The 288,358-nt window shown below is 48.9% G+C and overlaps 2 protein-coding genes and 1 long non-coding RNA gene across 25 annotated transcripts; all 3 read right to left on the bottom strand.

The window, feature by feature from the left end:
• Positions 1 to 29,147: 29,147 nt before the first annotated feature.
• Positions 29,148 to 50,597, bottom strand: LOC101946091 (solute carrier family 2, facilitated glucose transporter member 9-like). Its single transcript, XM_005289434.4, has 12 exons — positions 50,456 to 50,597; positions 45,654 to 45,752; positions 44,678 to 44,838; positions 44,159 to 44,283; positions 43,546 to 43,691; positions 41,554 to 41,686; positions 40,923 to 41,110; positions 39,662 to 39,772; positions 38,353 to 38,454; positions 37,219 to 37,294; positions 33,282 to 33,409; positions 29,148 to 30,166 (listed from the first exon to the last, which is right to left on the bottom strand). Exons 1-12 carry the CDS (start codon positions 50,498 to 50,500, stop codon positions 29,927 to 29,929), a joined length of 1,554 nt encoding a protein of 517 aa, XP_005289491.2. The 5' UTR covers positions 50,501 to 50,597; the 3' UTR covers positions 29,148 to 29,926.
• Positions 50,598 to 65,408: 14,811 nt separating this feature from the next.
• On the bottom strand, positions 65,409 to 227,197 carry BTRC (beta-transducin repeat containing E3 ubiquitin protein ligase). 23 transcript variants are annotated; one of them, XM_005289397.5, is made up of 17 exons: positions 227,018 to 227,197; positions 215,268 to 215,321; positions 199,898 to 199,966; positions 180,325 to 180,432; positions 156,979 to 157,056; positions 144,651 to 144,740; positions 104,596 to 104,827; positions 93,999 to 94,185; positions 90,610 to 90,706; positions 89,638 to 89,775; positions 88,894 to 89,012; positions 83,570 to 83,819; positions 83,030 to 83,148; positions 80,122 to 80,232; positions 76,959 to 77,037; positions 72,828 to 73,021; positions 71,478 to 71,804 (listed from the first exon to the last, which is right to left on the bottom strand). In XM_005289397.5, exons 1-16 carry the CDS (start codon positions 227,063 to 227,065, stop codon positions 72,860 to 72,862), a joined length of 1,941 nt encoding a protein of 646 aa, XP_005289454.1. In that variant the 5' UTR covers positions 227,066 to 227,197; the 3' UTR covers positions 71,478 to 71,804; positions 72,828 to 72,859. The 23 variants fall into 23 exon arrangements, with proteins under 23 accessions (XP_065408733.1, XP_065408737.1, XP_065408735.1 ...); XM_065552670.1 differs by lacking the exon at positions 215,268 to 215,321 and adding an exon at positions 155,875 to 156,008 and having other exon boundaries at positions 227,018 to 227,122; XM_065552661.1 differs by lacking the exon at positions 156,979 to 157,056 and having other exon boundaries at positions 65,409 to 71,804; positions 76,962 to 77,037; positions 227,018 to 227,193.
• Positions 192,113 to 193,960, bottom strand: LOC122172669 (uncharacterized). The gene is made up of 2 exons (XR_006173180.2): positions 193,310 to 193,960; positions 192,113 to 192,621 (listed from the first exon to the last, which is right to left on the bottom strand). It is a non-coding gene; the product is annotated as an uncharacterized LOC122172669 (long non-coding RNA).
• Positions 227,198 to 288,358: the final 61,161 nt, after the last annotated feature.

The following is a 288,358-nucleotide window of genomic DNA, read 5'->3' as shown; positions in this document are numbered from 1 at the left end:
TGGACACTGCAAGACGGAGGTTCCTAGGGTTGTGTCCGGGACTGGAGATATCGGCTAGTGTCATTCGGTTGCAAGTAGCTGGGAGCAGCTTACACGCCAGAGGCTGTGTGTGAACAGCCCAGGAGTGGGGGTTCTCACAGCAGAGCAGGGTAAGGCTGGCTCCCAGAGTCAAGGGTCGGAGTGACCTAGCAGATCACCGGTCCAGATAATACCAGAGGGGACCGTCACACCCAGCTCTACCATGCACTTCCTGTGTGAATCACTTAGCCTCTCTGTGGCTCAGTTCCTCATCTGTAAAATGGGGATAATAATGCTTTGCTGCCTCTCAGCGGTGTTGTTAGGCTAAATACATTAAAGATTGTTGATCACTTTGAGATCTACTGAGGAAAAGTGCTACGGGCATTTTTTTTATTGATTCACTCATTGTTTATTGTTGCTACAAGGGCAAATAACTGTTTCAGTTTGCTTGAAAGAAACACAATCCATTAATAACTAAATGCATATATTGCATTTCCTCCTGCAGTAGGGATGAAAACCTGTGTAGCTATGGGCAGGTTAGTTGCAAAGATTGGTGTAAATGCCACAGAAAGTCAGGCACGGAGCATGGATGACACACTGAGAGAATTCTTGTCGTATGCCTGGAAGGTGAATGCTATAGATGGAGTAATAATGTCAGTGCTCCGTCCAGCAAGAAAAATGGCATTTGGCCTCACAGATAAAAATAAAAACTGGACTTGAGATGCTGAGACTTACTGAAGAGGTAAAACAACCTACAGACTGGGCCAATTCTGTGATTATAGTCAAAAAGTCAAATAAAGTCAGGCTAACTTTCAATCAATGTCACTTAAATATAGTCATATGATGCAACCATTATCCAATGGAAACAATTGAAGGAGGTTCAGCTAAGCTCTCAGAAGCATAAGTAATCGCTGTATTAGATGCAGGAGATGCAATTTGACAAATAAAGTTAGGTCAGTTAGGCTCCAAACTAATAACTTTTAATACACAATTTAAGTATTTTGAATGTCAATGACTGCCATTTGGGATTAATTCTGCTCCTGCGGTATTTCAAAGGGTTGTCCAATACATCTCTGCAAGGTTACACGGTGCAGAAGATAGACAGAATAAAAAGCTGAACTTTAAAAAAGACTTAGACAAGCGTTGTAGCATGAGAAAGAAAGACACAAACATAAGAACGGCCAGACTGGGTCAGACCAAAGGTCCATCCAGCCCAGTATCCTGTCTTCTGACAGTGGCCAGTGCCAGGTGCCCCAGAGGGAATGAACAGGGAATTATCAAGTAGTAATGCTGAGCTTTAAAAAGTAAAGAACTGGTCTAGCAGCTAGTATCAGCATTGCACATAATTGGCAAAGAGATGGCTCAGTCACTGATCCAGATAAAGTCATTGCAATAACTCTGCAAAGCAGAGTTACAGAGATTCTGGAGGATGATAATTTGGCAAAATTCATTCCAATCTAACTGTGCCAAGCGAACCATTCAGAACAGGGCTGGTTTGATTGGTAGGTATTTTCCATGAAAAATATCAAATGAAACAATTTGTGGGGAATTTGAAGAAGCTTGGAAAATTTCATGGAATTTTTCTACGAACTGAACAGAAGCAAAAATGTTTCCTTCTTGTAAAAAGTGTTTCTTTAGTTTCAAATTTAAAATTCTCATTTCATTGCAACTGCTAGGAAAGGGCCTTGTGGGGCTTGGGGCGAGGGCGATAAGTGATGATCTTAAATCATGACATTCTAGCTCAGCCAGATGTATTGTTAGACGCCTGAGCAGACTCGGCCTGAGCCGAATACTCACGTGTTTAATAAAAGTGCGGGGCTGTTTCTCATGCCAGCTGACTCCTGGCTGCTTCTTGCACACTTGTGTGGGTGTGTTTGGGGAGGTGCAGGGTAGGCTCCTGCATGGAGTGAGTTGGTCCTTGTGTGAAGGTGATGGGCTGGGGGAGCAGCCATGCAGGAGCGCTGGGGCAATCGTCTTTGCTATTTTCAGAGTGATTTTATTATCAGTGATTATTTATTTCTCTCCAGTGGGCTCATGTCCCTTGACACCTCTTGCAAGCCCTCATCCTAAGCCAGAAGCACTGGGGCAGCTGGAATGGGAATATGTAACCCTTTACCCACAAGGTCTTTCCAGAGCCCACTCCCATGTACTGGCTTCACCACTCAGGAATGACAAGTTATTCCTGAAACTGGGGAACCGTCTCATGCTCCAGCGAGTGACCAGCTCCTAGCCAATACAGTCACAGGCAGAGCCAAAATGGATGGATGCAGAATTACCTTGATCCAGGCCCCCGCCCACCTCCGGTTCTCATTAGAAGTGGCACTGATGGGCGCCTATCTGGCTAGAGCACCCCGGCTGGTACAGGCACAGGGTGGGATGTAGGAGGCGCTGACACTTCAGAAAAGGCCAGACTCATTCAAAGACCAGAGGGGACCATTCATCAAGTGTGACGTCCTGCGGAGCACAGGCCAGAGACTGTCACTCACCCAGCGCCGCCAGGAGGGAGCGAATCGTCCCTGCTACGGGAAAGGACATAAGGGAATGAAAAGAGCATGGACCAGCCGCTCCAATGCTCAGGCCACGGCTAGACCTAGTCTAAGCCTTCCCTCAGGCAGCCCCTGCTCCGCTGCGGCTCAGCCCTCTCCTCCTCCCACCCGCTCCCGTAGAGCTCACACCTTCCAGGGGCAACCCGAATCGTCCGCTCAGCGATGTGTCGATCTGCCCGACGTCCTGCTTGCCAAGAGCAGTAGGCTGCCGCTCCGTGGTCTCAGCTGGGAGAAAATGACGTTTTGAGCCCCTATGGTTGGGGTGAAAGCCCCTGTGTAATTCAACGCCCGATCCATAGCGGTTACAAGCCTCTTTCAGCCCCTGCTGGGGAGCTTTGGCACAAGCTGCAAAACGTGCTTCTGGCTCTGCCGGTCTCGCATTTAGTCCCTGGAGCGTTGGCCAACATGGCGGCCATCCGTGACCCACGTGCTTGGGTGAGCGTGTGTGTGTGTGTGTTTCTGTTGATGCCCCCTCAGCCCCCGCTGTTCCCTCGGCTCATGGCTCTCCCTGGGAGCGCGTTCCTGCCAGCTAATGCAAACAGGCCTGCTTTTCGTTGATGACTATTGCTCCTCTCACAACATCCTTAGTCCGCCTCCCCGGAGATGTCCCTTCCTTATTTACTCAGCTGGGGGCTGGGGCACCAAGACCCTGGATTCTGCATGGCATGGCGGCAGGCTGAATGCCTGCCCATGCAGGGGCTTGTCCGTGGGCTTCTTTAAAAAGAAAACCTGGCTAAGTTCCTGGAAGACAGGTCCATCAGTGGCTATTAGCCATGATGGTCAGGGATCCAATCCATGCTCTGGGTGTCTCTACACCTCTGACTGTCTCATTGCCCTAGGCTGGGTAATGCCCCTCAAGCTAGATGGCCCATGGGCTGCCCCAGCTCTTACGTGGCTACTCTGGGGAGAGCATTATGCGTATCCCGGAGCCGTTCCATGCTGCCTTGGCGTCTCTGGGATGGGGCCTCCTGTGGGTTAACGCGAGTTACACACCCACCTGCTCGCCTGGTGCAGAGACGGCCCAGCCAGCCGTTGTGTTTGTAATGCCTGGTGGCCCAGCGGTGCCCGGGCAGCTTGAGTGCCCGCGGTGGGAGTGGTAGAGGGATCACATACGGCGTGCCTCAGGAAGGGCGGGGTGTGTGTGAGACACTGGCGGGCGGTGGACTATAAAGTTGTGATGGTGGGAAACTGATGTTGTAACCCACCCCCGCCCCGGTACCATGGCCTCACCCACCCACCATGCCCTCAGGCAGGCCCCTGGCAGAGTCACTACCCAACTGGGCAGGGTCTGGGTGCCCTGTGATGTGTGTTCGCTGCCTGCCCCCTCCCCTCCGGGGCTGATACAGTGCAGGCATTGGCAGGGCTGACTTCAGTGTGACACTTAATGCAAATTAGCTAATGGGATAATTTGCATATGCAGTTATTAGTAATCGTCTTGCTTCAGTCAGGACCCTGGCATGCAGTGTGGGTAGGTATTGGGGGGGGGGGGACAGCTATAAATGGCTTCTGCAAACACACGGGGGATGAGTTTGGTGCTTGGGGCGGGGGCGGGGAGCCAGGGCTGCTGCAGATGGGGCTGGTGGGGGACCCTGGGGCAGAGGGGGGGGTATCAGCCGCTGCTGGCTCCCATAGCAACGCGTGCGCCTGAGCATCTTGCCCCAGCCCAACCCAGCTGGCCTGTGCCCCGCCGAAGCCTGGACCCCCCCACCCCATCACTGCTGCCCCACGGGGCACTGAGACACCCTAACCAATGGTCCCAGCCCAGGGGCCACTGATTGCCCCCCCATCATCTCCACCCGTAGGGCACTGCCCCGCCACTGGCTCCGCCCATGAGGCACTAATTCACCCCCAATGCCCGGTCCAGATGGCGCTGACACCCTGCCCATGGAGTACTGACCCCGCCCAACACACCCTCCTGCCTGTGGGGCACTGCCCCCCCCCCCCCCCACAGGCCACATGGCCCTGACCCCACCATCAGTCCTCTACATGGTGCACTCCTCCCATCCGCCTCACTCCATGGGGCAATGCCCCCCGATCCCCCCTTGCTTTGCTACACCACAGGCAGCAGGGGCAGGCCAGCGGGGAGGGGTAGCACTCCCTGGTGCCAGCCAGGATTAATTTCACACCCATGCCTGCGGCACATGACTCAAGCGGCCGGTAGAGGTGACATTTGTCTGGGCGTGATGGCTCGTCATGCGGGTCATTCCGCCCCCCCCCCTGCTCATTCCCCCCCTCCAAGTGGTGCAGCTGTGAAGTCGATTAAGCAGTTCACCTGGAAGAGCCGGAGCTGGGAGCAGCTGAGCAGGGAATTTCCCCCCCCATCCCTCCACTCCCTCCACTTTAAGGGTGCATGTGTTGGGGGGGTTTGGGGGAACCACACACAACATCCTTTGCCTTGGCCCAGCCCCGTCTGTGCAGCACATCTGGCCACACTGCACCCCCCCCCCCCCCCCAGCCATGGCTCGGCTCCCACCCAGCACTGGAGCGGGGGCCTGGGGGCGCCGGGCAGGTCATCAGGCTTTTCAGACTCCATTAGGGCAGCTGGTGGACGGGGCCGGGGGGGGGGGGGGGGGGGGGGGGGAGGGGGTGTGTGTGCTGGGGGCGCCGGGCTGGGCCTTCGGATCTCCTGGTCGCTCTCTGTTCTCTGCCTTAATTGGAACCCGGCGAGACCAGGCGAAATCGCATTAGCGCCGGGCCCCGGCGCGGGGAGCCATCCATCTTTTTTTATTACAGCGTAATGGGGCTGCTCGGGAGGCGCCGTTCGATTTGTCACAGGCCTCGTTCCCTGATAACGGGCATTTGTCATCACTTTCTGCCCGCGTTAATGTCATCAGCGGTGCGCTGACAGCTGGGCCCGGCGAGGGAGCCCCCACGACAGAGCACATCCGTCAACCTAATATTTCCATGGCTGTGGGGCCCGACGGGCCGCACACATGCAGGCAAGAGCTTAGGAGGGGGAGAGGCGGGGAAAAAAAAAAAAACCCGCCGGTGTCATTAATTAAAACGTTTGCGCGGGCGGGTCTGTCGGGCCCCACGGAGGGTCTCCCCCTTGCCTGGACGCGTCTGGCCTTTTAACAGGGACCGGAGCCGTTCCTGAAACCCATTTAAAAGCGATGTGGGGCCGGGGACTCCGCGGCAAAGGCAGTCGACAGGTCGCTGGTAATAAGGGAGAGCGGGCGTGTGGCAGCCACAAGGCCGGGGGAGGATCTGGCCTGGCCCCATGGCGCCCGGGGGGGGGTGCGTTTGCTCCTCCTCAGACCCACGTGGAGCTGGAAATCGTGGTCTTTGCCTGAGGGCCCCACTTTTGCCAACCTCAGCTCCAGGCACCATTGCTAATGGAAACCCCCCCCAGCCCCGGCACAGTGGGTGACGCGCGTGGTGTGTCTGCCCCCGCAGGGTCAGGGGCAGGCTCGGGCTAAATCGCCAGTGAAACGATTGTGTAGTCGTGTCAGCTCGGCTCAGCAGGGTCTTGTGCTAAAACCGGAACAGTCTGGGGGCTGTGGGTCGGGCTTGAGGGGCAGAGCTGGGGGTATGGGCAATGCAGGGCTGGGATAGCAGGGGGCACCAGCATTGCTGGGGGGGCGAGGAGGGCACCCCTGGAGGTTGTGACTGAAGCCCACTGGCAGAGCTGGGTGTATAAGTGAGCAGGGATGGTGGGGCGCACACGGCTGGGTTAGGAGGGGGCTGCGAGTCGGGAGTGAGGGGCACCGGCAGAGCTCTGAGAGGGGAAGCCAAGGCTGGGATAGTGGGGATGGGGATGGGGGTGGCCTGTAGGATGTGATTGAGGGCCATTGGCAGGAGGTGAGGGGGAGCCAGCCCAGGGTTGGATGAGCAGGGGGCTGCAGGACAGGCAGACCTATCCCATTTTGGGGCGCTGGTGATCCCCCTTTGCACACTGAGAGGCCAGCGCTGGGGATACGGCCTTGTGGGGGAGCAGAACTGTGATGCCCCTTCCACCCGCTTCGTCCCCGCCCCTGTTTCCACAGGGCCCTTCCCGCTGCTGGGCCCCTCACCCACCAGGAAAACACCGTAACGCCCATGCCAGCCTGCCCCCCGTTCCTCTGTTGCTGGCTCTTCTGCCAACCAGCGGGGAGGGCGGCGTGACGGAGAGCAGTGAGAGGGGACGCCTGTTGCCCATGCCAACCCCAATCCCTATCCCCCCACCCCGAGCTGCCTCACCCACTTCCCCCCCCCCCCCAGGACCTGCAGGGGGCACCAGGGGGCTAGGGGAGCCCAGGGCTGCTCTCGCCCCTTTTCCGACGGGGATCCAGGCACACTCAAGACTGGCCTAAGGCAGCACAGGCCCCCATGCCTGCCCCGTTTCAGGGACACCCTTCGCTGCGGAGGGTGGAGCAGGACCAGGGGCAGCTGGGTACCACACCGGCAGGTTTCCCTGCCCTTGTGTGTGTTTCATTTAAATGAAAACAAGTTGGTTGGTTTTCGCCTGGAGCTCCCCGAGCTGGGCGCTTTGCCCCCTGCCTGAGAAACACCCACAGAAACTGACCGTAGGCAGAGAACGGAACTCCCCCCCCGGCCTAAGGGCTCCTCGTGCAACACGTGAACAAGCTGCCTTCAGTGCCAGCAGGGCCGGCTCCAGGCACCAGCTTCTCAAGCAGGTGCTTGGGGCGGCCGCTCCGGAGAGGGGCGGCACGTCCAGGTATTTGGTGGCAATTCGGCGGACGGTCTCTCACTCCCTTTTTTTTGGCTGCTTGGGGCGGCCAAAACCCTGGAGCCGGCCCTGAGTGGCAGGGGGCGGTGGGGTCTTGGAATCGGCCCCTGAGCCTCGCAGGCGAAGCCTGTTTTTCAAATGCCTGGCGGGTCTGCTCTCTGCCCGGGGCCTGCTCCCTGCCCAGGGCTGGCTCTCTGCCCGGGGCCTGCTCCCTGCCCGGGGCCGGCTCTCTGCCCGGGGCCTGCTCTCTGCCCAGGGCTGGCTCTCTGCCCGGGGCCTGCTCCCTGCCCGGGGCCGGCTCCCTGCCCGGGTCCTGCTCCCTGCCCGGGGCCGGCTCCCTGCCCGGGGCCTGCTCCCTGCCCGGGGCCTGCTCCCTGCCCGGGGCCGGCTCTCTGCCCGGGGCCTGCTCCCTGCCCGGGGTCTGCTCCCTGCCCGGGGCCTGCTCTCTGCCCAGAGCCTGCTCCCTGCCCAGGGCCTGCTCTCTGCCCAGGGCCGGCTCTCTGCCCAGAGCCTGCTCCCTGCCCGGGGTCTGCTCTCTGCCCGGGGCCTGCTCCCTGCCCGGGGCCGGCTCTCTGCCCGGGGCCGGCTCTCTGCCCGGGGCCTGCTCCCTGCCCGGGGCCTGCTCCCTGCCCGGGGTCTGCTCTCTGCCCAGAGCCTGCTCTCTGCCCAGGGCCGGCCCCCAACAGGGCCTGCTCTCTGCCCAGGGCTGGCCCCCAACAGGGCCGGCTCCAGCATTTCTGCCGCCCCAAACAAAAAAAAAAAAAAAAAAAGCCGCGATTGGCAGCGGCAGTTCAGCGGCAGGTCCTTCGCTCCTAGAGGGAGTGAGGGACCTGCTGCCCCCGAATTGCTGCAGGTGCCGCCCCTCTCCCTTGGCCGCCCCAAGCACCTGCTTGTTAAGCTGGTGCCTGGAGCCGGCCATGGCCCCCAAGCAAAACAAAACAAACAAAAAAGCGCCACTCCGCCATAACAACGCCCCCCTTGCGCTGCCCCGCCCCACCAAAACAACCCCCCCCAGAGCGCCACCCAACCCAGCCAAAACAACCCCCCCGAGCGCCACCCTGCCCCGCCAAAACAACCTCCCCCCCCAAGCGCCACCCTGCCCCGCCGAAACAACCGCCCTCCCCCACCCTGAGCGCCGCCATGCCCCGCGGAAACAACCTCCCCACCGAGCGCCGCCCTGCCCCACCGAAACCCCCCCCACGAGCGCCGCCCCGCCAAAACAACCCCCCCCAGAGCGCCGCCCAGCCCCGCCGAAACAACTCCCCCCTCGAGTGCCGCCCCACCCCACCAAAACAACCCCCCCGAGCGCTGCCCCGCCCCGCCGAAACAATCCCCCGCCAGGAGCGCCGCCCTGCCCCGCCGAAACAACGCCCCCCCCCTCGAGCGCCGCCCCGCCCCACCCCACCCCACCGAAACAACCTCCCCCCACCGAGCGCCGCCCCTCCCCGCGGAAACAACCCCCCCCTCGCGCCGCCCTGCCCCGCAGAAACAACGCCACCCCCCCTTGAGCGCCGCCCTGCCCTGCCGAAACAACCTCCCCCCCCGCCCTGAGTGCCGCCCTGCCCCACGGAAACTACCGCCGCCCCGCCCCGCTGAAACAACCCCCCCGCCCAGAGCGCCGCCCCGCCGAAACAACCCCACCGCCGAGCGCCACCCTGAACTGCGAAAACAACCTCCCCCCCCGAACGCCGCCCTGCCCCGCTGAAACAACCCCCCAGCCCCGAGCGCCGCCCTGCCCCGCTGAAACAAGCAAAAAAGTGTCTGGTTTTCGACTGGACTTGCTGGTCGAAAAGGGAACCTGGTAATGTCCGGTCAGATCTACTGACCGGACACTAAAAAGCCGGTTACCGCGGGCTGGCGGGGGGGGGGGGGGCGCTGCTCCCACGGGAGCCTGTGCACCTGCTCGGGCCATGGGCAACCCCTTTGAGGAGCAGGGTTTGCAGGGCTGCAGCGGAGGGCAGAGCGCGGGGGAAGGGGCTCCCAGCGGACATGGAACGTGCCCCAGGAGGGGAGGAAGACGAGCGGGCAGGGAAGGGGGTTGCTGGGCAGACAGCGGAGAGGGAGGCAGGGGGCTGCCGGGCTGGAGGGCTGCAACCTAGCTCGCCAGTGGGGCTGCCTGGCTGCTCCCCTGTGGCCGCAGCGCTCTCCCACCTGCACTGCCAGGGGGCTGCTGGAGCTGGGGTTTGCAAGTCCTGTGGGGCTGCTCACACTGGAGTTGAGGGGAGAGAGCAGAGAGCAACGGAGGGGAGAGGAGTGAGTGGGGAGCAGGGCCCTGGGGAGAAGGGGGGGGGTCAAGGGCGGGGCCTCGGAGAAGAGGCGGGGCCTCAGGAGAAGAGGTGGGTCAAGGGCAGGGCTTTGGGAAAAGAGGCGGAGCAGGGGCAGGGCTTCAGGGGAAGAGGCGGGGCCTCAGGAGAAGAGGTGGGTCAAGGGCGGGGCTTTGGGAAAAGAGGCGGAGCATGGGGCAGGGCTTCAGGGGAAGAGGCGGGGCCTCAGGAGAAGAGGTGGGTCAAGGGCGGGGCTTTGGGAAAAGAGGCGGAGCAGGGGCAGGGCTTCAGGGGAAGAGGCGGGGCCTCAGGAGAAGAGGTGGGTCAAGGGAGGGGCTTTGGGAAAAGAAGCGGAGCAGGGGCCGGACCGCAGAGGGACGAGGTGGGATGGGGTGGGTGGGTCCGATTTTCAGACATTAGAAAGTTGGCCTCCTTAGCCGGGCCTGACACCCCAGTCAGACAGTGCTGAGAACCGTGAGCAGCCCTGTTGCTGACAGCAGAGCTGCTCTGCTCCCGCCTCGGCTCAGGCCGCACTCAGGCCCCCCACCTGCGTGCCGGGTTATAAAGGACAAAACTCGCTAGCAGCTGCCTCCTGCCCAACCCGGTGCCCAGGGCTGAGGCTCCTGCGGGCGCTGCTGGCGTGAGCCGCATGGCGCCGGGTTAGGGACAGAGGCAGCCAGCGCCCCCGTGTGGGTGTCAGAGGGGGTATTGGGAACTGGCTAGCGGGGCATGGACGCCGCTAACAGGGCTGGAGGCTGCAGCCCTGGGTACCCTGGGGCGGCTGATCACGCAATCGTCAGGGCCTGGGGTAAAGTCAAAGGGCCAGAGAACAAGCGAGAGCTCCCGGTGCCCCTTCCCCTGCCCCAAATCCCTTTCCTTAGCAGCTGCCTCCGTGGGGCAGGGCTTGCCACCCCCCCAGTTTGATTACAGACCCGCATGCTGCCTGGGGAACCCATTCTGCCAGTTTGTGCTAGGGCAGCAATTCGCCAGGTGCCCAGCACCCCTGGACCCGGCCTAGGCTGTGGTAGCCGGGCGGGCCAGGCCCGAGGGCGCAGACTCAGCCCGTAACTCGGATCTCTCCGCTGGGAGCCACCGGTAGTGGGAGAAAGGGGCACAGCCTGAGAGCAGGACGGAGCCGAGCAGCCCTGCCTGGCCGAAGTGTTTGTTCCCACAAGGCCCAGCCATTCGCTGTGCAACAAACACACGCAGTCTGACGCCACCGCGCTGCCGCCTTCAGCATGCAGCAGCCACACAGCGCGGGGAGCGGGCGAAGGCAAACCGCCGCGGGGCAGAACGTGGAGCAGCAGGTTTCCCCAGCGGCCGTCCGTCCCCACGGGAGACGAAGGTGCAGCGAGGGACCTCAGGCCCTGAAAGCAGCAGAGCACAGACCCCCCCCATCTCCTCCTTGGCAGGAGTAAGCAGCTCTCCCCTGCCCAGCAAGTGGGGGGTGAGACCTTCCTCTGCTGTAAGCCTTGGGGCTGGGTGGGGACGCGCAAGCGCTGAAGAGATCAAAGTGGTCTGATCAGCTCTCGTTCCCACCCGAGGAAATCGGGAGCCAAGCTAATGGTGTGAAAGCTCTGCCAGCGAGCCCAGAATCAGGCCTGTTCCTCGCTGCCCATCTCTTCCCACCACACGCCCACTCACGGCCAAAAGGGCCCCTGCTCTGTCACACGGCCCGGACCAAGGAACTCAGCCCGCAGCGCTCCAGCCCCAGAAATTAGTGATTTAAAAAAATAATATGATTGTACAACATTCTCTAAGGCCAAATTCGCCCCCCCCTCCCCCACAGGGAACTCCAGTGAATCCAGGTTATTAGGGTCATTTAACATGCATGATATGCAGAACCTGGACGCCAAATAAGGTCAGAGCCCCGGGGCACTGGGTTATGCAGTACAAACATACAGGGCAACCCTTGCAAAAGCGCCTAAGGGCCATGGAGGCACCTAGTTCCCAACCGAAATACCTTTCGAAATCCGGCCCCATGTCACGCCCCATTGAATGTCAGTGAGATTTGGACTCCTAAGTCACTTTTGAAAACATCACACATAGTAAGTTATTATTATTATTTATCATTACCTGGGAGCCCCAGATGTGACCCAGAACCTCCCTGCGCTAGGCGCTGTACGAACAGAAAAAAACGATGGTCCCTGCCCCAAACCGCTCACAACCTAAATATAAGCCAAGAGACAACAGTTGTCTACAGCCAGCTGTGGGGGGGGGGGAGGGGAGAGGGGTTAACAATGGAACAATGAGGCAATAAAACAGTTTGCAGGGTGCCCCCAAGGGATGGGTTTGGCCTGATATGAAATACACCTCTTTAAAACCCTGAAGTGGAAGGTTGAAACAAAACAGACAAACTCCCACCTTTGGGGAAAGTGTCTGGGATGCGTCTGGATTTTTAACCGGAACAGACTGGTTCCAAACCAGGGTACCCCTGGGGGGGAATTCTGCACCACTGTGCAGGTGCAGAATTCACATCTGGCACAGAAAAAAATTTTCTGCAGAAAATACATTTTGCCTGAGAAGTGCTGTAGTTCCACTTTCACCCACCAGAGGCCGCTGTGGGGCCAGAACAGCCAGCAGCCAGCTCTGTGCATCACCGCACCCTGCCTGCGGAGCCAGATTAGGCCAGAGTGGGGTACACAGGGCTGCTGGGGGGTCCCAGACTTGGGTTCAGAAGGGCTAGTGGTGGGGGGATAGACTGGGGTATGGGCTCAGGAGCTAGTGGGGTGACAGCACTGAGCCAGGGGCTGAAGTGGAGGGGGGGCTATAGGACCACAGAGGGTGGGAGTGTGCAGGGACACATGGGGATGGGGCAGTGCAGGGACACATGGGGACAGGGAAAGATGCACCTGACTGAACGGGAGAGGCTGGGGTCAGTCAGTATCTGCATGGGGGGGGCTCCCCAACTCCCTAACAATCCCTCCCCTCCACCCCCCAAAAAACCTCTTCCATACTTTTCCCACCCACAGCCAACCACCCTCCAGGTTCACTCCCAGGCTCCTTCCCTCTCCCGCAGTCCTCTATTACCGCAGGCTTCCCCAAGCCTTTTCCCTGCTTCTGAGGGGTGCAGGAAATACGTTTCTGTATTGTAGTTTAAATGAATTATTATTCAAAGGTCTGTATTAATATGCCTAGTAAGGAATCTATTTGTCAAAACACATTTCCTGAATCTTTTTTGTTTGTTTGTTTGTTTGTTTGGTCTGTATTGTCACAGACGTACTTGCTGACAGATATTTTGAAATAAATTACCAAAATAATTGAAACCGGCATGATTATATTGTATTATTTTGACAAATAAAATAAGCAGAATTTTGCAGAATGTTAAAATATTGTGCGCAGAATTTTTAATGTTTTAGCGCAGAATTCGCCCAGGAGTAACAGGGGAGCAGAGCTGTGAAACTGAAGCAACAAACTCAAACAGTTCAGACTAGCATCCCAGGTCAAGGGCAGCTGAGGCGTTTTTTAAGTTTAAAATATACAGAGCCAAGCTGCGCTCTCTGGCTGTCCCACAACCCGCTGGCCTTCAGGGCAAGCCTTGATCCGTGGTGTTTCTGATGGAAAAGCCCGGATAGAGACCCTTGTGCAGTTCGTCTGTGGAAAGCCACAGCGCAAGTTTCCATCATCAGTGGTGTCTGGCAGTCCCGTTCGGGGAGCTCGCCCCATGTCCAAACTCGGCACTGCCATTAAAACACAGGAATTCCCTGGCAACATCCCCCCTCCCAAGAAGGCATTTCTTCCCAGCAGCTGAGCACTTTTCAAATGATTTATAAGGGGCCCTCGAAGCCAGAGCAATACCGATATTCATAAATCGAAAGGCAATCGCGCTTGGCGTTATCAGGAAAGTCAGTTCGTTATGGGGTGGGGGCAGGGAGCGATTGCCATTTGCAGCCCCCCTGCCCTGCTTTCTGAGTGGCGTGCTAACGAGCCGCACCACACACACACGCACACACACACACACACTCACACACACGCCGGTTTCTGCCTCTCCCCTCTCTGCCGAGTCTGTGGAGACAGCAAGTGCGGAAAATCCCCAGACAGGGAGTGTAAATGCTTGTTCTTTGTAAATGAAGAACATAATTAACATTAAATTAAGGTAATACAAATGAAGACAACACAGTGCCTGACAGGATGAGTGTTTGGGGAGGCAATAGGGAGAAGTGATTCATATTTTTAATTTACTGTACAAATAGACTATCAGGGCTGGGGGGAAAAGGGCCATCTAAGCAGAGAAGGGATTTTTTTCCCCCACTGTTGTTTTGCTGTGCTTTAAGCACACAATGACTATTAAAGTCAACTGCCCATATAATAGGACATCTCCTACATGACTGAGCTCGAAGAGGCAGCTTGCTGTAGCAATAAATTCTTTTAGTGCCGTCTGCTGGTACACAACCTTGGGCGGGCAGCTAGACTCCACCGTGTAAACACCCTCTGCCACGCAAGGAATTCAGAGAGTCCAAGGCCAGAAGGGACCGTTGTGATCATCTCATCTGACCTCCTGTAGAACACAGGCCAGAGAACTTGCCCAAAATAATTCCTAGAGCATATCTATTTCATGTCTATTTCAGGGCAGCCGAGCCCCTTCTCGGAGTTGACCCGTGGCCTGTGTCGGGCGAGTGTCCACGCTAGAGCTGGACAGGAAAAGGCAATTATTTCTCAGAGGGAATTAAAAATGGTTTCCTTAAAAAATGTTCAGATTTTTATCGAAAAGCCAAAATAAATAAATAAATAACTAGTCAGTTTTCAAAAACCATTGTTGGGAAAAAATAGTTGGTTTTCAAAGACCAAAATGTGTTTTATTTTGTTTTTAACTGAAAATCGGAGATTTCGGGCTTTTCGCCCATGAACCAAAAATTTTAACCAAAATGAACATTTTGCACAAAAGATTTCATTTTGGTCAAAAAAAGCCTTTTTTTGTTTTGTTTTGTTAAAAAAAATGTCTTGCAAAATATGTCAACCTATCCTAGTCATTGCAGCTAGGGAACAAGGAGAAGATGCCCCCTCCCATAGTGTCATCGCAGAGGAGACAGTTTAGCTGTCATATATATTAGAGAGATTGGGATTGATATTGCAGGACACAGACAGACCCTAGAACATATGGAATCACAGTCCTTCTTAAAAATCAGGTGTGTTTGGATCTGTAACTATTTTCTTGAAAAAACAGGCTTCCACCCTGCTTCAGTCCCAGCTTTGTCCCACTTGTTTACCACCTCCTGCCTGGAACTGCATACAGCACACAGAGATGTCTAGTGGCAGTTACTGTGCAGTGGCCAGTACGCTGCGTTGTGCAAAGTAACGAGAGTCCAGCTGCGTCTGTCACATCAAGCCGTTTATAAGAGTCAGTCTAAGTTAAAAGAACTGGGTGAAGGGGTCTGAAAAGCTTGCGACAAGCACTGGTTGGCATGACAACAAGCGGAAAGAGTCTAGCAACAGGAGGAAATTTTTATAGCTGAAATCACCTAAATGTGATTCGATTGATTAATGTTACTGGGATGAGGTTGTCGTCCCTTCCTGACCATTGCTTACAAGGGGTCACTAAGGGGACTGCCAGGCGCGAGCTCCCCAGGCCTGGCTGCCAATCCTCCCCATCTCCTGAGATGCTGGGACCCATCATGACACCGCTGGGCCTTCATCATCCTGATCCCGACCAGATAGGGCCAGAGAGGGTGACCCAGGAGCCATCACCACCTCCACCGGCATTGGCTAAACCCTGAACTCCACCCGGGCTGTGAGCTCTGGGTTCTGCTGTCACCCCCTCCCTGGCATGGCATTTTCCTTCCCCAGCTCATTTCTCCTCTTTCCTCGCTCTCCCCTTTTGCTTCCTGCCTGTTGAGAGTCTGGTTGAGCCAGCCAAGCCCACTCCATCTTTTGCAACACTGCCGTGAGCCCGGGACCAGAAAGGCAGCCAAAAGCTACGTCCTAAACAGCCCCATGCGGCCACAAATTTGCCAGGTGATCAGACAACGTGCTGGGCCCATGTTGCTCCAGCACTGAGGCTCCAAGCGAGCGTCAGCACGAGAGCCGGAAGCTGCATTTTCTCCCTGTGCTGTTCGTTTCGCTCCCCCTTTGTCCTGGTTTTGTCTGAAAGAAAACAGGATCCGACTCCTCCGGCAGCACCTCCGGCCTAGCACAACTGATTTCTCTTCTTCCGCTCCACAAAGGGCAGCTAATACGAGCTTTAATGCCACCTGATGGACCGAGAAGAGGTGGGTGCGGCGATATCTTCTATTGGACCAACATCTGTTGGGGAAAGAGACAAGGGTTTTGAAGGAGAACTCTCCGCAGACTCTTTTGCCAGCAGCAGCTGGCCCAGTAAACGATGTTACCTCACCCACGCTGCCTCTCTTACATCCTGGGACCAACACGGCTACAACACCTAAAAGACTGTCAAACGAGCTCTCTACAGCTACAGAGAAAGGTTGTATATTACCACCAATGCCACGTCAATCTCCAGCACACACACACACTTGCTGGCCTCTCCTGGTTTAGCCGGCCAAGCCCTTCACTCCATGGTGCAAATCGGTGGCGTACCAGCCTCCCTCAAGAGAAGCAGGGCATGGCAAGTACCAGGTGCTTAGATAGTGGTTTGTTCGCCATCTAGTGGTGTGTCTAATTCCAGTACTACTTAGCTCAGGGACTCACCTGTCTAACAAGACCCTGCAGAATTCCTAAGAGGAAATATTGACAGAGAGCGAAAAATAAAACTGGGGCCGTGTTAGCAGTTTACCAGGTTTCCTCTCTGTCCTTGCAACAAACAATTCTCATGTGTAAACTATATCAGTGGAAACCTCAGGACATGGGAATTTTAAAGCAAGACAGACAGCAGGGAACAATCTTGCACTGGCTACCAAGGTGGATGGAATAATTTTTTTCCGGTGCCTGCTTCTATGCACCTCCTGATTTTCAAGGGTGCTCCGCACCCCCTGCTCCTCTTGAATTCAACAGGAGCATCAGAAAGTCACCCCCCAAGTTCTTGGTGCTCTGGCATATTGTGCAGTATCGTGGCCTGTACATACACACAGCAGAGGCTGTGCTCTTTAGTGTTGTATATGGAATTGACCCCAAAGCTGGTGTCATAGTTCAGGGACAGATAATAGGGTAGATGGAAATATGTATAAAGAAGAGGAATTTAGATGCTGGTCAGCCTGGGCCATTCTCGCATAGGACCGGATAACTCAGCGGGCATCATCAGGCTTAATTCCATTGAAGTCAACGAGCAGAGGGTCTAACCAAGACATCTTAGCCACTCTGCATTAAACAACCGACCCCCCTTGGAGCACTGGGCGTGAGATGCCCACTTAGAACAGAGACGTTCCCGTAATGAGAAGACATACGTATATCAGCCGTCCCACCTGCGACGTTTCCATAGCCAGCATGCGAATACTGAGTTGCGTATCTCATACCTGGACTGGCGACCCGTCGCACTGAATGGTGCAGAACATTAAGTTATTTGACGTACGATTAATCGATGTAAAGGCCAGAAGGGACCACACGGTGACCTTGTCTGACTGCCTGTGTAGCACTGGCCGGAGAATTTCATCATGACTGAAGCAAATCTTCCAGAGAGGCATCCAATCCACCCCTTCCCTTGGGACTTCCCCTCACCATTCAACATTTCTGCCTTATTTCCAAGTTGAATTAACCTTGCTTTAACTTCCGGCTGTTGGTTCATGTTCTATCTTTCACCACTAAGTTAAAGAATCCTTTAGTACCTGGTATTTTCACCTCATCAAGATACTTATACACTGTAACCAAGTCACCTCTTGATCTTCTTTTTGATAAAAAGATTGAACTCTTTAAGTCTCCCCTGCAAGGAATTCTTCTAGCCTTCGAATAATTTTTGTGGCTCTTTTCTGCACTGTCTCCAATTTCTCCACATCCTTCTAACGTTGCGGACACCAGAACTGGACACAGGATTCCAGTTTCCGGCTCTAAAGAAAATGTCGCATTTTCTTCTAATTGTCGACGTGCGTCTCAGATATATTCCCGATCAAAATGATTCCGTGAAAAATGTTCAGCCTGGAGTTGGATTGTGCATAGCTGTCATCTGCACTATGTTTGGTTAGTTAAATGCATCACGGGGCATGATTTCTGTTCCCGGATTGGATAGTTTATATCAGAAGTCATCACAAGGTGAATTGCAAAATAGTGACTGCACATTTTACAGTTGATTGTGCAATGGGAAATTAGCATCTGATGAATACTTGATCATTGGAGCTTGAAATCGGCGGTTTGTTTGTGATACCCAAGAGGCTGAATGCTCATGAGAAGCAAACAGCAACTGAAACCGATTCACTTTTCAATTCAATGACTAGCTGGAAATAATTTGTCTACCATTTCCTCACTTCTCAGAGCACTCCAGTTCCTCCTCCTCTTCCGCTGCTCCTCAGCCAGAAAGCAGACGCAACATGATGTGTTTCATTGACCCTAAATGCTGGAGAAGTGGCTCACCCGGTCTGGGTAAACAGCCTGCCCGGTGGATTCCCAGGCCTTTACAGGTGAGAGCGATGCCATTCCATGGGCCCTGTACCCTGGTCTTCTGCTCCGGCATGGCGGCTGAATGAGTCGCTCGCCCCTCAATGATGTTTTAACGGCGTGCGGTGCCCTGCTCGTGTGTGAAGATGTCAAGGTTTTCCAACACGAGTAGTGATTTGGGGGAGGCTCAACTTAAGACCCCTCAAGGGGCCTGATTTTCACAGGGCAAAGGCTCGGCATCTTCTGGGAATCAGGGCCTAGCGTCAGGAGTCACTTGACAAAGCCTTGCCCGCGTTCTGCACGACTCCGAGCCTCATTGTCAGGCGCATCTCTGCCAGGCCTGCTTCTGAGCTTGCCAGGGACTCTCCTGGCAAAGAGGGACCAATTCTCCAGTCCAATCCCCCATGGCACCCAGGGGAGGGGGAACCGGGAAACCCCGTGGGTCGCCCCCTAATCAGTTTTCCTCTCAAGAGGCAGGGTTTGGAGTGGACACAGATCCTGAGCGCCACTGGGGAAAGAAGTCCCCAGAAGAACAGGTCCTATCCCCTTGCAGGGCAGGGACAGCTCAGGGCTTGGTGAGGGAGGAGAAAGAGCCAGATTGTAGAACCATTGCTCGTCCCTCCCTGGCATCACCAACCCTCAAAGCTCAAAAATCCTGAGCCGAACCCCTCAAAATCACAAGCTTGGCCCCAAAAATCACGAGCCTTTTTTGCAGCTATTTTGCTTTGAGTCATACAAGAAGCACCCTGGGATTTTTCATGACCCGAAGTGACTTTCCATCTCGTCCGAGAGCCAACACTGCAGTAGCTCCCCATGGCACCCTCTCCGCTGAGTCACCACCGCAAGGATCTCCCATCCACAGCGGGAGCAGGCCTTATGCTACTTAGCTGGGAAAACATAGATCAGGCACATAGACGGCAGCTAGCTTGCATCTACCACCCCTTGCCCGGGACCGTGTGAGACAGGCCTTCCCAGGGGGTTAATTCCAGCCTGCAGAGGCCCCGCCGCTGCCCTAAACTGCAGCGCGTCAGACACGCGCCGGCAAAAATAAATAAAAGAATAAATAAATACAAGCGGCAAAGAGGCCTGAAATGATACTGTCGTTTGCCGGGAATGAGAGACGCAAGTGTAATTTAGGTTTTGATATTATGAAAGTCTCGCTGCTCTAAAACAGCAGGGCACTCGGTGGCTCATTAATAAAGGATAAACTTGGAGTCTATTTACAATGCACTTTTTTGGGTTATTTACACTCCATTATACATATGTAATGCTGCACATATTTACCGCTCTGGTCTGCGGTGGAGCGGAGCTGAGGCGGAGGGAGACGCCGCTGGTACGGCTCTGGTTTGCCCCCCCCTTCCCCTGCACGCCCCCTCTTTGACTGAGGGCGTTTACAGACGGAAGTTGGCATGCTTTGAGCTGCAGGGAAATCAGTGGCAAGGGCTCCTGACCTGACTTCTGACACGGGATGTGACGGGAGAGTCGCCACATGGGATGCGGGAGCAGGATGCAACCGTCTACTCTAATCAACAGATCCCAGCACACCTCTTCTGCGCCCCATCACCCTGATCCCGATCCCCATGACACTAGCATCAATCCCAAAGTCACTCTTGACCTTAATGGAGTTATTCTGGATTCACACCAGTGTGACCGAGGGCTGATTCCGGGCCCTTGGGACCCCAGCATTCACATCCAGTGCAATAACAACAGTGTGAGAAAGCACTGGCCAGTAGGTGTCGCTGTGCCACACACGCAGGCGCTGGGCAGACTCCGATCCCGGGATGGTGTGGTGCTCCTGCCAGCTGGAGCGCACGAGGATTTACTCCTAGAGCTGAGCACACGCAGAACCAAGTACGTGCAAATATTCTAGCTAGTCAAACCCACCGATTCACTTCTCAGTACGCTCTGTGACCTACTCTCGCACGGTGGAGCAGGTGATCGGATTTGAACGCACATGGAAAGTGACCACTTGTGCAAAGATTTCCAATTGTTTGCACCACAGATTCACTGGACAATTACAAAGCTCCCAGCTCGTGAGCAACGTCCTGTTTTGAAAACTTTAGGCTGTGTCTGCACTACAGCGCCTCTGACAGCGTAAGTCCTTGTGCAGACGCAGCATACGCCGACAGAAGGGGGTTTTCTAGTGGTGTAGGAACTGCACCTCCCCGAACTACGTTAGCTCGGCTGATGGCGTAGCTGCTTCCACGCCGGGGCTGTCATCAGCAGGACATGTGTTTTTCACACCTCTGACCCACATAGCTATGCCAGTATATGCTTTAAGACAGTGGTCCCCAAAGTTTTTCATTCTTTTCCCCTGCTTACCTGGTCCGCGCCCCCCAGAGAGGGAGCAGGAGCTGGGAGTGGGGTCAGAGGCATCGTCAGGAGCTGGGGCTGGGAACTGTGGCTGGGGCCAGAGCAGAGCAGGGGGCAGAGCAGGGTGGAGTAGTGCTCTCTCCCTGCCCTCCGTGGGGGCTGGCCTGGGCCACATTGCACCCCGTGAACATTCCTCCGCACCCCTCTAGGGGGACACACCCCACAGTTTCGGGACCACACTCTAAAAATAGGGCTAGTTAGTTGCAAAAAATAATTCAGCTGGTTTCTGTCTTGGCAGTATAGGGCCTATGACACACAGCAGATCAGTGAACCATTTGCTGTGCTGCCCTTCACACTTTTCACAAGCAGGAAAAAAACCCACCCAACTGCTGCAGACAAAATGCTGCAATTTCACCACAAACCTCATAACCCTCTCCGTTTCGTTAGCACAAAGCGGCGCTAGCTGCGGGTTAAACTGAACAAGTGGAACTTCATTCCACCCTGTGCACGGCTCGGCCCGTGTGGCTCTGTTGCTTCCAGCCCAAGTCCCCCCGTACCCAGATTTTCTGGCATCCCGCTAATACCAGCCCCTCCTGGGACCATGGGCCCTCTGGCCGCCTCGCAGGATGCTACACCCTGCTAGACCTCTTTAGTCCACTCCTGCTGGGGGCTCTCTAATGGCTGGAGCCTCATGGGCTGCCCGGTTGTCTCCAGGGCCTGCTTTCTCTGATTGTCGGCCGTCTCCTTTCAGTGGTATCTCCGTCCTTCTGGCAGCAACAGGTCTCCCCTCAGAGGTAGCAGGCTCTCGGTTCTTCATCCCCTCAGGGCCTGTGCCTCATCGTTCGGCACCCCTGCCATGGGGGATCCCCGTGTGCCAGAAATGAGCCACAAGACCCAGCCTCACGTCCCAGTATCTTAGATGCTGTCACGGCTGGTTCCACCTCCCCCTTACTCTGGGGGTTTGCTGGGTGGAGGTGTGGTGGTCAAACCCCCATTTGGGCGGAATCAAATTCCTTGAATTCTTTCAAGGCAAACTGGGATCCGTCGTGGGCAAATCCAGCGTCGGCAATGCCGTGTCTCGCAGCGTGGGCCTTGGGTTGGCCAGCCATTGACTTGCTCCTTGTCTCAGGCACCGTGGCGACCGCCACAGAGTTTGAGTCGTGGTCCAATCAAGTCCTGCTTTTCCTTGGAGGTCAGGAAGTCCACTCCTGCCTTTTCCCACCACCAGGTGGGCAGCTTATGTGGTAATAGAGTCTCCTTCTTCACACGGCCGGCAGGTGTCAAACACGAGGAGCCAGGGGGCCATGGCCCCATCACTTTGAAAAGCGGGAGGGGAACGTCCTTTTTACCAGCCGTAAGGGCAAGCGATGGGGGGGGAGGGGGCGGAGAGGAGTGAGCAGGGGATGGGGTTTTGGGAGAAAGAGGAAGGCGGCAGGGCCTCAGGGGAAGAGGCAGTGTGAGGGCGGGGCCTTGGGGAAAGGGGCGGGGCCACGGTTCGGATGACCCCCGCACTTTTAGGGAGCTTTTGCCACTCCTGCGTCAAGCCCTTCTATCAAGGAGCATTCGTTCCTGTTCTTGCACCCGGCTAGGACAGCTGTCAATACCCAGGAGTGAGGCAGGTATTTTTTGGCCTGAGATCCCTCCGGAACGCGGTGAGGACGCCGGCTCTCTGGCCTCCAAGCATCATTCCATCCCGCACATGCAGCTCCTCCGTCATTTGAAAATCTGGTTCTGCTCCTCCTCGTACTGGGCTGCTGTCTTCTGCCCTCCCTGCTACTAGCGCTCACAGGACAGCCTGACGCTGGATGGCCTTTTCCGTAGCTGCTTTGATTGCCAGCAGCCTCGCTGTTGAATCTGTGTCCTGGTCCCCTGCCTGCAGCTCGCCGAGGCTGGGTCAGGGCCGGCTCTAGGTTTTATGCTGCCCCAAGCAAAAAAAATTTTGGGTGCCCCCCCCCCCACTGCACCCTCCTGCCACCCCAGCCCTGGGTCACTGGTAACTCGCTCCCAGGGCGGGTCATTCAGCAGGAATTTTGGATGCGCACAGAACACAGACAGGATTGGTTCCCATATGGTTACAGAACTGCAGTAAAGTGGAACAATTTTCAGCGTGTGTGATTGGAGGATGTCTGGATGCAGATTATAAGACTGTCCTCCATAAATGAGGAAAAGTTGAGGTGCCTTTATTATTCTTTTGTTCCATTCTTTGTTTCTATGGGGAATTTGCCAATGCAATATCACTGTCTTCCTTTTAAACAACTAAAACTAAAACATAATAATAATAATAATTAATAATTAAAAAAAAAGCAATGGCTGTTGAAAATAGCAATTCCAGTCCTAATAACCACTGGGCAGCATTTCTTGCTCAATTTATTCTACTTTTTCTACAGCAAGTTCCAGTGGATCAGTATATTTGATTTGGGAGAAATGAAGTAACAGCTGCCCAAACTGAGCTTGAGCACTCCTGAATGTTGAGGTGTTCAAATCTGGAAGGCAGGTGCTAGATTCCCTTTCTGAATATTAGCTAAATCTGGAAAGGAAAAGTCAATTTCTGCTTCCATGGCTCAGAAGTGTAAATCCTCCTGCATGCCTGGTACTGTATCTAAAGCTGCCCAGGTCCAGAGCCTCCCCTCCCTTACTTTTCATTTTAAATTCTAGTGGGATCCACGTACCTGCCTTGCTAGGCTTCAGATAGAGAGGTGCACTGTCCATTTAGTCCCCCCAATTCTTTCTTTGGGGGAGAGCCCAGGGCTGGGGCAGCAGGGGAGTGCAGGTGGGGGCCAGAGCTGGGATGCCAGGGGGTGTGGGTGCAGGAGTGGGAGAGCCCAGGGCTGGGGCGGCAGGGGGTGCGGGTGGAGGGAGAGCCCAGGGCTGGGGCAACACAAGGGTGCGGGGGGAGCCCAGGGCTGGGGTGGGGGGGCAGCAAAACACCTAGAGCTGGCTCTGTCCCTACCATTCACAGCAAGCTGCAGCATGAGGTTTCAGTTCCACGCTCCTTCCCCCTCCCTTTCCTGTTAATTGCGGCCAAGGGAATGCTGGGAAATGTAGTTCTTTCCCTGCTCCAGGGCTGGCTCTAGAGGCAGGGAGCTAACCAAGGAACTACAGCTCCCAGGGCTCCCTCTTGGTTCTCAGCTCTCACGCTGGATTCTTGCGCCCCTGCAAATTTGCTGCCCCAAGCACCTGCTTGCTTTGCTGGTGCCTAGAGCCGGCCCTGGGCTGGGTATATGCGCCCTGCTCGGGGCGTCAGCCAGCACCAGTGATCAGCTTCGCCAGCCTCTGATCTCTGGTGCTGGAGTCGCCTCGCCATGCACTGCGATGTCTTTGGAGCACCAGGAGGGGTTTTGCCATGATGGTCTCTAGGGCAGCAGAAGGCACGACGGGGGCAAGGCAGGTGCTGGGGGGACCTCCAGCCGCTGATTGCCAGCCTGGCTCCCCGTGTCCCCCCGTGACTCAGCCAGCCAGGGCATCGGTGCGTTTCCCAGCCTGAGGTTGCCAGAAATACCTTTCGAAAGGAAAAAACCAACAGCCCTAAACAGAAGTGATCTGGGTGCTAGTAGACAAGGCCCCGGGGCCCCCTCCGTGCCCAGAACAAGGGCAGCAACAGGGCTTGCCCCATATCCTACCCAGCTTGGCCCAGACCCCACTGGGGGCAGAGAGCAGCTTCTCCAGCCCATTCGGTCCTTGGCATCTCTGTGAGGCCAAGCTAATTCACCAGCTGGGCTGCTCCCGGGGAACCTAACGGGTGTCCTGGCTGCTGTGAGGTGTGGCTGGGCTGGGAGGCAGAGCATGGGGGTGGAGGGGCTGGAAGAGAGGCTGCACCATCCTGACCCCCTTCCGCCAGGGGAGATGGGAGAGGGCTGAAACATCCGGGGCCACTCACTCATCGGACTGTCCAGTGAGTGCCGGGGCGGGGGGGGGGGAGTGAGTTCATAGAATCATAGAAGATCAGGGTTGGAAGGGACCTCAGGAGGTATCTAGTCCAACCCCAACTAGGTAACCCATTCCAGTGCTTCACCACCCTCCTAGTGAAATAGTGTTTCCTAATATCCAACCTAGACCTCCCCCACTGCAACGTGAGACCATTGCTCCTTGTTCTGTCATGTGCCCCCACTGAGAACAGCCGAGCTCCATCCTCTTTGGGACCCCCCCTTCAGGTTTTGTGGCACAGACTCCGGTCTGGTCTGGAACAACCAACCCAACTGTGGCCCAACGCAGCCAGGCCCTCCCTGTCCAGGATTTGCACCCGTGCCCTCAGTGCAAAAGGCTCTATGTGGTGCTGTGACATTACACTCCATAGTCTTTATGGAAATATGCTTATGATATGGATATGACATAACTGAGATATACTTATGCAAGATGGCTCATGTAAGATATCATTGGAAAGGTTCTGATTTACTGAATGTGATGATCCAATTTGTCTGCCTGTATCATTTCTGTATCTGAAGTTGAATATTGACTATGTCTCTGTATTTCAACTATGCTACTCTGGGTGACATCCACAACTAGACCTTCAGGTACAACAATGAAAAGCCAGACAGGGCAGACGGCCCATTAGCAGAGACTATGGACTGTGAAAGAGCTTTGTCTTCCGGTGGACGCTCCAGACAGCCTGCGAGTAATGACTGCTACGACCCTGCAGAGACATGGGTCTGAGTCGCCTGGTACTGGACCCACCTTGGAATGCCTGTGTTTTTCCCCTGGAAGACAAAGGATCCCGCCCTACACAAGAACTATATAAGGCAGGGGTGTTCTCCTCTGCCTCCCTGCCCAAAGTGACACTGAAAAACACCTGGAAACAGGAATTGGACCGGGGGAGAAGAGCTGAGCCCAGCCTGGAAGGGTGCCTAGCCTGTGAATAGTAATACCTGACGTTTCAAGCTGTAGACCAATGCAGCTGGCTTTCAAGAATCTCTATAATCTGCCTGAAATAACTTTTAGGGTGAAAAATTACTATTTGTCGCCCATTTCCTTAGTGAATCAAGCTTAGTTTGAGTGTTTTGTTTTATTTGCTTAGTAATCTGCTTTGTTCTGTTTGCTATCCCTTATAATCACTTCAAATCTGCCTTTTGTAGCTAATACATTTTTTTGTTTATTATTCAACCCAGTTTGTGCAATTTCTACCTGGGTGGGGGTGGGAAAGAAGCTGTGCACATCTCTCTTCACATTGAGGGAGAGGGTGAATTTTTATGAGCTTTCGCTGTGCAGATTTTTCTATACAGCGCAAGACGATATCCCTTTGGGTCTGCGCTCCAAGGGAGGTGGGTACCGGAGTGCTGGGGCAAGTCCCTTAAGTTGAGTCTTCTCAGAGCTGATCTCAGTGTCTGTGTCTTTCTGCGGCTGGGGGTGGCCCTGCCTGTGGGTGTGTTAGAGGAGGCTTAAGAGTCTGGCTCAGCAAGACAGGATAAAGGGGGCCCAGTCTGGCAGAACAGGCAAGCTCAGTGGTATCTCAACACATCAGGTGGCATCTTGAAGGGGGGCAAGCCATCGCAGGTCCCCACCAGCAAACCCCCGACCTTAGCAAAGCCTCTCTAACGGCGCTAGAGGGGATGGGCCGAGGGCAGACAGCTGTGTCTGGCTGGGCTGCCCCGAGCCGGGACCAGAGGGCGACTCACTCGTATCACACTCACCGGCTCCAGACTCCCGTATCGCAGGAGAGAAGATGCACCCTCGACTCTCATTTTCCTAGCACCGGTAACGGCGCTGGGCTCAGCGGGGCGCGGGCGACGTGGAGCTGGGATAAAAGTGGTGAGTCTGTGTGTTAATACGAACAGCTGCCTGCAGGGTCCTGATGCCTCACCGTATTAGCTGGGTCCCGGCGCTAGCTGCTGGGAGCTTTGAAGCCAGCCAGTCAGCCAGCTGCGCTCTTCCACCTCAGGCTGGCCAGGAGATTGCAAGCCAACTCGAGCGCCCGCCAGCCGCGGCTCTCCAAGTGCCTTGCGGGTGCTAACAAAGCCCCGGGGAGGTGGGTCACCCACCAGTCCCATTTCCCAGGCAGGGAATAGCGACACGCAGTGGGGACGCACCGCCTCGCCCTTTTCCAAGTAAAGCGAGTGAGGGGCCTGGAAATAGAACCCAGGAATCCTGACGCTCCGTCCCCAATGAACGCTTGTCCCAGTGGACGCAGGACAGGCAGCGGGATGTTTGCAAAACCCCGGCACTGACAGGACCGTGCACCGGGGTTGCCAGGGCGCCCAGCTTATCTCCGGGCTCCCCACAGCGCCTCCAAGGGGCAGGATGTGGGGAAGAAACAGCAGGACATCCGATGCCCCCAGCTCTGTCTGCTGCCATGCACCGACCCTGACCCTGAGCCAGTGGGCTGGGGCCCCCTCCCCCTTATGACCCGGCCTCTCGGGTACCACGTGCCCTGAGCCCCTACCCTCCTGCGGGCCGCTTACCCCTAGTGCTGACGGATGGGGACACCTTGGGGTCATCGCAGGTACCTGCAGCCTGCAAAACCAATGACGACAAGGCGATCGAGGTTGTAAACCCAGCTCTGGCTGAGTGGGGTAACTAGGCGGGAGAACAGGGCCGTCAGGGTGAGAACGGGCCCGACCCGGCCCCAGAACGCCAATCAGAACTTGGTGTGAGGTTTGAAAAGAGCTTGGTGACCTTTGACCTTTGGGTTTCCAGGGGGCCAGGCTCAGATCAGGAGTTGGGAGTCTGGGTTTACCTCTGCCCCGGGGTCCAGCTCTCCCTTTGCCCATCCCCAGCCCGCGGGGGACCAGGCTGAAGATCTGGGTTTGGGCTGGGAGTGGAGCCCAGAGACGGGGCTGGGAATCCCACTCCGCCCGCTGAGATCCCCATCGAGGCCGGGACCCGCAGCTGAATGTGCGGCTGCTTCTCTGCAGTGACGCCCGGGGGCTCTGGGAGGTTCCCCCTGCGCTAGATCGAGCTGCCATTTTCCTCCCATCTCCCAGGCAGGTAACAGGCGCTGGGACGCGGAGCTTGTGCCGTCCCAGCAACCAGACAAACCGGCATGTGGCACATCCCCCCGTGGCCTGGAGCACAGGGACCCCCGACCCATGGCCCCCACTGCTCCGCTCCCATCCCATCCAACCCCTGCAGGAGTCGGCTCAGCGAGGGGCACATGGGGGGCGGGTGGGGGGAATCTGTCATTCACCTGGGTGGCACCGCCAGGCAGCTCCCATTGACCACGCCTCGGCCTCCCCTCGCCCAGGACGGACGCCGCCGCATCAGATCTGAGCAAGGGGCGAATCCATGAAACTGATCTGCAGCCTCACAACCTCCCTGGTCCCTTAGTCCTGCCAAAGTGCCCCCTGCTATCCCAGCACTGCCGGTGCCCCTCAGTCCCGACCCGCAGCCCATCACCCATCCCAGCCCTGGTCTCCTTCCCCCACCACCTCCCAGCACCGCCGGTGCCCCTCAGTCCTGACCCGCAGCCCATCTGCCATCCCAGCCCTGGCCTCCTTCCCCTCTCCCCAGCCCTGCCGGTGCCCCTCAGTCCTGAACCGCAGCCCGTCTGCCATCCCAGCCCTGGCCTCCTTCCCCCCTCCCCAGCCCTGCCGGTGCCCCTCAGTCCTGACCCGCAGCCCATCTGCCATCCCAGCCCTGGCCTCCTTCCCCCCCCCAGCACTGCTGGTGCCCCTCAGTCCTGACCCGCAGCCCATCTGCCATCCCAGCCCTGGCCTCCTTCCCCCCCCCCAGCACTGCCGGTCCCCCTCAGTCCCGACCCGCAGCCCATCTGCCATCCCAGCCCTGGCCTCCTTCCCCCCTCCCCAGCACTGCCGGTCCCCCTCAGTCCCGACCCGCAGCCCATCTGCCATCCCAGCCCTGGCCTCCTTCCCCCCTCCCCAGCACTGCCGGTCCCCCTCAGTCCCGACCCGCAGCCCATCTGCCATCCCAGCCCTGGTCTCCTTCCCCCCTCCCCAGCCCTGCCGGTGCCCCTCAGTCCCGACCCGCAGCCCATCTGCCATCCCAGCCCTGGCCTCCTTCCCCCCCCGCCCCAGCACTGCCGGTTCCCCTCAGTCCCGACCCGCAGCCCATCTGCCATCCCAGCCCTGGCCTCCTTCCCCCCTCCCCAGCCCTGCCGGTGCCCCTCAGTCCCGACCCGCAGCCCATCTGCCATCCCAGCCCTGGCCTCCTTCCCCCCTCCCCAGCCCTGCCGGTGCCCCTCAGTCCCGACCCGCAGCCCATCTGCCATCCCAGCCCTGGCCTCCTTCCCCCCTCCCCAGCCCTGCCGGTGCCCCTCAGTCCTGACCCGCAGCCCATCTGCCATCCCAGCCCTGGCCTCCTTCCCCCCTCCCCAGCCCTGCCGGTGCCCCTCAGTCCCGACCCGCAGCCCATCTGCCATCCCAGCCCTGGCCTCCTTCCCCCCCCCGCCCCAGCACTGCCGGTTCCCCTCAGTCCCGACCCGCAGCCCATCTGCCATCCCAGCCCTGGCCTCCTTCCCACACCACCTCCCAGCACTGCTGGTGCCCCTCAGTCCTGAACTGCAGCCCATCTGCCATCCCAGCCCTGGCCTCCTTCCCCCCCCAGCCCTGCCGGTGCCCCTCAGTCCCAACCCGCAGCCCATCTGCCATCCCAGCCCTGGCCTCCTTCCCCCCCCAGCCCTGCCGGTGCCCCTCAGTCCCAACCCGCAGCCCATCTGCCATCCCAGCCCTGGTCTCCTTCCCCCCCCCCAGCCCTGCCGGTGCCCCTCAGTCCCGACCCGCAGCCCATCTGCCATCCCAGCCCTGGTCTCCTCCCCCCCCCAGCCCTGCCGGTGCCCCTCAGTCCCGACCCGCAGCCCCGCCCACCTCCATAGATCTGCTGATGTATCTCAGTGTTTAATGAGACAACCGCTCTGGGGCCCAAATCAGAAACAGGGAATGACCTGCCCCCAGCACCACACACGACTGCAGCCTGAACAGGCAATTTCCTTTATTAAATACCCCCCGACCTCCCTCCCCCTGGGCGTCATACCCAATCCTGGGCAGGAGCCGCCTCCCTCCGCCCCAGGGCCTTCCAAGAAGTCCCGCCTCTTCAAGGGCGGTCCTTCCAGGAATGACACTGTCAGCCAATCAGCACCTGCCTGCTGTGATGTCACTGCTTCCAGAGGCGCTGGCTCACGGTGCTAAGGGGCAAACCCCGAGGGCTCCTGGTGGGGAGAGGAAAGAATCTCACGCCCAGCCTGGAGACCAGGGATGAGCCCCGACTCGGCTCCCAGCCATGGCCCCGGGGGGAGCAGGGGTTCTCCCCTGACCACGGGGACAGCGGGCAGCAACTGAGCCCACTGGCTCTTCACCCTAGGCTGGCACCGCCTCCGCCATGCAGGGAAGGTGCAGGGTGATCCAGGCCCAATGCCCTGCAGAGCTGGAGAGCAGCGACCTGGAGAGGCTGCCCTGGGACTCCTGGAGGAGAAGGCAACTGGTGGGATGGGGAGAGACAGAGTCTGGGCATGAGGTGCCGGCCTTGGCCCAGCGACCCTCACACCTGTGATGCCTCACACCACTCACGGCCTTTCTAGGCCGCGGGACCGAGCCAGACGCCAGGTGGGAAGAGGTTAAAGGAAGGGAATTAATCCACAGCCCCAGCGACTGCCCCCCACCCCCATCTGAGCCCAGCCCCACTCCTGGCCTGACCCGCCAGGGCTGGGGTGCCACAACAGAGCGAAGAGGCAGTAGTCCAGCGGCTGCTGGGGTGGGTCACGCCCGGCTGGACCCCGAGAGATCCAGGGAGCCGTTCTCCAAGGCCCCGTAACCGCCGAGCGGGACCATCTTCACGGCGCCGGACGGGGCAGTTAGGAAGGGGCGGCGGGCGGCGAAGATCTGGCTGATCTCCACGAACGTTTTGTTCTTGGTCTCGGGGATGACGAGGTAGACGTAGAGCGCCACCAGCACGCAGACCCCGCAGAACACCAGGTAGCAGAAGGCGCCGGCTGACATCTGGGGCAATGAGAGAACGCGGCCTGGGGGCTTAGCAGGGATTCCCAGCCGGCCACGGGGCCACCGAGCACGGCTCTGGCCTCCTGTCACAGCCGCACCGGCCCCGGGGCCACCTAGCACCCATCCCACCTCGGAGTGGCCCAGCGCACTCGCGCCCTTAGCCATGTTCCCTGCCTCCCACCCCACTGGGCTATACCACTGCCCCACTGAGCCGCGGGCACCACCCCTTCAGCAGGGACTGGTGCCTTCCCATTCCAGGGGGAGGCTGGGCTTGTGGGTACGATGCTGGGCCAGGATTCAGGAGACCAGGGCCCTGCTGCACCACAGACTCTATGCGTGACCATGGGCTAGTCACTTCGCCTCTCTGTACCTCCATTCCCCATGTGCGCAATGGGGCACAGACACAGACTGGCTGCCAGGAGAAATCCATTCCCAGGGGGAGGCCATTGCCCCAAGGTGATGAGGGCTAGGTAGGGCAAACTCACTAGAGAGGAAGGTGGAGCCTCCCCCATGATGTCCCTGACCAGTGGTTTAATCCTGCCCCTCAGAGGGACCCCATAGCATGAGACCACTGCCCCAGAGGATATTTTTCTTCACTCAGAAGATTAATGGTGACCAGCTGCTTAACACAATTATTATTAACAACACGGGAAGGCCCTCAGGCCAGAACGGGGAAGGAACAGGTTAGAGAGTATTTAGCTAAGTTAGAGGTATTCAAGTCAGCAGGGCCTGATGACATTCACCTCAGGGTACTCAAGGAGCTAGCTGAAGCAATCTTTGCCCCATTAGCTGCTATTTTGGAGAGAACTGAGGGAGGACGGGGGACGTCCCAGAGGACTGAAGAAGGGCAAACATAGAACCTATCTTCAAAAGGAGGAACACAAAGGACCCGGGCAATTATAGACCAGTCGGCCTAACTTCAAGACCTAGAACGATACTGAACAAATTATTAAACAATCAATGTTAAGCCCCTGGAGCATAGCAGGGTTATAAGGAATTGCCAGCACGGACTTTGTGACCGTCTGCACCCCTGTGATAAATCTTGTACAAAGTATGGCCTGCAAGGTATCATTTGAAAACTCATAATTTGCTGATCATTATTGTTCTGGTAAAATGTGTGTGGCAACATGTATGTATAGTTATAAGATTCTACCGTATGGTATCGCTAAGACATGCTCTAAGTCTGGGGAACAGCCACAAACCAGTTCCTCAGACACAAAAGGCTGGCCAATGCCTCAGCCAGGTGTCCACAAGTTTAAATGGGCCATCACCTGGTTAAATGGCCATTCATTGGCAGGAAAGAGGGTGTGGGTGAAAAAAAAATCTACATCTTGACAAAGGAACAGCTTGCCATTCCCATCCAGACAGATTTTCTGTCTCCTGAATCTCGGCTGGAGACGACTCCCAAAGAAGGGAAGGATCTATAAGAAAGGAGTAGAAGTGTACTAAGTTGCCTCTCCCTTTCTCTCTACCCATGGTATCAGCAATAGCTGAAGAAGAAGAAAGCAGCATTGGACTGGAGCAGACATCCTGTCTGGAATAGGACTGATGAGACATGTGAGAGTGACCTTTGCTTTGAATTCATTTAGTTTTGTTAAATTTGGCATTAGCTGCATTTTACTTTTATTTTCTTGTAACCAATTCTGACTTTTATGCCTCATCACTTGTGATCGCTTAGAATCCAGCTTTCTGCAGTTAATACATTTGTTTTACTGTTTTCTCTAAACCAACGTGTTTGAATTGCAGTGTTTGGGAAACTCTATTTGAGGTAGCAAGAATGGTGTGTGTGATTTTCTATTAATAAATGACAGACTTTCTATGAGCTTGTATTGTGCCGGAGGATATGAGTCCGCAGTGAGCCCTTGTTGCCAAGAAGGCTAACAGCATATTGGGCTGTATTAGTAGGAGCATTGCCAGCAGATCAAGGGACGTGATTATTCCCCTCTATTCAGCACTGGTGAGGCCACACCTGGAGTATTGTGTCCAGTTTGGGGGCCCCCACTACAGAAGGGATGTGGACAAATTGGAGAGAGTCCAGGGGAGGGCAACGGAAATGATTAGGGGGCTGGGGCACATCAGTTACGAGGAGAGACTGAGGGAACTGGGCTTGTTTAGTCTGAAGAAGAGGATTTGATAGCAGCCTTCAACTACCTGAAGGGGGGTTCCAAAGAGGATGGAGCTCGGCTGTTCTCAGTGGTGGCAGATGACAGAACAAGGAGTAATGGTCTCAAGTTGCAGTGGGGGAGGTCTAGGTTGGATATTAGGAAACACTATTTCACTAGGAGGGTGATGAAGCACTGGAATGGGTTACCTAGGGAGGTGGTGGAATCTCCTTCCTTAGAGGTTTTTAAGGCCCGGCTTGACAAAGCCCTGCCTGGGATGATTTAGTTGGGGTGGGTCCTGCTTTGAGCAGGGGGTTGGACTAGATACCTCCTGAGGTCCCTTCCAGCCCTGATATTCTGTGATGCTGGGCAGTACCAGAGAGACATTTCTGGGGAAAGTCTGGGACTGGGAATTTGCTGTGCTGCTCTGCAGTGTAATTCATGAGTGGCTGGCTACAACACTCACACAGTAGACCTGGGACTTGGGAATGATTTACATGCTGGAGGCTGCGTGCGAGCAGACCAGGAGCAGCAGCTCTCAGAGCAAAGCAGTGTAAAGGGCCCCCCAGGTTGGGGAACTGAAGGGACACAGCTATTCACTGGTCCAGATTGTACTCTGGGGAATGTCGCACTTTATAGTCAAGGAAAAATCATGCCCAACCAACCTAGTTTCCTTCTGTGAAGGGTAACAGGCCTAGTGTATGGGGCAATGGGGTGTGGCAGAAGTGATATATATGGACTTCATCTCCTGCTGCAGTGAGTTCCTCAGGTTAACAACATGCTGCATGAGACAGTGTTTTGTTGGGCTTGTTAAAAACTTGCTGCCCTCTGATTTCGTCCTATTATTCCCTCATGCTCCTCCATCGGTCTGTATCCATCTCTCATCTATGCGTGGGCTGTTAGCTATCTGGGGCAGGGACCATCTTCTCGTGTGCGTGGGGAACCCTGGCACCCTGATTCCTGACTGGGGCTGCTGGCTGCTACCCCAGGCCACATCCATGGCTGGTCCTTACCTGTAGGAAGGGGAAGACGAAGCCCACGGTGAAATTGGAGAGCCAGTTCAGGGACCCCCCCACGATGTAGGCAGCGGGGCGGTGTGACTGCTTGAAGAGCTCCGCAGTCATCAGGAAGGGCACACCAGCTGGACGGGTGAGAGGGGGGTTAAACTTCTGGTATGCTGGCATGGGATCACAATCCAGCAACTAGAGGGTTAATGGTCTCTGCTGCGGGTGCCCATGAGGAGACACCGTGCCAAGGGGCTCGAGTCCCACAGACGCCTCTGGGCTGCATCCGGTGGAGGGAGAGGGCGAAGAGCTTCCATAGCCAGGTGCCAGCCTGGAGCCTCCCAGGAAAAGGCCAAAGGGAAACCCGGGGTCTGGGGTGTGAACCAGGAGTGACTCCGGACTGAAAGGTGTATGAGTGATCTCCGGATCGGGACCCGTTCTATTCCTCCCTGCCCCCCCGGGCCTGGCCCTCCCAGAACCAGACACGTCTCAGGCATCACACAGCCATTGCCCCTTCCTGCCAGCCAGCGCCAGGCCGGTCCCTGGCGAAGGTGCCCTGGAGATTAACGGGCTCCAGCAATAGAGCAGATACAGCCTGGGGTGCTGCAGGCCAAGCTTCCCCAACCCCCACCAATGCTCCGCACCTCAACCCTGGGGCTGGGCCTCTCTGCTGAGGCTGATTGGGCTGGGGGGGGGGGCGCTGGTCCAGAGAACCGGTCACAACCGATTTGTTCTTCTGCAGAAAAATTTGACAAAAACGAAAAATCCTTTTTATCAAAGTTTTCCACTTAAAATTTTGATTTTTGGCCAAAATTTGAAAACGGAAATAATTCAATTTGCAAATTCCATTGCGTTGCCTTATGGGAGTTGTAGTACAGGTCTCTCATGCGCCCATTCTCCTCTATAAGCCAGGTTCCTTTGTCGGACTCCATCTCCCATAATGCACCATGGTCTCACCTTTTGGAGGGCAGGTGGTGCATCTTGGGAGTCCCTGGCCATAGTGCACCATGGGAGATGTAGTCCAGCTGAGGAGTTGAGCCCATAGAGGAGAAAGTGGACATGGGACAACTGAACTGTAACTCCCATGAGACACCTGGGCAGGATTCCACAGCTGAAATAGTTTGGGTATCAGGTTTTCCATTTGCTGATGGAAAATATAAGTTTTGTGCAGAAAGCAGACGCTTTTCATGAAGTTTTGTTGTAGAAAATGCAATTTTTAGAGCTGGTAGAAATTTTCTTTTTGATGGATCAGTTTGTGGTTGAAAAAGTTTAGAAACTATTCAAAATCCAAAGGAATGTGTCCTTTCGACTCTGTTTCATTCCAACTTTTGTTTCATTTTGTTTAGACTTACATATATATATGTGTGTGTATGTTATATTACATTTCAACATTATTGAAGTGAAACATTTTGATTAGATGTTTTCGGTGTTTTCAAATACAGCATTTTGGAATGGTTCAGAACCATTCCAACTTTTTAGCCCAATTCAGGACAAAAACAAATGTTATCAGAGGTTGGAATTTCCCGTGGGACGAAAATACTAATTTCTGATCAGCTCTATGAATTGCTGTTGAAAAACAGTTTTGATGGGAAATTTTTCATTGGCCCAATTTGTCCACCAAGAACTGGACTGAGACCACTTGTTCATTCCAGGGGAGGGCGGCTGGGCCCTGCTTGCCTGTGGCTGGATTTGAACTGGCTACTTAAAGGTGAAAGACTGCATCCTATTACTGACCGTGTATCCAACCCCGTGGGGAAAGCAATTTGAGACATCTAGATACCACAAGAGAGTAATTCAAACAATATTTCAAAAGAATTTAAAAATACCGTAGAGAAAAGATGGGGCTTTATGCACCACTGCCATCTAGTGGGTGAACTCATAACTGTTCCACTGTGTGTCATCAGCCCAATACTGATGATAATTGAGGGAGATTCTCCTTTTGCTCAAGTGTTGGGGTCTGTGCTTTTGGAGCATGAGAGGCCGAGTTCTATACCCAGGGTTGCCCTGACGCTCTGAGCAGCTAGGGGACTTTGGGTTTGTTGCAATATGTACAGTTATGATATTAACCATGATGGTTTGACCAGGACCTCCCAGAGTAGGAAAGCAGACATACGCGCCTCTTTAATAAAGATACTTAATGTAAAAAAATTTCATATGGGGAGAAGCGGCCCCTGATGGACCGTTACTCACAGCTCGCCTGGAATAAATATATATATATTTTAAATCCGATTCATCATTGTTTGTGAACAATGAGCCATTAAAATCCTAATTAAAGATGTAATTACAGCAAATAAATTCTGGGCTGCGAATGAATTATAGATCTGTTGGCAGCCCCACTCATACATCAGTTGGGTAAACCATTCCAGGCCTCGTTCATCATTTGTAGGGAGCTCTCACTTCCACGCTTATTTAAAGGCAGAAAAACCACTCGCCTACTAAGTAAGAGGAGTTTATTAGCATGTGCAGAAGGGTCTTGAGGAGTTTGCTAAATGTAGGGGGGATGTGGAGGGGAGCAATCTCATCGCAGCCCTCCCTGGATCTGGGTGTGTGAGAGTCTCATCCCAGGACCCTGCCTCCTTGGCCCCACCATTGGCCCAGCCACGTCTGCCATCTCCTACCCTACCAGATCAAATCACTGGGCTACCAAGTCCAGCACGGTGCCCCCGAGCGCGCTGTATCCAGCGCTGGTGGGTCGGTTCAATGGCCCGGTCCCCTCAGCGATGACAGCTGATGTTTCAGAAGAAGGAAAATCCCGACCCTTCATGTATTGGGCCGTTGCTGAACCTGGGAAGCTCCTTCCCCCCAGTTCTGCCAATTCACTGGATTCCTGCAGCCCCCCAGCCTACTAGTCCAGACTAAGGCTCCCTCCGTCCACACAGGGGCCCCTCAGTCCCGACCCGCAGCCCCCGGCTATTCCAGTCAAGGGCTCTCCTCCAGCTCTGCCAGTGCCCCTCAGTCCCGACCCGCAGCCCCCGGCTATTCCAGTCAAGGGCTCTCCTCCAGCTCTGCCAGTGCCCCTCAGTCCCGACCCGCAGCCCCCGGCTATTCCAGTCAAGGGCTCTCCTCCAGCTCTGCCAGTGCCCCTCAGTCCCGACCCGCAGCCCCCGGCTATTCCAGTCAAGGGCTCTCCTCCAGCTCTGCCAGTGCCCCTCAGTCTCGACCCGCAGCCCCCAGCTATTCCAGTCAAGGGCTCTCCTCCAGCTCTGCCAGTGCCCCTCAGTCCCGACCCGCAGCCCCCGGCTATTCCAGTCAAGGGCTCTCCTCCGGCTCTGCCAGTGCCCCTCAGTCCCGACCCGCAGCCCCCGGCTATTCCAGTCAAGGGCTCTCCTCCGGCTCTGCCAGTGCCCCTCAGTCCCGACCCGCAGCCCCCGGCTATTCCAGTCAAGGGCTCTCCTCCAGCTCTGCCAGTGCCCCTCAGTCCCGACCCGCAGCCCCCGGCTATTCCAGTCAAGGGCTCTCCTCCAGCTCTGCCAGTGCCCCTCAGTCTCGACCCGCAGCCCCCAGCTATTCCAGTCAAGGGCTCTCCTCCAGCTCTGCCAGTGCCCCTCAGTCCCGACCCGCAGCCCCCGGCTATTCCAGTCAAGGGCTCTCCTCCAGCTCTGCCAGTGCCCCTCAGTCTCGACCCGCAGCCCCCGGCTATTCCAGTCAAGGGCTCTCCTCCAGCTCTGCCAGTGCCCCTCAGTCCCGACCCGCAGCCCCCGGCTATTCCAGTCAAGGGCTCTCCTCCAGCTCTGCCAGTGCCCCTCAGTCTCGACCCGCAGCCCCCGGCTATTCCAGTCAAGGGCTCTCCTCCAGCTCTGCCAGTGCCCCTCAGTCTCGACCCGCAGCCCCCGGCTATTCCAGTCAAGGGCTCTCCTCCAGCTCTGCCAGTGCCCCTCAGTCCCGACCCGCAGCCCCCGGCCAGTCCGTTGTTTGTTTTAGAGAAGGGAGAGCCCCTGGCACCCACCTGGTCCCATACAGAAGCCAGCGATGATCCCGATGACGCAGGCTACACTGAGGTAGCGCATCCAGGGCACCGTAGCCTGGGGAGGGAAAGTGCAGAAGCTGGGGGTGGCTGGATGCTGCTAGACTAACCGCCCAGTTACTGCCTCCTTGCAAAGCAAATTTGGGGAGCTGCTCTTTGGGAAACCGAAGGGCTGAGAGAGAGAAAACCGGCTGCAACGTGCCATGCAAAGTGCTCACACAGCTCGGCCGGTGCCCCTCAGTCTTGACCCGCAGCCCCCTTCTATCCCAGCCCTGCCCGCCCAGCTGTGCCGGTGCCCCTCAGTCCCGACCCGCAGCCCCCTTCTATCCCAGCCCTGCCCGCCCAGCTGTGCCGGTGCCCCTCAGTCCCGACCCGCAGCCCCCTGCTATCCCAGCCCTGCCCGCCCAGCTGTGCCGGTGCCCCTCAGTCCCGACCCGCAGCCCCCTTCTATCCCAGCCCTGCCCGCCCAGCTGTGCCGGTGCCCCTCAGTCCCGACCCGCAGCCCCCTTCTAACCCAGCCCTGCCCGCCCAGCTGTGCCGGTGCCCCTCAGTCCCGACCCGCAGCCCCCTTCTATCCCAGCCCTGCCCGCCCAGCTGTGCCGGTGCCCTTCAGTCCCGACCCGCAGCCCCCTTCTATCCCAGCCCTGCCCGCCCAGCTGTGCCGGTGCCCTTCAGTCCCGACCCGCAGCCCCCTTCTATCCCAGCCCTGCCCGCCCAGCTGTGCCGGTGCCCCTCAGTCCCGACCCGCAGCCCCCTGCTAGCCCAGCCCTGCCTGCCACCCCTCAATCCTGACCCACAGCCCCCTTCACACCCAGCTCTCTCCTGGCCTGCACCAGACACAAAGCGTCTTTGGCTAAAGGAGCGTCTCTCTCGGTTCGAGCCCCGGAGCAGGATCCGGCCCCCAGCTGCCCTGCAATGATGCCTGTGGGTTGCCCTGGCCTCACGCCAACGTAACTCATCCCGAAACAGCCAGGGACGGGAGCCCAGCCGATGGGGGCTGAGCGGGAGCCCAGCAGCGCTCACAGGGGCGGGGGGGGGGGGTGCCCGGGATTAGCGCGCTGGCCCCGGCTGGTCTCAGAGGGAGGTGCCAGGGCGAGACACCCCCCTAGCTCCTACCTGCAGCACCAGGGCCAAGGTGATGCCAGCGCAGCAGAAGCCCATGAAGGAGAAGCCGATGATGATGAGCGGCCGCCGGCCCAGCTTCTCGATGGTGAAGCACTGCAGGGAAAGGCCAGCGGCACGGCGGGCATTAGCAGGAGAGGGCATCAGACCCCAAACCCTCCCTCCCACAGGGCACAGAGCGACAACCTGTACAGCCAATAACGCGCAGCACAGGTGTATGACATCACCAGACCCAGTTCTCATTGGCTGACTCAAGAGCTTGAGGGTGAGGGTGGGACACTTACCTGGTAACCTCTAGGACTCCTGGGTTCTTTTCCCTGCCCTGGGAGGGAGGGCAGGCTAGTGGTTAGAGCAGGGGGCACCAGCAGGCTAGGGCCTTGCACGTTGAAAGGGGACGGAGGAGCAGCCGCCCGTCCCCTTGATTCCTGGGCTGGAATCCCAGGGCCCAGGGCCGAAGTGATCCGGAGCAGCGGGGCCAAGCTTGTCCCAGCCAGGCGTGAGCTGCCCCGCGTGCCCAGCGGAGTCAGGCAGCAGCTCTGGGGCGCGGGGCGGGCGCGGGGAGCCTGTGCAGGACTAGAACCAGGAGCAGGAGGGATATTGACAGCAGAACAAATGCTTGTCATTTTAAACCCAATCTCGGCGCGTCCGTCGGGGGCCGTTTGTGTCTGTGTCGCGGAGCAATTGGCCCGACGGCGCCACCAGCCCTGCTGAGCTCCTGTCCGCCGGCTGGGCTGCCGGGGCACCAGAGGGGCCTGCTTGCGGCTGGGAGGCCGGGGTCCCTGCTCACCCAGGCCAGGCCATGTGGGGGCCGCCCGCCTGTCGAATCGAGCGTCCAGGGGCCGAGGGCTGCAAATGCGCCCAGCGTGAGGCCGGGGTGGGGCCGGGGGCGGGGAGCTGCGAGCTCCGGCTGGGCACTGAGGGGAAAAGCCGTAAACCAGCCCCCGTGCCCCCCCCAGCGACGGGCTCGGCTCACAGGGGTTATTATGGGCTGTTCCACTGAAGTCAGGATAGCCAGAATGTGCCCTTAGGACCCCTTTCCCCAGCACCCCCACCCACCCCCACCTCACACACTGTGACCCCTCCCCCCACCGGCACTCCCCATCTCACCCACTATGACACCTCCCACCTGCACCCCCTGCCACCCCATCTCCCCCACTACCACCTCCTGTCTCCCAACTCACCTACTGTGACTCCTCCCTCATGCCCCAGCCCAGCCAGCATGACCCCTCCCCGACCCCGGTTAGCACTGCTCAGTGGGGTCATGCCCGCCCCCCCATGTCGCTGGGGCTGTGGCAGCACTTACGCCAAGCAGGCCGGCCAGCACCTCGATGGCGCCCGTGCCCACGGTGGTGTAGGGGATCTCGGGTCCCGGGATGCCGGCGTGCTGGAAGATGGTGTTGGTGTAGAACCAGATCTGCCAAGGGTGGGGGAGAGCAGGGGGTGAGCAGCAGGGCTTGGGTGGGGGAAGAGAGGCCCCCACGAGAACCTGGAACCACGAGCGGGGGGGACACCCTTGGGGGATCTGGCCATGGCACTGCGGGAGCCCCCCGGTCGCCGGTTCAAAGCGTGCCCCGGGATGGGACTGAAGGCTGTTCCGGCCCAGGGGCGCTCGCTGGCTCCAGAGTGAGACGCTGGGGGGGCTCGGCCTAGCTCCTTCTGGGCCAGGGTCCCCCTTGCAGGGACCTGCTGCATGGTCAGCACGGCTATTTCCCTGCGAGGCCAAGGGGCCAACGGGCCAGGAGGCTCTTGGAAGACAGGAGCCCCTCGAGGGCACAGGGTGAGCTCCCCTCCGGTGCAGGAGGGGCGGGGGCTGAGGGGAGCTCCCCTCCAGTGCAGGAGGGGCGGGGGGCTGAGGGGAGCTCCCCTCCGGGGCAAAGGAGTGGGGGGCTGAGGGGAGCTCCCCTCTGGTGCAGGAGGGGTGGGGGGAGACTGGGGGAGCTCCCCTCTGGTGCAGGAGGGGCGGGGGGCTGAGGGGAGCTCCCCTCCGGGGCAGGGGAGTGGGGGGCTGAGGGGAGCTCCCCTCCGGTGTAGGAGGGGTGGGGGGGGACTGGGGGAGCTCCCCTCTGGTGCAGGAGGGGCGGGGGGCTGAGGGGAGCTCCCCTCCGGGGCAGGGGAGTGGGGGGCTGAGGGGAGCTCCCCTCCGGTGCAGGGGAGTGGGGGGCTGAGGGGAGCTCCCCTCCGGTGCAGGAGGGGTGGTGGGGGACTGGGGGAGCTCCCCTCTGGTGCAGGAGGGGCGGGGGCTGAGGGGAGCTCCCCTCCGGTGCAGGAGGGGCGGGGGGCTGAGGGGAGCTCCCCTCCGGGACAGGAGGTACGGAGAGGGGACTGGGGGAGCTCCCCTCCGGTGCAGGAGGGTCAGGGGGCTGAGGGGAGCTCCCCTCCGGGGCAGGAGGGGCGGGGGGGAACTGGGGGAGCTCCCCTCTGGGGCAGGGGAGTGGGGGGCTGAGGGGAGCTCCCCTCCGGGACAGGAGGTGCGGTGGGGGGGCACTGGGGGAGCTCCCCTCTGGGGCAGGCAAGTGGGGGGCTGAGGGAGCTCCCCTCCGGGGCGTGGGCCTGGCAGCACTCACCGCATCGATCCCGGAGAGCTGCATGCCCATGTTGATCACCACCACGGAGAGGGTCTGCCAGCGCACGGAGCCGTCCCGCAGGAGCTGCCAGACGGAGATGGTCTCCAGGGAGGAGAGCGAGCGCTGCTCCTCCCGCATCTCCTCCAGCACGTCCCGCACGTCGTCCTTCCCCAGGAACCAGCGCAGCGCTGGGGAGAGTGGAGCAAAGCTCGGGCACGGGACTGGGAGATCTGGGCTCAATTCCTAGCTGTGCGCCCCTGGCCCTCAGCTCCCCTCTGTACTGGCCCTGCCCTGCCCCATCGGGGGCCGAGGATAGAGCCAGGAGGATGGGAGGCGCCCAGACGCTACGGTGATGGGCCCTTGGAAAACCTGGAGCGGTCAGCAGGCAGGACCCTTCCCGGGCGGGGCCAGGCAGCGCTCCGGGCGGAGTCACCAGAGCTGCCGCTGATTTGCACCAGCACAGAATCTGGCCCAGGGGGCTCTTGGGCCTGCAGTCGGAGGATCGTGTCTCTCTTTGGGATTCAGGACAGGGTAGGACACAGTAAGACCTAATCCCCCCTCCCCTGGTTCCGGGAGCAGCCTGGCCCTATGGGAGACATCAGCCACCCCCCTGCCAGGGGGCTCCGCTCACCATCCGTGGCCCCTCGGACGTTGTTCTTCTCAATCAGCAGGTAGCGGGGGCTCTCGGGGAACCGGTGCAGCAGCAGGAGCTGCAGGGAGGCTGGAATGACCACCAGGGACAGGAAGAGAGGCCAGTATCCGTCCTGCAACGAGCCAGGCAGGGCGATGGGTCTGGGGGATGGCCAGGGGGTAGCCCTAGCACCAGCGGGGTAAGCAAAGCCAGGGAGACGCAGGCTGACTATCGGCCGGGTGGGCAATGGCATGGGGATGGGGAGCCCAAGGGCAGGAAGGGACCTCGAGAGGTCGTCTAGGCCGATGCCCTGTGCTCAGGCAGGAGCAAGTCAACGCAGACCACCCCTGAGGGGCGTTTGTCCAATCTCCTTCCTAGACCCCTCCAGGGATGGGACTTCACAATCTCCCTCGGGTGCCTATTCCAGAGCTTAACTACCTGAGAGTTGGAAAGGTTTCCCTCTGGTCTCCAGACTACACATGCCCGGCTTTTTAACCTTTCCTCATTAATGATCTGGAGGATGGGATGCATTGTACCCTCAGCAAGTTCACGGATGACACTAAGCTGGGGGGAGAGGTAGATACGCTGGAGGGTAGGGATAGGGTCCAGAGTGACCTAGACAAATTGGAGGATTGGGCCAAAGGAAACCTGATGAGGTTCAACAAGGACAAGTGCAGAGTCCTGCACTTAGGAAGGAAGAATCCCATGCACTGTTACAGGCTGGTGACTGACTGGCCAAGCAGCAGTTCTGCAGAAAAGGACCTGGGGATTACAGTGGACGAGAAGCTGGATATGAGTCAACAGTGTGCCCTCGTTGCCAAGAAGGCTAACGGCATTTTGGGTTGTATAAGTAGGGGCATTGCCAGCAGATCAAGGGAAGTGATTATTCCCCTCTATTCGGCACTGGTGAGGCCACACCTGGAGTATTGCGTCCAGTTGTGAGCCCCCCCACTACAGAAGGGATGTGGACAAATTGGAGAGAGTCCAGTGGAGGGCAATGCAAATGATTAGGGGGCTGGGGCACATGACTTATGAGGAGAGGCTGAGGGAACTGGGATTGGTTAGTTTGCAGAAGAGAAGAGTGAGGGGGGATTTGATAGCTGCTTTCAGTTACCTGAAGGGGGGTTCCAAAGAGGATGGAGCTCGGTTGTTCTCAGTGGTGGCAGATGACAGAACAAGGAGTAATGGTCTCAAGTTGCAGTGGGGGAGGTCTAGGTTGGATATTAGGAAACGCTATTTCACTAGGAGGGTGGTGAAGTACTGGAATGGGTTATCTAGGGAGGTGGTGGAATCTCCTTCCTTAGAGGTTTTTAAGGCCCGGCTTGACAAAGCCCTGGCTGGGATGATTTAGTTGGGGATTGGTCCTGCTTTGAGCAGGGGGTTGGACTAGATACATCATGAGGTCCCTTCCAACCCTGAGATTCTATGATTCTAATCTCTAACCTAAATCTCCCCTGCTGCGGATTAAGTCCATTGCTTCTTGTCCTGCATTCAGTGGTCCCCATCCTCTTGGTACCAGCCCTTCACAGATGTGCAGGCTGTTCTCACGTCCCCCTCAGCCCTCTTGTCTCCAGACTACACATGCCCCATGTTTTTTACCTTTCCTCAGAGGTCAGCGTTTCCAAATCTCTGATCCTTTCTGCTGCTCTCCGCTGGACTCCCCGTCTTTCTTAAAGTGCGGCACCCAGAACCGGACACCGGACTCCAGCTGGGTCGGACGTACGGCCCTCCGGTTAATACTCCCGGCCTGATATTAGCCACTGTAACCCTGAGATCTTTGCCACAGCAGCCCAGCCGCCGAGCCAGGCGGTCCCCGTTCGTAGCTGTGCATTTGATTTTTCCTCCCCAAGAGTAGCGCTTTGCACCGCGGACACGGGACCCTGGAGAACCCCAGGAGACGCCCCCAGCCCTCGCCCCCCTCCCACGGGGTCGGAGCAGGCTAGGGGCTGGGAGGAAGCAGCAACGTTTCAGGGGTGTTTCAGCAGCACCCACCTCCCCCAGCAGCTCCGGCAGGCCCAGGACTTGTGCCGAGAAGACCCCCAGGCAGATGAAGATGCTGGGCACCAGGCCCAGGAAGCCGCGCAGGTTCTTGGGGGCGATTTCGCCCAGGTACATGGGCACCACGCTGAGACAGATGCCTGGGGCGGAGGAGGAGACACACAGGATGGGGGGGAGGGGGGAGAGAGAACTGGAGTCACATTGGGCAATAGGCAGGATCCCCCCTAGACTGGGCCGGAGGGGGAGCTCCCAGGGCAGGTCCAGCCAAGCTCCCCTCCTCCCAGAATGCCCTGGGGCTGGCTGCTCAATCCCGGGACACCCCTCTTGGTCATGAGCCACTTTGATCCCCAGGAGGGCCCCAGTGATGGGCACGGCCCCAGCACATCCGTCCTCCCCCCTGTCCTACCCGTGCTGCAGCAGCCCAACCCCACGCGGGACAGAGCCGCGGCCCCATGCACGTCTGTGGTTCCCGTTCCTGCCGCAGAGGGAGATGCAAACCCGCCCTGCGAGGGGTGCGGCAGGGCCAGCGCCCAGGTGAGTATGGCTGGGTGCCGGAGCCAGGCAGAGCCCCGGGGCAGGCGGTGGGGCAGCCCACGCAGGGCGCTACCTGAATGCAGCCCCGTGACGAAGCGGCCGACGATGACCATCTCGGGCGACGCCAGGTAGCGGCTGAAGCCCATCAGGGCGCCGGCCAGGAAGACGAGCAGCGTGCTCCGCACAAGGGTGCCGTTCCTAGCAGGGGGGACAGGCAGGACATCAGCCCTCCACCTAGCACGGGCCCCTCCCTTCTGCAGGGCGTGACGCCCCCCGCAGGACGCTTCGTGCTCTCTCTTCCTCCATCCACCCAGCTGTTCCCCTCTCTTCTCCATCCCAGCCCCATGGGAGCTTGGGGGGGGGCATTCCTGGCAGCTCTCCCTGCCCCCATAAGAGTGGGGCATGTGTCAGGCTGGCTTCTCCTCTCCCCCCCTGCTGGCTTTGTTTGCTTGGTGTCCCCCTGCTCCATCTGGTCTAGAGGCGGGCAGCCCATGACTGGCACCGGGGCAGACAAAGCACCATCCTCCCCCTGCCTCCTGTAGCCAGGCTACGGGTGCACCCCCATCCTGCCCCCCTCCCGCACCCGTCTTACCTCCCATATCGAGTCACGAGCATCCCCACCGGAAACGAGCCCACCAGCCCGCCCAGGGCAAAGACCGAGACGGTCAGCGAGTACATGACGGTGAGCAGGTCCTGGCTCGGGCTCTGCCCGTAGCGCTGGGACCAGGTGGCGTTGTAGAAGGCCTTGATGTGCTGCAAGGCAGAGAGACAGGGGCTAGCAGAGTTCTTTTATATTATCCACAACCACGTGGGTTTTCAAACAAAAGTGCCGTTTCCAGATGACCAATGAAACGGGCCGTTCCAGCAAGGTCAAAGTGAACAGTCCGACACATTTTTTTCCCCAATGAAACGTCGTCAAAAAGGACACGTTTCCCCGGGGAAGTTTAGATTTAGACAAAACGGCAAAAACGTTCTCCTGGGAAATCTTCAACCCGCTCTGCCTCTCTCTGTGCTGGGGGTCTGGGTTCATAGATTCTAGGACTGGAAGGGACCTTGAGAGGTCATCGAGTCCAGTCCCCTGCCCGCATGGCAGGACCAAATACTGTCTAGACCATCCCTGATATCAGGCCCCCCGATCGGAAGCCACAAAGCTTTGTGATCCGACCCGTTAGCACCAGCACGAGAACTTCCCAAAGGTCATTTGTATGGGCTGGTTCTGAGCCACGGTGCTAGGGGCGCTGTGGGGGTGGGTCAGACGTTGGTCAATAACGATCCCATTGGGCGTTTCATCAGAGTCGGGGTGTGAGCAGGGCATCCTCCCGGCTCAGGTGATCCCATCCTGATCCCCTCATTCCCCCCTGCAGCGTCACCCAGATGCTGCCTCTCTTTTCCCGCTCCTAGGCCTGCTGCTCAACACCCCAGAGGTGGCCACACCCTGGTCAGTAAAATTCATTTGCCTGCCAGAGACCCGCTGGGTCAAGGTATCTGCCTAGCCTAGGATTTCCCAGTCCGGGGAGGGAGCGACTTTCCCCCACAAAGACAGACAGGTGGACGGACACAGCTCTTACCACGGCCGGCGAGTTCACCACTGCCAGGTTGTAGCCGTAAAGCAGGGAGGAGCCGAAGGAAGCCAGCAGGGTGGCGGCGAGCAGCGGAAAGGTGAGGTGCTGGGAGAGAGAAGACACATGAGCAGAACGGTGTCAGTGCAGCCCCGGCAGGAGGGGGAAGATGGTGGAGCCACGAGCCGCTCCCTCCGCCCCGGGGAGCTGCGCCCAGCCTCTCAAGTGAGATGAGCTGCAGGGGTCTCATCTCTCCACCCATGTGTGCCCAGCACAGGAGCTCCTGCCTGCAGGATGGGGGGCACCCGGCTCCCGCTCGGCCCAGGGAAAGGGCAGCGAGGAGGAGAGGGGAGCGGCTGGAGCTTCAACTCCACCACCAGTCGAGCGTCTCTGGCCACAGGTCACCCAGGTGGGACACGCAGCTGGCCCCAGTGGTGAAAACCGGATGCTCCCATGCACCCAACGCGGCTCCAGCCTCCACTGCGACGCCCGTCAGCCCGGCTGGAGTGCCCCCGCTACCCAGGCAGACCCATGGCACCCAGCCCAGCAAGCTCCCCTGCCCCATAAGCTCACTCCCGGGTCCCATGCGAGGCTCTGGGCTTGGTCTAGCAGGCCCGTCGTGGGCTGGGCTATCTCAGGGACTCTAGTAACGGAGTTCTCAGCGGCGCTACAATGTTCAGCCACGGGCTGGCGCCGTGTGTGGCGTACGTGGTGGCGGAGCCAGGGCAGGCCCAGGCTATTAGAGAGACAAACGCGTCTCCCTCACCCACTGCCAGGGAAAGGCCTGGCCATTGACGTGTTTGATGTAATAGAAAAGGGGGATCCCTGTGGAGAGACGCCAGGCAAGGGGTGACCCGGTCAAAGCACCGTGCTGGGAGCGTGATCTTTGCAGCAGTGGTTTGAACGACTCCAAGGGGGCAAGAGGGCACTGGGCCAGGCCAGAGAGACGGCTGGGGCAAGAATCGAGCCCCGAGAGGAGGAGAACCCGGCCAAGCGTTTCGCTGTGTGGACGGCTGGGCAGGGCCGTATCTTGGAGCTATTCTGCAGAAAGAATCAGCGAGGCCTAGCCAAAGCCTGGGTCTGAGGACATAGGGACTGGTCCAGTCTGAATGTGTCTAAGCTTCAACTTCCAGCCATTGGATCGTGTTAGCACCGTCACCCTCACCTAGTCCCTCACCCGTTCAGCGCCATCCCACCGCTGCCACCACAGTGGCCCTTCCATGCCCCCCAGCCAGGGGAGCGCAGCTGCAGCCCACCCCCCACATGCCACCTAGCACAAGAAGTTTCTGTTCTGCGATGGGAGCCGGGCAGCTTCCAAACCCTGGTGCTTACGCACTCAGAGCCACCGGCTCTTCTAAGTGGGGCTGTTTCTGCAGATGCCCCATGTGCCTTCTGAGGGGCTTTGCAGACAAATCTCCCCAGCGAGCGCACTGGCCGGCCTAGCCCTGGAAAGCTGGCACCGAGGGGCTTTGTTTGGATGTGCGGCTGGATAATCGCAGCGCGTGCCCTACGGCCTCTGCCCGTCTCTCAGCTTCTCCACCTAGACCGGGGGCTCTCAACCTATTTACCATTGTGGGCCGCATCCAGTACCAGCCGTACGGCCCTGAGGATGTCATACGGGCCGCAAACAGCCCACGGGCCACAGGTTGAGAACCACTGACCGGGCAGCGTCCACTGGCCTTTCTGCCCGAAAACGCCGCCTCTCTCCCAGTCTCTCTCTCGCTGGGCATTTTCCAGACCCCCCGTTCCCCCCTGTCAGGGCCGGCTCCAGCATTTCTGCCGCCCCAAGCAAAAAAAAAAAAAAGCCGCGATCGGGGGCGGCAGTTCGGCGGCAGGTCCTTCGCTCCTAGAGGGAGTGAGGGACCTGCCGCCCCCGAATTGCCGCAGGTGCCGCCCCTCTCCCTTGGCCGCCCCAAGCACCTGCTTGTTAAGCTGGTGCCTGGAGCCGGCCCTGCCGCCCGTGTTTCTCCTGCCCCGTTTCCATCTCTCTGCATCGGTTATAAAACTCCACAGCTCTGCAGCCTTCCCGCCGGGGGTGGGGGGAGGGGAGAACTGGGCCTGGATCAGCAGCGCCTCCCTCTGGCCCTTTGTGGAGAAGCCCAAAAGTTGGGGCTGGGGGGGGGGGGCGGTCCCTTGTCTAACTCGGCCTGGCTGAAGGGTGGGAGATGCCAATGGGGCTGGGGGAGGGGGAAAATGCAGAGAGGGGGAGGGGTGGGGAAGGGGGAGCAAGTTCCTTTAGCCGTCACTTTTAACCCCGTCGCCCCAGTTCTAGCCAGGCCCGTCCCCAAGTCCCAGGAGCTAGGGGGTGTGACCGGGGACCGGGCTGACCCTGGGCAGCGCCCCGCTTCAGACGGCGGCTGGGGTCTCTGGGACTGGGGGGAGGGGGTCCCTTTGGAACCAGCCGAGATGGGGGCTTTGCTCGCTGCTCCCCAATGAGGCCATGCAGAACCGGGGAGCGGGGGTGTGACGTTATTGATATAATCTGGGACCATATAGATCATTGTTGCAACCAAGGTCCTGTAGTGGCACGCAAATCTTGTATAAAGGGGGTCAAATGGGGTGTCTAAGACAAGGTTATGGTTTACTGGTTATGATTATGCTGTCTATATGTGTGTATCAATTTTGTAGTTGAAGTTATGAATATTGGCTCTATACTGTCTGTATTTCAAATTTATGCTATGCTGCTGGGTGACATCCCAGACAAACTGGTGTTAGCTCTGCCTAGCCTGCTTGATGGCCCATTAAGGACCATCAGCTATACAATGGACCCATTGAGAGAAGGCAGATACGCCTTGAGACTCAGCAAAGTATGCAGGGACTGGCCCATGTGACTCTAGACTCCATTTTGCTGTAATTTTCCACAGTAAGAACAAAGAGGTGTTCTTACACCTGGAAAAGACTATATAAGGCTGATGCCTCATCTCCATCTGGTCTTCAATCCTGCTTCTTACCTCTGGAGGAACTTTGCTACAAGCTGAAGCTTTGAACAAAGGACTGAGGACCCATCCCAGCGGTGGATGTATTCCAGAGACTTGATTTGAACCTGCAGTTTATTCTATCACTGCTGCAAGCCTGAACCAAGAACTTTGCCATTACTGTATGTCATTGATTCCATTTAACCAATTCTAACTCTCATCTCTATCTTTTTCCTTTTATGAATAAACCTTTAGATTTTAGATTCTAAGGGATTGGCAACAGCGTGATTTGTGGGTAAGATCTGATTTGTATATTGACCTGGGTCTGGGGCTTGGTCCTTTGGGATCAGGAGAACCTTTTTCTTTTACTGGGGTATTGGTTTTTATAACCATTTGTCCCCATAACGAGTGGCACTGGTGGGAGTACTGGGAAACTGGAGTGTCTAAGGAGATTGCTTGTGAGACTTGCGGTTAGCCAGTGGGGTGAGACCGAAGTCGTCCTAGTCTGGCTGGTTTGGTTTGCCTTAGAGGTGGAAAAAACCCCAGCCTTGGGCTGTAACTGCCCTGTTTGAGCAATTTGTCCTGAGTTGGCACTCTCAGTTGGGTTCCGCCAGAACCGCATTGTCACAGGGGGGCAGTAATACAGGGTTTGTTCCTGAGTTGGGTGAGATTGGGGGTCCCCACCGGCTGCACCTCGTTTTCTGGGGACCCTCCTGGCATGGGCCTGCAGCACTCCCAGCCCAGCCCATGCCGGGCCTGACACAGCCCTCGCCTGCCTGGGAGGCTCCTACGCAAAGCTGTCTATTAATCCCCGGCCAGCAGCTTCCCCTTAGTGCAACTGCTTCCTGAGCGCGAGCGAACCCCCCCCGGGAGACAGCTCAGTGTCGGCCCTGGCTCCTAGCCAGGGACATCACAGGACAGAGCAGTGCTGGGTCTGCCCCAGCATTGCACAGAGAGTCCACCGCAAAGACGGGACTGGAACACCACTCCCTTCCCAGAGCTGGGATAGAACCCAGGAGTCCTGGCTCCCAGCACCCCCGCTCTAACCACTAGGCCCTACACCCCTCCCAGAGCTGGGATAGAACCCAGGAGTTCTGTCTCCCAGCACTCCTCCCCCCCGCCGCTCTAACCACTAGACACCACTCCCTTCCCAGAGCTGGGATAGAACCCAGGAGTCCTGGCTCCCAGCGCCCCCGCTCTAACCACTAGGCCCTACACCCCTCCCAGAGCTGGGATAGAACCCAGGAGTCCTGGCTCCCAGCGCCCCCGCTCTAACCACTAGGCCCTACACCCCTCCCAGAGCTGGGATAGAACCCAGGAGTCCTGGCTCCCAGCGCCCCTGCTCTAACCACTAGGCCCTACACCCCTCCCAGAGCTGGGATAGAACCCAGGAGTCCTGGCTCCCAGCGCCCCCGCTCTAACCACTAGGCCCTACACCCCTCCCAGAGCTGGGATAGAACCCAGGAGTTCTGTCTCCCAGCCCTCCTCCCCCCCGCTCTAACCACTAGACACCACTCCCTTCCCAGAGCTGGGAGAGAACCCAGGAGTCCTGGCTGCTTGCGCCCCCGCTCTAACCACTAGATCCCGCTCCCTTACCAGAGCCAGGCTAGAACCCAGAGTCCTGACAAATTGAGATCTCTCCCCCCCACCCCCTCTTGGACCCATACCCCCCCCCCAACCCTCAAAGCAGCCGGCCGGGGGGTTATGCCAGCAAAGCAGCCGACGCCCCTGCGCTGCCCCGGCCCCGGGAACGGTGGCTTGTCCCAGTCGCGTGCAGGTCTAATCCCCCTAATCCCGCCCGGAATGCCAGCCGGGGCAGCGAGCCTGGCGGGGAGCAGCGGGTGGGCTGGGGCGCGGGAGGGAAGCCGGGGGCACAGGATCCCCGGAGTCACTCACCCCGGTGATCGGTCGGTGGCCGTGCCGGCCGGGTTTCCCCTCCATCGGGGCGATGCGGGCCCTAGAGAGGCAGAGGATGGGGAGGCGGCGGGGAGGAAGGCCGCCTGACTCCAGCACTCTCGCTCATTTCAGCACTTACTTTATTTGATTTTTTTTTTTTTTTAAAGCAGGGATGAAAAATCGGGGGTGGGTGGGGGTGGGGATTGCGCGATGCCCGCGAGGCCATTGGAGGATTCCTGGCCAGGGAGAGGTGGGCCCCGGGGCCTCCCCGCTTGATTGATGGGCAGAAGAGGCCGGAGGCCTTGTGGGGCGAGGCGGGGCACAGTGCCCTCGGTTCAGCCCTGCGGGGCAGGAGGGAATCACATGACGGCTAACGCGATTTGCTTTGCCTTTCGAGTGAGGGAGATGCTGCAGCCCGTTAGTCGGAGGGGCCGGACCCTTCCACGTTTAACCCCCCGGGCACCGGGGCAGCCCGGGGAGATCTGCCCTGGCAAACGTCACCGGCCCCCACCGGCTCCTTCAGCAGCTCGTTGGGTGCCCCCGGCTGAGGCCCCGTAAAAGGCCCCGGGCTGAGGTAGCTGCCTGTGGATCGTGCACTGGATTGCAAGCAGTGGGAGGAGGAGTGGGAGCGGGGTCACAGGCGACCAGGGGCCCGGTTCGATTGGGGAGGAGCCCGCAGAGCCACGGCGGGAGGCGGGAGGTGGCTGGGTCCGGGCTCAGCGGTGCCACGGGTCAAGCGAGACCCGCCTGCCCCCTTGGCCTGCGCCCAAACCAGGAAATCACGGCGGCGTTTCTCAGCCCAAACCCGATGGCCTCCTCTGCCACGCTGGGCGGGAGCTTGGGCTGACGGCTCACCCGCTGGGCTAGGGTGAGCCAAACCTGGCACCCCCTCAGCACTCAGCAACACCCCACCTGCCATCGGGTCACGGCCAGCTTTTCCTCCACCGCTCAGGGAGGGGGTGCGTGGTTGCCGGGCAGCCGTATCCAGGCCACGAACGGCGGCATCAAACTGTTGACAAGTATCGCCGGCATCCTGATCAGGAGACAAGTTTCCTGTTGGGGCATCTGCACGTGTTCGTTGCTCATCAAGCCAAGCTCCCGCGGGACCGCCGTGAAATGGGAGCGGTCCTTATAGGGCACGTCTACACTGGAGTCACATTGGGAGTCACACCTCCCAGCTCGTGTAGACATCCCCCCACCTGTTCTGCTCGAACTAGCTGCTCCGTTGACTTCCTGCCTTCCAAACCAACCTACCGCAGCCCCTTGCAGGACGAAGGCAATCCGGGGCACTCGCGCAAACGCCCCCCCCCCCCAGCTTCATCACTACAGCTGGGGGGCGGCCGCCGTATGCTCCTGGTGGCTTCGCCATTTGTCCCGAGAGCCACACACGATTGTGACATGGTCAATGTGCTGGGCACCTGGGTGTTGTGTTACAATTGCCTCCGTGCTTGTTACTAACGAATCTCTCCCAGGTGCTACTCTGGCCCCCCTCCCCACAGGATCCGAGCACCCCCCACCTCTCGTCTATCTATCTCTTGCCGCCAAGCAGGGCTGTTACCCCCGCGGCACAGCTGGGGGATTGAGGCACAGAAATTCAGAGGGCTGGGCTTAGGGTGAAGCAAAGTTCGTTATTCGCTCGGCCAGTCTCTTCGCAGGTCCAGGCCTCGCCCTAGCCCTGGTTCTCTGCTCTGCCCCAAGCAATGCCCGTTCCACGGTGCCCGAATCCCCCCGACTCGGCTTCACATCTTGGGGCTGCAAGCGACACGCTGCTCAACGCTCTCCCCCGGCAGCTGGCACCTTTCGCTGCAGGGCTGCGGTGGGGAGGGGGCAGGTTCTCCACTGAAACCACGCAAGGAGGGTGTGTTAAACCACAGCTTCACCCCATCACGAGGGGCTCATGACCGGGGGTGCCAACCTCAGGGGAGCCTGTCAAGAAGCAGGGCAGACACCCCAAACTGGCGGTATGGTCTGTAATTAGATTTCCCCAACCCAGTAGCGAAGGTGAACTCCAGCAGCGCTCGGAGTCTCACCCTGGAGTCCCAGACAGTCCCCTCGGGCACTCCAATCTATCTTGCCACCCAGCGAGCTGGACTAAGTGATACATGGTCACTTACACCAAAGATTCAGGTTGCTTCCAGTCCCAAGAGAGCAGTCACCTACCCCAGGGCAGCTTGTACCTCAGATCTCACACCAAAGACAGAGCTTGTAGCCAGCCCAATAGTAAACGAACTAAGGGTTTATTAACTAGGAAAAGGAAATGTGAGCGTTATTTACAGGTTAAAGCAGGCAACATCGACACACAAATGAGTTATGGGCTATGGTTTCAAAAGGGCGGCGACAATCTGCCAGCACCCAACGTCTTTCAGGGCTAACCCAGGCTGTCCTGGGGATCTCTGCTTCTGTTTCCTAGCTCCAGCCCCGGGAGAGTCCGAACAGCAATAGATGGACAATTTTCTTGTCCACTTCCTTCCTTCCTTCCAGAATTCAAGCTAATGGGATGAGCCCTTTTGCACGTAGCCTCTTCATGGGTGTGGCAGGACAATGGCCCACCACGGCCTGTTGAGTTGTGATCGGCCTGCTTGACGGGCAGGAGACGATCCCTCTGGGTGGGGTTCGCGGTTTCAGAGCAACCAATTTTTTCCAGTCACAAAGCGAACACTGTGGAGCAGGTGACGAAGATAGTAGCAGTGGAATTCATGCAGGCAGCATTTCACAAAGTCTGAACACCCAACACGTAGCTATAAATCCAACACCCGCCTTAGCCAGACTGACACCCGGGTGAGCTGCTCTGGTTTCCAGCAATGAGTTGGTCCGTGCTCAGCCTACAGCCTTGGTAAGAGCTGGCACCTGGTCTGCCAGTGTCATGGCCCCTAATTACCGTCATCCCTGCCCCCTCCTTACTGTCCTGGGCGCTCTGCTCCCAGCGCCGCACAGAAACTGCCCCCCCCAGCAGCACCCAGTTACCCACCTGCCCCCTCCTCCACGGCCAGGAGAGCCCTGGCTCTCCCGGGAGCCCTGCCCGCCGGCGTCTCTCCTTGGTGCAGGCGGGATACACAGCTCTCGACTGGCTCCAGGGGCACAGCTGGCAGCAGCCCTGCCAAGTGGTAACTACGGCAAGCGGGTGAAGGTAGGAGGTGCAGGAGGCCCTCGGCCCTCGGCCGTGCTCCCCACCCCAGCTCCCGGGCAGCTCCCGGGCTGGGCCCGGCTCCCGGGCAATCCTGCTGCAGGACGGGGGGGCGGCGGTGATGGAACCGTGGGGGAAATGTGGTTCCAGCATCTCCGGCCCCCCCAGCACCTCCATCGCCAACCAAGGAGCCACAGGAACTACAGAGGAGGAGCGGGGCCCCCTGCTTGGGCCTGGCGGGGGCCAGAAGCGGCGGTAGCCAGGCCGGGGTTGGGGTGGGGGGGGAAGCAGGACTGTGTGTCCTTGTGACTCGGGTCTTCCCTTGGGGGCATTTTGTCCTGGCCGGTGGGGACGGCAGCCCAAGGAGATGCCCCCAGGACGTGGCCCGGGGCCGGGACCAACAGGAACCGAGCTCAGAAGGGCCCCAGGCAGAGGCAGGCCCGGGCCTGCTCCGTCTGGGGTTCGGCACGGCCGCTCCCCACCGCCCAGGGAGGGGAGAGGGGGCGCGGGGGGCTCAGAGGAATCCAATTTCCTGGTGACAGCAGCAGCCGCAGCCAGGAGCCGCCTCCCCCGCTGCTAATGAAGTGTCTTTAATTAGCAGCCTCATCAAAATCGCTTCATTTGCAAACAGCCCCTCCAAAGGACGGGGACCCCACTAAGCCGGTGGCAGCCGCAGCGCAGCCGGCTTAAAAGGGACAGGCCCGGCTGGGCTGGCCCCACCGCCTGCGCTCCCTGGGAGTGAGAGGGCAAAAACCCTGCTGGGCCCAGGCCTGTCCCCTGCCCCGGGCAGCCGGGGTCCAACCCTCTTCTCCGCCTCTGCCTTCTCGCCCAGCCGGTGCAGCCACCGGTGGGAGGACACGGCCCTAGGGAAGCCAGCCCAGGGCATGCTGGGAGGGGAATTTGGGGAGTGCTGGGCGGGGGCATGCAGGGCAGACAATGTCTCAGTTCCCTGCCTGGCTATGGGGGTTCCCAGCCACCTGCAACGGACCCCTCCCCCCTACCCCTACACACCAGCTCCAGGGCTCTGTCTAGCCTGGAGGGGCACCGTCCGAGCTGGAGGGCAGGGGGCAGGGCAGGGATAGCAGCGGGCTGCAGGTCCGGATTGAGGGGCACTGGCAGAGAGGGGACGGGGGGCAGGGGGTCAGGATTGAAGGGTTCAGGCCCTATCCAATTCTCGCTGGGCAGTGCGGGGTCGTTCCTGAGCCCAGCTGGCCATCAGCAGGATTATTGCCTAAAGCCAGCGGACAGGGAGGCTGGACGCCTGGGTTCCACGCCCAGTCCTGCAGCGCCCAGGCCCGGCTTTTCTCGTCTTCTCGCTCCAGAGCTGCAGCGACCGACCCCGAGCCCTGCACTACACTCTGCTCATACGCCCTGGCGGCCCCTCCTGAGGACAGGGGGCCAGCTCTGATGTGCACGAACACCAGTTCACCATCTTATCCTCAGTTTCCCCATCTGTTAAATGGGGACAGTCCCCGCTCCTCCTGCGCCAGGCCCTCAGTAATCCTGGCCAAGGGTTTTGAGCTCCTCAGCTGAAGGAGCCAACCTAGGTGCGAAATCTAATTAACCCCTTCTCTCCTGGACAGGGCAGGGCCCAGAGAGAGCAGGACTCAGGCCGTGCCCTTAGGGAGGGGTGAGGAATACACAGCGTGGAGATGCAGGCTGGAAGCTGGACTCTGGGTAATGCTTCGTTACCGAGCACAGCAGGACAAAGTAGGGTGACCAGATGTCCAGATTTTATAGGGACAGTCCTGATTTTTGGGTCTTTTTCTTATATAGGCTCCTATTGCCCCCCCACCCTCTGTCCCGATTATTCACACTTGCTGTCTGGTCACCCTAGGACAAAGACCCGATTAGCCGCCCTCTTCCCCGGCCCCGGACGGCTTAGAGCACCGGGCAGGAGGAACGTGCGAACAGGACACGGCCGGTCAGGTCACGATCCCGCTGCTCGGGGCCAGCGGCTCCGCAAGGCACCAGAAACAGCCTCTCTCTGCCTAGCTCCGCTGGGAAACGGGGCGTTGCATTCTGGGCCCCTCCCTGCCAGGGCCGGACAAACTGAGCGGAGCTCGGAGCGGAGCAGCGAGCAGGATCTGGGCCCGGAGGCAGTGGCCTGGGGCAGAGGCGGAGGGCGTGAATCGAATCCAAGACGGTTTGAGCGACGGGTGATGCGAAGAGCTGAGGGGTGCGAATACCGGCGGTGGGGTTATTAGCAGAGAGAAGGGGGCAGGGTTGGGAGGAACGGGGTGAAATTAGGCAAGGGAAAGGGATGGGCCGATGCGCTCGGCTATGGGACAGCCCCCCTGGGGGAAGCGCCGGTGTCCCAGCGCTCGCCCCCCTCGGCCGCACGGCCCAGCAGCCGGCGAACGGGACGTGAAGACAAGCATCGGCGCCATATAAAAGTGCTGGAAGATGTTAGCGAGGCAGAAGGAGCTGGAATTTAGCTCCCCCCCCCCCCCCCGTGGGGCTGGCTGCGACTGGGAGGACAAAGGGATTGGGGGCCAGCTGGCTGGGAAGGGGGGAAGGAAACACTGAGAAGGGGAGGAGACTGGGACGGGCTGGACAAGGAGACCGGGACTAGGAAGCAGTGGGGGGAGGGTTATGGGGGAGAACTGGGAGTGGCGGGAGGGAGAGAGCCTGGAGCGAGCAGGGGGAGAGTGGGACTTGGAGAGAGAGCCGGGGTGGGGGTGGGGGGGCTGCAAGGAGAGAGAAGCCTGAAAGGGCGACCAGACAGCAAATGTGAAAAATCCGGACGGGAGTGGGGGGTCATAGGAGCCTATATAAGAAAAAGACCCTAAAATAGGGACATCTGGTCACCCTAACGCCTGAGGAGTGGAGATCGGGACTGGGCAGGGCAGGAGACTGGGACAAGGAGCCAGGTATGGGGCAGAGACAGGACAGGGCAGAAGGGTCAGGCCTGGGGGGGAACGGGCAGGAGTCCTGGAACGGAGTTCCTGAGTCGCACCCGTCCTCGCCTGGCAGCAAATATCCAGGTCCCATCCCCCTCGAGCGCTGCTCCGCACCGAGGATGACAACTCCCTACTGCTGTCTGTCAGTCACTCCGTTCGCCCAAGCGGCAGCGGTCGATCTAAGGGTCCCCATGCTGCGGCCGACCCCTGGAGCAGGAAATGCGGCATCTCAGGGCGGACTTGCTGTTTTCTCTGTCTGCTTTTTTAAAAACCTAGGAAAAATCTCACACAAAATCTCACGAAAATACATCGTCCAGGGGGCCCTCCGGTCCGGTGCCGAGGAGCCCCGCGGGAAAGCAGGGGCAGGGATACTGTCTACAGAGCGGGGTGGGAAGAGCGCACCGTGAATCAGCCCGGGGGCCCCACGATGAAGAACGAGGAGAAACCGAATCACTGACCGGCTCATGGAGTGAGCACCAGCCACCCTGGGCCCGTGGAGAACTCGCCGGCGCTCGGGGCCCTGCAGCACCCGCACACGGGGGGCAGATTTCGGGGGCAAAGCCAACCAGCTCCGGGGGTTCCTCACTGCGGAGGGCTTGTCTTTCCAGCGGTCTCCCGCTGTTGCTGTGGGGCAGCAGGTGGAGGAGAACGGGGCCCCCCGGTTTTCTCTGCACGGCCGCTGCCTCTGGGCTCAGGCCCGGAGAAGGGCTCGTGTCCTGACAGTGTTACGTGTGGCGTGGGCTCCCCCGGCGCCCGCGGGAGGGGGGAGTGTTTCCACTCGGGCCAGGCGGACACGGAGGAGACCCGGACCCGGGGGCTGCATCACCGCAGAGCCACTCCTCCGTGCTCCTCGCTCGTCTCTGAACTGCTGCCGGCCAGGTGGGGGGTCCCTGGCGGGGCAGGGGCCGAGGGCCAGAAAGGACACGCAGATCATCCCCGCCAGGCAGCACCGGAGAGGAGCGGGCCGCCGGGCCGTGCCAGGCAGCCGCTTGCCAGCTCGCAGAGGCGGAAAGTGGGTTATCAGTGTCAGGGCCCAGCAGGAGCCGGGAGGAGCAGATGTTCAGGTGCGGGACGCGGAGCGCGGAAGGGCCCGGGGTGACAATTCGGGGCCATAAGGGAGCGTGGATAATTGGGGACCCTCCTGCGCCCTGACCCTCCGACACCAGCGCCCGGCGGGAGGCTGACGAGCCCGTGGCAAGCGCCTGGCGTTTCCTGCCGAGCGGGGGCTCGTCTGGGTAATTTACAGGTGGCTCAGCCGGGCTCCGGGCAAAAGCACATCCCGCCTGAGCCGGTCCCCGCCGCGGCCCGGGAAGGGGGCACTGCAGAAGAAAACAGGGCAAAGCCACAGAGACCGCAGAGCGGGGCTGCTCGGTGGCACCAGCTTCTCCGCCTTGCCTCGGAGGGGGCCGTGTCCTCAGCCTGCCTGCCCCGCTGGAATCCCTCTCCCCTCCCCGTGCGCCGGTTTCACACCCCGAGCTGTGGCGTTTTCCAGGCCCCAAGACTAGGTGGGGCACTGCCCGGGCCCAGGCCGCGGCTGGATCTGAACCCAGTCCCGCTTCCCCGGCCTACGATGCTGGGCACTGTCAATCGTGTAATAGGTTTGTATTATAGGGGCCCCAGCGGAGCTCAGGGGTGCGGCGTGAGCGCTGCCCAGCCAGCAGGAGAGACACGGGGCGCGAGTGGGTGCGGAAGCAGAGGGAGCAGCCCACGGACACGGACCGGATCAGCACAGCTGGGAACAGAACCCAGGTCCCGGCTCCCAGCCCGGGCTGCCCCTCCGAGACTGGCGTGGCCAGGCCATGAACCCGAGGAAGAGCTGAAACAGCCGCCAAGAACCGGCACAGGCGCCCCGGCCGTCAGGAGGGCTTCCTGCAAAGATCAGTGGCATTGGGGGGGAAGAGACGCAGTAGAGACCGAGTCCAGCGCCCTGCTAGGATGGGGCACAGGCCCCGACGGAGGACACCCGGACCTGAGCGGAGAGGTGGTGTTTGGCAGGTTCAAACACGCTGAGTAGTGTGGGCTGGGGCTTGGAGACCCCACTCGGTCAATTTCTCCCCTGGGAAACCTAGGCCCTTTGGGAAGAGAAAGGGTCTTCTGCTTTAGCGGAGCACGTCCTGAGCAACGGATGCCTCTGATCTGCAAGCAGAGCTAACGCCGGACACGTCCGAGCAGCCTGGAGTTTGCCAAAGCGGCCCCCTTTTTGAGTAGAGACCCAAGCAGCAGCCGCAAGTAGGAGGCCTTGGATTGTTCTTTGCAAGGCAGGGCAGGACGCCCTGAGAATGACACAGGGACCACACCAGCTGCATGGACTATCTAGGGCCTGTGGCTTGCCTCAGAAATGCTGGGCTCCAGCGAGAACTCCCCGCAATATATTGCGCGCACGGGGGATGTTATTCCCCCTTCTCACAGCACCGTGCACCTGGAAGGCTCCCAAGTCCTTCAGCTGAATGCAGCCACCTCTAGGGTGGGACGAGATGCCTGTTAACAGCATCCAGCAATGGTTTGGAACAGCAGTAACTGGCTGTCCCCCAGCACCCTCCCCTCATCTCCACTTCCTGGCCCTGAGGAGTGCCACTTACCTGCACAGGTGAGTCCTTTTCACCCCAGACCTTTGCTCAGCACCTCCCAGCTCTGTGTCCCTTACCCAGCCCACCCGAGACAGGCGCCACAACCAGCCAACTTCTTTGTCAGCCGAGAGAGCTGACGTTATTTCCTGCCTCGCCAGCATGGCGCACATCTGCACGGCCCAGCCACAGGGGAGCTGGTGGACTGAGATGGACATTGTCTACTTGAGGTCCCACAGAACAGATAATGGTGGGTGAGATCATAGAATATCAGGGTTGGAAGGGACCTCAGGAGGTATCTAGTCCAACCCCCTGCTCAAAGCAGGACCCATTCCCAACTAAATCATCCCAGCCAGGGCTTTGTCAAGCCCGGCCTTAAAACTGTGCTTCTGTAAGAGCCTGACGAAGCCTAGCGTGTGCTGAGCTGGTCCACTAGAGAATCACAGCCTACTAGTGCCACCAGCTCACGGAGCTACCCCTTTAGCTCAAGAAGTAGCTGGGTCTGTGGTATGGCTCCAAAGGTCTCAGGTTCAAACCCTACTGAGGGGTGTTACAGACCCCGCTAGCCTGCTGCTTGGGAAGGGAATGCAATTTCCATCTTTTATTCAGAGATTCAGAGGTCAGAAGGACCCACTGCGATCATCTAGTCTGACTTCCTGTAGGACACAGGCCAGAGACCTGCCCCCACCTACTCCCTACCGCAGCGCTTTGAGAAAAAACATCCCAGCTGGCTTTAAAAACTGCCAGTGATAGAGAATCCACCACGCCCCTTGGGAAGTTGTTCCAGTGGAGAATTACAATTCTAGGCCTTATTTCCAGTCTGAATTTGTCTGGCTTCAACTTCCAGCCTTGGATCATGTGAGACCTTTCTCTGCTAGACCGAAGAGGCCAGTATTAAATATTTGTTCCCCAGCAGGTACTCACAGACTGAGATAGTCACCCCTTCACCTTCCCTGTGCTAAGCTAAATACACTGAGCTCAAGTCTCATTGTGAGGCATGAATCATTCCCGGGGCTCTTCTCCGACCCCTCTCCAATTTATCAACATCCCTCTTGAACGGTGACTATCAGACCTGAACCCGGATTCCGGCCGCAGTCGCACCAACATCAAATGCAGAGATAAAATCGCCTCTCTGCTTCTACTTGAGATCCACGTTTCTCCATCCAAGTGCCCTTTGGCCACAGTGTTGCACGGGGAAGCTCATGTTCCGCTGATTATCCACCGTGACCCCCACATCTTTCAGAGTCACTACTTCCCCCATCCTGTATGTATGGCCGACATTCTTTGGTCCTAGATGCATATTTACATTTAACCATATTAAAGCCCACATTGCTTGTTTACACGTAGTTTACTAAGCGATCCAGATCGATGGATCAGTGACCTGTCCACTCCCCTATTTACCACTCCCCCAATTTTTGTGTGATATGCAAATTTTGTCATTGATAGATTTTTGTTTTCTTCTAGGTCATTAATAAAAATGTTAAATAGCGTAGGGCTAAGAACCGATCCCTGCGGGACCCTACTCGAAATATACCCGTTTACAATTAATCTATTTAATGTGTGCTATGTTAATTGTATATCTTTCTATTTTTTAATCAACATGTGCGGTACCAAGTCAAATGCCTTACAGAAGGGTGAGTATTACATCAACATGATCACCTTTATCAACCAAATTTCTATTCTCATAAAAAAAAAAGATATCAGGTTAGTTTCACAGGATCTAGTCTCTATAAGCCCATGTTGATTGGCATAATTTTATTACCTTCCTTTATTCTTTATTAATAGAGTCCTGCTCCACTATCTTGCCCAGGATCAATGTCAGACTGACAGACCTGTAATTACGCGGATCATCCTGTTTACCCTTTTAAAATATTCACAGAACATTAGCTTTCTTCCAGTTTTCTGGAATTTCCCTGGTGTTCCAAGACTTATTGAAAATCAACATTAATGGTCCAGAGAGCTCCTGCACCAGCTCTTCTAAAACCCTTGGATGCAAGTTATCTGGACACACAGATTTTAAAATGTCTAATTTTAATATTGTTTAACATCCTCCTGAGAGATCAGTAGAATGTGAAGAACATTATCATACAATGACTACATTTTTTGTTCCCCCCCAAACACTGAACAAATATTTATTGAACACTTCTGCCTTTTCTGCATTATTATTGATAATCCTACCATTTTCATCTAGTAATGGACCAGCACCATGGTTAGGATACCTTTTGTTCCTAATATACTTTAAAAACTTCTCATTGTCCTTAACTCTGCTGGCCATAGACTTCTCCTTGTGTTCTTTTGCTTCCCTTATCAATTTTCTACAGTTCCTAGCTTCTGTTTTATGTTCATTACTATCAGCTTCCCCTTTCTTCCATTTGTTATACATAATTTCTTTTTCTTTTTATAGCTGCCTTCACTTCCCTCTAAAACCAGGTAAGTTTTTTAAACCAGTACAACTTTCCTCCTGGATTATGGCTTTTTGGGCAACTAGCGAAGTGTTCTTAAGCAATTCCAAATTATCATTCCCATTTTTCTGATTACATTCACCTTCCAAGCAAGACTGGTAATTGTTCCCAACCTTGTGAAACTGGCCCTTTTAAAGCACCAAACGTTTATTGGCTGTTCTCCTAGAACGGCCTTAAATTCTCTGGATTGCTAAGAAGTCAAAGCCTTTCCATTCTCCTTACAGGGAGTCAGGTATTGTAGGGGCAGAAAAACACTCCTCTGCCGCTGGTATTTGTTTCAACACAATCCCTGCTCGCATGCTTGGAACGCCAGTTGCATATTAGATTACACCGTCCCTGGAGCGTGTCCTTCACTGATTTGTCAGGGAGCCTCATGATTGCAGACACGCGGCTGGTGCTCTCTCTCACTGTAGGATCTCTGCTCCAAAGCCCCACAGCTGCTCTTGCCAAGCACAGAGGGGAGGGGAGCAGCCTGCTAGTTGGTTCCTTTGATGTGCAGAGAAAAGTTACACAAGCAGAGGGCTATTTTCTTCAAACCATCTAACCCTTCCACCAACTCAGGGACTCTCCTAGGCCATGCAGTGTTGCTGGTGTGACAGGGTGGCCAGGAACACTTGGATTTGTGGTTCTGGAAGCAAGAGATGCTGTTTGAGTCTTTGTATTAGAAAAACACTTCCCCAGGAATCAGCTCCTGGCGATGTTTTGCAGTTATTACTGTCTGGTAACCCATAAAGGCAGCATTCCCACGAAACTCCTCTGCATCTTCCATCCATCCAGAAGGACCCTGAAGCACTTAAGCTCTCTCTACATAGGGATTGTTTCATCCAAAACTCCAGTGTAGAGACCTCTAGGGTGGAATAAGGAACCTGGTTCAACAGTGGACCCAAACACGGCACAACCGGTTAGGGAAGAAATGGGGCACCCCGTACCCAACTGAGACGGCGATGGGATTCTGCCGCAGGTACCTAAGCTGCAATCGGATGGTTTTGCAAAAAGGGCTATGAAAACCGTGCTGACTGCGCAGGCGGGACCTTGCTTTTCCATTCCATCGCAAACCCAGCACCTCCCGCAGCCCAGGACCATGTTGGGCCGTAGGCTCGGCCCTGCCTCAAAGCAAGAGTCACATGTGGCTCCAGGGGAAGAGGGCAAGAATTCCACAAGCCCGGAGGTGACCGCCCTGGAGAAATACACAGATTCCTCCCCTTTCAGCAACCCAGAGCCCAGGCTGTCAGAAGACGAGTATTCGGGGCTGGCTGAAGGCCCTCACTTTACTGCTGAGGTGAGAAATCCAGGCTCAGGAGGAAAAAACCCAGGGCTTGCCCTTGGACAGGACTAGCTGAACTAAGAGTCACACCTCAGAGACCACGCGGGGACAGCCAGAATCATGCTCGGCCTTTCGTGCTGAATCCTCCTCCGTGGGGAAAGAGACGTGCGTTCTCTTCCCCAGTGGAACCAGCGCGTTTGGAACCACTTGTTTGGGACGCCGGCGCAGAATTGCAGAGATCCGTATCCAACTGGCCCTATGTGGCAGAAAATGAATTTGTCACAAGAGCCCTGGAAGCCACTTGTGTTCATCTGAGCTTTTGTAGTTATCTGTTGGGCCGATTCTTTCCTCCTGCTAAGGAGCGAGTTGAAGGCATTACCTCACCAACCTCACTGACATTTCCCGTGGACACACCTCCAGGCCTTGCGCTACTTAAATCCTTTACCCAGGGTTGTAATTTCACAATCCTGACAGCCAAGTCAACACAAGTCTCACCACTTTGCCACTGAAGTATTTATTGTTGCATATATTATGTGTGTGATGGTAGCGGTTAGAAGCCCCAACCAAGATTGGGGGCCCATTGCTCTGGGCATTGCACATAACCATAGTATGAACATAGAAGCTAAATACACAAGACAGCCAAAGGGTGAGAGGGGAAACCGAGGCACGGGAGGGCACGCGGGACTAGCCCATGGTTACAAAGCAGAGCAGAGAACAGAACCCAGGGTTCCTAAACCCACACTGCTTTTTCAACAAACAGCTGTTTTCCTAACTCACTTCAAACGGATGTAAATTACAGCACCATTCACATCACTGATCAATTTATTTATTACAAACTTTCTTGTGAGAGTTACACTTGTTTATATAGCAGGTCTGAATCTGCCCAATTTCCCCGCCCCCAAGAACTAGCCCACATGCTGGTTTTCAGAGACCATTAACATGTAAATTTGAAGTCAGTTTTAGTGATAAGGACATCAAATTATGTTAATTTGAAGCCAGGGTAAAGTTTACTTTATTCTTATTCTTTTGAACTGCAAATAAGACACACATTTTTAGCAGCGAGGGTCATTAACCACTGGAACGTACCACAGGTTGTGGTAGACTTTACATCACTAGAAATCTTTACAATTGAGATTGGTTTTCTTTCTAGAAGACATGATTTAGCACAAGTTTCCAGGCTTGATGCAGGAATTTCTGGTGAAATTTTCTGCCCTGTGTTATGTAGGTGGTCAGACCAGATAACAACAATGGGGTCTGCTGGTTTAAAAAAAAAAAAAATGAAAACCAGTTTGATAATTTTCCTCCAAGACGGAACAAAACTACTCCGGTCTACCCATTTTCAAACCAAAAAGATTTATTAAAATGATACAGATGAGAAGAGGGGATGAAAACAGCTTGCGATATAGGATCTTAACTCTAGAATTGCTAGGAGTGGCTGCAGAGTGAGTCCTTGTTGCAATTTGGTCTGGCTTGATATTTGGCGGCTGGTGCAGGTATGCACACAGATGTGAAAGATGCAGGGCTGGTGATCGGTGGAAAAATGTGCTGGGCCCCAACAGAACCTTTGAAAGAAAGCAGGGGGTTGTGTAGTAACTAGAAGAGGTTTGATTCTTTGCATGCCAGGGCGGCAGGTACACTGCCAACCTGCAAAGTGATTGGAAGTCGTTTAAACAGATGACAATAGTTTCCTCTTCCAAATCTGATATTGTAAGTGAAAGATTTGAAGGGTTAAAATGGTGTATATCTAACCTCCACTCCCCCAAACAAAGAACCACTGGGAATTGTGTCCCCAAAACAGAAGGGGATTGAAATCGACAGGATTCCTGCTCCCAGCACTTCAGAAAGCAGGAATCTTAGCACTTTCAAATCCCCTGCTGGCTCCCAAGAATGGAGGCGGGAGGGAGATGGATAGCAAGGAGCGCAGTGTGTGTTTCTTTTCTCACCACCCCAGGAGCTGGGTTCTTGAAACCGGTGACGCCATTGTTTTAAAAGGGGCTGCTAAGTAAAACAAAGAGCTACAAGGCCACCATCAAAGGGACATGTAAAAAGGAAAGGTATTTTCAGGGGGAGGGTGTGAAAGTCAAATTTTAGGCCAGTTATAATGACAACAGCACCCTAAGCACTGTGTCGTATGTTGGTGCTGCGATACGTCAATTACTCACTCGTTATTGAACAGCTGGATTCTGATTAGCTTATAAAAGAAATTTGTGCTTTTCCAACCAGGATCTTGCAAGATTATCTAGAAAAGCCCAAATTCTTTACGGTCGTCCCCAATCTGGTTCCCTCTTTTAAACGGTAAGATGGGTTTCAGCTCTTACACACCTGCTGCATTCCCTGACTTACAGGATGGACTGGTGTGCCCAGCCAGGGGCCACCACCCAGGAATGGGCAGTATGCTGTGGTTTTACGAATATGCTGTTTTCTGACTGGCAGAGCAGTCTTTTAAGCTTCATTCATCAATGGCTGCTAAGTCACTAGCTAACCACCGGTTTGGTGTGCTACGTAAGAGGCCATATTTATCCTGACTGCAGGGCAACATGGGAAAGGACAGTTACTTACTTTACAGTAACGGTGGTTTGAGATGCTTTGTTCATAGGCAGACCATAAGAGGGACTCACATGGACAGAGACTCAAAGAAGAATTGAGACTTTGTATTTAGGGTTACATCCTCCACACCAGAAATAAAACAACAGATTCACAGCTTAATATCACACTTGTATTTAACTTATTTTCTGAACAGTTAAAATAATAAAAAACCCACACGGTTACCATGATCCTAGTTCAAGTGAACATTAGTACATTAACTACACGTCACTGTAACATAATCACAAAATTCAAAGCACTCGTTACTTAATCTAGAGAACAAATATAGCCGAGTAACAAACAGAAAACTCTGGAGCCCATGTTCTTTCTACCCCTTCCACTTCCACACCCACCTCCACTGGAGCAGTTGAGAAGTGATGCAGCATGCGCTGGATGATGGGGTACTCAGGGGGATTAAAAAGCTATGCTGTAAAAGTAATGACAAGTTACTGGATCAATTACATTTCGTGGGTTACCAGTGCCTTTTGCAACCTAACTATGGATGGCACGAGCAGCCCAGCTTCTCATGTCAGAATACCAAGGAAAGGAGCTGAAAGTGGGGTTACACTCAGAGGTGACAACATAGAGTTCCACATTGATCGTCTCAATGAGTTTCACAGCAGGAAAAATCCTTTTTACAAGCCAGCTCACTAGCACAGACATCAACTTGGGTCCTGACGATCAGAGGTGGGTCACCCTCTTCCAGCACTAATGGTTCAGCAAGTAGAACTTTACTAATAATTTAATCGGCTCTGCAGTGCTAACAGGATCAACACATTTTACCAGTGAAGTCAGCAACTAGGATTCAAAGACACGCAGGCAGCAGTCACGTTGAGTCAGGAGGATCAAGTTTTACCATGTCTCTCTTCTGGCCATAACCATATAGGAGTCACTTGAAAAGGAATTTGAAAACTTCTCAGGGTGGTCCACTGCTCAAAAGTAACCAGTAGCTAGGGGCAGTATCGTAAGGGGCCTGTGGTGGGCAATGCATCCCTAAGGTTACGTCCACGCAGCAGCTGGGAGTTGTAATTCCCAGCTTGGGCAGACGGATACGTTGGCTCTGCTCGAGTTTGTACGTAAAAGCGGCGGTGGCTCGGGCTAGCTGTGCGGGACCGGACCCAAGGGGGCCTGGTGGGACTCCGCTCAGGCCCGGCTGTAATGTGTGCATATCTCCTCAGGCTGAGAATTACACCTGTCAGCAGGTGCGCGCGCACACACACACACACACACACACACGGGGCTTGTCTACACCTCAGCGGAGCAGCAGAGCAGCACTTAGTGAAGATGTTAGTACGTGGCCCAGAGAGCTTCTCCCACCAGCATAGGGACTCTACGCCTAGCTAGGGCAAGGGGAGAAGCCCTCCCACTGACATAATGCTGTCTACACCGGGGGTGAGGTGGGTATAACGTCATCGCTTGGGTGGATTTTCTGTGTTTAACAGAACTGTAACTGGGCAAGAGCTAATGGGGACTGAAATCTATTTGGTGGAAGTTGCTGCTGGGACAGGCAGACAGAAGAGCTGGCCACCAGGCTGCTTGGAAGGGCACCTAGAGGACGATTTAACAGGTAGCGAGTGGGTAGATTCCTGATCCAGATTAGGTATCACACATTACGACAGGGTGCCCAACCTCTGACCAACCGAGGGCTGAGTTGGGAACCTGCCAGCAGCAGCCGAAAGGCCAAACCTTATGTGAAAAAAGCCCTAGAACGCAGCTGGCAGTATCTTCAACACAGAGGTGCAGCTGTCAGAGCAGGACATCCTCCATCTCAACCCAAGTGATGGCTGCTTGGCTCAAGACGGAGCATTGCATGCAGGGACCTGTAGTCTCCCTAAGCAGCACTCCTCCGTAGTGAGGGTAGGACAACTGCAGACCACAGGGACGAAAACCAGCAGGCAGTCACGGGAGAGATTTCACATGCAGGCCCTGCCTCTGGAGGTGCAGCTGGAATCACCTGAAGTTACCGTCTCTGGAAATCTTGCTGCTTGTGGTGGGGTGGGGGGAACAACAAAGCAAAGCGCAGCAAGATAAATACATCCTGCATGCCGCACGAGGCCCCCGGTAAAGTTCTCTTTGGCAGCTGGTATTCCCAATGACTATTTCAGATTGTCCTCCCGACCCCGGAAAAACCGGGAGTCAATCAATCCGGCAATTCTAGGAAGCAGCTGTTTCTGACAAGGTTTTTTTACCCTCTCCTGCACAGAAGGATCTCCTTCCTTCTAAACCAACTGCACACTGGAGAGCAATGCACAATCTAGACCAGGGCCATGACCTTTGTTCAGTGCGGTCCCCACCTTTGCAGAGGGGCCACTCTCCCCTCCCCTTTCCAATCACCTGGGCTGCCTCCTCTGCCCCATTATCGGCTGCTGAGGAGGAGGGGCAGCTAGCATCATCCAACCAAATGCTCCATGGACCAGTTCAGGAATCCCGGGTCACAAAAGCAGACCCAAAGGGGAGCTGAAGGACATCAACGGACACTTGAGTGCAAGGCCCAATCCTGACAGGTGCTGAACACCCACAACTCCCAACCGGACTTCGGGGTGACGAGAGTCTCAGCATCAGGCCCAATGTTCTGTTCAGACAGTGTGGGGAGGAGAAAGAGGAAAAATATGCACCTTACTCTCCAGCTTTTGAGTGTACAAGGATTAAAATACAGAATAAAGGATCCTTTCAATGCAGGAACAGGTGGATGGGAAGGGGAAGCACGGCGGGCCACAACCTCTTCCAGTTTAGAAACAAGTTTACAGCATTTCGATGCTCACAATGATCACAGACCTCAACTCTCGCCACCTGAAACCCTCGAAGCAGAGGGACAGCTGCAAAGGTTCTCTGGGCTGCAAATTCCTTCACGCCCGTTTTCAGTTTGCGTATGTTGAGGTGAGCAGCTTTCCTCCTGGGATCAGAAACGGGCGAGTTTGCAGCAAGGCTCCCTCCTGACCTCTAGCTGCCCTGGAGTTGCGAACAGGCGGCGTCAGCGTTGTAATGGATTGTCTTGCTCTTACGTCCCACCTCCAGTTTCCAGTCCCCGGGTCCAAAAGGCAAGACTATCGTGGGAGAAGTGACGGTCTCGATGCAGCAGATGTATCTCATTTCAAAGGGATGTGCAACATCTGAGTCCATGCACACCGCTAGTCCTTGCTTCTGGCTCCTTTCACCAGACGAATTTCATTTTTCTTTTCCTTTTAAATGCTGCATTTACTCCAGCCCTGCTGGGCATTACGCAGTCAATTCACGTTGAAATCTCCACGCACAGCTCCTTAGTGGACAAGGTAGAAAGCCACCTTGACATGAAGGTCTAATAACCACATTATTCCTCCTATGCTGAACAGCAGATGACCCCAAGGCTGGGAGCGGTGGCATATTTGAGTTTCTTAGATCAGTTTCCTTCTTAGACATCAGAAGGAACTTGGAGGCTGGGGTAGGACTTTGTACAACTTGAGGGTTGGGGCAGGATTCTCCATTGAGCCATTCTGTATTAAAGTCCCCAGACATAGTTCCTCCTGACGAGTCAAACATCCCTCTACCACACGCCAAAAAAATAAAATAAAACTATTGCAGCAGTTGCTCACACACTGTACCTTACAAACAGATTTATACAGCAGAATTACAACTCTGGTACCACTTAAAAACCCAGCAGTGCTTAGAAGTTTCGAAATAGCAGCATGGAACAGCAGGGCTAGGACAACCAATGATGATTTGCAACAGTGTTGTCTCCATGTTTGGCCAGGAAGCATGCTGGATCTCCCCAAGTCCTCACAACTAGCAAAACAAACTCCACACTAGCAGGCACCGCCCCCAAGGACACTGATAAAACCGTGAGAACCTCTGTCGCATCCAAGGCGAAGAATCACGATCGTCTAGCACCGCCTGTAGCCGAAAAGTGACAAGACAAACGGAGGAAAGAAAAGCTGTTACGTCTGAAGCCAGCTCCATGTAACTGTCCACTCTCTCACAGCCACACTGCAGTTTTGTAACAACCGCACCAAAAGGAGCCGTGTTCAAACAACATTATGGATGAGACTTGGAACTCCACTTCAGCAGGCGCAATTCAGAGTGAAAAATATGATCCACCCGTCTCCGCCCATGCTTTGGGGATCTAGTATGTCTGATCACCCAGCAGCCAGGGACCTCCACGATAGTTCAGCCTAGTATTAAGGATAAGCTTTTGGTCTCGCCTCAGCCTTTCTTTTCCTCTGCCAGTCTGAGTCAGGCCACGAATGTTCTCTGAACGGAGTTAGTTTATTTTGCTCTTTTTACAATAGTAATTTAAACAAATAGAAAGTAGGAGGCGTGTCAACGACCAGCTCTGACTAAGAGAGGCTCTTTGGAGTCGCTCTGGGTCCTAGGCCCTCCTGAAGACACATGGGAGCTGGGGGTTTCTTTTCACACAGATTCTCACGCTCCTTTGGAGCTGTTGTGAGTACTCTGAGCTCTGCCAGCTACCTTCCAACGTCGCCACTGCCTTCCCCTCTGCTAGCTCCTCGAGTCACCTAGTCGCTTGCAAAACGTCGCTGGTGGAGAAAGGACGGCAAAGCTAGTTAGCGACGCAATCGTGACCCCCAGCAGAGCAAGGCTGGTGAGAACGTACCAGTCAAATCTCCCATCTGCCAAGTTCCAACCTGAGAGTTGAGGAGATAAAGGGCTCTAGTTTCCCAGTGCAGGATGGGACTAACTCCCAGTGAAGGCGATGGGTGTCATTCAAGACCTGCAGTGGGTGAACTGGGCCTAAAGTTTGTACCAGAAATTTTGACAGACGTTAAACTGAGGTTGGAATGACTGGAGATTGTTTTATTTAACCCTTCCTCTTCCAAAAGCAAGGCCTCTCAGGTGGCTGTTCCCACTGCAGTGGGGAAGCCAGCGCCTGCGGGGTCCCCCACTGGCTCTTTCGGTCTAGCTGACTGGCTGTGACATGGAGAGTCGCTCCTCACCCCCTGCCTGTCAGTGGGTGCTCTCCATTCTGAGCCATGGTGGTTCTCAAAGGTCTCGGCTAGTGTGTGACGTTCAGGGTGATGATCAGTACGCGGGTTAATTATCGTCCTGTTCCTAAACTGCGGTGCAGAGAAGGTTGGGGCTCAGAAAGGTCACACGACTCATCTCCCTCACCCGCACTGGGGAGTGGCAGCGCCAGCCCCAGAAATACGGCAGAGTTGGCCTGGAGGTACAGCCAGCTGGCCAAGACAGCCAATCCCACTGGTTAAACTAATGAGAAAACACATGCGGCCTGCCCCAGTCAACTGGCTGTATCGGTCCTATCAGCCACAGGACCCAACCCAGCCATCCCCTCCTGGGTCACAGTGCACCACGCTGGCCACTGTCGGAGACAGGATATTGGGCTAGATGGACCTCTCATCTGACCCACTACAACAGCTCTTATATTCTTATTTAGGGATGTGGTCAGCCACAAAAGCCCTCCAAAGCTGGGCCAACAAGGTCCTCTGCAGCTCCCTCTTCCATCCTCTGGCTGTGACATCTCCTGGGGGACGAGGAAAGAGGGTGCCAGAGTCTTCTCCCCACCCCAGCCTCATGTTTCTATCTAAGCAGAAATACAAATCTTAAACCATTAACAAAATCCATACAGTCTTCAGGGCCAATAGCAGGAGAAACGGAACCCTGCCCTGGGTCTAGATAATGTCTTTGATAGTGAAATACTGCCCCATACCCTTCAGGAACTGATTCCCACCCCCAGGCAATACTGGACTTGGGACTTTGGCAGAAGCCAGTTTAACCTTTTGTTGACTGGCACTGCCCAGACTGGCAGCCCAATGACTGCGGAGAGAAATTGCAATACACATCCAGCCTCCAAAGGGTTAGAGGGACAAGCAAGAGAAGAAAGCAAAAAAAGGCGGATTTGGCTCCAAACTGTCAGCTTCAGATGCCCAATAGCTCCACGAGCCCCGGTTTCCAGACACAACGCCCAAAGGCAGCAGGGGCTCTCACCTCCTCTCCAGCACGGTGTTTGTTGCTTTTCAGAGTCAGCAGTTGCATGGTCTTACAAAAGCCCGGCAATGATGTTGTTGAATATTCGAAGCAGCAGCCCCGTCCCCCCAACCCGGAAGGACTCTCAGCAGGATGCACAGTGGCAATGATTCTTCTGTTTAACACCAAAGCAACAAATTCTGGCAACACGTTAAATATATTTATAGGACATCTGTGACTGGGACAAGAGGGAAAGACAGGGAAGCGGGGAGGGGAGTGGCTAGGCAGAGGGGAAAAGGAAGAGGGGTGGTTTAAAAATGTTAATCGTTCATGAAAGACCAAAGACATCTTCTGATATAGCAGCACTTCAGCAGTCAGCTGCACTGAGCAGACCCTGTCGGAGATCAACCGCATGCCAACTTTGTTCCAGAAATGAATCCGAGAGCCTCTCTCTTCCGCAAGGATTGGTTACGTGGATAGTTCTTTTGTCCCGGCATTGGCAGATAATTTAAATACTGCAGCTTAAACGAGTTCTGGAAAAAAAAAAAAAAGGAACAAGAACCACCCTTTTGTGCATCAAACTCATCATTTTAAGGAAAACCTCTCTTACTTCCCGTGTCTTTCGAGTGGTTGCAAGGTGCTGGGTTGAGAGCTCTGGAGAGTCCAGGTGTATTTATACACTGAACCGGGAGAGTGCAGCACAGGCTGTGACACAAACCGCTGCTCCCGTGCACGGTTACGGAGAGCCTGCCTCACCCTCACCAGTGAAACAAACTGCCACCCAGGGCCCCAAACGCAAGGGTGGCAGATACGCTAACCAAGTGTGCAACCCAAGCCCATCCTAAGCAGCCCCACACCCCTCCAAATCAAATCCAGCTCCATGATTAATCTAGTCAGGCAGTAAGTTCCCCCATACGAGCCTAGAAGTGGTAACTCTCCTTGCTGGGATAAAAGCGAGAGGGTTAACACTACACACACACACAGGCAAGGCCTGGTCTAAGCAGCCGTCAACTCATGCAGCTAGGGCGCTGGGCCCTATTAATAGATACTACTATACATCAGCAAATTTCCATGTAATCAGGCTGGACTCGCTGGTCTGCGCCTCCTCCACTGGCCAAATCCACTATCCTGCATTCCCCAACACTGGGAGAACGGCGCCATCACTACCTAGGAGGAAGTGCAATTGCCATGATTTGGCAGAACCTTCTAGCTTGGTGACAACTGCCCAGTGTCAAACCACCTGCACCCCCATGTTAAGCAGCCGCTCCTCCATTCACTCTGAAGAACGCCTCCCCCTCCTGGCTGGGTGGGAACAACTGCTGATTTAATTGTTGGGGAAGCTGGGCCAAAAGGGGAATTGGGTGTAAAGACTGGAGGTGCCACATGCAAGAACTCTTCAACAACTCCTGCTCAAAGGTACCAAAAGATTCTCTGCCTCCTGGCAGGATAACTACCACCAGCCAAGATGGGAGATACTGACCATCCAAACGAATCATTCCAGCTCAACGTTTGCCTCTTCTCCCCAGTGCCCACATGCCCTTGTGCCTCGTTTTTACCTGTGCGCGCATGAGGTACAGTGTACTGTTATTTATCTGGAGATGTAGGTGTATGTTCTGGACGGGGAGCGGGTCGATTCTGCTTGGGCAGCTGGGTCATTCAGGAAGTCCCACATGAGGATTGTGTCATCGTGCGAGCTGCTGATGATCTGGAATTCGTCGAACTGGAGTCGAAAGACTCTCCCAGAATGCTCCTAACCGGGAGGGTCAGAAAGACAGCAGGGATTACTTTACAGACTGCCTGGCTGCTTTGAATGCGTGGCGAACATTAATAATTGATTCGTTTTTTGGTCAGTAAACCCTATATGGCTACTGTGTGCCATTGTCTCTGTGGAACAAGCTAAGTAGCGTAAAAGTACGTCTGCCATATTGGGAACCTGGCCCTACAGCAGGGAGCGCACGCCAGAGTAGACACCTGCATGGAAGCATTGCTCCCCGAGCCCCATGCCCTTAGACCGAGCTCTCCTCATAGGACAGCTCTTCTCCAGAGCGGCTAGGGGAGGCTGACAGAGCAGTAGCCTCATACCTCCTACTATACAGCTCAGCATTGCCGCCATAGCATTTCCACCAACAGTGGATTATAGGGGAACAGGGGAAAGTTTGGCAATTGATTGCCTTCTATGATGAGATAACGATCTGTGGACATGGGGAAAGCAGTGGCTGTGATATATCTTGACTTTAGCAAAGCTTTTGATACGATCTCCCACAGAATTCTTGCCGGCAAGTTAAAGAAGTATGGATTGGAAGAATGGACTATAAGGTGGATAGAAAGCTGGCTAGATCGTTGGGCTCAAAGGGTCGTGATCAGCGACTTGATGTCTAGTTGGCAGCTGGTATCAAGCGGAGTGCCCCAGGAGTCGGTCCTGGGGCTGCTTTTGTTCAACATCTTCATTAATGATCTGGACGATAGGATGGACTGCCCCCTCAGCAAGTTCGCAGATGACACTAAGCTGGGGGAAAGGGAGATACCCTGGAGGGTAGGGATAGGGTCCAGAGTGACCTAGACAAATTGGAGGATTGGGCCAAAAGAAACCTGATGAGGTCCAACACGGACAAGTGCAGAGTTCTGCCCTTAGAATGAAAGAATCCCATGCACTGCTACAGACTAGGGACCGACTGGCTAGGCGGCAGTTCTGCAGAAAAGGACCTGGGGATTACAGTGGACGAGAAGCTGGATATGAGTCAGCAGTGTGCCCTTGTTGCTAAGGCGGCTAATGGCATATTGGGCTGCATTAGTAGGAGCACTGCCAGCAGATCGAGGGAAGTGATTATTCCCCTCTATTCAGCACTGGTGAGGCCACACCTGGAGTACTGTGTCCAGTTTTGGGCCCCCCACTACAGAAGGGATGTGGACAAATTGGAGAGAGTCCAGTGGAGGGCAAGGAAAATGATTAGGGGCTGGAGCACATGACTTATGAAGAGAGGCTGAGGGAACTGAGCTTATTTAGTGTGCAGACGAGAAGAGTGAGGGGGGAGGGGATTTGATAGCAGCCTTCAACTACCTGAAGGGGGGTTCCAAAGAGGATGGAGCTCGGCTGTTCTCAGTAGTGGCAGACGACAGAACAGGGAGCAATGGTCTCAAGTTGCAGTGGGGGAGGTCTAGGTTGGATATTAGGAAACACTATTTCAGTAGGAGGGTGGTGAAGCACTGGAATGGGTTCCCTAGGGAGGTGGTGGAATCTCCTTCCTTAGAGGTTTTTAAGGTCAGGCTTGACAAAGCCCTGGCTGGGATGATTTAGTTGGTGTTGGTCCTGCTTTGAGCAGGGGGTTGGACTAGATACCTCCTGAGGTCCCTTCCAACCCTGATATTCTATGATTCTATCTATGAATTGATCCCGAGTCTCCTGCTTGACACTATTGCTACTGCTGAAGGAGGAAACAGTTTAAACTGGAAGAGACAAAGGGGACCATTAGAAAATCAAAATGACATTGTAATGATTCCTCCTGAGCGGTTCTAAACGTAGCCACAGGAAAGGCCCTGCTTTAGAGGCAGTTTGTATTCTTATAGGAGGCGGAGTGGAAACAGTACGGCAATCTACGCCAGATCCTGCACATGGTAAAGCACAACTCACTACACTTTCCCACGTGTGCTGGCTAGCTGTTATCAGTGCTCCCTGGTGCAGGCATGGGCAGCAGCTTCCCTGGTCAAAGGGAGTGCAGACAAAACCAGCGCAACGCCTCCCGACTCTCGTATCAGTACGTGGCTCCTTGTCATGCCTTCCACGCTGCCAGACACGGTGTAAAGAAAACCGAATGTCATAAGAGATTCTAACCATGACCGCTAGTTTTAAGATGAGTAAGTCACAGAAAATGAAAGTTCTCTCGAACATAGTCATCAACAGAACAGTTTTCCACCACACAGGAAGCTGCTGTTTTGACAGAGCAGGGCTCTGAAATGCAGCTCCTTTTTGAATGCAAAGGGCCATTTCACAGTTGTGGTAAGGCAAGTTCTGTTTTGTTTGTCTTACAAGTAGCATCCTTAGTTTTAAAATTCTAGTTAATTAAACAGACAGACCCTCCAAGAGTCTGGTTTTGCATGTATTCAAATAGGAAGGGTGTTTCGTGTGCCCAACAGAATAGAGCTCCTGCTGGGATAAGTCACTACAAGAGCAGGTGTCACTAGGAGACTGAAGGAGACAGGGAATGCAACAGGCCACTTTGAAAACGAACTTTTCAATCAGTGTTTACTAAATGAAATCCCTCTACCCAAAGATCCTATGCACTAATCACTGTACTTGCTCTTTAAAATCCCAGGCGCAGCTGGTGTGATGCAGGCTTCACATTGTACGTTAAAGCCAAAAGAACCTGGCCTCCTTAGCTTGAAATGTAAAACTGCGCCATACTTATTTCTCAGCTTGGGAAGCTGCTGTCAAGCTCATGCGGCTGCTGCTCCATCCAAAGGAGGGGAAAATGAAAGGAACTGGCATGCAGCGAGCATTCGTTATCTGCAGACTTTTCTCCTACTGCTTGAAAATTGAACACGAACGGCAGGAGGCTTGCAACGTTTATTGCGAGGTTTCATTTTGGAGGCCGAGGGAAGGAAAAAGAGCACGAGTAAGCGGATACTAGGATGCTCTGCAGTTACAGGCATGAAAGAAACTAAAAGTAACGCTCCATGCCCTCTGACTTCCCCCTTAGCTCACTCGCGCCTACAAACAGGGACTTCTAGGTATCATTCACAGATTCCTACAATGTTTTCATCCCACAATTTCTGATTTATAATGCAATTATTCAGGGTACCTGTATTTTTCACTGCCAGCAAAAGGAGATGGAATTGCACTAGTTAAATTAAGCCTCCCAAGTTAGCAGCAGAAACACACAGTGCCCAAGCAGGGTCTAAGATTGGAACAGGATCAACACTGTTAACGTACGGAAGTCTCAGACTCTGGGTCTGTACATTCACAGGCATAGGGCCGCTCCATGATTTGCAGCTGACATGTGCTCAAAATCCCTCGGACTTTATTACCCACAAAAGCGTATGCCCAAATAAATCTGTTAGTCTTTAAGGTGTCATCGGACTCCTCGTTGTTTAAATAGATTTTAGTTAGGAACTTAAAATCAATTTTTAAAAGGGATGAAAGCCCTTCTTTTAACTGCCCCTTTTCACAACAATCGTCTGGCAACATTAAAAAACTGCCAGAGAGAAGAAAGAGGCCCAGGAAAAGTCTGGTCACCCAGCAACACATAGATTATGCAGACTCATCAGAGGGTATCATCCCCTTGAGGTCAGACCCTCAGCTGGTGCAAACGATCACAGCTCCACTGACTTCCAATATCTGAAGTGGTGACAGGGGTGTCGAGGAGCGGAACATTCTCCCTTGGGACTGGCACGGAGCTGATGCCCTGGCGTATTGTTAGGGGCTGCTGAAGAGGCTGTAAAACTCATTCCTTGGCTGTGTTAAAGGTCCCATGGCCCTTTTTGCAAGGCTCTGGTTTGAAAGTCTTTGCGGGTGAAAGATCCCATAATCCCTTATATTCAGACACATCTGCAAGCCTGCCCTTTGGGGCCTATCATCATCTGCTTCAGCTGAACTTTGTCTACAACAACTCAAGCTTTCATGGTGTTATACAGCCTTGACAAAGTCTGTCCTCCCCCACCTCGACCCCCCCCCCCCAACCAAAAGCTCTTACCACGAGGGTTCGCAGACAGAGGGTCCCAGCTGGCGCGCGAGGGTCCAGAGCAGCGACAAGATCCCACACTTTAATTTTCCTGGAGAGGAAAGAGGGGACAAGCACCAAAGCTTTGTTACAGAGAAAAGTGTCAATGGTTCACCAGCAATTCAAGTTAACAGCTTAGATAATACATCCGGAACCACAGAGAAACCTTTCTGCTCTTGACACCTGGCTCTCACATGCTCTCTTGGGTAAAGCCTGCTGATCTTACAGGGGGAAGTATATGGTTACCATACAAATGAATTACATAAAAAAGCAGGTGACCGTAACTAACGTAGAAACCCGGGTGAAGGTTAATGTAGACACTTACTCCTTAATGGCAAATGGGCCAAAAGCAATGAAACGGAGTGATCACAGCTGTGAGAGTGCATTTGGGTTTATACACAGATAATGTGACACATTATATAAAGCCTCTTGTTGGACAAGAAGAAAAGCGTGTCTAAGTCTGCACAGCCTGGATTCATCCCCTCCTTCTACTGGTACAAGCGCGTCCCTTCCTCCTAGAAAGTAGGCAGGCAGGCTAGGATTGCTCCACCTGTGCAAACTACTGCTATGGGCAGCCACAGGCAGGTCCCACAAGAACCACGAGAGCGCAAGCATTTCAGAGAACAGGACACATTCAGTGGGGGAGGAAAAGGCACGTCTCCACGTCAGCCCAGGCATGCCACTGCACTGGTATCCGGCTTGCTAGAGGTTTGGGGTTTAGCTAGCAAGCTGGGGTGATGACACCAATGTCTTTAGCACCAGACTGCACCAAATCGTGATGTCAGATTTATTACAGAAAATCAAACGGGGCTGGGCTGAAGATTTCCCTCGTCCTTAAGCCAGATGGTCGCCCCTAGAGTTCAATCCCATGCGCACCTCCCCTGCACAATGTAGTGACTATCTCGTAGTACGAAGGGTGCAAACAACAGGATGGGGGAGAATGAAGTGTGGGGAACCCACGCACCCCAGTTTAAACCAGTCTGCAGGCTTAGGGATTCTATACACTAGTAGAGGGACCCCTGCCCAGGAGAAGGAAGCTGACTTTGTGGCATAGGGGACATGCTATCCAAATTAGCTACACAAGACCCCAGTGTAGCTCAGAGTTATTCAAGCCTGGAAAGGGAAAGTCAGCCCTTCCCCAAGGGAGCCTGGACACCAGCAATGTACCAGGAAGCCCGCCCACCAGAGCAAATACAACCTCCGAGTGAAGAAAGCCTCTTCCCCCGCCACAGAAATCTGGCTAGCTGCAGTGGAGAGTGCTGGAAAAGGACCCTGCTCTTTGGAGTCCCTTTCACAGCGCAAGCAGCAATGCTTGGTTAAGCACATTGCCCTAGATTATCGACAGGAGTTTCCAGACCAAGACACTCACTGGGCACTTTTCAGTCTGCCTGTTGTACTTTGTTGCCTTCTCTGATTGGCTGTGCGTCTGCTCATTCACTTCTCTATACTACTCAGTTATGTGGTGAACGGCAGCAGCTGCGCAGCAGTGAGAACCACCTGGCTACACTACACTACAGGGGCAGGTCTTGAGATGTTCCCCCAAATATATCCCCCCTTCCCCACACACACCCCAACATCTTCCCTTGGCTCTGAGTGACCTGGTTCAGCTGAGCTCACACACAGCAGGTGCTTCCAGTTACGCGACGCCTGTTACAAGTCAGTGGGAGTTGAGGCCTGTCCGGCAGTTTGAAATTGTACCCCACCAGGTGGGTTGCCAGTGACAGGGGACCGGCTCCATTATTTATATCGAGGTAGTTCCCAGAGCCTCCTGTCCCACCAGGATCCCACCAGGCTGAACACACACAGGTACAGTCAGTTTCTGTCCCAAAGAGCTTACAGCCTAAAGAGACAAAACCCAGACAAGGGGCGGGGGGAAGGGATCTACCACACAAGCGAAGTGACCAGGGACGATGGACACATGTCTTAGTTCTATTGATCTATCTGTTATTTAGTTCATTATGGGGCCAACTGGCGTAGAAAGAAGGCAATAAGTAGATGCAAAAGAGGAGGTCACAAGGAATCCTGAGGTGGAGGGGTGGCCGGAGAGAAACATGGAAGCTCAGAGAGAGAGACGAGCAGAGGAGTTGGTGCAAATAACCAACCGGCAGAGCAAAAATACTGTCCAGAGCTCGAACAGTAAAAGTAGTTTGCTGTCACCGCTGGTGTCCAGGAGCTGTGAAGTTCTTGCCAGGAGTTGTGGGGGAACAAAGGGGCTTGGTTGGGTCTCTCCCTGCTCTATTACTGGTACGTCTGACTATTGCTGGGGAAGTCTCTGTTTTGGAAGGCTGGCTCCGCCCTGGAAGGTCTTGCTCCATTTCCTCCAGGCTCTGACAGGGTGGAGAAAGGGGCTGTTGGGGGGATAAGTGGAGATGCCTGCCACCCTTTGGTTAGAGTCTAGCTCAGGTAGGGCATTACTGCTAATGACTCAGGCGCCACACAAAATGCAGAGGGGCAGCCCATGGGAAGACTTGCAGATCCAGAGGAAACACTCTTTATGAAGCGGTCCTGTAACGTGTATGCTGCTGTTGGCAGACCAGCACTAGGGTAACCACTTACCTCCACATGTAGGGCAGAAGGGGAAGGGAGCAAGCTAGACATGCACGCACAGGGATAGCTCAGTGGTTTGAGCATTGGCCTGCTAAACCCAGGATTGTGAGCTCAATCCTTGAGGGGGCCATTTAGGGATCTGGGGCAAAAATCTGTCAGTGACAGTACTTGGTCCTGCTGTGAAGGCAGGGACTGGACTCGATGACCTTTCAAGGATCCTTCCAGTTCATATTAAAAAAACAAACAGCAAGAATTGTGGGAGGTGTAGAAAAAGCAGCTTCAGGTCTGGCCACTGCTAAACACGAGACACAGACCTTATGGACTCAGTGCTCTGATCTACTACATTCCTGGGCAGAGAACTAGCTGATCTGGTTGTCAGTGATTCAAGCATGAGGAGATCTGCCATGTGAAACTGCTGGAAAACACACACCACAGAAGACCCGTTCCAGAAAAGGGAATGTAACGCACTTCTCCTATATTGGCCATAAATGTGAGAACAGCACAACTAACAACGGGTTTAATTTTGTTGAGGGGGGTGGGAGGGTGAGAAGAGGGATACTCGGTGTCTGAACCTCGTTAACAATCTCACCCATCATATGCCCCGCTGACTATCCTCTTGTTATCGAAGCGTATGCATCTCACCAACTCCTCATGGCCTTCCAGTACTCGTAAACATGCCCCGCACTCTATATCCCATAACCTGGAAGAGATGAGGAAGAAGAGGAGAGAAGGTCTGAAAATCTATTATTGCAATGAAATGTTTGGTCTCAGCCTATAACTGGCCAACGGGTTCTTTGGAAATAAAGATTCTGATGGTGCTAATGTGGAAGATCTTGAATTCATCACCCCAGAACCCACCACTTTTTTCCTGCCGCTCAGTGGGAGCATATTTTCCAAAGAAAACCCTGTTATGTTATGTTACGTTCAGGTTCTAGTGGGTCAAGTGATTTGACACATGGCAAACCAGCGACTCTGAATAGTTGGCACTGGCTCCTAATCTGTTCCATCACCTTGCAGCTCTGGTGGAGGATGCACAGCATCACTGCCACAAAGCGCCGCTCTCCACCGAGGAAACAGCTGCAGTGTGAGAAGGGCTCAGCTTGGTGGGATGTTTTACACAGAGGCAGAGGTGTAGCCTTAGTGCATAGGGGTGCTGGCGGAATGATTCCTGTTTTAAGGCCAGAGAGGCCAGTAGATCATTTAGCCTGAACTCCTGTATAACACAGGCCAGAGAATTTCACCCAGTTACCCCTCTATTGAGGCTAATAACTTGTCTTTGACTAAAGCAGATTCCAGAAAGGCATCCAAGCCATCAAGAGATGGAGAATCCACAGCTTCCTTTGGAAGCTTGTCCCAATGCTTAATCACCCTCACGGTTAAACACTGGTGCCTTATTTTTAATTGGAATTTGTCAGGCTTGAACTTCCCGCCATTGGTTCTGGTTATGCCTTTCAGTACTAAATAAAGAGTCCTTTAATATCCATTAGTTTCTCCCTGTGAAGGGACTCCTACACCATGATCAAGTCACCACTTGATCTTTCTTCTCTTTTCTCTACTGATAGTTTAGTTGGAACAATGAAATGCCCTGGCCTCAGTGACTCCCTGTATTGAGTTACTGGGTTTAAATGCCTTGAAACATGATGGGCTAGATCCTCAGCTGAAAAACCAGGGCAGCTCTGGTGATGTCAATGGCGCTGTTTGACTTGCACCAGCTGAACAGCTGACCTGAAATCCCACCCAAATCGTTTTCAGATAGAGTCTCTCTCTCTCAGGAAGACAAACTTTAATTTCCTAGCTCTTTTATATGCTCTATATTTACAGAACTGGAAAATCATTTAACACACTCCCTTTTGAAAAACAATTCTTAGGGATTCTAAAGGTTTTCAACCTCTAGGACATCAAATTTCAGAAGTTACAAACTTCAAATTTCACATCATGTTTTACGCAATTGAAGGTCAACATCTGGTATCTCAAGTAAATTAAAATCAAACATACATCAAGTCATCCACATAGATTACTCAGTAAGCTGCCCTCTTATCACCTTCCCACCGATACCCGCCCTCAAGCAATGCTTGTGGAAGGCTGGTGAGCAGGTAAACCTTTCACCATCCCTTGAGGGCCACTGGACTTGGGTTCAGTTAAGATTCACTGCCAACTTTCATGAAATTCTAGCACAATTTATCTATCAACTAGGAATTGTATTCCGTGTAAAAATAAGAGTAACTGTATTCCTCTTTAGGTTGATTACTGTACTGACATTTTTGTTGGTTATTACAAGTGGTATTTTAGTTGATTTTCTAAATGCTGTGATATTTAACTATTTCCTACTCCCATTTCTTTTGGCTCTGAGTTTCAAAGTACTGTCCAAAAATTGATTTATTCAAATTCTAAGTGCACAATCTTTGCCGCACTTAGGGGCGTTTTAGAAAAACAGCACAATGTAATCACCCCCCCCCCCCCCATTTCACTGGGTAAAAGGAAGGAGGAGTCAGTGATCCCTCAACCTGGCTGGTCCTTCTACTATGTCATGCCATCAAGCAGACAGCATGCAAAATTTGGCCCAGCACAATTGGTTCAATCACCTTGCGGTGTCACAGACAGGAGTGTCAGCTTCCTGTGGGATTCAGAGTAGGAAAAGATGGCTGGTTGTGGGGAAAAGCACCCAACAAACAAAAGCCTCTGTATTCACCACTGACAACAGAGGACTGGTAAAAAAGGAAAGTAGATTGCTGCTGCTCAGATAGTCCATTCCCAAGTTTCAGCTGCAGGGCAAAGTCCCCCTCTAAACCAGCAGGTGAAGAGTAAAAGGGAGGCAGCCCGACCACCCATTTGTATGATCCAACCACTTACCACGGTCAGTTTCACGTTGACTCAAGTGTACTGAACAACGCTAGTTAAAGAGATAATGGTACATCCCTCTAGCCGCAGCTGCATGATTTACCAAGAAATTCCGACTCCCAGCATGAAAGGGGTTAAATCTCAGCCTGCCATTAGGGCAGCCAGGAAAGTGCAAGAGGGAGAAAACTGAACTTCATGCTCTCATTCCATTGTTCCAAACTATACCAGATGCCAAGCACCACAAGGGGAGTTTGGTGTGAGCCCAGGAGATTTCTGCAGAGGATTAAATGCTTCTTATTGCATGTCTGACCCTTTAGCTAGACACATAGGCCAAATAAAATATCACAAAAGGACATCATGCAAAGTGGTGCTTGCCAGCTCTTTCACACACCAAAACTGTCTAACCAGTCTGACTGGCTGATTAGTATGGCACTCTTGAGATAGGGAGGCTACAAGGCAAAGCAAGAAAAATGGCTTTCGATACCCCTCTTCAGTAGTTCACAGCATTCGATAGCAAAGGCAGCCCAGTTGCAGGAGAAATGGGGGCAGACCATTTCGGTTATTTAACTTCGGCATGTCCCAAGTGAACTGGAGACAACGGCCTTGCGTGAACCGAGAACACTGCGCGCAGAGCTCCCCGATGAGAGCTTGCCTCTCACCTGATAGTGTTATCTGAAGAGCCACTCACTACTAGCCGATCTCTGTACTGCAGACACGCGATGCCTCGTTTGTGGCCATTTAAGGTGCGCACGAACTCACAGGTACTAGTGTTCCAGACCTGAGATGGGGAGAGAAAACACACAGGGCCCACTTATTAAGAGGTAACTAACGGAGGGGAGGGACCTGCAAGAGAAACGGGTGTGTCCAGAATGTTCAAAATGTCATCACAACCTCGAGGTCACAAGTCAAATTCAAGCCATGATTGCTGACGTAGGGAAAACTACCTTACCAGTGATATATGGCTATAGCCTTCAACAGTTAACAGACTGACTCCTCATACATAGAGGTTTTATCGTATTATATTAGGACTTGTCCCCAGATTAAACCATAGCACTTTTGAAACTAATTTACAGTTTATGTATGAATTGGCTTTTTTCTGAGTTTGAACATCACCAACTCTTATGTTCTCAGGAATCTGGTCATTCTTTTTGGTCAACACTGACAAGTGCTGTAAATAAACAGCCTTTGAAATTTCTCACCTTTATAGTCCTATCACCTGATGCTGACACAATGTACTTGTCATCAAAGTCCACTACGTTGACAGCAGCTCTGTGTCCTACCAGGACCCTTCGCAGGGTAATGTCCGTCGGGGAAGCCATGTCCCAGACGGCAATGGAACGGTCTTTGGAACAAGTCACCATCATGCCATTGTTAAAGCGCAGGTGCAGTACTGCTTCGCAGTGGTGAATCAGCGTGTTTAGCATCTCGCCGGTATTCACGTCCCACACCCTGAAATTCACACAATATTTCAAACCAAGGGAAGGGAAAGAGGGTGAAAAAAAACTACATTTCATTTTTCTGCAGGAAAAGAAAAATCAAGTCTTCGGTTCGATTACAAGCCAACAGCACATACTAAACCTAGAATCTGCTAGATAGTTAGTTCATGACAAGATATAGCACATAAACCAGCTGATTACAAAAATATTAAAGGAGTCCAGCAGCCAAAAAACCTGCAATGTAATTAGCCCCATAAAAACAACCCAGCAAAGCGTTTTGTAATTAAGTGACTGTGTAGTGCTGATGAAAGGTACCAGATTGACAGCCCTGGAGACTGAAGTCCCCTGTTAGCTCTGCCTGCAGCTCTCTCCACCCCCAAAGTTATGCCTGTCTACCCAGATCTGGAGAGACCCAGTGCTAGAGGCAAGTTCACCCCCAATGGCCCATTCAATCTTCACCCTTTCTGCTGGGACTGCCAACAAGGGGCACAGTTTTCTATAGTAGCAGAAGACCAGAGTATGCTTTTTCTTTGTAAGCAAATCTAAAAGAATCATTAAAAAAATTACACTATTGGGTTAGATCGGGTTCTAACAGCAGCAAATTATTTATCCTGAACAGACACAAAGGAACACGACGACGTTTCAGGAATTTGTTGACAAGGCACAAATTAATATAGAGTTTTTATGTCAATTGACCATTAATAGGTCTAGTCTATTACACACAGAGGAGAACTTGTGGTTAAAAGAATCAGGTACATGCTCAATTTAAAGAGCTTCTATGACGTGAGTCAGGGACATTAAAGTTTAAAAAACAACACAGTTCCTTTTGGTGCATTGTTTGCGAAGGTCTTTACCTCAAGGCAAAATTCCTTCAAGCAGTTTCCTGCAACACTGTCATACCCTGAACCCCAGCTACACTAAACTCCAGCCGCATAATGGCCGTATTGTCAAATAGCAAAAGGCTGCGGAAATTGAATCCCTCCTCCCTTAACGAAGCTTGCAATTAAACACGGCAGGGATGTGCAGGAGAGAAGAAATGTCACTCGTGTTTATGAAATACAAATGGTTGCTTCATATGCTACAGTAACAATGCCCAGTCTGCTTTGTGTGCGCTAACCCATCATGAAACTTGGGCTGCAGCCTCTCAGTCCTAAAAGCCAGGGGGTTTTGCAGAGTGCATGCCACCTCCCATTAACCCCCCTTAAAGCTACAGCTCTTCTAGTAGGCTCTGGAGGCCTCCCTCTTGTCACAGGGCAAGCTTATTTGAAAATGCTGTGACACTGGCAGAGCAGGTGCCAGCTCATGCGAAGGTCCCAATGTCTCCACTGAACACCGAGAAACATAGACCTGGCATCAGTCTGGCTCACCTGTGCGTCAGTATTTTTCAAATAGGTATTAGAATTGTAAGAATGTATTTAGACTTTACTGAATGCTTGTGAGTGGCTGCCAGCATTAATCTCACATATACCATCTGTATCCCTTATTGTAAGGCAATCCTTGAGTGGTTGTATTGTGAGGCTCTGTGACGCCATGAATCACCAGACAGGAGAGAGACATGAACTAGTGTGAAGTGCTGGGTTACCCTAAAGGTCATACAGAGCTTGCTGATTATAGAAGCTTCTATTACTTTTTGACACTTAAGATTGTAACACAGTTATGCATCTATGTTTACCTGCTTTAACCTTGTAAACAACTCGTTTCCTTTTCCTACTTAATACATCTGTCGGTAGTTTATTGTAGGATTGGCTACCAGCGTAGTCAGTGAGATCTAAGGTGAGACGGACCTGCGGTAAGTGACTGGTCCTTTGGGACGGAGTAATCTGAATATTGCTGTGATCCTTGGGGTAAAGCAAAGGCAGGCGCAGCTGGGTGGGGAGTTGGATCAGCGCACCCAAGAGGACTGTCGGTGACTCCACGTTTGGCTGTTCTAGTGCCTGACGAGTTCAGCTCTGATATTCAGTTGGTTAAATCTAAGTAGAGAACGCACAGCCAATTTGGGGCTTGTGCCCTGCTTCCTGACAGGGTGCCCGGAGGTGGGTACCCATGCTCGAGTCACTGCAGGCAGCGTTACACCTGCCATTTGGGATATGTCCACACAGCTCTGGGAGGGTGCTTCCTAGTGCAGGCAGGCAGACACGCTAGCTCTGCTCGAGCTCGCACGCTGAAAATAGGAGTGAGGCCACAATGGTCTAGGCAGCAGCTTGGGCTAGCCACCTGAGTACAAACTCCCGCAACTCCCAGGATGTGTATTCAGGTGGGTAGTCTGAAGCACTGCTTGTACTGCTGTGGTCATGCTGTGAAGTACACTAGCTGCTGTGTTGGAATACCTTGGTGTTTACCAAAGGCAAAATTTGCTCTGCATGAGTCCAGGATAAGAGTTATTGCTGGCTTGGAAAATTTAACAGGAAGAAAGGAAGAGGGGATGAGCTCATTCCAACCTTCCTTTGAGACACTGCTCCTCAATGGAAATGCGATTTGGTGAAAACACACATCGCACTGGAGTCTTACATTTACACATTCTGTGCCTGTTCTTTTCAATCTGAAAGCTTAATTTACAACATTCCCATCTCTGCACAAAGGTATGGAAACCACATGCCTTCCCACTGCATTTATTTACAGGCATGTCTACAGTGCTCATCACTGAGTTATCTGAGCATCTCTGTTAGAACCAGGCATTAGCATTACAAAACCCTCCCGGGACAATCACACCCTCACATTGCAGAACAACATAAGAATATCACTACATCCAGCAGACATACGAAAAATGACAGGAAGAGCTAGGCAGTAGATATATTTTTCAGGGGAGGCCTTTCTCTCGCACTCCTGGGGAGCCAGGTGTACTGCACCATGCGTGTGTGTGCATATATGCACCTCTATTTCCATCCATAAACAGCCCACACTTGATTACAGGTTATAAAGCACACAGCCGAATGGTAGGGGATAGCAGCTATGCACAAGCGTTCAAGTGAATCTAAAGAACGCAGCCTGAAGTTCACCTACTAGCACATGTTCTAGTGGTCAAGAATCACTGTCCCAAAGCCCTGCACAGATAGAGAGATTGGTAAGTAGTTCTGAGTAACCAATTTAAGCCCATTGCTTCTTGCCCTATGCTCAGAGGTTAAGAAGAACAATTTTTCTCCCTCCTCCTTGTAACAACCTTTTATATACTTGAAAACTGTTCTGCCCCCTCTTGGTCATCTCTTCTCCAGACTAAACAAACCCAATTTTTTCAATCTTCCCTCACAGGTCATATTTTCTAGACCTTTCATCATTTTTGTTGCTCTTCTCTGGACTTCCTCCAATTTGTCCACATCTTTTCTAAAATGTGGTGCCCAGAACTGGACACAATACTTCAGTTGAGGCCTAATCAGCGTGGAGTAGAGTGGAAGAATTACTTCTTATGTCTTGCTTACAATATTCCTGCTAATACAGCCCAGAATGATGTTTGCTTTTTTTGCAACAGTGTTACACTGTTGACTCATATTTAGCTTGTGATCCACTGTGACCCTCAGATCCCTTTCCGCAGTACTCCTTCCTAGGCAGTCATTTCCCTTTTTGTATGTGTGCAACGGATTGTTCCTTCCTAAGTGGAGTACTTTGCATTTGTCCTTATTGAATGTCATCCTATTTACTTCAGACCATTTCTCCAGTTTGTCCAGATCATTTTGAATTTTAATCCTATCCTCCAAAGCACTTGCAACCCCTCCCAGCTTGGTATTGGCTGCAAACGTTGTAAGTGTACTCTCTATGCCATTATCTAAATCATTGATGAAGATATTGAACAGAACCAGACCCCGAACTGATCCCTGCGGGACCCCGCTTGTTACGCCCTTCCAGCATGACTGTGAACCACTGATAACTACACTCTGGGAACGGTTTTCCAACCAGTTATGCACCCACCTTATAGTAGCTCCATCTAGGTTGTATTTCCCTAGTTTGTTTATTGAAATGAAGTATTCTAGGCAAGTACCCAGTCTGCAGTTTGATCTGCCCACCATGGACTGGGAAACGACAGAGTCTTTCACATAGACCAGCCTTTTCTTTTTACTCAGAGTTAAACATAATGCTGCCCCATCCAATCTAAGTGCTGATTAAATGTCCAGGTAAAAGAGATGTGACATGAATTCTGAATTTGTACAAATGGCAGGAACCAACAGAACTCCTAGCACCACAAACCTGTGTGTGCAATATGCAGGGGTTAAATTTTAGGGTCACCTGCTTATGACTGGTGGCTTCAAAATGAGTTTAGGCAACCACAGAGAGGAGCCTGCAGCCACGGGAACAGGCGCATGAGTGCAAATGGTGCAGGAAAGGCGATCGCCGTAGCTTTGGGCCTGCTTCCAACAGTGCTGCTTGGAGCTGCATAGTTCATACTTAGGCAGAAAGAGGGGACCTCCTACCCACACCAGCACAGGGAGACCTATTCTTCCGGCCAAGCTCTATCCCTCTTCCCCAGCCAAGGGAGAAATGCCCCTCCCCCCCTTCCTGCTAGTTCACCAGCAGAACATGTATTTCCAGATATTTTCATTTCGTGAAGTGAAATCATTACAATTTTGCCCACTCTAGTCTCCTGAACCATGCCTAGTGACCGTCCCATCCGGAGAGTAGATTCTAATGTGGACTGTCCAGCCTTGCAGCATGGGTTTGGAGATGAGTGAAGAGAACAAGGTCATAGAGTGGTAAAAAAACATGTAGTTGAAATTTATTAAAGACACACAGGGGATCTAGCCAGGTAGCTTGTGTTAATTCTAATGGAAGAGGCATGGCTAAAACCCCTACATGGCTTTGAAAACCTAACCAACGTCTTTAAAAATCTCTGTCCCAGGGAAATGTGCAAATTCTTCGTAAAAATTCACAAAAGTCTCCTTAACCCAGCTTGGAAATCGCCAGCCTTTGCTTATTTTCCATTTCCCTGCGATAGGCAGCAAAACTTGAGTGGAAAATTGATTTTTAAACCAGTAGGGCTTCTCGTTGGAAAGGAGTTTACTGGAACTACTCAGTGAAAAAAGCTGAACAGAGAACAATTAAAAAAAAAAATCTTTTCAGTACCGTCTGAGGGCACAAAGCTCAGTTTCAGAAGTACGTACCTGACGGTTGAATCAGAAGATCCAGTAATGATCACCCGCTCGTCATACTGTAGGCACAAGACGGAACCCGTGTGTCCAGTCAGAATTCGCTTGCATTCCAATGTATTCTTATCCCAGATCTAGGGTGGCAAACAGTCACAAACAGTCTGGTAAGTAAGATGTTCATCACTGTATAAATGGTGCATGTTGCTGGGTTGGCTGTTTCGGTTTTTATTACATACTGTTTGCGGATCGAGCTTCCATAGTAGCAAAGAATGCACTGTGTTATTCCACAGGCGCTTTGGTGCAATATAAACCATTCTTAATATCTCTGGTTTTAATATGAATACAGGCTCTACACTTCTCATCAGGGAACAGGGTAGCCTGTAATGACGGGAGGACCAATAATACTGCTAGCAAAGTCCATTCTATAAGGAAGCAGAGCATTTCTTGCCGGGTGAGACAGATTTATACACTTTGCTGGGGGAAGGCTAGCTTGTGTGTACCAAAGCAAAACTCGCCTGGGCTAGTCCAGTGTTTAACCTTTTTGACACCAGGGGCCAGCTTGCGGCCTTCCTAAACTGTGTCGGGGAGATCTCAGGGACTGGCACTGGTCCACGGACCAGTTGTTTCGAAACGCTGGGCTAGGGCACCTTCTAAAAAGTCTCTTACCAACTGCTTCCTCCCACACTGAAATTCGGACACAAGATTGTACATGAAGCCTGCTTTACACACCCTAGCTTGGCCACCTCGGGGAGTTCTCACCTTGATAGTGTTGTCTCGCAGGCCACTTACTATCTTCTGATCGTCATACTGTAAACAATAAACCCCTTTGCTAGTTTCACTCCGGCAGTGGATTCTCTGTAAACTGTGCCTTCCACACCGCCAGTTTGATTCTATTGTCTTGGGGATGGGGAGCAGAGAAGAAAGAGAAGCAAATTAGAGAAAGTCCTGTTACATTTCCCAACAAGGAAGCCCATTAGATGATACAGTAGTCTCCCAAGGGAAGTGGCGGTGGGGGCACTATTGCTAGAGTCATTTATATGACAAAGTGCTGGAGAATATAGCGTGGTGAATGTTGTTGCACGGGCCATGTTGGGGATGCACAAGCTGACCTAAAAGGTTTTTTTCCCATCTCTAACGTCTGTGACTCTGTGGAGCCTTCAACAGGAGGATGCTCAGTGACTAACGAAGAGCGAAAGGTGGTATCCACCTAGATCTAGCCGGTGATTATATGGCCCCCGTGATCAGAGCAGCTGAGCACCTCTCCTGCAATGAAGAGTTCAAGCATAGACAAGAGGTGGTACCTTGCACAGAACCATTTATGGGGCAGCAGTGCCACAGGTTCGATGCCCTTCTCTTTGAATTTCATGGACTGTCCTCTCCGGCAATGCCTGGGTCTCCCTGGCTCAGCTCTGGCCCCTCACCACAACCTCTCACGAGGCCTCACTATTTCTTCATTGAAAGAGCCATGAAACGCCTGAACGCTGTCCGGCTGCTGCCATACACCGTGTATGCTGTGCAGATTCACCAGAATCCGCTACTTCAACTACGTCTGACAGCTCACGCAATTTACATTCAGGGAAGGGAGTCGCTAAGCCTCATGATCTTCATGTGGGAACTCCAAAACATGTATATGCCATGTGCAACGTTTATTAAAACCAGTGTGAGGGGTTTTGCTGACATTTTAACAAATCAAAGTTAAAAACCACACAAAATGAAATGTTTGTTTCTTACCTCTATGTCCTGTATAATTTTTGGATAAAGTGCTCTATAGAAGGAGTTGGGTGGGGCATTCCCATCAGGTGGCTTATTTTTAAATAGATACTGTCCCCTGGAACACAAGAAACATTTCCCATTCAACACAGTCCATGTTTCAGCAGTGTTGGGCAAAGGTTTCTAAGGCACTTTCCTGGATGCGTTGCTGACTGTAGGGGCAGGGGACTGCTTAGCATTCAGGAATGGTGGACTCGGTAAGCACTGTTTGACCTGCACCGTGACTGGGTTGTATTTGGATACGTGACAAATTCAAAACGGGTATTCGCAGACACCTGGGGAACTGCAAATGTGTTATGCATACAGGCATGAGCCACTATTGCCCAGTCTGTGAGTTATAGTGGTTCATACGTCCTTTGGCTTGTGTATCTATTATGTGTGTCACTTTTAAAAGAAGGGGCTCAAACCTTCACAACTGCCAATGGCGGGGGGGAGGGGAGGGGGCTGCAAGGAAGGCCAGCAATGGGAGAAAACTAAGGAAGGCAGGCCCCCCAAAAATATGTTACGTGCCCAAGGCTGGAAAGCTGTGTTAGCAGGAGTGACATCTGCTTTGGCACATGGACATTTTACGGCTGCTGCTAGATTCTGGTAAGCAACATTTCATTAGTGGCTCCTTCCTCATTTCAACACAGATTTGGAATACTCATATCCCAAGCTAGATTTTTGCTTCAAAAAAAATTCAGTAAACGGCAATCACTTCCTGCTGTGTAAAGAACTTTAATTCCTCATCCTGAAGTTAAGAAGTCACCAAACACGGTGTGGAAGCTAGTAAACCCCACCATGGGCGTACTAACTGCTGTTTTGTCTGGCAACATGCCTTGCAAAGTGGAGATAGGCACAAATGCCTCGGAGTGTAATCCTGGCATCAGAGGCATGGCGTTTACACTGGGCCAGCTCTCTGCTCCTCCCCGCCACTACTCCATTACAGCATGATTAATTGTTCCAGATCTCCATGTGCCTTTCTCGCCTGTCCTTTCCTTACAGTACACCTTGAAACTACAGTACACCTTGACTGCTTGGGCCTCAGCTATACGTAGCATGAAACCTGCATCAGAAAAGCTACAAAAATGATCTGAAGCTTTTCGTTTACAAGGACAACACACAATGTATAGTGCTAAACAAGCATTTGAAAGACACACAAGGGGAACGGCATATATTTAAATTCCCTAAGACATTAGTTTAAACACATGTTTTGGGGCAGAGCAGTTTTCAGCTCCATACTTAGAAGTCTGCAGATTTTTAGACTATAAGAAGTATCAGCCATTAACTGCACTGGAATGAAGGTTTGTGTTTCCAGTCTCACTCTCCAGGATGTGTGCACATGACCAGGTAGGCACATGCATGCATGCGGGCAACTGTGAGTACAGGTCCTAATCATTGCAGAGAGCAGTTGGTGCAGTATTTGCACACGTGGAGTGCTTTTAGGAGCGTGAAGATTAATCACAAGGGCAATGTTTTGAAGACTTCTTGGGGAGTACATGCCTTGGAGGTGGGGAGAATGCTTGAGCCAGACCCTGGAATATTTAGGTTACATCTGGGTTGGCCTTCAAATAGAATCAATTGTGGTTTAGCTAAAGAAGTGCTTGGAATTTTCACCGCATCCCAGGTGAGCTCTCTTGCAAGAGTTTCTCTTATAAAAGCAACTATTTCATGTCCCCGCCCCAACTGAGGACAATGGGACACTGCCGGGGTGCCCCAAAAACAGAGCCTGAGGGACACGTAACCATGTTCTCTCTCTCTCTCTCTATATATATATATATATATTACTGTAGGGTAAAAGGAACTCAATCAGCTGCAGGTTTTGATGACCAGAAAACCGAGTGTATTTTGGTCACTATCTAGACAGACACAAACAGTGCTCAGTTTTTTTTTTTAATAGTAAATTTTCTATAAATGCTTGTGCCAATCCATGTGACCCCACTCATTCCTGGCAAGTTGTCAGTGTGGTCCTTTGGGTTGCAGAGTTTGGGCTCTCCTGTTGTAAGGTACCAGGAAGCAAGTGATGAAATCAAGTAGTCCATGCACTGAGCTAAGTGAAGAGCTATAAGCGAACGAGAACAGTTGTTATCATTCTGAACTGTCCATCTATTCACTTCCCTGTGCCACCCAAAGCACTGATTCCAAGCTACGAAGTGCTTTATGGCAGATTCCCAAGTTAAATTAGATATTGCCTGCCTCTTTTCCCCACCCAACTGTTCTTAGGGTTAACCTCCTCCTCCCTATCAGAGGGTATTCTCCCTGGGACTACATGCTTGGGGAATTCCATCCTGCAACCAACTTAAACAGGGGACAGTGCAATCCTGGGGGTGCAGCATGATGATGGGGGAGGAGGGGTATACTGCTGACCTTCAAATACTCATATGATCAGCAATGGGCATCAATGTAAAATTCTAAATATAGAATGAACTATAAGACTGGAGATAATCATGGTGTTGCTCTAACATTTCCGCCTGTGTCTGCAGCTAATACGGTCACAGAAAGGGGTACTGAACACTTCTGATAATCACTATGCTCCTGGAAGCAGATTTGCATAGTATTTAAAGGACAGTTCATAATCATGATTTACTTGTCTTTATAATCAGCGACAAACTGTGTAACAAAATTAACTTCAAAACAACAGAATTTTTGCTTGCAACTTTGTATCTTTTTTCCTTTTTAATAGCAACTAAAATGCCTAAGCTGTCACTTTTATCTTGTTTATGAAATATTCATACCCAGCTTTTTTGCAGCTAACATCCTGGGGACACCCTTGGAAAAGAAAATTATGTATTAAAGGGCTTACCCTAGAGAGGGAAAGTTCTAATGAAGTGTTAACAGAGCAGCTTCAAACTCAAGTGAGACCCTCGGAAGGCTATTCCAGCTGATTATTAACTAATCTATCTGCATTTCTAGAGTCCCCTACTCTCCACGGTACCTACCCTCGGCTTCCAGTTTGAGAATTGCACAGATACAGCGTAAAGTGAAAGTCTGCTGAGGAAACACTAATTCATACCACACGCCCCAGCTCCTAATCCTAAAAATGTTTTTCTGCTCTGAACTGCTGATGAGTTTATTGCCCTCCCTAGGCATATGCGGCTTCTTAATATGAAACTGAATGAGAGGCCGGTTGTACAGATTCGAAGTTTTTCTCTCTCCCTCATTACTGACATACTGGAGCACATGAGATGAGCATAGAAAAACATGCCAAAAACTGGTGGTAGAACCAAAAATGACCAACCTCTCCAATCGCTGAATTTTGCTGCAAACAAATGTCAAACTAGAAACAACAGGGGCTGACTACAAAGGTAGCATTACACACACACCATCCACTGTCCTAGGTGGGTAAGAAGCTGAATTTGCAGTTCCCTCACCATCCTCTCCTCTCTGCCAACCCTCTCCACAGCGAGTCTGTCCTGACCATTCTCTCAATAAGTTTCTTCCACAGCATGCCATCAGATGTCACCCGGTACCACTCCTTACACACCAGCTCGGCAGCACATAATGATTTGGCATCCAGGTACGACAGTATGTTCTCAGCAATGTGATCCAAACCCCGAGCTGGAAAAAAAAAAAAAAAAAAAAAAAAAAAAGAGAGCATTAGTCATTGGGGAGATCGTAAGACAGTTTAAACAACTCCCCTCGTCTATTATGGAGATCCAGTCTCTTCCCTGTATCAGAGGGGTAGCCGTGTTAGTCTGAATCTATAAAAAGCAACAGAGGGTCCTGTGGCACCTTTAAGACTAACAGAAGTATTGGAGCATAAGCTTTCGTGGGTGAATGCCCACTTCGTCAGACGCAAGTCTCTTCCCTATCACTGCTCATCCATTCCCCTGTACACAGAGTCAGACCAAATTCACAGAAGAGTATTTGCTGCTAAGTTCAGGAACAACCAGTGTTTTCCCAACTCGTTTTGGATCAAAAACAGCAAGGCATTAAAAATAATAAAGACTCTAGGAAGTCATTCCAATCTATTTCTATGGGTTTTAGCACTAGGGGGATAGTCTATGGATGGCATTTCCAACTCAGCGATGCAGCCCCCAAAATCTCTCTATATTAGGACCATTTCTCATCTTGCTGCTACAGCTGTTCTCATGTTCCAACGGCTCAAAAGCTGTTTTTGCTAAAGCAGTAGCTTTTGAACGTAATGAAGAAAAAAATATATATTCCCAATGTGTACCCTGAAGGGCAGTGGTACCTTCAGACATGGGAGGGGGGAAGGACACGCAGATGCATGGAGACGAGAGAGTCTAAGGAGAGAGTGAAGCAGGTTTGCTGGTATCATTTATTTCAGTAGGTGGAAGAAAGCGTACACCGACACGGTGTCATTTGCAAACATTTTCCAGTGTGAATACCAGAAGGGTTGCTTTGTGTTTCAATACCGCTGCAGTCACATGGAAGACAACTGACTCAAAAAAATAAAAGGTCACTGGACCAGTAGCCTGGTTAACACCCCAGTGGATCTAGAATAGGATAAAATGTTGGAATACAGTGGGGGGTTCACCCGGTGTTGTTTGAAGTGGATGGGTTTAGCCATTAACATTCTCTACCACCTCCTCAAACCTAATCTGCACGGAGGCCTCAGAGGAATCAGATGCCTATAAAATAACATGGTTGCATTAATAAAGCTTCTCTTGGCTGCTGTTCTAATTCACAAGTGAGACAGCAATGGTGAGGGGGTTATTGCTCTTCACAGATCACATTTCAGAGGCTTCGCAGAAGCTGTAGTTCAGAGGAGTCCGCCCTCCCCCAAGCACAAAGTTCTGCCCAACAAAGAGCAAGCATGCCAGATCGGTATTACACGCAACTTCCCTCCTCTCCCTAACGAAACCCACTAAACATCCGGAGTGGGATTAAATTCCTCTTTTCTTACTCTTATTACAACAGTCTCAAAGACTGAGCCCCATTTGTCAGCAGCACAGAAGTAGGAGGCAGTAAATGAATTGTGACTGGTTGTGTCACATGTCCATACTTAAGCAGATGGAGAGTGAGGCATGTATCAGCTGATTCTTATCAGAGTTCACAGGACACTATCTATTCTAGCTTTTGTGTCAGACTGAGAAGTTAAAAAAGATCTCAAAATTGGCTCCTCGTCCATGAAAATGATATAACACAGCATGGCTCCTGATTCCTTCCCTTATTCCTAATGCAACAGTTTAAAACGTAGCCACATGCAGAGAAACAATTCTATGATGCTTTGGGCCCGATCCTCCACTGCCCAACGCCTCGTATAATTTACACCTGTGCAAAAAAGAGCATGGAGATGACGACACAAGGTACCAGGTGGTGGAGAAAGAGGCCCAAACGTGTCTAGAGTTTGGCTGTTATATTGCAGTATTAACCCACCAGGGTTCCCAATTGTACAGTTTCAGTTTATACACAGATATTACACATAAAGCTTTACAAACTCCCTGAAAGAAGCTGGATTGACAGTTCTGAAGGCTGAAGTCCTCTGTTTATCAGCTGAGGAGGTGCAGGATGGGGAGTGTTTCCTCTGGCCACCCCTTATTCATGCGTCACAAACCTCATCTAGTGGGGAAAGGTGATGTCAGTTTGCATTCCCACGCCCTGAAGCTTCCACTGACACCTTAGACACATACATGGACACTGTGTGCCCACCCCTAGAGTCGACACCGGTAGGTTCAGGTGAATATACTGAGCTCCATAGGAATTCTGCACAAGGAAAAGAGGAAGGAAGGAGAAAGGACAGCAAGAAATGGGCCCAAGCTGTAGAAGTTCTGCTTGCTGATTCCTAATCAATTCTCCCCGATCATCCCTCTTGTTCACCTCCCCCGACTCGCAGTCCCCAAATGGAGCCATCTTGAGTTGGTTTTTAATTTTCATTGTTGTGATATGTGTATTTCAATCACAGTAGTTGACCCAGATCACTGATCTTAGATCACTCTTATAGAGAGAAAACTGACCATTTTCAGAGAAAACTACCATCATACAACCCCCCTGCCTTGCCTCTACTACAAATGGGGAAAAAAAAAGAAAAAAGGAAAAAAACCCACCCTTAACTCTGACCTCCACAGCACCAGGATAAAAATCAAACAATTTTACTCCAAGTTAATAAATGTGTCTGACTGATGGATAAGAGGCAGTACTATGTGGGCAGAGTAGGTGGTCTGGTGAACCTGAATGAGAATTTGCCCACTTTCAGAATTTTGGGATGCATTTTGTGTGTGTGGGGTGGGGGCAAGGGGATGAGAGGGATAAAGTAGAGCTTGAACTTAACTTCCAGGCTTTTTAACATGTGTTTTTGTGAGAGAGCTACAAAGCACTCCTGTGGGTTCTTTTTAGTTGAGGTGACACATTTAAATATTCCAGGTTAGTCACATTTTTTTCTGAAAATTTCCTTAGATTTTAAAAAATGTTTAACTATTGCCCGATAAGGAGAGCCACCGCAGTCCTTGCAAGCTGCTCACAGATGAACACAATTCTGTTCCAGACAGCCTTCTGCCTCCTCACATGGCTTCTCACCTTCTATTCTCCTTACCAGAATCCTTGTCCTGCATGGGACATTTCTGCTTGTGCCCTGTACAGACTGAAACTACATGCCTCTCTGAGAATCTTTGTAATTAAGGCCACATGCGTTGGGATATACACACTTCGAAAACACGCACATTGATGCACATACATGCACAGTTACCTCGTGTGTTTATTTAAATAACTGAATAACTGGTATCTACATGTGGCAACCTAGAGAAAGGCCCTTCCCATTTGTTCAGTACCACACAAAAAGTGAAGTTTGAAGGTAGATCTATTTTAAGGATACAAGTAGTGAATGACAAGGAAAAAACAGTTACCTACCTGTACTGTAACTGTTGTTCTTTGAGATGTGAGTGCAGACATGCATTCCACTCAGGTGTGTGTGTGCCCAGCTCACCAACGGTGGAGAACTTTGCCTAGTAGTACAAATAGGAGTAGTGCTCATGCCGTGTGGCCCTTCACCTCCCGTCTACTCAAAAGCAGTGCCATCCCAACCCCCTTAGTTCCTTGACACCAAGAGTAGAGACGCCGATGCAGAGGGAATGGAGGGTGGGTCAAGAAATATAAATCTGCACTCACATCTTGAACAACAGTAGTTACAGTGCAGGTAATTAACTGCTTTTTTTTCGAGTGGTTGCAGATGTGTATTCCAATCAGGTGACTCACAAGCAGTACTTACATGAGGTGGAGCTTGGAATCTACTTAAAGGACTGGGGGACTGCTTTCCTGAGGTTGCATCTGACCTAGACACAGTGGTAACTGCGCAGTGCTTTGTAAAAGTATGTACAGAAGATCAGGCGGTGGCCCTGCAGGTGTCCAATATCAAAACATCTCTGAGGAAAACGTTGTTATGACCCTGTAATCTCAGCAGAGGCACCGTCTGAGCAACTTCACATGCAGTAGTAATGCAGGAAGTTATCCCCCCGGAAATTGTCTATACAGAGACCGCCTGACCCTTCACTGGATCCACATAGGGAGATGAAAAGATGAGGTGGGGCCCGAAAAGCTAAGTCCTCTCTAGGTAAAATGCCCAGCACGGTCTCACATCCAATCTGTGAGGTCTCTGCTCATCCGTGTTGGGGTGCACGTTAGGAGAGAACACCAGTCACTAAATCAGGAGGTTAAGGGCAAACCGTGAAACCGCTTTAGACAAAAATTTTGGATGTGGCCATAGGGTCACTTAGTCTCTGACAAACTGAGTGTTTGGAGGCTCTGCCATTAAGGCCTGCAGCTTGCTTACTCTCCTTGCAGATGTGACAGCTACAAGGAAGGCTGTCTTTTGGCACAGGAGGGACAGAGAACAGGTTGCCAGGGGCTCGATTGGAGATCCCATAAGGGCAGCTAAGACAGTATTAAGGTCCCACAAGGGAACTGGCTCTTTTACAGGTGGGTAGAGATGAATGACTTCTCTTAGAAATCTCACCACCATGGAATTTGAGAAACTTGACCTCCCTTGGACGGGCAGATGAAACTCTGAGATCGTTGATAAGAGAACCCTCAACGAGCTGAGCGACAGACCAGAAGACTGAAGGTATAACAGGTACTACAAAACGTCCTGAATGCACGCCAGCCTGAGCTGAATTCCCCACGCTAGCGACCAAACTGAAAATTGCTGCCACTGGGTCAAATAAGTAGCCTTAGTAGAGGCTTTCCTATTATTAAGTAACACTTGTCAAACAGCTTCCGAACATCGTTCCTCCTCTTAATTTAGCTATGAAGAATCCATGCTGTGAGATGCAGGTTGCTCGGCGCTGGATGCCAAATCTGACTATGGTGCTGGGTCAGTAAGTCGGGATAAAGAGGCAGAGAGATGGGCAGTCAAACCGACACACTGAGGAGATTGGAAAACCAACACTGTCTTGGCCACGCTAGTGCAATGAGAATCAGTCTGGCAAGATCCAACTTCAGTTTGAGAATGACCTGTGGGATGAGTGGGATCGGGGGAAGGCATACATGAACACCAATCCCCACTCAGGTGGAAGGAGCCTGGACTGAGGCCCGTTCAGGAACAAAATTGACAACCCTTCTTGTTGTCTTTCGTTGCAAGCAGGTCGATAGCTGAAATGCCCTAGTTTTCAAAATGGACCTCAAAACTATTCTTCAGAGACTATTTGTGATGCTGAAAGAAGCCCCTGCTGAGGTGATTGGCTAAGCAATTCCACATCCCCAGTAGGTGAATGGCCATGTGAGTGATGTTCTCACTGATGCAAAATTGCCCAAACTTTTTACTGCTTTGTGACAAAACTGGTTGGAGTGGGCTCCACCCTTTTTGTTCACGTAATACACTGTGGCGGTGGTGGTGAGTATACAAACCACTATGCCTTTGATGTGCAACAGAAACGTCCCGTACACACTGTAAATGGCTCAAAGCTCTATGGCCTTCATATGAAGAGAGGCTTCCTGATCTGTTCGCAGTCCCTGAATTTTCAAAGTCCCCAGATGTGCTCCCCAACCTATTTGTGGCAGCATCAGTCATTATGGTTATGAACAGCAGAGGACAGGTGAAGGGAACACCTTTACAAAAACTGATTCCATCTCTCCACCGCAGGATGGGTGGCAGCACTCGCACTAGGCAGTCCAACAAACAACCATTTTGGCGATATACCAACTTGAGCCAGGTCTGAAGAGACAAAGATGCAACCTCACATGCTGAACTACATAAATACATGCGGCCATATGACTTAGCAACTTCAGCCACAAATGAATCCTAATAGAAGTGAGAGACTGGAGGGACAGTCCCAGACAATGAAGTGTCTGAAATCACAGCTCAGCAGAAATGCCCCCAGATTCATAGAACCCTAAATGCGCTTGATTTTTTGCGCTGGTACTGAAGTTGATTTTGCTTTGTTTTCGATCAGACCCAGCCAATCGAAGAGACGCAGTCTGCACTGGACAGGGTTGAGGAGTTGATCTGTGGACTTGCCCCTCACTAACCAATCATCCAGGTAAGGAAAGACATGGCTTGGGAAAAACTGCCACATGGAAATAGGTGTTTTGAAGAACAAGGGCAGCAAACCGGTGATTGTGATTCAAAGCTGGGAGGAGGTAGCTAGCGTAACCATGGAGAATCTCATGTGACTGATGTATCTGTTGAGACTCTGGAGATTGAGAACAGGTCTCACGCCTCCCTTGGACTTGGGAATCAGGAAATACTGTGAGTGGAATCCTTCTCTCCCACCCCAGCCCACCAATGCTACAGGGGGTCTTCCTCTATAACCCCCAAAGCTCACTTAGTCTGGACCTGCTGGAGGAGCAGTGACTCGTGAAGGGGGTCCCTGAAAAGGGATGGGGGGGGGAAGGGAGAGTGGAAATTGGATGGCATAACTCGATCCCACAGTGCTTAGGACCATTTGGCTGAGGTTCTCACTTCCCAAGCACCGTGCAAGGGAGGAAGCCTGTCCCCGAATGGTGGGAAGTTCACAACTGGTGTCGATCAACCAGTCAAAATGGCTGCTTGCCCAAAGCTGGGGGAGGACAGACTGGCTGGTTAAAGTTAGACCCAGGAGGCCTTCTTCTGTGTGACTTACGCCCCTTCCTGGAGTAGTCCTGCTGCCTCGATGGGTAAGAGGTCTGCTGGAAGCTCCACTGGGGACGGTTCTGCTGCTGCCATTGCTGCCCCAGAAACTGGCACCTTTCTATGTTTGGGGTAAAACCCCCAATGAATGCAGAGTTGCTCCTGAGTCCTTAAATGAATGTAAAGTCTCATCCATTTTGTCAGAGGGGAAAAAAAAAAAATCAACCATTGCAAGGTAGGTCTTCTATTCGCTGCTGGACCTACAGTTGCTAATTTTGGCTGGACATATTCCTGGAAGTTTCATCACATGACATAATCTTTAATTAATGGTTAACCTTTAATTCCTGGAGACTCCAGGACAATCCTGGAGGGTTGGCAACTCCAGCCTGACCTCCAAAACCCTGCCAGGGTGCTGCAAGCATGAGGCCCTTCTCAGCGTGATCGCTGAAGCCATGACTCTGGCAGTAGCATCTGTTGTGTCCGGTGCCGACTGCAAAGATGTCTTGGCGGCCAGACAACCGTATGCAATCAGCGCTCTGAACTCTTCCCTGGAGGGTTCAGGCTACTTGTCTGTGAGTTTGGCTATAGACCCCCAATTTCGCAAATTATATTTCAACAACCGCGCCTGCCGATTTGCAATGCCAACTTATAAGAATGAGGTTGAATAAATTCAGAGATCCAGCCTCTTCGAACTCTCTGTCCTTGGGCATGAGCTGAGGAAGCCACCTCTGTCTGAGTCAGCAATCTAGGTGACTGAAGAGGGAATACTGGGGTGGCCAGGAGACCTTGCCCTGGAGTGGGCTGACGATCGGGACTTCACAGATTGAGAAACAGTCCATAGATTCCAAGGCGGCCACTGAATATAGGGATATGGCATAAGTGAGCAGTAGGCACTGGGCCAAGTCCTTCGGTCCCTATTGCAGGAACAGTGCTGATGTTGGTACTGATCGTGATCCAATCTTTGAGAATGATGTCTTGGTGATGAGGGAGAGGGTGCCTCCGAACTTGCTCTCAATGAACCCCCCAAGTCATCTGAAGACAATGGGGGGATTCACCCCAGGTGCAGCAAACAAACATCCAGCATTGTCCGAAGATCAATAGGCTGGCTGCATCGTTACCAAAGCGGAGAGTGAAGCTGATGTCTTGAGGACAGGCAAGGGCACTGCACTCCCACTTGGTAGCAAACCAAGATGGTACTGCAGCCAGGGTTGGTACCGATCCCGTAGATGTGGTCTGCACTGTCATCATCGATGCTGAAGATAGCAGCTGAGCTAATGCGCTCCTCACTACCCATAAGGAGGCTGATCTCGACTGCCTACTCTGAGTCTTAGACAGTGCCAAAGACAGTGCTGTTGACTGAGACAAGTCTGCAATCAATTCAGGTAACACAGAGGACCACATAGAAGTACTCAGGGCAATAACTGGGGAGCAAGAACAGAGGGGCAAAAGAAGCCTGTTGCTGTCTGGGATACCAATGGCATGGAAATAGCTGGTGCCGATGTTGTTGGCAATGGACTCAATGGGCATCCCATGACTGGTACAGTGCTCAACTGATGCCGCCTCGGTACTGGAAAGCGAGTGGATGTCCCAGTTCCATCCCACATATCAGAAGAATCACAGTGATTGTCTGCGCTCCACCTGGAAGAGAAGGTTGAATCTCTCCAATCTCTGGAGTGGTTCTGCAGTCTGGAGGACATGAGGAAGGAGAATGAGCTCTCTTCCTCCTAGGGGAGGCATGAGAGTCTGGTCAAGGAACAATGGCTCGCTCTGGTTCCAAAGTTGTCTGAGAGGCTAAAGGATCCATGCGGATCTCCAGTGCCAAAGCGGGCCTCATGGCCGGCTCCATAAGGTGCTGCTTGAGATGCAAGTCCCTCACCACCTCTGTTCTTGAATGATTCGCAGATGAAGCACCTTTCTTTAATGTGCCCTTCTCCCAGGAGCATATGTGGGGGTCATTGCTGGGAACAGCCACCCCAAACAATGGACAATAGTTACACCTTGGTGAGGGGATATTTATTCTAACTCCTATAAACTAAAAACATAAGTAATGTTAAACTCACTTAATATATAGACTATATATACACATGCGTCAGACGCAGTGGGTATTCACCCACGAAAGCTTATGCTCTAATACGTCTGTTAGTCTATAAGGTGCCACAGGACTCTTTGTTGCTGTATATAGACAACAAAATCCAAGAGAGACTGAGATGGAAAAGTGGGAAGGAAATACCACACCAAGTGCTCTGACTCTACTCAGGAGTGGCGAGAAGGAACTGAGGGGGGGTTGGAGGAGCACTACCCTTAAATAGCCTGGGGAGGGGTTAAGAGACACAGGGCGTGGGTGCTGTCCCTAAGGGTACTACTAGGCAAAGTTCTCCAGCTTGGGTGTGCCAGGGACACACACACCTGAATGGAAAACATGTCTGCAACCCCTCAAAGAAAATTTTTAAAATCCCTTCTGAAATGACTTCTGCTACTTCCCAAAACTTTCCAGAAAAAGGCCCCAAGGGTGAGATTAAGGGGTGAAATATGAGGTGGATTCGTTTGGCTTTGATGAAATTGGGCAGAGAAAGACTGAAAAAAATTGGGTTCATAACAGAAAGTGAGCGTGCTTCAATCTTAACTATGGAAAGGCAAATGCCTCTTCAAACTGCTCCCTATGTCTGTGTAACAGAAGAGTTCCACGCGTTATAATACTGCTCTGGTACATGAGATTATTGCCACTAGACCTCTAAAAACTAGCACCACAACAACACACTTGGCACAACAAAGATGTTTTTCAAGGTCTACCAGAGCCATTTGATTATGAAGCAGTTATAATTTATAAAATCCCAAGAATCTGTGTATTTAATTTCCGAGCAACACTCCCATGATGGCTTTATTCTTTATAAGATCCCCAATTAAAAAACAAACATGTTTTCTCAGTCTTCAGCCCTAGAAATTAAGTATCATGTGGAACAATCCCATTAGAAGTCAAATGTTTGGAAAGAAGGACACGTAGGAATTGAGCAGCTCTTCAAAGGTCTGCACAGGATAAACAATTTGTGAGAGAAATTCTTCCAAACAATTTTCTCTTCAACTAAGTGTTCAGAGTCATCAACAAAGACGGCAACACATTTTATTTAATTCCATCAGAGACTCAGGAACCAACCAAGCCATTTGAATTATAATACACTAACTTCTATGGAGGTGTGTGTGATCTAATGGTCTGAGAATGCGCCTGAAAGCCAGAATTCTAAAGCTGGTTCTGATACTGTCTTGCTGCATAACCTTGGGCAAGTCACTTACCACCCCGTGCCTCTGTTTCCCCATCTGTAAAACAGGGGAAATAATTGTATCTCCCTCACAGGGGTACTGACAGAATTGTTTATTCGGTGCTTTCATCTACTTAGGAACTTCTGTGACCCCCATTCACCACAGTATCCAAACATGTAGCTGAGGCCAATGTCCTCAGATGAAAAGCACTATAGAAATACAAAATATAAATATGTTATCACGTCCACTCTTTATCCTGACATGTTGTTCACTGTAGGTAATTAATATTCAAATCAGTGGCTACAGGAAAATATTTTATTAATAAAAAGTGGTCAAAATTCTGAATGAAAAAATCCCAAGGGAAAACCGGAGATGATAAAAGGTAGTTACAATTTTTAAAATTCTGTTATTCGGACACTGTTACTGTCTTAATGACAATCAGGTGCTCTGTTTTCTGTGTCATGTGCCCTAGACATTTGGTAAAATCTGTCACTTATTTCAATCAAAAGGGTAGAGCTATTGAGTGAAGTGTTACTACTACTGTGCACTTCTACAGAGCCTTTCATTCACAATCTGCTACTATCTAGGTTGCAAAACTTCTCCCTGAAGAACACTCTCCCCCAGGGAAGGCCCACTGTCACAGGAAGCCAAATGCCATAGCTCTTTCAAGAACAACATGGAAGATCCTTCCCCCAACCGGGTGGAAATACCTGGCAGTGCAGTGATGAAGTCCCTCTGTAACATAGGTTTGAGGTACGAGTTTATATGTCCGTGCTGGTAATGACACATCTGGGAGATGAGATGTTCCACAAACTCCACCTGATCGGACTCAGACCACTGTTCAAAATACTTGACGCACAGCTCCTTCTCTTTCTCATAGCTTGCAGACAGCTTCCTTTGTTTGGGCACAATCATGCTGGAAGTGCCATTGGCAAGTTTTGTCTTGAAAGGAAAGAAGAAAACATGAAATAAAGCTTGGGACGCTAACATTCCATTACATACAAGTTGGCTGAGTCTGCATATCCCATTTGCTGCTGTCAGTCTGCAAGTGGCCACAGAAACTTGTAACCTTGGAGGACAGTACAGTTCATGCTGGAGCTGCACACAAAGGACTAGGGTTAGATGGGAGAACAAGAGTGGCAGCTTAATACAAACACATTTTAGTTACAATTTACATACAATGCTGACAGATTCCTAATTTGCCATTATCAGCTACTTCAGTGCACCGCAGAAGACTGCATTTGTATTTTGTTTCTCTTCTAAAGTATTTGCTTTAGGGCTACAATGAACTGCTGCTAAAATTAATAGAAAATACATGAGATGGATAAGAAACTGCATGATGATCATTTTAATAATACACATAGTATACAGTAAAATCTGTTAAATCAACACCCCAACATCTGGTGCTCATCTGTACTTCATGCAAAGAATCAAATACTAAACTTTATAGTCACTGTTAATATTTCGCCAGAAGGTCTCAACATAGTCTGATTTTGAAGAAGGGCTCTCAGGGACAGGAGAAAACAGACTCTTCACTCTATAGCCTAAAATCAAGATGCATGGAAGTTTTGTTTTTAACGATTTAACTGGAAGAAAAGCACACGTATTGCCCCATGAGCACATCCCAAGCCAAATTAACTGTCAACTGGGAAATCTATGTTTTCCCATGCTGGTTACTAAATAGCTTTTATTAAATACTAAACTAAGGGAATGTCTATTTATTTTTAGGATTCTGCTCCAACTAAAAAAAAACAAACCCAGAATCTAAAGCTAAGTACAATGGTCATACATTTAACCAAGACAAATTTTAAAGGGACATTGTCAAGATATATCCATGTACCATGGAACTTTGATAAGTCTCTTTTTAGTAATCTGCAAACCTGATAATTCTTACTAAAAGCTGGTGTCTAGCCCTACGTCACAGCAAAGCTTTAATACCAGACGGCACTGTAATGACAGTTCACATTATTAGATCATTTCTTTTACAAAAACACTCTAGTCTACATTTGCTACTGCATTATGAATGATCAATTACAACCAAACTGCACTTATCATAATAAATACAAGTTATATTTTGTGATGTAGTATTTCAGTTTCACTTAATGCACGCTGTGGTATAGCAAGTAACACAATTAATGATATTTTAGTCAATCTAAAAGAAAATAACCAGACTGTACACGCTCTACACGTAGTTCTCACCTAAGAGGAAGATATGTAGTACCTGTTTACTGGGAGGAAGGATCAATGGAAAGATGTTAAGTGATTTGCTAAAAGGCTATCGAAAGTGCCTGCCAAAGCTAGGACAAGAACTCAGTAATTCCTAGCTCCCAGGCTTGTACCCCAGATCACACCTCCCTGTCCACTTAAAATCCTTACCTGTGATACCCACACCTTGGATTACCAAAAGTGACAGAATGCTTTAAAATCTACTTAATTTTTCACCATTTGTTTCCTGTATATTTATACATAAGACACCAGACCTAAATATTGTGCCTAAATTACTTGCCAGTGTTTCTAACAGAGATGGCTGGATAGATTTTCTTACAAAACTGCTATGGTAAGTAGCAGCCATTTTAACAAAAAGTATATTCTGGCTCTGTATTATGGTTTGAATTAACTCTGATTTTCTGAGACCATAGTACGGTACATAGATATCAGACTGTACCATTTGCATCACGAGCAAGCTGGTCTGCAACACTCGTTTTGTTTCCTTTCTCATTCCCCTCAAAATGGAGCCGAGAGTCCTCAAACACTGGGGAATGTTTCTGGGAGCATTCAGTAAGGATCATCAAAGATGGCCAATAGCTGGTGGCAGAGTTGCAAACTAATGGCAGAGTATAAAATCCTTGTACTATGGTTTTATATTCACTCATCATGTAGATAATAGTGTCCCATAAATGGGATATTTGGAGGGAGGAGAAACACACACTCTTCTGGACTATCTGTTTATACAGAGAATGCTGACATCTCTGAGGCAACTGTGGGAATGAACTCCATGGCATGAAAGGTTGGATTCTTCCTGGCAATGGCATGGCATACAAAGATTAAGGATGGGCTGTATTGAACATCAGCCTTGAGGGACTCTGGCTGTTTTTACTGCAGTTTAGCTGTTTGCAAAACAGAAAAACCCATGAAATGCTGGAGATAGTTGACAAATGGTGTATTTTACAAGCCTGACCTCATTTCATTTCTCATTTCATTTGCTGCACAGCCAATCTTACACCAGGCTATCTCAATAGAGCATGGTTTTTAAACCTGTACCTTCCGCCTTTTGTTTCCTCCTTTCAGTGAGAACAGTCACTATTTGCTAGAGCATTAAATGCCCTCTTCTCTGTTACAATCAAGAAGCCCCTCCAGAAGAGGCAGTGCTGTCAGATATACGGAGAATAAAATGAAGTTAAATATATTCATACAAATGTACCACCCAAAAGGTTTTCAGCCCAGAGCTTTCTACAGTTTGTTGGGACGAAGATGTATTACCTGCCTCATTATCAAAAGTAACCCCAAACAATTACTGCACGTTACCCAAAGAAGACGCATCTGTGTATGACATGAGAAAGTGCCCAAACTTAGCCCAAGAGGAGCAGATCACAGTCCTCCACTTTTTTCTTCTTCCCTCCCAGGTTCTAATGTGGAGGCACGATCCTGGAGACTACAGGTCTGTCTCATCTTACGCGGGGGTTCCGTTCCGCGGTTAGCGCATAAAGCGAAAACCGCGTATAGCCAAAACCCCATTGAGTTCAATGGCGGGCGAAATCGCCCGCACTACAGGTATAGTATTAAAACTGTTTTTCTCTTTTTTGTTTTTGTTTTGTTTTGTTTTGGCCGACCGCGTAAAGTTGAAATCACGCATGTTAAATGCGCCTAAGATGCGACAGACCTGTATAGGTGCCACCATTCAGTGCTTAATTTTGATCTGAGCAGCCTGACATGCTGGGACCTGTAGCTTTTGTGAGTGGCACCTTTATACTTGCAGAGGTCTATTTCAGTGATACCATTTTTGAGATGGGGTGACCAGCACTGAACACAATACTCAAGATGGTGAAGGCATTCCATCAATTCTAGTCAGATATCCTGGCACTGAACAGATCGTTTTAGTGAGCTGTCCGTAACTACAAGCTCTTCTTCAGGCCTGAAGACGCTGTCAGACATTCAGGACCAAAAAATTGCTTTGTGGAGCTTGAAAGCTAGTCTCTTTCACCAACAGAAGTTGATCCAATAAAAGATATTACCTCACCCACCTCACCTCTCTCATATCTTAGGACAAACATAGCTACAATAACACTGCAAACAACAATTACAAGGCCATTTTTCTGAGGTGGCTACAATTAACAATTAACACTAAACTGGGAGGAATGGTAGATACGCTGGAGGGTAGGGACAGGATACAGAGTGACTAGACAATTTGGAGGATTGGGCCAAAAGAAACCTGATGAGGTTCAACAAGGACAAGTGCAGAGTCCTGCACTTAGGACGGAAGAATCCCATGCACTGTTACAGACTAGGGACTGAATGGCTAGACAGCAGTTCTGCAGAAAAGGACCTAGGGGTTACAGTGGACGAGAAGCTGGATATGAGTCAACAGTGTGCCCTTGTTGCCAAGAAGGCTAACGGCATTCTGGGCTGTATAAGTAGGGGCATTGCCAGCAGATCGAGGGACGTGATCGTTCCCCTCTATTCGACATTGGTGAGGCCTCATCTGGAGTACAGTGTCCAGTTTTGGGCCCCACACTACAAGAAGGATGTGGAAAAATTGGAAAGAGTCCAGCGGAGGGCAACAAAAATGATTAGGGGGATGGAGCACATGACTTATGAGGAGAGGCTGAGGGAACTGGGATTGTTTAGTCTGCAGAAGAGAAGAATGAGGGGGGATTTGATAGCTGCTTTCAACTACTTGAAAGGGGGTTCCAAAGAGGATGGATCTAGACTGTTCTCAGTGGTACCTGATGACAGAACAAGGAGTAATGGTCTCAAGTTGCAGTGGGGGAGGTCTAGGTTGGATATTAGGAAAACAATTTTCACTAGGAGGGTGGTGAAGCACTGGAATGGGTTACCTAAGGAGGTGGTGGAATCTCCTTCCTTAGAGGTTTTTAAGGTCAGGCTTGACAAAGCCCTGGCTGGGATGATTTAGTTGGGAATTGGTCCTGCTTTGAGCGGGGGTTGGACTAGATACCTCCTGAGGTCCCTTCCAACCCTGTTATTCTATGATTCTAACAGAGCCTCTTTGTATGCACGAGGAGGTAGGAGAGAACTAATATAATAAAGGACTTAAGTCTAAATAATAGCCTATGTCTACAAGAAGGGGCAACATTTCAGTATGGATAAACAAAGGTTGGATAAGTCTAAATTTGTGTGAACAAAACAAAAATAACCACGGTATGACATGGTTGGACCACAAACATAACAACAGAGGTTGTTTTTGTTGTATAGATGGGGCTTATGGGTCCTTCTACAGTATGGGAAAAGCCAAATGCCAGCACAACTCTCAGCTACTATTACAGGCATCTGTGTTTTTCCAGACACACCAGCAATTTTTTTTTTTTAAAAAGGGTTGTAACACAGATGTCTCCTACTCACTGTAGAAAACCACATTGGAGCTCTTTGTGTGTACAGATTGACTCCAACCGTAAGCTTCTTGTGGAACGGTCCTGTCTCTTGCCAAGTGTGGATGCTCAAAACACCCAACAACTAGCTCTACAAGAAATGCACCGTCGGGTCTGTGAAGCTCTAAAAAGGTTCAGAGAAAATAAAACAATGCTGTAAGTGTCTCACTTGAGTTTCTCTACAGCCAAAGGGGAGGGAAAGGCATTCCATGATATTCCAGTGCTAACATGTCTTAGTCACTTACGTGGGCACAAAAGAGCATCGGGGTCATGCATTCTTTGGTTCTCAAACTCAAATACTTTGTGTTGCTTATTTGCAGTTGCATCTTTCCATAACTATGTGCACCACCAGTGCTGGTAAACTCGCCGATCTAGACAGAGCCACCTTAACAGCATTTTTGGACGGGTCCTACTGAAGGGGAGGGGGAAAAAAAAGGACATAATGTTTAATTATAAGAAATGATTGAAATAGGCACAGACATACCCCGGGTGCCTCTGCACTGCAGCAAGCTCTAAACTTGTTATCGTTAATGGTTTAAATTTCACTGTGCTAATCATTTCAGGACACAAGCCTTTCTTGATAATCTAATGAATTATTCCAACATCCTTCAGCAAAAAAAATCCTCCTTGACAGCACTAATTACAAGACGTTTTCCCAGTGCTTATGTAAAATATGACAGAGCAGCAGCTTAGGGAATTGCAGAAAACTGCTTCTAATTTCCACTGAGAAACTGACAAACACCTCTCTTTCATCTCTCCCAGCTCTCAAGTAAGATTTAACTTTCTCATTTAGTTAATTACCGAGTGAGGATCATCATTTTCCTGGATCGGAGCGGCTCAGAGCCTTTATCGTGTTAACTTGTGAACTTGATCGATGGCTGCTGCTAAAACTTAATAACTTCACCCCCTGGCAAATTGTAAGATAAATATAATAGGAGAAACTCTGACAGTAAAAACCTGCCAGAAACGAGCGCTGTGTTTATGTTTCTTTGCAGGCAGCAAAAAAACAACCGACAGCTTATTACTGGGTGCGTGTTACTTATATTTAAAAGACTCCAGGCAGTTAACTTTCTGCGTACTGTTCAAACTTTGCTCACAAGATAAAAGACACTGGGGAAAGTCAAAGCAGTGGCACAATAGAAAAAGGTACCGTGTGTGTGTGAGGGTGGGTGGGGGGGTGTTGAGGGACAGATGCGGGGGAACAGAGAGAGGACAGCAAACAACATTGAAAGGAAAGTCATGGCCATGTGCATGTTCTGAAATATACTTCAAGTTAAGCAATTAAAAAACAACATCTAATGAATCCAGACAAGTAATAGAATTCAACAGCAGTACAAGTGACGCTCAAATATTCTGGAGCACTTTGGAACTGGGTGGCAAAGGCAGAGGAATTCAATGGTGCAGCTACAGCAGCAAGATGTCTCTCTCTTCACAGTTCTAGATCTGGAGAAGACACTGTCAGCTCAACAATTCCAGCACTGTTGGGATTTCAAGCCACCTCATGGCCACAAAATCATTTGCCCATAACCACATACCCTCGATGCATGCTGACGTACTGGAGCAATGGAAGTGCTGAACTGCAGCACTGAATGTGACCCCTAAGCTAATAAGAACTAGCACTTTAAAATCAAGCTGGGAAGGGGTTTGCTTGGGCGGCCTAACAGCAGCACACAGCAAAGCCAGCAGGACCCCCAGGCCAAGCCCCATGGCTTGTCTCTTCCTCCTTGGGCCTGTAATTACCAAGGGCTGCAGAGGTAGATTGCATAGCCCTAGTGGGTTGGGACAGAGGATGGACATGTTTTGAAGTCACTTACCAGTAACCTCTCGAACTGCATTGTTTTGAGGAGCTGGAAGGAGGATGCCTAAGAGCGGCCTGGGAGCATGGGTGTAACATGGGGACCTGTAGGGCTCAGCCAGAAATTAACAATCCGCTTCTTCAAACAAAAGATGGGGTTTTCTGAAGGGCGGGGTTGGAAGAGGCAGGACTCCATCCAGCTGCCAGTGGATGAATGTCCACACTGTAAAACCATCCCTGCATAAGAGGGATTAGCACAAAGAACCAAGGGCCGATGAGCCACAGAACTGGAATGACAGCAGAAGGACAGAGCGTTTCTCATGATGCCCTCTTCTGCTGGAACTTGTTTTGCCTATATTTGACTTGACAGAACTCAATTTAAAGCTACAACACTAGGTCATTAAACAACTCAGTCCATTTACTTTTATTTTAAAAGCTCAGTTTAGAAGCTACCCATTTCGTCTGCCTCCATCTCGCATAACAGATTCCATGAAAGTTAACCATTAGTTTAGCACAAACATGGGCTCACTTGCCATGTACTGAATTACAGTTTCCGCATTGCAAATCTCACTGAAACACTTTCAAAACCCAACTCGACCCAGGAGTAGATCGCCACCATCACGTCTGAATCAAAAGAAAGCCCCACAAAAAGGAGCCAGGATTTTATTTCCAGGAGGAAATTAAAAAAAACCCACAAACTGAAATGAACAGCCCCCTGGATACCCAAAGAAGTAACGATTTTGCCTGCACTTGGTTGTTAGCTGCTTGCTCACATCCGGCTTCTAATTTCACAGTGGCAAATTCGGTAGAAAAAAAAGACACATTTAGATGAAAGGTCAATGGAATGAGAAGTCCAGGCTGATGTGCTTCATGAGATCCTGTGGGGGCAACAGTTCTCAGAGGTACCATCTAACTACGTACGGTACGTTGCTGGGCTGAAGGGGGCCTGGCTAAGGACTTCACCTCCAAATCAGAGGAGTGACATTTAGAGACGGGGTTGTGTTCTTCTGGGACCAGAGAAAACTGCAGGCACCACAGATGTAATGTGCTGAATCTCTCCAGGGACTGGGGAGGGCAAGACTGAGCCATGCAAGCTTGCACACCCGCTGTACAAAGAACAGCAATAATAATGCTGGCTGGAGAAGAAGCTCTTCTCCCACACTGCTAAAAAGTAAACAGCAACAGGGAGGGCAGATGAAAAACTGTTCTTTTAAGCTAATACTTAATGTTTCAGACAGACTAATAAAGTTTAATTGTCTGGAAGCTGGTGGCTCTTACTGTATTACCTTTCCTTTGATATAGGTCTCACATCTGGATTTTAAATGTTGATAAAACCACCAAGATAACATTTCTGTGCTGGGAGAAATGGAAGTGAACGGGGAGTTTTCCCCCTACCTTAACTGTAAGTTTGGTCAGTCTCGTAGGATTCCTCTGAAAATAACTGGGACTGGTGAGGAATCATCTTGTGATGGCGGCACCTGGACAATGCTGGCACATGTCACACTTTCCCCAGGTTAAAGAAACCAAGTTACTGGGAGCAAAACAGCTCAGTAGCATTAACAACCCTCTTCTCTTCCCTATAAACACTGAGAATCCATGGTGAGGGGTATGCTAGAAATAACCAAATCCCACACATACGTCAGAGGCACTCTTAGACAGGTAAAGAGCAACTCTCTAATTAGTTACACAGAAACACTTCCCCTTTCGCATACGTTACCTGACCCAGCGTTGGACAGCTGGGACTGCTACCTATTACTACTGTTAAGGGAAAGCAGCAATATGTACATTATTACTTGGAGAACAATCTCCTGAAGTCAGCCTTTACCAGTAGCAGCAAAGGGCTCATTAATGGTATGGCCAGGGGTAGGTTATGCTCCAGACAGCAGTTTTCTAGAACAGCCACTTGTAAACACATACACTACTGACTGAGTGGCAGTTCCCTTTACGGGTGTTACTGAAGAGTTTCCTTCTTCCCTCGTGTACTCCCTTAACCCAGACAGAAAGCCACCAGGAAACAGTGTACTGGGGGGCAGGCCAACATGAATAGGCAACACATTAAAAGAGAGGGTGACCTAATAGGTCTAATGTCCATGCCTGGGTGCACCGGATAAAAGCCTCATGATACCTGGAACATCTTGGCCTTGTCAAGGGAAAGCTTTACTACATTTTTAGCATCAAGAGACTGAAGCGGTCTCTGAGATACTTGGTTATTTCCCCCCCTAGTTTACTCAGGAGAGCACAGCTCAGACGTGGCATTACTTTTCACTGATTTTCCTGCTTTTGAACACTTTTTGCAATGATGAGGCACAAAGAATTTAAGTGACTTGCCCATGGTCATAGAGAGAGTTAGTGACCCATCTAGGATTAGAGGGCAGGATACTCCAGGGCCTTTTAAACATCAGATAATCCCAGGTTTCCCCCTTTTATAGAACAAACAAAAACAGCAGCGGGGTTAGGGGAAAACTGCACAACTCCTCATCCACACTTCCTCCCACTGCAAACATGCTCCTACAAGTTGCTCAGTGAAATTCATCACCTTCCCTGCACCTGAAATGGCCAGTTAATTCAGTTAGCTGCAGGAACAGCGTACATTCACCTGCACATTAGCCAGCTTAAGTTTCCCTTCTCTGTTCATGTTACTCCCACTCTGTTTAGTCATAGGTGGCACCAAATGATGTCTCCACCCTGCTGTAGCACTTGGTTGAGTTGGACAAACAGGGAGGGAAGAAGCAAAGAAACACCCGCGAAATGGGGATGAAAAGGAGGGATGGTGGGAACTGTGCCGGGGCAACGGCATAGGGAGCATGGAGCTGAGTTGCCCATCTACCAAACCACTGTATGGGTGGCTCCAACGTAAAAAGGCTGGGAACTACTGTATGGTTTCAGGTCAAAGTTGGTCAACAGGCTATGGCCAAAATCTGTATGGGTTCATCTCTCAGCCTTTCATCATCCACCAGATGAGGCCAACTAACTGCTATCCACCAGCATACATGGTATCTTGCTTGTTCAGTCATTCTGCTAACTTTACCACTCATGTCTCAGGATTATGTAGGACTAGACACATCCTTTCCTTGATAGAGGATGGCCTGGGCTCTGGCCTCCAAATGTGGGGGCAAAGGAAATTCTCCCATGTCCCCTATATCTTTAGAGAGGAATACGTTGGTCCAGGATATGCCAGATCACAAAGAATTAAAGACTAGACAAGAAGAGCATGTACACTGTAGCTCTATGGTAAGCAAGGAAGAAGCGTAGATGTTAAGAAACGCTGGGAATGAATCGATTCCAGTCATCAGCAAGCATCTCTTTCCAGAGTATTCCTTCCATAAAACATAACCAGACATCATGACTGAAGAGGGCTCCCTCCGTCACCATCCTTGTTTATTATTTGCATTGCTGTAGGCCTAAGGGTCATGGTCTCGGACCAGGAACCTATTGTGCTGGGTGCTGTACAACAGAACAAAAAGATGGCCCCCGCCCCAGAGTTTACAATTTAAGCGATAAAGCCAGTGGGTCCTTGGAGTTAAGGCAGCAATGCAGAAGTTAGGGTGGCAATACCGTGACCCTCTTAAAATAACCTTGCAACCCCTTTTGGGTCAGGACCCCTAATTTGAGAAATGCTGGTCTCCCCCATGAAATCGGTATAGTATAAGGTAAAAGCACACAAAAGAGCCGATTTCACGGGGAGAGACCAGACTGCATGGTTCGAGATGCGTTTTGCATGGCCGTGAATTTGGTAGGGCTCTGGCAATATGGGATCGGTCTTGGGAAAGATGCACAGAACTTTCAGATACAAAACAAAATTAAACATTAAGAGAATCCAGCTTTTGCTGCCAGTGAGCCAGCGAGGTAAACATAAGGCACAGTTCCTATACTGGTCCTCTGAACAAGGTTAGAGCTCCCCCTAGCACTCTCACAACAGAACAGCCACCGCTGTGACAATTTGGTGATGCCTACAGCGAGCTGCAATGTTGCTGTTTTTAATTTGAATTGGCTTTCAGTGTTGCTGGCACATGAATAATTAATAGGCTGCCCCACTCGTTTCTCTGAAGTTCAGGCAAAACAAATGACAGAGGAGAATTCCTTCTCGAAGTAAAAGAGCTTAAAAATACTCAGCTTGCTATTAGAGGTACAGGAGCGCATTTTCAAATCCTGCGATTCAGGGGCTGTTCAACGATCTGTTTTGATCACGTCAGCCATGTGCGTCATGCAGATAGTTACTTTAAAAATGTATCAGACAATTAAAAACTTCAATTTTCACTACTGGGAAAGCATACTAATTGTCATCACCTATTCTCCTCTCATCAATCGTCCTCCACAGGTTGATGGCAGGTCACCTAAAGTTCAGGAATGGTTTCCAAATTAGGTGCTTCCGTTTCAACACTGAGCTTTAAGTAGCCTGGGGTAAGTGAGACTAGGAAGGTACAAGCATATTACATTTAATTCTGTACACAGAAATAGCTAATGACAGGAACAAAAGCAGATCTTTCTAGTCAGAGGCTATTATTTATTGATCACTGATAATCTCCATGCTCATGATACGGTGTAGCAACCCAGAGCAGGGACCTGGGAGTCAGGTCTCCCGAGTTATACTCCCACTTCTGCCACTGACTCGCTGCATGGCCTGGGACAATCACTTCACCTCTCCTTGCTTCAGCTGTCCGTTTGTTAAATAGCCATGACATAAAACCATTTATCTCACAGGCAGATAAGTAGTACTCAGGTGAAAGGTGCTCCCACCAGAAGGGCATGCATCACCAAACATTTCACACACACCCCTAAGTGTGCATCTTCCCCTCAAGCACTACAAACCAATTAGCACATTGATATTTTTGTCACTAAGAACCATCTATGAAGGCTTCCAAACTCTAACTAGTGGCATGTCCTAGACTATCTGAACATTTTATTTAAATTACAACTATACTTTGCAGTCAATCTGCTGAATCATGCCAACCATATAAGCAGCCTTTAAAGCTAGGACCAAAACCCCAAAGTAAAAAAAAACCCACTTTTGTTGCTGAAGTTTCCCGACTTTTTCTGAAAGACACATTGTATCCTGACAACCACCTTAAAATCAATACAAATATGAAGCCAGCTAACAAATTCTCCTTGAGTCCAAAGAAGTGCCCTAGAGAGGGTTCACTTCAGTAAAGTCACCTTACTTATCATAGTAAGTTCAATATTTAACCACCAGGGGACTTGCTGAATTTTGGAAGTTAGTGATTAATATTACTGCCATTCAGAGATATAGCAAAGGTGATAAATATAACAGGATAGATTAGGATAACCACAATAACATTTTTCTTTTCTTTTTTCTAAGAATCTGATGGAGTGAGAAAGACTGATTACAAATAATAACTAAAGCCAAGTATTCTATGGCAGCAGTTCTCAATCAGGGGTCCGGGGCCCCCTTGGTTTCAGGGGGGCCTCGCCTCCAAGGCAGGGCCAGCATTAGACTCGCTAGAGCCCAGGGCAGAAAGCCAAAGTCCCACTGCATGGGGCTGAAGCCCGGGTCCCTGAGCCCCAGGGCTGAAGCTGAAGCCCGAGCAATATAGCTTCGAGGGGGGACCCTGTGGCGTGGGGGCCCCAGGCAACTGCCCTGATTGCTACCCCCTAACGTCGGCCCTGGCTTTTATATGCTGAAAATCAGTTGTTGTGGCAAAGGTGGGCCGTGGAGTTTTTATAGCATGGGGGGGGGGGGGGGGTGGAAGAGGTGCCTCCAAAAGAAAGAGGTTGAGAACCTCTGTACTCTGGGGTGCTGCACAGAAACCATTACAACTTCCTCACACTACCCTGTCAATGCCCCTCAGTCCTGATTGATAGTTCTCTGATATTCTAGATCCAGGCTCCCCTCATACAGTCCTGCCACTGTACCCATAATCCTGATAGACACAACTGCAGGATGTGGCACAGTCTGTATCTTGGGAGGGCATGAATTCCTGTCTCATTACTCATGTTCCCGCGGGATCTTGTTGGATCCTTGACTGCTTCTATATATCCAGACAGCAACAGTGCATTTCCCATCCACTCTTGGCAAGGAAGTTATAGCTTTTCTTTCTGGATGTGGCTTTTGCCACAGTTATCCCCACCTTTTGTTGCCTCTGGATTGAGTTACTGCAACGTGCTTTGCTCGGGCTACACAGGCAGAGATTAATTGAAAGTGGTGTAGAAACCTGCTTATCTGTGGTTTTTTCCCCTAGCAGTTGAGGTCAGCTGGGAGCGGACAGTTCCTAAGATGTGCTTGGTTTTGGGGGGACAAATCATTCTCAGTGAAGGACTCAACTCCCGAATTTTCTCCTCTCTTGGCCCTAGAGAGCCCAAGTTAGTTGCAGCATGCTGTGAAGGTCAAAGATCATCTGCTTACCCAAGCTTTTAGGGAAGGGGGGGGGGACTCCTTACTGTTATTTAGGTTGAGAGAGACAAGGGAGGGGAGGTGATGTCTTTTATTGGATCAACTTCCTTTGTTGGAAGGTACAAAGATTTTGAGCTACACAGAGCCTTTCCTCAGACCGGAAACACGGCTTTGTTTAGCTCGACAGCCTGTACCTTCCGCCAAGAGAAGTTGGTCCAACGAAAGATATTCTCTCTCCTACCTGGTCTCTCTCATATCCTGGGAACAACAGCGCTGCAAAAAGTTATTTAGGTTGTTTGTCTGAAACTGGCTTATCAGCTGTATGATGTTTTTATTTTATTCATTATAAGTGAATTTAGAGCTTGTGTTTGAAAGGTGCATTATATAAAACACAAAGAAAGATACTGGGCTGCTCCAATTTGGGCCGAACAAAGCTCCACCAATGCATCTCAACCCTTCCTTGCAACAGCCCTACTATTCCTACATTCGACTCCAAACCGTTCTGCTAATGAACTTCAGGCCTGTCCAGCAACACCCTTTCCTGACCCATATCTGGACCTCCAGGCAGCTCTATGAATGCGTCTTGACTTATAGCACTCCCTCCTAGTCAAGTCTTCAAGTCTGTTAATTGTGTTAAATTATATGTGAGGGTTCAGTATGGTGACTAATGTCTTCGATGAAACATTAAACTCCAAACTCATCTCCATCTGTGATCTCAGCCAATTTTGAAACTCCGATCTCAAACAATGACGCATTAACTTACTGTGCAGCCTAATCATGTTTGGTTTCTCCTAAGACAGAATTCAGATGGTAGTAAAGTGCTTCTCTTGCAACCCACTTAATAACTGTTGGGACAGTAAATCATGATCTAGAATGGGAGTGACAGACCTAAATTAACATGATAAAAGAGCAATCTGATTCCACTTTTCGGTTCACACATTCCACCACTCAATTTTGTAAAATCCAGAGGTTTAAAAAAACCCACTGACATTAATTAAACAACAGTTTTATCACCTACAACCAAAGCCTTACAAGGAGGGCTTATCAGACAGCTCTGCTAAGAAATTACACGCCTCACTCAATTAACAATTTAACTTTTTGTGGTGTTGCTGCTAATTGAGGTATTTTTCATTTTTATTTTCTCCTAAATGAATATTATATAGGAGAGCTCAGTCCAAGTATAAAAGCAATCAGGGGAATTAACAGCAAAACCTGAGGTCAGAAGAATTCATGCTGAAATATTTTAATCATTAACTGATATTTCAACTGACTTCTTAACATGTGACCATTGTTGTTAAGGGCCATTCTTCAGAAGCAACGGGCAGCTCTCAGGCCCAGTGGGAAGTGTGCCCAGCTGAAAGCAAAACTGAACCAGAGTGTACAGTGAGGATGGTTTTGCTATTATGCCTCATAAATCCAGTGAATTTTTTTTTACCTGAAGAGTAAATTTTTCTGTAGATACACCATGCAAATAGCCTATATTCTAGTGTATTCAGGAGTCAAATTCTCCATCCCGACCTAGGAGAAACTGCACCTTTACATTTGCTCCACAGTTTTTTTTAACCCTTGAAGATCCCAAAGTTCTTTATAGGTTGAACATGTAGGAACTACTTCACTGCTAAGAGGGAGCTGCTCCTCGGGTGGAATGTGATTTCACTACCCAGTGTTTTCAGGAATGCTTAGAAAAGTATACCTGTACTTACCTGACAATTGACCTTCTTAAAAGAATAAGATTCACAGATCCACACAAGGGACACTTCAGTGTCTGCTTGCAGCTTGCAGGCAGAACTACGGCTGTCAGAAACTGGCAGCAGGGGAATGCCCTGCTCCCTAAAACATCCTTCTTTTGACACAACTTCTATACGTTGGATATTCAATTCTACTTCTAAAATTACTGATTACTTTAAATATACTTTGAGGTAAATATATTATTTGTCTTAACTGCAGAGCATGAGAAATTCCCCATAATGAAACAAACCCACATTTTTGACTGTATTTCCATCTGGATGATTGGTTTGTCTTCAGCACGGACCAGATCGGTGGACTTCATTACTCAAATAAAGGAAATGTTCCTATTCTTCATCGGGCTAAGGTCCACAGATTTTCACTGCATGTAAGCCTTGGGGAGGGGGACGAGGAGCAGGATCATCCTTTAAATATGGACATCCAAAGGAGGTATTATATATACTTCATCTTTCAATGGCCAGAGATTCGACCTTTTTGCTTTGGCAGTCTTCTAAATCCACATTAAAGTCCGCCTGGAGGAACTCAAGGCATGTTTCACTTGTTTAACCTAGTAGTTAAAATATGGATTTTGCACCAGCCAGTAGAATAAGTTCTATCTGTTGACATCTTTTTAGGGTCCATGAGAGTGACAATCACTTAATCCATGTGCCCTTCTGAGCTGTTTCGTCCTGGAAAGAGGGTTGTTTTTTGTACTGGAAGACATTCACTATAAGCCCGAGACATAAGAAAGCCCAATGGTTAATCAGGCCTGAAAACCACAGGCTCTTCAGCCACAAATGCATAGACAGTAATATTGCTGTTCCCTTATTCCAGTCTTTTGTCCAGTCCTGTGGAGTAGCTGAATAGGTGGGATGGCATATAATAGAGACATTACCTCAACACCTCACATCCCAGGTCCTGACATATTGAGAAGTCACAGGACACTTTGTTGCTGTTTGTTTGATGCAAAGTCAAGCACCAACTCACCGAACTGACATGATGAGTGAGGATATTTCTGGATGCAGGCTCCACTCTGCTAATCCAACATCTGCCATGCAAGTCTTGGTGCTCCACTCCCTCGCAATGGGAAGTACACGTAGAGTTAGGAAACTTTGCCCCAAACCCAGTACAGGAGAAAAATTAATTTCCTCAGTGGGGTAGGGATGATCACATCCTTCCTAGTTTATTGATGAAAACCTGACACACAGGTTGACCACCACAACCAGAACAAGTCTGTTATCCATGGAAGGAACTCCCCACTCTACCCCTTTCTAGTGCATGGGATTCACACTGACAAGAGATGGATTTGCATTTCCCCTGGATGCTCCGGCCTAGGTCATTTGGCAGATTCCCCTGGGAAGTCTGTTATAAAGGTGGCAATGGCGAGAGAGAGCTTGGCCTAAAGGCAACTTGCCGTACTCTCAGCGGGCATGCTGCCAATGCCAGTGTCCAGTGCCCACTACGACAATTTGGGGAATCTTTCTGAACCATTCATGAATTCTGTATGAGACTATGCACGGCTGAGCTGGCCCCATCTGATGGGGATGGGGGGGGGGGGAACAGAGCTCAGTTCACAGAGCCATCCAAGCTCCCCAGTGAGGCACTCAATGTGGGGGAGCAGGGGACACAGATCCATCTTTTTACCTCTGGCTTTTCTTGGCCTAACTCCCTCCCTGATGCCTCTAGGCACACCAGCTGCTACAAACACCTCAGAAGGGGAAGAGGAGCCAAGGAGACGTAACCACCTAAAGGCACATGCAGCCCTGGGGCACGGCTGGGCATCAGACCCTTTTTTTTGACTGACACTTTGGCTCAGTAACTGGAAATGGAGTACGGAATTTCCCTCAGGAAAGCTTGGCAGCAGCAAGGGCTGGGCGCTAGTGACTGACAGGTCCGGTTCTGCCCCAGCCTGCAAGCAGGCTGAAGGACCCAGTGCAGCTGATCTGCGGACCACAGCATGATGAAGACTGACTGGTTAATAAATAATAATAGTAACACCAACCAGCTCTTAGGTAGTGGTTTTCATCAGTAAATCTCAATGCGCTTTACAAAGGGGAGCAGTGTCACTATTCCCATTTTACAGGGGGGAAATGGAGGCACAGAGCAGGGAAGAGACTCACCCAAGGTCACTCAGCAGGCAGGTGGCAGGGCTGGGAATAGATCGTGAGCTGCCTGAGCCTCGGTCCAGTATTCTGCCCACTAGATCACACTGCCAGTAACCATGCCTTTTCAAGATGATTTAGTTTGTTTGGATCCCATACATCTCTAGCTGTAGCCATCTGGGCTGCACATGTGCCCTGGGCCTCCTTGTGCTCCCATATGAGGGCTTAAAGGGCAAAGCAGCCGCAACCCTCCTTTGCAATTCGAAACCAGTGGAAGCTGAGGTCTCCAGAGCTTGAAGCCAGGGAGAACCCATGCTCCGGTGATGATGATGAGGAAACGTCTTGTAAGAATGATGCTGATGTGACTGGCTCTCTTGGTTCCGGGGTCTGAACCAGCAGATGGTTTGGTACTGGTGGATGATCCGATTCTCTCCTAGTCTTCCATAGTCATCATTGATGCTGAAAGGGGCAGTCCCAGAGCCAGGCTCAGTGCTGGCGTGGTGTCGAATGCTGTAGGCTGCGTGTTCTCCCCATTGCTTGACTCTGTACAGGGCCTGATGGATTTCTTTCCAGAGGCTCTGCATTGCCTGTCTTTATGGGAGGACACCCAGGTTTGCCTGGAGCGTCTGCCTCTGTGCTTAGAACGGTCCCTGTCAGTGCTAGACTTTGACATCGTAAGTGTCTGTTTTGTTGCTGCCCTACAGATGCCGTCTTTGGTGCTGGTGCTAGTTCCTTTCTCTGTGCAGGCTTTTCGGTGTAGCCCGTCCGCTGGACAGAGCACTAGATGACGCTGGCTTGTCCACTAGCAGGATCTTGACACTTGTCTCCTCAGGGTCTGTTGAAACCTTTGTGTATTGTTACAGAATGTGGAGTTTGAGCCTGGCATCTCACACCTCTTGGCATAAAATGGCAGGCAAACAAAATACACCTCTATCCTGATATAACGCGATCGTGGGGAGCCACAAATCCCTACTGCGTTATAGATGAAACCCCGTTATATCGGGGTAGGGGCGGCAGGGCTCCAGCGGTGATTTAAAGGGCCCAAGTCTCCCCGCAGCAGCTGGAGCCCCAGAGCCTTTAAAGCGCCACCGGAAACCTGCTGCTACCATGCTATACGCGAACCCGTGTTATATCGGGTCGCATTATAGTGGGGTGGAGGTGTATCTGCTAGCTGTGTAAGATTCCCCTAAACAGAAAGAGGCACCTACTGCGTCCCTCTTTAAGAGAACGAATCCATCCATGGACAGGGCTTGAAGCCTGCAGGTTTTGAGTCTGCCATATTAATGAGGTCTACACAGGAGGAGTCTATCCATCAAGACTTGGTCAAGATGGCTCACCAGGAGCACAATGGTTGAAGATGAAGGTCATCAAAGGAGTTCTGCAGAAATTCAGAAGGCGTGGCTACTCTTTTTGCCTTCACATGGAAACGTGAAGTGGCACAAGGTGCATGTGCAGGCCCGATGACACTACTACAGAAAACATCTCCGGTTTCACTCGTGTGCCCCTGCAGTGGGAGCTACACTGACATTCAGAGAAGGTGAATTTCTCCAGCTGAAATAACCTATGTAATTTAGGTTGGCTGATTGAAATAATCAGAATTGAATCTGGCCACATCATCAGGGTTAATAACCCTAACTCTTGCGATAGGCATCATGGGATCCTTAAGGACAAATATAAACTGGACAACTTCTTCCCTTCTTACCATTAACATGTTATGGATCTCATTCAAACCTACAACAAGCAAGAACTTAAGAAATTAAGCTGCTATACCCATCTTATGGTGTTGAAGCTCTCAAGAGATACAAGATTCCCTCACTACTTGTGATTCCCCCACAACCCTTTGAAAAGTCTTATCGACTGCAACATCTATGCATGATATTATAAGGCTGGTGGGAAAAGCAGCTTTTGTGGTGATCTTCTAGTCTTCTATGTTAGAGTCAGAGGAGCATTTTTTACAAACATACTCTAAATTTACTTTTGTTTTTATGTTTTAAAACAATATTGCTATCTTTCAACTGAAGGGGAAATTCAAATAATGTCAAAACAAGCACATGTTCTAATAACATCCAACATATTTGAAGTGCAAAAAGCTATGTTATTCAATATCACAGTTGCACAAGTTAAGCCTCAAAAGTCAGCAAATCTGAAAGTTAAGGTTGAATATACACATTTTGATAGCTTAATTATGTAATCCCTTGCTATTTCTCAAATTAATTTTTTTGGCAATCTTAAATACATATATCATCTAAGATAGTGCTCAAGTATAAAGACTATTGCAATGTTTATGTACCAGGACAGAGTTAAGGATTGCCTGTTCAGCAGTAACTCTTGAATTTCCTGACTGAGCTTAACTTTAGGTTTGTATTTTTTCCCCTTTCTCATCTTGAAAAAAATCCGACTGTTTTTTTGTTCCATCTTCCAAAAGATGCTGGAAAAATTAAATTTAACCAAGTGACTTGTTCAAAAAGGTATTAAAAATTTGTGAAGAAAAGGCTTAGGATGAACACTGCTTTGCAACCTTAATTGCATCAACCAGAACCAGCACAACTGCTAACACAATCTTACTCAGAAATCTCAACAACACTGTCAAATCTTAGTAGACATTTTGCAGCTTAATAGCCAGTTTGGCCATATCCACACTGTATATATTATGCAAAATGACCTGTAGCAGTTAGATAATACTTACAGATACCTGTGCTGCATAGTACTAATGAAAGCTGACACGTACCCAGAAGGAAAAGAAGGCACTAAAGCAAAAGACTGGATATCTGTAGACCTACAGGTGGTGGTGGTGATTATTATGCTACAGAATTTTCTATATGACCTTGGTCAAGTCACCATTCCTCTCCTGGATTACTACATACATACCTCATAAGGGTTTGTTGTTAAGCATGCTGTGATCCTGGGTTGAATGACATTAGTTTAGAATATTCCACATACCTTAAAATAAATTAAAGTAATGAAGTTAAGAAAAGAGAAAGTAAAGCAGAGAAAAACTTCAGAATTATCCAGGAAAAGAAAACAAACCAGCACAGAGAACTGTCCTGCCTCGGCCTGACGGAACACCGCAGAAATCTACAAGTCTCAAAGCAACATTCAAACCCTGGGGGGGAAACGGCACCAAAAAAAGTTACCATGGAAGTACAGCCAGTATTCCAACTAGATTAAACATGCGAAACATATCACAATCTCAGACAAATTATAGAAACCTCGGTTTCAAAAAAACCATAAGACAATCGAACAGATGCTAAAGCTAAACCGAAGTTAGACAAGGAAAACTTGATCCACAAGAGAAAGAAGAGCAAGAATTGCCGTATGTGCAGTTTTTCATATATGTAAATATTAATACTCCTTAGGCTGCCTATTAATTCACATGTGGAATAGTCACGCTATTTACAATATATAGCCCATGCCAGGACATTCCATTCTGGAGTCACGGTAGTGACTTCATAGTTATGATGTCAGGAGCCAGTGCATTCTAGGACATATCTCCCACTTCTCTCCCCATCGGCTCTGAATAAAAATTATTTTTGGGCACAAAATTTCTCATTTAGTCCTTGCCCGTAAGTGAATCACTTCGTCACTCTCTAAATTTAATTAAAGGGGCAATACGAGGCTCTCTCAGATAAAAAAAATCCCCCACCATTTTGTGCTTTCAGCTCAAAAAATGGCAGGTTTGAAAAATGCTAATTTGTCTTGGACTTAGCCCTCCATGTAAGGTTAAGAAACAAACAAAAATTCCTTAGCCTTTTCAGGTGGACTAGGTTCTCACCTACACAATTTTCATATAACTTTCCATAATGGATGTGTGTGAAAAGCCTCTTTAGGTTTGTGCTACCAACATGCTAGAGTATACTACTACTACTACTTTCATATGTAACATTTTTTGCCCCTAGATCTCCAAAGACTTTACAAAGGAATGTTGAGACTCATTCTCTCCATTTTACAAATGGGCAAGGCAGAGAAGTAAAACAACTAACCAAGGACACAAGAGGCATCAAACTGCACAGGACTGGGGATGGAATCTTGGTTCAGTGCCCATGGACTACACTGCCTCTCATTATAAATAAGCGATTACATCCTTGGGTTTTAACTGAGAGAGACATGTCCACCAGAATTGTTTTGTATTGCTGCCTTCCGAAACGGGTCAACTGCTTTGGGCATCCAAATCTAAGCCAAACCAATCAGTCACTGGCCAACACAGGGACACATGATTGTTTTAAAGCAGATACTCTAGATGGTAATTGAGTACAAAGATATTTACACTTATTCTTCACTCGGTGCAACAATTGGGGCATACTTTCTCCCTCATCCTGTTTTTTAGGCTTCTCAGACACCAGGTAGGATAAAAAGTCCTGATGGGAAAAAATGAAAACAGGCAAAAAAAACAAAAAACAAAAACCATGCAGCCTTTTAAACATTCCTGGAATAGTAAGTGGTGTGCACCCAGCAAAGCTAGTGTAAAAAAAATTTCAGTGTGAATATGAAAGGACAGAGGAATGTAAAATTTGAGAACAATGACCAAATATGGATCCAACATGCTGGTCACTATTACTGTAGCTTTGCAATTGGCCAACATGGTCACATGATCCTGTGAGCAACAGAAGCCTCGGCATAGGGTAACTGAAGCTGCAACATGTGTAGGGCAAAAACACCTTTTTATGTTAAGGATATGGAATTTTTACACGTACGTCTGTAGTGAACATCTTTTGACTCAATTGTTGATCAGTACAGGTGATCTTTTGAACCTATTATTGTATAACTTCAAGAATTGTAACTGATCACAGGTAAGTTTTCAACCTATGGGCCAATGATTTTCTACTCTAAACTTCAATTTCACAGAATCTATAAATTACACACACACAAAACTATGTTAAAAGATTATTATTAAGGTTGCAAAGTGAAGCACTCCAAAGTCAAGAAATGCCAGCGTTAAGGTTGCCCGTGCAACCTTAATTCAGCCCCTTTGCGTGCATTATGTTTCAGTCTTTAATTACATGATCACATACTATTTTATCCACAGGACCCCGTCTCATTCAGTATATAGGATGGCCTTAGGTTTGTGTAATGCTTGAGGTTTTTCTTGATAGGACCCTTGCCTCATTTGTTACAGAAGTTGGAAGGTGTGTAGTGAAAAAGCAGGGAACGGCAAGAAGAGAAAGAACAGTCTCATAGTTAAGGCATTGAAATGCTGCCCTGGAGAAATTAATTCTACCCCTGCCTCTGCCACAGAGTTCCTATGGGATAGTGGGCAAGTCACTTAAATCAAACTTCTCACAGATGATCACTAATAGTGTGCTCCACATTGAATGCCTGACTGGAAACCCTTGGGTCTGATTTGCAGAAGTGCTGAGCATTCACAGCTGCAACTGAAGTCAATGGGAGCTGTGCTCTGAACATATCTAACGCTATATAATGCTAAGTCCTTTCTAGGGGTCTCAAATTGGGGACCCAAAACCAGTAGAAACTTTTTACTTTAATTTCTCTGTGCCTCAGTTCCCATCTGCAAAATGGGGATAATTCACCCCCTCACCTCAGAGGGGTGCTGTGAAGATAACTGTAATTGATATTTGTGAAGCATTCAAATACTATAGTGATAAGCCTCATAGAATACCCATGAGGAAATAAATAATCCTGTCTTCAGAGCAGGGTTTGAATAATGTGCAGTAAATAAAGCATGGGGCCACACACTAAACAATGATGATGAAACAAAATATTGAATAGCTGCTTATTAAGTGAGCACCGTTCATCCTGTGCACTGAATTTTCTCTCTGCCTCAGGCTGGGAAAAAAAATTCGGCATGAGCCAGAAGTAACCTTTCAGCCCAAATGTGAAAATCTGGCAAAATTATAAGCAACTGAAGACAAAGGGAAGTGTCAGGAACCCTTAATAACAGGTGACATTATGAGCCCCACTATAATTAAATTGAAAATACAGCATGGTTGCCCAAAATAACCTGAAACCACAGGCACCTTTAATGTTTTCTTTTTGCACTATGTTGTGAAGTTATAATATAGTATATAACAGGAAATGATGTCATGGACAATACTGTGACAGAATATCCAAACTTCCACTTGCTTTAAAAATAATTTCACTTACTTTAAGTGGCAAAATATCAGAAGGATCTCGATGTTCTATTGTAACTGAAGAACTAGAGGTTTGTCTAGAATAAAAATAAAGCTTTGTATTTGGCACCTATTATTAGCTATTGCCCATGTCTAAACAAGCTCTACCCAATCAACGGGTGTATTTTTATCACGGGGCAGTAAGAGGGGGTTTGTAAAGCAGAACATGTACAGTACCCTGGTTCATCCCTTTCACATCCATTCTCCCAAGAAACTCTCAAAGAGATTCTATTTGTGTCTCTGTATCAGACTGTGGAATGCACAGAAGTGAGGTGATGCTTTATAAACGTCTTTGCTGCAAATCAAAAGACAATTAGCACAGACACTGAAAACAAACATTTTAGCATTGCTTTTTCCATCATTAGGCCTTCTTCAGAGGTGTAAGAAGTAAAACAGTGTCTGAAAACATCATGCAGATATTAGGGAAAGACAGGCACAGTACTAGAGATCTACTGCTTCATGCCACAGTTTTCTTACCCTGGTGCCAACACTCATACTATTTTCCAATATTTTCTTGCTATCTTCCACCTCAGAAATATACCCCGCTCTGAATTCACTCTCTCACCAAGATTATACTTGCCCCCTTTTTATAAAAGTCAATCCTAAAGGTGCGTCCTGCAGTTTGAACAATCATTACTTTTAGTTTTGATTTTTAGTGTGCACTTCAGAACCAACATTTTGAGTTTCTTTCTCTTCCCTCTACATAAAATATCAAATTGCTCTTCTCAGCTTACATATGAAGTTAAGTCAAAACCCTTTAATAATAATTTCACACTGAAAAGTGAAAACAGCTGAACAAAAACAGGCAGGTGCAAGAGAGAACAAGAGAGCATTAGGAAATCAATGCAGTATCTGTTTCCCACTCTCTTTTTGATTATTGAATGGGCCAGAATCAGAATAATACTCTTGACTGGGGAATCTAAATTTAAAGGGAAACTGAAGAGGAAGAGGATACAATAGGGAGACCCTTGCTACTGTTTTATCCACCCTACCCCTCCTAATTAGAAACAGAGTGAAATTTGAAATTTAATATGTAACCTACTGAATTTTTTTTTTTTTTTTTTAAAAGCAGTGATCAACATTTTCCTGAATGACCCCAGCTAGGACCTGGTACTGAACTACTCATTAGTAACATCCATGCTTTGCAATATTACCCTGGATGTGGCTGTTTGTCTGTTAAGATCTGTAAAGGGGTTTAGAATGGAGACACACTGCTGGTGTACAGGGAGCACAGAAGGGATAATTTAAAACTCATGTTTTTCCTCCCCCCTCACAGAAAACATGCCTGTCATTGTGCAGCTGTGCTGCCAGCTTCATCACTCCCTTCATCGCCAGTCTTGCTAATTAAAAGGTTGATCACAGAACAATGCTCTTCTCATTAATTTCAGCGTTCTGATTGGGCAGGATTCCGGTTTGCTCCGCCTGATCTTTTCCACACTGCTGAAGTTAATGTGACAGGAGCCCGAAGATGGATTACCCGCTGCCATATTGCCCATCACCTCCAATCAGGAGCTATCTGTGTAAACTGATTGTTCTAATTTGCTCTCATTATTTTTACACTATCAGGAGAAAATAACTCACACAGCTCACTGTCAAAGTCATGAAAATCAGCCATTAGTTAAACCTAGACACTGAGTGGCTTTATTAGGAACACTGCCGTTTATTGATGCAGCTTCTGGAAACTAAGATAATATCGGCCTTTTCTAAACATGCTTTTTTAACATTTATGGAGAAAGGAAATATGTATTGGAATACTCCTGTTGGCAATAGGATGCTTGCTGTCCTGTTGCAGTTATCTTGGGACCTTGGTGTACAATGCAGACTAGAAACAATGGAAGTCTAGGTTACACATTAGGAAGGGCAGAACATACAGTGTATCTGTACACAAGTGTGTCTGAATATCTCAGCTGGTACTTTACAATTGACACAGAAACGAGCCCATCACTAAGACCATGAACACATACGCAAATACAACTTAAATCCTATTTCCCAGTTCAAAGGGGTGCACAGAGGCAAGGCTGGTGGGTCTGTGACTATACGGGCAGCACACAAGGTCAAAGATTTGGCTTTAAGTAAACAGAGGAGCCTACACTGTTCCCTGAAGGTCAAGAGAGTCAAAACACAGGGTCTGCTAGCGGGATTGCCAGACGATACGATACAGAGCCATGGTCTCAAAAGTAGCCAGGAACTACTTCTCCTACAGAAAAGTATCGTGCTGCTACAATTTGGGAATGAGTCAGTCAGTCAGTGCGGAAAATGTTATTTCACACTGAGCCTCCAAGGACTCTCAAGCTAAATGAATAAATGAAGTATTTTAGTGGTGGTAAGTCAGGCATTATCTTTATACCGAGGGTGTCTCAAGGCCAGAACCATTTGACGTCTCCATTGTATATATAGAGGGCCTTCACGCTAGATTTGTATTGTTCTGGCTGCTGCTTATTGTATCTTAGTATAGGGAAATGCTAACTAGGGGGATTTACAAGTATAGGATAGCTTAAACCCTGCTAAATATAAACTCCCAACTGGTGCTCGCTATCCTGCAACTCTCACTATGCCCTCGGAGTGATGGGCAGAGCTCAGGTGACTGATTTCTACATTTAAATAAATATCTAAATTAGATTAGTTCTTTGTGTAGACCTGGGTGAACCACAGGGGACATTCATCATTGTGCCAAAAAAGTTAAATGCGCTGGGGTAAATTCAAAGTGACTAGTTCTAGACCTACATTTTATCCCTCGGGCTGATTGCCAAGATGCTGTGCCAATCTACATGAGGCGAGCTAGAAATCGCAAGAAAGGGGACAAAAGGTAACTGGCTACCAGGTAAGGGTTAATTGTTTGCCTCTGACAATGATGAATTGCTCAGGTCAGGAACTGAATTCCTGTGTGTCTTGCACAGGGCTGAGCCCCCTGTCAATAATTAAGCTTTTTATATATATATAAAAAAGGAATATTTCCCCCTCCAAAAGTGATGGAAATCTGGCTTCTCCTCACTTCTCTTACTGTAATTTACATGATAATTTTCATTCATGTTTTTAATATACATTTAAAAACTCTTCAGAATTGCTGCAGAGTTTAGCTTGTTGGGTTAATTTTTCCTCCTTTCTATGAGCTAAGTCCCTGCTTTGCTTGGCTTTTTTTTAGGCCCCCTTCTAATGGATCTCTCTTTGAGGGGCGTGCCATGCTTTTCTTCTTAAAATTCCTGCACTGAAAGCCTGCACCATACTACTCTCTGCAAAACGTGCTGATGGCACAAATTACAAGCCCCCAGCCGAACACTCCAGCCCCCACCATTCGGGCAGATTTATGTGGGCTCTTGCCGACGTTATTACAAGTCAGAGTTTATTGGGAAATTGTTACATTATGCGGAGTGTCTAACAAATTGCTTATGCTGCTATAATTGGATTACAACAGCCGCTTGCTCCCACCGGTAAGATTAGGCAAGTAGGACTCCTGCCGATCTCTGAGCGTTAGCAGTAATTTTATTTGCCTTGCCTCTCTCTTTCCTAACAACATGCCTCTTTCCCTGCCAGCTGTCTGCTGAAAAGGCACAGGCTTGTTCCTTGGCCCTAACAATGCAATTACAGCCCTGCAGATCGCACTGTTTGTGCATTAAGTACAGAGCCAAAACGAGGCGAATTGATCGTTTGACTTTTGGAGGAGCCATGTGATCTCTGTGTGCGGGTGATCCGGCATGCATCAGTGGGCAATGCTGCAGTACATGCTTGATGATGAACTTGCGTTAGACTATTTCTCCTCCCTGTCCCCTCCCAGCAAAGAAGACACTAGAGCCTCCTCCACACTAATCTAGATCAGTCTACAAAGACTGGCTCAAATGTATTGGCTCCTTTGTTTAGATTAAAATCAGAAGTCATTTTAGCTTCTGAAGCACCTCATTCAAACGTATCTAGTGGTGTTCCTGTACTGGGCTGCGATCAAAGCAGGTCAATCACATGTTCATGCTGAAAACATTCATAAAGAATTCTCATGTTTTCCAAACACGTTTTACTTTGAAGCCTTAAATTGGGTAAAAATCTAGTCGATGCTGCCATCTTGGCACAGACCATCACCGCCATCTGTGGTGGCAATCCCTGTCTTGGCACGGCCTCTGTAGTGAACTCTTCAGAAATGGTACTGCTTCTCGTGCCCCCTGAACTGACACGTATTGTCTGCCTCTACAGCCACCTAGGGTTTAAAAAGCTCGGTTATGTACTCATAATATTTAACATTTCAATCCTGAAGGATCCCAAAGCACTTTAAAACTACAGGCCCAAGATTGCAGCTCTTATTCAGGTGAGTAGTCTTATCTAGTTCAATGTGACTACATGGCTAATGCAGCCACTTCTGGGGTGGAGTGGCGCAAACAACCAGTGCACATCATATTGCACAGCCATATGCACACAGAGAGATTATGGCCAAGGATACCAGTTTAAATTCTTCTTCTCACAAAATTGCCATTGTATCTTTGGTGCCCAGACACAGAAGGCAGGAGCTCAATTTCTAAGATCTCATGAGGAAGACTCAATAGTTTAGAGCAGAACACTCAGTTTGTCTCCATCTGAGCGATGGAAAGATGGGCTGAGCTGATGGTAATGCATTTTGAACTTCTAGTTCTAGAGGTTTCAAACTTGATGCTAAAACCGGTAAGCCATCCCCGAAGAGATGACGGAACTTCTGAAATCATTGTATCAAGATTAACCTCCCCCCCAAAGATACAGTTAGTTCCCCCTCACAGAAGAGTTTAGGAGGATTCATAATTGTAAGGCATTTAGAGATCCTTGGCTGAGAGACAATTTTTGAGTGCTAAGTATTATATTAGTATATTGCTTCAATGTTTCTCAAAGACTATTCAAAAAGTCAGTTTTAACTCTTATTTGAAATATAACTTCGCTGACATAAAATGGCTTGGGGGAGGGGGGAGGAAGAGGAAGATGGGGGGAGGAGAGGAGTAAAAGAGGAGACTGCCTGACAGTGTTTGCATCACTGGAGACTAAAGAAGCCTGTTAACATGTAGTTTAACACTCAAAAGAAACTCTGAACAGCTGAAATGCCTTATAAATAGCTCAGACCCAGAGGAAGTGCAAACGTCTGCATTGTGAATTGTAGATCTTAATTACAGACAATGGCTGGTACAGCAAGTAGCGGGGCAAAAAAAAAGTGAAACAGTTGCACTGTTCATAGCTGGCAATAATTCTTCAGGAAAATATTTACTATCAATCAGTTATGAGAAAAGGGACTCTGCGCTCATAAAACAGCACGCTGCTTCTCATACTAGGACCATTTTGCTTCGGCATAATCTGAATTTAAACAGCTTGTTTCCTGCGGATATAATTTTGGAAATAAATAAAACAAGTCTATCAAAATCTGGAGAATGGGGGTGTGGGGGGAGGGAGAATTTCACACATTTCTGTCAGTCATTTGCAAAGAGATTATTAGACTGGGGGGAAGCTGAAGCAAAAAACTTGCCTCGACCTCACACAAGGTAGGAAACTCCAAATGAAGGTAAAAACCCCAGGCAGACACATGGTCATGAAAGGAAGATCACTATCACATCAAAGCTTTTATAAGCACCTCTGAATTTCTTTGCTATTCGAAGATCTAAAATGCTGAGATTTTTATGATGCTCTTTACGTGTTCAAAGCACTGTTTGAACATTAATCAATCTTCAGCTACATACAGTACTTGTAAAGCAGGCAACACATGTCATCCCCATATTACAGATGGGGAGTCTAGCGTAGAGAGGCAAAGTGACTTGTTCAGGATCACACAAGTCAATGGCAGAGATGGAATTAACTCAGTTCCCAACTCCTAACCCAATCCTCATTCTTTCATCCCAAAACACTTTGTATCAAAACTATAAAGAGGAAATACTAATCACCATGTAAATACAGCCACATTCAGGGCTGAGCACCCAACATTGCACAGGGGTTTAGGACAGAAATTTAAGAAGCTGAAAAATACATTTTCTGATTCAAACTGCTGACAGAATATTAGGGAAAAAATGTAATTATTCAAGTTGAATTCATCCGGGAATCCAGGATTAACCTTCTCTTCTCTAAAAAAAGAACAGGAGGACTTGTGGCACCTTAGAGACTAACAAATTTATTAGAGCATAAGCTTTCGTGGACTACAGCCCACTTCTTCGGATGTATTTTAAGATTTAACAACATTGTAAAACTGCATTTTTTAAGAAAAAAGAAGACGACCCCCCTGAATGGTGAAGCAGAATTCTATGGTGGTTGTTGTGATGTCTCGAGCACAGTGAATGCTTGGACAGGCTCAAAGAACAGGAGCCATCCACCTGTGACTTAACGGGACCAGAAACAATACAAATGGGCAATTTCAAATACACCAGATCAATCCCTCCTACCACAGCATGGACCCCTAAATGTTCAATTTTAAAGAGTACCTGCAGCTCAACTTGGAATGCAAGAAAAAATTCTGTGCCTCAAACCATGTCTACGCTACAAAATGATGCTGACCTAACTTATGTCGGCATACAGCCGCTGCAGTTATTAAATCGCATGCGTGTGCACACTTGGGTTGGTACTGCGCGCTCTCACCAGGAGTGCTTATATTGATTGTATTGTCAGTGAGGGGCATTGTGGAATGGCTCCTGAAAGCCAGTAACAGTTGACATAAGCAACTCAGCGTCCACACTGACACTGCGTTGACCTAACTACACTGACCATGACTCTGTACCACTTGGAGAGGTCATGTTACTATCGGTGTAGAGAGGCACTTACATCTGCGGGAGCCAAATTTAAGTGAAGACACTTCCACGGCTAGGTCGACACAAGGCAGCTCATGTTGACCTAACCTTGTAGTGTAGACCAGACCTAAGGTCTTATCTACACTTAAAAAATTACAGTAGCACAGTTGCACTGCTGTAGTGCTTCGGTGTAGATACTACCTATGCAGATGGAAGGAGTTCTCCCATTGGCGTAGATAATCCACCTTCCCAAGAGGTGGTAGCTAGGCTGAATTCTTCTATTGACCTAGTGCTGTCTACATAGAGACTTCAGCATTGTTACTCCAACTTCTCAAGGTATGGATTTTTCACACCCCTGACTGACATAGTTAAATGTCCTAATTTTCTAGAGCAGACCAGGCCTAAGAGTTGACTATTAGGAGATTGCCGTGGAGAATGCTTATTTGCTTAAGATTTCTAAATAGGTGGTGGAGCAGAGAGCCTGAAAAAGATAGTGGAATGCAAGTCTACCTCCATTCCTCGCTTCTTTTGTTTATTCACCTCTTGGGTCATTTCAGAACACAGGAGGTGAAACTAACTAGTTAAAACTAAGCCTTCCCAAAAGAAAACTGTCATGTCAAAACATCCAGAGGCCTTGTATTATTCCAGAGCCAGAACAGAAAATGGGCTGGCTGAGCTGGCAAAATACTACTTTGTGCATAGGTAGGTGTCTTCATCCAAGGATCTCAAAAGCATCTTATTAATAAACCGTATATCACTCCTATGAGGCAGGTATTAGTTAGCCCCATTTTAGAGAGGGGTAAATTAAGACACAGTGGTGAAGTGATTTGCCCCAGGTCTCAGAGAAACAACGGCAGAGCTGGACACAGAATGCAGGAATCCTAGTCCCTTGTTCAACCACTATACTCACTAAGGTTCTAAAAATATAATGCCCATCAGCCTGTAAGGACAATGCCCAGAACAAATAACGTGCTTTAGATAAAACCACTGACTACCACCTAATAAGCTGTGTATGAAATCAGGACTCCACAATCACTGTAGCATAGCATAACATGCGACATCACGAATGTGGAAAGAAAGCACATTCCTTCTACTGCACTGTCTAAACTGGAGTCGTCCCCCCCCACAATCATCAGCAGGCCAAACCAAGAGCGCAAATGCAAGCTTTTGTGCCAGAAAGGGGCTGGAAAAGGGACCTTGAAAAGAACGAGTGCTACCATGAGGGTAGCATAGAATATTCTAGAAAGCTAGGAAGGAAGAAGTACCATGGAATATGAAACAAAGTGAACACGTGGTACATATGTACAAGGTTGAACTAGCTGCAGATCATTTAAAGCACAGGAATTGCCAACTGAATACAGAAAAATAGGTTGATGGTGGAATTGGGACGTTGTGGTATCAACTTACAAGCAAACCCTTTATTAAAAGAACCCTTCAAATTAGAAGGGAAGCTACCAGAGCGGGGGAGGGAAGGGGTTGGGGGAAATAATCTAGCAGCCTAGCGTGAACAGTGAGAGCTGGATCTAGTGAAATCCAGTTTATGAGAAGGTTGAAAGACAAGACCTTCCCGCTGAGTAAGGGAAATGCGCCATCTAGGATAAAGGTGCAGCCAGGGAGATTATGGACCCTTCTGAGTTAGCCAGCAGTTGGTAAAAGCCTGAAGAGCCAAACTAAGCCAGATCACCTCTGTGGCAGAGGGAGAATAAAATGGGCAAAGGTAGTGAATAAGAGGCGAAGGTCAGCAGCAGAAAGCAAGCCAGAAAGGATGCTGAACAGCGATGAGAAAAACTTATTTGCACATCCAAGTGCATTACAGAAAACACGTGCCATACCAGATGCCAGGGGATTTTTAACATGCATCACTCTAGTAGAGGGTGAAGCACACACCAACATCACTATCTGGCTCGGAGATGCTGGCTTACAAAATATGGAATGAACAATAGGAACAGATGCTCATTTGGTCAACTTTCAATAAACCTCATTATAAATCAACACCCTGTCTTTGGAGCTGCAGCTCATGCTAGGTCTTTACCTTACTTAACCACATAGCACCAACTCCTGGGGAGGTTGTCCACGTGTAGCTGCACACCAGTAGCAGCAGCACGAGAGGTTCGGAGCTGGGGAACTGCTTCCCAATCATGTTATGGCCTGTGTGGAGACTAAGGAAACCCTCAGGAAGTGGTGCATATATTTTTATCACACATATCCTTTGCAAAAAATGTGTATGAATCAACACCATCTTTGTGGAATGTACCCAAGGGCAGAGGATAAGATGGCAAAGATCAATGGGAGTTACTCCTGAGAACCAAAGCAAGAAATAGTGGACTGTAGGTAACAGCTACATACTGAAAATACCTTACAGGAAACTGTGATTCACTCCACCAGTAGTGCTTCAAATTCAAATAGGTCTTTAAAAAGACCATGTCTGTTCTTTATTTAATTCATTGCATTCAAATATGGCTACGTTCCTACAGGGGGGAGTTTCAGAACACAAATTCATGCCAAAAAGGCAGGACAGAGGACAGCAGTAGAATCTCAGCAGCAGTAAAAGTCACCAAGGCTTGTTTGTCGGACGAGTAGAATGACCTCCCATATGTAAGATCCAAAGCGTCTCATTGTCAAAAACCACCATCGGTCCTTATCAGCCTATGGATTATTTGAGTACAGACAGTGAGATAAGCACTATACCAGCGGTTCTCAAACTGTGGGTGCGGACCCCAAAGTTGGTCGTGACCCTGTTTTAATGGGATCACCCGAGCTGGTATTAGACAGGCTGGGACCCAGGGCCAAAGCCGAAGCCAGAGCCCCATGGTGGGGCTCAGGATTTGGCTTCAGCCCTGGATGGCGGGGCTCAGGTTACAAGCTGCCCACCTGGGGCTGAAGCCTTTAGGCTTTGGCTTTAGCCCCCTGACCTGAGGCAGCGGCCCTCAGGCTTCGATTTTGCCCCACCCCCCACCTGGGGCGACAGGGCTTGGGTGGGCTCAGGCTTCGGTCCCAGCTCCTGGGGTCGTGTAGTAATTTTTGTTGTCAGAAGGGGATCACGGGGCAATGAAGTTTGAGACCCCCTGCACTATACAGAACCCTGAGTACCCAACGTCTTAAAATAGATCCAGACAGCACACTGGGTGCGCCTGGAGTGGGATCCCCGTGCCGCAGTGCCTCACACTTAAACAAAAAGATGTAAAGCTTTTTTTAAAAATTCCTTTGTTTTTCTCTGAATTAGGAAGATGAGCACTGGCTAGGCCAATTACAGCGGAAAGGCTGCACAGAAGATACCAGTTAGAGACACATTTTGCTGGACAGTGGCAAACAAAAGCTTCTCTGGGAGATGGAAGTCACTCTACCTGCAAGCTTAGATGAAACTGCACATCAGCCACTATACAGATCAGATAAACATCAAGTGCAAACCCAGCAAACAATGTCAAGTTCAGCCGCAGTGGTGCACAAACCACTTTCCTGTGGAATAGTGCAGAAGCAGGATAAAAAACGAATGACAAAGCTTACGAGAGACTGAATGATGACTCTGACGTGAAGCCTAGGACTTGATTCTTACCCAGCGCTGACATTACTGTGCAGTACTAGAGAGGGTAATCACACGGTTAAAGGTGCAGTCCTCGGAATCAGATGCTAATCCCTTCTGTCTTTCACCACTGGATGTCTAAACGGAAGTTAAAAATCCTATGGGACTTTAGGCACTGAGTGCTGACATGCAAGAACCCCACTCACCCTTGCCAACATTCCCCTTTCAATAAAACACATTGTAACGTCCAAGGCTATGAGACATATCAATCATGGAGGATGAAATCCACTCCTGTGCTGAGAACTAGCACATGGCCTATGAACTCCTAAGAAGTCCCACTTAAGTCCTTCACCCTGAGTGCACTGAACAGTTGCTCCATTGCCATGCAGTTACACTACTGGTATATAGCTAACTGGATTACAGTGGACCAACACGTCTACTAGAGTTAAGGTTTAGATCAGCTTTCTGTTTAAAGCTTGACTCTAAGTGCTCTGAAATCCACACAGTTACTCATATTGTCTTGAAATTTGGTGTGCCTGGGTAATTTGACCCAGGGGTTCCCGAGACATGGTCTCTCCCCCCCCCCCCCCACACCTCAACGGTTTTCCTGGATTTTACCAAAATATTTCTGCTCACAGACAGGGTTCAAACCAGGGCTGAGATCACCACAATGGGGTCTCAATTGCTCAAAAGTTACCCTCATAGAGTGCATGCCACCTGCTAGCCAGAGTTCAGCTCTCCTTGTAAGCACACAGCTAATGCTCAGCTGAGCATGCAGACAGAGGAGCCTATAGGGTTTGTAGGTTAATAATAATGGAGATATACCCATCTCATAGAACTGGAAGGGACCCTGAAAGGTCATCAAGTCCAGCCCCCTGCCTTCACTAGAAGGACCAAGTACTGATTTTTGCCCCAGATCCTTAAGTGGTCCCCTCAAGGATTGAACTCACAACCCTGAGTTTAGTAGGTCAATGCTCAAACCACTGAGCTATCCCTCCCCCGTATCTGGAAGTGTCTCACCACTGCTGGATAGCACAAGGCGCTAAGCAGTCGTCCTTGGATCCTGACTCACTCAGCCAGCGTCACTTCAGGTCTCACCCAGGACAGAAATCTGGAAAAGGTCTGAAGGCATAATGCTAAATTCTGTCAGCCTGTTTTTGTTTTAAATTTGGGGGAACGTAATCAAACTATTTTTGGCAAAAAAAAAAAAAAAAATAGGCACGAATGCTAGCTGGAAGGGAAGGAGTATAGGGGGGTGGAAGAGTGGGGGTTAAATGAGAATGGGGTGGGGAGGGGAGAGGGGTTGGGAGACTGGGAAGGGGGACATAGAATCATAGACTTTAAGGTCAGAAGGGACCATTATGATCATCTAGTCTGACCTTCTGCACAAAGCAGGCCACAGAACCTCACCCACCCACTCCTGTAACAAACCCCTGACCTATGTCTGAGTTATTGAAGTCCTCAGATCGTGGTTTAAAGACCTCAAGATGCAGAGAATCCTCCAGCAAGTGACCCATGCCCCACACTGCAAAGGAAGGCAAAAAAACCCAGGGCCCCTGCCAATCTGCCCTGGAGGAAAATTCCTTCCCGACCCCAAATATGGCAATCAGCTAAACCCTGAGCATGTGGGCAAAACTCACCAGCCAGCATCCAGGAAAGAATTCTCTGTAGTAACTCAGATCCCACCCCATCTAACATCCCATCATGGACCACTGGGCATATTTACTGCTAATAATCAAAGATCAATTAATTGCCATAATTAGGCTATCCCATCATATCATCCCCTCCATAAACTTATCAAGCTTAGTCTTGAAACCAGATATGTCTTTTGACCCCACTACTCCCCTTGGAAGGTTGTTCCAGGACTTCACTCCTCGGATGGTTAGAAACCTTTGTCTAATTTCAAGTCTAAACTTCCTAATGTCCAGTTTATATCCATTTGTTCTTGTGTCCACATTGGTACTGAGCTTAAATAATTCCTCTCCCTCCCTGATACTTATCTCTCTGATATATTTATAAAGAACAATCCTATCTCCCCTCAGCCTTCTTTTGGTTAGGCAAAACAAGCCAAGCTCTTTGAGTCTCCTTTCATAAGACAGGTTTTCCATTCCGCAGATCATCCTAGTAGCCCTTCTCTGTACCTGTTCCAGTTTGAATTCATCCTTCTTAAACATGGGAGACCAGAACTGTACACAATATTCCAGATAAGGTCTTACCAGTGCCTTGTATAACGGTACTAACACCTCCTTATCTTTACTGGAAATACCTCGCCTGATGCATCCCAAGACCGCATAGCTTTTTTAACGGCCATATCACATGGATGTGAGTGGCACAGGCACTGGGGGAGAATAGGAGCAGAGGTGTCTGTCAGCCCCACATTCTCCCCTCCTATGTGTGCCAGGATCTGGAGGGGGCCTTCCTCCCTTGTGGAGTCTGAGTGCCTCTCTCCACTTTCAGGTGTGTGGTGGGATTTGGTGGGGGTCACCTGTCCCTCTAGGAGGGTCTGATCCTCTCTCCTTGCCTCTGCATATGAGCTAGAATACAGGCGCATTGCCTCTCTCCCTGCTTTCCCATCTGTGCGCGCTGGGAACTGGGAGTAAGCCCTGCCTCTATATGGTAGTATGCCCCTCCATACCCTTCTTCATATGAGCTAGGATCCATGGGGCCCTGTCCCTCTGGGGGGTGTCTGAGCCCCCTGCCTGCCCCACATCATGGGATTGGGGAGCTTTGTCGTGCTAAAGGGGGTCAGAGCCCTTCTCCATGTGAGTCAGCATTTGGGGAAGGCGAGAACAGGCAAGCTGGAAGCATGAACCAGAACACACACTGCTGAGACTGCAGTGAGGAGCTAAGAACGGGCATGCTTGATGCACATCACAGATCTCTCAAGCACTGGGGAGGGAGGATCATAGAATATCAGGGTTGGAAGGGACCTCAGGAGGTCATCTAGTCCAACAGCCTGCTCAAAGCTGGATCAATCCCCAGACAGATTTTTGCCCCAAATGCCTAAATGGCTCCCTCAAGGATTGAGCTCACAACCCACTGACATGAACAGAGCAGTGCACACCTCAGAGTGATTTGTTTCAGGCTTTATTGGTCTCCATGGGGTTGATACTATCACACCTCCCAGAGCCTTCTATCCTTTCAGTATTATCCTGTGGGGGTGATCTGGATATAGCAGATGACTAATTTCATACGATATAGCAGAGTGCCAGCCCTGCTACAGTTAAGTTTGAGAAGACCTTTCTGTTTAAAGAGTGACTCTTCCAAGTGCTCTAAAATCCACATGCCTGGCTTGTCTTGAAATTTTGTGTGTCTCATGGGAATGCGGGGTAAGGTTAGTGACCCAAATTTGGCCCAGCTGACCTCTCGAAAAAACCCCCAGCATTTCATAATGTTTGCAGATTCTAGCAACTTTGACCTCTGAAACCCACCCTGAGCAGGAAGAGAATGAACTGTTAATGTTTGGGAAAAACAAGCCTCTGTCAAGGTTTTTTTGGTACAAAAATATGTTCTCCATGTGAATGCTCACTGGGTGGGGCTGGGTGATTGGGGTGGAAGAGTAGGTGAGAATAGGGGTAGGGTCTGCAGTGAGGGATGGGGGTATTCTGGGGAGGGAGATAAATGCAATAGAGTGGTAGAGGAAGGAAAAGTGGCTGGGAGCTCAGGAAAGGGGTGGGATTGGGGGAGCAGGAGGGGAGAAAACAGGAGGGACTGGACAATGGGAGGGGTGGCAAGGGAAGTTGGGGGTTTAGAGGTGGGAACCTGCCAATCCTGAATCTCCCCTTCCGTGTGTGCTGGGATTTGGGGGAACGTGCCCCTCCTGAAGTGTCTGAGCCCTTCTCCATGTGAGCTGGGGGGGGGGGAAGAGGGGTGGTAATATAAATGTAAACATCTGAAACCCAGGAAATGAATCGTTAAGGTGCGTCAGCTCTCTGTGGAGTGTGTCAGTGAGGGTGGCTGGCCAGAATGTGAGCGGACCACTTTGGAAGTGGGTGAACTGGGTGGCGCTAGGGTGTGGCCCATGAAACCTGGCTGAAGCACGGGCAGGAAGCCCAGCTGGGGTTGCATAGTGTGGGTGAGGGGCCTGGCTTGATGTGCAACACGGGCTCGGCAAAATAATCAAGGAAATGCACAGCCCTCAAGTAAGCTGCTGCCTGTGATGTGTACACACAGCAGCACCAGCAGGAGACAGCAAGGACCAACTGCTCAGGTTGTAATGGCTTCTAGAGTGCTAACTAATGGGACAGGAAGGCGAGCAGGAGCTGGAAATGTTGGTGGGGTCGCTACATGTTGCAGGAGATGGTGGGGCAGAGGGTGGACAAGGAGAGAGAGACACTTGTCTTCTCTCTCCTGCTTAAAGTTACTGTAGCAACCCTGTAATAAAACGGACAAGATTCTGTGACACAGACCATGAGGGAGATTTCTCTCCCTGGCCCTGTCAGTCGCCACACAGCGCAAGTATTTCAAAGCACGACCATTATTTCCATTCCACTCGAACAAAATGTGCAGGAGGGTGGAAGAGCACTCAGGAATCCCATAGCAACTATATGGCCTAACAGAGAAACCATCAGGATTATTATTGGCTCTGCCACTGGCCTCCTGAGTGGTCTTGGGCAAGTCACTTCACCTTTCCGTGCCTCAGTTTCTCACCTCTAAAATGGGGATCTACTGATGAAAAGTACTATATAAATGCTAGCTTTTTTTTTGTTATTACCTAGCTACAGTATGTGTCAAATGAAACTCTAAATGAGAACTATAACTGCCTTATCTCTGTATTACCACCCAATTTTCACAGTTTTGAGTTTAACTGAACTTGACATTCTGGAAAGCTGCAAGATACCACCAGACAACCTTAACTCTGCATGAATGAAGTTTTTGGGTTTTTTGGTCAGGGAATTTATAAAGTGCTTTGCTACACCTGGAGCGTAAGTGGTTCTGAGAAAGCCAACTTCTATTTCACTTTGTATTGTAACCACAAAACAACAGCATCAGTAACCTGTTCGTAACAGAAACTACTACTAAGGGAAAGCAACTACCCCTATGTAGTAGGGAAACGTGCTCAAAGAAGCCCCTGTTAAGCTAATGCAAAACCAATGCAAAATATATATAAATACTCCATCTCTAGGGTACATATATCCTGGATAGGCAGTATTAAGAACACATGCTTTTCCATGTCTGGGGCCAGAATTCAGGCTCCACCTCTACAACATAAAATGAGTCTTGCAGCCTCTGGCACTCTCTCTTTGTTGCTTGTCAGCAGCCCACTAAAAATATTTTTGTAAGGAGTGATTTCATTTTTGTCCCTATCATTTTGAAGGGGCAATTTCAATTCAGAGGGGGCACAAATGAAGTTAATAGTTATAATTCTACCACACACCCTCCTCAAAACCAAGATGCGCAGGTCAAAAGGAGCTGTTGCATGGTAGGTAGGCCCCGAATGGAAGCCTGAGACTATCTTGGTAATAGCTGTACACTGGCTCATTTGTATGATGCTTGTGACCCGCATCATGACCCCAGGATGAAATATGCTAAATACCAAGGGCATTTTGCTGAGGGCTGCAAATCGTGTACCTTGGTATCTTGTCAGGAGCGTTTCACCCATTTTGTATAACAACGGGCATGACTGCAGGTGGCAGCATGCAATACTGTACGTCTTGATCAAAGAGGGTCATTGGGCAGCAAGGGCCAAGCAGCTGTACTTCATGCTGGGATCTGTAGCTTGCACAAGGCTGCACCTCTCTAACAGACAGTGACTGCAAGCTGCTCTTTGGGTCACTCGTGTGCAACATGAAGCCGACATTTGTGCAATGGAACAGCCATCTTCCCACAGCGACAGAAGCACCTTCAAAGGCCAGCAGAAATGTGGGTTCTGAATGGACAGGGCAGATTTAACAGCCATTCAAAATTAACTCCAAGAAAAGGGAATCTCAAGAAGATTCAAGGAATAAGTCAGAAAAGGGGGCAAGCTTTCTACTGGTCACTTTATAGTGACAGAACAACAACAAAATGCCAGCTGGTTTCAGTAATAGATGCTCTGATCTGTCTTGCATGCCCACCGAACTTCTTTCCAGAGCTTATGCGAGACTGAACAGATCCTTTACACAGCCCTTTTTATACATACAGTGTCATGGCTGGGATGTTTTCTGCTCACTGACAATCCCGCATATATATATATATATATATATATATATTATTTAGGAAAAGCAAAACGATATATATATATATATATATATATATATATATATATATCTTAGCTTTAGGAAAAGCAAAACGAGAGGCGGGTGGTTACTGACATTTCACCTCTCCCCCCTCTCCCATTATATTGCCCTACAAATGTATCTTATCTGACGTAGTGATATGAAAATGAACAGAGTCACTTTTTCTTCCGATTTTCTCTTTTCCCCTTCCCTCCAAATACTGTGTTAGGTTTGTTCTTTTAATTACAAGGTTTTTCCTTCAATGTTCTTTCTGTATTTCCTCTTCACCGATCAACAAAAGGCCCCATGTTGCAAAGAGCCTCCATCCAACATATGTTCATGTAACTCTGGGTATTGACCAGCAGAGGGTACTGGAGACAACGACACAATGGGAACAGTTACTGCTTCCACAGGACATCCAGCCTGTTGATCTGGGTGGCTGGGGACCCATATCCCCATTTATCACAGTCTGGGGAATGCGGCACACTGCCTGGTCAGCCTATAGTACGATTGTGAAAGATAGAAGGCCTGAGCAAACTACTTGTTTCTGTTTAAAGTATGTTAAAAGTTAGTTTTTGAAAAACAAACGTATTGCTCACAAACGTGATACAAAGATAAAAGAACTACAACAATACTTACTTTGGCCACACAATTTTCAGTCTTCATAGCAGTGCTCGCTAGACATACTGTTTCTTGGTTTAAGCACAGTCTGGCACAGCTGTTGTAGGTCTGTGGAAAGATTTAAAAAATTCTGAATAGAGGCATGCAATTTGCTGTAAGGCATCAGATATTTGGTGCAAGATACTCTGTGAAGCCATTCTACTACATTTCGGAATCACTTCTCTTTCCTAAATAAAGAGGAAAACAGGGCAAAATGAAGTTTCGAATCCCACTCAAACTACTCGATAAAATAAATCTATGCAGGATGGGGGGGGGGGGGGGGGAGGGGACCAAAACATCCCCCCCAATCCTGCCTGAATATATTTTTATTTTTTAAGTACAGTAGAAGCTTAAAGTAAAGGAATGCAGCATCGCCTGGTTCACCCCGCTCTCCTTACAAGTCAGAACACCAATATCTGTTGAGAGTGGCTGGGGTTAGCATATGGACAGAAGTCAGCAAGAAGGAGAAATTGAAAAACAAAACAAAACAAAACACGAATCCTTCCAAATGGCTCTGTGCTATGTGGACTAACACACTAGGTCTTTCAGCAGTGGGGGAGATAGGATGGGATGTCTAGATTCAAACTGGGACAAAGTCACAGGCAAACAGGCATTTGATGGCCTCAGACTAGTCCTTGCAGACATTTGCCCACACCATAAAACCACCACTTTGGCATGTTTCGCACTTCCCACTCAGGAGAGAGATCAGGATGAATAAACACATTATAAATCATGATTTAGATGCACTGACCTAACTGTCATGAGGAAATTTGGACAGCATTTTCTTGCTCTATGCATTGTTCCAGCCAGTGTTATCTGAACCTCATTTTAAAAGCATCAACATTCACTAAATTCAGCCCAAAACTTTAGAGAGGGAGAGGGAAAAAAAAGAGACATATAGACGCTTTGCTTCCCCATCATTCATGAATGAGCTTTTTTTTTTTACTCACCTGGTTTTTCACTATTTTCTGTTGCATCTTGCATTTGCAGTGTTTTATACTTACATCTCCTCACTCTGATTTCCCCCCAATTTACAAATCCATTATTATGTATAGGAATACATGACAGAATGGGTACATATTAAAAGACAGTCCCTGATCCAATCTAAATAGACAACAATAATTAAAAAAAAGGATTAGAGAGAGAGAGATTAAGTAATTTGCCCAGGTCCAAAGGAAGTCTGTGGCAGAACCAGGATTTGAACCCAGCTCTTGAGTCCTGGTTCAATCATCTCTCTTCCAAGCCTGCTGAACGAGCCTACTTTTCAGAAGTCAGCCTTAGAATAATATTCTACCCAATAACCACATTAATAACTATGGGGATGGGAAAGAACTGATTGTTTGAATACAAAATCAGCAACGTTCCATTTTGAGTCCATGGAGCAGAATCTAAAAACTAGAACTGGCTCAGCAGGAAGGGTGACCTCTATCATCACCACACAGAACCATTAGTGAGCACGGCAGTGTCTAAATAAAGACACTTATTCCAAAGCATTGCACAACTCCCATTATTTTTATTCACATACAAGGGACAGGGACACTCGAGAGTTTCTAGTCCCAATGACTCCCTGTGGCCTTGGACAAGTCATCCAATTTCTCTGAATCTCAGCTTCCCCATTTATAAAATGGGGATAGTACTACATACCTCACAGGCCATTTTCACAGCACCTTGACAGCATCAAGCTCTATGTAAGTGCTAAATTATAAAACAGCCATATAATTCCTCACCTTTCCACAAAAGATGAGAAAGAAAATGAAACTTCAAGGAGTGAGTATATAACTTCTTTGTTAAGGATGTGGAAATGCATTCAACTTGTGTAATGAACAAACATACTGCACCCTGGAGAAGGTATATACATGCTTGGCAGCATACTCAACAAGGTCTCACGCTAAAACTTTAAGAGTGATCTATGTATTCTTTTAAATCAACACAAAAAGTTTAAGACACTGAATCACTAGCAATGCACGCACTTACTTTGACAGTTTATGACACTGAATGACATTCATTCTCCCTTCACTTATTTGCCCATGCCCAAGTTCAGAGCTCTATGTTTCAACTGAAACACATGATGACCTAGGAATGGGTTACCTAGGGAGGTGGTGGAATCTCCATCCTTAGAGGTTTTTAAGGCCCGGCTTGACAGAGCCCTGGCTGGGATGATTTAGTTGGGGTTCGTCCTGCTTTGAGCAGAGAGTTGGACTAGATACCTCCTGAGGTCTCTTCCAACCCTAATCTTCTATGATTCTCTATGATTCTATGACATCTGAAGTTGAGGGACTCTGGTATTACAGCTCTCTTCACTGTTTGAGGTGCCTGGGCGATCAGCTACTGTTCCAGGAGAAACAAAACCCTGAACCCGGGTCTTGAAAGATAAAAACCTTTTCAGCTCACTTTTAAAATTGGACCCTAGTAAGAACCTGTTCAAGTCTCCCCTCACTTTGAGTCATGAGAAGAGGTTTCTTTGCATAGGGAGCACTTGGAAACGGTAGCCTGGTTCTATGCCAGAGGCATATAGCTTTGCGTTGGAGTGCTTTAATATGTTTTTATATTGCATATAAAGCATGCAAACATAAACCAGCTTGCTGAAAGCTACTCTCTTCGTGAAAGCCGGCTGTAATTCTGAACAAGTTTTCAATTTTCACACTGCTGCTAGGGTAAAACATTTTAAAGAGTTTAATTTTTACAGTGGCTTCACTGACATGGGATTATCTAACAAAGTAATGGCTAATCAATAGAGGGTTTAGTTGTCAGGTGAAACATATAACACACTAAAAGGGATTGATTGCCAGACTCCTCCTTATTTACTAGGAGGTATATATTTAAAATGACACAAACGTGTTACCAAGCTGCATTCCTTTAACCTTGCAAAAGCCGTTCGAGAAGAACGTTAAGCAGCCCTATAGCAAAACAAGCTCTAATGAAAAAAAGTCTACAAATATATGGCAGCATCAAATCATGGCAGGAGCAGGAATGTGGTGCAGAATAGGGGAACCACAGAGCTGCATTCATTCTTAGCCAAGGGCTTAAAATGCCACACAGATGCTAGACCATAGTTCACTAAACATATCTAATCGCACTCCATGAGTCTCTTAGATTAGATTTTTCTAATGCTTACGTGACTGGGTCTGAGACGTCTGCCTTTTTAAAAAGAGAGCATGACCCCAGCGTAGAGGAGTGCAGATGTCAATGGAGGTTTGGATGAGCAAGGAATGCCAGATCGAAGTACTGAGCGCAAAGTGGAATTGTGTTCATAAGGATCTCAACCAGTAGAAAAGTCATTTCTTTGGCCATTTAGCCAGAGAATCCCCAGTCTCCGAATGAAACTCCACTTTGTAATAGACACTACAACTCAGAAGTTCAATAAGATTTTTTTCAATAGTTAATAATTACATGATTTATCAGAGAAAGCTAACACTAATAAAAACACACCAAAAAGACAAAACCCAGAGCCTTCCTCCAAGTCATTTTCAGAGCGCAGATTATTAAACTGCCTCTTTTTCAAACAAGGGCTTTTGTAGCTAAGCACAAATTGCCAAACAGTTAAAAAAAAGTTATTAGACTCTGAAGGATTCAGCAGAAGTGGGAAGTTATATAAACAAATCACTCCAGAAGATTTGGAAAGATCAGTTTCATCTCACTTACAGGGTCTTCGGAGACCTGCATTAATTATCCTTAAGGTCTTTCACATGGACTATCTAAAATAAACGCAAATTTATTTATTTATTTCAAATGAGGTGCTCCTCCTGAAAGTATTAAATAATGTCTACAAATTTAAATGCATTTTTATAAATAGGTAATTAAAGAAACAGAAGACTAAAATTAAGTCAAGCTGCAAAACATTACCCAGAATCCATTGTGGAGTTTTTTTTTTTTTTTAAAGCACCTTTAAGACTACATTTTTGCTATCAAAAGCCCACTGTGCTGGGGGAGGGGGGTCTCTGTGGGAAGTCATAATACAAAATATAGGATAGCCAAACAAAAAACTAGAACATTTGCAAGACGGTCCCTAAAGCGTAGTTTGTCATATTGCAATTACACCTTGCCTAGTGCAAAGCCAGAGTCCTTAATATTGCCGCTAGAGGGAAGAAGTGTCTCAACACATGGTAGACAGGGAATGGGTTTTCTTGAGCAATTACCATAACAAAGCTCCTGTGGCTGCATGTACCTTCTAATTACTCACTACAATTAAAATGACTAACCCATAACAAACAGCAAATAAATAAATAAACCCCACCCTGCCTGTTCTCAGAATCTTCATTAAATCTTAGACTGTTTTCCTCATCTATCAAAGTAGGAAAAAAGGGTATGTCACAATGTCCAAGCACCACAGGGCTATTCAACGGAGTAAAAGCATTTAAACAAAAACAAAGAGCAAGGAAAACGGGATGTCTTGTGAAAAAGAAAAGAAATGTCGTGGTATTTAGCCATCTGGTAGCTGTTTGAAAACAAATTGTCCTCAAAAGAGCAGAGATACAGTACATCTTCTCTCCGTTCACTGGCTTATGAATCAGGATTTTTTTTTTAAAAATACTGACAAACTAATGTTGGACTTCTGTGTGGCTGCTACTTTCATTCCCTCTTGTCCAACTGTGCAAAGATAACCATATGCCCATCCCAACCACAGCAGGTTATTCTAACTTGTTTGCTGCCTCTCTGGGTAGGGCTTTTCCGTGCCATTGTTCAAAATCCCCCTGGGTTTATTTATTTATTTTTCTGACAACTACTTGCTGATCTTAAAAGGTTTAAATCCTTCATTTTATCAGGCTCGTCATTAAGAGAAGATGGCAGCCAAGTGATTTTTCTTTCCATTGACAATTTGTGACATTTCTCCAGCAGCGCGCAAGGTGTTGAAAACCTGGCAGCTGTTACCTCCTGGGATGAAGCTCCTTTTTTATCCTCCCATGACAGTTTAACTCAATGGGTCAGCACCTTTAACGCCGGCAAAGTATCACTGAAGTGGATGGAGGCTTGAATTACTGTTCCCTCCCTAATCAATGTAAACCCTCGCTGCAGGTGAAACTCTTCATCTATAGAGGTGCATGGGGGAGGAAAATGTAATGCCCTGAGCCAGATGGTTTTCATCTTGTTTTTTAAAGAAGAAAGGAACAAGCTAACAAGGGGACAGCTACTTTGTTAGCTTCTTGGCCTCTCTCATGGCTTTGGATCCCCAGGGTTCCAGCCATACAAGAGAGAGAATACAGCAAAACGTAAACACTTCAAGAAATATAACTAGGGGGCTGGCAACACGCTGCTTTCAAAGAGCTGAGCGAGCCCTGTTCAGTGCTTTATTTATCACTGCCCACGTTCTTCGGATGGTAAGTGGACACAAACACAAAGGGCAGGGGGAGTAGACAACACTTGCAATTTACTCAATTACAGAGGAATGCAGAAATGCAGCAAGGCTGACAGCTCCTATTAGCACTAATGTTGGAAGAACCAAGTGGCTTTGATGCCACAAGGCAACCTTTTCATTTTAACTTGGACTTCAGCACAAACATGGTCTTCACCAACACTTTATAATGCTTAATGCGAATTAAAGGCATTTTAGTTTTGCAACCGTTACAGGATGAAAGAAAGCAGTTTTTATAGACTACGAAGTATTTCTATTACTTTGACAAAGCTTTTCACCCAGCGACTTTTTCCTAACATTCGTAATAGTGAGAGATGAACTCAGTATGATACTATAAAATTAACATCACTCCTCCCCCTGCCCCGTCCACTCTCTAGAAGAAGGAAAATTTAACTACAAAATAGCTTGTCTAGATTAAGAGAGGACGCTGCATCACCAGTAGCACCTGTATGCTTCCCTTTATAACAGTCAGTAAGTAGCAGAGACAAGGGACTAAGCACTGCACATCAGAGATTCATTTGGCAAGACGTCCCAAAAAGGAAAGCCACAGACTAAAAACAAAGGTGTCCAATTGCAGCTATCCCCCATCTTCCCATTCCCTTGCTCTTCTTTTGTTTGCCTTCCCTTGTTGTGCTTTGTCTACATTTCGACTTCAAGCTCTTCAGGTTGGGGACCATTCCTGCTTTACCTTCTGAATAGTGCCTAGAGTATGCTTTAGGGGGTGCTGCCCCCATTTACAAAAAAAAAATCATCTCAAATCCACGAGACTGAACTGCAGTAATATTCTATGCTGCGAAGCCGAAGGAGAAAGTTTTTGAAACTGCGGAGGGACTTGGGGAGTAGGCTGGCAGGCAAGGTTTTCTTGACTTCCATCTGGAAGATGATGGAGTCCGGAGTCTGGTTTGCAGCACGACATACATGACAGCAATCCCGCTGCCATCAGCACTTCCCCACAAGGCACCTTTGACACAGCTTTCCCTGCACAAGCCCGCCCACAGAAGGAATCATGGCAGCAAAAGGCACTTCATTATTACTCCATTCAAGAGAAGGAGGGGAGATTTTTAAAACAACCTGCATTGTGCCTGTCTTTTTTAAAGAACAGTGGGGTAATCAAGTTCAGGGCAGCCCTGGACAGCTGCCCTGTGACCTACTCATGTTGACCCCCACTATTCATCACTTTCCTTAGGACTATGAGGGCAAGCTCCCGGGGAGTGACCACCACAATAGACAGATACAAGCCAACAATAATACGGTTCCTGCAAAAAAACCAGATGGCACTGCAATAAATTTACAAATCTGCATTCATGGCTCTGTTTAAAACACCCAGAAGCTAAAAGGCTTGAGGGGCCCCCAGAGAGCTTCACAGTTTCTAAAGGCCAGTTCTCTCCCCAAGACTATTGAGCTCATGTTCTTCACAAATGAAGAATGGAGATGTAGCCCTTAAAATAACAAATGCCTGACCTAATCAATCTAGCATTTGGGTCTAACACTAAATGATAGGCACCGAAAACTAATTATGTTTTTTGGCAAGGAGGTTGAATTAAAATGGAAACACACAGGTTAAAAAGGCACTGAAGCATTTGTGAGTCTTTTTGAAAAGGCTGCATGCGCGCACACATACAAACGCACACGGCTTGAAACAGGAACCTGATTCAATAACTCATGCATTTATTTTTAAAATGAATCAGATTAGTCCCATGTGTGACCTGCCGGTCCATCTGTATGTGCTGGACTTAATGGGCACTCTTCTCACACTTGCTTCAGTTTGAAGTATGAGAGAGATAAATTTAGTTTAATTTTCAACAGATCAAGCTATCCATTTTCCAAATGGACCATCTGGATCAGCCTATTAAAATTAATTTATAACTTTGCAGTGTGAAAATTCGTTTGTTAGCGTAAATAAAGTTGCCAAAAACTTTTGCCACTTGTCATTGTTTTTCTGAGGGCTGTTTTTCTACCTTGACTTTCACTTTACATCTCAACCTTTTATTTGATCATATCAAACAGCTGTCAAAAATAGAACCTTCACATCCTTGCTTCAGAGCGCTGCACAGCTCGCATTTTTTTTGTAATGTTCTTTCCAACAATAGCTTTGATCTCCCACTTTGTTTTCTCCCCTGTTCTAATCCCCATACCTTCTTCCAGGCTGCTCATCATGGATGGAAAGCCCTCCCAGCCCCAGTATGTTAGGCGTCCAAACTACACTCATTCAACTCCCTAACTTCTCACAAAGTCCATTTCAGTCAACCGGAAAATGTCATTTCTTCTAGTAGGAAAGTCCACAGGGCTGAATCAAATGGTCTTCAACCTAGATACAGCTCTGGAAGCAGAACAAGATCTTTAACATTTTTCTGACTGACCTGGAAGAAAACACAAAATCATCCTTGATAAAGTTTGTACATGACAAAAAATTTCAGGGAGTGATAAATAATGAAGAGGATAGGTCACGGATTCCAAGAGATCTGAATCGCTTGGTAAACTGGGCACAAACAATATTTGTTTTAATATGGTTAAATGTAAATATATACATCTAGGAATGAGGAATATAGGCCATGCGTACAGGGCAGGGGACTATTCTGGGAAACAATGACTCTGAAAAAGATTTAGGTGTCATGGTGGATAGTTAGAGAACATGAGCTCCCAGTACCATGCTGTGGCCAAAATGGCTAACGCGATCCAGGGATGCATAAACAAGGGAATCTTGAGCAGGAATAGAGAGGTTATTTTTACCTCTATTTGACACAGGTCAGACCAATGCTGGATTAGTGTGTCCAGTTCTGGTGCCCACAATTCAAGAAGGAAGTTGATAAATTCGAGAGGGTTCAGAGAAGAGCCACAAGAATGATTAAAGGATTGGAAAACCTGCCTTATCCTGAGATACTCACAGAGCTTAATCTATTTATTTTAACAAAGTGAAAGTTAAGGGGTGACTTGATCACAGTCTATAAGTACCTAGGTGGGGAACGAATATTTACTAATGGGCTCTTCAATCTAGCAGAGAAAGGTCTAATATGTTCCAATGGCTGGAAGTTGAAGCTAGACAAATTCAGACTGGAAATAAGGGGTAAATTTTTAACAGTGAACCCTGGTCTACACTTGGGGGGCGGGGAGGGGGGGAAGGGGAAGAGAGGGAATTGATCTAAGTTACGCAACTTCACCTACGTGAATAACGTAGCTGAAGTCGACGTACTTAGATCGACTTACCGTGGTGAGTCGACTGCTGCCGCTCTCCCGTCGAATCTGACTGTGCCTCTCACGGTACTGGAGTACAGGAGTCGACGGGAGAGCGCTTGGGGGTTGATTTATCGCATCTAGACTAGATGTGATAAATCGATCCCCGCTGGATCGATAGCTGCCCGCCAATTCGGCAGGTAGTGTAGACATACCCTGAGAGTAGTTAGCCATTGGAACAATTTACCAAGGGTCATGGTGGATTCTCTATCACTGACAATTTTAAAATCAAGATTGGATGTTTTTCTAAAAGACCTGCTCTAGGAATTACTTTGGGGAAGTTCTCTGGCCTGTGTCAGACGAGGTGATCACAAGGGTCTCTTTTGGCCTTGGAGTCTATGAATCTGACCATCACAGGGCCCCAGCCCCAAAAGAGCCTGACAGCCTGAGATAACTTTCAAAGCAAAGGCTGTGCTTCAGTATAACAAAAAATCAGAGCAGTCAAGTGTAAAGCAATGGAGCAACTCACTTAAACTTATCTACTGCAGAGCACATAAAGACTACACCACCAATGAAACTGACCAATGAATCTGAGCCACGATCTAAAACAGGGGTCAGCAATCTTTCAGAAGTGGTGTGCCGAGTCTTCATTTATTCACTCTAATTTAAGGTTTTGCGTGCCAGTAATACATTTTAACGTTTTTAGAAGGTCTCTTTCTAGAAGTCTATAATATAGAACTAAACTATTGTTGTATGTAAAGTAAATAAGGTTTTAAAAATGTTTAAGAAGCTTCATTTAAAATTAAATTAAAATGCAGAGCCCCCCCGGACCGGTGGCCAGGACCCGGGCAGTGTGAGTGCCACTGAAAATCAGCACGCGTGCCATAGGTTGCCTACCCCTGGTCTAAAACTAAGTCATCATGAGGGGGTTGGATTTGTGGACATTCCTATCAGAAGACACGAAATTCTCAAGCTTGGATAATTTTTCCTAGTTTTCTATGTAGGAAGGTCCACAGATCCCAACAACAGAATTTTATCAGCAGTGTCTCCATCGAGAGAAAGAAAAAAATAAAACTATATACAAACAATAATGACAGAGTTAATTCCTTTTCACTGGGGTACTACTACTGTATGCCACACTTTTTGCTAAATGTTGCTTTAGCTAATTTACAGACCCAATCTGTAGTGTTTTGCGAAGATGAAGGGGGATGAAAGACCAACTGGCCACTTTGCTTCTCTCCTTGTGCAAGGCATAAGATGTTTCCACCCACAAACCAAACCATCATTGCCCCTTATTCAGTGTGCCCTAATACTGGAGGACAGAATAAAACATGGCTATGCATGCCTCTGACATGCTGCACCTAGATTTGGAAACCTCTGACAGTTTCTTGCCCTTCTCTATCAGGAGAGAAAGATTAGTGCGTTTCAATTCCCCAAACTTGCAGGATGACAGAGTCCTACACACATCTAAGGCGTTGCAGCACTTTTCTAACAGGTGCAAAAGCTGCCACCTGGCCAAGAAGTAAGGAAGAAGTTTGGAAATGCTGGCTTCCAAAAGTGAAGTGAAGGGCTCTGCAATGGGATAATCATATTAGGATAGGTGGACACACTGCCTTGAGATAGAGAAGATAAGAAGCCCCCTTTGGAGACAACCTTCTAGGTAGATTTCAACGTCTCCACTTGCAATTTTGGTTTGCTGATGCATTTTTTCAGGAATTTTAGATTCTGAATAGCCTTATCCCTTCTTGAGCCTTTTGGGAACTAAAACAATGGAGTCAGAGCCAGTCCTCTCTCTGATGGAGGGACTCGTTCTACTGACCTTATCTACAGGAGGTACTTGGATGGTTGCTCTTATGTTGGCTCCTGTTGGTGTTGCTGGAGGTTAGGAGAACCATCAATGTGTGTTTGAGATACTTGATCAGTTCTAACAACTATTCTTCCTCAACAAAGTCAAGGACCCGTTTGTCTTATAAGGAGGGAAGACAGTTCTGTGCTGACTGGAGCAGCTTACAGCTAATCTTGCTTTCATGCTGGATTGGTCTGAGTTGGAATCATGCCGATTTCTTGGCATACGCCAAGGCAGAGAAATCATCATTGCATTCCTCCCACCCCACCATGCTGTTGTCCATGTTCTGCTGCTGTATGCACTGACTCGTTGGCTGTATGTAGAAGACAAGGAACCACAAGGAGAGTGACATGCTTTGTAGGAAGCTATGGAATCTTTATTGCTTGGCTGCAGTCTTCTTCCCCTTTTCTGATGAGTCAGCAGGATACAGAAGATGCAGAGGTCCCCATTAACATATCTAATGGTAGGACATTTTCCAGATGAGTGAATCTTTTCCTCTCTCTTCTTTCTGGGCTTGCTCAGCATGCTTATGCACCTTGCGGAAGCAGCAGGAAGGCCTAGAAAACCCCGTGCTCATCTGAAGAAGCAGAACTAAACCAGGAGGCTCTCTGGTGGGGCCCCACAACTCTGCCTACGACAGACAGTTCTGGCTCTGACCCCAAAGCTGCAAGATGGCTGAAGATCAATTGCTAGGATCTGTGGACTCTCCCTCATAGAAAATATGTTGCCTAACATTATGTAAGGGCAGCAGGTTACGGAACGAGAAAGTTAGGAAAGCTGGGGGAGGGGACATGCAACACTGTAATCTGACATCCCTTCTGGGGATCCCACTATACCTTGTATTATCTCTATCTTGTAGATCATAGGCTTCTCACAGCAGGACTGTGCATCATGTACATCACGGATTAGATCACTGACACTTTGCATGGCTGGATCTTGAGCTATAAGACAAGTATTCTTTTCCCCTGAACTGTGGGGAAAAAAATAAGTACTTTTGCAATAAAATCTTATTTTTCCTTTGACAATATTATGGAAGGGATTGATGCCTAGGTATCTATACTGTACCTACTACTGTTGTATTAAAGTACCTAACACATTATAAAATTGACCATAGGGGCACATAGCCAGTTTACAAATCTATGTCCTCCTTTCTCAGCCAGGATGGGGGAACCGCTGAAATGGGTCTTTTGATGGTGCTAGGCAAGTAAACTTTTTTGGGTGGGGTGGTGGGAGGAAAAATTTGCTCTCTTTAAAGGATATTGACGCATTTATTTGTTGAACACCCGGGTGCTCAGTGATGTACAATACATACAGGAAGATACACTCCCTGCTGCGTAGAGCTTAATTTAAATTAAGATGGTAAGGAATTTGTTTTAATATAGAGAAGGGATCAGAAGAGATGTTAAAACTTTTGCGGGCTGCAGGGGCAGAGCAGATCTATAAGGACTCATCTTAAACTTTTCGAGGGAAATCAAAGCAGCTCTGCTTTTAGGTTATTAGCCTGGACAACGGCTCTAAGAAAGCCTACCTTCTAGGTATGGTCATTCTTTGTAAAGCACCTTGAGATTCTTGGATACAAGGTATTGTAGAAAAGCCTAAATGAGACAGCGGGAGTACTACAGACCAAGGCTGGAGAGTTTCCCAATGATTAGCAAGTAAACAAAACTCAGATACAAAGTCCCAGCTGATGGGGCTATACTTGCTCAGAAATGGATATCCCTGTTCATAGTCACAAAAGCCCAACACGTCTGATTTTCCCACATACAATGCTACTTGCCTTCTCCCACTAAGGAGAATGAGAAAGGACTTTCAGGCTCGAGCTTGACAAGTGCTCCAGAAAAAAGTCAGGACCCTAAGCTCAGACTCTAGTTTCCCCAAAGTGTTTTAAGATTCAAACTGTTAGGAAGTTTTATTGTATTTTGAAGAGACCAGTTGCATACCTGTCTAAGTGAATTCTTCTCTGGAATGATCTTCCTAGGGGGCTCGTCATTATTACAGTCTTCTCGCTCTGAGGAATTCTGTGAAAGAAAGCAAGCTTTAATTCAGTTCTTATCCCCAATATTATTCTGTGGGAGGAAAGGAAACTGAATCTTTGCAAGCTACACAAGCTAGATTTTATACACACATGAAAAAGCTAGCCTCAGGTGTAAGCCAACTGGCTTGTTAGGACGAAGACAGAATTTTTCTTATTCTTGATCAATAATGCACCATTCGATAGGTATAGTGGAGAAGTTTGTGTTTGTTTAGGACTTTCCTCTAAAACTGCCAGTACTGACCACTGTTGGAGGTAGGATGCCGAGCAGGTGACTTGACAGCCTGATCTACTATACCACCGCTTATGTCCCTGAACTCCCTACAGTGACTCCTTTTCAAAAGATTCTATTTTGTAAAGAGTAAACGTAACTAATAAATTTCAACGGTCCCCCTATAGTCCAGTAGCTTCATATTAGCAGGAATACTGGCTGACTGCAGAGGAGTTTAGTGAGTCACCAACATTCAGATCTGTCTGGCCCACCTCTAAATTGTGGTGAACCAGGTCATCAAATTCCGTTAGATCAGTGATAGCACCATTCCTGCTATGCCTCTGAGTGTCTTTTTTTTTTTGGCGTGTGCACGCTCTCTCTGTCCAGAAAAGCTGATAGGATCCTGCACTACCACCACCACCACCTATTTGGGACTATAGGGTGTTGAGGAGGAAGGGCGAGCCATAAGAGGCTGCTCCAGAAATGCTCCTCGGCTGATGATGGGCTCAGAAAACTAGTCTGGAGACTTCTGTCTTCTTCACGCTATGGTTTAAGCTACGGATTCCTTGTCTGGGAACAGTGCTATTGTTTATCTAAGGACAGAGGCTTTCCTTGGGACACATTCAGCAAACAATTAACTGGAAAAACAAACAAACATCCTGTCCACATTGGCCAGGGAAGCAATACTAAAACATGGTGGTTGCTATCACAATTTCAACCACCATGTTGATAGGCTAAGGATAGACTGTGTTGTTTGGAGGAATTCTGTACACACAGCTAAAGTCAGTGTTGAACACCACAGTAGTAATAGCCTTTAGGTCACAAACCCCTGCATTCAATACCTCGGAGACTAGTCAGTTTATAAAGGCATAAGGGAAAGTTTTACTAGGGAGAGCTAGGCCAGTAACAGGAAGAGTTTCTGGCTATAGCAGATGGGATCAGGATAGGATTTAAGGTGGAAGTTGCATCCCCTTTATGATCATCACCTCCCAGAATCCTCCTCACATATCCAGATCCCCCTTAGAGCTAGCTCCCAACCCCAAATTTCAGTCACTGGCTGGAGCATCTGTCAGTCAAGGAAGAGCTGGTACACCACAAGCAGTGTGGTCGAGTGGGGACTGTAGAGAGGAAGCAGATTGCAGGAAGCCATCAGTGGAGCAGTGTGTTTGGGTGCCTGCAGCAGGTGCTGTGTGATCAGCAAGGGTCTAGGTAGGTTACAGTTTCTAGTTTCATTGAAGGAGAAGAGAGCGGGAAGATGGCAAGGACATGAGCAAAGTTTGCTGAGAGATGGAAGAGAAGGAAAAAAAAACCCTCAAGGTAAACTGGTCCTGAGGATTCTGAGTAAATCAAGATCTGCAGACAAACTAATGAGCTTTACAAGACACAGAACTCAGGAGGCACAATGAGGTCTGAGCAGCTGTAGTCAGGGTTTTATAATGTAAATCAATCCTAAACAGGCCTGATAACTCGGTAAAACAACCCAAATCTTTGAGAAGTTTTCACACAGGGCCTCAGCTAGGAGAAAGTTATTTGTTAAGTCTGGTTTAGAGAGGGCTGTGAATGCCCAGGTTAAAACTGTACAAATGTGAAAAGGAAATTAAGATGCATCTTTGCACAAACTGCTCTGTACTCATCTGCACAGTTTAATAACACAAGTAGGGATTTCAATTTTGGTACTTCTGAAAACAGATTAATTGCTAGAGATACAGGATTCTGAAGTAATTCCAGGAACTGGTTTTCTTATCTATTTTAAAGATGCATTTTGAATATTCAATCCCCCTTCCCACAATAGCTTCAAAAATCCTATTTTTCCTCAAGTTGTGTGTTTTAGAAAATGGTTATTAAAAGTGAAATCTCATCTTCCCCATGCCTCTCAAACTGCCTTTCAATGTCATTGAGGTTAAAACAATGTCAAAAGCCAGGCAATTCAATGCGGAGGTGAAAAAACAGCCTTTAGCCTGAAATTTCTTGTTATCACAACGTGTCACAAGTTTTCCAGTTTCTTTTTCTTTAAACTAAAGATCTAATTTTAAAAGCGAGCAGAAGACCTTTTTGCATTCATTATCTTTATAGGTGGCAAGGCTACGAGGTTGGCTGAACAAAGACCAGACAAAGACTGCCAAGTGCATATGGTGGTTCACAGCTTGGCGTCTCACCATTCTACAGTACCCACACAGCAGCTCCAATAGCAGACTATTAAAGAGGAGCGCTGCTCATGCACTTTTGTCGGCAAGTAAGTTACGCTTGGTGAAGACAGAATGACTGGAAAGCATTACACTTAAGAAACAAAGCACAGATGTTTCCAACTCCCGCTTATTTCTCAGGAATAGGAAAAATCACCATTCCAGGTGTACTACAAGCCTCCAAATAGTTCAGAAATAGTCATACCTGCATTCAAGTGAATTCCACTTGATAGACCAATGCCCAGTATTAGTCACCATTCAGCTTTCCAGTGGTAAAGTTAGACTATTATAACAGTGACCAGAAAACTACATCTGTACGTGTGTCTCATTGCTGAACAATGCAAGGGAAGTCTGCTCCCCTGTTTGAGGACCAGAATTTTAAGTTTGCTACAGCATGACGAGCGATGCTTCCAGCCACGAGGGAGGATGACAAAAGGCTATCAAAAAGGTGTTTTGCAATCATAGCTCTAGAATGTGGCATTTGATGCTCATATATTAAGATGGTGCATGCATCAGAAATGTCAAAGGTTTGCAGGAACTGCAACTGATTTGTAGCAAAGACAAGATGGAATCTGCTACGGCGAAGGGGTGGGGACAGAATCAGCAGACCGAAAGGCAGGTCACCGCTGAAAACCCAAACAACTTCTTGAATTGGGGCAAATTCTGAAATCCCATTTCCTCTAAGTGTCAGTGCCTTTCTTGGCTACCATCCTTACCAAAACCAGATAGGGCAAGAGAGTGCTTGTGCTGGAATACATGGAGCATCTTCTACAAAGTAGGACTAGCCTGCGTTTTTGCATCGTTCATTGTGCAAGTCCCACAAAGCATTAAGTGGTTAAGTTTCCCATCCCCCTCACCCCTGAGATTATCACCTCTATTTGCACAGATCGAGAAGATAGAGACCACAGGTTTTACACAAGGTCACACAGAATGTCGGTGGCAATGCTGGGAATCGAAACTGGGAATCCTGATTCCCAAACCTCTGCTTTAGTTGTTAGCCCTCCTCTCTAGCCTTCTCCTCTGAGGCCCACATGAAGGGTATTTGCCTTTCATAGTTTATCTGCCCTAAAATGGTAACTGTCTATTACAAGAGACCCTTTCCAAATACAATTTAGATTTAAGACTTCAGCCTGTAACTAACAGGATATAATTCCACAGCATGTTATCATCCCAATAACCACCACAAACTCGTTTCATTATTTGACTCTCCACATGAAGTCCCCACTATCTCAAACACGCCCTGTGTTATACGGCACACAGTCCGAAGGCTAAAGCGTCTGACGTGTGATGACATGCAGTATTTTCTGTATATAACCCATGAAAGCAATACTGGGATTCAGCTGTAATAGATGGATGAATGCACTCGGGCTACCAACTGCACAGGGCTACCTTTAGTACTGCCTTAATCCTCATGGTGGAAATCAGGAACCTGCCAACTGGGCAGTTGTTTTGATGCTGTGTTGCCCAACACTAATTATAAAACAGTACAGATGCAGTCTTCTTCCACATGTGGGGAGGTGGGGCTGGGGGAGAACTGTGTGTCTATGTAAAGAGCACAACTATTTTTTATGCTTTCAAATTCTTAATCCTGTTTGGAGCTGTCAGTGGGGGTTAATGGAAGCCTTGGATAGGAGAATTCCAATCTGGTTGGCAGATGGATAGGTTGGTTATAGCTGCATAACTATGTCTTGCCTGCAGGCACAATTCAGAACACTGTTAAAGCAATATAAAGTCTCTGTCAAGCTGAACCATTTGGATCAGTAGCAAGGAGAAATAATAATAAAAAAAAGGAGTTCATTTCTGGGCCTTGCACGTTTATGCTAGTATGCAGAAACTGATTAATTGTCATCGTGTGCTGGTCTGCTATACCTCAGATTTCTACTTCTGGAGTAGATTTTGCATGCTAATGTAATCATTCTCCCTCTTGAGACATTAGCAAATAATCAAATGAAAAACAGGATCATAATTTACTGAGATTCGGGCAATTCTCTATGCAAATTTGACTTGTTATTGCTGCTGCCTCGTTAATCTGAATGCCTTTGACAAACTCCTTTGATTTATGAACTCATGACAACTCCAATGTGTATATATTTTGCTAGATTGACATTATCATTAAGAGTGGGTGGACTGAGCTAACATGAATGGCTGATTTTATTCGCTGGTGTCTGCTGCTCAACAGCTGAGCATCTACTTCTCACAAGCCCCTGAGCGCCAGGCTCTTCCCATCTACCCATCCATTCATCATCTCGATGTTAATTGGCCCAGGCTTTAAGCAAATTTTCAACACGATTTAAAGGCACGATGACACTGATTACTGACCCTCTGCCATACGGTGCCTATTGATTAACCTGACAGAGATGATGTGCTTGAGGGAAACTAGGTGTGCGTGGACCTCAGGGGGGGAAAATGTATTGTTTATGCAGGCAAAACACTTGTCATTATCCCAAAGGCCAACATTTGTGCAGCACTGGCCCTTAAAACAAACTATTGCTTTAACATTTGCATCCAATACAGAAAGCACTTGCTTGCTTTGCAAAAAATATTATAAATGCATTAGGTGCCAGTCTGTATTTTAATAGAGCTCTCAGACAAATAGATCCCTTCCAATCAATTAACACTTGTTCTAGCCAATGTGAGTGTACACATACATGTTTGTTGAAATGCAAAGCTAACGCTGGGTGGGTTGTTAATGACATAAGCATACCCATTGCAAGGGAGTGAGGACTTGTCTTGTCTTCACTACTGCGCTAAATCGGTGCCATTGCGATCGGTGCAGCAGCATCGATTTAGCGGGTGTGGTGAAGATGTGATAAGCTGATGGGAGAGCGCTCTTCTGTCGACATAATTAACCCACCTCAACGAGCGGTGGGAGCTATACACCGCGTTCAGTTACGTCGCTCAGTGCGATGGCTTTTTACACTCCTGAATAACATAACTGACGTCGACTAAAGCGGCAGTGTAGACAAGGCCTGAGTCTTCTTGGGCACATCAGTTCCATTAGTAAAGAAGGGAAGCACCGTGTCCAACCTGAGATGAGATTAGTGGCTAGTCCAAGAACAACCTGGATGTCAAATTTAGCTGTCCAGATATTTTTATAGCCATCTTTATACATTTTTAACATTAAGCAGTGAGATGTTTTATTTTCCCTCCCTCCAGAACAAGCTCCTCCGAGGAACCTCCACTTTCCGTGTGTCACGGAAGTAACGGATTCCATGACTTTCTGTGACTTTTGAAGCAGCCGGCGTGGCTGGCTCAGGGGCTGCCTGAACACTCGGGGGGAGGAGCGGGGGGGCGCGGGGAGGGAAGCTCTCCAGAAGCAGCTGGCATGACCCTGCAGCTCCTGACCTAGGTGGAGGGGCCAGGGGGATCTGTGCGCTGTCCCTGCTTGCAGGCACCGCCCCCGCAACTCCAATTGGCTGTGGTTCCTGGCCAATGGGAGCTGCGGAGCCGGAACTCCTGGCAGGGGCAGCGCGCAAAGCCCCCCTGGCCTTCCCTCCGCTTAAGACGGGGTGGCCAATCTGTGGCTCAGGAGCCACATGTGGCTCTTCAGACGTTAATATGCGGCTCCTTGTATAGGCACCGACTCGGGGGCTGATGCTACAGGTGTCAACTTCCCAGTGTGCCAGGGGGGTGCTCACTGCTCGACCCCTGGCTCTGCCACAGGCCCGGCCCCCACTCCATCCCTTCTCACCCCCTCCCCTGAGCCTGCCATGCCCTCGCGCCTCCCCCTCCCCCCCAGAGCCTCCTGCTCGCCAGGAAACAGCTGATCGGGAGGTGCGAGGAGGGAGGGGGAGGCGCTGATCGGCGGGGCTGCCAGTGGGTGGGAGGCGTTGGAAGTGAGGGGGTGGGGGGCTGATGACGTATTACTGTGGCTCTTCGGCAATGTACATTGGTAAATTCTGGCTCCTTCTGAAAGTGAAAGCTGACCTCCTGTGTCTGGTCCCTTATAAAGGTCATCGAACAGTAGTTGAGCCCCACTAAAGCACGTTGGGGAATGTGCATACTTAGCCATGGGTACTCTTATCCAATCACCGGACACTGCACTTGGGTGAATCAAGAGGGAACACTTTAACAAGGTGAATACATCAGCATTCTGTCTGCTGATTGGTGTAATTTACAAGGAAAATGAAGAAGATGACCCATTTTCCCACCAAGCTCCAGGTTATATTTGCCAGTCAGTGCATATTGTTTTCTGTTCAAATTCAGGCCAGCAGCTCGCCTGGCAGACAGGAAGTTTCACTTGTTCAATCTGGATTTTTGGTTGTCCCACGATGGCAGAAAATAGGATTTTTCCTAGCTTGCATCAGCCTGTGGGAATAGGTGAAGTGATGGAAGAGATGGAAAAACTGGCCTGAAATATTTTGTGCCTCTGCCAGCCAGAATATGGATTTAAAAAGAGGGAGGAAGAGGAATAAGTGATAGCAAAGGCCCTACATTCCCTTTCCAATAACCTTTGTAAGTGATAGATGAGTCCAAGAGCATTGTTATTGTTTAGGGACTGTCGGCATCCTGATTTTATAAATGCTGTGTGTCAGTTTATAAACATCTCAGCCATTTCAAACAGTGCTAGGATGAAACCTGGCACAGCCATCCTCAGACTGCAAGCAATATTTTAGTTTTAAAATTATAGCCTGAACACCGTTTAACACATTTAGAGCTGTTCCTGAGTGGCACAACATGCTCGGATTCATGCTTATTTGACTAGTCACTACCCCATGTAAAGCAAGTCCTTAAAGTGAACTAAGTTACCGTGAGGAAAACAAGTATGAAAAGGGCAAGTTTAAAAGCCATACCCTCTACATGCTCAGTAAATAAAACAAACGACAACTGCAACACACAGGGAGATCTACAACAGTGAAATGCAGAGGTACGGATTATACCTCAACCATCTTTGGCATATGCAGCTCTGAACATTCATTGCTACGAGATCCTCTTTGAAGACATTGTAAATTGCAGTATGTAGGCACAAGGGGGTGACTTAAGCATGGAATGACTGAATTACGTTTCCTTGCTCTTGAACATTTAAAGTTAAGTGGTATTTTTGCCAGGGGTTTATGTTTAATTATTAGAAGGAAGGAGATATAGGGAGGAGAAGTGGGACGAGGGGGGCAAATTGATGCTTTCATTCCCCTCTTTTGCAACCATTAATGTTAAAGAGAAAGACACAAGTTAAGCTGGCTCAGAGTCAGGTGTTTGATTTCTTAGACTGTTCAGGACAAGGACAGTTTGTGTATTTGTACAGCACCTAGGACAACGGGGCCCTGATCCATGACTGGGAAGGGTCCCTTAGATGCTATCATAATACAAACCATTTTAAAAGGTTTGAGCAATTTAGCAATTTTTAATATCGATCTCATAGAACTGGAAGGGACCTTGAAAGGTCATCGAGTCCAGTCCCCTGCCTTCACAGCAGGACCAAGTACCGTCCCTGACAGATTTTTGCCCCAGATCCCTAAATGGCCCCCCTCAAGGACTGAACTCACAACCCTGGGTTTAGCAGGCCAATGCTCAAACCACTGAGCTATTCCTCTCACCCCATTAAAGGTAGGAAAGTATAAATAGAGTTCAGCCTGCACTTATAATACATTCCACATACAAAATTACCCCCAAAATTTGATACAATTCTACCCCCAAATACCCAGAAGTAGACTTTATATATGTTTTCCTTGCTTTGTATTCAACCCAATAAATGCCAGATTAGAATGAATGTCTTCCCACAGCAACATGGCATATCAAAACTTCGAGAAATTAAGGAGAATTTTCAGACCAAGTTATTCTTTTAATTAAATCAGTTATTAATTTATTAGAAAGAAGAAGGTTAAGTTGTGGGATGTCTTAACACTACCAGCAGAATAGAGAATTTGATGCAACACATAGATCTTTAAAAGCCAGTGCAAATATTTATCAAAGATATTATGAAACAATGAAATAGTTTCAACAATATTAAGTTTGTTTTAACATAAACAGGGATCCAGGTGGTGGGAACACACTATTCATGGGAATTTAAATAGCTAGTTTCGCTTAACCATAAATTTCTCAAAACAGAGTAAAAATATGGCTAATGAGAACACTCTTTCCATGTTCCCTGGGAAGCAGCTTCACATTTCTGTTGTATGAATTTAAGAGAGTCAACAGTGGTAAATTTGTTTTTAATATTCAAGCCTTCAAGCCAATTGGCCGAAGGCCCTTTATATTCCAATTTTTGTTGGTGCCTTATTTACACAAGCATTACATCCGGACAGCCTTTGAATATAATTTTACGTGGATTAAGGAAAGAACATTTGCTTCTGCTAATCAGGACATCTGGTTATTTTTGTAACTCCCAGACATCTGCATTAGGCAGCGCTACTTCCCCATTCTTCATAACAAGGTTAGAGCAAAAGAAACCTTAAGGGTTCATGTTGACACCCCCTGCTCTGCCAGGGTCTGCTTTAGAATCTTTCCTGAATGATAAAATCAATTAGTACCTTGGCAGGTGTAAGTGTGGCATTTACAGTTTGCATTTTGTATTTCAAGTTTTCTATGGTATATCAAGACAATCTACATCTTTTTAGGATCCAAAAACCATTTTTCCAAAGTGCACATGTACCTACGTGTGTAATGCTGATTCAATTCATGCTAGCAATAACATAGGGTAAACTTCTGAAGACCAGACAAGTGAACTTATCAAGGACTGGCCTTGAGGGTATTTTTGTACTATGCAGTCATCCTCTGCTTTGGTCAGTCTCACTCCAGTGTCTTATTCTGTGCACTGGCCTCCCCTTCCCTCCCCCAACAAACCAGCTTTGTCCCCACTCTCTAGGACAACCTTAACGATTTCTCTGATCTTTCAAATTTCTGTTAATATGTCCCACCATCGATTTCAGCTTTAGTTAATCTGTCTTTAAGATTGGAAAATATTGCCACGCACAATTCATGGAGGCAGATTTATCAAGAAACAGAAGCACTTCAAAAGGGAAGGGGGAATCAAATGATTTGGCTCGGTTCCTCACTGGTTTGCTTTACTGCATTCCTTCATTTGATGAACACAAAAATGCATTTTTAACACTGAATTTCAGCATGTGAAAACACCAAATTTTAGGATCAGTCACTTTCATTCTGTTTTTTGTTTTGTTTTTATTTGTTTGTTTAATATGAATCAAAGCTTTTACTCGTGCTTATCTATTCTTGAACCAGCTGCTTTCTTGATTTTCCCCACACGGGGGGAAAAATATCACAGTCAGACATTAAAGATTGTGCACATAAGCTAACATCCCAAAGAGGTGTCAAAAACATATTTCTAGTACTAACAAGAGTTAGCGAGAGCCAACAGGTCTGGGGAGAGGGTTTTTTTTTTGAACTTTTTATTTATTAAAATTCTCTAGACACAGGTTAACTTTCTTCGCTCAATATTTATTATGGCTTCATCTGCATGGGAACTGCAAGTGCTTTGATAAATGGACTAAGGTTGGCTAGTTTCACAGTAGATTCTGAGTCCTTTGCTGAAGCACTACTTTCTAAGGATATGTCTACACTTAACACACTACAGTAACTCTACACTACAACAACTCTACACTTAAAACACCACCGCAGTGCTTCATGTGGACACTTACTACAGCAATAGGAGGGGTCCTCTCATCGCTGTAGGAAATCCATCTCCATGAGAGGCAGTAGTTTCAGTTCACCTAGTGCTGTCTAAATGGGGACTTAGATCAGCTTAAGGACATTGCTCAGAGGGGTGGATTTTTCACACCCAAGTGATGTAACTAGGTTGATCTATTTTTCTAATGTAGACCAGCACTAACTTCCTACAGCAAAACCCCTCAGCAAGGAAAAATAAAGCCTCACTTGTCCCAATACTAAAAGTCCTGTCGCACCATGATTGTCTCCGGCCTTTTTTATTTTGATTTTAGTCTCCCCACTTCCAGTTCTCCCAAAAATAGAGACAAAAACGCTGCTACTAGTCATCATCTCTTCTCCTCGAACCCTTTGGCTGGCTTCTTAAATCCAAAAGCATGAGCTTCAAGCTCATCATCCTCACCATACACCCCTCGATAACCTTACCCCTTCTTTTAGTCTCTGCTCTGATTTTCTCCCCGGATGCTCAACTTCACACCTTCATTCATGTTGCCCCCTGAAACAGAGAAGTGACTTGCCCAAGGCTGCAGTTCAAGCTACTGGTGGGAAAGGTACAAAGCCCCAAACACCTGACTCCCAGGCACTGCTCTAACCATTAGACCACATTCCTTCCTGGAAATAGTTGATTAAATAAAAGTGGTTCTCTACTCTAAATGTACTTCCTTCCCAGTAATAACCAAGAATAACGAAGTTATATTTGCTAAGATGGACATAAGAGGCCCATCCAACCTTGGAGTATGGGTCAAACTTCGCTAACTTCTAGTACATTATTATGTATTCATTTCTACACACTACCAACGACAAACTCATTGTAAAGATGCAGGTGTCTAAATGTGCCTCAGTCTTCTGAGCAACATCAAACAGCTAACGTACCCCTTCTAATGAAACAATGGAAAATGAGGGTGCGGGACTAGAGATCGGCTGTATAATGTCTGGCTAGCCAATATTATTGTGCTGGAACAATGGCTGCAACACAAGGAGCAAAGCCCAGGGGCTACTCTGATGCTTTGACGTAACCAAATATGCACGAAATAATGAAACACCCCTATAGAACACTTAAATTAAAACCCCTGCTACTGGGTTCGGCCATAAAAAAACCCAACATTGAAACAGCACTCTCTTGAGGGGGCGTTCAAAGATGCAATTGCACATCTCGCTTCCCTGACTGGGGACGAAGAGTTGTCACTGCTGCAGTGACTATAAAATGAGGTGAGTAATAGAGCAACCAAAGAATGAAGGGTAAGGGCGTGTGTATGTAATAGCTCATATTCAGATACCTTGGGGCTAGTTTCTAAAGGAAATTATACAGCTCTAGGCCATTGGCTATTGAGATCCACTATTCACAGCCTTTTGCTAGGACATGAATGGCTTATTAAACCTACAACATATCTGTTTTAGTTAACTTCTTGGTGGGGAGGGGGCCAGGAAACAAAATGTACTTAAATGCTGTGTTTTTTTTTCCCAGGCTGAATGCCTTTCATCCAATAAGACATTCAAAGCAGTGACCCAGCAAATGGATTGAAAAAGCAATCTTCCGTCTCAGTGCCACATTATCATTCCTATTCCGTATTCTTGGTGAGATATCTCAATCAGCTGGATGTGTGTGTAAGTGACAGCGCAGCCCATTGCTGGGTTAATTAAACATTTGACTTTAACACCCTCCCCATCATTAAGCAAATAAAAACAGATAATTCAAACTGCACTTCATCCGCAGGGTACACAACACACATGTCAAAATTAAGAGAGTCCAAGGCCCCTGGGGAGTTCTACTCGGGAGGTAATCAGTTTAAATCTTATCTGGTTTATCAATTATTCTATTGATTAAAGTGGGGTGATTATACAAAACTCCTTTTTGCCACATGGGATAGATGTCAGCAGAGCAGCACAATGCAGGGAGGCTCAAAACTCAGTTAAAAGAGATGGACAGATGTAGAAGAGTTGATTAGTACATGCTGGGGATCTGCAGATGGAAGAACTGATTCTTTGTTTTAGGCAAGTGAACTGAAGTGCTCCTCGTCACTTTCCTTAGCTAATGTAAAAACAGATTTATACACTGAAAGTTCAACACGTTTTCTAGGGCTGTAAACTGAAGACCGCGTGCCTGATATTTGAAACATGTTTCATAGATGCACGTCCTAAATATATTCTACAGCCATGTTTGGCTAACTTGGACAAACCTTGACCCAATCTGGCTGCATCAGTCCTTTCACAACTTCTCTATTGCACATAGGTACTGACACAGCACCCCCGCTATCCCCATCCTTTGTTTCCCCTACACAACTCTGCCCATGCACCACAGGCTCTTCAGAGTAACCTCTTCTAATTCCTAGCAGCTTTCTACCATCCTCCCCGCATTGTTTTGTTGCAGTCTTGATTCTGTCATATCTAAATTGGATGGTAAGCTCTCGGCCCCAGGGCCTTGCCTACAGCGGGGTGCCTACCACATCTCTGGGTGGTGAAAAAATAAAACGCAAACCCCACAGTCATCTAGAACAGAACAATTTAAACCATGCCATGTAGAGACAGAAGAGAACACACCCCTTTCATTCCCACCGACTCTCCCAAAACATATAAAAAACAATTAGCCCTAAAATCAGGGTCAGTTATTTTTGAACCAAGACTTTTTTCCCCCATGAAGTTTCCCCCCAGTCCCAGCTCTTCTGCTGTTAGCCATGGTCAGAGTGCTAGTGTGGACCATCTGCTGGCATTTTAACCACCATATTGCTTAGATCCATTCAGAACAGGGTTGTGGTGGTGGTTAAAATGCTGGCACCTGGCCTACGCTAGTGCTCCCACTGTTGCCAATGCTGGTGGAGCTACAATAGAAAGACATTTTAAGAAGCGAGGTCTGCAGTAGACAAGGCCCTGCGGTATTTTCTTGACCCTCACTTTCAGGAACAGGATTATATACCATTCTATATTGGCACTGCAAGTGCATCCAACTAGACTTTAGCTTCTTTCCTTCGTATAGCCCTTTTCTTCTTTTGAAGCAGACTAGAAAACCTCCATTAGCATGCTGTATTTTACTCTCACCACTAGAAATACTGAGGGTGCTATTTGTAATTGTATTCTTTTAAGAGGTTTGTTCTCTGCAGCTGTTTTCTGCTTGCAGTGTATTTTGTGTAATCAGCACATCATCATAAATACATTGGCTGTTCCCCTGAGGGGAGCTGTCAGTGTTTAATTTACAGAACAACCTGGCCAATGTGAATTCTAACACTACAGCACTATGGCAAGAAGTTACCACACTCTGAAAAACAGGTTTCTATGAATTTTTATATCAAGAGCTGGTCCCAGGACAATTTAGGTTCCAGAAATAGATTGTTTTAAGAAAGCACTTTATACCCTGTATGGAATGGATTCATTCCCACTTACAGCTTCTTAAAGCAGCCCTGAGCTCACTCCTGTGCCACATGAAGGTGACTCATACTCTGTAAAAAAGCCTCCAATTCCAGGCTCCACCAGCAGGAGACACTGTAAGAAGGGGCTCGCTGAGCACAAGGATTTTTATTATGAACAATCCAAAACATTGATGCGTTGGTTTTCTAAAACTTGACAAGGAAAGGTATTGTGAGAGTATGGCATGGACAAACATGTATCGCCTACTTCATGGGGTCACTGTGGACTTCATTCATCACTTCTAAAGTGCCACAGGAGTGCAGAGCACACCCTTGTGAGATACCAGACATGTTCATATGTTTATTAGCTCCTTTCATGGACTGGGCTAAAAGAAACCCTCCTTTAGTTTACTGGATATACAGCTGTGTATTTGGAGACGTAGATCCCAAGTTCTATTCTACAAAGCTGCATGTATGTGGCTGGCTTGATCACTGCGGTGTTCACGGACAGAGTCAAAGAACATTTGACAGTGGTGCCAAATTACACTGACAATCATTTAAAAATAACCCTCCTCCCCCGAAACGTAACATTTGGACAAGAGCATTAGGACTGCAATTAATTATTTGAACATTTGATTGGCAATGTCTCCTGGAAACAGTCTCCTTGACTATTTCAAAAGGAACCCAAGAAGGCAGACAATCTGATACAATGCTAAAGAGAAGTAACTATAAACCAAAATAAATTCTGCAGACTGATTTGGTTAACACCTCCTCAAAAAGTGGCATTTAAGACCAAATGTTAGTCTGCAGAATTCTTTTGTCTTTTTGCAGATCTCAATGAAGTCGGAGACGTCACAGTAGTTGCACATATAGTGGAACCTTGCTGATTCACATTAGATGACCAGATATTAAGAGATCGCAAGTAAGTGAACAAATGCAATAGAAAAGGATCTCACATATCGCTGTATATGTTGTTTATTTATTCTGACAAGTGTCATTTAGTTTTAGTTACACTAAATAGCATCCTAGCAAGTTACATTAGCATCTTTCGAAAAGTAATGAAGTCTTACTAACGAGACCTCACTACAGTGCTATCTCTGTTATTAGATCTCTGTTGAGAAATTATTTTGTGAGAACAAGCCGAAAAAGAATAGTGGAAATTAGTGAAGTATTGTATCTAGCTGCCTGGTTCTCATAATAGTAAAGAGCATGAAGAATAGAACATCTGATTATTTTTGTACATAAACCAGGAAGTGTTCATATGCTGCGGGGAACAACTTTTTAATAGAAGAGAAATTGACAAAAATGTGATTTAAGTCTCCCTTCTACCTCTGAATTTTAGGATTCTGCAAGCACATGTCTCTTATAGGGCTTATTTTCAAACTGGTATGTGCCTAGTTAAATGCCCGCTTTATAAGAGGACAGACTTTGTTCTGTTCTCTTGTGTGTTTGCATTAAAGTTCCTCTTCTTTGGAATTATGAATGTGTGATATTTGTTTCACATGAATCACTGAATTGTGACTAACAAAGACTTAAAAGGCTGGATGAAGAAGGTTTATTGCACTTTTCAGTGTTTCAAAACTTTCCCAGGTTTGTGGTAAAATTATATTCTTTAATTCTGCCAGTTCAGCAGAGATTTGTAGAACCTGATCTTGTGTAACTGGCTACATTTTAAGCACTTCCCATAGAGTTCTTCAAACACAAAATTATAGTAAAGCCCAGTGATTTACAATAGGCTATCCGGGTACTAACTTCACCATATACAGGAATAGAGAGAGGCAGGCAGGCATTAATGTTTAAGAGGGATTTTGATGCAGCATGCTTAATCCACTCGTTCCCCTAATACGGGGTACTAAAGCTGCCATTAGAGGCACAGCAAAAAGACTGATATTAAATAAGAGCTATGTTAAAATATTTGGAACCTCAATCTTTTTTTTTTTTTAAATTAAGTTACTTTAAAGCTTTTTAAAAACCAAATTGTTAACTAGAAATTCTAGTGAATGAAACTTCCTTCCTTCTTGCCATTATTTAAAGCTTTAAAAAATGTCCTGGGACCACCAGAATTAAATTGGATGAGTTTAGCCCTAGGTTATGCAAAGGACTGAAATACTGTCTCTTCCCCTGAGACCATGTAGTACCACAAGTAGCCATTAGATAGCAGCACAGTACATATGATCTGTCATGTCTCCCACTACCTTCCTGCTCCCCAAGGCTTCAGCCCTGCTCATTTCAACACACACACACACACACACACACACACAATAGCTGATTGTAATTCAATTAGTGCAGTCTGCAACTCCAGAAAAGAGTAATTCAATTAGTGCATTGTGGAGCTCTACAATACCTCTAAGCAGATGTTCACAATCCTCAAGAACTGGAGCTAGCTTTAAAAATACCTGTATCCCTTCAATGTGGCACTACGTATGCTATTTGTCAAAACAGCTTTATACACCTTTCTGACTTCTAACAGGGGAGGGAAGAAAATCCAGGCTTGGCTGGCAGAAGAGGTGTTCTTTTTTAAAACTGATCAACCAACCAATGCTGCTACGCTAGACCTCACCGCTCTGCTTACCAGGAACAGCTCCGAGTTTTACACAGTAACACGAGATCATTAATGCAGAGTTGAAGCAGTGGCAGCTTAGTGGTTACAATGCATTTTTATGCTAATGATCACATTGATTGTTGTATGCTGGGGCGAACAGTGGAATGGTGTAGGCTCCGTTGTACCACGCTTTTTGCTACTTAGGGCTTGTCTACACATAAATGGTTGCAGCTGCACTGCTGTAGCGCTTCAGTGAAGACACTACCTATGCTGATGGGAGGGTTCTCCCAGAGGCATAGGTAATCCACCTTCCCAAGAGGCAGTAGCTATGGAGATGGAAGAATTCTCCTGTCGACCTACCGCTGTCTACACCAGGGGTTAGGTCAGTTTAACTGCATCACTCACGGGTATGGATTTTTCACAACTCTGAGCGACGTAGTTATACTGAGCTAATTTCCTAGGGCTAGTCTACACTGCCAGGGCAGCGCTTTATCGTGGCTTGTGTGGTCACGGCAGAGCACCAGGAGAGAGCTCTCCCAGAGTCTAAAAAATCACCTCCACGAGGGGTGTGGCTCCCAGCGCTGGTGCACTGTCTATGCTGGCGCTTTACAGAGCTGAAACTTGCTGCACTCGGGGGGGGGGGGGGGGGAGTTTTTTCACACCCCTGAGCGAGAAAGTTGCAGTGCTGCAAAGTGCCAGTGTAGACAAGCCCCTAGTGTAGACCAGGCCTTCAACTGGAGACCTGAAACATACATTTATATTTTCAACAGTTATAAATGTTAGACATTTAGGTGGAAAAGAAACACTTTTCCAGTTATTAAATTGTAATTCACTCTTGTAAAAGCATTTTTTAACAGAAAAAGCCACACCACTTACTCATCTACTGCCATGTTTGGAACGTTTCCTTTGCAATCATACAGACCAGAAACAATTTTTTTTTAAATGGAAGCTTAGATCCTAGAGCACAATTCTGCATCAGAGAATGGATTCTGTAGTAGATTTCCCAGCCATGGAATGACAGAGAACATGGAGCACTGGTTATGAGGATCTAATGAACTGGCTAGATCTCAAGGTCACTAAAGCAACTGGATGATAAGTAGGTTCTCTAATATTTTTTGTTGTGTGCACTGCCCTATAGCACTGTATCTGTTTACCAAAGCCCAACACCACACAGACACACACAGCTAGACTAGCGCTGCAGCATCCTTCCATTTAAAAATCACAGACTAGTGTGCACACGCATCTTACTCCACTGGACATTGGACTCCTGAACCTTTAACTCTGCCACACCAATAAATATCGAGCAGTTAATTTGGTTGCATTTCTGCCATTTCTCTTATTCCCTTTCATGCATTTCATTGCTATTGCTTTCAATCTTCTCAATAGGGCCCTACCAAATTCATGGTCCATTTTGGTCAATTTCATGGTCATAGGATTTAGAAATCGTAAATTTCATGATTGCAGCTATTTAAAACTGAAATTTCACAGTGTTGTAATTGTAAGGATCCTGACCCAAAAAGGAGTTGTTTGTGTGGGGGGGTGGGGGAGAGGTCGCAAGGTTATTGTAGGAGGGTTTGCGGTACTGCCACCCTTATTTATGTGCTGATGCTGGGGGCAGTGCTGCCTTCAGAGCTGGGCAGCTGGAGAGCGGTGGCTGCTGGCCGGGAGCCCAGCTCTGAAGGCAGAGCCGTTGCCAGCAGCAGCACAGAAGTAAGGATGGTCTGGTATGGTATTGCCACCCTTGCTTCTGCGCTGCGGCCTGAAGAGCTGGGCCCTCAGTCCACGGCTGCCACTCTCCGGCCGCCCAGCTCTGAAGGCAGTGCAGAAGTAAGAGTGGCACTACCCCGACCCTCCTAAAATAACTTGAAACCGCCCCCCCGAAACTCCTTTTTGGGTCAGGACCCCCAATTTGAGAAACGGTGGTCTCCCCCCGTGAAATCTGTATAGTATAAAGTAAAAGCACACCAAAGACCAGATGTCACGGTTCGGGACGTGTTTTTCATGAATTTGGCAGGGCCCTGCTTATCAATGAGCCGGGGTGAAGGAAGCAGGAGGAGTGGACTCTAAACATCTCATATAAGAACCGTTGCCTAAAAATCCAAGTGTCACATTGTGGCAGTTCAATATTTCATAGCCAATACAAGGAACTGCAACACTGCAACTTTAAATCTTTGCCTCCTCTGTCAGTCTCTCCCCCTCTCATTGTAATGCCAAAGGGAACAGCAATCAGAGTGGAGATGTTCAACGTGATAGAGGTCAGGACACCGGTGGATCAGCGTACCAGAAACACGACCTTGTTTATTTTTTTCCCCAGTATTATTGTTTACAGGGTGCTTTGCTCATGTACCTTGTGGTTCTTAGCTAAAAGATGAAATTACAGCCCAGGATGAAGCGCTCAGGCACACATCCAATTTGTGTTTCCATCTCAGAAAACAAAAAGCTTCGGAGGCCCTCGGGCTGCCATTCAAACTTGGAGAGGCTGACATTTTTAACAGCGTGAACCAGAGACTGGCAGAGGGAATGATCTAATGCATTTCTGACTTGTCAATCAAAGATCTCACCTCTGCTGTCTTGTAAACAGTGGGGGGCCACCTAACTACATTCATAAACAGGGGTGAGCCTGCCACCAGCTGGGGGGTGCCAGAGCCACACGCTCTGGATCTTAGTCACCAAAATTCTGATTCACTTTTATAATCTCACCGTAAATAGCCCGCAGGCACATTTCACAGGGCCGCTGGAACAGAACCAGAGCAGGGAATGCAAAGCAAGGGTTGGTCAAGTGCAGCTATTTCTCGGTGCCGATGGAATCTCTTGACCAGACCGTATATTTCACCTCCAGTTAGACACAAAAACGATCATACTAATAATTGCTCTTTCCAGTGCTGAATAATTCATTTTAGACAAATTGTAACAGACATCTGCACCCAACACAATGACTGCAGACATGCACAGCTTGCTTTGTATGGGTTACTTACCTTAAGGCCATCAATAATATCATCATTACCTCTCATTTATATATACACAGTCATTTTCAGTAATGAAAAACTCAACTTTTTAAATAAAACCCATGAATAGTCCAAAGGAAACGGGCTTTGAAATTTACAAAGGAAGCTGAACATGGGATATAAATTACTGACAATGCCCCTCTTAAGAGAAATCATTTCAGATGTATCATTATCAGCCATGGTGAAAAGTGACAAGCAAGCAAGAAAAAACAAACAGCTGCCCCTTTCTCTTTGCAGCCTGCGTATACCAGATTGTGGCCCATGCATCTCAATCATCCCACATCTTTATCCCTCACCCTTCTCCAAAAATGGCCTCTATCAGAAGAGATGGTGCACATGTGCCATCTGCATCTTAACCCTGTCCGATCTGCTAACGTCAAAATTGCTCTCTCATATACTTCATTCTAAGGGCTTTGCCCAATCAAAAGACAGCACCCTCTGTCATCAATAAGGTCACACTAATTTGCACAAAACTGCAGAGATCACAGCCACCTTCATCTTTTAAGGAGCTACAGCCTGTGGAAGTGACGTTCTGTGTGTATTGCTTCATGCTCAAGTACTCAATTTAACCAGCTTCAAGTATAGCAGATTGTGGGAATTTATATGAAATACTCTGTAAAGCAGGCAATCCTCCCCTTCATCCAACAGGATGCTTCTGACTCTACCCCGGAGAATCTAACCCTTCTCTGTTTTCTATGCCACCCATCGCCATACTACTGGATGTCAGAATTGGCAGCCTACAACTGTTTTCTTTTCTTTTTGAGCACCCAAAATTGTGTCAGGCACCTTATAACAAAGACATGGTCCCTGCCCCAAAGAGTTTACAGTCTATATCTGATGTGGCACTTGGGTGGGAGTCTTCTGCCACAAACTTATTGTGAGAGCTTGGGCAAGTCATTTAAACTCACTGCTTCTCAGTTTCCTCACCTGTACAATGGGAATAATCACACTTACCCACCTTTGTGAAGCACTTGACATCTACAGATGGCCATCACTAGATGAGGGCTAAATCCTATTACCACCAAACATCTGTTACCCAAATAAGAGAAAACCCAGATTACTTTAACTTTTTTCACATTCAAAACTTGCAACCTTGAATGTCTTGAGACACATTCCATTTTCATTGCCCTCTTGTGTTTTAACACCAAGTTTAACAGTAAGTCATGGTTCACAGTCAGCTACGGCTCTTAAATATGACATATGCGGACTTCTGAACTTGCATCCTTCCTTTTCTGGCAAGTATTTTACGATTGAGTAAAATTGTTTATTTCCCCTAAGTGAAAAATGTCACTAGAATATAAATACACCTCCTGCTGTGTGTCCTGGAAACTTAAAAATATTCAGTTTCAGAGACAACTGCATATGACTATTTTTATTATTAAGAACATCTACATGTAAACAGGATTTCTGTTGCTTAGGAGGGTCACAGTGGGATAAAATTTGCCATCAGTTTGGAATGGCATGTTCTTCATGGCCATTAAAGGCCTGATGGCACTTTTGCTCTTAAGAGCAAAAGATCAGTCCTTTTGTCATCCTCTGCTACGCAGCATGTCGTGTACCCGTTTGCTGTTGGTCTCCATCAAGCGCTGGTTGCTTTTCACTTATGTGGTCAATCATGGTTTGTGAGCACATTTGGAACTTCTGAGATAAGAGGCACTAGAGAAATATATCGCTCCTGCTGCTTAATGCCCCACGCAAAAATCAGAACTCCAGTTTTGACATTGTGGCTACCTGGTGTGATGTCACAAAGAGTTGTCAAATTGAATTGAGGGACTGTAAGAGCCTGTTTTCAAACAAATGTTTCTGATAGTAAAACAAACACAGGATGAGAAACTTGGATGTCATCTGACATAACGAGAATTCTCTAACTCGAATATTTGCCAATGCTTCCCATGAGGTGTCAGCAGGTTGTTAGCTGAACTATTCAGAAAGTGCCTGTTCTGCCATTTCTGTCTGAGCATTTCATGGCAAAGCATGTAAATAACTAGACAAATTCAGCAGTGACTAAGTGGCATTCCAGATGGCACCTTCTTTGCCACAAGCAAAGAAAATTGATATTCTTCTCCAGTTACTTCAAGCTTGCTAAAAAAAAAAAAAAGTAGCTTAATATGAGAAAATTTGCTGGGCTACAAAAACAGATCTTAAAATGCAACACTGAAAATTCTGTATAGCACCAAAAAAGGTGGAAATATCTCTCGATATCCTGGTCACTGAATGTCCCAACCCCACACCCACTCAGATTACTGCAACAAAATAGACAGCAACCTAAGGAACAAATCTCATCAGACCTTGCAAGCTAATAAAGGTCAAAGCCTATTCAAAAACTGATTGGGATAAAGACAATGCAAATGCTGCAGAAACTGGTGCTGGATGTTCAAAGTTTCTCCCTTCAGTAAATACAGCACCAACGCCCCAGTATGGGACTAGGGTATCGTGCTGCTAAAGAGGTGTTTCGGATGGCACGTGAGGCAGAGTTTCCCGTCACTCTCAGTCATTAAATAGCCTCGGAAATTTCTCACGGGAGTTGAGTGTAGCTAAATCCCAAATTCTCACTGGATATGGTATTCATCACCACTTCCAGTCCTGAGCAGTTGTGTTCCTGTGACACAGTTGATTTGTTCAGCTTCAGATGGGGATACATTTTGTTAGAGGTGAAATGATACTTGAATACCAGTAGTTTGTAAAGTGCTTTGGGGTATCTGGAGATAAAAGGTGCTATATAAATGTATGATTTTGCTAAAAACAGAAGCATATATTGTACTATCGGACACAGATCAAGCAGAAAGAGGGGTACTGGTTTCAGTATGCAAACTGCTCCACACACACTCTCAGGGTTCGCCCTTAAAGCAGAGCTTAAACACGTCGGATAGTTATTCCTCAGCAGAAACCCCAAAAGAGGCCCATCTGATTCAGTCAAATTATGCAAATCAGGATTAGAAGTAGGAATCTAAATACTGCCCGTGTCTCCAGAGTCCTCTTAGAAGGATATAAACACTCTCTTCCCCTCCCCCACTGAAAGCTCTGCAGGGAGCTTGCTTCAGCCAAGGAGGCTGACAGGACACCTTCTGGAGTCCATCAGTGCTAGTGCTAGGTCAGCTAGAAGGGTTGCTGCAGAATGATGTAAGGCACTTAAGCCTCCCCAGGGACTGAGAGCATCTCTCCACAGCACTCCCTAGTCCCGCCAATCCTGGAGCAGGAAACGAGATCCAAAGGAAAATGCAGGATTCTTGCATGCCATCTCTTGAAGGCAGGTAACTGACTTTTGTCCAAATGATTCACAACTTGAGGGGCCTACTAGATCAGTGATTGCTCTTCGATTCCCAGTGGCTGCTGGGGGAAAGCCCCACTGGCCACCAGCTGCCTGGACAACAGACTCCAGCTCTTCCTCTCTAGTGTGCCCCTTGAAGCAGTCATTCATGCCACTGAGCCTCCAAGGCCTGATTTGCAAGGCACTACCTCTGAACTAGCCCAGAAGCCTCCACTAGTGCAGAATCAGTTATCAGCTTCCAGGAGTGCCCAGCACGAAAGCAACACCTGTGAGTAGCTCGATCTGCACTGCCTCCATGTTTATCTCTAGCTGCAATTCAAGGTGTTGGCAAGGATCTTGAAGCCCTGAATGGTCTGGGACATGGTTATTCAAGAGTTGCCTCTCACTCCATACTCCATATTGACACAATTAAGATTGGGTGGGACACGCTTGCTATCAGAACTGAAGATTTGAATACTTCATGCCTAGCAGCAGACCCTTCCCCGTCCTTGGAATGGTTTCCCTTGACAGCTCAGAGTCAAAAATCTACCAAACTTCAGAGCACAGTGCAAAATCCACTTGCTTTGTGCAGCATCTGGTTAACTTTTCTGTGTTCTCATTTTCTGTAACTGTAGCTCCTGGGCTGCCATTATTAAATCTAACAAAATAAATACAAACGCAGGGCATCAGTTATCAGTGCCACTGCACCAGCCCATTGCAAATTCCTCTAACAGTTTTAAGAAAAAAATTGATAGCAAGATTAAGGCAATTGGCTGTCCGTAGGCCCAGATCAGAGACTGTATGAGGAATATTGTGTGCCAGTGACACTTGTTAAAGTTCAGTTGCATGCTTTTGATACACCTGAGAACCAATGGCAAAAAGTTGATGGTACCAGACCAATTCAGGCAAAATGATATTAAAAACAATGCAATGAAAATGCCCCAGAGTGATACACGCAGAATCTACATGAGATGAGTTTAATGACTGTAGGAGTTTTGAATGGCATGAGGAAGCACACAGTTTGAAGCAGAATAAATGATGTAAGCAAGCAAGAGAGAGCAAGAAACAGACATGCATACGCAGACGAGAGCGAGCGAGAGAGAGAAAGTACCTGGAAAGCTGTGAGTGCGCCAGTCCCTGGGTTATACAGGCATCGCAGCGAGGACATGCTGTCCGCCAGGCTGGAGCAGCCCAGCCACAGAGATCTGGGCATAGAGCACTGCAGAGAAAGGACAACTATGAGATGGGACTGTATGAGACAGGATGGCACAGATTACAGGAACTTTGACGGCTTAGCTGAATTGCATCAATACAGTTGCAGCTGGCCTTTAAGACTGAAACAGCTTCAAGAAACACACTACTGATTGATCTGTCCCCTCAGAAACTCTTAGATGACACAGTACCAAAAAGTGAAAAAAAGAGGTTATGGTCCAACAGATTAATTATTTAATCAGCTTTTTGCCTCTGTTTTTGTGGTACTGCGCTAAACAAAGTTATTTCTTTCCAATTAATCAGTTCTCTCCCTCCATGCATAGCCACCTCTCAAATACACCACAGAGTGAAAGATTCTGCAAGGTAAGCAGAAAAATGAATGGCAAATTCCACTGGATGGTGTCAGGGAAAGAGAAAAGATTTTGTTCCACACACTCCCACCCCACCCCTGCACCAGAGTGAGTGGGAAGAGGGGGAAAGATCCTATCGCCATGGGCAATAATAACTCAGTGACTGCAAAGGTTTTCTGTTTCTACTTGCTCTGCTATTCTATAACTAAACTGCAGTTACCATAGCAAACTGATTCTTCACCTTTCCAAATGGATTAAAAAAAAAAAGGGGGGGGGGGAGGGTCAGCCTATCAAAAAAAAAAGGAAAATAGTAGCCATGAATATTTAAAATTATTCCATTCTGATATCCGTAGTTTTGAAATCACTAGCACTGAAGGTTAAAAATATCACTGGCATTTTGACAGCAACCTTGTTCTTATCAGTTACAGAACTTTTGAGCCATAAACTTGCTGTTTATTTTGTCACTGGCATGGAGGTGTAGTGCCGATACATTTTAAATGGGCAGCTAGTTACAAACACAGTAGGATATGACAGATTAGTGACATGAAATCTCACACCATTATATTATTCATCTCCATACCCCCATACCATATTAAGCCTTTTTTCTCAGAAGCAGGGGGATGAGAGAAAATTTGAGTGGAACGGACAGCTGTAACGGTGCGAAATGGCAGCTGTCTTTTCAGCCAGTATTTCTCACTGCTCTGGGAGGAGTGGAAAGTCCTGCATTAAATTTAATATGTGGGAGCCATGTGACCAATCCAGAAATGGGCAGAAAGAGGACAGCCTCCTATATTCATAATTTGTTACCATACAGAAAACCACACTTGAATTAACCCTATCCCCAGTTTACATCATGTCACTTGGGATATTTTGCTCCAATTGATGCTTCTGCTCCAAAAATATACATATTTTTCAAATTCACTGGAGAATTTAACCTAGGAAAAGGTGCTTTTTAGAAGTTTTGGTTACCCTAATATAATTTCACCTCAATTTTATAAATAAATTCTACACTTGATAAAGAACCTAGAATTCAAGAATCTGTACACTTTATAAACATTAACTTCACAACCCCCCTGTACGATAGGAAAGTGTCACCTATTTTATTGTCAGGCAAACTTAAGTCAAGAGAGAGCAGGAATTATGGATCAGGTATCACAGCAAGCAATAGAAACCCAAGTCACACTTCTCAGTCTGCTGTTTTAACCTACCAGACAGTACTCGAGTGCTCCCACATACAGAAGAATTCTAAATCCCAATGCAAAAGCACAAAACAAAACCTACTCTAATTAGCTATAAAGCTCTTCTCGTGTCCAGGCAACTGTAGCCTTAAAACTAACAGGAGCAAAAGGCATATATTTATTTCGTTTTAGGTATTTGACATTTTTAATAATTTGTTAATTTAAAACCAATTCAAAGCCGTTTATTGGTCAGTGTCTGCTTTCATTGAGCCTACTGTTCACTAACAGTAACCAGGAGATTAGCTACAATGAGATGGTGTCCCCACTAATCAAAGCTAAAAATTAGCATTGAACTTCCAAAACACATTTAATATTGCTGACTCCTTAAGATGCTCTGCTAAGTGGAATATAAACAAAATTGTAAGAAACATATGGCTACAGAGCAAAAAGAGTCCAGCCATGGGCATTTCTGAGTCATAAGTACATCTTCTAGAGATTTAAAACATACCCATTACAGAGATGTCCAAGTGCCACTCATAGCAGAATGGTCATAAAGGAATTAGCGGCAATCATTCTGTCCACCCCTCTTTTCCCCACGAAGGCTGCAAGCACTTATTTTTCATAATAAAATAAGCAGTCATTTACTTTTACTGATGTCAGTATCAAGGTCTGACCCACAGGAAGCAGAGAGACCAAGTACGGGTAAGTCTTGATGCCTCAAAAAGCAGAGGTTAGTACACATACTATTGTATATATCTGGTATGTCATAAAAACATGAATTTATCTCCATTATCACCAGACATTTAAAATGGAACGGTTTTTCTTTGAAACGGACATTTTATAGGGGAAGTTAAAAGATCAGTTTCACAGAACTCCTTGCAGCTAATCAGGATGTACTTATTTACATATGCAAACTAGTTAGTTAATACTGGTCCAGACCTCAGTTAGAGGAAGTACACAACAAAAAATAACCAACTCCTTACGTTACTTTTGAGCAAGTCAGCTAAGATCTTTCTCATGTATGTAACAAGATTTACATTACCACTGGAGTTCTGTTCCTTTTTTTTTTTTTTTTTAAATCAACATTTGTCTTTAAAAGAGCAAAGGTTCACACATTGGGGGGAAATGTCATTCCTGTACTTGCTTTCTGCCCATTGAAAGACGCGGAGACTCTAAATTACAATTGGGGACTGAAAGAAGCTTATTCACAAGCTCGAACAAAAGGCCCCAGGTGTTTCAATAGAAACGGCTTGTGTGTAAATCAGATGAGTGACCCAACAGAACAACTTCATTTACAGCCTGATCTCTGAAAATCTCAACATCCTCCATCCCCAGCCAGACCAAGCCGGATGTCAAATACTCACTTCTGTATTGACAGCTCCACCAACAAGGGGCTGGCCTCAGCATTTACTATTTGAAGCTGACTGACAAAACCCTCTCTTGAACCCATGTCAATCTACACCTATATTTATTTATTTTTAAAAGGCGCAAGAAGTGCTGAATTTTGACTGCAGCCAGATGGGAACTTTGGTATTGCCACAAGGCATTGGTCCTAACCCACAGTAGTTTCTCTGCACATCTTATTTGGGATTTCTGCATACCCTTTGGATCCAAGAGTGCTTTACAAAAATTAATAAGCCTCAACACGTGACAGTTATATCTATTTCATAGACGGGGAAACTGAAGAGGGGGAAGAGACTTGCACAAGGTCACAAAGCCCATCGGCAACACAGACAAATAGAAATTAAGTCCTCATTCCCAGTCCTCTGCTTTAAGCTCCACTACTACAGAATGTAGGAAATGCAGTATCAGATCAGACCAGTGGTCCATCTACTCCACGATCCTCTTTCTCACAGCAGTCAGTACTAACTGCTTCAGAGGAAGGTGTAAGACATCCCAAAATGGATAGTTACAAACCAACTTTCCCAGTAGGGAATTTTCTTCCTAATTCACTGAGGGTATATCTACACTACACACTCCAGGCTCTGATTCGGGTTTGATCCCAAGCCCCACTTCTGTCCGGATACAAAGCAGCATGACTCAGACCAGCAAGCACTCAGGACCAGGTCCTAAGACCCTTCCTCCTATGAGGGTGGGTCAAGGTCAGAGCCCAAGCCCCGCTGAAACTTCGGTCTAAGCCCTGTCATTTTGGAGTGAGGACGCAGCTCACGCCACAGACCTGAGTCAGAAGGTTTGCGAGTGCAGTATGGATGAGTTAGCACAGTTGTGAGATCTGAGTCAAGCAACTGTAAATCCAGGGTTACAATGCAGTGTGGACACCGAAGGGTGGGTTTGGAAACACCGAGTCCACAAGCACAGATCCCACAGATCTGGGTTTACAGTGCAGCAGACATACCTTTAGTGGTTGGCTTAAATGCAGAAGCATGATTTTTTTATATCGACATATCATATCTACTATAATTCTGAATGTCCTTTAAATATAAATGTCTAATTCTTTTCTTATTTTAATCTTGCGAAACCTTAGATTCAATTATATTTTGAGGTAAAGATCACGACAGACTAATTAGAAATTGTGTAGAAAACTATTTCCTTTTGTTTTAAATTGGCTGCCTTTCAATTTCATTGGACAGCCCCTTGACCTTGTATTATATGAAAGGATAAATAAGCGCGCCCAATTTCCCTTCCCTAGGCCATTCATTATTTTACATACTCCCGTCTCATGTGCCTTCGTATTCATCTTCTGTCTAAATGAAACAGTCACAATCTTTTCAATTTCTCCTCAGAGAGAGATGCACTAGGTTTCTTTCTTTCTTTCTTTCTTTCTGGTCTTCTATCTCTGAATAAATACAAGGTGATGCATTTCATTTTCTAGTGGGTTGTCAATTAACCTACTTTTGGTAGGTCCCTCTGAAGATCCTAAGTCTAAGATTGACCTAGATTTTTGTTATCCATTCACCCTCCACCTTCCCAAATCATTTAACCTATTAAAACAAAACCAGTTCTAATACAAATCTCATTGTTAACTTTTGCCATGTTGAAAACTGATGATTTATTCCTGCTCTTTGTTGTCTCTTAGGCCTAGTCTTCACTTACCGGCTGGTCCGGCGGCACGCCATCGATGTTCTGGGATCGGTTTATCACGTCTGGTTAAGACGTGATAAATCGATCCCGGATCGATCCCGGAGGTGCTCACAGTTGGCGCCGGTACTCCAGCTCGCCGAGAGGAGTACGCGGCGTCGACGGGGGGAGACTTCCGGCCGCGTCTGGACCGCGGTAAGTCCGGACTACGGTACTTCGAATTCAGCTACGTTATTAACGTAGCTGAATTTGCGTACCTTAGTCCGAAGTCCGGACTAAGTGGGGACCAGCCCTTAGCCAGGTTCTAAACCCGGCAACAATGCTTTACCTTGACAAAGTTATCCTACCTGTTTTATCAAATTTGTTCTCTTCTTGGTCCTTTCAGCATGTGTGTCATGTCAGAGGTTACTAATTATTATTTTATTAAATTCTGTTCGAGATCAGAAATGCATCCTCTCCTGCAAAACTGAATGGTCATTACTTGGAGAAAAAAAGCAGATAATTTCCAGAAACACAATGTGTTTTACAAATATAGTGCACACACAGTGTGTGAAAACTGAAATCTGAATTCACTATAGTAAGAAAAAGTAGGATATAGTAGTTCAAAGATTAGATATTTGAAAAGGTAAATTTTGGGGAATTAAAGCTAATAAGAGAGGCAATGGGAAGAAATACTATGGCCTTTGTGTAAAGAAGAAGGTTGAAGCAACCTAAAAGACACCACAATTAATGTGCAACAATCTACAATTCAAGTTCACAGTGCAGCATCTCTTGCTGTAGTAGGTGTGCCCCTCTAGTATAGCTACAATGCTTTACATTTGACAGGACATGTTCAACGTCACTTAGCAAGTCAGTAGCAGAGCCAAAAATAGAACTCGGATCTCCTTATTCCAAGTCTTGATTTTTGGTCAATATAATATTAGGTTTGGACACGAGCTGCTTGTCCACACTGAGTTCGTCTGCAGCCAATGCAGGATTGTTCTCCCACAGTAGTGTCCAGTGCTTTGTGCAGTTCAGTTTAAATGATTAAGCAATAGGGCTTCTGCTTCTCTTGGGAAAGTGCAGTCTTACCTCCTACCTCCCAAAACACACACTGGAAGTGTGGAGAGAAAATATGATCACAGCCTACACTAAGGTCTGGAAAGTGTAAATGCTAACTAAGGAAAGGAATTGTTCCCACTGGACCAGTGCGCAAAGTAAGTAAGGGGAATGAGATAAGACTGAGCAGAGGGAAATTAAGGCAGAATACCAGAAAAAAATAAATCTTACAAGGAATTCTATCTAGAGTAGATGCTGCCCTTGTGTCCAAAAGGAAGCGGTGAAAGCTCCATCATTTAAAACTAAGGAAACAAGACCCTGAAGACTTGGCTGCAGGAGAACAATCATGCAATGGCTGGGATTGGACTAGATGTGACCAAATACCCCCAGTTTCTGACTCTATGAAAAGATGTCACTTTGTAAACAGACTACTGTGGCCTTTTGGCCAGCAGGGAAGCAAGCTCTTCCGGTATAATATTCCTTTTGGAGTATTATTGCTTGTATTCTTTTTAAAAATAAGATGAAGGCAACATGGCATAGGAGCCTTGACCCGTGTAAGATCAGGATGTGAAGAGCTCTGTGCAAGCTGGAAAAGCTTGTCTCTTTCACCAACGGAAGTTGATCCAATATAAGATATTATCTTCCCCACTTTGTGTCTCTTAAGGTTATACGGAGCACACCCATTGAGGTTAACAGTCACAAGGCCATCAGTTGATAGATTCCGGTGACGACGTAACAGACTAAACATGTCAAGTGGCTTGTGATCTACCAGCAGAGAGAAGCATTTTTTGCCATTGGCAATTATTGTTTTATTGTTATATGGATCATACACAATAAAAACATGAGAACACACATATCCATATCCCTTCACTCCTGCTCAACTGTGCCTTTTTGCCACATCAATGTCAAAACGGTACAAGTTCCATCACTTTGCCACTTGCACCCAATGTGCACCTTTCATGTCACTATGGAACTTAGCTCATTGTATGCAACATATCAGTTACAAGTCAGCTAGCGTTTACATTACAAACTGCTATTCCCATGGATTTATAACAGCCATAGATATTCACTTAGGCTCAACCTGGATGTACAAATTCCAAGCCCAAGAACAGTTTTCATCCCCTCAACCTTTCCCATACCCATACAACAGCACACACACATCCCTGCACGTTTGGATCAAAGAAAAAAATCTGAACATTCGAAGAAAGAAAAACAAGGAGTTTCCAGTGCATATTTTGCTCTGTCACAATCCAAAAATAGTCCTGTTAAAAATGAACTGCATTTGGTAAGCAACTGATCATTTATGGAAAAAGAAAACCAACATAGTGCTTTTTAAATATCTGCAAAACACTTAATGAACAGTAAATTCTTCTTCATTGAATTTTGAAATATATAAATATATATTATACACACACACACACACACACACACACACACACACACACAGCAACCGTGGATACCAGGCATTCTAAATACATAATTACACGAGAGCGCCTCCCAACTGCCACAGGAGCCATTCCGGTGAATTGTGTAAATAATATGCCTTTAAAAACCCTAATATATGAATATAGATTTACTAGTTGTGGAACAGTTATATATACCCGAGAGACCAGAATACACTTTAAAAAAAAAAAAAAATCCTGCCTAATTATGAATTTACCAGAGAGACTAGAAGGGCCCAGAGCAAATTAATACTTTTATAACTTTTAGTGAAAGTGGTTTATTTTATTTTTGTGTTTGTTTTTGTTTGGAAATAAGAAAAATGTAAGAAATAACTGTAGGTCTTAATTAAGCCAACAGGAAAACACAGAAAATTCACAGTTAGTGCTGATGTTCGCTTGCTATTGCAGGATGCTGTGCCCTGAAATTATTTAAAACAAACAAAAAAAATCAAATAATTCAGACTTGATTAGCCGATGCCTTTTCTGAGGAGCTGTTTTATTATTTTAAGATCAACGTTCTTAAGTGAAAAGAGAACAATAGCCTCCTCAAAAGGGAATGATTAGGAGGATATCAATCGGCTTTCACGCGGACAACTCTCAGCTGAGGACACTGCCTCAGAACTATGGAGAAAGCAAGGTTTCAACCCTGTCGTGACGGCTGTTCTTCGAGATGTATTGCTCACATCCATTCCATGCTAGATGCGCGCGCTGGGTGCACAGTTGTCGGAGATTTTTCCCTTAGTGGTATCCGTAGGACAGGCTCTAGCACCCCCTGGAGCCGCGTGTGTATGTGCCAGTACAAGGGGCACTGCTGGCTCCACATCATCTCAGCTCCTTCTTGCCGATAACTCCGACAGAGGGGTAGGATGGAAGGTCATGGAATGGACATGAGCAACACATCTCAAAAGACAACAGTGCTAGATGACTCACAAGCAGTACCCTCAGAGGTGGGCTCAGGGTTTTGGATCTGCTGATTGCAACACCACTCTTCCGAAACTGGCATCATCACAGACCTGCTGGATGACGGGGTAGTGGGACGTGAAGATATGGACCAACAACCACGGTGCGGCTCCGCAGATGTTCTGGATTGGTACTTGCGTGAGGAATGCTGCTTATGAAAGCCTGAGCTCTCGTGGAATGAACGGTCACAATGGCTGGAGGCGGAACCTTCATCTGCATGTAACAGGCCGGGAAACAGGCAGTTCTCTTATCCTTTCTGCTGCTGCTACGGAGTTGCACAGGTTTGGGAAGGGCTTAGTCCTCTCAATATAGAAGGCTAGGGCCCGCCTAACATCTAATGTATGGAGCTGACGCTCCTTGGTGGTCTTGTGAGGTTTTGGAAAGAAGACTGGAAGAAAAGTATCTTGGTTGTTGTGGAATTGTGACACCACCTTTGGAAAGAAGGCCGGATGGGGGCACAGCTGGACCTAGTCCTTGAAGACACTGTATAATGGGGTTCTGACATCAGGGCTTTGATCTCAGAGACCCCTCTGGCTGAGGCGATCGCCACCAGGAAGGCAATCTTCTGAGAGAGAAGCAGCATGAAACAAGATGCTAACGTCTGGCTTGAATGGAGGCCCAGTGAGCTTCGACAGGATCAGGTTTAAATCCCACAGGGGAATCGGGTCACAAATCTAAGAGTAGAGTGTCTTTCCAGGCCCTTGAGAAACCTGAGTATCATCTCGAGGGATAACGATTTGGCCCTTCACTGGAGGGTGGAAGGCCGAGATGGCTGCCAAGTGATCCTTAATAGATGAGAGAGTTAGACCTTAATGTTTTAGATGGAGCAGATAGTCCCAGATAGTCTGCAGAGAAGACCGGGATAGAGAAAGATTCCGCTCGAAGGCCCAACAAGTGAAACATTTCCATTTAGCCAAGTAAGTGGCCCTGGTGGAAGGGTTTCTGCTACCTAGTGAGACTTCTCAAACCTGTTATGAACAGGCCTGGTCTTCAGGGTTCAGCCACGCAGCAACCATGCCATCAGGTGCAGGAAGATGAAGTACAGGTGAAGCCAAAGGCCAATGCCCATGGTCTTGTGAAACCAAGTCTGGACAGGATGGGAGCATGAGTGGAGTGGCCACTGAGGGGTCTAGAAGCGTACCAAACAATGCTGGCATGGCCACGCCGGAGCTATCATATAACTCTCGCCTTGCTCTGCTTGATCTTTAGGAGATCCTGTGAACCAAGGGGATTGGTGGGAAGGCATACAGTGGGCGGTCTGCCCATCAGAGCCAGAAGGCATTGAAGAGAGAGCCCATGCAGCAAACAGAACTGATGGCATTTCCTGTTCTGTCTGGCAGCGAATAGGTCCTCCTCTACAGCCACCACACCTAGGAGGGCTTGCACTTCCTGGATAAGAAGCTGCTTGTGAGAAGGGTCCCTGAAAAGGAACTGCATAGGGATGGCGGGGTGGATGAAAACTAGAGGGTGTAGCCAACTATTATAGTGCTGAGCACCCAACAGTCCAATGTTATGTAAGACCATGGTGGGTGGAAGAGTGACGGGTGGTCCAAAAACAAAAGGACGGATGGATCCAGAATCAAGACTGGTATGTCATCCTCCAGTATACCTTCAAAAGGCCTGCCTGGCCCCAAAGGGGCATCAATGTGAGCCCAACTGGGAAGCTGAGGCAGAAGTTTGGGGCTGACATGTACAGCCCTTTTCCTTTCTTTTGTAGGGCTCCTGCCTGGGAGGCACTGGGAATCTGGGAGGCTGCTGGGGCCTAAAGTGCTTCCCGGAGGCTGGGGGCATGTAAAGGCCCAGAGAGCGAAGCATGGTGCTCAAGTCTTTGAGGCCATGAAGCTTGGAGTCTGTTTGTTCAGAGAACAAGGATGTACATTGAAGGGGAGGTCCTGGACTGACTGCTGCACTTCATGAGAGAGGCCCACTCACTGGAGCTATGAACCATGCTGGTTAGAGATACGTAACTGGAGGCTACCAGCCAAATAAACATGGTGTCTGAACAGGTCCAGGGAAGGGGGGTGCACGTGAGTACAGGTACTCCAACCCACTGGCCGGTATATAGTACTACTTCTCTGCTCTTTACTCCTGGGGGAATTCTGTGCCACTGCGCGTTCAAAGAATTCATGTCCCCCGCAGATTTCTTTGCTTCCCCACAGAAAAATGACTTTCTAACAGGAAAGCAAAGGAAAGCTGCAAGAGCAGTCACACACCACTCCCTAGTTGCGCAGGTACAATGGAAGCTGCGAAGCTAGCACTCTGAGCTGATCAGGGAGGCAGCGCAGGGGCCCGAGACTGCCCCAGCAGTGGTTGGTGCGCCTGGCACAGGGGCTGCCTTAGCTGTCTCTGAGCCAGCCACACCAGCCACTGCAGAAGTCACAGAATCCAGGACCTCTGTGACAAACCCACAGCCTGACATCATTGATGTCAATGGTGGGTTTCCCCCATTCATCTTTAATATCAACTTATAGCTAGTAGGTTTAGTCCTCTGACTAGTAGGTGTTTGGTAAATTTTACATGCCTTGCTATACCTATGAACCTCAATCCATCAAAGTGATTTCCCCCCATCTCCTATTCATTTCTGTAGTTGCTCTTAACTCTCCCTTCTCCTGTATTATACTGAATATTCTCTAAGGCCATGTCTACACTACAAAGTTAAGTCGTCTTCAGTTACGTCAACGATCATAAACCACTGTAATTACACCACGGGGCAGCTGTGATGCAAGTATGCGGGGCCATAAATCATCTTTTGCTATGAATGACTGTGACTCTGGGCAACGTGTGGGAAATAATGGATGGCTATGCGGCAATGGGATTCCCTAACTGCGATAGACAGCACACATTTCCCAATGTTGGCTCCAGACCATCTTGCGACAGAGTACATCAACAGAAAGGGATACTTCTCTATGGTATTGCAGATGCTGGTGAATCACCAGGGTCGTTTCACTGACATCAATGCAGGATGGTCAGGGAAGGTGCATGGCGCACACATCTTCAGGAACACTGGCCTGTATAGAAAGCTACATGTAGGGACTCTCTTTCCAGGCCAGGAGATTCCAACAGGGAATGTGGAAATGCCCATAGTGATCCTGGGAGACCCAGCCTACCCCTTAGTTCCGTCGCTCATGAAGCCTTACACCGGAAACCTTAACAGCAGCAAGGAGTGCTTCAACAACAGGCCTGGCAGGTGAAGAATGACTGCAGAATGTGTGTTTGGCAGATTAAAGGGTCACTGGCACTGCCTTTTTGACAGGTTAGACCTCAATGAGAAAAATATTCCCATGGTCATAGCAGTCTGCTGTGCTCTGAACAACATTTGTGAAGCCAACGGAGAAAAGTTTCCCCAGGGATGAAGCATTGAGGTGGACTGCCTGGCAGCTGATTTGGAAGCCAGACACCAGGGCTATATGAGGGGTTCAATGAAGCGGGGGGTGAAGAAGAGAGGGAGGGAGGCGCTATTCAAATGAGGGAGGCTTTGAGGCAGCATTTTGACAATGAGCCCCAGTAACGTGTCTTTCTGTAACGCATTGAACCAGGCATTGTTTACTTGCCACCTTGAATGACCTCTGTAATGATTCCTGCCTGAGTGTTAATTGTAGTCTGCAAATGGGCCGATTGCCCCTGTGTATGAATTTCTGTTGTAACCACCCTGTGTAGGTCACAAATAAAGAATCACTGTCTTTGTAAGACTAAATTTTTATTAAACAGCAATACACAGATTAACATTTCTCAAAAGGGACATGGCAGTGAGTAACACTCTCTGAAGTGAGGATCTCATAGCTGCATGAAAGTCAATATGTCATTATGGAAAACATCCCTGGGGTGGAGCGCAATGGGTACTGCGACGTACTGGGAATGTATGTGGGGAGTTTGGGAAGGGCAAGGAAGGACGTTCTGTATGGGCTACAGGGCAAGTCGAGCACACGTGTTCCACCTGCAGTGCAATCAGGGACCTCAGCATCTGTTTGGTCCTCCATGAGTTTTATTATCCACTCTTGACTCTGTCTCCTCTCCTGGCTACCCACTTCTAGTTTCTTGTTTATTGTCTCTCTCCATGCTCTGTGCTCGCGATCAGCCAGATCTGATGATTGCAGCATTTTGTGAAACACGTCTTCCTTACTCCTCGTTTGCCTCCTTATCAGATGGAGGCGCTCCGCCAACGTGTAGGAGATGCCCCTCAAGAGCACATCTGCAGAAGTAGAAGAAACAATACACAGTGTCAGTACTGTCACCATCTTGAATCATAAAAGTGACATACACCTTTTTCCTCAAAGACACAGCACAGCCAGAGCACTAAATGTGGTGAGATCAGCCCAAAGAGGGGGTGGTGCAAGATGGGACAAAGGGTCTGGGTGGTTTCAGAAGAGGATCAGTACAAGTGCCTAAGGCCACTATTCTCAATACTGGCACCGTTTTCCACAGGCGGGGTCAATCGAAGCTGAAATCACACTACTGAAGGTAACCAAGCATGCAAAGCTTCATCTTCTGCATGAGCGCAGCTTCAGACCGGGTCTGCTCGCCTTTATGCTGCTTTGGTTCCTCCAGAAATAACTGCCATTTGGCGCGGCAAAGTTTCCTACAATGATAAAAGAAACAAAGGAGCTCTACCAAGGAACCTTCAGCAGAGGGACTGCAGAGTACCTGCAAGAAAGTTCCCTAGAGATCTCTATGGCGGGTTCCCAAGAGATCTCGGTGTGCATCAACAAACTTTTCTGTGGGGCCCCCACTGTGTAGCTGCATAGGGGAATGCGAAGCAGATGTAAACAGCACCTAGTGTGGTTAATCTCCATCCCTTCTCCCACATGCACCATGTAAATAAATAAAGGACATCTCTTCCTCATGTAACCATGCACTATGAAAGAAAAATGAGTACTTACCGGAGCTCCCCACTCCTGCTTCAGGCACACCAGAACCGGACTGCTGGGACTGGCCCTCCGGAGTAAAAAAAAAAAAGGTCCTGGTTCATCACGCCACCAGAGGAGCCTGTCCCACATTCTCCTTGAATTCGACCTCCTCGTCCATCACGTCATCCTCGGGTTTGACTCCGCTGGCCGCTGCCTCCCATCCCCCTGAAGTATCCATGGAGCTCGACGGTGGAGGTGGGGTCACTGCGGAGGATGGCATGCAACTCCTTGTAGAAGCATGTTTTTGGCACCACACTGAGCGATGGTTGGCCTCCCTTCCCTTCTGGTACGCTGGCCTCAGCATCTTGATCTGAGCATGGCTCTGCTGCATGCCCCTTTCATGTCCCTTCTCATCCATGCCATGAGCAATCTGCTCTTAGGGGTCAAAGTTCCTATGGCTGGATAAGAGCTGCAACTGCACAGCCTCCTCTTTCCACAGACCCAACAGATTCAGTAACTCTGGTGTACTCCACACAAGTGCCACTTTGCTGCAGAAAGCTGACATGGTCAGCTGGGAAGATGCAATGGGAGCTGTCCACGCTGAGCAAACAGGAAGCGGAATTTCAAAAATTCACAGAGCTTTAAAGGGGGAGGGGCACATGCCTGTCTACCTGGGTGCAGGGCAGCGGAGTAGAAACTGCTTACCAGAGCAGTCATGAGGGGCATTGTGGGACACTTCCTGGAGATGACTTAGGGCGACATAAGAAAATGCAGTGTCTACACTGACACTGTGTTGCTCTAACTTTGTCACAAAATGCTCAATGCCGTCATCGAGATTGTTTTATTATGTCTGCGTAGCAGGAGAGTTAAATTGGCGGGAGGAGCACTGCAGTCACTTCTACTGTTTTGTCGACAGTATGCTCTGCATTTTAATTTAATTTTAAATGAAGCTTCTTAAACATTTTAAAAACCTTATTTACTTTACAGACAACTATAGTTTAGTTATATATTGTAGACTTATAGAAAGAGACCTTCTAAAAATGTTAAAATGTATGACTGGCACGCGAAACCTTAAATTAGAGTGACTAAATGAAGACTCGGCACAGCACTTCTGAAAGGTTGCCGACCCCTGGACTACACCTTACTTAAGGAATCTTACTCAATTTCCAACAATTAAATTGTAAGTGCCGCTCCTGGAATTTACAAGCTTTCCCATCTGTGCCAGTGGATAGTGATGTTTCCATGTTTCCACACAGAGCTTATAAATACCATGAAGTGCATCTGTGGCTCTTACGAATGCAGATGCCGTTCCTTCCTTCGAGGTACTGAAGTAGAGACTTTCAGACTACACCTAGACATTCAAAATGACTTTTACATGAATAAAAAGATTCTATGCTCCAACTCACGAAAAGCAGAGTTATGAACTATTTCTCACTGAGGTCTGAAGAATGGAGGTATTTGAAGTTCCTAGATCAAGGTTCTGTATTAAGTAGGCTAAAAATATTAAACTTTTCAAAAAGTGAACACATAATTATGACTAAGTCCCAGTTTTTAACTGCTGACCCTTCACAACTTGCCTATTTCTGCACTCTCATATCTTACTGTCTCCCCTCCTTGCGCCACCTCCGACTCACCACCAGCCTCCATTTGTCTACTTCTCCCCAACACCTTGGCCTAGTCTTCACTTACCGGCTGGTCCGGCGGCACGCCATCGATGTTCTGGGATCGATTTATCGCGTCTGGTTAAGACGCGATAAATCGATCCCGGATCGATCCCGGAAGTGCTCACAGTCGGCGCCGGTACTCCAGCTCGCCGAGAGGAGTACGCGGCGTCGACGGGGGGAGACTTCCCGCCGCGTCTGGACCGCGGTAAGTTCGGACTAAGGTACTTCGAATTCAGCTACGTTATTAACGTAGCTGAATTTGCGTACCTTAGTCCGAAGTCCGGACTAAGTGGGGACCAGGCCCTTGACACGCTCTTCCATGCCTTGATGCCCTCTACAGGATACTAACCTTGGGTTCAACGCTTCGTTTGCTGTAACTGAACAGGAATTTATTAATATTTATACAGGGAAATGAATGTGTAAAGTACCAGCCGTTCATTATTAAGTATTGTGCAACTATTGTCCGTTTTGCTATTTATACTGCAGTAGCACCTATCGGCCTCACTCAGGGACCTGTTACATTAGGTGCTATACACACATTTAATTTAAAAACAAAAAACAGTCCCTGCCTCAAGAAGCTTAAAATCGTAAAACATGACAGGAGAGACAGTAAGTGAATTGAAAGGAAGGATTACCTAACAGTTAGGGTGCCGTCCTGGGATTCGGGAGAGCTAAGTGCAATTCCCTGCTCTGTGTCAGACTTCCTCGGTGGTCTTGAGCAGTCACTTGGTCTCCCTGTGCCTCAGTCACCCTTCTGCAAAATGGGGATAACAGCGCTTCCCTACTTCACGGGGTGTATTGAGGATGAATGCATTAAGGATTGTGAGGCGCTCAGATACCATGGTGCTGGGGGTCAGATAAGCACCTAAGCTAGACAGATGCAAGTGGCAAAGAAGGAGAATAAGATAACAGTGAAAAGATCACATTTAAAATAAGCAGCAGAAGCCCGGCCACATCAACTGCCTAACCACATTGGATTCTAAACGACTGTGAAGACATATCGAGGCTGTAAGGGGAACCCCACACTTGGGACTTTTATCTACCCTAGTTCTATAGCTCCCAAAATATGTACTACTGGGAACAAACCTACTCTGATAGGGAGATGAAGTGATGATTTGTCTTTTCTATCTCCAATTTGTATAATTCTATACAATCACTTGGGCACACTGAGTATATGCTGAGAAATTGTTATGTTATGCAACTACCACACAGGAGTGTTTTGAGGACTACTTAAATATGTGCACAGCACTGTACATTTTCAAAGTTCTGTAAGAGTGCCACATATTAATGAGCTGCTTATTTTAAACTTTCCTCCCCCAAGAAATCAGGGTATGCATTTTTAAATTCAAATAATCTAAAGTCTCTAGGTATTCATTCGAAATACCTTCCTTACCTTCCGAAAGATATATTCTGTTTGTCAGTGACAATACACCTCTACCCCGATATAACGCTGTCGTCGGGAGCCAAAAAAATCTTGCCACGTTATATTGATCTTGCTTTGATCCACCGGAGCGCACCCCCCGCACCTTCCTCCCCGGAGCACTGTTTTACTGTGTTGTATCCGAATTTGTGTTATATTGGGTCGCGTTATATCGGGGTACAGTTGTATTACAAAATAGGGACAGAAACAATCTCTCTAGACATTTCTGCTAGGAAAACTCGGCTTAAAAGGACGGATCCAGATTTCACTAAGGTCCTGGTTTTTATACCCATTTTTCCAGCTGACTTGACTGACGTATAGCTGATTCATATCTCAAACACCTTATCTGATTATAGTGGCCTTTGCTGGCACCAATGTAGCTAAGGTAAGCATCAGAGTTTCCAGTATAAAACATTTGTACAGGTTTATAACTTGGCTCTAAAAATTCTACTCCAAGGTACTGTGGGAGGTAGGGAGGGTCAGATGAGCTCATTATATTAAATTCTTTATGTGATACAATACTGAGGCACAATGGTACATGAAGGCAAGGGTCAGTTTTAACTCTGAATTACCTTGCTGTGACCTAAACGATATTTAGTTTTCTTGTTAATGTAATCAAAGACATTTCAGCTAACAGCTTTAATTTATCTGACTTCACAATTCAATTGAAAACATATAGGATCTCTATATAAACAGGAATGGGAACAAAATATTTCTATTGATCATATTTATGTACACATGAAACCTAAAAAACCTTTCCCTCTGGAAGCCAATTTTAGCTAGTTTTCAAAAGACTCAGCTTTAAGGGGATGGGATGTTCCACGCCGTTGGAAAATACAATGCTGCCATTTGAAGAAAGAGGATTAAATCAAGAACAGGGCTGAACAAAAGAGCTGCAGGTGTTTGTCTTTTACCAAAGGATGAACTTATAGGAACCCAGATAGAAAATAGAGCTTTACAGATTACTTAAAAGTCTGTTCTTTAAATCAACATGTATTTCTGGTCACCTGTATTGTATTTCCTCTAGGCCACAGATGTATATAACACAGCTGTCTGCTACAGTACAGCAACATTAAATATAAAAACTTGCTATTAAAGGGCAGAGGGTAATGGCATTAGTGTGGGCGACCCATGCTCAGGTAGTGATCAACTAGTAACTCCACTTCAAGTAGGCTGAAAATATGCAAGTGTAGCCAGCACGGTTTTTAGATAAAATTGTCAGCTTTATGGATATTTATAGTATGTGTCCAGTCTTGCAGAACTCCATCTTCCTCCATCTCATTTGTAATATAAACTGCTTTTAGCCCCCATTAATACATTGTGTTACTGGAATACTTCTCACACTCTGTATAAGCAAGGCAGCAGATCAATATCTGGCTACACTGAGGAAACGAACCATTACCGCGGAATCCTGTTAAAAGCACACTTAGAGGAATAAACTTGATGCATAACCATAGCTCCATTCGATTTGAATAAATATTTAGGTTTGTGCATATTTTTAAAGTGGCTTTTTGACTCAAATCCTATTTTTAAAACCCATTATAACAAGGGAAACACTAACAAGTAACCTAAAACTAAATCCATTTCACTTCAATCTCTTACCATCTCTGCTACTTACCCAAACTATGTGTTTGGGGGAAAAGGCTCCTCTCCCCCCTCCCCCCCCCCCCCATTCCCCAGAGGAGCCACTTTACTCCTGTAATTCCTACAGTGAAATCATAGCACTGAATTTGTGACAGCTATTTCCATCATATGGGGGGGGGGGGGGGTCACAAGCATAGGTCTGTAACCTCACTGAAGGATCAAGCAGAAGGAGAAGCAAAAAGGAGGAAGATGTTTATTAATACTCAACAGCAACGCACTGAAATCAGAAAGATACCAGCCACATACATTGATTTTTTGAATTTTTTTTTTAAATTTTCTCCACTATGAAAGTCTCCATATAAAAGGCTCACTTCTGAACATGGTCAATTTTTATTTATTTATATTTTGCATGTATAAAATGCACACTTCCATATGTACCTGAGCACTTAGTAAAAACTTATGAAAATCTACCTCAGACACAACCTACATAATCTTTTCCCTACTGCACCCTCCCAGGCCACCACCTAGGACCAAAAAGGATGTTGTGCCCTGTAGGACAACCAACCTGGGCTGTGAGACAGACGTTAACTGCAAAGTTGAGGTCCCTCTACTGAAATAACCTGCCTCCTGCCCAGTTATGTTTAAATTAAGAAAACATTAGCGTCAGTGTCCTAGCTGACTTTTGGTACTGTAAAGGACTATGGAAAAAGAGATGGTTTCTCAGACAGCCAGGGTCCAAGCCCCAGAGAACCCTTTTGGAATATCAGAAATTTACAAAGGTGCATTTGATATGTTAAAGACCACTGCTTTGGATTAATAGGACCCGATCTCCATTGCCTCTTGAGCATTCAAGCAATCTTAACTCCACTGAAATCAACAGAAGTTAAGAGTACAATATACCTTGAAGGATCAGGTGCTCAGTTAATACTCATAAGATAGTGAGACACGACTGGAAAGACCCAAGACCATCAATAACCCCACTCAAATCTGTTATAAAATTGATCTTGTGAGATTAAGTTTATTCTGTTTTTTATTTTCTCCCATCCACCACAAGTGACTTGTCTCTTTGTCTGTTTGTTTCTATTGGGCTCACAGTACCATAGATCCTTTCAACACCACCCTTAATCATTTTCACAACTCTAGTTGCCACGACAACAGGATGCAGCTTATCTGTGCTGTTTTCATTTTTCCAGTTTTCGTTGCCATAACAACGCAATCATTCTGGCTTCCTACAAAAACAGCAACTTTAACTCCATCTTCTCAAGGACACTGGAATCTCCCATGAAGATACATGGGCAAGGATTAGCTTTACACACACAATTTTAAAATAAGAAGATTCTTTTGAAGGGAATTTTACACTCATCGAAGTGAGAGGCTGACAGCACCTGCAAGAGCCCAGCTGCCGAGACATCAAAAGCTTTGCCTTTAATAATAGCTCCAGTAATATAGCATTAGGCCACTTCTGAGCAGGGACTCCCAATAGTGTCAGCTTGTGTCAAACTACAGGATTGTTATGTGATGTGAGCAAATGTCCACACTTGTTTCACCCAATCAAATCTGAATTAGGCTCTAGATGCGAGTCTCATGTGTATTAACCCACTGGCCTTCCCATTATTAACACCACCGTACAGCCTTACTTGTGAAGACTCATTTTAATTCTGTAATTTGAGCTGTTGCTGCAGATTTCTTTTCAGACTCCAATCCATTCCCCCTTATGGCAATTCTGTTTTGAACTTTCCTTCATAAGAAGTGTAAATTCCTAAGATTTAGGAAGAAAAGGTGATGCACACAGAACATACACATATAACAAACACAAATATATGACTATGCAAGGTATTCGCTTACACAGCACTGTAACTTAATAGGACCTTTACATGTACTTTACTAATGAGACAAGCACAAGTGTCTGGCACAATCCCTCACAAGAGATGAGAAACAGGAATACAGTCCAACCTGCTTTAGCCATGCTTGGTATCCAGAAGATGTAAGTTGGAATCCATCTTTGGGCATGTGTATTCGGGGCTAGGAGAGAATAAACATAAAAGAGACCTCCTTTTACATTTGGACCTGGCTAATCTAATCTAATTTCTGGACGATTTTAAGCAATGCAAATGTTTTTAGCCACACATGCAGTTTCAGTCCCCAGATAAGCTCCTGCTAAAAATCACTATTTTAGCATCAGCTTCCCTGAGGGCTTGATACTTTTCCTCATTAGCAATGAAAACCAACATTTTCCACTATTTTCCATTATGGCCTTGCGCATACTGGCGCTTCTCTTAAAATCCCCCCCAAATTACTACAAGTGCAGCTCTAATGGCAGGCGTACTAGCATAGACCAGCCGGTGGCACGTTTACCACTGGGCAGTGGCAAAATGCCAGCAGCTAGTCTATACTAGTGCTTCCACCATCCCCCCCCACACCCCACTCCACCCCACCCCAAGTGGAGCTGCTCCAGCCATAGCACAATGGTCAGAGATTTCAAAAACACCAGTGTACAGACAGCCTCAGCGTGGCTGGTGGTGGTGATGGTAAATATTAGCACCAAACAAGTTACATTTATAAGTTAAAGACTAACACAATCCCTCCCCACCACATTTCATCCACAATTATTGTTTCCTCCCCTGTCGAGTCTAGGAAAACACAGCCATTAGGTTGGTCCCAGTATACTATAGATGGACATGGCAATTTTTTTGTATTTTTGCCAGCTATAAACAGGCTGTCATAGCATTATTTTGCAACCCAAAGGAACCTTTACAATCTAATGGACTCAACAGTGCCTCCCAACGTGGGAGATGTTTAGAAATTGACAAAACGGTATCTTACATAAATTGTTTCTGCCTTGAGTGTAGATTATTATATACACAGAATGGGTGAAGCAGAAAATGAAGTCACAGTGGACCAATAAACCTTTAACGAAATAGGGAGGAGGTGGCTATCCTTGTTTTTATTTCAGACCCTACGGAGTAGGACATACACAGCTCCAGTTCTACCGCGGAACAGAAGCCTGAACATTAGCAGTTCAAAAGAGATTTACTAATACTAAGTTTCTTTTGCTCACCACCTCTGGTAGAAATTAAACACCTCTCAAAAGCAGTAGAGACACTAACCCCAGTGTCCTGTCAAACACAAGTTTTAATAACCAAGACTGTGCTGGTGAGCTACTGCCAAGTATCGATCGTAGGCAAATGTGGCAGCTGAGTCTCTGCTTTAGCAATATTTAATGCACTACGTGGATAGCAGAAACACGACATGCTTTAGTGCAGTGGCTCTTATCCTTTCCAGACAATTGTCCCCCTTTCGGGAGTGTGATTTGTCTTACGTACGCCAAGTTTCACCTCACTTAAAAAACGACTTGCTTACAAAATCCGACATAAAAATACAGAAGTGTCACAGCGCACGATTACTGACTCTCTCATTTTTACCCAAATCAATTCGAATATAAATATTTTACTTACATTTCAGTGTCTAGTATATAGAGCAGTGTAAACAAGTCATTGTCTGGATGAATTTTAGCGTGTACTGACTTCGCTAGTGCTTTTTATGTAGCCTGTTGTAAATCTAGGCAAATATCCAGATGAGTTGATGTCCCCCCGGCAAGACCTCTGTGTACCCCCCGGGGTATGCATACCCCTGCTTGAGAACCCCTGCATCAGTGGACTGAGAGCCTGGGTGGGAGCAGGGTGCCCCTGAGTCCTAACTCCAGCTCTGCCACTAGCTTGTCTCTGTAAAATGAAGAGAATACTGATTTAACCCATCTCACAGGGCTGTTACGATTAGCTGATGTTTCTATACACATAGCTATTTACCTATTCAATGGTTGGTTTCAGAGTAGCAGCCGTGTTAGTCTGTATCCGCAAAAAGAACAGGAGTACTTGTGGCACCTTAGAGACTAACACATTTATTTGAGCATAAGCTTTTGTGGGCTACATGCATTGTGGGATGCATCCGAAGAAGTGGGCTGTAGCCCACGAAAGCTTATGCTCAAATAAATGTGTTAGTCTCTAAGGTGCCACAAGTCTCCTGTTCTTTTTACCTATTCAATGTAAGTGCCAAGTATCAAGAAGGAAGCACTGTACAGCAGGGGTTCTCAACCTTTTTCTTTCTGAGCCCCCCGCCCCCGCATGCTATAAAACCTCCACGGCCCACCTGTGTCACAACAACCAATTTTTTGCATATAAAAGCCAGGGCCAGTGTTAGGGGGTAACAAATAAGCCAATTGCTGAGGGCCCCATGCCACAGGGAGCCCCATGCAGCTAAGTTACTCAGGCATCAGCTTCAGCCCCAGGTGGTGAGGCTCAGGGCCTTGGGCTTCAGCCCCATGCAGTGAGGCTTCGGCTTTCTGTCCTGGGCCCCAGTGAGTTGGATGCTGGCCCTGCTTGATGGACTCCCAGAAACCTGCTCGCGGTGGGGGCCCCAGACCCGTGGTCAGGGCCGGTGTAAGGAAGTTTCGCGCCCTAGGCGAAAGTTTTGCGCCCTAGGCGAAACTTCCACCTTGCGACCCCCCCCAGCCATGGGGCAGCTCCCCACCCCAGCTCACCTCCTCCCCGAGCACGCAGCCCCTGCTCTAATTCTCCTCCCCTCCCAGGCTTGCAGCGCCAAACAGCTGATTAGCGCTGCAAGCCTGGGAGGCAGGAGAAGTAGAGCGGCGACCGCGCGCTCCGGGAGGGGGCGTAGGAACGCTGTAAAGAAAAATTGGGGGCACCGCTTTTTGGCTCCCCCAAATCTTGGCGCCCTAGGCAACCACCTAGTTTGCCTTAATGGTAGCACCGGCCCTGCCCGTGGTTGAACCACTGCTGTACAGGACCACAGTTTGTTTGATATAAGTACTGCAGTCACTTTTTCCTTTAAAGAATCAAAAAAATCTCATAATGAAGCCAAAATAATGATCTTATGACTAAGGCACAGTGCTGAGAGTCAGGCCTGGATACCAGTCCAGACTTACCACCGACTACCGGTGAGAACGTGGGCAAATGGCTTCATTCTCTCTATACTTCAGTCACCTCAGCTGTAAAAGGGGGAGAATACTAACCTACCTCACAGGAGTGGCATGCTGCTTCATGTTAATAAAGCACACCAGGATGGGGCAATTTAAATAACCGATTTACATTTATTATTTAAACCACTTGGATTAAAAAAAAAAAACCTCAGGCTTAGGCTTTCTTTGTAAAAACTAATTTGAAAATTCACACAATTGAAACTTTGATTAAAATATAGAATGAACTAAATTAAAAATGCTGTTCTCAAAATGCTGCTTCTGGTAGAGTGTCTTATTGGAATTTTATAAAACTGTTATAAGCAAAAAAACAAAACAAAATAAAACCCTGAAAATTAAGGCCTAATCCTGCAAATACTGAGGCCTGGTCTACACTGCATACCTACATCGGTATAACTACGTCGCTCAGTAGTGTGAAAAATCCACTGACCTAACCCCCCACCATGTAGACAGCGCAATGTTGGTGGGAGAGCTTCTCCTAGTCACATAGCTACCACCTCTCGCAGAGGTGAATGAACTACACCGACAGGAGAAGCTTTCCCATCGGTGTAGGCGAATCTTCTCCAAAGCGCTGGGGCTGTACCGCTGTTTGTGAAGACAAGCCCTTACTCAGGCATTTAACTTTATTTACATAGCAGTCTTACTGATTTCAGTGGGACTACTCATGCTTAACTTAAGCATGTGCACAAGTGTCTGCAGCACCAAGCTAAAATTTTATTTTTGTTAAAAACATCTCATAGTAGCATAAAAGCTTTGTCACCTCACAATAAAGTCACCTCAGATGTTAATAAAAGGTTATTTAGACTTCCAGAGGATTAACAAAGTTACTGTAAATTTGTTTATGAACACAGGCCAATTTTACAAAAATAGAAACCTAAACTTCAGTTCCTAGCCCACATTTGGCACCAGAGCATCTAAGTGACTTAGGCCTAGTGTACATAGCTTTTATAACAGTAACTCATTTGGGTAGGGGTGTGATCTGGGAAGGGAGGGATAGCTCAGTGGTTTGAGCATTGGTTTGCTAAACCCCAGGTTGTGAGTTCAGTCCTGCAGGGGACCATTTAGGGATCTGGGGCAAAAATCTGTCTGGGGATTGGTCCTACTTTGAGTAGGGGGTTGGACTAGATGACCTCCTCAGGTCCCTTCCAACCCTGATATTCTGTGATCAGCTTCTACCAGAGTAGTTATACTGGTACAACTCCTACTGTGGATACTGTGCTCAAGGTGCCTCCTGCCAATATGGCTTTTTCCTCTTCCTTATATGGGAATAAGCTATGCCAGTAAAAGCCACCTTTATACTGATATAACTGCATCCACACTAGGGGCTCTGTACCACTTTAACTAAACTGGTGCAACTAGTGTTCCTAAAGGCTTGTCTACACTCAAGTCCTGTTAACTTCAAAGTGCAAATTCTGGTGGAAGGGTATAGTTAGGTCAAAGCATTTCAGCTCTGACTTGTGGAAATTTAATATATTTGGGAGGAGGTGTTAAATAAAAATAAATAAAATATATTAATGGAGATATCCTATCTCCTAGAACTGGAAGGGACCTTGAAAGGTCATTGAGTCCAGCCCCCTGCCTTCACTAGTAGGACCAAGTACTGGTTTTGCCCCAGATCCCTAAGTGGCCCTCTCAAGGATTGAACTCACAACCCTGGGTTTAACAGGCCAATGCTCAAACCACTGAGCTATCCCTAAAATAAAGGATGGGCTATTTGTTTATCAATTTTGTGTTTGAGTTGTCACAGTAAAGATGAGTATGAGGCCCCAAATTTAGCATGTTCAGCATAAAGGAGCAGTTTAAGTAGGAAGGCCTAGAAAACAGCAATTCTGAAAGACCTATGACCGATAATAGAACTACAGCTCCAAGTGAGAGATGTGAGGTTGGCACTTCTGGAAAAAAGGCAACTTATTTAGTTGCTTAAGTATGGGCTGAGGCCTTGTCTACAAGACACAGCTGCACCACTTCAACTAAAATCACCTTTTAAATTAATTATCACTCAAATCTTTCAGATTTACTGTTTTTCAATTATTTTGCAATTCTATCAGAAAAGCAATCAATTGGCTTGGCAAGATCAATTCCTTTTTTTTTAATAAATATATACTATTTATTTCTCATGGTTTCATTATTCTCCACTAATGAGTTATCTTAATATTTGCTCCATTATTGTACATGTGACAGAAGTTAGTCTTATCGGGGTGGTACCTGCCAAATAATTTCTCTTTCTTTGATGACTGGTGCTACTTTTTCTTTCCCTCTAATCTTACAGTACTTTAAAAAACATAGCTGCCAGTGGTAAGTAAGTTGATCTGCTAACTCCATTAACAGTTTTGTGACACCGCCATTATCTGCCCTGTATCAGTAGCTTATCTGTAGTGCCTTCCTTGCTTTGAAAGCTGCTTATCATTATCACTGAAGACTGATTTTAAAAAGGAGTTCACACTATCTCAGCCTTTTTTGAGTCAAATTTAATCTCCACTTGTATTTATTAATAGGCCTACTTTCTCTAGCACTTCTTCCTGCCCCAACCCCCAGCTATATTAAAACCCTTGTTATTCCCCATAACCCAATGGACCAAAATAACTCATTTTGTTTTTTGCTGCCCTTGTCTTTTCCCTACAAGCATTAGCTGACTGTATTCTTCTTTAGTTACCTCGTCCCCTTTTCCAGGTTTAACCTAATAGATTTAACAGTCCCTTGTGAGGTCTGGAATGGCTGACTTCTCAGAATGAGTCAAGATTTTAAAAATCCTGTGGAAGCCCCTTCTTTACCCTCCAAAAAGCTGATTTTTTAGAGGACATTAAACTACAGGCCTGAGTTCCTATTTTCTAAGCCTAACACAGCCCCCGAAGGCTTACAATATTTGAGTCACAGCTGGAGCTGTGGTTACTATACAGTTTAAATATCCACCACTTCACAGTGCAATTTGTTTTAAAAATCAAATCAGAGACCGTGTCATAAACAAGTGCTAATTAAGTACCCAGCAGGTACAGTGATCCTTGTGCAAGAAGGGTTCTTAAATATCTGCATCTCCACTTCGATTAAAAAAAAAAGGATAACTATACCACAGTGGGATCATTATAAAATGAAAACCTCTATGGTACATGAAAGGCAAATCTGATTGTTGCCACACCTGTATTTCTTATCACATGAGAAGTGCATTGAAGAAAAAAAAACGTGCTTGTATCAGTATGGAATCTATATGTGCCAATTATTTAACACAGCAGAATGAAATTTTACCGGGTTTGATTAAATAATATTTAAAAAAGAATTTAATAGAAAGAGGAGAGGGCATCCTCTATAGCATCTCCACCCCATGCAATTCAAATTAAGAAGGCTGGATACTGAACCCACATCTTCTTCATGACACTACAGAGCAAATGCTGGGCTGGTTAACTTTTAATTCCTTTTAAGTTGTATCTTAAGAAATGTTTCGGTGCAGTAATTTGTTGTACCACCTTATCTGGTGAACAGGAAAACTGACTTTCTGAAAATTTCCTCAGAATTACAAGGTTCACATATCCCTTAACAAACGGACTCTCAGTCTGCATGGCAGAATTAGACCTGTCCATCACTGATAGGAAAGGGCATGTCCAAGTGCTCTGAAGAGCCCTCCAGTTGAGACCACTTCCAGCACAGAATGATAACCCCCGTGGACTGGGATTTAATGAGTTTATATGTACTGAACTCCTACTGTAAAGCATAACATTACGACCCCATTTGAATGACCCAAACAGGACTTCTTATTCTAGTGGCCAAAGAAATACTCCAAACAAGAGAGAGTTCAATCTGTGGAACTTGTAACTCAGAGAAAGGATTATTTCACAGCAGGGCTTTGGAGCTGTGCTCCGGCTCCGCTCCAGCTCCAGGCAAAAACCTGCAGCTCCACTGCTCTGGAGCTGCTCCGGGCTCCGCTCCAAAGCTCCGTTTCACAGAATCATAGGCATATAGGGCTTGAAGAACTTGAGAGGTCCTCTAGTCCAGACCTCTGTGCTGAGGCAGGACCAAGCACATCTAGACCACTCTTGGTCCAACCTCCAGTGGTGGGGATTCCACAACCTCTCTTGGAAGACTAATCTAGAGCTTAACTGCCCTTATAGTTAGAAAGTTTTTCCTGATATCTAATTTAAATCTCCCTTGCTGCAGATTAAGCCGATTACTTCTTGGACTACCTTCAGCGCTTTGTACCACTTGTCTCTGGATGGAGCTCTTATCAACAGGTCATTAAGGAATAGACAAAGGTAAATCTCTTCCAACATAAGAGCAGCTACCAAGACAACTAATACCTTCATAAGTACCTCGGGCACTGTGGTGTGCTCAAATGATAATGAACTATATTGGAAGTGTTGACTCCAACAGTAAAAAATGGATACGTTTGCAGTGAGACAGATGAATGGCGATGTGGAGGTTGGATCTTTCAAATCTATTGACAACAGACGGTCACTATTATGGACTAATATTTCCTTTTGAATCTGGACTTTTTCAGGAACCTGTTGAGATGTTTCCGGTCAAGCACTGCCCTGCTGCTCCCTGATTTCTTCTTGACCAGGCACAGAATGGAGTACAAGGTTTATCCCTTTTCTGGGCTGCAACTCATTCTGTTGCTCTAATCTACAGGAAATGAAGGATTGCGGGCTGCATTTCCCCACTCTTGAGGGTTTCTGGGAACGGGAGAAGGGGAGTTAAGTATATCCAATGCAGAACCTCTCAGGACAAATTCCAGAACCCACTTGCCAGAGATGATTTGAGGCTTAATTATCCACAAACTGAAATAGACCACGCACTATGTGCTACTCCACCTCAGTTTGCTTTGGCTGAGAATCATGAGTTTTGGTAGGAAGGACCAGAAGGTCTTGTGGATGCATCATTCTTGGATTGGCCAACTCTGTTTCTAGAGCACTTTCTCCAAAATAGCTGGGATTGTCTCATCTGCTAAACTTGATGGTCTGGAAGCCTCAAAAGGATTACTTGAATTCTAAATAGGACTTATATTCCCTGGGATAAAAAGGCAGCCTTCAAGTTTCTCCTGAGTGTGGTGCCCATCCTCCTGTTAGTGGGGTTCTTAGATCCTAATTCGCAGTTTCCTTAAGTAGGTATATCAGCTTGGCACCAATCTTAGGAATAGAAACAAAATCTGATTTAAACATTGTAACACTGACAGTTCTTAGGCACCTTGCTTAGTCTCGCAGGTTCTCGGGCGATCCCTATTCTTCCTCAATCACATCTATCAAGGCCACAAGGTTTGGTTCTGAATCCTGAGAGAATACTTTTGAGTTGTGTCACTGCTGTTCTGAGCTGGTTCCTCCTCTTCATCTTTCACAGACTTTTCTCAAGGGGTAGAGCTAAACTGGAAACTGCCCTGGATTCTAAGAAGTCTAACTGGAAACGTTTTTCCTGCTTTTCCTCCTCCTGGGGTTCCTGTTCCAAATCTAAAAGTTATCCCTCCTCCTACGAGAGCACCAAGAACTCCTGGGCCGGCAAGATCTGGATTTGTGCTTCACTCTCTTAGACCTGCCCCTCTCTGGAGAATCGGCGTCAGAAGGCTGTGAAACAGATGCAGATAATGGATTCCTTTGCCTGCACCTGCCACAGAATATGCAGAGATCCCCATCCAGGATCTCCACAAGTAGTGATTCCGAGAACACACATACCTGCTTTCCCCTTCTTCTTCCCTTCTCCATGCTGCGCTCGCAGGAGTGAGTGGTGATAGAGGGCATACCTAGTGTCTCAGGAGTAAAGAGAAACCAGACCCTTACATTCGCAATGTGAGGGAAGACCAGAAACAGTTACAGAAAGCAAATTTATAGCCAATCTTTTTTTAAATAATGTTTTTTTGCTCTGCAGCAGGCAGTCTGGTAGACGATCCTGAAGCTATGGCAGCAGAACAAACAACTGGCAAGATCTTCAGTGTAGCTGGCCACAGCCCCCTGTATCAGTGACTGACAGATTGAGAGCCCATTGGTTAACGGACCTGTGGATCTTGTAGACGAAAGAATAAAGGAATTTGTAATACAGGTTTTAGAAGTACTTGTCATTGTTTCAGTATCCCCTTTTAGTGAATGAGACTGATGTGTCTCAGTGGGGGAGGGATGATATTTTAATGATGTAATACTATACTTCCTAGAAGAATGACAAGTTTCATGAGGCAGATTAGGACTAAGAATAATCAGATCCCATTAAAAACGGACAGTTTCAAACCATTTTTAAAATTAATTTTAATGATAAAATGTGTTACCTTAACAGGTGGTTAGCGAATTGTAAAATTAACCCAAATATGGTTAGAAGCAGATGACTGGATGTTAGGAGATCTGGATTCTCCACTCTTCTCCATTATCAATTTACTTTGTGACCTGAGGCAAATTACTTCACCTTTCTGAGACCCCAGTTTCCCCTTCTGCAAATCAGGGATAATATATACCCACTCCTGTAAAGTGCTTTGAGAGCCTCACAGACGCACTATAAAGTACTGTTGTTTAAGATACAGAACATATCTTAACACAACTCTGAAAATGTCTGATTTTCAATGGTTTCTATGGGGTCCAGAATTTTCTCAGTCCTAATCTGCCTCAGAAGGCTGTCAAGATAACGACTTCATGTTTGACTGCTTATTAATTATATTTTAAACACTTAATATTTAGATGAAGCAATTAGAAACTCTACAATTTTCCTTTAACTCATCCGTTTCCCTAGACACACAAATACTACATTCAGCAAGTCTGTATGAGCACCTAAAATTCTGTATAAATAAGTGACCTGGTTGAGCATTCTCTGAACAAAATATTGTAGAGAAAAAGGTCAGGTTGGGGAAATACCAGTAGGGTTACAGCCAGACTGGTTGAATGTAGCTATTCACATATGCCTTGCAGGTAAAAGTCCACCATCACACACAGGCATAGATTATGGCAGCCATCAGGGCCGGCTCCAGGGTTTTGGCCGCCCCAAGCAGCCAAACAAACAAACAAACAAAAAAGCCGCGATCGCGATCTGCGGCGGCAATTCGGCGGGAGGTCCTTCGCTCCGAGCAGGAGTGAGGGACCGTTCACCGAATTGCCGCCGAACAGCTGGACGTGCCGCCCCTCGCACCTGCTTGGTAAGCTGGTGCCTGGAGCCGGCCCTGGCAGCCATTACAAGTGAATAAGGGAATGAGGAAATCGCAAAAGCTGATTCCAGCTTCCTCCCCCTCCCCCCTTTCTCATTTGGGATTACATTTTTAAGACTACCAAATCAAGCTGCTGAAAACTTTGTTGGTCTTCCAAATGAATATTTTACTGCAAATACAGATGTGCTGTGTACACATGCATTTTTAATGAACAAATTAAGATGGCCAACAACGCCACTTGTCAAATGAAAAGTGGAATTCCTCCACCACGCACATCACTGTAACCAAAGTTTCATCATTTCCAGGTTAACTATAAATGGGCTCCACTGTAATCAGAAGTCGGTATTTTTCAATAAAAAGCAGGATGACATAAACCAAACTGCTAACAAGGGAACATCTTGGAATAAGAGTTGCTGTTGGGACCCCATCCAACTACCAATGGGTATTTGTAACCTGAAGCGTTTTCTGATCACCTTTTCAAACTTGTTCATAATGTGGACCACATCTTAATAGAAATATCAGCTCACACCTCTCTTGCCATTCACAGTTACTGAAATCAAGGAACATCCCCGTGACAACTGTGTACATGGAAAAGGAATAAGACGACAGTATGGTATTTTTATTTTCTTTGAATGTGAAATAGCATCTGGAAATGAGGAGTCAGCACCATGCACCCAGCCAGCTCTTTGAGGCTCACTAATAAGTCCGCCACAGACCAGTTAAGTTGTTTTATTCAGTGGGAACGACTGAACTAGGCAAGCTACGAGTGGTTTACATTATCTGCATGGTCTCACTGGGGTCTACACAGAGATACTACTACACAACACTCATTTCTTTTATTCGTCCTAGAAACCTTCCTTACCCCCTTCTATATCACATGCCAGTTTGACCCTATGCTGTGTCCTTGTCACTCAATTTATCCCCACTCTTTTTTTATTTTATATCTGAAAACCCTGGCCTAACCAAAGCTTTGTGGTTAGAATGCTTTGATTTACCTTACTAAAGAGAACTATAATTTAGCACCAAATACTCATGAGGAATTATAGCTCTGCTGACTGGCAAATCATTTGCCAAGGCAGATTAGTTTAGCTGCATAAAACAAATATCCACCTGCACATTCTAGCACTAATCAGGGCGTGAAATTAAACTTTTTATTCAGTGGGAAATAACTGCTGCAAGGCGGCGATTTAGTATGGGAAGCAAATATTAAGGTCAGCCTATTCTCTCTGATGTTTATAGTATATATAATAAGGGGGAAGGCATGGAGCACCAAATTCTGCTTTTAAGTCTATGAAACTAAATACTTCAACGATGCAATAACAAATTTTCCATTTGCTTTTATAATTGCATACATTTAATGGAGCAAAGTGGCTAAAATGAAAAATTAAAAGAAGAGTAGGGGTGAGTTAGTGAAGTACCTAAAGCTCGTACCAACCGTAGAAAAAACTGCAGCCAAAAGCACGTGGTGAGAGTAGAAGAAAGGAAATCAAGGTTTGTTTATATATATATATATATATATATATTAATTACACACACACACACACACACACACACACACACACTGATTCCAGCAAACCCACAAACTGAAGGGAAAAAGTGATTACGATGTAGTTAACTTAAACCACTAAGTAGTCATTTAAAATGCAAAAAAAACCCTGCAACTCTGTATTTAACAACCAGCTGCTTTATATAATTATACTTATCACAGACTCATACAAATGTTGGGCTGGAAAGGACCTGGAGAGATCATCTAGGCCAGCCTCCTGTGCTGATGCAGGACCAAGTAACTCCAGACCATCCCTAATAGGTGTTTGTTTAGCCTGTTCTTAAAAACATCCAGTGATGAGGATTCTACAACCTCCCCTGCAAGCCTATACCAGAACTTAACTACCCTTATTTTTAGGCACAGCAGGAATCAACAGATATCAGCGTTTATTTTAAGCATTTTTAAAGATTGTTATCAATTTAATTTTCACAGTTGCACAAAATTACGGGTTTTAAGATTCTTTTCTATTTTTACATCAGTTTTCACAGTTGCAGTAAATTATGTGGGGGGAGTCGGGCAATTATTTAATGACAGTAGACTTGGAGATTCAAAAACTGAAAACCTGAGAACCATTAAAAAAAACAAACTGTCAACATCACGTCGAAATATATGAAGTAAATATCCTTAAATCAAACTCTAATACTTTCTCAGGCAACATTTTTTTTTACTGCCTAGCTGTAAATTTCAATTATTGATGGAAGTATTTTTTTCCTCCATTTGTGTGCGTACGGTGAAATTGACGTTTATTGACATTTACCAATAATCTAATCCTTCCAAGCCTACTTATAATTAGAAAGTTTTTCCTAATATCTAACCTAAATCTCCCTTACTGGAGATTAAGCCCATTACTTCTTGGTCTATGTTCAGTGGACACAGAGAACAACTGATCACAGTCCTCTTTATAACAGCCCTTACCAGATTTGAAGACAGTTATCAAGTCCCCCCCTCAGTCTTCTTTCTCAAAATTAAACATGCCCAGGTTTTTTTAACCTTTTGTCATAGGTCGAGTTTTCTTAACCTTTTATCATTTTTTGACTGTCTCCAATTTGTCCACATCTTTCCAAAAGTGGGGTGCTCAGAATTGGACACATTACCCCAGGTCAGACCTCAACAGTGCTGAGTAGAGCAAGACAATTATCTTCTGTGTCTTACATATGATACTCCTGTTAATACACCCCAGAATGATATTAGACTTTTTTGCAATGGCATCACACTGCTGACTCATACTTAAGGCTATGTTTTAGTTACGAGTATTTTTAGTAAGAAACATGGACAGGTCACGGCAGTAACCAAAAATTCATGGCCTGTGACTGTCCATGACTTGTACCATATAGCTCCGACTAAAACTTGGGTCACGGAGGCTGCTGGTGCTCGGGGGGGGAGGGAGGGAGAGCCGGCGTCTGGGGGCTTCACAGGTGCTGGGGGTCATGGCCCAGGACCCCTGCTGGTGCTGGGGGGAGGTGAGGGGCAGGCGGGTGATGGTGCGCGGCCCAGGAATCCTGCTGGTGCTGGAGGAGGGGAGGGCTGGCAGGCTTCCTACCCGGCTCCTCTTGTCCCTGCAGCTCCTAAGGAGAGGGAAGGCCACGGAGGGCTCCATGCGCTGCCCCCACCACGAGCTCCAGCTCCGCAGCTCCCATTGGCCGGGAACCACAGCCAGTGGAAGCTGCGGGGGCAGCACGCAAAGCCCCCTGGCCCCTCTGCCTAGGAGCTGCAGGGACACGCTGGCCACTTTTGCAGAGCCCCCACCACCACCGAGGTAAGCACCTCCCCACACCCCAATCCCCTTCCCCAGCCCTGAGCACTATTATGCCCAGATCCTTTTCAGCAGTACTACTGCCTAGCCAGTGAGGGCTAGTCTACACCGGCAATGCTTTAACATGGCTTGTGTAGTCGCGGCAGAGCGCTGGGAGCGCTCTAAAAAACCCATCTCCATGGGCTTTTCTACACTGGCGCTTTACAGCGCTGAAACTTGCTGCGCTCAAGGGGGTGTTTTTTCACTCCCCCGAGTGAGAAAGTTGCAGCGCTGTAACGTGCCTGTGTAGACAAGCCCTTAGTCCCCATTCTGTAATTGTGCATTTGATTTTTCCTGCCTAAGTGAAGTACTTCACACTTGTCTTTATTGAATTTCACCTTGTTGAATTCAGACCAATTCTCCAATTTGTCAAGGTCATTTTGAATTCTAATACTGTCCTCCAAAGCGCTTGCAACACCTCCCAGCTTGGTGTCATCCGCAAATGTTATAAGCATACTCTCCACTCCATGATCCAAGTCATTAAAAATATTGACTAGTACCAGATTCAGGACTGACACCCCCCGGGACCCCACTAGATACACCCTCCCAGTTTGACAGCAAACCACTGATAGCTTCTCCGCGTACAGTCTTTCAACCACTTTCATTTAAATTCTAAGGCCAGAAGAGATACGGTGATTATCTGCTCTGGCCTCCTGTCTAACACAGGGCACAGAACCTCCCCAAAATAATCCTTAGAGCAGATCAGTTAGAAAAACCTCCAATCTTGATTTAAAAATTGTTAGTGATGGAGAATTCACCATGGCCCTTCGTAAATTGTTCCAATGGTTAATTACTCTGTTAAACATGTATGCCTTATTTCTAGTCTACATTTGTCTAGCTTCCAGCCATTGGATCGTATTAGACATTTCTCTGCTAGACTGAAGAGCCCATTATTAAATATGTGTTCCCTGAAGGTATGTCTACAATGCAATAAGCACTCAGGCCTAACCCCACTTACATCTACAAATGAATCGTGCTAACCCTAGGCTTGGGCATGCGACCCTGCGGGAGTAGAGAGTCCGAGCCAGAATCAAGCTGGGACACAAGGTCAAGTCCTATTCCTCTGCAGTGTTGGCGCAACCCCGCTTGACTTGTGTCCTGGGAGTCCACCAGAAGTCGCTAACTTCCTTAGGCTTGGTCTACACTACCCCCCTAATTCGAACTAAGGTACGCAACTTCAGCTACGTGAATAACGTAGCTGAAGTCGAAGTACCTTAGTTCGAACTTACCTTGGTCCACACTCGGCAGGCAGGCTCCCCCATCGACTCCGCGGTACTCCTCTCGCCGAGCTGGAGTACCGCAGTCGACGGCAAGCACTTCCGGGTTCGACTTATCGCGTCCAGACTAGACGCGATAAGTCGAACCCAGAACTTCGATTTCCAGCCGTCAAACTAGCTGGTAAGTGTAGCCAAGGCCTTAGTCCTCTCTATCCCAACAATCTCCAATTGATTCAACTGAAAACAGAAGCTACCCCCCTCTGATGGACAGCTGCAGCTCAGTGAGTCAGCGTTAACCCTTCTATTGTCTTCTGATCACTGAGTTGCAAACATCCCATCAGAAACTCCAGCGAGGAAGTCACATTGCAGGGAAAAGCATATTTTCCAGGGCCACCTCGGTAGCTGATTAGCTCACTCCACTCACAGATGTGCGGTTCAGTCACTATACGTTTGAATACTTCAGCTGCGTATAGTGTAGATTTCCCAACAACAGCTTGGAATAACATCTCCTTTTTCCAAGAGGGCACCACAAACAACAGTTACGTCCTCCAAAACATGAAAGGCCAGAAATGATAGAAAAAGCCTTTTGTTGCACGTGCACTTCTCGCTACCCCAGACAATCCAATTACTTATGAAATATGTGTAAAATCAAAAAAAATTATAATTTTTAACTTACCATGGTCTCTGCACTTCTGGAACTGTGATTAACCAGGTTGTATCCAGAGAGATTCTGTGGACAGAAGCATCCCTTTCACAATACATTTTGGTTCAGTTTTTAAATGTAACATTTTATGTCCTTGAGATTCCACAAGAATTAATTCTATGCTCCTCCACTGAGCTATTTTAGACAATAACCCTCTATTTCTTGTCCTATTTCAGGCCCCTCAATCTCCACTGGCTGCTGTATATCCAGAATTTGACGCCTGGCCCAATAAACCTTTGTGGGCCACTCCAGACAGAAGCGTTTCCGTGATGAAGTTACGGTTGAAGTTCTTGAGAGGGCTGACAAGCAGTCCAATACCAGCAGCAGAGAGATGAAAGACTGGAACAGCAGCATGCTGAGAGGCAGGTGGAAAGGGTGAGGCTTGCTGCCCGGGGGCGGGACAGGTTTTCAGCTATGGAGCAGGCACTTGCAACACAGTTCCTAGAACAGGAATGGTGGCTAAGGGAGGAGGACAGAGCTCAGAGAGCACTGTTTGAGTGACTCATCTCCATCCTGGATGGGGAGCACCAGCTCCTGCTGCCTCTCCTACACCATGATCTGATCTCCCTGCAATGTAGCTTCAGTCTAAAAATACCTTGGGCAGCCCATGCATTCAAGCCCGATAGGCAGTGGGGCAGAGCAACTAAACCCCCTGGAGCCTTCCTCCTTGAACCCCTCTCGTGTGGATCCCTCCACCCCCAGCCTGGCACCCAGTGCACAGAAAATGGGGAAAGAAGAGAATGGAGAACATGGAGCCAAGAGACAAGTAGTGGTAGGGGGTTTAAGTCATGTTTGCACTGTTTCCTGCTCTTTTATATTTTTGTTTTGGAAATGTTCTTCTGGTACTTGTTTTTTGGGTGTTGTAATGTCAGCTGGCCTGCGTAGCAATAGGCAACTGTCGTACAGTTTTAACACGTTTACAAATAAAGCTTTTTATATCATCAGGAAAGTTTATTGCTATCAGTGCATCACCTCTTACAATCATGATTTGAGATAAAGCTAAAAATGTGATCAGGAGCAATTATACATAACTAAGCAACACTATTCCTCTATGCGGTTAGGTACAGCAATTCACATTTCAATACCTTCCTTCTATGAACCTACACTGCGATTCACGCCACCCCCCAATCCGGTATTCAACGTGTCATGCATAAGTATATTGCATGGCAATCGAGCAAACATCCCCCAAAATCAATTAGCCCCTTTCCCCACACAAGCACATTCGTACGGGTGCTATTCCCCCTCTTCCACTGGGCAGTGCAAGGCCATAATGCAAGAACTCAAAGCATCCCTGACCTCTGTTGCCCGTTATCTCAAAGCCAGCAATTACCTCCAGAATATCTTGAATGCCCACCACTTTGGAGTAAACCACATGCCTGATTGCCTCGAAACCTCTGCTACCACTTTAACCACAGTCAACTCTCCATCATCACACTGGTAGACAACAGACCTGTAGCAGTATGAGGTAGCCAGCTTCCAGGAGGTTATACCAACCCGCTTCTGGACAGGCAAGAGTGCCTCACGTGTGTGTCTTTACACTGGAGAGTCAGGGCAAGCTGCTCACAAAGGTCCAGAAACGTAGCTTTCTTCACGCGAAAGTTCTGGACCTACTGCTGGTCATCCTAGGTCTACATGACAATGTGATCCCACTAGTCCGTGCTTGCAGTCCTGTGCCAGAGGCACTGGTTTACGTAGGGGGCATCAGCGGCTATGCCGATTATACTGAGCAGCATCTGCCAGTGCAAGTCTGCCATGCCAGGGTACTGTTCCTCCTCTGCCTCCTCCTCCATCAGGTACCTTTGGTGGGTCAGAAAATGCATGGAAATGCCCACCAGCCTCTCATGGAAGCTCTGCCTGTTTCCTGACACAGGAGTGAAAGTGCAAGCAAGAGAAGTTCTTCAAAAGGTTGGCTCCAGTATCTCGGAGTACACAGGCCAAAATGACTGCTCGGCAGGCTGTTCAAACTTCCTGTAACATGCAGGGTGGGCAGTAAAGATTTCCCACAGTGCATCATGGTCAAAGGGCTAGAGTGGCCACATTTCAGGAGGGTGCTAGGGGCTCTGGGATATGTTTGCTTTGACTCAGGTCAGCATGCTGCAGTGTGGACACCAGAGCCCCAGGTTCAAGCCCAAATTTGAAAAATCTTAACATAGGGTTAAGAATCAGTGTAGATGCTCAAGCCCAGGGTTCGCTAACACAGGTCAGCTGACTCAAGTCCCACTAACCCTGGGCTTACACTGCAATGTAGACTTACTGTAAGTAGGTACTCATAAATTGTAATCAAGTCATCCCTTAGCCTTCTCTCTATTAGGCTAACTAGACTGAGCTCCTTGAGTTTATCACTATCAGGCATGTTTTCTAATTTTTTTTAATCCTTCTCTGAATCCCCTCCAATTTATCAACATCTCTATTTAATTGTGGACACCAGAACAGGACACCGCATTCCATCAGTGATCTCACCAATGCCAAATACAGAGGTAAAATAACTTACTTGAGATTCCCCTGTTTATGCATCCCAGGATCTCATTAGCTCTTTTGGCGACAGTGTCATACTGGGAGCTCATGTTCAGCTGATTATCTACCACGACCCCAAATCTTTCAGAGTCACTGTGTCTCAGGATAGAGTTCCCCCATCCTGTAAGTATGTCCTACATTCTTTGCTCCCAGATGAACACATTTACATTTAGCCATACTAAACCACACAGTTTGCTTGTGCCCATTTTAACAAGCAAACTAGATTGCTCTGAATCAGTGACCCATCTTCTTCATTATTTACCACTCCCTCAATTTTTGGGTCATCTGCAAACTTTATCAGTGATGATTTTATGTTTTCTTCCAGGTGATTGATAAAGATGTTAGATAGCACAGGGCCAAGAACTGAGACTCTTGGAAAGAGATCTGCTCAATGATCATTCCCCATTTACAGTTATATATCAGTGAGCCAGTTTTTAATCCATTTAATGTGCTCCACATTCCTTTTATATTGTTCTAGTGTTTTAATCAAAATGCCATGTGGTACCAAGTTGTGCGCCTACATTATAGTAATTTCATCTAGATCACATTTCCCTAGTTTGCTGGTGAGAATGTTCCGTGGCACTGTGACAAAAGCCTTACTAAAATCAAGATCTATCACGTCTACTGCTTCCCCCATCCACCAGACCAGTAACCCTGTCAAAGAAGGTAATTAGGTTGGTTTGGCAGGATTTCTTCTTGACAAATCCATGTTGGCTATTCTTTAGAACCCTTTTATCCTCCCAGTGCTTACAAACGGATTGTTTAATAATTTGTTCCAGTATCTTTCCAGGTATCAAAGTTAGGTTGACTGATCTATAAATTCCCAGGTGCCCTTTGTTCCCCTTTTTGAAGATAGGAGTTATGATTGCTCTTCTCCAGTCCTTTTGGTACCTCACTTGTCCTCCATGAGTTCTTGAAGGTAACTGCTAAAGGCTCCGAGATTGCTTCAGTTAATTCCCTACTAACATGGCTGCTACTCTGAAACCTGAAATAAGTATCATAGGTGAATTTCATGAGGCCTGGCCAACTTGAATACATTTAACTTATCTAAATATTCCTTAATGTGTTATTTTCCGGTTTTGGTTTCCGTCCTCCTTGTAGTTAACATTGATTGGTGACCCAATATTCAATGCATAAACCTTTTTACTGAAGACTGAAGTAAAATAGGCATTAATCATCTCAGCCTTCTTAATGTCATTTGTTATTAGCTCTCCCTTCCCCACTTTCCTTCATCTTTCTCTTGGTCCTAATGTATTTAAAAAAAACTCTTCTTATTGTCTTCTATGTCCCTTGCTAGGCTAAAGCACAAAATAAATTACATCTTTCTGATTTTATCCCCACGTGCTTGTGCTATTCTTTTTGTATTCCCCCTTATTAATCGCTCCATGTTTCCACTTTTTGTAGGATTCCTTTTTGTTTTTCAGGTCATTAAAGAGCTCCCAATGGAGCCATATTGGCCTCTTACTATTCTTCCTATCTTTCCTTCTCATCGGCATAGTTTGCAGTTGTGCCTTTAATACTGTCTCTTTGAGAAACTGCTAGCTCTCCTGAACTCCTTTATTCCTTAAATACAGGTCTCCTTACATTTCCCTTGTTTTGGCTACTTGGTATTTGCTATCAAAATGAAAACAATGCAAGCATACTATCAGGGAAACTGTAAAAATCAATTTATCTAAAATAACTATTCAAATAATCATTAAGTTCTGGGATATGAAAGGTTCAGTCCTACCAACACCCAAGCTAGAAGTAGTCTATACAAACTGAACTACCACAGAGGCTAAGAATTTGAATGTCTGTTTCCACTGCAAATGCCTTTACTAAGCAGCCAGAGAAAAACAGTTAATTAGCTCAGGATTCACTTTTCTTTTTCACTTTTTCAAATCATGTTGGATCCTGCTTAGCTTATTGGCTGGCTTACTAGGAGGAGGTCAAAAGTCACGACAAATCTAGTAATCACCAAATTTAAGGAAACATGGGGTTTTTCTGGCAATGCAACGATAGCATGTTCCCATAGTTGCTGTAAACCATACGCTATGGTAAGAGAATACAATAACATACTTTGAATTTACACAGCACCTTAATAACACCAACAACTACTATCCCTAGCTCTTACATAGCATTGTTCATCCATAGAACTCAAAGTATTTAACGTCCTGGAGGATCAATGCCAGTACAGTCAATGGGGGATGAAACAAATGTGTATTTATTAAACAGTTCTGGAAGAGGTCACAAAGGCAGACGCTGCTGAAAAGGCTAATGGCCTGACATTCTTATGGCAGTAAAGGGTATTCAGCACCTCCAAGGATCAGGCCTTATATCTCTCCATTCCAGGGAAGGGAAATGTTAATTTGTATGTGGAAGACAGAATATATCAGTGAAGAATGCCAGTATCAACATCTTCCCATCCACGAACCATGGCAGGAACGCCGCTGGGGAGAGATTGCCTCATTCACATATAGTGAAAACCAGAAGGTAAAACTTAAATCTATATTAAAATACTGCCTGCAGAGGCATTTTAAACAGGATCCTAAATTGGTCAGGTACAGCTCCATGCACTGCTAATTAAATACAATTGAAGTTGTCACTAGTCCATTCAGGAAAACAGATGCTGCTTCACAGAGCCTTGATATTTTTCTTAAATACCTTTCAGAATGAGGATCAAAAATATGAACTCTTATAAAAAGGCCTTTATTGTATTTTTATAGCATATTACATACCTTGTAACAATCATTTTGTTAAGTGTGACTGTCAGTTTTATTTTCTGTCCCTTTTTTCCTGGCTATTTACAAGCTTTGTAAGAATCATTCCTTAATTAAGTCTAAACATAGTTTCATATAAATGGATTCCTGGAATTAAAAACGTTCAGACTTAAGAAATGATTGTTACGGAGACTGTAACAGGCTGTAAAAAAAAGAATGCCACTTTAAACAAAGATTTCTCATTTTAATTAAAAAGATAATCATCAGAACATTCATACACTTAAAAGAACCATTTGAAGCTACTTTGAAAAAAATATCTACTATTCTATGCAGGCGTACATAGTTTAGTTTATATGACATTTAATCAAAGTCTCAGCTGAGCCTATTACATTTATTCTTTAAGTACTGTATCTACATTTTTAACCAGTTTATTCAAATAGGGAAGTTACTTATTGAACTCCTCATTCTTAGTACTTTTGAAAACGGTTACGACAATAAAATTCCGTATTCTTTAACCAAAAAACAGATTTAAAACAAGAAGTTTTTTTCAAAAACTAAAGGAGCATATGTGATTCTCCTCCAAGCTTATGCATTAATAGGGCACCGTATCTCTCATAACTTAAACCCTATGATGAGTGCTGTTTTATCCAGAGTATTTAAGAAACACCACAAAATGGATGATGGGAACACAAGTAGATTGCAGTGCTATAAAATCCCTCCTGCACTTGCTACAGAGCACTGGCCTATACAATTCCTGCTGCCTTTATACCTTCCATTTATACAGCAGGTTTCATCCAAAAGGGTCCAAGAGAATCCTTACAAGATTAGGTTGATGCATGAACTACAGAGAGGGAATCATTTAACTCACCACTAAAATATCTCTGAGGATGGGCTGCTTAACAGTACACAACAATTTAGGATTGTAAGTGAATCTTATGTCTACTTGAAACTGTAGGAGTAATTTGGGTAGGTAGGTAGAATGTCATTACCTAAAATTAATTAGATAATATGTATTACATATGATCAGACTTATCTAATAAATTGATACAGGCTGGATGCATCATAAATATATCATTGACAAGTAATCAAGCTAATATCAGCCATCAGGGACAAGGGCTTCCTTTCCTCTGCTATCCTCATCGCCTCAAAAATAAAAATAAAAAAATAAAAAAAAAATGCCCCAAAAATGAGCCCACTTCGTTTTTCAAAATGTCAAATCTATAAACTAATTTCTGACACACACAAAAAAAATAAGCTCCTGTTTTTACACAAGGCTTCATTTCATCCATTAACTGACCGGAAGAGGTTTCAACAGAACATTTTCCATCACTGGCTAAGTGTGAAAACAACAACAACAACAAAATTAGCATGCATTTCTTCCTGACATCTAGTGGCTTAGCAATTGGTCCAATGTCATTACTGACGATTAAGCACAAAACATTTTAAAAATGAAAACCAATTTTAGAGACAGGGACAGATACCACCACCTACAGACCTGTTTTCAAACAGTAATTACATGCGTCTCTGCAATCAAAACAAAAATACCAGAAGCCGGGTAGATAATGGGGGTCTGGTCGTTATGAAGCGTTTCTCAATATTTGATATGGTAAGGCACACCTTGGCGCTTGTGAAAGATGCTGTGTAAATCAATAATTAATTGCATGGCCCACTTCGGCCCAATCTATGACCCATTTAGTCAGTCAGAGTGATGGTATACCAAGCATATCATCCACTTGGACGTACAGGAGAGTATACTGTGGATGATCTGCCACTGGATGAACTAGAATGCATCTTCCCAGATCTATGTAGGTACTTATATGGCTGCCATCACCACAATATCTAAGCACCTCCCAAGCATTTAGAGATAGAGAAAACACCAAACCAGTTTTCCAGCATGGCCTGGTTAGCATGTACAATTGCCCCTTGTACCTCCTCCAAAAAACCTGCTCTATGCAGAGCCCCCATAATCAGGGATGTGAGAAGAGCAGAAGACCCCAAGAAGTCCCATTAGGGACCTTGCTTTGCCGATCTAATTAAAGTGGGAAGTGCACAGAAACTATAGTGAAGGGTGCCAATATAACAACCCCCCCACCCCCCAAACAGATATAAATAAGATAAGAACTTAAGAATGGCCATATTGGGTCAGACCAACAATCCATCTAGCGCAGTATCCTCTCTTCTGACAGTGGCAGGTGCCAGATGCTTCCGATGGAATGAACAGAACAGGGCAATTATCAAGTGATCCATCCCATCATCCAGTCCCAGTTTTCTGGCAGTTAGAGGTTTAGGACACACAGGGCATAGGATTGCATCCCTGATGGTCTTGGCTAATAGCCATTGATGGACTGAGCATCCATGAACTTATCTAATTCTTTTTAGAACCCACTTATACTTTTGGCCTTCACAACATCCCCTGGCAACAGGTTGACTGTGTTGTGTGAAGTAGGACTTCCTTTTGTTTGTTTTAAACCTGCTGCCTATTAATTTCATTGGGTGACCCCTGGTTCTTGTGTTATGGGAAGGGGTAAATAACACTTCCTTATTCTTTCTCCACACCAGTCATGATTTTATAGACTTCTGTCGTATCCCCTCTTATTCGTCTCTTCCAAGCTGAAAAATCCCAGTCTTTTAAATCTCTCATCATATCAAAGTTGTTCTATACTCTTTTTTGTTGTCCTTCTCTGTACCTTTTCCAATTCTAATATATCTTTTTTGAGATGAGGCGACCATAACTGCTGAGAGTATTCAAGTTGTGGGCATACCATGGATTTATATAGTGGCATTATGATATTTTCTGCCTTACCATCTCTCTCTTTCCTAATGGTTCATAACATTGTTAGCTTTTTTGACTACCACTGCACACTGAGAACTATCCAGGATGACCCCAAGATTACTTTCTTGAGTGGCAACAGCTAATTTAGACCCCATCATTTTGTATGTATAGTTGGAATTATGTATTCCAATGCACGTTACTTTGCATTTATCAGCATTGAATTTCATCTGCCATTGTGTTGCCCAGCCACCCAGTTTTGTGAGGTCCCTTCAGAACTCTTCGCAGTCAGCTTTGGATTTAACTATCTTGAGTAATTTTGTATCATCTGCAAATTTTGCCACCTGTTTACCCCTTATTTTCAGATCATTTATGAATATGTTGAACAGCACTGGTCCCAGTACAGATCCCTGAGGGACACGGTTATTTACCTCTCCCCATCCTGAAAATGGACTATTTATTCCTACCCTTTGTTTCCTATCTTTTAACCAATTACTGATCCATGAGAGGACCTTCCATCTTATGCTATGACAGCTTATTTTGCTTAAGAGCCTTTGGTGAGGGACCCTGTGAAAGGCTTTCTGAATGTCCAAGTACACTATATCCACTGGATCACCCTTGTTCACATGTTTGTTGACCCCCTCGAAGAATTCTGATAGATTGGTGAGGCATGATTTCCCTTTACAAAAGCAGTTTTGACTTTCCCCAACAAATCATGTTCATCTATGTGGCCAATAATTCTGTTCTTTACTATAGTTTCTACCAATTTGCCTGCTTCTGAAGTTAGGTTTAGTGTCCTACAATTGCCAGGATCACCTCTGGAACTTTTTTAAAACTGGCATCACATTAGTGATCCTCCAGTCAACTGGTACAGAAGCTGATTTAAGTGACAGGTTACATACCACTGTTAGCAATTCTGCAAATAAAAGTCTCTCTTCCCTTCCAATCTATAAAAGAAAATGCTTAGTTTACCATTTTTCTTGTTTGATTGCTTTTTTTGTTTGTTTGTGTGTCTTGCATGTCTGTGTGTGAAGAACTCTTTTAGGGAAAACTAAAAATCAAAGCACTCTGTCATTTATTCCTCAATGCAGTGAAGTCCGTGGTCACTCGACACTCAGAGTGAGTTCAACAGTCTATGGCTTATTCCTGTGAAAGTTCTCTCCCCCACACTGACACGCCTCTCCCAATTCATTGATGTTTCATTGTTCCAGCAGAACATAGCCAGGCTGTGGTCATGGAGGGTCAGGTATTCCATCAGATAGCTAGGGTCAATACCATGGAGGGCTCCAAATATCAGGTCAGAGACCTTGAACTGGACTCTTTATTCAATAGGGAGCCAATGCAGAAGCAGGAGCATCAACATGGTGCTCTGTACTACTAAGTAGACACTTGGAATTTTTTCAAGGTGCAAGACTTCATGACTCCTAGTTACAATGAGTTGTAATTATCAAGCCTAGAGGTCACAAATGAGTGGATTACCATGGCCAGATCTATATCCAACAGGATATGGCACACTCTTCTAGTCAATCACATATGGAGAGGGCATTTTTTTGCTGCCAAGGATATTTTGACATCCAATATCTTTTTAACCTCTTCAGCCTGAGATTCCATAAACCTGACAAAAATACAAAGAACTGGCAAAAGAATTCAATGATCTGAACAGAAACAAGAGATTTAAAAACAGATACCAATACTACAAGATAAAAAACAGAAGCTAATTAAGAGTTTAGACTTTCTACTACCTTTTGAAGTGCAAATGAAAGCCAAGATTTGTATCTAGTTTTTCAATATTTCCACGTTGGGCATAAATTTTGAAAGCATAGCTGTATTTTAGGTTCTTTATGAGTAAAGATTTAATTCTGTGCCACTGAATCATTAATCCACAACAAATAAACCTTCAACAAATGTTGCCAGTCACTTGAAATGTATTCTTAGAAGTAGAACAATTTAGAGCATCTAAAATTAGCATTCAATAAAGCTGGCATCACTGTTTGGTTGGAAAATAGCATCAAGAAACTGAAGCAAACAATCTAGAAATATCAACGATAAAAAAGGGAATATAACTGTTGTTTCATTTGGTATATTATCCCAAATATAAACAGACCAGTCACATTTGAAAACAGATTTGGCTACTGATGCCCAAAGTTATTTTCTGTGCCACAGGCCAATTTATAAACCAAGACAATATAAAGGCTCTTTACATCCATGCTATTAACAAGGATATATAGCAGGAAAATATAACTGATTAAAATGTCAATATATACAATTCTGCACCCAGGATAACAAGGGTCATAAGGTGGGGAAAAAAAAAAAACAAAAAACTATGGCGAGCAGATGTGCAGATAAAACTAATACACCCCACACACTACATGCAGAACAAAAACTTCACCTCTCCCAGGCACCAGTGCTTGATGGGTCACCTCTTACCACCAAATCAGGCCAGAAATCTTGTTTAGGATCTCTAAGACCACCAGAGAATTGCAAACATACCTGCAGGTTCCCTCCTGCCACATCTGCAGGTGCCTCCCTGTCCCCCAGCGCAATGTCTCTTGTCCACATGCTCTTGCACCCAAATCCCAGCATTTAACCCTAGGTAGGCCCTATTCCCATCAGGAGCATCCCCCAACCCAGCCAAAAGATACCCCAAGCCCTACTACTTGTCTCACTAGGCACTGCAAACACTGGCCAAAGATCTCAGTGCAACTTTACAAAGGCTCAGGTGTCGTCGTCCCATACCAGCACTCACCGTTCCTCCAAGACCCCTGTCTCTCATACTCCAGAACTTGCCCTCTTCCTGACTCAGCACCCTGGCATATTTCCCCACCCAATTCTACCCTAAGTGTCCCTCATGCTTCAACACTCGGGAGTTTCAGAGGGTGAACACCAAATACCTTCTTCACCATCACCACCTGCTCCTACACCCTCAGGTGCCCACCCATCGCCTCCCCTCCCCCAATACTACCTTCCCCAGGCCTTTGCCTCCCACCACTCAGCACCCCTGCCCACATGTCCTGTTCCCCAGCCCTTTATCCCCCCCCCACCCTCACCTACCCCTCAGATGCCTGGCTCCCCAAAAAACTTACCCCTCCCTTCCAGGAGCCCCCCCCCCCCTCCTGTGACCCAACAGATACCTCTCCCCCAGCCCTCCCATAGTTCAGCTCTCCCCCTCCCTCCCCCAGGTGTCCTCCTCCTCCCCCCCACATGCCCCCATACCCCCTCCCCCAGCCCTCCCATAGGTCAGCGCTCCCCCAGATGTCCTCCTCCTCTCCCCCCCCACTTGCCCCCATACCCCCTCCCCCAACTCTCCCATAGGTCAACGCTCCCCCTCCCTCCCCCAGGTATCGTCCTCCTCCTTCCCCCCCACCTGCCCCCATACCCCCTCCCCCAGCCCTCCCATAGGTCAGCGCTCCCCCTCCCCCAGGTGTCCTCCTCCTTCCCCCCCACCTGCCCCCTCCCCCAGCCCTCCCATAGGTCAGCGCTCCCCCTCCCCCAGGTGTCCTCCTCCTTCCCCCCCACCTGCCCCCTCCCCCAGCCCTCCCATAGGTCAGTGCTCCCCCCCGCCCCAGGTGTCGTCCTCCTATCCCCCCCACTTGCCCCTATGCCCCCTCCCCCAGCCCTGGCCCTCCCAAGCTCAGCACGCCCCCCCCCCCCATCACTTGCCCCTCCCCCTAGTCGGCCCCACACCCGCCCTGTAGCCCACCAGGGGCCCCGGCCCTTTGCCCCCCGGCGCCGCCCCTCACCATGAACTTCAGGGCCTTCTCCTGCAGCACGGCCTCCGCCGGGTCCATAGTCCCGCCCCGCTGCTCCGCCGCCGGTCCGGGGCCTGGGCCGCCCCCTCCCTCAGTGCCAGGCAGGCCGCAGCCAGCGCAAGCAGGAACCGCCGCTTCCCCCGGCAGGGCGCACGCGCCGCCCGCAGACCCACGGGAAATGTAGTCCCCGGCCGCGGCCCAGGCAAGCGCCTGGGCGGCACAGCGGCACTACAGCTCCCGGCATGCCGCGCGGCGACAGCCCATCCCGGTCCCGCAGCAGCTCTGCGCATGCCAAGTCGGAGGGGGGGCAGCGGTGGCTGATGGGAGATGTAGTCTCTTAGGGGCTTTAGGTGAGCAAGTCTATGCAGTTTGACAGGGGTCGGCCACCTTTCAGAAGTGGGGTGCCAAGTCTTCATTTATCAGAGGGGTAGCCGTGTTAGTCTGAATCTGTAAAAAGCAACAGAGGGTCCTGTGGCACCTTTGAGACTAACAGAAGTACTGGGAGCATAAGCTTTCGTGGGTAAGAACCTCACTTCTTCAGATGCAAGCTTATGCTCCCAGTACTTCTGTTAGTCTCAAAGGTGCCACAGGACCCTCTGTTGCTTTTTAAAGTCTTCATTTATTCACTCTGATTTAAGGTTTCGTGTGCCAGTCATACATTCTAACGTTTTTAGAAGGTTTCTTTCTATGAGTCTATAATATAGAACTAAACTACTGTTGTCTGTAAAGTAAATAAGGTTTTTAAAATGTTTAAGAAGCTTCATTTAAAATTAAATTAAAATGCAGAGCCTCCCGGACCGGTGACCAGGAGCCGGGCAGTGTGAGTGCCACTGAAAATCAGCTCCGTGCTGCCTTTGACACGCGTGCCATAGGTTGCCTACCCCTGCAGTATCACTACAAGGACTCCCATGTGTCTGCTGATCTTTCTCTTCTTGGCCTGGCTCCTGGAGTCATGTGATGAGGGCGGCCTTGGCTTCTTTTTTTTTTTTTTTTTTAAGGAAGTTTCTAGCCCTGGTGGTTGCGGAAGGAAGTTGCAAGCGGGGCCAGGTGTAGCTTGGTGGCTCATGTGCCCGCCCAGTGTTTGTCTCTGGGTTTTGCCAGGCCTGACTCATAACTTTTTGATGCTCCCAAGTTAGCAATTCCCCATTATCCTCACTGTCTTCACTGCACTAAGGCCCAGCCCCCCATTACGCTAGGCGCTGTACAGACATAGAACTGGTCTCTGCCCCAAACAGCTTGCAATCTACAGCCAACAGGTGGCTACAGGCAGACCGACGGGGAGCAGAAAGAAACGACGAGACGACGCTGGTCCGAGTGCTGGGAGGCTGTCTCGCAGCACAGCAGGCGCTGCGCTTTTGTAGGGAGCTGTTGCAGCGAAGGAGGGTTTTAACGGAGGGCGGTGAGTAGGTTGGTAGAGGCTTATGACGTGCTCCTCCCGAGTGCGAGAGGTGGTATAGGAGACGTTGACGAGGGGGTGACAAAGGCTCAAGGCATTGGCAGAGCAGAGACAGAAGTAGCGTGTGGGAGATGACAGGTAGGGTGGGGATAGACCACGAACGGCCTTGCCAATGAAACCAAGTAGCTGCCGCTGCCTGGGAGGATGTGTCTGCAAGTGACCCAGTGTGGCACTAGGATACGACATCGTGGCCAGGGCCTCCCTGCTCCAGGGCTGAATGGGTGGAGTGCGTGGGAGCATCATTTGCTATAGGGTGGGGAGAGGCAGTTGCTTTTTCATAGCTCCTCACCAGCCCATGCTGCAGTGTCAGCACCACCCTCGTTTCCCCCTGGCCAGGCAGGAAGCTGCAGCAGTAGCATGGGCCAGAGCTGACCACAGAGTGAGTTAGGCCCTGATCTCTGCCCCTTGCCGGCCACCAGTAAGACACGCCCCAACATGCCCCCCCTCCCCGGAATAGGACCAGGCTGCCTCCCTCTGAGATGGGACCAGCCCGGTAAACCCCCATGACCAGCCTCATACCCCTGAATTTTTCTGAAATGATGCCCCTATCGGGGAGGGATGGTTAAAGTGAGTTCTGCAGCCTAGTGCCAGGCCACAGACGATTTCAATGTCAGTATGGTGCAACCCACAGCTGCTGAGAACTTCACTGCAAGAGCAAGGACAGAACTAGAGCCTTGTCATCTGAGCTAAAAAGGAATCTCTAGTGGTCGCTGAAGAGTATAGGGCCTATGACACACAGCTGAGCAGTTCTGTCAATGCGGCTAATGCAGACAGACTGCGCTGGAGGAAAACTGTGCTTGTCCTGCTGTGACTTACCCCTGTAATACACTGATGAAACCCTCTCTTCAGTATTTCACACTATTGTGTTTGCACCCATGCAAGCAACATCCCTGGCATCCACTCAATGCCACACTGCATCAGTGTTAGCATGGTGCAGTGCGGGTAAGTATCCCAGAGGCCCTTGCACGGCCACCAGGCTCCCTGAATTGTGGGCAATTTTCATGGCCTGTTGTGGGAGACCTGCTAACTCGGAAAGGAATTTGGGGAGCAGACGTCACCCACTCATCATCCCTGCTCTTTCCCAGTATCCTAGGACCGAACTGTTGCCCCTGCCATTTCCAGACTGCTCCCCGCCACTATGGATGAGGCCCAGAGGAATAACCATTCCTGTCCATTGTGATGTCAGATTCTGCTATATTGGACTGGCCCCAAGGTGCCAGCTAGAACAATTGCAAGCAGAGGAAGTCGCCAGAGGAGAAACCCTGCTTTGATGCCAGTCAGGTATTCCTGTTCGATCAATTCTCAGAGCAGCAGCAGCCAACATGCACTCAATGGTGAGACCAGATTGTTATGGAGACGGTGGAGGAGGAGCAGTCGCTCCAGAACTTCAGGATGCAGGTGGTCAGATTCCTGGAGTAGCATATCAAGTTTGCCCTGGCCCTGGGGCACCCAAACCGCTTTACTCAGTTACAAAAGAAAAAAAGAAGAGGTTGTTAACTACTTGTGCAAGGACTTGTCTTCACTAGAAAACTAGGTCCTGTTAGAACATGACTTTGAGGAGCTGTAGTAGCTACGACTTACTAGTTGTACTGAGGGAGCACCTGGGAAGATCAGTCATGGCCCAGGACCCCCTGTGCTTGACTCTGTACAAATACAGAAAAAGTCAGTCCGTGCTCCAAAGAACTTACAGTAGAAGTAACATAACAGGATGTTAAACATGACTTTGCAGTCGGCGTAGACCAGGGCCGGCTGTAGCGTTTTTGCCGCCCCAAGCAGCAAAAAAAAAAAAAAAAAAAGCCGCGATCGCGATCAGCGGCAGCTCTGCCACTTCATTCTACGGCAGCAATTTGGCGGCAGGTCCTTTGCTCCGAGAGGGAGTGACGACCCCGCTGCCGAATTACCGCCGAATGGCCGGACGTGCCGCCCCCCTCTTCACTGGCCGCCCCAGGCACCTGCTTGCTACGCTGGTGCCTGGAGCTGGCCCTGGTGTAGACAGGGACAAGTGGCGTTTACCATCTTGTCAGCTGATCACAGGTCCATCTAGTAGGCTGAACAAGACCTAAAAGTGACAGCTTTAAGAACGTCCCGAACGTCACAGTGCAACGCTGGCTGGCTCTCAAAACTCTGCACTGCTCTGCTTGCTTGCTCCTCATCTCTCTCTGCTGCCACTTCATCCTATCACTTCTCCAGATCATCTTTTCTAACTACGCCCTTTGCCTCCTTCTCCCACTCTTAGTTTCATGATTTCCTTCATGCCTCCCCTTATGCGCCAAACAGCCTCAAACAACTTGTTAGCCAATCGCTTCCCTCTTCTTTGAACCCCTTCTTAAAACCAGTGCTTCATTTGTAACAAAAGAGCTGCTGGAGTGTAGAAGTAAGGGTGGCATGGTATGGTGTATTGCTACCCTTCTGCACTGGTGTGGCAGTGCTGCCTTCAGAGCTGGGTGGCTGGAGAGCCGTGGCTGCTGGCTGGGAGCCCAGAGGTGCCAGAGCTATGAACTACCAAGCATGGAGGGGCTGGAGCTCAATCCTGGCAAGCACTGCTTAAACCCGCTCCTGTGAATCTTTGTCAGTGACAAAGACTCGGCAGCTTAAGTATTGGACTGTAATAGGAACTGGGTATTTTCCTAGCTCTGTATAGCACGGTGTACACTTACAGCATTATCTAAACAACAGTCATTCTGAATGAGGGCGTAATACAATGGGGTCACGACCATATCAGGCCCTAGATCCCTCGTGTCCCAAGCTCCAGCCGCGATGCAAACTTGGATGCAGTTGGCGACTGTGTAACTAGAACCTTTCTGCAACAGCGTGAAAAGCTCGATGATTTTGACTGTGTGGTTTATGTGTCAATACTATTTGATGCAAGCCTAATTGTAGGAAAATTGAAAAGTGCAATATTGCAGGAGCATATGCCACTGTCCCAAAGCCCTTAAAGCTGGTTAATCTATCTGGATTGTAGCCACTGTCATTTAGACTAGCTCAAGTTCTTTTGATCATCATAAGCACAGACCTGGAGAAAGAGTTAGAGTCTAACATGGGGCCTATGCCAGATACAGTCCGAGTTCAGGTACTTCATTTAGCCTGGACAGGAGAAGTGAGTTATTAAAACTATTAACTATTTGTATTACTGTAGCACCTAGGCCAACCAATCATGGCCCAACGTGCCTTTGTGTCTGGCCCTATACAAACACGGAACAAAAAGACAGTTCCTACCCTAAAGAGATTACAATCTAAGTACAAGATAAGAGACAACAGCTGGATGCAGAGAGAGGGGGAGATATTAGGAAGCAATGAGACAATATCGTAATGCACTATATAAATCCATGGTACGCCCACACCTTGAATACTGCCTGCAGATCTGGTTGCCCCATCTCAAAAATGATATATTAGAATTGTAAAGGGTACAGAGAAGGGCAACAAAAGTGATATGGGGATGGAGCAGCTTCCAGTGAGGAGAGACAACTAAGGGGAGGGTATGACAGAGGTCTATAAAATCATGACGGGTGTGGAGAAAGTGACTAAGCAAGTGTTCTTTACTCCTTCTCATAACACAAGAACCAGAGGGTCACCCAATGAAATTAACAGGCAGCAGGTTTAAGAACAAACACAAGGAAGTATTTCTTCGCCCAACGCACAGTCAGCGTGTGGAACTCCTTGCCAGAGACTGTTGTGAAGGCCAAAAGTATAACTGAGTTCAAAAAAGAATTAGATCAGTTCCTGGAGGACAGGTCCATCAGTGGCTATTAGCCAAGACCATCAGGGATGCAATCCTATGCTCTGGGTGACCTAAGCCTCTGTTTGCCAGAAGCTGGGGATGGATGACAGGGGATGGATCACTTGATAATTGTCCTGTTCTGTTCATTTCCTGGCACTGGCCACTGCCAGAAGACAGGACACTGGGCTAGATGGACCATTGGTCTGATCTCATCTGGCCGTTCTTATTTTCTTAATATTGGGCAGCATGACAGACAGTGATCTCCGTATCTGATTTAGGGACCCAGAATTATGAAGGGGAAGTGAAAACGGGTTCCTCCCTCCTTTCTCACCCTGACTCATTACACAACAAGAGGATAAAGCACAGCAAATCTTAAACAAATAGATTATAACGTACTGTTTGGATCACCGTTCGTCGGGTCCTCGCCACTTGTGGTCAATGAGCCCAGGGCTTTTTCTACAACATGTTTGTCCCGGCGAAAGCTCTAACAGCATCAGTTGTCAAGGGGATAAAATATTCTGTCCTGAGCACTACAGAGGCGGCCACATTTTATGCTGAGCCACGTGCCATGTGCCAAGTTTGGGATCATTCTAGAAGTCGCTGCCTTACTGTAATGTTATGATTGGGATTATTTTTGTGCTGTCACATTGCTCTGTGCAGTGCAGCCTCTGTGGACCACATCCACAGTGTAACTCCACGTTAATTTGCTGCGGCAATCATTAATTGGATAAGGAACAGCTGGTGCTTTGCTTAAAGTGAAGATGATTGGGTCAGTAAATAAACGTTTGGTTAAACGAGCTACCGCACGTCTTTCGCTACCCCTCTCCGCATTCCAGAGGGTTTTCATTTCTTGTCCCAGTGACCCTCGGAGGAAGCAGCAGGAGCCAGCCATGAGACTTTGGGAGCTTTCATCAGAGCAGTTCCTTTGGGCATTCGTGCCGGAATTTTCATATTTTGAATAATAAAGGATGATTTTAAATTCAATTTGTGGGCTTGCCATCTGTGTGTGTTTGGACTTATTTTCCCCGTCTTTGGCAGTCCCTGGCCTTAATTCTTCCCATGTTAAAATAAAAATAAAGGGAATGGAGGGGGAAGGAGAAAATTGGCAAGAGAAGGCCTTGTTATTCCCTTTGACGTGCAAGATCTTTGGGGCAAGGACTGTCAATGTTCCATATTAGACAGCCCCGCCCCCTAGCACTTGGGGGAGGAGAGGCCACGGTGAGACTTGGACAGCCGGGCCTGGGAAGCCTCAAAGGATTAGCATAGAAATGTAGGGCTGGAAGGGACCTCCAGAAGTCATCAAGTCCAGCCCCCTGCCCCCCCCCTTGAAAAGGGCAGGGGGAACAAAACGTCCCCGCTGTGCCAGCTCAACCTCTTAAGCCTGCTTCTGCAGCGACCTCTGGGTGCTTTGCACTGCCCCTGCTGCCCAAAGCACCGGTAATCCCAGTTGGCTGCTGCCCGTGTAGTAGTAACCTCCAGGGTCATTGCCCTGCAATAGTAGCCCCTCTGCCCCCTGCCGGGTGCATTGCCAAGGGAAAAAAGAGCGTTAGCCGAAGCATCCCTACCCCGCAGTGCTCCCCAGCTGCCAGAACTGGCTGTTGGTAGCCAGTGCAAGATAGAGCAGGATGAAGGACGAAGGAGGCTGGGGCCTGGGTCACTTCTGGCCTCCCCCTTCCAGATCTGTGCCTAGCACCGTTCTCAGCGCTTGGAAGATCTGGGCCCGGCGAGCCTGAGCTGGAAATCTCCCGGGGCAATTCAAATACATCGGGGAGTTTCCTGCAAAGCCACATCCCCTACTCCGAGCTTCCAGACTCAGGGCCAGCGTGTGCTTCCATTCAGCAGCCGAGCTCCCACTGACTTCAGCAGGAGCAGGTGTTACATGGGCAAACTTCTCCTCCACCTGCCATCTGCTCCAAAGAGCTCTGCCTGCCCGCGGGGCCGGGCTGGGCTCAGAGCGCCACTCAGGAACATGTCCTGAACACCACACGTGTCTACAGGAGACTAGTGGTGGTTAAAGAAAAGAGGGGGGAAGCTGTGAGATGCTTCAGTCAGGGCTGTGATAACAGGGGAGATGTCCTGATGCCCCAGGGGGTTCGCTGGCAGCAGCACAGAGCTTTCAGCATCTCTGCATATCCTGCCCTCTGCAGAATGATCAGCATGTGGCATGCCAGTATTCGAGCTCTGCGGTACCCCTGTCCTATGGCACAGTTGTCTGGGCTGGCAGAGGCATCAGCTTTCTCGTAAGGTTTGCGGTGCTTCCATTGGGGGTGGAAGGCTCCCAAGAACAGTCTTCACCATGGAACTGTATTGTCACGGCTGTTGATTGCGCCTGCTAACTCCCAGCAGATGCAGGGCTTGAGCGGGAAGCTGGCAGGCACAGCAGAGCGCTGTAGCAGCCATGTATTTGTATTGGAGGCTGCAGGGAGGAAGGTGACTCAAAGGGTGGCTTTGGGGTTTTACCTCCTTTGCAGTCAGCCAGCAGTCTTGATGACTGAGATCTTTAGGGAGAGCCAGGCAGACAGTCTCCCAGTTGCTTGTGATCTCTCTCTTACACCCCCTGGAGATTTAACTGCTTGGGATGTGAAATGATAGAGAAAAAGCCTGGGAAATGTGATCGCAGAGCCATAGAAGGAGTGGAGGGTTCAGGCAGGACTCCGGGAATGATGTCTGTGTTCTTGTCCCAGTTCTGCCACTGACTTGCTCGGTGCCCTTGAGCACGTCTCTTCCTCTCTTGCTGCATATCGTTCCCCATTTATAAAGGGAGGCTGAGAATACCAACCTCACAGGACTGTTTAATTTGACCATCCCACAGAGGTGTAAAATTCCCTTTTGTTGGCACTGTCTGTAATTTGTAACATTTGAGAATGAATTTAATCACACACACACACACACACACACACACACACACACACACACGTTTGCTGATGCACCTTAATCCTGACTCGAGGACCTTCCTGGCCTTCCAGGCTTGAGTTTCCCAAACTCAGCTCTGTAAATGTACCTTCATCCCAGTCTATAGTGCCTTTCGCTTTTCCAGCCCCAGGCCACCTTCACACCTGGTTTTGCTGACCTACCGCAGTCAGTTTCACCCCTTCCTTGGTTAGCTCAAGCATTATTCAGGATCCTTCAATGAAAGTCACAAGGGCAGGGCACAGGGTTCCCATCCCTAGTTTAGACCACTGCAAAGGAGAACAAACCCCTCCCCCCAAAAAAAACCCAACAGAACAAAACAACCCTAACAACAAGTTCCTAGGAGTCGGAAAAGCCTTGTAAAGCCTCATAAATATTTAGCTTGTCCTCATGTAAAATATATGACTTTGTGTAAGGATCAGGCGAAGAAGGTGCATGATTTTTTTCTGATTTATGGACCCGGCGACGGATTATTCATAGCAGAGCAGCTGTGTGGAAAGATTCATCCACTGCAAAATGTGATTGTACATCAGGCAGTGTGAGGGAACGGAGCTATGACTAATGGCTGCTTTACATATAAATGAGAAGGTTTGTGCTAGGAACTGTAAAAAAAAAAAAAAAAAACCCTCGCTCAGCTGACGGGCCCATCGCAAGCGCTGCCCAGGGGCCAGGGGCAGGAAGAAACAAGCCTGCCTCAAGGACTGGCTTCCTTGACATCTGCCAAGCATGTAATAAATAAGTGAATAGAGGCTACAAAGGCCAAATCCATCCTTGGTGTCAGTGCACCGACTGCAGTGGGACTCACACCAAGGACGACTCATACGCTAGTGGAGGGGGCTCTCCGGCCATGCCACACATTCTGAGCCCTGTGAAATTGCTTCCGTTCGTGGCTGGTGCAGGTGCTGAGTTCTTGTACCCGGCACAAAGGGGGCCAGACCCTGATCTGATCAGAAGCTGAAGGTTTTAGTGAGGGGGCTGGGGGGGGGGGGGGGGGGGGTTGATGTGGCACTGGTGTAGTCCCTTTGTTACTCCAACCCCTCCCTCCCCAGACTCACTCTTGTATCTGAGACGGGTTGTCTAGACATTGCAGATGTTGGGTCTGTAATTTATAACAATGGCCTCCAGAAGGCAATTCCAATTTGTTTCGCTAAAGCTTTAAGTTACAGGCAGTGAGATCTCCTGTAAATACTCTTGACTTACATCGTAACTACACGAGAGGGTTTGCTTGGCGAATACCCACTCAACTACACAGTGATCACATCTCTGCCCAATCCTTCAGAGGCGTGTTACGCTTCTCAGGTCCAAAAGTAATTGCTGCATGACTGGGACAGAAAGAATCAGGTAGTCACCTGACATTATAGGGGATCAAGGTTGTGGACCCAATCCCAAAGTCCTTACTCAGGCAAAGCTCCCATTGATTTCCGTTCTTGAATAAGGAGCTTCAGGGCTGGGCCCTGTGGGATTCTATGTTACCTACCCTCTGCTGTCTTCCTTCTTGTGCATTTCATCAACTGCCTTCTCTCTTCATTCAAAATCCTCTTGCAAACTAGAGCTCCCAGTTGAAAGAGTCCAATCTCTCTTTGAAAAAGGGACCAGCCACCAACAATTAAAAACAGAGGAAACCTCCCACAGTCTAGAGCTGCATCTGCTTATCCATGTATTAACTCTTCTATCTGCCCTGTTTAGAACCAGAGTTCCTTGGCGCACGTTTCACCAGGTCTCCCTCTGTGTGTTGAATAACACTGAGCACACTGATGGAACCTTCTCTGCCTGGTCCTCAAACCAGCCTTTTAAATATGGCCTCCATCATGGGTCTGCCCTTACAAGGTCACCCCCAGCTGATATGGTCACCACTGGAGGATGTATCGACAAGACCGCTGAGCCAGACATGAAACAAACATCCATAAGGAAGGACCATTCCCAAGGGAAGGGAGCAGTTCAGTCTCAAAGGCCCAGACAATCCGTTACTTCTACGCTACGACTGCCCGTGAGGAGGTGGTTTTACCACCTGAGCTGGTAGCTCTGCGGCCTGGATCGTTGTCTAGAAGGTTCTAGACTGAGACCATCTCCTCATTTCACACAAAGGCCAGACCATAGACTACGGCAGGGGTCGCAACGTTTGGCATGCGGCTTGCCAGGGTAAGCACCCTGGCGGGCCGGGCCAGTTTATTTACCTGCTGACGCGGCAGGTTCGGCGGATCGCGGCCCCCACTGGCTGCGGTTCGCTGTCCCGGGCCAATGGGGGCGGCGGGAAGCGGCGCGGGCGAGGGATGTGCTGACCGCAGCTTCCCGCCGCCCCCATTGGCCCAGGATGGCGAACCGCGGCCAGTGGGGGCCGCGATCTGCCGAACCTGCCGTGTCAGCAGGTAAATAAACTGGCCCGGCCCGCTAGGGTGCTTACCCTGGTGAGCTGCGTGCCAAACGTTGCCGACCCCTGGACTACGGTGATCAGGGCGGTATAAGAATCTAGACTGAACAGAAGAAGAACAATTTTCATCCACCACTGATTGGGGATGAATCTAAGCAAGTGGCACTGAGAGGAAACGCCTCAAGCCAAACGCCATTCCTAATCCCTCCATCCTCCCACGCCAGCATACAGCCTCTACCCGACCCAGCTGTTAGAACAACACACCTCTCTGGTTACGACCAAGACAGCACTTCTGCTGTAAGCTGGAGTTTTCTGGCTGGTATAATGACCCAATGCATTCACACTAGATCGTTTGTGCTGAAATCTCTCTTGCTCTCGCTCAAAGCTCACTTTTTCCTTGTGCACAGGTGGACAGAGTTCCAGTTAGCGGAGTGTGAAAAAACAAAAACAAGCGCAGATTAGGCCCCAATCCTGCCATCCCCGGCTCCGTGCAGGTGGGCCCGTGCATTTGCTCAGAGCCCCAGACCCATCCTTGGCATTCAGACAATTAAAAATGATGCTGCTCATTTTTAAACTGCAGGTATGGCCTGGATGTAAGACTTCAGTGGGAGCAGGATGAACTCTCTCTCATTGGGTAGGATTTGGCATGAACTGTTTGAAGGAATCTGGTGTCTAAATAAAGCTGCATTACACATGACGCTATTTTGAAAAATATGGGTTTTTACAAGTTGCCAAGGTGCGATGGCTCAGCTGTATCTGTACCCCGACGTGCATCTATCTAGATAGTTACACGGTGAATGAAAGCAGCTGCAGTGATTGGATGTTTAAGTAGCACACAGTCAATATCAATTTGCACATGTGCCTCGGAGCCCCAACCTAGCATGGGGCCCCATTCTGCCAGGTGCAGTACAAACACATAGGAGAGGCAGTCCCTGCCTCAGAGAGCTTACAATCGAAGGCCTTCATTCTGCAGAGACTTATGCACAGGCTTAACTTTATGCTCCATTGACTCCTGGGGGGCCTGCCCACATGACAAGTGAAGCGCTGGCATATATCTTTGCAGGGTTGGGATGTCGATAGACTAGGCAGACAAAGGATGGGTCATTATTCCCATTTTACAGATGGAGAACTGAGGCACAGAGAGAATACATGATATGGCCAAGGTCACACAGGGCATCTGTGGCAGACCCAAGAATTAAGAACATAAGAGCTGCTGTACTGGGTCAGATCATGGTCCGTCTTGCCAGGGCCGGCTCCAGGCACCAGCCCACCAAGCATCTGCTTGGGGCGGCGCCTGGAGGGGGGCGGCGCGGCGGGGCGCTCCGGCCCGAGAGCGGGGCCGCGACTGGGCTCGCCGCCCTCCCCCCGGCGCTCCGGCCAGTCGGGGAGAGCGGGGCCCTGGCTGGGCTCGCCGCCCTCCCCCCGGCGCTCCGGCCGGTCGGGGATAGCGGGGCCCTGGCCAGGCTCGCCGCCCTCCCCCCGGCACTCCGGCCGGTCGGGGATAGCGGGGCCCCGGCCAGGCTCGCCGCCCTCCCCCCGGCGCTCTGGCCCGGGGGGCTCTCCACTCTCCCCCACGGTGCTCCGGCCGCTAGGGAGAGCGGGGAGTCCTGGCCGGGCTCTCCGCCCTGCTCCCGGCGCTCCGGCCGGTTGAGGATTGCGGGCCCGCGGCTGGGCTCGGCGCCCTCCCCTGCCGCGCGGAGGGGGGTGGCCTAGGGCGGCAAAAAAGCCAGAGCCGGCCTGCGTCTTGCCTAGTAGCCTGTCTCTGACAGGAGTACTTGTGGCACCCACAAGTACTCCTGTTCTTTTTGCGGATACAGACTAACACGGCTGCCACTCTGAAACCTGTCTCTGACAGTGGCCCATACCCAAGCTTCAGGGGAGGTGTACAGAACATGCCAATTATGGTTTGATCCACCCTGTCTTCCCCTCCCCGCTTCTGGTAGTCAGAGGTTTAGGGTAGCCCCTAAACCAGGGGTTCCCAAACTTGGTTCGCGGCTTGTTCAGGGTAAGCCCCTGGTGGGCCACAAGATGCTTTGTTTACCTGAGCATCCGCAGGTACGGCTGCTCGCAGCTCCCAGTGGCCGCAGTTCGCTGTTCCCAGCCAATGGGAGCTGCAGGAAGCCGCGTGGATCTCCTGGGTCCCAACCCACTGCCTTAGGCACAAGAGCAAAAACTTTCTTCTTTCTAAAGTAAACAATAAGCAGAGGGGAGCAAAAAAACCTACCTGGGTTCAAGACTGAGTTTGAGAAGTTTATGGAGGGGATGGCATGATGAGGTTGCCTGCAATGGCATCTGGCCTATCTGTGACTACTATTAGCAAATACCTCCAACGGCCGGACACGAGACACTCGATGGGGAGGGCTCTGAGTTACTACAGAATTCTTTCCCAGATGTCTGGCTGGTGGGCCTTGCCCACATGCTCAGGGTCTAACTGATCGCCGTATTTGGGGTCAGGAAGGAATTTCCCCGCAGATCAGATTGTCAGAAACCCTGGGGGGCCTCTGTAGCATGGGGCACGGGGTCACTTTGTGGTATGGACTAGAGTAAATGGTGGATTCTTTGTATCTTGAAGTCTTTAAATCGTGATTTGAGGACTTATGAAACTCAGCCAGAGGTTAGGGGCCTATTACAGGAGTGGGCGGGTGAGGTTCTGTGGCCTGCGATGTGCAGACTAGAGGATCAGAATGGTCCCTTCTGGCCTTAAAGTCTGTGTTAATGCAACACAAAGGTTGTGATTTTAAATATCCAAATGTCAGAACATTCAGCATCACGGTTCTCACAGCATTCTGAACTCTTCCACTTTGCACTGAAGCACTGGAGTGACGGCATGGACAGCAATCCGAGACACGACGTACACACAAGTGGGACAAGTTAGGGTCGCTGTTGGGAAGCAAATGTGACTTTCCTGACTTGTGTGTGTGTTCAACGGGGCACACAGACCTCCAGTTAGTCAGCCATCTGGTCAGTCTAAGCCTGAAGTGGAGGTTTTTAGAAAAAACAGGTTTCACAAAACCCAAGAGCCAGGGAGCATTTCGGTTAAAGCAGGTCTGTGTGCGCTTTGGATTTAAACATCCCCCGGTAGTGCTTGCAACCCCCCAAACACTGCAGCCTTTTGCCAGTGGCAGGGAGTTTGAAAAGTGAAACCAGCTAGCCTAGACGGTTTCCATCCTCTGAGATGAGTGCGATTCAGCAAGCCGGCAAAACGAGTTAGTTGTTTAAAATTTTTCACTTTCCTCCCGAAGTGTCATTAATTGTAAAGTTTCAGAGTAGCAGCCGTGTTAGTCTGTATCCGCAAAAAGAACAGGAGGACTTGTGGCCCCTTAGAGACTAACACATTTATCAGAGGGGTAGTCGTGTTAGTCTGAATCTGTAAAAAGCAACAGAGGGTCCTGTGGCACCTTTGAGACTAACAGAAGTACTGGGAGCATAAGCTTTTGTGGGTAAGAACCTCACTTCTTCAGATGCAAGTCATCTGAAGAAGTGAGGTTCTTACCCACGAAAGCTTATGCTCCCAGTACTTCTGTTAGTCTCAAAGGTGCCACAGGACCCTCTGTAACACATTTATTTGAGCATAAGCTTTTGTGGGCTACAGCCCACTTCATCGGATGCATAGAATGGAACATATAGTAAGGAGATATATATACACACACATACAGAGAACTTTAATTGTAAAGGTATCTCTGTGTTGGGGGACGCGAGGGGTTCACTATACGAATGTTCACCTTTCAGGGTCTAGTTAATTTTTCCGCCACAAAGCTGCATTCACATATTGTTTTGCATCTCTCTGAACGCTGTACCTGTGGAGACAGGCTCTCCCGCTCACCCTGCGGAGTGTTCTTCCAGGCCGGAGGGTACTGATAATTTCACCAGGTACAATTTGCACTCTGGAGGCCAGCTTGTGTTCGGTGCCTCATCGACACAGCCCAGGAAGGGGTGGGAAATGGGACACACACAAACATGGTTTCAATCCATATTGCCTCCAATGGGGCCCCCAGCATTTCTAGGGACTACTTCAATTTACGGCAGCCCTCCCCCTCCAAACAGCTGCACCACTGCCCATAATAAGCACAGCACATGGCGCTACGTCCACTCCCGCGTCGAGCCCCCAATGGGCCGCGCGCTGAGGAAACGCCTGCGGGCCTCTTCCTGCCATGGCAGTGGCTTAGAGGGGGCAGCATCTGACCTTCCGCATCTCCCATGCACGGGTGCTGCTCACACGTTGTAAATGGGGGAGGGTGCCGAACGGCCCCGTGTTTCCAGAATGCCGGATCAGGAGACGTATCTGCCACTGTCCTGCGCTACACGCTTTTGCAATTCTGCCTTCCCCGCACACGGTAGGCCCACCAGCCGCACCACCTTTCTGGCTTTGTCCGTTTTGGATAGGAAGCCAGATTAGCTGCGCTGGGTTTTAGGCACCGATAGCCAAAACCCTCAGAGGCGGCCAGGGGGTCTAGAAGCAGGCGAGCGGAGCTCTTGGAGGAAAGGCAGACTGCATGACGAGCCCTGGACCCTCGCTTCCACTCAGAGCGGTGGAGGAAGCACGGGGAAGCCCCAGGTGCTGGGTTCGAAGCTTGAGAGATCCCAACTGCCAAGGAGTTCAGAGCCAGGCCCGGATGGGAAACGGCAGCGTACAAGACACGCCTGAAAGGGTTAATTTGCGAGCCACCCCCTCGCAGCACAATCAGCCAATGAGATCCTGCTGTGAGGACACCACAGGCCCAAGCCTGGGAGATGCCAGATGCCTCCTGAGCAGCCCCTCGCAGGCCTGGCCAAGCCGAGGACCCTCCCCTGCCTGCCCGTGCAGTTTCAATTAAGCTCAGTGAAATTCAATCTCTTCCTCTTAATAAAGTTTATTGTTGTCTTGCCATCTCCCCTCCGGACACCGAAATGCTATTACTCCAAACACAACAGGAAGGGCTATTTTTCTGTTGCAAACTTTCTTGCTGAGGAGTCAAGGAAGAGAAAGCCCTAGCAGGATCCGAGCCATTACAATCCAGGAAAATTAATTGCAAATCAACGTGCCGGAGACTGCAGAGCCGAAAGCGGAGGGCAGACGGGGACTGCACGCGCACGCCGGGCCGTGAACACGCAGCCTCCCCCAGCCACACGTTTATGTGCAGCCCAGGGGATTGCACACGCAAACACGCGTGCACACCAGCCACACGCATGCCAAGGAGTAGGCACGGTAACCCCCAGCCGTACACCTGCCCCACAGCCAGACAGATGCACAGCAACATCCATACACCTGTGACTGGACTGTGTTACACACACATTCATCCCTCGCACACACATCTGTGCAGCCCCCGATACACGCACACACTCACACCTGCCCCGTTCATGCACCCCTCCACCCCGCCGTCCACACGCAGCTTCCTGATGCCCCATCCACCCAGCCCTCTGCGCTCCCAGTAGCACACACGCAGCTAGCCGCACATGGCCCCAGAAGATTAATACACTCATCTTCCCTCTCCTAGAGCCCCAGCCTCAGCTCTGCGAGGCAGGCGCCTCCTTCTCCGCTCGCCTCTCTCTGACAGATGCCTCAGAGCCCGGGGCCGCAGTTAAGGTGACGAGATGCAGCAATTCTTTATGAACATTTCATTCCCGCTCGCTACACGACGTAAATTAGATGGTGTGTTACATTCGGGCAATAAGCGAGATATGTCACCGCCGCGCCGGCCCATTGGATGGAGAGGCTAATCCTGCCGTGAATTTCATTACCGCTTTTCTGCGGTCGGAATTAGCTCGGTGACAGCGAGCCTGATTGTCTTTCACTAGGGGTTTGCTGGAGAGCTGAAAGGTTCCACCCTGATGGGAACGCTCCGGAGTGACCCTGGCTCACCAGCCGCTCCGTTGATTGCGCTGCCCCTTTCCGAGGGGCGGGGGGGAAGTGGCAACTGGCCAGGCGGAGGTTTGATCTACCCCTCCCCAGCTGCAGCATAAAGTAAGATGAAAGGGGACCCTGGAAGAGAGAGGGTCAGGGCAGCCGTAACGGCTCCCCGGAGTGGAAGGGCAGCACGTCTGTAACTGTTCCCCTCACTTGCAGGGATGCTTGGCCGTGCTACTCTCACTGGCCGGGCGTTTGCATCCCTGTCTCTTGCTTTTCTGTGTTTCCACCTTGCCCCCAAACCGCCCCCTCGAGCGGTCTGCCCTTCCTCAGCTAGCAACGGGGCGTCGTCATGCCCGCCGCACCCACCCGCTCTACTGCGCTAGCCGCGTCCGCTGCACGCCCACTGATCGCGCTGCACCAAGTGTGGCTGCTGTGCCCGCACTGTCCTGTAACCCCGCCGTTCCCTTCCAATATCGGCCCCTCGCCGCCTTCCTGCAGCACCGGGACATCAGTGCCTCGATTGTAATTACAGCGGGGGAGGAGACGACGACCTGCTCCCGGGCTCCTCTGCTACGGCGTCAAACTGGCGACCGAATGTCCTGAAAAGGCCCACGGTCAGCAAAGCAACGGCAAAAATGGCAGGGGCGCTGCTGCTTGCACTGTTTCGCTATCGCCAGGCAACGGCAGAGTTAAGTGGAAAGCAAATCCTGCCACAGTTGAGCCACCCAGACACCCCTCTGGGTTTCTGAACAGGCTACTTCCTACTTCTCCCTGTGACCCATGTCAGTCCTCCCCCCCACTTCCTGGAGTCTGTTGTGGCCTCCTCCTGTTCTCAGACCCACCATTTACATTGCAAGCTCTTCGGAGCAGAGACCCGACGGCCGGGCATTCCCTGCCAGGCCCCTTGCGTGGTTGTCGCTCCATAAAATAATAACATGTCTTCTGCACCCTCACTCCTCTTCTGCAGCCCCTACAGTCTGTGCCCACCACCCTCACTCCATGCTCGCGCTAGCGCTGGGCCATCCCCCACGGCGTGGAGCTGGGGATCAGTTCAGATGAGCTCCCAGAAGTTCGCTTATCCAACAGTCTGTGTCTGCAAAACTGGGCTGGTGTTCTCCGCTTGTGGTGGGGCAGGACGAGAGAACGCGCCTGGCCCCCCGGGAGGTACAGGGCATTTCCAGGGTTCAGCAGGTGATGTCAGGGTGGCGGCAGCAGTGAAAAGGGAAAGCCTAACAATGGGGAGAGGGTGAGAGAGACAGACATTTTACCCCTTCTGTTCTTTTCCCAAAGCAATTGATCCAAACTGCTCTGGCACCTCAGAGCCTTGCTGAGCACAAGTCTGGACCTGGACTCCCCCCCAGCTCAGGGGCAGGGAGCGAGGCCTTCCATCTGGCCTTTTATAGAGCCGTGGCCAGCCGGTGAGTGGGGATCCAAGCCTCGCTCGAGGACGGTTGGAGTTGGGGTTTGGTTCAGGCCAGTCTCCAGAATCCACGTGGTTCATCACTCGTGTCCTCGGGGTCAGATTTCTAGTGCATCTAGAGATGGAGGAGCCCAGCAAAGCTGTGTTTGTGAATGTGTGGGAGACCGGGGGCCTGCTCTGCCACAGACTTTCTGTGGGACCTTGGTCTTGCTGTGCCTCAGTTCCCCCTCGTCAGAGTGGCTGTGAGGCGAAATACAATAAAGAGTGTGAGATGCTCAGATGCTGTGGGCCAGATTAGTATTTGAGCCAGGTAACCCACTGGTTACACACACGCCCCAGCGGGTTACACCTGTACTCAAGTTCTGAGCACCTGCTGATGTCAAACTGGTTTGTGCCCTTTTGAAATGGGCGAACATTCATGCCCAGAAATGTTTGTTCCCACGACTCTTAGCTGAATGACTGTCCTTTGCATGAACTGTCCGGTCTGTGTGTACGACAAAGGGCATGCACTGGTCATTAGTTGTTATTCATTAGTAGCTAGTCGTTGTGCTCCTGTTTGACGTTCCAATCTTCCAATCCAGGAGCAGGAACAAGATGACGGGAACAACTCCAGAACTACCCAGCAGCCAAAATTTGCTGGTTTAAAGACAGTCAGCTGAGTGCTTACGAATATCAAGCCGATGTGTAACAAGAAGGCCCATTGGCGGATGATTCAGGGGCAGAAAGAAGGGCTAAATGACGTGCTCGCATCTGCATGTTGGCGTGTACTCATGTGCCCACGTACACATGCCCGTGTCTGCGAATGCACACGCTCAAGTCAGAGTGCATTCCCATCTTCCCCAAGCGCTTGGCTTTTCTCACCCTGTCTCCGAGCACTGCTGTCATGGACAGGGTTTAAAATGTCAGCGAAGCGCCCGCAGGGACGCAGAGGAGATTAAGCTGCCGACGCTGAAGGTTATGGATGACGTTCGTGAGAGGCTGACCCCAATGATGCTGCACTTTAGCAGTCATTTAAAAAAAAAATCTCCACCTCCTTTGCTGGCATATTCTGAAAGCTAACGAGACGGGGCTGCATCGTATCTGTATTGCAGTAATGGCTAGTGGCATAATCAGGGATCTGAGCCCCGCTGTGCTAGGGGCTGTACAAACACCTAACAAAAGATGGCCTCTGCCCAAAAGAGCTCGCAGTAAGGACTGACAGCTGGTAAAGTGATCATTTACCGAGTATAGCAGGCAAAGTTTTGCTCCCAGTTTTCGTCAGAAGCTCAGTGTTCTAAGTGGGGGCAAAATTGGGTTTAATGCCACCATCGATCTGGGGTATCAGGAAGCGTTACTGCTCCCCTCTGCCCCGTGTTCAGCACCTGTGCAACTGAAATCTGACGAGGAACGAAGTCCAGCACAGATCAGATTGAGTAGCCCATTTGGCTTCCCTGAGTATTTGAAAAGAAAAAGTCACCTAGAGAGAGTAGCATGAAAACAAGATATGCAGCCGCTTATAAACCCTCTGACTCCCCATCCGATGTGCTAGTCGTGTTTGGGACATCGCAGCCAGTTTCTGTGGAGGTGATGACAAAGGTAACCCACCCACTTTGCCGTGAGGACACAGACTAAACCACTTGAGTGCTGACAGTCCTCCAGTGCCCTGCCATAATTCCCCCCACGTGCCCACAAGTTCTCCCACCGTTCAGTGGGAAAGTAGCCGAGCAGCTCAGCTCAGCGAAGCACAATGACCCATGGGTTGTGCTCACAGATGTCCTAGTGACACCCGCAGGGAAGCGCAGCACCCGTGAGGACGCAGGACTTTGCAGTGGGGCTGCTCGCATCCCGGCTAGGCGAACCCAGCTGCCAAGCACCCAGGCTAAGAGGACGTCCCCTTATCGGGAAGAACGCTGTGTAACAGCAACGCATTAATATTATCCTGAACCAGCACTGCTTCCAGGATGGCAGCCTGAGGGGGCCGGCTGCGGGTACAGACCCCTACTGGTCACAGAACAGCTCACCCAGGTTCCCCCTGGAGATATTCAGCTTCAGGTAGGACATCACAGAGCAGCAGCCGCAAGACTCATCTCCTGGCCACGCTAGCTCTCGTCAGCAAAGAGGGGCCCTTGACAAGAGCCAGTTTCCTCCAGCAGGTCACTTGTTCGGGTACCGAGGCTAGAATCCGTGCTCCCAAGGAGCCAGAGAAGCAAAGCTCTCGCTCACTGTTGGATTCATCCCAGGGAAGCGTAGGTGCGGATAGGGAACTAGCATTCTGCCCCCACGGCATTCAGTTTCTCAGTCATGTACCCGCTGCCTTTCCCCTCGCCTTTTGTCCTTTATCACTAGAGACATAGAAGGACCGACAGATGAAAGGCGGATATAAAAGGAATATATGCAAGAGCGAATATAAAATGCTGCATGTTACACCCTTCTCCAGTAGGGCCGGTCCGCACCAGAGGATAAAAGCCTACTGCCACAACACGCTAATGGAGCTACTCCCTTAGCACAAGTGGTAAAGGTCCAGGCTTGGGTGCCAGGATTCCCAGGTCCAAAGCCCACTAATGACTCACGAAGGGGGTCGTTATGCTAAGTATTAGGAGCTCGTCCGCTTTGGCTGCTTATTCTCCATCCAAAGTAGTCTTGCCTGTTGTGCTGTCACAAGTCAGAGGACTCTGACGCCGAGCGAGGGGATGAGCAGGAGGAGCTGATGGGCTTGTAAGGAACAAAGACCCATGCTGCTAAAGCACTAGGGCAGAGGAACAATTGCTTGGAAGTAGGAGCTCATCCCAGAGACCCTTGTAGCAGGCCATTCCATGTCTCCCTCTGACCATCGGCAGGAGCTGTTTATTGTAATCAGTCCTAGGATGGATATACTCGGGACACTACAAGACCATTTGTCCCAATGGTTTTCTAGCTTGCTCAGGGTACCAGCAGAAGCCAAGACCACCCCTTATGCAGAGAGCAGAGCCGGGCCGGGATGCTAAGGGGCGGGAGGAAAGATCTGGATAAAACATGAACCATCATCTGCCTCATGACCTGAGCTCTTCTGGAAGAGTTCTGGTCACTCCCCACCCGCTATGCCATTTTCAAGCCTCCCTATGATGCAAGAACAGGCAAGAGCCAACCTAAATCAGCCTCCTAGCCTCGCCCACCAAGCTACACCTCTCCCAAGTCCCAGAGGGAACTGAAAACAGCCTACCCCTCAGCGCTTAGCTTCAGCCGCCACTCGGGCACGGGCCCGAGCCACAGAGTTCTGATCCACCCCAAAGGTTTGGGGATACTGAGGTCCAGAGTTCTGGTTTGGGCTCAAGCGACAGCGTTAGCGATTGAAGGATCATATTGTCTTAAAGCGTATCTATTTGTCACCAAGCGTTTTCCCCTTAGGTAAGCACTTTGGGAAGCGTATGTAGTCACTCGTAGTGATACTCCATTAGTTCCTCACTCTACATCTAATTAGGGACAGGCAGAGGGGGGGGAAATTAACAAACCCATTTCTGATGATAGACTTGGATCCACATTTATGTGACTCTTTTAATAAACAACGATGGGGGAAGAAGACGTCTGATCCGCTTTGCAGAACAGGCGCCCTACAGGCCTGACGATACAAAGGGTCATGGTCCAGTGGAGTGGGAAACAGGACTCCTGGGTTCTATTCCCAACTCTGCCATCCACTGATTCATTCCCTCTGTGTCTCAGTTTTGCCCATCTGTAAAGTGGGGATAATGACACCAGTAAGTGCTTTGGGATCCCAGGATGAGCAATGCTATAGAATCACTGACAGTTGGGTGGTGTCAATACATGGTGATTTTTTTTTATTGGGAAGGGGTGATGACAAGCTAAAAATAATGGAGGGAAATGCTATTTTATCATAGGGTTCTTCCCAGAGATTCCCCCCTCCAAATTAGGGTGTAAACATCTAACATAGAGTGCAGCAAAAAACGGGAGGAAAAAGAGTTTTGCAACATTTTTGAAGTTCTTTCCATTTTGCCGGGTTTAAAAATGGAACTCTCCCATTTTTTCAAAGAATTTTTAAAAATAGTTTCATGTCCAAATTCACATCCAAGCTGCGTAGCTCGCTTGTTTCGTTTTCCCTCTGGCCACTCTATGACTTTTCAAAACTGTCTCGCCTTCTGAAAAGTTACAGAGCAGCAAATGGAAACAAAGAAAAAATAAAACAGCCTAGACATGGTTTGTTCTATTGCATTCAGTGGCAGAAAGGAAGAGGATGCTCAAAAATTCAAAATTTGGTTTGACCACCAAAAAAAAAAGGGCTGGGCGGGGGGGGGGGGGGGGGGGGGGGAGAAAGCTCCTAAACAAACCTGACACTAAACAAACTTTTGAAGAAATTGTTTGGTTTTAAGAAAAGGCCCTTTTCATGTATATTTCTGAACAAATTTAGACCAGCTCTAATGCAGGACCAGACCCTCAGCTGGTATAAATTGGCAGGCCCCGAATAAAGCTCCAGTGATTTACCCCAGCTGAGGACCTAGCCCATCGATTAGATGAATAGTTGCAAGGCTGGACTCTTCAGAATGGAGAGCATGGCCCCTTGTGTAGGGAATCTCTCTGCCTTTTCCTAGGCCAGCTTCATCCTTCACTTCCAGCCTAAGGGAAGCGAGGGGGTATTCCATGGGTGGGGCATGGGCCGGAGCGGTGGAACAGAGCTCCGCTATACCCAATCTCATGACCGGGTGGAATTCAGAGCAGACCTCCTGTTCCTCTAACTTTTGCCAGGACTGGATGGCCAAGGATCTGGGAACTGCAGCCGGATCCTGGCACCAGCCACTCTGCTCTCACGCATAATGGAGAATTACAGCCACAAAGCGCCACTTCAGCTGTGCACGTGCCCCATACGCCTTTGATTGGAGATTTTCATTAGCCGTGTCTGTTCGGCCTCCACATGCTCTGTTGATACCCTCATAGCCTCGGCGTGGGGCAGATCAGGCTGTGTGGGCGAACCACCCTCTGTTCCTTCTCCACTGCTGAGTCTCAGAAGGAAACTCCGAAGCCGAGGGGAAGGAGGGTGGGTCGTGGAGCACATCTCAAAGAGCTTCAGTTACTGCACAGGGTGAGTAACCTCTCTCTCTTCTCCAAGTAGTGTCCCTCTGGGTGCTTCTCTTCAGTGACTCCCAAAAAACATCCCTGTAAGGCAGTGGTCCCCAAACTTTTCAGGGTATCACCCTCCTTGCCCCTGTCTCCCCCCCCCCCCCACAGAGTCGGGGCCATGCACGGAGGTGGAGCCATGGCCCGGTGCCGGGGTTGGGTGGCGCTCCCTCCCCGCCCACTGTGGGGGTTGACCAGGTCCCACTGCACCTCCCGAATGTTCCTCCATGCCCCCCCGAGGGGGGGCACACCCCACAGTTTGGGGACCACTGCCATAAGAAGAAGGGAGCTTTGGAATGGGGTCCAGCGCAGAAGAAAGAACAGCATTACCAACTGGTGCATCAGGATTAGTGGCATCAAGGCGTACTGCCTGGAGAACAGATGTACTGACGACCATGTAGCAGCTCTGCAGATCTCAGATCCTGGGACATTTTAAAGTCGAGCCAGAGCTGTAGATTGCGACCTCATCGAGTGAGCTGACACACCAGCCGGGAGTGGAATGCCGGCAGCACCGTAACAAGCTATAATACACCCCAAATCCATCACGAGAGTCTTTGGGTAGAAATAGCACAGCCTTTAGATCTGCGTGCAAACAAAACGAACAGTCTAGGAGATTTACGGAATGATTTAGTCCGATCTAGGTAGAAGGACTACACCCTCCTGACATCTAGAGTACGGAATTTGGTCACCAGGTTGGAATTGTGTGGGGTGGGAAAGAAAATGGGTAGGTAAATGATTGGATTTAGATGAAACTCAGAAGACACCTGGGGCGTGATCATAATGAAACATGGTCCTTGTAGACTGTGAAAGGAGGGTCTGCCATCAAGGCCCCAGTTTCTCTGACTCTGAGGGCCGATGGAATAGCCACTAAGCAGGGTGTTTTCATGGACAAGTTCAGTAAGGAGCAGGTTGCCATCGATTCAAAAGGAGATTTCAAGAGACTTTTAAGAACCAAAATTGCAATCCCAAAGTGGGGTGGGGACTTTCAGCAGTGAGAACTGATTACCCAGACCCTTCATGAACCATACGGTCGCCGGGCAAGCGAATAGCGAGAAACGGCAGTGTGTGACACTGACAAGGCAGCCAAATGAACCTGGAGAGAACTACGTGATAGTCTTGTTTTCTTTAGTTGCAGCCACTACTCCTGAAGTAGCAGAAGCGAGGCAGATTCGGGGACAGCATTCTGGAGTTCACACCAGTGACTAAGTCTTCTCCACGTTGGAAGGTAAGTATTTCTGATAGAATCTTTTCCTACTCTGTAATAATATCTGTTGCACCGCTGCAGAACAGACCGATTCGGGTTGGACTAGATGACCTCTTGAGGTCCCTTCCAACTCTGATATTCTATGATTTTAACCCCCCGAAGTGTCAAGGAGCCGTGCTTGGAGGCGGAGAATGCTCAACTTAGGATGCAGCAGTCGATCGGCACCCTGGGAAAGGAGCTGAGGAGTGATGGGTAGATTTCTTGCTGGACAAAGAGCGAGATGAAAACACGTAAGGAAACCACACCTGCCTTGACCACATCCCGGCTATTACGATAACTCTGGTCTTGTCCTGTCCAGTGGGGCTGGAACAATTTTTATAGTGGGGGTGCTGAAGGTGCAAACCCATGTATTTGGGCTATTATTACTTCAAGCCAGGGGGTACGGCAGCACCCCCAACACTTCTAGTTCCAGCACCTATGGTCCTGTCTAATTTTGTTCACCACTTTGAGAATCAGAGGCATTGGGAGGACTGCATAAAACAGCTTCTTCTTGGCGTCCCCCAAGGAAATGTGACCTACCTCTCCCCCTGAACAGAATAGATGGCATTCTTTTGTTCACAGCTGTGGCAAACAGGTCCACTTCTGGAAATCCCCAAGTCTGAAATATGCCAACAAGAACCTGGGAATCCAACTCCCATTTGTAATCTTGAGAAAAACACCTGCTGAGCGCATCAGTCGTGACACTTTGCCTGCCTGGGAGATACATTGCTGAAATTCTTATGCAGTGTTTTATGCACCAGTTCCAAAACCTTATTGCTTCAACGCAAAGGGAAGAGGGATCTCACCCTTCCCTGACAATTGATATATAGTAGAACCTCAGAGTTACAAACACCAGAGTTACGAATTGACCAGTCAACCACACACCTCGTTTGGAACCGGATGTACGTAATCAGGCGGCAGCAGAGACAAAAAGAAGCAAATACAGGACAGTACGGTGTTAAACAAACTACTAGCAATATAAAGGGAGAGCGGCATTTTTCTTCTGTGTAGTATTAAGTCAATGTTCAGTTGTAAACTTTTGAAAGACCCACCCGAACATTTTATTCAGAGTTATGAACAACCTCCGTTCCCGAGGTGTTGGTAACTCTGAGGTTCTACCGTAAACACGGGTACCAACTCCGGGGCTGCTCTGGCCAAAAAAAGAAGAAGAAGAAGAAAAAAGTGGATGCTCAGCATCCACCAATCGGTGGCCCCTGCCAATCAGCTGTTTGGCTCCAGGTGGGAGGCGCGGGGGCGGGAAGAGGCAGAACAAGGTCAGGGAGTTGAGGGAAAGGACAGAGTGGGGGTGGGGCACCCACCCAGAAAAAGGAAAGTCAGTGCGTGTGACTGTAGACATGCAGGCCCTGTTGTCTGTCGTGACTTTGATAGACCTGCCTGTGACGAGAGGCAGAAAATGAAGGCAGGCACTTCCAACCACTCTGAGACCCAACAGGTTGATTTGGGGGGTGGGATTCATGGGGTGACCATCTGCCCTGTACCGTTAGAGCCTCAAGGTGCCCCCCACATCCTAACAGAGATGCAGCCATGGTCACTGATGAACCTTCCACCAGTCTAGGGAGCGTTTGACCTTTTGAGGAACCGACCCCTGTTTGGCTGGCTGTGTTTGTTTGGTGAGTAACCTGATCTCAGCCACCCCTAGAAACAGCGAAGCGGTGACCTCACAGGATCTGTCAAGAAAGTGCAAGCTGCCATGTGACTGAGAAGTTGAGGACAGTTGCTGATTGAAGTCTGGGGGCTCTGTTGCACAGTTCTGACAAGGTTTAATAGTGCTGTGAATCTGCCGGGGGAAGGAAGGCTCCGGAGGCCAAGCAATCCAGGGATGCCCCTATAAATGGTACGTTCTGAACGGGACTCAGCGTGGCTTTCTCCACGTTCTATTAAGACCCAAATCCAAGAACAAAGAATGTGCTTTCCGTGTGGGAGACAACACTTCTTGGTACGACCCACCCTTGAGCAACCAATCAAGGTATGGGAGTACTACAATCGCCTGACGATGCAAGTTGGCAGCTATCACTGCTGGAACCTTTGGGGGGGGGGGGGAAAAGTAGTCTTGGAGCCAAGGAGAGACCAAAACGGGAGTACCTGGTACTGAAAAGGATCCTGGCCTATGAGAAAACACAGGAAATGCCTGTGGGACGGGTATATCGCTATATGGAATGTGTCTTGAAGGTTGAGGGCTGAAAACCAATCCTCGGAATCTACAGAAGGAATTCTAGATGGGAGAGTCACCATCCTGAACTTTTGAGACCTCACGAATCTGTTTAGGAGTCTTAGATCTAAGATTGGTCTCCCCTGTCCATTTTCCTTTGGCACGAGGAAATGCCTTGAGTAGAAGCCCCTTCCACTGTGCTGAGCAAGGACAGGCTCGGTTGCTCCTAAACAAAGAAGGGAGTTTATCTCCCATCTTAGTAGGAGCTCATGAGAAGCGTCCCTGAAGGACGGGGAAGTAGGTAAAATGGATGGTGTCGTCCAATATTATTTACACCCATTTGTCTGAGATGATATGGACCCATGCTTGTCAGAAATGGGAAAGTCAGTCCCCAAATGGGGGAGTTGGGGAAATCATTGTAGCTAACAGGCTCCAGATAGAGGAGGGTCCAAATCCTTGACCATCCTGTCAAAACTGACGCTTCAAAGATGAAGCCTGCTATGAATTTGTGTTGGGTGGGTTAGAGGATCTTTTTCTCTGGAACATCTCTTTCCATCGGTCTCTGAAAACCAGAGAATTGCATCAGGTGGGATCTTTGAGCCGTTTGTGATCTACTGAATTTTCTTTTGTTCGCAGGAGCGTAGATGCCTAACAAACGTCATGTGGCCCTGACGTCTTTAAGAGTATGCAATGACGTGTCTGTATTCTCTGTGAATGACTTCAGACCATCAGACTGGGGAACCTCTACCATATCTAGACTTCTCTGGGGAAACCGCAGACTTGAAGCCAGGAAGCCTATGCATCGCCACTGCTGTGGAGATGGAATGGCCTCCCATATCTGCAGCATCAAAAGCCACTTGAAGAGAAGTCCTGGCCAGTAACTGTCCCTCAGCAAATGGTAGCCTGAAATTGTTCCCTTGGGTCCGGAGGAAGGTGTTGAATAAAGGAGCGAAATATTGCGAAATTTGTAAAGTTGTATTTGGCCATCAGTGATTGGTAATTCACAATGCTCTTCGAGAAAGGGAGTTCGTATATGGGTAAGTAGGAGAACCCTGAACAGAGCCCGATAATACTGGAGGGAGGCCTCCACCATTGTCCTCTTCTTCCTCTAACAGGGAGCTCCGACTGAAAAGGGAGGGGACAGTACTGGGGATGCATAAGGGTCTGGCGACCAAGAGATTCTCAGTACCGAGAAAAGCAACAGAGGGTCCTGTGGCACCTTTAAGACTAACAGAAGTATTGGGAGCATAAACTTTCGTGGGTAAGAACCTCACTTCTTCAGATGCAAGAAGTGAGGTTCTTACCCAGGAAAGCTTATGCTCCTAATATTTCTGTTAGTCTTAAAGGTGCCACAGGACCCTCTGTTGCTTTTTACAGATTCAGACTAACACGGCTACCCCTCTGATTCAGTACCAAGACATGCTCAGTACCGACCAGGAATAGAGACTCTGGTTCCGCAGTCACTGATAACAGTCCTTCGGATACCTAAGTCCTTGTGGGACTGAGTGGAGTTGTGGCACCGATGGACCTGTAGGCTTGTCCCTGGAGGACAGTACTGATGGTTTTGAGTGCTTCACAGGTGGTACTGATAGAGATAGGCTGAGTCTCCCATAGTACCAAAGAGCTCGAGGAGGGTACCAGGACTGGGGTTAAGTCCGACAGTATCAATCTCCTGTGTTTGTGCTGACCCTCTCCGCTAGACAGTACCGGAGCCTTCTCAGAGCCATGTTTACTCTGGGAGCTGTGGGATTTTCCTGTCTTGCTGGTACCAGAGGAGCCCTTCACCTCTATGGTACCGAGCCTAGAGGACCAAGTCTCCGAGGCTGTTGACCTGGTCAGAGAGCGAAGTCTTTGAGGTGAGAACCTTAAGAGAGAAATTAGAGCACTTATTTTTAGGTTCTTTAGAGGAGGTTTCTGATGCTTTCCTCTTTCTCAGAGAGTGTTGCGCCCAGGCAGAAGGGGTGCCAGAGCTCCCCAGGGACTGATGTACAGGGGGGTTCTCCTGACCTGGCTCTGAAATGGGATGAAGGGAGCACTCTATCATTAACAGTCACAGCTTGATTTCCTGGTTCTTCCATGCCCTGGATTTGAGGGCTAAACAGAAGTTTTACACGTCCCACAAAAGTCTCTCTCCCAGGCAGTGAACACACTTTTGAGTGTCTGTTGCTGATTGGAACAGTCTCTTTACATCTGAGGCTACTTTTAAGCCCTGGTGATCCGGGCATGTCCCTCACAGGGAGGATTTCCCCAGAGGAAATGAAACAATCTTTCAAGAAACCAGTAAGTAACTACTCCTCCTTCTCACGAACTAACAGTAGAACAAACTCAGCAAGCAGCTGAGGGATGTACAATGTGGACATGCTAAGCTCCGTCTCAGGCCGAGAGGCGTGCAGCCTGATGTAGCCTTGGTGCGGGGTGCAAGGATATCAGCAGTGCATGCGTGGGGCGAATGGACACAGTTAATGAAAATCTCTGATCAAAGGCAGATGGGGCACATGCGCACCTGAAGTGGAGCGCCCAGAGGACACTATTCGAAGAAGAAGAGGTTGGGATGTGTTAGACCAGAAAACAGTCAGGACTCCTGGGTTCCTAGTCCCAATTCTGGGAGGGTCATTACCTAGTGGGTAGACGCAACTCCAAGGTTCTATTTCTAGCGCTTCTACCAACTCCGTCTGAACAGAAGGATCATGCTACTGACCTGCGTTCCATTGAAGTGGTGAGGCTACTCTGCCTAAATGACACCATGGAGGCTAGACAGCTATTCCCACAGCCACACAGAAAGCCAGGAATCCCAGAACCCCTTTTCAGGGTGGTTGTTTAATCTTCCCCCACCTTCAGGTGCCTTGGGCGTCCACCAGTTTCCGACATTTATTTCAGTCTTGTGCTGGTCTGTTTAGGTTTCTGAGTGTCATGTTGATGGACGGTGGCTTCTTTCTCTATTGTTCTGTGTAATGTTTCCCTAGGCCACCCTCTCTCTCTATTTTCAGGTGGTGTCCAGATTATCACTTGATGTGGAAGTCGTGCTGGTAGCATCCTTTGAGTGCGTCCTAAATATGTCCATTGTCCTCTTCTTACCATATTTGAGGATTTAGATTGGTTTGCTCTACTTAGAATCTTTGATGTTGCAAGAAACTCTTTCCAATGGACTCTGAAGATCTTCCACAGGCATTTACTTTGGAACAAGTTGATTTTCCTCTCTATTTCTGTTGTAGATTTCCATGACTCTCCTCCATAAAGAAGGGTCAGATGTGATGCTGCTGTTAAAAATCTATATTTTTGTGTCAGTGCCAGTCATCCAAATCTTTTCAGGTTTATGAAAATCGTGTGCTGCTTTGGATATTTGTTGGTACCTAGCCTGGTGTCATCAACATTGCACCTCTCGTCCCTAGAGAAGGGAAATGACTTACTCCGTCTAGCGTTTCTTCCTCCACTTTAATGGTTACCATGAGCGGTGGAAGATCCCTAAAAGTGTGTGGGGGGGATGCACTGGCACACAAAACGTGCCCCCCCCATGCCGCCCCTCCCTCCCGAGTCCCCACCCTCGCACCGCCCCTTCCCCCCAAGACCTCCCCCAGGTCCGGTGCCCCTGATGGTTACTCTTGGGACATTGATAACCATATATTTCATCTTCCCCTGGTTGATGAACAAATCAACTTTTTTTTTTTTTTGGCTGTGTCTGACCCCCAAATCTGGGTCTTTTCTTCTATTAAGCGTTGTGTTGAATGAAGCAGGCCAATGTCGCCAGCAAATACAAGGTCATCCAATTGTGCTTTATCAAGTGTCCGTAAAATTCCTCAGTTGCGTGCTGTGGTGACTTTCCCCATGACATAGTCAATGACCAGTGCAAACCATAATGGGGAGATAATACACCCTTGCCTCACTCCAATTGTCACTGCAAGCCATTGGAGGATGATGTCACCATCTCTGGCTGCACATTCGGTATCACAGCAGACCTTAACGATCCTAATTATTTTTGTGGATATTTCATAATATGCCATAATTTTCCAAAGTCTTTTTCCGTGTACCCTGTCAAAAGCCTTCTGGAAATCTACAAAATGTATCACAAGAGATGCTTGTTCTATAATACGCAATACAATTTTCAGGTTGGCAACCACTTCCTGGAAGTCAAAAATGTTCAAACCTCCCCCCCCCCCATATTTACTATAAAAGAGTAAAAAATAAAATGTATCAATGCTAACACAATAACTGGTGGGGGAGAAAGGTGGACAGAATACTTGACCTTAAAGGGTGAGGGTGGCTGGGGGAAGCCAGGTTTTCTTTGCTTTAGATTGCAACGCAATTTCCAATGGCTCGTGACCCGCCCCACCCTCCCCAGTGCCTTTTTGACTCTGGTGACCCACTGGCTGGTAAACACTGGATTAGAGACACCTGAATTGGTTGGGTTGGTAATACCTCCCCCGCCCCCACTGGGGCCATTCTGAGGCCACAAGGGGGTGCGCAGAAATTTAACTTTGATCCCTTTTGGTGGGGCACGTTCTGTGCCTACCCCGGCCCTGGGAGGAGCTCGCTCTTCCCTCCCTCCCTCCGCTTCCCCCGGCTCCGGCAGGAGCTCACTCTCCCCCCCACCCTGCCATCGCAGCCCCAGGGCTGGAGGAGTTCTGTGCCCCTGACAATCGGGGTGGGGTGGGGGGGAGTGTGCCCCTGCTTGCCCTCCTCCCCCGTGCATGCCCCTGGAGGCCACTACTGCACTGCCGGGGCCGCAGCATGCATCTGTATGCTTCCTGACCCGTGCCTCTTCTCTGGCCCATCTCACTAAGCTCCCAGTCTTCCCCCCTCCCTGGGAATCCCCTTAAAGCTCCAGGCTTCGTGGTGCAGGGGGAAGTAATGCCTGCGTGTAACGCCCACACACACACACACACACACACCCTGATTCTTGCCTCCCACTTTGCTCAGTACAGCCCCAGTTCCATTAGGACTGTCCTGGGTAGCAGAGGCCGGCTGTGCCCCTGAACACAAGAAGGAAGCTTTTGCCTTGGACAGATCATTCTTTGCACAGCTTGGCGCATTCGAGACAGGGTTTGGAGCTGTGCAGAGCGGGGGGGGGGAAATAAAAAGATTCCCGGGGACTCCCCATATTTTATATATCAGTCAGCAACGGCTCCATAGGGAACAAAAGTATTCAAGCATCGGAAAGAGAGAGTGCTTAGCAGTGAAATAGGTCTGGAAACCCTCAGGCACTAGTTACTGCCGAATGAATCCACCTTGGTGACTGAGCGCAGCCTCTGAACCTGGATAAATCAGATGATAGATAAGCACGTCACCTGGGTAACCCCCCGGTAGGTATCTCCCATTACAGCCCTATCCATTTCAGAGCACCGCGACCCACCAGCGGGCAAGGGTCAGTTGCCCTGTGCAGGTGGTCTCTGGGAGGAAGAATGTATTTGTTAGCAAGCAAAGTGGGAAGGGGAAGCAAGAGGGGCTACTTAAGTCCCCCCCACACGTAATTTTTTGGGTTTCAGATAGTCTCTCGTTACTGAATCTTACAAGTTCCGTTCAAGATTGTTCTGCCGCTCTGATGTCATTTCCATTGGCCACGCTGAGAGACGCATAAGCCACCTGCCACCCCAAGAAAAGCAGAATAAATGAGGACTAGTCAACTAGGGTATTAGATCCCGATTCTCACCTCCACCAAGGCCCCTTCACGCTGCTCGGGCAGGACAGAGGGGTTTTAGAGCAAGCACAAGTGTAATTTGCACCCAGAGCAGGCATTTGTGGGAGAATCAGGCCTTTGCAGTTCTTTGCAGCTGAGGAGTTATTAGCAAGAAGCTTGGCTTTGGACCACACAGCCCGAGAGCATCCCGGGAACGATGGTATTTAGGGCTAGGGTCCCTGCCCTTGCGAGTAGGGTGCGCTCTGGTTACAAATGCTTAAGGCTGGATTCTGCTCTCACTTGCACCAGTAACTCTGCAGTCAGACCCTCAGCGGATATAAGCCAGCGCTGCTCCGTTTGGATGCCAGAACGCTGTGCTGCTGTGGCTCGGAGCCCTGCCGCTAGTCGCCAGCCCACAAGCAGAAAGGTCTCACCCTGGCTTCCACCAGCCTGGTTACTCCTTGGAAGGGTGGCCCTAACACCCTGCCGGTCCTCAGTCTCCCCAAATCTGTCCACCCTGAGTTCTTAACTACCAGGCATTCGGACTGTTCCCCTCTGGTGCCTGACCCCGGAAGGTGCAAAACCAGCCCCGTTATCAGTTCGCTTTGGCAAACACACTCCACCGGTTTGCACACTAGGGACCTGCCTGGGGGAAAAACGAACAAGTTCAATGGGACAACCACAGATTCAGAGAGGAAATAGCGAGGAAAAGCCAACACATACCCATTACATAGAAAATAAGGCGCAACGTCAGCCTTTACAATCTACATTAGACAAATCCCCTTTTCTAATATGTTACCTAGCGCCTCTGAACAGGTTTCCAGAATGCCCCCCCATCACAGGGGGAATCCAGCGTGTCAGGGACAGCGTCCCGCTGAGAGGCTGCCCCTCAGTTTCTGGACAAAAAAACCCTCAGACACAAGCCTGCTTTTAGAAGCCATTTTTCCTTTCCTCTTTTCCCCCCTGGCATGGTGGCTCCTGGTTATTCAGAGTGGGGGAATTCCCAATTAAGAACATAAGAAAGGCCGTACCAGGTCAGATCAAAGGTCCATCTAGCCCAGTATCCTGTCTACCGACAGTGGCCAATGCCAGGTGCCCCAGAGGGAGTGAACCTAACAGACAATGATCAAGTGATCTCTCTCCTGCCATCCATCTCCACCCTCTGACAGACAGAGGCTAGGAACACCATTCCTTACCTGTCCTGGCTAATAGCCATTAATGGACTTAACCACCATGAATTTATCCAGTTCTCTTTTAAACGCTGTTATAGTCCTAGCCTTCACAACCTCCTCAGGCAAGGAGTTCCACAAGTTGACTGTGCGCTGCGTGAAGAAGAACTTCCTTTTATTTGTTTTAAACCTGCTGCCTATTAATTTCATTTGCTGACCCCTAGTTCTTGTATTATGGGAATAAGTAAATAACTTTTCCTTATCCACTTTCTCCACACCACTCATGATTTTATAGACCTCTATCATATCCCCCCTTAGTCTCCTCTTTTCCAAGCTGAAGAATCCTAGCCTCTTTAATCTCTCCTCATATGGGACCCGTTCCAAACCCTTAATCATTTTAGTTGCCCTTTTCTGAACCTTTTCTAGTGCCAGTATATCTTTTTTGAGATGAGGAGACCACATCTGTACGCAGTATTCGAGATGTGGGCTTACCATGGATTTATATAAGGGCAATAATATATTCTCAGTCTTATTCTCTATCCCCTTTTTAATGATTCCTAACATCCTGTTTGCTTTTTTGACCTCTGCACACTGCATGGACGTCTTCAGAGAACTATCCACGATGACTCCAAGATCTTTTTCCTGACTTCTTGTAGCTAAATTAGCCCCCATCATATTGTATGTATAGTTGGGGTTATTTTTTCCAATGTGCATTACTTTACATTTATCCACATTAAATTTCATTTGCCATTTTGTTGCCCAATCACTTAGTTTTGTGAGATCTTTTTGAAGTGCTTCATAGTCTGCTTTGGTCTTAACTATCTTGAGCAGTTTAGTATCATCTGCAAACTTTGCCACCTCACTGTTTACCCCTTTCTCCAGAACATTTATGAATAAGTTGAATAGGATCGGTCCGAGGACTGACCCTTGGGGAACACCACTAGTTACCCCTCTCCATTCTGAGAATTTACCATTTATTCCTAACCTTTGTTCCCTATCTTTTAACCAGTTCTCAATCCATGAAAGGACCTTCTCTTTTATCTCATGGCAGCTTAATTTACATAAGAGCCTTTGGTGAGGGACCTTGTCAAAGGCTTTCTGGAAATCTAAGTACACTAGGTCCACTGGATCCCCCTTGTCCACATGTTTGTTGACTCCTTCAAAGAACTCTAATAGATTAGTAAGACACGATTTCCCTTTACAGAAACCATGTTGACTATTGCTCAACAGTTTATGTTTTTCTATGTGTCAGACAATTTTATTCTTAATTATTGTTTCGACTAATTTGCCTGGTACAGACGTTAGACTTACCGGTCTGTAATTGCCGGGATCACCTCTAGAGCCCTTTTTAAATATTGATGTTACATTAGCTAACTTCCAGTCATTGGGTACAGAAGCCGATTTAAAGGACAGGTTACAAACCTTAGTTAATAGTTCCGCAACTTCACATTTGAGTTCTTTCAGAACTCTTGGGTGAATGCCATCTGGTCCCGGTGACTTGCTACTGTTAAGTTTATCAATTAATTCCAAAACCTCCTCTAGTGACACTTCAATCCGTGACAGTTCCTCAGATTTGTCACCTACAAAAGCCAGCTCAGGTTTGGGAATCTCCCTAACATCCTCAGCCATGAATACTGAAGCAAAGAATCCATTTAGTTTCTCCGCAATGACTTTATCGTCTTTAAGCGCTCCTTTTGTATCTCGATCATCAAGGGGCCCCACTGGTTGTTTAGCAGGCTTCCTGCTTCTGATGTACTTAAAAAACATTTTGTTATTAACTTTGGAGTTTTGGGCTAGCCGTTCTCATTGTTTCAATGTCCACCATGGTCTTTTCCTGGGCTGGACAATGGAGGGGTAATTGAAGTTGGTAGCTTGCAGCGTGGGGGGGTAACTCTCCTGGGATCCCCCTTCGCCCACATCGTACTCAAGGGCTGGAAACTCAGCCAACAAAGCCATGGCCCTCAGCCATACTCACTGTGTAGCTTCTGACCTGCAGGGCTGGAGCTCGGCTGCCAGAAGTGCAGGCGTAGGAGGCCTGCACACATTTACCATCACAAACTTTTCACCAGAGACACTAGGTCCGTTTCACTTAGCATGAGCGGAGCCGGGTGCTCCGTGGCCTGTTAGCACTCAGCCTCCGCGCAGCGCCAATACCCCTGCAATGATCCTGGGTGAAGGGATGACATTTCAGGCCTTTATTCAAAGGCTCTCCTGGATCTGGGGGAAAGAAGGGTATATTCTTCTCCTCTGTAGTCAGTTTCACTCCCCTCATCACCTGCAAGTGGAAACTCCAGCTAGAGGGACCCCATCTGGGCCAGAGGAACCAATTAGCCCAGTTCCCCCAGCCCCACTGCATAGCAGACACCTTCCCTCAGTCCCACCTTTTATAGATCCCAGAGAGAAAAGCCTGGGAGAGGACAGGTGTTTCTGCATTTTACAACCCAATCTTTGCCTCTGCAACTTTGCTTCCCAGCACAGCCCAAGTCTATTACCAGCTGCTGATGTTCAGTGTAATTAATTACCCACCCTGAGATAATAAGCTCTTCCAAACTGATGAGTGAATAGAAATTAAAGAGACATCACAGCACGTTAGGTCCCAAATGTAGGTTACATGGGAGTTAGGTGCCTAAAAACCTTTGAGGATTTGGGCCATAGGGCAGGCGGGAAATCAGTCAGATCTGAACCATCCCTAGTTTTGGGTTTGCAAATGCAAAGCCTAACTGACACGTTTGCAAAAGACCAACCCCAACCCCGGTTATCCTGCATCTCCGGTTGCACGGCCGGCTCAGTAAGGGAAACGGACCCGGCTAGCTTCAGGGTGTGTTCACTGCGGCGTTAACGTGAGTTACTCTTCTCAAGTGCGCCTGGTTTGAGGGAGTGGGCAGCCACACGGTGCAACAGCACTTGTGCTGCTGTGTCCTCACTGGGGCAGAGAGGTTCTTGGCACGCAGTCAGCCGGAGCTGCCCTATGGATGCTTTCCCTGTCATTGCGGGAAAACTTCTCTCCTTTCTGGGCACACGGGGGAATTGTGGGGAGGCATTGGAGGACAAGTGGCACTCCAGGGGACGGTGGCTCAGTCAGCGACTGACGAGTTGTGCTACTGATGAGTCAAGGATTAGCCTGTACCCCCTCTCGGGCCAGCCATCTTGCACTGGTGTAAAGTGGGAGCATTCTCCTCAAAGTGGCATCAGGGCCGGATTAACCTTTTGTGGGCCTGGTGCCAAACATATTTGTGGACCCCCATGGGGGCAATGGAGCATGGCATGGGGAGGTCGGCCCCGAAGCGAGGGGTTGGTTGGTGGCAATGGGGCGTGGCATGGCAGCCCCGCTCTGCCCAGCCCCACACTGCCCCAGCCCCCCACCAACTGGCTGAGACTGGCCAGGCTTCTGCTCCAGCCCTAGGCAGCTCATCTCCAGGGAGACAGGTGGGGCCCCACAGGTGGTGGGAAGCAGAGACTGCCCGGAGCCAGAGGTGTGCTGGGGTCTGGCCAGGGGGCAGAGAGGAGCCCTCGGCTGGCCGGTCGAGAGGAGCAAGTGGCGGGTGGGGTGGGGGAGCCAGCGGGCTGGCGGGGTCACGGGGTGCAGTGCAAGCGGAGCAGGCCGGGGCCCCTTCTGAGCATGGGCCGGGCTCCAGGGCACCACTGGCGCCATTGTAAACATGGTACTGAGTGGCATGAGTCTCGTTTCCACTAAGGCCCCTTTACACTGTGGGACCATTGCCAACAGGCCCTGTCACGAGCGACACAGCAAGGAGGAGCCGCTGGGTGAGAATAGGGTTAGTTTATTGGCTAGAACAGGGCGGACTCCTGGGCCTATTCCCAGCTCGGGGGGCAGGGGGAGTGTGATTGATTGGTTAAAACGAGGGGAGTCAGGAGCCTGGGCCGCTGACTCACAAGAAGGGCCAGAGTCGGTGAGAGACAGAGGGAGATCTGCTCTGGAAGTCACTGATCACAACAGCCTGGGGAGAGGGAAAGGAGCATACACTGACTGTAGCACGGTTGGGCAAAGGCATTTGGAGAAAGCAAGACCCACTCCAAACACCTGCAAGTCTCCTGCCACAAACTGGGCCTTTTTTGAGGTGTGAAGCAAACTGATTGCTCTCCTTTGCCCGTCCCACTTTTAGGGTCGGAGCCAGAATCCCAGGTCCAATGGAGGAGACATCCTGCTCGTGTTGTGATACCGTCTCAAGACCCGTCCGAAATCAGAGAGATACCGATGGCTGGGCCGAGGGGCAGCTCTGCTTGCTTTAGCAAATTACAAAAATAAAGCAAGTGCGTTGGTGCATAGAAACACTTGCATAGACCTGGCTGTTTCCCTCTGCCCCCCTTGACGCCCTAGGCCCTAATCCTGCTATGGGGTCTTCCCGGGAGGGGCTCTAGATTGCAAGATCCTTAGGGCTCTTTCAGCAGCCTCAGGTACAACCAAGCGCTAGTCCTGAACGGGGACTCTGGAGACGTAACAAGCGTTGCCTGTCCAGCTGACACCAGGAATCTGACGACTGCCTTTCCTTGGGTGGTTCCAAGCCTCATGAAACCACCACCACCCTCCAACTACCTGCGCTTGGAAACCTGCCATTCCCTGAGTGGCCACTGCAGGGTTCCTTTCTCAGGAGCAGCCGGTCCGGCCACTGTGGTAGACAGGACACAGTAGACAGGACACGGGTCTAGCTCTGATCTGCTATGGCAGCTCCTACGCTGGCTTCCAGCATGGTCTGCGTGGATCCAGACCATTATCCAAAACGATGGCCTAGAAACTGTCCAAGGTCCTGCTCATTGCTAGCTGGGGGACTCTCCACACTGTAGAAGTTAGTGGCTGAAGAGACCTGCTGGGCGTCTAATCCATCCCTGCCCAGGAGAGGCCTCTTCCCAGGCTGTATGTCTCCTTGTGTTTCATGCCGGGACGCTGGGGAGCTGGCGTTCTAGATGAAAACACCCCCGACAGCAGGAGATTTCGCTCTCGTAGCCTGAGCCGGGCAAAAGCCACCGGCCCCGGGGCAGCCCTCAACGCTGCAGCCCCATCCCAACCTCCGCCCTTCCACTGGGCCAGATGTCGCCTAGCCCGGGGTCAAAAGAGGGGCGGAGGTCAGTCGGGCTCGCTCCGCAGTGGCGAGCGAGGACACCCCAAATCCCTCCTCTTCGGGAAACGCCGAGAAAGCTCGCCGAGCGCTTGATCCTGGAAGCGGCGTGCAGCCATCATTAGTATGCAAAGAACGTGATCCAAAGGGGGCGGGGGAAGGGGGAGTGAGCGAGCCAGTTGTTTTATTCATGGCTGGTGATATTATAGACTGAGCGAAAATCACATTATCGTAATGGGAAAGTTAGAGTTGCCGAGATGATGCCCCGAAGCCTGCACGCTGATTGGGGTGTGATTGCTATCTGTATTTATATGTAGAAAGCAAAGTTCACTGGCAGTTCAAGATGGTGGCAACTGCTTCTTCATGCTACATAATTCTTCAGTAGGGAGAAACGGGGAGCAGCCAGGGCAGCTAACCAGGCACGGGGGATTCCCGGAGCCTGGGACCGGAGACGGGGAAGCAGCTGAGAGTTGCAGGGCTCTGGCTGCTTGAGCTGGGGTGCAGCCGGCTGTCTGGTGGCTGAGAGATACCACCGAGGAGGAGTGGGTGCGTGTGTGTCTGGGGGGGAGACTGACAGCTCTGCGTTGAAGCCACCACTGGGGGGACTGGGAGCTGCAGTCCTGGTCTCATTCCGCTACGGGGCCCAATAGGAAGCGATGCTGAAATCGAAGCAGCCGGAGGATTGGACGATGTCAATAATACTCGGCCCTTCTGCAGCCTCCTTCATCTGTGGATCTCAAGGTGCTTTCCAGACATTGATTACAGATCATTCGTGTAGCCCAGCTCTGGTCCCCCCGAGTGCTTTGCAGTCATCACTGTGCGGCAACCCACGGCCACTAGGAACTTCACGGACCAGGGAGAGAACTCAGCGCCTCTCAAAGCCCTGGCCCTTGCCTCTAAAGCTAAAGGAGAATCTCTGATAGCAACACAGGGCCCATGACACACAGATGAGTTGCTCAGATTTCTGTCCAGCAGAGGGCAGCAGGGACCCACACTAGTCAAGTCATTATATAATTGACCCCACTGACGGGGGGGGGTGGGGGGGTGACATGCCCAAGGCCCCCCCAGCAGTGCCAGCACCAGGAACAGAACGCAGGACGCCTAAGCCCCAGGCCTGTTCGCTAACCACTTCAGCACGTGGCTCAGCAAAGCACACTGGTAATGCCCTGGGCCCGAGCCTGCGCAGACCTTTACATGCTTCCAGCTCTCCACCAGTCAGACGTCTTGTTTTACACCATTTCTGCACCGTGGAAGCAACTTTCAAAGGTGCCCGGCCCTGGAGAAGCCGGCCCAGGCTGGGCGGAAGAAGGTGGGCCATTTCCAAGGTGACAATAGGAAACACGGGCACCCCCCCAACCCCGTGCACATTACTCCTACATTTTCCTCTCTCTAGGGGAGCACAGATGGGACCCCACAGCGATGCAGAAGGACTATGGGCAAAAGCAGGCCACAAACCACACCTCAGCTTTGCAGAACCTAGAGAAAATCACCCAGGAAAGCATCCTTACCACTGCAAAACTGCATTGAAGAACCCCCGTATACAGTACACCTATGAAAAATAGGCATGAAAGCAAGAGACCTCCAAAGGTTTGTGGTTCACTTCAGATAAAACATCCCCACACCTGGATGCTTATCAACGTGATTCACATCTACAGCAGGGCTGGCCAGCCCCTGCAGCCTACATCCCCCCAGGAACACACACTCCCAGTGGGCCCGGGGTCAACAGCCCCCTGCTCTTGCCTTCCTGGGAAGGGGGCTGACAGCCTGCTATGCTCAGCCAGTGTCTTTGGACAGCAAAGCAGCTTCCCCCTCAGTCCGCTTGGGGGCCAGAGATCTTCCCCCAGAGCCCCCAGACGCTTGAGACAAGAACTCAGGGGCATCTGCAGACTGGCTGAGCCACGTGGCTCAGCCGATCGAGGGACCCAATATCATGTGACCACAGTCACGTGATTAAACCCAAACCAACTCCGATTCACGTGCCAACGGGCAGCAGGAAAAGCTGCCGTGGTTTTTCTTTCCTGATGCTCACAGAGTGAGCGAATATTTAGGGCCCAGCTTTGACATGTAGCCCTGTCCTGGGGCTCCCCGATCCTGGAGCATGATATAGCCCCCTTATTCATCCCTCCTTAGGGGCATGGTGACCTTGGGCCCTGGGTTCGTTGGGCCTCCACCCTGTGCCCAGGGGCATAAACTAACAGCCAGCCCCTCTGACCTCTTGGCCATGACAAGTTTATAACCACGGGGAATCAAGGACCCACAACATTTTATTACCCCAAAGAACTGGGATGCATTAAAAGCAGGAGAAGGGAATAGGCAAAGGAGTCAAGGGTGTCTGTGATGGGATGCTCGACTCACCACGGGTGGTGCCCCCCCACGGCCGTGCTGGGGATTAGCTCTGCGTGGCCAACGCCCCTTCCCGCGGTCGCACGCCATCTCTGTGTCAGCTTGCGGCCCCTCTCTCGCTCCGGGAACCACAGCCTCCTCTTTGTGACTCGGCCCTCCGGCCAGGTCGCCCAGCGTCCCCCCTTCTGGGGTACAGTCCTCCAACGTCTGCTGCTCCCACAGCGACCCAGGCAGCCTTCCAGGTCACTGCCTACCCAGTGCCACGTCCCCAGTGGCGAGCAGGGGAACCAGAGCCCCCCCCTGCTCCGGGTTCCAGCCCAGGGACCGACACCACCCAGCCAATGTCTGTTCAGTGCCCAGCCTTGCTGCTCACTCTCCGGGCTGCTCCCTGCCCTGCGTCCCACGGGCAGGGCCGTCCCTAGGGGGCGCGGGGCCGTCCCTAGGGGGCGCGGGGCCCGGGACATAGGCGCCGAGTTTCTACGTGCCGGGGGGTGCTCCCCCATGGCTCTGCCCAGGCCCCGCGCCCACTCCAACTCCACCCCTTCCCCCACCCCACCTCTTCCCACCCCTGCTCTGCCCCTGCCCTGCCCCACCTCTTCCCCACCCAGTTCCTCCCCCAAGCGCACTGCGCCCTCGCTCTCCCCTCCCAGATGCCGAAAAACAGCTGATCAGCGGTAGGTGCTGGGGGGAAGAAGAGGTTGGGAGGAGGAGGTTGGCTTCTCCTCACCCACCTTTTCACAAAGCACAGGGCCCCCCAAAGCACAAGGCCTGGGGTGGTCTCCTCAGTTCACCATACGCTAGAGAGAGCTCTGCCCACAGGCTCACAGCAGCCCACTGGCTCCCCCACTCTTCAGGTGGTTATGCCTCCACCCTCTAGGCCAAACCAGGTCCCCAGGGTCCTACTCTTTCTCTGGGTAAAGCAGAGGGTGACCACAAACTTTCTCCCAGCCGCCCTAGCTGCTGCCAGCTTCCTGGGTTTATACGAGCCCAGCCCACCTCTGCACAGGTGAGGGTCTTTCTAACCAAGGCTCTCCCCCCAGCCTGTCTCTCCCTCCTGTGCTATTTAATAGGTTAATTGGCCCGTCTGGCCCTCATTAACCCCTTCAGGGCAAGTGTGGGGGTGAACACCCCTCACAATGTCCAATCCATGGACCATTAACCAGCACTGCCTCAAAACCCACCGAATGCCCACAAGCTAAATTAATATACAAAAAGGCCCCCCCCCCCCCAAATCTCCCCCCAGGCCTTAGGCGGGTAGTGGAGTTGGAGTCCAGTGCGAAGAAGGGTGGGGTCCCTGCTGGGGAGCTGAGAGTGTCCCCTTTCCACTGGCCACCCCCTGACTAACAGTGCAGGGAGACCTTGCGGATGCGGCTGGCCTGACTGGTCCAGGGAGACAAAATGGAGCCTCCGGGGCAGAAAGCAACTCTGCATCTTCTCTGGCTGCTCTAACCTGACGCCCGGCAGCCAGCTCTCTCTCCCAAATACTGCCCCTGCCCTCACGTCCGGGTGGTCCCCACCGGGGGTGGGCTCTCGGGAACCTGCAGCTGGTGGCCCTGCTTGTCACTTGGGCTCCTGGTCCCGCTGCCGCAGGCTGGCGTCCCCCCTCCAGCACGGGCCACACAGGCAGTCTCGGGGCACGTCTGCCTTCCAGCTGGAGGTATAAATTCCAGCTCGAGGAGACATACCCATGCGAGCACTGACCGAGCTAGTGTCTTGGACGCGGGGCCGTTCGCTGCTCCCGCTGCCGTGGCTACCCTGCAGTTTTTAGTACGCTCGTGTGATTAGAGCTCGCGTGGGGATGTCTCCTCGAGCTGGAATTTTCTCCTCCAGCCTGAAATATAGCTGTTCCCTCAGCCTCAGGTCCCGGCTCCGTCTCTGTGCTGCTGGCTGAGTCTCCGAAGCCACGTCCCCAAACCGGCAAGGGGCCACAGATCACCCTTTGCCCTCACACACCTGCAAAGGCAGGCAGGCAACAGGCATATTTGTGGAAACTTCAGAAGGGGGCAGCGTTCTGGAAAGTGTTTCCCAGTTTGATGTGGCCTATTTGGCACAGCTCCACCAAACTCCACCGGTTCACTGTGAAACAAGAGCAGGTCAACATAACATAACAATGGCCATAAGGGGTCAGACCAAAGATCCACCTAGCCCAGTATCCTGTCTTCCAACAGTGGCCAATGCCAGGTGCCCCAGAGGGAATGAACAGAACAGGGAATCATCAAGAGATCCATCCCCTGTCGCCCATTCCCAGCTTCTGACAAACAGAAGCTAGGGACACCATTCCTGACCATCCTGGCTAATAGCCATTGATGGACGTACCCTCATGAATTTATCTAGTTTTTTTTTTAACCTTGTTATAGACTTGGCCTTCACTACATCCTCTGGCAAGGAGTTCCACAGGTTGACTGTGCGTTGTGTGAAGAAATACTTCCTTTTGTTTGTTTTAAACCTGCTGCCTATTAATTTCATTTGGTGACCCCTAGTTCTTGTGTTATGAGAAGGAGTAAATAACACTTCCTTATTTACTGTCTCCACATCAGTCATGATTTTATAGACCACTATCATATCCCCCGTTAGTTGTCTCTTTTCCAAGCTGAAAAGTCCCAGCCTTATTAATCTCTCCTCCTATGGCAGCTGTTCCATTCCCCTCATCATTATGGTTGCCCTTTTCTGAACCTTTTCCAGTTCCAATATAACTTTTTTGAAATGGGGCGACCACATCTGCACGCAGTATTCAAGATGTGGGCGTACCATGGATTTATACAGAGGCAATCTGATATTTTCTGTCTGATGATCTATCCCTTTCCTCATGATTCCCAAATTCCTGTTCACTTTGTTGACACCACTGCACCGTGGGTGGATGTTTTCAATTTATTTAGCGTCTACAGTCAGTGTCACGTTCTGGTTCTCAAATAACGGCACAAGCTTGTTATTATTATTATAGGGAGGGCCGGTGGCAGCATCCCCGTATCAGCCCCTGGTTTCAGTGGCTTAGAACGTTACCAGATTGTAATGGTTCAGGCTCATATTTTCCATGCCAGCAGTTTCAGGCAAAGTGGCTCCGCCGTTCCTGAGAACCAGGCCAGGGGGAAACGCATTGTTTGCCCACGGGAAATAATTCCTACAAGAGTGTCACCAAGAAGCACTAGTGCCACCACGCTTAGGAGCCGGGGCTTGCAATTTGCCATAGGGCTCGCCCTGGTCCTTTGGCTGGCCCTGTGAAAATTAGACAAGATGTGGCCACGTTATCCGGCAAGCCGTCAGCAACTCGCCGTTTGCACACGCTCAGAAGAGACCGGATAGACTTTGGCAACTCAACTCTCTACGCTGCCAGCTGCACTGAGCATGCGCCATCCCGGGGGCTGTCGGGACTCAGCCCAACTTCCCCTGCAACGGCTGCGGCGCTGGCAACGGAGAGCAGGAGGCTGTCTCTCCTGAGCTCTCCGCACGCCTCCCGCTGGCCCCAGGCCGTGTGGAGGAGAAGGAGGAAGCGAGCTGATTTGACGGCAAAGCGGGGAGGTATGGAGCAGGCGGGTGTTTACCAGCTGTTTCTAGGCCCAGCTTTGGAGAATAACAGGACAGTTAGTTCCAGGGAGATATCAACCTAAGCTACAGCTGGACAGAAGCAAATGCCAGACTATCAAGTAGAGGCCTTGAGACAGGTCTTCTCAGAGGAAAGGGGCGGGTGGGGGATACAGGCCTTCCTTTCTTCTCTTCTCTGGGCCTTGGGATGGGTAAAGCAAGAAAATTAATCGTAGGTTTCAGAGGAGCAGCCGTGTTAGTCTGTATCCGCAGAAAGAACAGGAGGACTTGTGGCACCTTAGAGACTAACACATTTATTTGAGCATAAGCGTTCGTGGGCTACAGCCCACTTCTTCGGGGGTGTTTCTCCATGTCGACATTTACCACAAAAGTTTTAATAAACCCTGTTCAGGGCCCAGTCTGTCTAAGGTACCTTCCCATACAGCCCCGTCACCATGGGATCAAAGCACCTTTCACGCATTTGTTCTCACACACCCATGTGAGGCAGGGCAGGACTGTTATCCCTATTGCACAGATGGGAAACTGAGGCACAGAGCAACACAGGGTAGGTCTCCCCTTAAACCGCTACAGCCCCGTCTCTCACGGGGTGGATTTTTCACCCCCCTGTGCTGATGTAAATTCCCAGCGTAGACCAGCCCTAAGTGACTTCCCTAAGATCACATAGGGAGTCTGCGGCAGAACAGGGAATCGAACCGGGGTCTTCCAGGCTGTGTCCTAATCACAGCATCCTCCTTCCTGTGAGAGATCCTCCAAGGAGCTCTGTGTGGACAGACTCCTGCGCCTCCCTGGGGTTCCTGGCGGGAGCAGCGCCTTGCAGAGGCAGAGCCCCGGTTAGAAGTTGGAGCGTAGCCCATGGGCCAGATTGTCCATCGCCCTGTGCTAGGTGCAGACCTTTGCACCACGCGGTGCGTGTGAAACACAACCTTTCTGGGCTGCTGGCACAGCTCCTCGCCCCTGCAGGGGCTGAGCGATGGAGAATCCAGCCCAAGCCCCAGGCAGTAGCCACAGAACTATTACACTTGGGTGCCAGACATGGGTCTGGACGGAGCCAGCCAGAAGCCACCCAAGGGGCCTCTGGTCACAGACTTGGAGGTGCCGGGTCCCTCCCAAGGAGCAGGGGCATTCGACCGGCCAGGATCACACAAGAGTCCCGAGGTCAGTGTTAAGGACAAAGGCTTTGGCTCCCAGGGTACAGCGCGCCAGCCATTCCAAGTGAAATTGATGGCGGGCGCAGGCCTCTGGCACCTCTGTGAAAACCCTCCCCGCCCTGCCCAGCTGCCGGTGCTGGTTTCACTCGAACGAAACACCCACTGGTGCCCTGTTCATCAGCTTGCACTGAGGGGATCGGATGTCTGAGTGGGTGTGTGTATGTGTATGTGTGTGAGTGATGTCAATGGCTCGTTTGGACGCTCCGAAAAGGAGTGGGTCCCAGTTCTGATTTGATCACAGCCAGTTTGCCGGGCCCTCAGTAAAGGTGCCCCCTGCACCGTGCTGGGCAAAGCAGGGCCCCCGGTGGCTTGGAGTTCTCCACCCAAAGCTGGCTTGGGTAGGCCAGATGTTTCCAGGCGTGGGCCTCAGAGAGCCTGGCTGACGGGGTGCAGTGTCTTGCTACGCTGCCGTCTAGTGGTGATTTGCTATCTAGACACCTCCAGGTTATTGTGTGTGCAGCCCGGCGCAGTCCCTGTTGCTGGGATCCAGGCTGTCTCGCTCTGCTCTCCTGGATGTGCCCGTCTCCTGCCTCCCAGCCCCAGCCTCTGTGGGGAGACGAAATGGGAGCTCAGAGGGCCAGCGTGCGAGTGTCCCTGCAGCAATGAAGGACATGCCAGGGAGCCCTGCACCGGCCTCACAACGAGGTGCTGGCCCACGTCTCTAGAACACCATTCAAGCCCCGTTTTACTAGCCAGAATCAGGCCCATACATTGTACCCACCATCCCCAGCCTGCCCACCCCAGCTAGCATGCCCAGCTGCTCCCCCACCTCTCCTGGTAGGCTTCCCTCCAGCGCTAGCCCCAGGCCTTTCACCAAATCTAGACCACCTGTGAAAAGAAACCCAAGAGCTCTGCCCCTTTGGCCTGGGTTCTAGCCCCCTTCACTGTTCATCCCAGTCACGCTAATGTCATGGGAAGGCAGGCCTCCGGGATCCCTTTCCTTTCTTCTTCCTTCTCAGAATTCCTGCCTGTCCACGGACATTCGGATCTACTCACATGCACCTGTGTCACCCACACCCATATCCCAGAAAGATAGTTCAGATCCCGATCCCGGCTTCCCCAAAGCTTGGAGCTGTTCAGATGCAGAGTTTTGCTCTGTGTCCATCGCTGACACACAAACAAAACAACTCACACATAGACACAAACACTGACAATCACAATCACAAAACTCTGTCGCATACACACATCCAGGGACACACAGAGCTCCATCATACACAGACACACATTCACACTAACACGCACACGCTATGGTGGTGGAAGAGAATTAAACACCTAGGCAGATCTATACACACACACACACACACATCTCTTTCACTACTTCTAATACAAAGCAAAACATTGCCCCAAACATAACCCCCAACAGCCTCCTCCTTCATGTCCCCCCTTTCCACCCCCCCCCAATTCTCTTCCTTGTCTCCCCCCCCCCCCCCGTTTAACCAGAATCAGCAGCTTCTGTCACCTGCTGCTACCTGGCTTTCCCCCCTCCCCTGTGTTCACTAAATCTGTTCAAACCCACAGATGTGTGATTAAACATGGCGAGGTTTAGCGGAGAAGCACTGCTCTGTGGTCCCCTTATGGCTGATGAGCCGCTGGTGCAGCTGGAACAAGGCTCCCTGGGGTAGCCTGCTGTTGTGCACAGCACACGGCAGGTTTTGGGGCAGGGGGGGAAGAGGGGAGATAGGGAGGGGAGGGTGTTTTAAGTACAAGCCTTTTCTCGCAGGCTGCCTCGCTAGCAGGACCCTTGAGTCTCAATCTCTCCACCTGCCGGGATTATCTGATTCATCCTCTGATTACAGGCCTGTAAAAAAAACTCTATGCAGAGACTGAAAGTCTGGGATCATTTCCCTTGGAGAGGAGGCCGGATAACAGCACAGAAGAGAGCGACTGTGCTAGAGAAGGAAAAGTGGAAGGGTCCGTTCCCCCTGCCTCCCAGCACAAGTGCAAAGGGACCATCAGTGGAACTAAAAGGTGGGAAAATGAAAATTGATCACAGGAAATACTTTGTCACTCAAGGCATGATTCAGCTGTGGAACTCACTGCCACTGGATCTCATTGAGGCCAAGGACAAAAGATTCAAAGACGTATTGGACATTCCGATGGCTAACACAGATATCCCAAGCTGCAAGAGTTCGTGGAAGGGATATAAATGATAAAATCATAGAATCATAGGACTGGAAGGGACCTCGAGAAGTCTTCTAGTCCAGTCCCCTGCATTTATAGCAGGACTGTGTAATAACTAGACCATCCCTGACAGGTGTTTGTCTAACCTGCTCTTAAAAACCTCCAATGATGGAGATTCCACAACCTCCCTCGGCAATTTATTCCAGTGTTTAAACATCCTGACAGATATGAAGTTTTTCCTAATGTCCAACCTAAATCTCCCTTGCTGCAATTTAAGCCCATTGCTTCTCGCCCTGTCCTCAGAGGGTAATGAGAACAATTCTTCTCTCTCCTCCTTGTAACAACCTTTTATGTACTTGAAAACTGTTCTCATGCCCCCTCTCAGTCTTCTCTTCTCCAGACTAAACAGCCATTTTTTCCCCCAATCTTCCATCATGGGTCATGTTTTCTAGACCTTTAATCATTTGTGTTGCTCTTCTCTGGACTTTCTCCAATTTGTCCACATCCTTCCTGAAATGTGGCGCCCAGAACTGGACACAGTTGAGGCCCAATCAGTGCAGAGTCGAGAGGAAGAATTACTTCTCGGGTCTTGCTCACAACACTCCTGCTAATGCAGCCCAGAATGATGTTCACTTTTTTTGCAACAGTGTTACACTGTTGACTCATATTTAGCTTGTGGTTCACTCTGACCCCACAGATCCCTTTCCGCAGTACTCCTTCCTAGGCAGTCATTTCCCTTTTTGTATGTGTGCAACTGATTGTTCCTCGTGGTGCATGGTTTAAGTCAATCTCTAACTGTAAGGGGTTAGGATGAGACCTTCACAGAGGGCAGGGCTGGCTCTAGGCACCAACGCTCCAAGCATGTGCTTGGGGTGGCACTTTCCAAAGGGCGGCACTCCGGCTCTCTCTCTCTCTTTTTTTTTGGGGGGGGGGGGCGGAAAAAGCCAGAAGCCGGCCCTGAGCGGAGGTGAGCTGTGGCGGTGGGGGCAGCGCGGGGAGGGCCACAGGAAGTAACTCTGTGGGGGGTGCAGAGGAACCCCTCCCCTCAGGCTCGCTTGGGAGGGAGGGATAGAGGGGAAATGCGGTGCACGCAGGGGAGGAGGTGGGGCCGGGGATTTGGGGAAGGGGTTGGAATGGGGCGGGGAAGGGGCGGAGTTGGGGCGGGGCTGGAGGGCGCAGGAAATTTTTTTTGCTTGGGGTGGCAAAAAACTTGGAGCCAGCCCTGACAGAGGGGCAGAGACCCCACGTCTGCCACTGCAGGGTTTCTTACCCCTGGAGCATCTCCTGTCGGATACCGTCAGTGACAGGACACTGGACGAGATGGACCACGGGTCCTATCCCCTCTCTGGCACTTCCTGTGCCCTGGGCTGGAGGATGGCTTACATGACCTCAGCATGGGAAGCAAACCCCTTTGCCTTTAGCAACAGAGAGTCCTGTGGCACCTTTAAGACTAACAGATGTATTGGAGCATAAGCTTTCGTGGGTGAATGCCCACTTCATCAGATAAATGCATCCGACGAAGTGGGCATTCACCCACGAAAGCTTATGCTCCAATACATCTGTTAGTCTTAAAGGTGCCACAGGACTCTCTGTTGCTTTTTACAGATCCAGACTAACACGGCTACCCCTCTGACCCTTTGCCTTTGGGAGTCTGATGTCCCCAAACCATTTTAATGTGTGTGTGTGTGGGGGGGGGGCGCTAGGGATAGGTGGGTACCTCTCTGCATGGGGGCTATGGCTCCCCCCTAGAAGCCCAACGCTGGCCCTGCCACTGCATCTAATCTGCAGGCTATGAGGGGCCCAGAGCAGGAGAGATTTCCATGCAGCTGAGAAGTGCTGGTCCCAGACCTCTGGAGAGAGAGGCTCTGAGCTATCCCCAGCGCAGGTACCAAGCCAGCTGCCCCCCATGCACTGTCCGGTCGACGGGTCTCAGCCTGTCTCTCTCTATTGCTCTCCTTACTTTGCATGGTGGGTGCAAGACCCACCGGGTAGGTGCTGCCAGGGGGTGGAGCAGCCTCCCCATGTCCCTCTGCCATGTTGAATCCCCATTTCTGCTTTCATCCCCTCTGTAGAAACAGGAATCCCCAGGCCAGATCAACTCCAGCGTCCCCCTACCCCGGGGACCTGTGTCCCACATGGGCAGGGAGCAGCTGCAGGGGAGAAAGGTGCTAGACACCCTCTAGTGGGCACTCATCGAATAACCTCCTAGCCCCAGCCCGGGTTCTCCCAAGAGCTCACCATGATGGACGCACTTTGGGTTCTAGGCTCTTTGGAAAACCAGGCTGCTGGGTGCTGGGCACTGCTGAAAATCTGCCCCTGCTTTAGGTTCCTAAATGGAAGTGGAGCCGTTCTGGGAAATCTGCCCATTAGGGGTTGGTTTTTGCTCTGAAGCAGGAGGGATTATAGAGCTGACATGCCTTTACTCTTCTCTCCTGTGCTTTTGGCACTTAACTGCACCCTCTCACGGCTATTATTTATTCATTCTGGGGAGGAAAGTGAAGGATGCTAGTCCACAGGGTGATAAAAGTAGCCAGAATTCCTTTATATCCAGCCCCTTCTGTAAGATCTACCTATCCACCCATCCCACTGGTGCTGAGGAGTGTTCCATGCCTGCGATGGGCCTGGGGCCAGAAGCTCTCCCAGAGAGGAGGGAACGTTGTTTAACCTGCTTCAACGCTCCTGGTTCCCCACCCGGTGTGTCCGCCAGGCTGCTGAATATGGCCCAGTTAACAACAGCAAGTCTGCAAGCTAAACAGTTCCCACGCCCAAGGGTCTCTCCAAGCCTGCTGCAAAAGTGTCTGGTGTAGCTCTGCCCCATTCCAACGCAAGGGGCAGCATGTTTGCCAGTCTTGTTGTCCCGGGGAGAGGAAGGTTATTTATTCTCGTGGTGGGGCTGATGAACACCCATCCCTCCACAAAGAGGGGTCGTGGGGCTGGAGACTGAGACGACTCCTGTGTGACAGGATGATTTGCTCCCAAAGAATAACTGAACCCCTCTGATTGTTACCCCCCTTTTAGAGGTGGGGAGACTGAGGCAGGGAGAAATTTAAGGTGCTTTGCATTGGCCTTCTAAAGCCAGCAGCCACTTTAGGAAATGTGCTTTGGATCCCGCCCTGTATCAGCCAGAGCATAAATGCAGCTTCTCTGGCGGTGAAAAGCCTACGTCCGAGGCATGTTGTGAGGGAGATGCTCCCAGGGGATACAAACACAGCCTCCTCTCCTCCCATCCCCCAACCAGACGCCGGATGGGCCATCATCGTCTGGTGCCTTTACAATTATTTCCTCATAATCATTATTACTGTTAATTGGAATTATGAAATGTATTTGTTTCATGACACTCCAAGCAAACAACACAGTTCCTGCCCCAGACAGCTGACAAAGGTCCTGGCCCCATGGTTGGATCCCCAGTGGCCAGATCCACTCGTCAGTGAGTTCCTCATCCCCCTCCGTGCCGGAGGGAGACAGCACCGGAGCCTGCCTCTTTAGCTCATGCTACAGCAGCTCCTGCCCTTAGTTCTGGAGATCACCGGGCGTTGGCTGAGTAGCAGCCGTCACGACTGCACCCGCATGGAGTCCTAGCGGAGACAACAGGGCTCTGGGCAGCCCTAGACGACCACTCAGCCAGAACCTCCAGCAGGGTCAGGACCTCCATGTGTCAGACACGGTGCAACCGTCACGGAGCTTAAGGCCAGAAGGGGCCACCAGGTCATCCGGTCTGTCCTCCTGTACCTCACAGGCCTCCAACCCCACCCAGCACCCACACACTGCACCCAACTTCCCAAATTAGGCCAAAGTATCACAGCCCCCAGGAGACTGGACCGTGATGTGCCACAGGCAGAGAATGGGAGGGGCTGAGATGCACCAGTGCCCATGGCCCCCTGCAATGGGAGAGAAACGGTGAAGTGAGACATACCCAGATACTCCTGGCAAGTGACCTGCACCCACAGGCTGCAGAAGGTGGCAAACCCCGCTCCCGCCCGAGGTCACTGACAATCTGACCTGGGGAAATTTCCTTCCTGACCTCACGCATGGCGATTGGTTAGACCTTGAGCATGTGAGCAAGAACCAGCCAACCCCAGAGAATGCCCGGTGCCACCTCAGAGCCCTGGCCCACCCAGTGTCCCATCTCCAGCCCTGATGCTTCAGAGGAAGGAGATAAAAAACCCTCCCAGAATGCATTGAGGGGGGAATCCCTTCCTGACCCCGCCGATGGCTGGCTGAAATCCTGCAGCATGAGCTTTAGGGACATTTAAGACAGACACCGGAAGAGAGCCTGTAGCACAGCGCAGACTCACCCCTGCAGCGCTTCCTGCTGGTCGTCCTCGGGAATTAGCTCTCTGACCCAGGAGCGCCCTCTGCAGGCCAGTGATCCACTTGCCGTTGGCCCCCCCCCATGTCCCTCCCAGGACCCTGGTGCCCTTATCTCAGGGTTCTGCCTCCTGCAGTACCCCACAGTCTTACAGGGTTTCCCCATCCCAGGGGAACCCCCACCCCCTATCCCCACATCACCTCAGTCATAGCTACTGCCCGTCTCTGTTTAGCCCCCGCGCCCTGGGGCGGACTGCAGTCTATCAGCCGATCATCACAGGCAACAAGGGGTTGGGAGTGGCTGCCTTTACCCACCCTCCAGCTGCCCCACTGCAAGCCCAATCCCTAGGAGGGCCTAGAACTAGGCCCTGCAGCCTGGGGAGTTGCTGGCCTAGGACTTCCCCGCTCCTAAGGCCTTTCCCCAGCCCTGCCTCCCTCTAGGTCCCCTAGGTGAGTTCCCCAGCAGCCAGGCCTGTCTCCCTCTCAAGTCAGAGAGAGACTGCTCTCTCTGCTTCCCTGGCCTTCTTATAAGGCCCAGTTGCTTGGTTTGGGGCGTGGCCCCAGCGGCAGCCACTTCCCCCAATCAGCTGGGATTTTACTCCCTTTCGCAGCCCCAGCCCTCTGCAGGGTTTTTCCAACCCCTCCAGCGCCGGAGCGGGGGCCCTGCCCCACACCAGCACAATCAGCCCCATCACACAGTCGCACTCAAACATTTCTCCAGCTCTCTCTAATTAACTAGTTAAGTTGTTTGCCCCACACAACTCCTATTGGGAGGCTGTTCTAGAACCTCCCTCCCCTGATGGTTAGAAACCTGCTTCTAATTTCCAGCCTGAACTTGTGCGTGGCCAGTTTATAGCTATTTGTTCTTGTGCCACCATTTTCCTTTAGCTTCAATAGCTTTTCACCCTCCCCGGTATTTACCCCCAATGCATTTATAGAGAGAAATCACATCCTCTCTCATCCTTCTTTCTGCTAGACTAATCAAGCCACGCTCTTCACGTCTCCTCTCGTAAGACAGGCCCTCCGTTCCCCTGCTCATCCTATTTACTCTTCTCTGCACCTCTTCCGGTTTGATTTCATCTTTCTTTAACCTGGCTGACCAGAACTGAACCCAGTATTCCCAATGAGGCCTTACCAGTGCCCAGTACATGGCATTGATACTCCTCTCGCCACTGGAAATGCCTCTCCTGATACATCCTAGGATCACATTTGCCTTTTGCACAGTTGTATCACATTGGTGACTCATAGTCATCCTGCGGTTCACCCACACACCCAGGTCTCTCTCCTCCTCTGTCTCTTCCAACTGATAAGCCCCCAGCAGAATTCATACATTAACCTAAGCACATGGCTTTGCACTTCATACTATTGAATTTCATCCCATTTCTGTCACTCCTGCCATCAAGGTCATCCAGATCTTCTCTATAATATTCCGATTCTCCTCTGTAGGGACGATGCCCCCTGCTTTTGTATCATCAGCAAATTTCATTAGCACACTCCTAGTTTGTGCCAAGGTCCTTAATAAAAATATGAAATAAGATTGGTCCCAAGAATGATCCTTGAAGAGCTCCATTAGTAACCTCACGCCAGGCCAACCTCTTGAGTTCTCCCCCTTAGCCAGCTCCTTACCCACCTTACAATGCTTGTAACGAGCAACATCTTCCCTAATTTAAGTAATAATTTCCTATGTGGTACCTACCATGTCAAATGCTTTACTGATGTCTAAGAATATTAGACCTACTGCGCATCCCTTATTTAAAAAATCGGTTCTTTTCTCAAAGAAGGAAATCAGGTTAATCTGGCATGATTTACCTTTGGCAAACCCATATTGCATTACATCATTACATTACCTTTAGCATTTACCTCCAGGAATTGAATTATTCTTTCCCTCATTATACGTTCTAACCCCTTGCACACTACTGAGGTCTATAATTGCTCCCTCCGCTCCCCCCCCTTTCTTCACAATAGGTACGACATGGGCTGTTCTCCAGTCTTATGGTACTACCCTGAATATCTAGAGTTATTATAAATCCGTGTTACCGAATGAGCAATCTCCTGTGCCAGTTCTTTCACTATTCTGGGGTGGATGTTATGCGGTGCCCCAGATTTTAGCGCATTAAGCTCGTTGAGTTTTTCTTCCACCACCAACGCAGTGTTTTCCATTTCTAGACCCTCACTTCCATCAGCCATTTTCCTTCATGCCCACGTTCCATATTTGCTCCCTTACAGAAAACCGAGGCAAAGTCTGCATTTAGTTTTGGGGCTGTACCTAGATTATTTTTAATCTGCTTCCCATGCATAGCAGCCCTACCCCATCCTTCTTTAGTCTCGTTTTAGTTCTATCACTAAAAAACCTCTTCTTTATTTTCATTTCCTGGGCAAGAGCTAATTCAGCTCGACGTTTAGCAATTCTCACTTTATTCCGACCCTTTGTAATGTAGCTGTCTTTGCTGATCAATCCCTTTTCCCATTCCCTGTAGGCGCTCTGCTTCCTCCTAATAACCTTTCTGCCATGGTGAGTCATCCAGCTGGGCTGGCACCTTTCCCTACAAGTTTTTTTCCCTTTGCTTGGGATGCACATTTCAGAGAGTCCATGGTGGCAGGGGGTGAGGACGGTGCCGGTGAGGATGGCGAGCTTAGCTATGGGCGCGCTGTTTAACAGCGTGCAGAGGTGCGTTCTCTTCCCGTTTTCCTGCTGATGCCCTGGATTTAGCTCTAGAGAGGAAAGACAGCTGGAAAACTGCTGACTATGTCAGGGACTAGAGAGAGATAAAGCAACCTGCCAGAGTGAAAACCCAGCTGTGCTGATAACTTTGTAGGGGAAGAGCGGCTGGGTTCAAGCTGCGTCTCCTCCTAACCGTCTCCGATTCGGGCGTTCCTCAGAGAACCCATCTCTGGATGAGCTCACGTGGCCTGAGCTACCACCTCTTTGCTGACGATTTAGATCTGCAGCCAGGTTCTGGAGCCGTCTCCCCATAGCCACCCTGCCTCCTGCAACTTCATCGTGTGGCCAAAACTGAACTCCCCGCACCAGGGACTGGATCACTCGATGATTCCCTGTTCTGTTCATTCCCTCTGGGGCCCCTGGCATTGGCCACTGTTGGCAGACAGGATACTGGGCTGGATGGACCTTTGGTCTGACCCAGTCTGGTCGCTCTTATGTTCTTATGTTGCTCCCAAGCCCTCTCCACTCCCCATATCCTCTGGCACCATTGGACCCATCGCTATCCTCCCTGCCCCACAGGCCTCTCAGCTGGAGTCTCTCTTAGCCTGCTCTCACCCCTTGCCATCTGCAAAGGTCATTAATGCAGCCCCCTGACCATGCACTATCCGACAGTGCGGTGAAACCGCCTCCTCTCCCCCAGCACCCAGGCCATTCCCTTTCCAGTCTGGACTAGAGGCAGCCGCTAGGGCCTTGCCCGTCGCTTTGGCCACCTCACCCACCCTTGGACTCCCTCCACCAGCTCCTCCTTCTCCACAGCCTCGCTGCCAGGCTTCCCGTGACCATCTCCGAGGCCCATCACGACTCCGCCTCTCCACACGTGCCTGCCCTAGTCTCTCCTGGTTCCCCCACATCCCTCCACTTCTTGCTGCCGGCGATGGCTTCCCACCTTGCAACTGCCCTCCTTGCCCCAGAGCAAGTGACGCCCCAGCTCCAGTTTGTAGTGAGGTGGAGTCTGAGGCCACAAAACTGGGGGGGGGGGGGCTAGACTGGGATCACGTCTCACCCCATGTCTGGGTACCCCTGGCACTTCATAAACAAGGGTTAGTTCCAGGCAAGGGTGCCGGAACGGGGGTGTCAGGGGAAGCGGCGGTGTGGGGGCGGGGCCTCGGGGGAAGCAGCGGTGTGGGGGCGGGACCTTGGGGGAAGAGGTGGTGTGGGGGCGGGGCAGGGCCTCGGGAGAAGGGGCAGTGTGAAGATGGGGGTTCGGGGGGAAAGTGTGAGGGTGGGGCCTCGGGGAAGGGGCAGTGTGGGGGTGTGACCTTGGGGGAAGATGCAGCATGGGGGCAGGGCCTCAGGAGAAGGGGCAGCATGAGGGTGGGGGCTCGGGGAGAAGGGGCAGCACAGGGGCAGGGCCTCAGGGGGAAGGGATGGTGTGGGGGGCAGGGCCATGGTTCGGACTCCTGTGGCCCCCCCTCACTTTTAGGGAGCTTCTTCTTCTCCTGGTTCAAGGGGGATTGAAGATTCAGGCAGGTTGGAGTTATGGGTCACCAAACTGGATCACCAGGCCCTACTAATCTCCCCCCCACACACACACACACTCTTCCTTGTCTCCAACCTTGGTTTGATCTAAAGCAGCATTTGGGCCTCCAGCCACCTTGGTCTCCATGAGATTCACCCCGAGAGCTTTATATAATAGTGTCACTTTTCCAAGCATGGGCACGATCCTGTTCCCAAAAGCTGTTTGGAAACTTGAGATGGTCTCAGGCCATAAACCAGGGGCCCTAGATTTCCAGTTCTGAGGCTGTTCCCCTTCACGACCCACCTCCCTCTGAAATCGTGAGTTCTAGCACAACTTCTGGAGCAGTACCAACCCCCCTTCTCTTCTCCATGGCTAGATCTTCCTTCTCCCCCTATAGCCACTCCAGTCCTGAGTCAGCGGCCGACCTGCTCCCCCTGCGGCCAGTGAGAGCTTTGCCACAGGCCTCTTCCGCCGGAACATCCCGACATTGGTCGGGGGAAGTTACGAGGGGGCAGGGCCAGCCATGCACATCAGAGAGGGAAGAGCTCCATTAGGTCTCATCGGCTCCTGCCCCCAGTCTCCTTCTTAGTGCTTTGTCCAGCCTGGGTTTAAATCACTTAAACTCTGGGCTTCCCCCATTTCCCCTGGGTGACTATTCCACGGTTTAAGAAATCGTGCATAGCAATGGGATTACCGGCTGGCTTCACAGGAGTGTCCCGTGTTGGTAACTGATACAGTGGCAACTCTAGACATACACGGGCCTTAGAAATCTGAGCCTTCCTGGTTATTGTTTTAGAAAACTGTGGGATTTTCCCCTTCATAGGGTCCTGTTTATCCGGCACCCCCTGCTGGCTTGGCTGGAGTTCTGCCCATCCGGCGCCCCCTGCTGGCCTGACCAGAGCTGCAGCACTCACATCATTAGATTCCCCCAGCAAACAGGTGTCCAGTCTCCTCGACATCTCTGTGGGCGCACTGAGCCTTCCCCCCCGCAACATCTAGAGACGAATAACAAGACCCAACAGGCCCGGTCCTCAAAACAACAGGCCCGTGAACAGCCCGCGCACCTCGTTGTCTCCTGCCGTCAAGGTCCAGCTAACAAAATGGCCTCCGGCGCTCTGCAGACTGGCAGGCCATCCCCGTAAATCATGCCAGCGCTTTCCTCCAATGGCCCCCTGCTCAGGCTATGATCCCCAGAACAGGCCACGAAGCCAGCTCCCCCCACCCAACCCTCCGCCCACCCGCTCTCGCTAGCGCCCCTTTGTTTGTACCTTGTAGCGCAAAGAAGCATTACGTCCTAATCGGCCCGTTCTTTCCCCTTCCCCCATCCCTTCCTTCGCCTCTCTCCTGAATCTTCTCACCCGCTCACACCCATAAATCTTAATTGCATCTGTGGATTTTTTTTTAACAGCGTTAATTAATCATATTTAGGCCTGTTCCCAGCTGTTGCCTTGAGGAGAACCCCCCGCCCCCAGCCCGGATGCATGTTACTTTGGGTAAATCCGATCAGTTAGAAGAATTCTTTGATTCCGGAGAAGTGCAGGCCCTGGGAAATTCATCATCGTCCCCCCCGCCCCGACGCCGCTCGCCGCCTTGAGCTCTGATCGCCGGCTCCCCTTCCCATCCCCCCCCCGCCTGCTAGGGCTTACCGCCCCCATGTAACCGATCCTCTGCGGGGGGTTGGGGGGGCTGGCGGGAGTGGGAAGCGCTGTCTGTTTGCAGTGCGCTGAGGGTGCAGGGAAGTCATAAGAGGGGCCCCCTCATCTCTGCCCTATGCGACTGGGAAGGAGATGTGATTAGGGAGCGCCTGCCATGTTTATCCGGGGTAATGCCGGCTCCGTCCCACCTCTGACAGCAAAGGGCTGAGCCCCTCAGGGTCTGCATGGTAACCCCCCTGCCCTGACCAATTCAGTGCCCCCGCCTCCGTGCCGATCGACAGGCAGCTGCTTCCTCCGCTGGCGGGGGCAGGGCCGTGGGCGAGGGTAGCGTGAGCCGGGGCTGACGCTATTGGCACATCCCCCCGGCCACGCGATGCCTGTGTCGCCTGATGTGACCTTTTAACTGACACCAGGAGGATGCATTGGAAAATTGATGGGCCGCATACACTCGGGAGGCTGCCAGGTGGCACAGGGGGATTCGCTGTCATAGAATCATAGAATTTCAGGGTCGGAAGGGGCCTCAGGAGGTATCTAGTCCAACCCCCTGCTCAAAGCAGGACCTTGCTTGCTGCCAGAGCAGGTCTCTGGCTCCCGCACACAGTGGAGCGTGATTGGCATCCTCTGCCTGGAGAGGCCCAGGGCTGTGCTAGCAAGGGGCTGCGAGTTGGGAGTGGGGGGCGTCAGCAGAGCTGCAGTTTGGAGTCCAGGGCTGTGCTAGCAGGGGTGGGCGGTCAGGACTGAAGTGCATTGGCGAAGCCAGAGGAATGGGTGAGGCGGGAGGACAAAGGACTGGAATAGCGGAGAGGGCTGCGGGTCGGGATTGAGGGGCATTGGCAGGGAGGTTAAGGTGAAAGTCGGTAAAGCAGCAACTCTCCATGTCCTGGCTGGCGCCAGTTTCGTTCCCTTCCACCACCACAGGTTTTTAACAATGGATTTTCTTGTACGTGTTAATGCTGCAGCGTGGGGCCTGGTGTCCGCGGGGCTCTACGACTCGCATGGAAAAAGGCCTGTGAAATCATCCTGGCTACCGCTTACCCCGGGCAGGTTTGTTCCCTAGTGTGTATTCTCCAGCACAGGGCCCTGTCTACTTTTAAACGTCCCAAGTCACGTCCAACCACATATCTTGGGAGACTGCTACTTCCTAACAGGCCTCGTTCTCAGGAAGCTTTCCTGAAATTCAGCCTGTTTCCCCTTCCTTCAGTCCATCCTGTTCGTCCCTTATGTCACACACACAATCCTTTCTCTCCCTGCTCACTGATAATACCCTTCACCGATTTGCCAACTGTCATCATGTCCCCTCTGACTCATCATTAAACTAAGCCAGGTGTATTTAGCTCGTTTAATCTTTCCTGGTAAATCCCTAGTCATTTCCAGATCCTGGTCATTTCCCTAGGTCTTCTCCAAACTCTTTCCGGTTGTGTCAACATCTTTCTGGTAACAGGTCTGGAACTGCACGGGGTATTCCAGATGCAATTGCACCAGAACCATAGATAGAGTCGGAGACAGTTACCTCACTAAGCCACTACACAACGCAATTGTGTATATAGCTCAAAATTGCATTAGCCTCCTCTGCATCCGTATCTCGCCGCAAATTCATTTCTGCTCGGCTGCCGAGGCTGTCCCAAGCTGAATCGCATTTTATTTCCTATTCATGTTTCTAACCACTCTCTGGGCTCAATCCAACTCCCATTGCAGTCGGGGGAAAGCCTCCAACCGGCGTCGGAGCTAAATCTGTTGGTTTTATTTCTCTGTCCTGTCTGGTTTTGGTGACGCCTCCCAAATTCACTATTATCTGCAGATTTCTTTAATGAAGACCCTCTTCCAGATCAACTAATGAAGATGTTAATTAAGACTGGTCCTAACATCACACCCCATGGTTCTCTATTAGACGCTTCCCACCCAATCCATACATTCCACTTTAGCCAATTTTCAAGCCACATGACAACTTCACCTCCCATTTTCATTTCCCCTTTGAGCAAAACACTCCATTTAACATTGCTTTGAGCACGATTCTAGGATATCAATTCCACTGGGCCCTGAATAGATTCAGGCCAATACCAAAACATATGGTCTCTCTCTTCCCTAGCCCCACATCACTTCTCTAGCCAGTTAGGTCATCTTACCATTTAATTGTGTTATCTATTGTTGTGGCTAACTCATAAGTACTCAGCCTGTGATGAATAGATTTAAGTTGTAGATATAGGAATAGGTAGGATAGGCTCATAGGTGTACTATTGATGAGTGTCTATTAGGAATATAAATAAAGTAAAGCTATAATGCAAGGCCTACAGGTTGAGGCCTGTAAGATTTCAGGTTAGCCATACTAGGCCTCAGGCCTATGGATGATTGACATAAGAGGTGACCCAGGAATAACCCTGTGCCAGTAAAGTTACAAGATTACTGTAAAGAATATGCCAATATGTGATGTCATGGAAAATATGCTGGAATGTACCCGTGTAGACTGCCAGACACCTGACTAACATCATGGAAAGTTTTGCTCTCACCGCAGGTTACCATGGGAACATGTGTATGTTGCTGCTCATGAGAAGAGAACAACCTATGAAAAGCGGGTGCACCCCAAGGTTTATGGGGTGTGGAAGTACAGATAAGGAAAAGGGGGTGGGAACACTCAGGCATATGCGTAAGGTGGTGAATGTGGTCATAGAAGGGTTCTTGGTACAGATAGAGTGGCAAGACCTGTGGGAAAACCCCATCCAGAAACAACCCTCTCTCGATGACCACGTGTTAAGAGATCCACCTGAATCGTTGAGTATCAGGGGGTAGCCATGTTAGACTGTATCTACAAAAAAAACAAGGACTCTGGTGGCACCTTAAAGACTAACAGATTTATTTGGGCATAAGCTTTCGTGAGTAAAAACCTCACTTCTTCGGATGCAATCGTTGATCTCTTTGGGTTTGTGAGTATGAATACAGCCTTGGCTGTTGCATGAGCTCTCTCAGGTTTTGTACGGACGTATGTGTGAGTGTAACTTATAATACAGACTAAATTACTTACTTGTGACTATGTGCGTGGCCGCTGTGTTCGTTCTTCGTGTGCTCGAGCCTCCCAACCTAAGAGAATCTCCAAGGGCGACCTGGTCTTAAAACTGTAGCTACACAGGAGACGGACTCGCTCACTGGGGACACGGAGGCTTAACACAGAACTATCAATTCAATTCCTTATAGAAACGGCATCCTCTCGAATACCCGCTGGAAAAACAACCCCACAGCTCAGCCGTGGCCCTAGAATCTCCCCTGTTCATGCTGGGTGCTATTAAGCTCCAGGAGGCAACATCTTGTGCTGACGGAGAGGTCACTGATGGACGGCGTGATGGGATATGTGACCCCTCGGGGGCCGAGGCGGGTGGGGAACATGACCGAGGGAGGAAGCGTGAGCCACGGGTGTTCTACTCAGTTCACATGTGGGGCCAAGCAGAGGGCTAGGGCAGTTTGCCAGGACAAACGTGGCCCAAACTGAACTGGCTCGGACATCAGGGGATGAGGTCTCCTCTGGATGTCCGTTTCTATCGGCCTCGCTGTCGTGATGTCTCATCACGGATCGCTCCAGCTCCAGGCAGAGCGGTTCACCCTCCTAGGCACCGGAGCTATTACGTACAGCCCTGTGGACTGGGGTAGCACCCAGCTCTGCAGCTGTCTGGGGACACGTGGAACTGAGTGTCAGGATAATCTCCTAAAGGCCATGGGCCAGATTCCTCACCCCTGACAAAGGGGGCTTAGGGCCGCAGTTGTGGATTCCCCCAGCAATGGAATCCCTTCTGAATCCCTCCCACCACTGCCCCTTTCCACCGATTACCTGTATATGGGCCCCGAGCTGTCACAACATTTAAGCACGTGCTTAACTTTAAGCAGGTGAGTTGTCCCATTAATTCCTATTGACTTCAAAGGACCTAGCCCACGTGCTTGGAC

Source organism: Chrysemys picta, chromosome 7 (assembly GCF_011386835.1).
Source record: "Chrysemys picta bellii isolate R12L10 chromosome 7, ASM1138683v2, whole genome shotgun sequence".
Taxonomy (NCBI): domain Eukaryota; kingdom Metazoa; phylum Chordata; order Testudines; family Emydidae; genus Chrysemys; species Chrysemys picta.
This window is presented reverse-complemented; position numbering and strand designations above follow the sequence as displayed.

Excerpts from the sequence above, each read along its gene's own strand:
- BTRC (XM_005289397.5), bottom strand. The coding sequence starts at position 227,065 with ATGGACCCGGCGGAGGCCGTGCTGCAGGAGAAGGCCCTGAAGTTCATG. Across the intron at positions 199,967-215,267 it reads CCAGAAGTGCAGAGACCATG|CCCCGAATACACATGCCCAA; the intron begins GTAAGTTAAAAA and ends ATTCTCTCCTAG. Across the intron at positions 89,013-89,637 it reads TGCGAGACAACACTATCAAG|ATCTGGGATAAGAATACATT; the intron begins GTGAGAACTCCC and ends TTGCCACCCTAG.
- LOC101946091 (XM_005289434.4), bottom strand. The coding sequence starts at position 50,500 with ATGGAGGGGAAACCCGGCCGGCACGGCCACCGACCGATCACCGGG. Across the intron at positions 41,111-41,553 it reads CGTCCGAGGGGCCACGGATG|CGCTGCGCTGGTTCCTGGGG; the intron begins GTGAGCGGAGCC and ends CACTCTCCCCAG. Across the intron at positions 33,410-37,218 it reads TGGCTTCTGTATGGGACCAG|CTGGTGTGCCCTTCCTGATG; the intron begins GTGGGTGCCAGG and ends TCACCCGTCCAG.